Source organism: Cygnus atratus, chromosome 11, assembly GCF_013377495.2.
Source record: "Cygnus atratus isolate AKBS03 ecotype Queensland, Australia chromosome 11, CAtr_DNAZoo_HiC_assembly, whole genome shotgun sequence".
NCBI classification, from domain to species: Eukaryota; Metazoa; Chordata; class Aves; order Anseriformes; family Anatidae; genus Cygnus; species Cygnus atratus.
This window is the reverse complement of record NC_066372.1, coordinates 10,066,848-10,276,649: the sequence shown is the minus strand read 5'-3', so window position 1 is coordinate 10,276,649 and position 209,802 is coordinate 10,066,848. Positions and strand designations below refer to the sequence as shown.

General features: G+C 50.0%; 8 protein-coding genes and 1 long non-coding RNA gene across 30 annotated transcripts; 3 read left to right on the top strand and 6 right to left on the bottom strand.

Moving 5' to 3' along the window:
- Positions 1–382: 382 nt before the first annotated feature.
- GRAMD2A (GRAM domain containing 2A) lies at positions 383–9,500 on the bottom strand. The gene is made up of 12 exons (XM_035566700.2): positions 9,364–9,500; positions 9,047–9,160; positions 8,801–8,849; positions 6,537–6,609; positions 6,355–6,458; positions 5,506–5,604; positions 4,501–4,572; positions 3,341–3,403; positions 1,846–1,999; positions 1,674–1,773; positions 1,479–1,586; positions 383–1,383 (listed from the first exon to the last, which is right to left on the bottom strand). Exons 1-12 carry the CDS (start codon positions 9,498–9,500, stop codon positions 1,380–1,382), a joined length of 1,077 nt encoding a protein of 358 aa, XP_035422593.2. The 3' UTR covers positions 383–1,379.
- Positions 9,501–9,668: 168 nt separating this feature from the next.
- PKM (pyruvate kinase M1/2) lies at positions 9,669–28,158 on the bottom strand. Of its 3 annotated transcripts, none has more exons than XM_035566668.2 (12): positions 27,899–28,158; positions 23,495–23,554; positions 23,113–23,282; positions 22,605–22,696; positions 20,142–20,273; positions 19,739–19,925; positions 18,651–18,921; positions 18,245–18,395; positions 17,260–17,412; positions 13,271–13,437; positions 10,786–10,967; positions 9,669–10,482 (listed from the first exon to the last, which is right to left on the bottom strand). In XM_035566668.2, the coding sequence occupies exons 2-12, from the start codon at positions 23,533–23,535 to the stop codon at positions 10,376–10,378; spliced, it is 1,653 nt and encodes a 550-aa protein (XP_035422561.1). In that variant the 5' UTR covers positions 23,536–23,554; positions 27,899–28,158; the 3' UTR covers positions 9,669–10,375. The 3 variants fall into 3 exon arrangements, with proteins under 3 accessions (XP_035422561.1, XP_035422560.1, XP_035422563.1); XM_035566667.1 differs by lacking the exon at positions 27,899–28,158 and adding an exon at positions 24,086–24,435; XM_035566670.2 differs by lacking the exon at positions 23,495–23,554 and having other exon boundaries at positions 27,899–28,146.
- A 1,782-nt stretch (positions 28,159–29,940) lies between these two features.
- PARP6 (poly(ADP-ribose) polymerase family member 6) lies at positions 29,941–37,146 on the top strand. Of its 6 annotated transcripts, none has more exons than XM_035566677.2 (22): positions 29,941–30,042; positions 31,250–31,327; positions 31,446–31,540; positions 31,751–31,811; positions 31,916–32,006; positions 32,087–32,153; positions 32,414–32,563; positions 32,813–32,963; positions 33,205–33,258; positions 33,516–33,611; positions 33,700–33,792; positions 33,920–34,045; positions 34,137–34,202; positions 34,336–34,403; positions 34,593–34,641; positions 35,063–35,172; positions 35,274–35,346; positions 35,500–35,569; positions 36,069–36,148; positions 36,251–36,314; positions 36,461–36,545; positions 36,616–37,146. In XM_035566677.2, the coding sequence occupies exons 1-22, from the start codon at positions 30,040–30,042 to the stop codon at positions 36,716–36,718; spliced, it is 1,833 nt and encodes a 610-aa protein (XP_035422570.1). In that variant the 5' UTR covers positions 29,941–30,039; the 3' UTR covers positions 36,719–37,146. The 6 variants fall into 6 exon arrangements, 5 of the variants coding, with proteins under 5 accessions (XP_035422570.1, XP_035422569.1, XP_035422568.1 ...); XM_035566676.2 differs by having other exon boundaries at positions 35,060–35,172; XM_035566675.2 differs by having other exon boundaries at positions 32,813–32,990; positions 36,616–37,143.
- Positions 37,147–37,791: 645 nt separating this feature from the next.
- Positions 37,792–49,274, bottom strand: CELF6 (CUGBP Elav-like family member 6). Of its 8 annotated transcripts, none has more exons than XM_035566745.2 (13): positions 48,989–49,274; positions 46,455–46,537; positions 43,469–43,517; positions 42,283–42,411; positions 42,117–42,196; positions 41,513–41,656; positions 41,215–41,359; positions 40,968–41,117; positions 40,767–40,829; positions 39,997–40,077; positions 39,754–39,897; positions 39,087–39,242; positions 37,792–38,831 (listed from the first exon to the last, which is right to left on the bottom strand). In XM_035566745.2, the coding sequence occupies exons 1-12, from the start codon at positions 49,272–49,274 to the stop codon at positions 39,115–39,117; spliced, it is 1,482 nt and encodes a 493-aa protein (XP_035422638.1). In that variant the 3' UTR covers positions 37,792–38,831; positions 39,087–39,114. The 8 variants fall into 8 exon arrangements, with proteins under 8 accessions (XP_035422638.1, XP_035422640.1, XP_035422639.1 ...); XM_035566747.2 differs by having other exon boundaries at positions 37,793–38,831; positions 42,283–42,408; positions 48,989–49,133; XM_035566746.2 differs by having other exon boundaries at positions 37,794–38,831; positions 39,997–40,074; positions 48,989–49,133.
- A 2,339-nt stretch (positions 49,275–51,613) lies between these two features.
- HEXA (hexosaminidase subunit alpha) lies at positions 51,614–63,522 on the bottom strand. 4 transcript variants are annotated; one of them, XM_035566723.1, is made up of 14 exons: positions 63,267–63,522; positions 58,459–58,557; positions 58,038–58,103; positions 57,834–57,880; positions 57,454–57,564; positions 56,482–56,583; positions 56,274–56,406; positions 55,678–55,858; positions 55,274–55,360; positions 54,844–54,916; positions 54,250–54,427; positions 53,821–53,911; positions 53,326–53,430; positions 51,614–52,817 (listed from the first exon to the last, which is right to left on the bottom strand). In XM_035566723.1, exons 1-14 carry the CDS (start codon positions 63,496–63,498, stop codon positions 52,754–52,756), a joined length of 1,569 nt encoding a protein of 522 aa, XP_035422616.1. In that variant the 5' UTR covers positions 63,499–63,522; the 3' UTR covers positions 51,614–52,753. The 4 variants fall into 4 exon arrangements, with proteins under 4 accessions (XP_035422616.1, XP_035422613.1, XP_035422615.1 ...); XM_035566720.2 differs by having other exon boundaries at positions 53,821–53,989; positions 56,482–56,637; positions 63,267–63,518; XM_035566722.1 differs by having other exon boundaries at positions 56,482–56,637; positions 63,267–63,518.
- Positions 63,523–67,711: 4,189 nt separating this feature from the next.
- Positions 67,712–73,659, bottom strand: LOC118258147 (uncharacterized). 3 transcript variants are annotated; one of them, XR_004781806.2, is made up of 3 exons: positions 73,555–73,659; positions 71,263–71,497; positions 67,712–68,304 (listed from the first exon to the last, which is right to left on the bottom strand). It is a non-coding gene; the product is annotated as an uncharacterized LOC118258147 (long non-coding RNA). The 3 variants fall into 3 exon arrangements; XR_007708718.1 differs by lacking the exon at positions 73,555–73,659 and adding an exon at positions 73,200–73,285; XR_004781805.2 differs by lacking the exon at positions 73,555–73,659 and adding an exon at positions 73,063–73,200.
- Positions 73,304–129,097, top strand: ARIH1 (ariadne RBR E3 ubiquitin protein ligase 1). The gene is made up of 14 exons (XM_035566760.2): positions 73,304–73,806; positions 95,364–95,431; positions 103,212–103,356; positions 107,966–108,058; positions 108,432–108,487; positions 112,159–112,225; positions 113,260–113,366; positions 114,090–114,132; positions 115,424–115,495; positions 122,118–122,248; positions 122,349–122,406; positions 123,711–123,971; positions 124,801–124,913; positions 127,485–129,097. The coding sequence occupies exons 1-14, from the start codon at positions 73,441–73,443 to the stop codon at positions 127,567–127,569; spliced, it is 1,665 nt and encodes a 554-aa protein (XP_035422653.1). The 5' UTR covers positions 73,304–73,440; the 3' UTR covers positions 127,570–129,097.
- A 676-nt stretch (positions 129,098–129,773) lies between these two features.
- On the top strand, positions 129,774–174,490 carry BBS4 (Bardet-Biedl syndrome 4). Of its 2 annotated transcripts, XM_035566657.2 has the most exons (16): positions 129,774–129,886; positions 131,634–131,685; positions 147,361–147,440; positions 151,498–151,561; positions 152,377–152,488; positions 153,128–153,200; positions 155,024–155,077; positions 156,908–157,035; positions 158,842–158,896; positions 159,751–159,819; positions 161,032–161,184; positions 161,323–161,494; positions 161,991–162,060; positions 166,100–166,241; positions 166,603–166,813; positions 167,794–174,490. In XM_035566657.2, exons 1-16 carry the CDS (start codon positions 129,863–129,865, stop codon positions 167,943–167,945), a joined length of 1,611 nt encoding a protein of 536 aa, XP_035422550.1. In that variant the 5' UTR covers positions 129,774–129,862; the 3' UTR covers positions 167,946–174,490. The 2 variants fall into 2 exon arrangements, with proteins under 2 accessions (XP_035422550.1, XP_050568865.1); XM_050712908.1 differs by lacking the exons at positions 129,774–129,886; positions 131,634–131,685 and adding an exon at positions 137,513–137,609 and having other exon boundaries at positions 152,430–152,488.
- A 2,485-nt stretch (positions 174,491–176,975) lies between these two features.
- Positions 176,976–184,896, bottom strand: ADPGK (ADP dependent glucokinase). 2 transcript variants are annotated; one of them, XM_035566661.2, is made up of 7 exons: positions 184,554–184,896; positions 181,516–181,741; positions 180,250–180,312; positions 179,601–179,721; positions 178,889–179,085; positions 178,599–178,697; positions 176,976–178,018 (listed from the first exon to the last, which is right to left on the bottom strand). In XM_035566661.2, the coding sequence occupies exons 1-7, from the start codon at positions 184,766–184,768 to the stop codon at positions 177,467–177,469; spliced, it is 1,473 nt and encodes a 490-aa protein (XP_035422554.1). In that variant the 5' UTR covers positions 184,769–184,896; the 3' UTR covers positions 176,976–177,466. The 2 variants fall into 2 exon arrangements, with proteins under 2 accessions (XP_035422554.1, XP_035422555.1); XM_035566662.2 differs by having other exon boundaries at positions 176,976–178,015; positions 184,554–184,880.
- Between the last annotated feature and the right edge of the window lie 24,906 nt (positions 184,897–209,802).

Genomic DNA, 209,802 nt, shown 5'->3' with positions numbered 1-209,802 from the left:
TGGCGCTGGAGAAATGACACTGAGCGCCCCACGCACATCCCAGCGTCCCCCAAACGGTGCCAGACCACTCCGTGTACCTCCTGGCCTCTCCTACACGGTGATGTTTGGGGCTGAAGAGACGTCTGCCAGGGCTGGCCCAGCCAGGGCTGGCCCAAAGGGATGCCACGTGTCCCAAGCCGTGGCATGAGGACAATAACCAGGACCTTCTCCCAACACCACAATGTAAGCCGTGTCCTCGCCCTCCTTGCACAGAAGGGACACGGTCAGCAATGAGCCAAAGCTCCTGGGACAGCCCAAACACGTGGGAGCACCAAGCACCCCGCCCCGGGGCTCGCGGCCCTTCCCCAACCCCGGCATCGACACAAGGATGCTCGCGGCAGTGCTAGAAAATCGTGGTTTTATTTCATTTAAAATACTTTCACAGCCTTGAGCCAGGCAGAGAGCTCTTTCCCCAGGGCTCAGGGATTTGGCCCCATCAGCACTTTTAGTTCCCAAAAAACAGGAAAAACAAAAAAATAACACAAAGAAATCGCACAGGTATCCCCTGCCTTCCCGACACGCCACACAAGGGAAGGGTTCAGACAAATCCTGCTCATTCCGCGCAGTGACGAGGGTTAACACACGAAGGGGGCACGTCGCCATCCCGGCTGTTCACCCGTGACAGCCAGGCCTTTTGGGACATCTTAACGAGGCGAGCGGGGCTAACGAGCCCTTGGTCCAGCACCATTCCCAGGCACGGTCCCTGCAGAGGACGCCTGTTGTGGAGGACCCTAAAGTGCTTTGCGTGGGGCCGCGCGCCCCGAGAGGCCCCTTTACTCCAGGACAGAAGGGGCTGGGGGGAGCCCAGGCTGCGCCCCCATCCCCGCAGTGTCTGGGCTGCAAGAGTGGCTCACAGAGAGGGACAAACAGGCCGGTGCAGCTGCACCTGCCCCAGAGCTTCACCCAGGGCAGACGCAGCTCATCCATGTGTTTACAGGGCTCCCGGTGAGCCTCAGGTCATCTTTCAACACGAAAACCCACGTCTGGAGTAAAAACCAGTGACCATTTTAGCAGCAAGTCTTAAGGGGGGGCTCGCTTCCCTCCCCGAGCCATCATCCGGTGCTAGGGCACGCCAGCGTCGCAGGGAGGAAAAGGGTTCGTAGTGGTAGTGGGAGTTGGCACCCGCGGCCGTGAGCCGGCCGGGCAGTCCTGCGGAGAGCAGGAGGCAGGAGGAGAGGTGTTTGGTCCCGTTTTACCAGCTGAGGGGAAGCCGGGCCGTGTGCGAGTCGCGGGGTTCGGCTAGAAGACGGCACCGGTCCCCCCTGGAGGGACGCCACAGCCATGCTGGCCCTGTACACAAAGTGCTACCGTCCGGTCCTCGTCCTGTGCTGGGGTGATGGTCACCTGCAGGCAGAGAGCGGGGTGAGATGGGGTGAGCACAACCCGCCTCCCAAAAACAACGCCATCTGCAGCGCTCGCGCTGCCCCGAGGGTCCTCACCTCCTGTGCCCGCGGGAGAGGTAGTCCCGGTTCAGGGAGCAGAGCTGCTGCTCCAGGCGGAAAATGCGGAACGCCAGGTAGGAGGAGGACACGACCAGGAGGCAGATCCTGGGAGAGGAGGAACAAGCACCAGTGCTCAAGCACACCCTGCGTGCCCCACCCTACCCAGACCACGGCCGCCCGCGGCACGCTTACAGCACGATGAAGATCTTCAGGAGCTGGTAGTCGGAGGGTCTCAGCTCCGCCACGCAGCTCTGCTCCACCTCCAGCTCCTCCTCTGTGTTTATTGCACTTTCTGCAACGCAAGCCGAGAGTTGGTTTCCGCGCCTCCTCCCACGCCGCGTCCCCGGCTGGGCGCAGCCCTCACCTGAGGCCAGGGGCTCCTCGGAGGTGAAGCTCTCCTTGGCGCTGAGGCTGCTGACGGAGGCCCGGTGGATGCACTGGTAGTCGGCGTCCGGCAGGGACAGGGAGAGTGACGCAGGCGACACCTTCCTCCACTTGCCCTCGGGGACGATCACCTCCTGCGGGGAGGAACCGGCAGTGCCGAGGAGGCCCAATTCACACCCGAACCCTCATGCAGCTCCACTGAGCACAACCACGTCCAATGCATCATCGTGACGTCCTCCGTGATGTCCTCCACAGGGACAAAGGTCCCTTGGAAGCACCAGGAGATTGCTGCCAGCCCCAAGTCACGCCTGGAAAAACACCTTCAACCCCTGGGATGCCCCATGCAGCTCCCAGCTGCGTACCTGTGGCCTCGCCAAGGACTGATGAACTTCCCAAGCTTTGGCTAGGAAAATTTTGGGACATCTCCACCACGTTTACTGGGGAGCTGCTGGCACCACAGCAGCCTCCTGAGCATGTCCAGCAGAGGACACGGCACTGCCCTCATCTTTAAACCTGCATTTAAAACACCTGAGGGCTGTTCCCCAGTGCAGTCGAGGACCTTCGCGTTGCTCTCCAAGCTGCCAGCCGAGCTCTCGCCCACCACACACCTGCCAGACCTCGCCGCGCGCCCACAGCTCCTCTCGAGCTGCGCGCCGCAGAAACGCACTTGCTTTCTAAATGTTTTGACAGAAAAATTACACAGACACTGCACAGCTCATCCCAGGCTCAGTGGAAAACCCACTCCCAGCCAAAACTGCAGTCAGTGCCAAGAGACACTGGGGAGGGCAGCAAACGGTTCGTCCCCTTTGCCTACCGCCTGGCTCGGAGCTCATGTTGTCCTTGTCACCAGCCTGCCTCTCACGTCGCAGCCCCTTGCCTGCCTCCTGCTGGGCCAGGGACCAGCACAGCCCTTGCTTTTGGACGTAGCAGGGCCACCAAGACACAGCAGATACCCCACTTGTCACCTCCTGGTCCAGCGTGTGTGGGTACAACGCCGATGGTTCAGACCAGCAGCCCCATCGCAGCCCAGCCCCACGATGGCTCAGTGCTCACAGCAGTGTCACCGTGCTCCCAAAGCCACATGGGACCAGCACAACGCTGCCACAGCTGCCGGGCACTTCCAGCCAGCAGCTCCCTGAGGACCAGCCAGAACAGAAAATAAAACACTTTCTTTTTTTGGGGTAATCCAATCACATTCACAAAGTATTATCGGTGTTCGCAGCTGGGAGCTGCATCAGTTTCAGAGGTCGCAGTGAGAGCTGAGAAGCGTTTTGCACTTCAGTCAGAATTTTATGGCTATAAACAAACCCCAGGGAGTGGCTGGCTGTGCCAGTGGCTGGCGTTCTGCTGCAGACTTCCCAAATCCTTCTCTTGACTCTTTTTTTTTTTTAAAAGCTGTTTCTGCCCCATCACGACAGATTGCTCCTGCAGTGCCCGAGGCTCTGCCAGAGCCGTGGGTGAGCCCCAAGCCTTACCAGGGACACAGCATCAGGCTCCTCCGTGAACTCCTTCAAGCTCAAGCTCTTCTTACTCGAAACCTGGAGGGAGAACAAGACGGGCGTTACGACTCACCTTCCTCCTCTTACCGCCTGCCGCCCCTCTCCCTGCTCCAGCTGGAGTTACAAAATTAGATTTTGAGGTTTTCGACTGGTTCAGTGGTTCCAGCGAGTCTATGAAGATGAGCTGCTTTAAAGCTTACAAGCATCTGATGGAGTTGCTTCCCATTTCAAAAAAACAAAACAAAACAAAAAAACAACACCCAAAACCCAAAAAACAGTGAAATGCAAAGGGTCCCAGCCAGGCAGAGGGGATGAACCAGCAAATAGGGGAAAAAAGGAATGTTAGAACAGAGCTGGGTTTCTGACCCAGGTTTCTCACAACTTTTCATCCACCAGGTGAAAAGCTACCCTGAGAAATCTCATATTTGGGAAATCACACTGAGCTTCTGGCAGCACACAACCTGTAAAATGTTTCTTAATGGCAAACCAGTATTTCCACTGGATAAATATCCACGGAGGAGTTTCGGGAGCAGAGCTGCTGTGTCCCACTGGGTCAGGGATGGGGCTGAGTCACCCAAATCGCTGTCCCCGCGCACCCAGGGGACACCCATCCAGGCAGGAATGGCTCCAGCACCACTTCCCACGCACTTCAAAGGCAGGGAGAAGGAGATTCATGGTAATCCTCACCTCCAGCCCGAGGACTGATGGATTTCTTCTACACCTCAGGCTTTTTAATTCAGATTTTTTTTTAATTTTATTTTACTTTATGGCATTTCCCACCCCCCACAAACTTTAGAAGATCTGGGGAAAAGTCAGCGATGCACATACTGGCAGAACAAGTACTGCTAGCAGATTATAAATATTGCATCTACACACCCTGGGAAAGCAAGAGGAGAAACTCTGCGGGTTCTGCCCCACTCAACCATGACCCAGAACAGGTCCCTGGTGGCTCACGGGGACAGGACACCTCCGTGACACCCACGTGACAGGGACAGGCTCTGTCCTGCTGGGATGCTGAGAGCGGGTCTGGCCCCGCGATGCTCACCAGCACGTCCCAAAGCAGGACACAGCCACCGTGATACTGAGACACAGGATGGGGACAGTGGGACGCGGAGCCGCGGTGTGGCATGGGGTACCTGCAGGTGCGTGCAGACTCTCCGCAGCACGTCGTACACGCTGTCACGGGAGATCAGCGACACAAAGATGTACTGAAAAACAGAGAGAAGATGCTGGGAGACGTCTCCCACCACCCCGAGTCTGATCCTTCCTCCAAAAGCAGTCTGATGTGGCCGAACAATTTCTGCTGCCAGGGGTTTGCTGGAGCACCAGTGCTCCAAAGACAGGGACAGGCAGAGACGTCCCGCCCTTGAATCTTCCCCCTTCGGGAGCTGTGTCCCCCTGCCCTCCCCCAGGTATTTATCTCCCTGCTGAGTTTTTCAGCTGCTATTTTTGCTGCCTGCTAAAACACGGAGCAGATTTTTCAGGGCCAGTTTGGCTCAGCTGCTGTCCCCACAGGCTCTGAGCAGGACGTGTTGGAGAACAGGGTCAGAAGAGACCAAAAGCATCCCCCAGACCGTGGCTCGGTCCGACACGCAGAGCCCACACGATGCATGGCGCAGCCAGGATGGCTGCAAAGGGCAGATGGATTTAAACGCCCAAATCCTGCGCTGTGCTACCCCCTGCTAAAATGCCATCCGCGTAACGTTGCCACGAGCAGCAGCCTTGGCAGGCAAGGACTCGGAGCACTGAGCAGGACTACGTCAGCACATTTCAGCAGAAAACAAGCAGCGCATTTTAAAAGCTCAACCACAGCTCAGACTCAGCCCATTAACCAAGTTCTCCGCCAGCTTAGGTTGTATTGTGGCCCAAACCCTATCCCCTCCTCGGGTTTAAGAAGTTTAAAGGTTTTACTCAAGCCTGGCAGGGATCTGCCAGGCTCGGCCGGGTTTTGCTTGGGGTTTGCTTCAGCCAGAAACAAAGTGAAATTCAGGAACAAAAGCAGAGCTGCAGTGTTTGCCCTGGCCCGCCGCCAGCACGAAGAGCCGCGCTCACTCCCCAAACAGCCCGCGGCTTCAGCCAGCGATGCGAGACCTTCGTCCCCCCATAAATGCCGCAGGGATCCCCGGGGAGGGCCGCGTTACCTTCCTGCTGGCAGTGGTGGTGATGGCCAGGCCGTTGGGCAGCAGCCGTGCCGTCTTGTGCTTTTTGATGAGCTGGACGGAGACCACCGGGATGACGACCTGGAGGGGAAAACATAGGGCAAGGGGATTTAGCGTTTCCCCGAGATGGGTTTGTCTTCATTAAAGGTCATGGCAAACCCCCAACGTTAAGCTCAGCTTGGAGTCGATTTCTGCTTGATGAAAACAGTGAGGGCGCGGGGAAACCATCACCCAACACAAACACAGCAAGTCCTTAAGGCTCCTTGCAAGAGTTCCTGTAAGCAGGGTTAAAAACAAGGCAGGCTGCAATCTGTGGCAGAATAACTTCATCGAAACATGCTTAGCTTTGGAAGTGCAGCACCTCACTTCTATCAGATATATTTGTTTAAAGCTGCCAATATAAATAATCCAGTTCTTCAGCCCAGCTTTAAAGGAAGTCATTTCTCCCAAAGATCCCCGTCAGCCACAACATTAACTGGGAAACGTCAGACTGTAAATCAAGCAGAAAAGTGAATAGAGATTCAAATCTCCTCCCGAATCCTCTGGAAACCTTTGATCTTCCTTCAGACACCGTTGCGGCTTTTATGAGGTTTTGCATTGGGGAATTTTACACCAAACCAATATTTGTTTTCCCGAGGCAGATCCTGCAGGTTATCGGAAGAAGAGGCAGAGCTGCACTCGATGCAAACAACTCTCCCCGTTGCATTGGAGGCTTCTGAACGCAATTCTGGTGGCACTTGGGTGTGGGAAGGGATAAGCAGGCTGCCACAGGAGCTGTTTGGGACGGGGCGAGGGACACGCGGGGCACCCTGCACCCATGCACGGCGTTACCTTGATGTCCTTCCCAAAAAGGTTCGCGTAGAAGCAGAGCCAGTTGGGGGAAATGTAAAGCCGTCCCTGGATGAGGATGTCCCTCTGGAGCGCACAGGAGCAAACTGCAAGGCAGAGCACAGTCGGGCCGGGCGCCAGACCCCGTCGGCCCCTCACTGCCCTCCCCTTGCCGCGCTGCCCACCTTTCAGCACGCTCTCCTCCGTCGGGATGTCCTTGAACAGCTTGTGGTACTGCGAGTTGTACTTGCTGGCGGCCTGGAAAGAGAGCAGAGCAAAATTACCTGATGATGAGGAAACCCAAACCCACCCTGCTGCAAATGTACCCAGGCTGGGGACATCGGGACCCGGCACCACGGGGACAAGGGGCTCAGGAGGGTCTGCAACAGCAAACGCTACCCTCCCAAAAGCATTTCCACCAAGAGTTTATCTAAGGAGACGCCCAAGTTTCTGCTAGGATAGTTTTCCACTGGGCTCATCTGCAGCCCATTTATTTTGCCCAGCGGATTCTCTCTCCTTCCGCCAGCTCTCCCCTGATGCTGGGCACGGCGATGACACTTGCTTTGCGCCCGTCGCGCCGCGCCATCCCGCTATTTATAGTCCCGGTGCCTTCTCGATGCGCGGCTTGGCAGCGGTTTGCGCCTTGACACGGAGGTTAAATAACGCCGAACACCAGGTAAATGCACAGCGGAAGTTCAGCTCTTCACGTTACATCCGCTCAATTGCTCCTCCAAAGCTGTGCGGGCAGATTTTTACCCCTGTCCCTCCGCCGGCACAGCTGAAATCCAGGGCAAATTCACGAGGGAGAAGATGCTTTCCCAGGACAAGGAGAAATCCAGCACAGCCCTCCTGCGACAAGGTCACCCCCGCCCCGCGCACCTTGTCACTGGATGAGCTGGGTTTTAAGAGGATCAAGGCTCAGCATCACCTGGGGGCAGCTTAGGCACCCTCCAGAGAGCCACCAGGCTGGTGGTGAGCATCGGTGGGAGCTTCTCAGGGCTTTTAGGGGGGACAAAGGGGACCAAGCCACCCCTGGATGTCTCTTCGGCCCACAAAGCACCTCCAGTCCCAGCACAAACCCGTTGCCATCTCGGGAGAAGCACCCAGCTGCCTGGCGGCCTGCCCGGCACTCAGAATCTTCCCAGATGCCTCTGAATAATCGGCAAAATATTTTGCTAAATATATCCGCTCCGGCGCAGCAGGATGAGGAACGTCCTCACCGGGCGCGGGCAGCAACGCGCCTGCTCCCTGCCAAGCGCAGGAGGCGAGGCAGAAGTGGGACAGGCCGCCTGTTCTCCTGAGAAACCCCCGAGCGAGGCCAAAGGAGGGGTCAATTCCCAGCAAGGCTGGGCTCATTTCCGAAGAAAACACACCCGGGCCCTCAAAAAATGAAAAGTAAACGGGATTAGAAGCAAGCAGGGGCAGCTCGTTGTGTGGGGGAAGAGGAATTTCTCCATGCCAGCCCCTTCCTGACACAGCGATACCCCGCCACGCGGGGCAGCCCGGGTGCCAGCCCCAGGCTCCTGCTACATTAAAGAGCTTCTCCTGGGCACAGGTCTGCTGCCGCTCCAGACGTCCGCCTGCTCGTACAGAGGCTTTGGATTACCCGGGATGATCTCCTGCGTCACGCCGCCAGCTGGAGCGGGTTCGGCTTCGCCGCCACGGTCTCACGGCCAAGGACTGCCCTGGTCCGAGCACGCAGAGTGGGGTCTGTCTGGGGAGCTGCTGCATGGGGACAGGGCTCCGTCCGCTGGTCAGGTCCTCCCTGAATTGCTTTCAGAGCCGTGAAGCCCAGCGGGGAGAAGTCTCCTCCGCTCCTTTCTCTTCCTGAATTGCTTTTGTCAGTGAGTGAAAAGTTCTACCTCAGATGCGATTTGAGCAACCAAAAAGGCTCAACTGGAAGTAAATTGATTCGCTTACAGTCAAACTTTCAGCTTTCTCCTTTGCTCCGGATAGAAAACCCCAAAAACATTTGCAGGGCAGGTCGTGGGTCACGCACAGACACGAAACGGGCGCCGACTCCCCCTGACCCAGGCAGGCAGCCGCTGCTGCTTCATTTTCAGCTCCCGCAGCCCAGGGCAAAGCCCGAGGCCCCGCAGGCTCCTCTCCTCTGGCACGCTCGTGCTCTGCGGCGCGGCAAAGAGCCGGAGCCAGGGCTGCCGGCGAGGGGCACGGGGCAGGCGATGCGCGTGACGCAGAGGGCCCAGATGGCCGCGGGTGGGGAGCCGCCAGCCTCCGCGCCTACAGGTGCGGGAGGTGGGAGCGCGGGGCTGGCTTCGTCAGCGGGGAGCAGGCCGGGGCAGGAGCCAGGCCTGCAGGGACCACGTTCGGGAAGGCAGGGGGTGCGGGGTGCGGGACGCGGGACGGGAGGCGGTGCCGCGGGTCTGGCTCTGCTGCGTGGGGCATCTCCGGCCCCGCGGCAGGCACGGGGGGGTCTCCCCCGACTTACCGCTTCCCGGGGGCATTTCTTGATGTCCTCGTCCTTCAGGGCTTCGAGGCTGCGCGACAAGACGAGAGCCGGGTGAGCGGGGAGCCGCGGGGCTGCCGCCCGCCCCCGGAGGCTGAGGGGCACGGGAAGGGGCCGGGGCCCGTCCGCAGAGCCCAGCGGCGTTACGGGGACGGGGCCGCGGCTGCCACAGCCTCGCTCCCGGGGCGGGGGGGGCCGCAGGAGCCGTCCGCGCCCCCCGGCCCTCACCTGCCGTCGAGGGACTCCAGGCTCCGGTGGCCGCGCGCTGCCTCCAGCTTGTGGCGGCCGGGCATGGGCTCGGGGCTCCGCGGGGGCGCCGCCTTCTCGTGCATGGGCGCGGCGCTGCGGGGGGAGGCGCTGAGCGCTGCGGGGGCCGCGGCACCGGGGCCCGCCCGCCCGGGGAAGGGAAGGGGCGCCGGGACCGGGCTCGGGCACCGCCCGCGGCCCCGCACCGGGACGAGCGCGGCCCCGCGGGACCCCGGCCCCCGCCGCCCCCCCCGGCCCTCTCAGCGCCCCCCGGCCCCGACCCCTGCCCCGGCCCCCACCTGCGCGGCCGCCCCGCGCTGCCCGGCGCCGTCGCTGCCTCGCGGCGCCACAGCGCCCGCCCATTGGCCGCCCGCCGCTCCGCCCCGCCCCCGCCCCGCGTCCCCATTGGCCGCTGCCCCGCGCCGCCGTCCCGCATCGCCTCACACGCGCGCTCCGCCCCCTCGTGGCGGGGAGGAGGAGCCTACTACGGCCCCGCCCCCTTCTAGTGTAGGCCCCGCCCCTCCGCCATACGCCCCGCCCCCCGCCATACGCCCCGCCCCTTAAAGCGCCCGCCCCGCGCGCAGCAGCAGCAGCAGCCGGGCCGTGCAGGGGTGCTCAGCTCTTTATTGACGTGCGCGGCGGCGCCCCGCGGCCCCGTACACCCGCGGGAGTGCGCAGCGCCCGGACACAGGGGCAGGGAGAGACTCGGGGGAAGGCGACGACACGCACGGATGCGACACGGCGAGGGAAGCGCGTCCACGAGCCCGCGGCAGCCTCGAGTCCCCCCCCACGGGGACAAATAGCAGCGTGCCCCGAGCACGGGGTCGGGGTGTGCCGAGGCCACCCAGACCCCGGGCACACGGGGACCAAACCACATGAGGTGCAGGGCCGCAGGGCGCTGGTGCTGCTGCGGGCACAAGGCGGGGGAGCTGCGGAGTGTTACAGCGGAACCGTTCACCACACCGCGCCTGTTCCCTTCCCCATCGCCCACTACGAGGGCAAGGAGAGGCACGGCACACCCTGAGGACAGGCACTAGGCTACGGGGAGGTGGAGGAGCAGAGTCCCATCAGCATGCAGGACCCTCCCGAACCTGCTCCGACAGAGAAACTACGGGGAGAGGGTGGAAAAGAACTAAACACTTCAAGTATCGGTAGTGATGGAAGGTTTCTTCCCCCTGCTGCTGCACTCGGTGGTGTGGAGCAACCTAAATCCAACTCTAGAGACAAGGAGAACATCGCAAGCGACTGCTGGCCTAATGCACGGGGAGGGGGAGCGGGGGGAAGGAAGACGGTGCTGGTCGAGGCAGCGCTTCAGGGAACGGGCACCACCCGCATGGTGTTGGTGTAGCCAGAGCCAGGGCGCCAGCCGGTCAGCACGATCACCAGGTCGCCGCTCTTGAAGAATCCACGCGCTTTGCCTAGGGGAGAAGGAGAGGAGGAAGATGTCAGGGCTCAGGGGCCCCTCGCAGCGAGGGGAGCATCACCCTCCCTCATGTGCTTGTTAAAATAAACCTGGTTCTCTGCCGGATGCTATTTAAAGGCTGCCGTGACGAAACCAGTCCCATTTCCCAGTTAGATGCAGTGCGCTTATGCAACCGCTGGCCCCCATCTCCCAGCCAGCAGCTGCCTGCCTTCCCCAAAAGGAGGGTTCCCAGAGCAGCCCTTCTGGGCTTAGGGCGACCCCAGACCAGGAAAGCCAAGGTGGGAGCAGCGCCACTCACCAACATTCATGCCCAGGTTCACGCGGAGATCCACGTCCTCTGCCCAGGCGTCATGGGCCGGCTCTTTGCACAGGACAGGGAAAATGCCCCGGTAGAGGTGGGCCTGGCGCGCCGTCTGGTCATTGCGGGTGACAGCGATGATGGGAGCCCGCGGGCGGTACCGGGACACCAGGTGCGCTGACCTGGAAGGAAGGACAGGAGACACGAGGTGAAGCATCGCGTTACAGCTGTCCCAGAGCACTTGAGGGAGCCCCTGTACAACCCGAGGGGCACCTCCACTCCAGCACCAGGAGCAAACTGCCCCTCCTCTGAGGGCTTTGCACACCCAAAACCATGCTGGGGATGACCAGGGTGATGTTTCGCAATCATGTTTCGCAAAAGCCAAGTTCTACCGACAGAGCTTGATGCTCAAGTGAATTCCAAATTTAGCAACTGGGTGGATCAACACCAGAAGGCAACAGACCCTACTCCAGTCTTGGGGAGGGAGATGGCCTCACCTCTGAGTTCCGGCAATGCCATCTGCACGTTTTGGTCCTGAAAACAAGCGCTTATTTGTCTCGGTTGCTATGTAAAGGTGGCTAGGAGCCATTTATTCCGGCCTCTGCAAGCAGCCCTTGGCATCTCAGTGGGGTCCCTGCAAGTTCCTGCTGTTTTGATGAGCTCCCGCTTTATGGGATGGCAAGCGCCTGCGCCAGCAGTGCTATCCAGAGCTTGCCAGGGAGGATGCTTTCAGAAGCATCGCTACAGGGGAAACTGTGTCAGGGGAAATCAGAGCTGCCCCAGAAACGGGTTTGACTACACCGATCGCTTGATCCCAGAGGAGTGGCAGCCAACATACAACCCCGTACATTTGTACTCCCACCCAGCCAGAAAAAAAGCGATTCCCCTCTGGAAGCCATGCAGACAAGTGCCTCTCATCCCAAAATGGGGGCCCCGTACACCGGGGGAGCCAGGCAGCCACCAGGCTCCTCTCCAAGAGGAACTGCTGCCACCCCCGGGTGGGGACGCCGATGCCTTAACATGGCAAGCAGCACGCTCTGGGTGGGGACCGCAGCTCGCCCCTCCTTAGGCACTGCTTGCTTACAGAAGGCACCTGCAAAAAATGAGGTTAAAGCTGCAAGACCAGGACATTTAGAGCTCCATGGTTCTGACAAGCATGCCAGCAGCTTTGCTAGTTTTTGCGACCTCGTTTCCCAGAGCCAAGCTCAGCAACACTCTGATTCAAAGACCGCTGCTTGGAAATAGGCAGCAACCTGCTTGAAGCGCTCAGTCACACGTGCCAGCTCTCAGACAATCCTTCCCACACTGACCACAGAGCTGCCCAATAGCTCTACGGGACCCAGGTACTCAAAAGCTGTAACAGAATCCAAGGCTAAAAATATTCAAATATCAGAGTTCAAGTCTTTTCAAAAAGGTCAAGTGTAAGACTGGAACCTTTTACAAAGAAACTTTAGAAGTACAGGAGTATCCAGAAACTCAGTCGTTCCTCATCTCTCCAGAAAGCAGCTACTTCAAATCATTTTAAGCTGTAAATTTACATGGAGGATTCACTGATGGTCTGGTTCTTCAAGTAGACCGTGCCCAGCATGCACACTGTCACGTCTCTGCCGCAGCACTAGTTCTGTTCCAAATTCAGACTCTTCCAGAAAGCAGCCTGAGACTTATGGTCCAACGCGCTTTGAACATGGGGCAGCCTGGTTCCTCTAGATGGAAGAGCTGATCGCAGCAAGGATGCAGCTCTCTACTTTGCTTCCTCTCCACAACTGGAAGAGCGAGTCTCTACGCAGCAGTTGTCACCATCGCTGGACAGAAATCCCCAGCTACGCAGCTCACCTGCAGCCAAGGCGCTGAGCTAACCTCACAGTGCAGGCAGGTACTTGGCTGCTGGGTGCCCGCCTCCTTCAGCGAGGCTACTCGCAGGCAGGCATGAGGAAGGAAACTTGCAACACTTTCACATTCCCTCTTCGCCCCAGGGCTTAGGCAAGCTGTGCTGATGCCCGGAAGGTTCAGCAAGGGACCTCTAGTTTGGATGATACAATGAAAGGCTAAGGCCTTGATTAAAAAAATAATAATAAAAATCTGCCTCTGCAGAACTTCTGTCTTACAGCTAACTTGAAGATTCCTTGCTTTGCTTGCTAAGATGTTTGAATGTAGCTGCAACACTTATTTTCCCTCTACTCTTCCAGCCAGCACTGCTGGCAGAGATGCCGTGCAGAACAGGAAGAGGAGGCAGGGCCTGGTGCTGGTGCCACGCTGGCAGGGGCAGGCTCAGGAACTCGGTGCATGCGTACGTGCAGATGTCTGAGATGTCTGCCCATCTCCCGAGGAACTGGCACTGCAGACAGGCAGCCCGGGCTCCGAGTCGCTGCCAAAACCTGAGCTTCACCGTTACAGCTCTGGGCTTTCAAAACGCTCTTTTTGCGCATCTCCTTCCCCCACCCGGTCACGAAGTCCGTGTGACCTGAGGGAACCTGTCGCCTCCTACCTTCCAGACTTGGTGAGGACAATAATGGCCCCGCTGCAGCACTTGAAGGACGCTTCCACAGCGCCAACAGCAGCGGCCTCAGTGGGATCGCAGTTCAGGGAGGTCAGACGACGCAGTTCCTCAAACAACTGCCTGTGAAAGATGGCGGCCTCGGCCTCGCGGGCAATCTACAAGAGCAACACGCGTTCGGGAAGACAACACTCACGTCAGTCACTCAGGACAGCACAGGGGAAGGTGAGGTGCTCTGTCAGCAAGCGAATGCTGCCAGCTCCTGACATTCAGAAGAGTCGCCAATCAGCCAAAATTCAGCTCTGCGCCGTGGTGATGGGGTCACCCCAGCAAAGTAACCCTTTGATTCTCAAGATTTCTCTTCTGGATTGGAGACACCTCACCCCACTGATCCCGCACTCAGGTGACATCCATGCCCAACTGCCAGGCACTCGTGCTCTGCTCCTACCTACCTGCGTCCTGCCCTGCGGGTATGCGCAGCTGACACAGAGCTGCATGCTGCTTGCTGAATGTTTGCAGTGTTAGCATGGAGCGTGATTTTATTTCCTGAAACAACTGTCACAAAGCACGTGTTGGCACTCTAAGCACCTAACCCACATGCTGGGAATGAGCGTCAGTTATCTTACAGAGCCTAAACCTCTCCCCTCCCTGAGCCCTACCTGCCGGACTCGGTCAGAACTATCAGAGCTGCAGCTAAGCACTTAAAAGAAGCCTCCACTGCGCCTACTGCCATGGCATCAGCAGGGTCCCTGTTGTTTACATTGAGGCGGAAAATTTCTTCGAACAGCTGACGATGAAACATTGCGGCCTCAGCCTCACGAGCGATCTGCAGGCCCAAGTAAGAAGGGAGGAGAAAAGAGGAAAGAAAAGGAAAGGTAGACCAGAGTAACATGAGATCACGCTAATTTACTTAATTTTCATAGTAATGCATGCAAGAGGATACTAAAGGACAGGCTGCGAAACGCTCATTGGCTCTCAGGTTGTGAGCTAGTGGAATGCAACTGTCTACCACACCAGAGCTGCACCGGCTGCTCCACCACACCATTTATCTGGGGGCCCCCGTGAGCTAGGCAGGCATTTCGAAGGTGGCATTCTGGCTGTAATTTGGAGTCCTTTCAGAGCAACCAAACGCAGATCGTTTCTCAAGGACCAGAGCAAGCCAGTTCAGAAAACACTTTGTTGCAGGTGCTTGTTTTACTTCCTTGCCCACAATGCCTCTAGAGTACTCTTTGTAGCTGTTCATGCCCCCTTCGAACTCTGAGCCAACAAATGAGCAACTTGTTTCCTACCTCACCCCTAGAAAGGGGAGATGGGCTCCCTCCCGCCTTTGTTTAGTTTAAGTTCAGAGCCAATGAAGTTTCACCTCTGAGTGCTATACCAACTTCTTCCAGTAAGAAAGGAACAACAGAAACAAGCCTTCCTTACAGGGCTGTCACACCACATATGCTGGGGTGTTTGTGCAGTGCCAGATTCAGACCAGAGGTGCACAAAGAAGGGCTTTCTGGTCACCGACTAAGCGTTTGCAACAAGCTCTGTAACTCATTCATCCCGCTGTGCTGAGAACTGCTCACATTTAAGGACAACTCTCACCTCAGAAGGCTGCACTTGCCCTTGACAACCCGATAAAGAAGGCTTGCAGAGACTAGGAAAGCATGCAAAGGCTGATCATCTTTTCAAGGACAACTTCATTCAGTTACTCCCAAAGCTGAACAGCTGCTACACAAAGCATGACAAGCTGATGCTTAAGCAGAGACTGTAGTGCCATTGTCATGAAAGCTTTGTAGTTAGACCCCTTCCAAATAAGAATTTTGCTACTCTAGTGTTAATGGATTACTTTCCATGATGCTGAGAATTATCCCTCTTCCACAGATATCAGTTTAAGCCAAAGCAGTTAAGTGTCTTATGGCTAAATATAACTGCACACGTGACTGGCAGAACAGGAGTGTAGTGCCAACCCCAGGATTGAAGCGGTCAGTTTTGTTATCGCTGGCTTCACGCTTCTGTCAGATAAATGAAACGTGCGTGTCCACCTCACAACACTTACTCCAAACACAAGCGCTGGCAGCCACGCAGTACGTCGTCAGCTCCTGGTCCAGAGGCAGGCAGCTTTGCACAACATGCAGAGTGAGCCTGAGTTCGGCAGGAAGCCTACATCCCCCGTTTGGAGAGTCAGAATACGTGCGTATGTGTGCTTGCTCTGACAATGGCTACAGAAGGGCACAGCAATTCTTCACTCCACATCACAGCTGGCTCTATTTGCATGGAAATGGCTACAGGGTTTGCAGTTGGCATGCGGGCAGAGATAGTGGGTACAAGTGACAGAAGGGGAAGCAGAGGAGCATTGTACTCCCTGGTCCTGTCAAATGGCCAGGGCAGCACTTGAAGACTAAGGCAATCATGGATCATGAACTGGAATTGGAAGGAAGCCCACTCCCACAAGTAGGAAACGGCCTGCCCAATATTTGGAAACTTGCTACCAAACTCAAGGCAATTGTTTTTGTCACAGAGATGCCAGTCAGGGAACAGGAAGCTCACTTCTGGGAAGCTGGCTGGAAAGTGATTGCTACTTGAAACCACTGCAACAACCCCACAAACCACTGGCATAGACAGGTCAAGTCACTGACAGAGGTGCAATGGCACTACAAAGCAGACTCTGCTTGTTCTCAGTGTCACAGCCCGTGTTTGCTGTCTGCATCTCCTTAGGGAGAAAGCTTTACCTGAAATACTCCTGTGGCAGGGCTGGGTAAGCAAACCATGAGCCTAGACCAGCTTGAGACCAGACAACATATACAAGAGCTACTCCATGCCTGAGGCAACGTGCTCTCTCTGCACTGTGACAGCCTGGCCACTTCAGATGGAAATATTAGGGTAAAAACCTTCTGTATTTCTCTGGGGGCCTGGCGGAACGAACAGTTACTCCTGGGTCCACAGAAGAGGGAAGCACAGGCAGTGGGTACTGGGCTCAGACTACAGGTACAGCACAACCTGCCCGTGCTGAAGCTTTAATGCCACAATTTGCTACAAGTTTCCGAATCTTTGTAGGAAGTCAGCCACCACAATTTAGGGGTGAAAAACTGAGGAAGAACTTTTTAGGTGAGAATTTGGCTTGTAAGCCAGCAGTCACTGCCCGGTGATCATCAGGTCATATTTTATATCTGCCATGTGCAAAGAACACCACTCCATACTGGCCAGATAAAAGGCATTTAGGTAATGCACTGCAAACACAAACAGTCGCTCGGTTTATTCATCTATATAACCTGAGCTGCAGGTGAAGCTGCTGTGATTCACAGCCCTGGTAACTGGGGAGAACCAGTATCTCTAGATGCTTGGCATCACGCTTTTTATCAACTGAAACACAAGCTGGGTGAACTTGAAGCAGAGCAGAGGTTTCTGGCAGTTCAGGCATGTAAAAATATGGTGCTGTCAGTAGTCATGCAACAAACATCCCCACCAAAAGCACCAGGTGCCAAATGCAACAACAGTGCTGTAAATCAGACTCACCAGCCTCCCTCGTTCCCTCCCACAACCCAGAGAAGTTAGCTGATACTTTTCAGTATCTAGAGATAAACTGCTTAAGCAGCTTCCTGACCTTGGAGAAGTTTAAGGAATTTAATACACTAAAAGGAAGAGGGCCTTTGAAGAAACCTATACCAAGGTAACAGCAAAAAAAACTTGACCTTGGCCTTAAGTCAAAATTAGCATTAGGAAAATTTTAGAACTCAGATCACTGCAAAGCAGTGCTCAGCTCTGCCTGGCAATAGCATGCAGCACACCTTGTGAGGTTTCAGGCCCCTCAGGACCATGTTACAGTAAAGAAAACCTCATAGAGGGAGCATGAACCAAAAAATGGCTGGTTTATGCTGCTAGGTGCTGCCACCTAGCACAAGACACGTTTAGGTCTTCAGATGCAGGCTCAGATCAAAGACAGCGTGCTGCCACCTCCACCTGCGGGCCAGGCTCCCACCCAGAGCGCTACTCACAGCGTGCTGCATGCGCACAGCCTCCAGCGGGTAGTCTCCCTTGGCGGTCTCTCCAGACAGCATGATGCAGTCCGCTCCGTCCAGGACAGCGTTGGCAACGTCACTGCCCTCGGCGCGGGTTGGGCGAGGTTTCTTGATCATGCTTTCCAGCATCTGCAGGAGAAAAAGCCCGAAGTCAGGGCACCGCGAAAGGAATCGGCTGCTTTTTCACTAGACACTTGACTGATGGCATCGAGGAGGTTGTTTTGGGGTTGTGGTTTGTTGTTTTTTCATCTAAAACCAGGTCAACAACAGGTCTGCACTAACTAAAGTAATTTTCATCTAACACAAGATGTTCCTTTTTTTTTTTTTTATACAGGGTATGTAGAGGCTCAACTTTAGTACAGCCGATAATGTCAGCACCCATACTGAAGCGTGAAATCAGACTGCTTCCTGAGCAGAGCTCTTCCTACCCTTCTCCCAGAAGCTGGTGCAACTCCACATATTGCTGTATCACAGGCAGGCCAGCTCATGTCTTCCCCAGGTGCTCAGCTTTACCCCCTGCTGCAGTGTGCACAGAGGAAGCACAGCTCAGAAGTGAGCCCTGCCAATACCTGAAAACTGTCTGAAAACTGTTTGTTCATGATCCCTGCTGGAATACACAAAGCTGAGGAGTGGCAGCTCCCAGGCTAAGGTGACTTCCCCCCCCCCATTTCCTTCTGATGCAGCAGTGTGGGTGCAACTTGCTCAGAGTTGCCATGTCTCTTGCAGGAGTTCCTGTGACCTTACTGGGATAGATGACAAATCTCTGAACAACTGCCTCAAGATGAGCTATTCAGCCGCTGCAACGCCTCTTTGCTCTTGGTTCCTCATCCTCTACCAAATGCCATCGAGGACGTGCCCCCAGCATGCTCCCCACAGCATGGGGTGACAGCTACCGACACTCATGCCCTGCCAGACCCACAGACACTCTGGCAGTTACGAGCTAGCCTTGTGTTTCAAGTACCTGAGTGGCACAAATGATGGGTTTGCCAGCCCTGTTGCAGCGCCCAATCATCATCTTCTGGGCAAGGAAAACTTTCTCAGCAGGGATCTCAATTCCCAGGTCACCACGGGCCACCATAATGCCATCACTGGCCTCCATGATCTCATCAAACCTGACAGCAAGAGAAGAGGTTCGTTATCCCTTTTGTTCTGAGGACAGACCGCCTGCTCTGTCCTCCCCCTTCTGAAAGGGAGCACCGCTCTAGAGCGCAGTGCACTGCGATGCCATGGGCACTCTGCCCTTCCAGGTGCCATTTTGGTACCCTGTAACACCGCAGTAAGAGGGAAGAAACAAGACCATAGGACATAGATAGTTTACAAAGCTATACAAAAAAACACATCAAGAGGAGCACGAGTTGATCGCTCACCTGCGCACACCCTCGTGGTTCTCAATCTTGCTGATGATTTTGATGTTCTTTCCCTTTTCCCCTAGCACCTTCCTGACAGCATGGACATCAGCAGCTTTACGGATGAAGGATGCAAACACCATGTCCACGTTCTGCTCCACACCGAATTTCAGGTCCTGAATGTCCTTTTCAGAGACGGCAGGCAGGTCAACCGCAGCACCAGGGAGGTTCACGCCCTTCTTGCTGCCAAGCATGCCACCGTTCTCGATCTCGGTCATGACATAGTCCTTGCCTGGAACAGAAATGCTCCCACAGTCAGTGTTTACCAGCAAGCTCCCCGCTGCCAGCTCCCACACCACCACCTGCCTGAGAACAGCACCACTAACAGCATCGATGCGCTGAAAGCACACCAGTGCTTCTCTTCAGTGGACTCATGTAACACACGAACTTGCAATTCACCCACAGAAGCACAGCAGACCAGTTTAAAACCACTTCTATGCTGCTCTGGGGGAAGATGCCCTTTGTTCCATGCAGGAGTGGGGCTGCCAGGCTGCATTTCTGCATGTAGGCAGCCCGTAACACGTAATGGAGTATCCAAGAGCCTCACCTCCCCACTCCTGCACCCTCTGGGATTGGAGTCAACACCTCCAGGCTGGAGCGGTTTATGCACCACCACCAAGGGAGTGGTGCGGAACTCACCTTGCCCCAACATTACCAGTAAAGCTAGTTCCATCTCTAGCTACAAAACTTGGGGTTTATGTTATAAAATATTAAATCCTGCATAATAAGAATGAAATAACCTGCCTGAACAGGTGTAGGTTACAAGCACAGGTACACCCCCCACACATGCACCTCTGAAGAGAGTTTTAGATCAGTCTGGTGAAACCCTGCTCAAGTTAGTGACTGAGAGCTTGCTACAATTGAAGTAGAGAGAGTTTTGCTCAAAGTCTTGCTACAGCATTAAGCCTAGCAGCAAAGTGTTCTTTTCTTTAATGGAAAACTGCAAGTTAAACAACAGTTGCTGAAAGAAAAGTCAAGGATGTTCTTAGGAATGAGCAAACAGGCAGAGCTGGAATCCTGGAAGGGATCCTGGAAGGGCTGTTACACACCTTTCTCCTTAACCAGCAAGGAAATGAGACCATCATCCACGTAGATTTTGCTGCCAACTTCTATAACCTTGGTGAGATTCTTGTAGTCCAGCCACAGCACATTCTCATCACATTTCTCCATGAAGGCATCATCCAGGGTCACTTTAAGAGCTGCACCCTTCTTGAGTTCCACTTCTGCTGTGCCACTCTGTGTCAAAACACGCATTTTCAGCAAAACCAGCACAAACAGGCACCCAACTGCCTCCCAGCTTGCAGCAGTTCATCTTAACTTTTGGTACTAATGTCAGATAATGTACACAGTTACTTTGTTCTCACAAAACATCATTTGTCTGGGGAAAGCAGGACACAGGAATAACATTATGTAGTCTTATGCACTGAAAAGGGTGGAAAAAAATCAACTTACTCCCTTGATGAGTCCAGTTCGGATTTCAGGTCCCTTGGTATCCAGTGCAATAGCCACAGGTCTGTAGGTGATCGGATCAGAGGCGAAGCTCTCTGTAGCTTCTCGCACGTTCTTGATTGTGCCCTCATGATACTGGCAAGGAAAAGAGATGGAAACTTTAATCTCACTTCTGCTCTACCACTGTGCACCCCAAGAATTGCCCAAGCTACCATTCAACGTGGCAGAACAGCAGCATGACCAGGTCTAGGATTCCACTGTCAGGCAGATGGGCAAACGTTTTTACAGCTCTGGCTTAAATCTCCCATACAGATAAGGGATTTACTCAGAGGATATTATCCATTTATATTTCAAGAGCTAAAGCAATCACAGGCGGAAGTTCAGGACTCCAGCACCGTGCACCAGGCTTCAAAACCCTTTCACGTGCTCACACCCTGCTAATACTGCTGGTTTCAGACACTTTTGTGGGGAAACTCCCATCTCAACTACACCTTGAATGAGCTTCAGATGATCAAAGGTCAATTTACTTTCTAGTTTAAACAATATTAGAGATAACCTTGACATAGTGATGCAACACTTGACAGACTTTTGAAGATAAGAAATGCCCTTTCCCCTCTCCGTGCCGCAGGCTGACAGTGCATGGCCTGGCTCACCCGGAAACGTGTGACTGCCCCCATAATAACCTGCCTCGCGCTCAGCCTCGGGACCAGAATCCAGCACCAGCAAGGTGGGGCAGGAACAGACTGTGCTCAAGTTGGGCTGCATGCCATCAGCCAGAGATATGCCGCAGCTAACTCTATAGAGGAAGGAAAAACTAAGGTATTTACTGATCAAGCTTGCAAGCTGAGACTGAGGAGGCCCCTGATCCTTCCATATGCCACAGCCTAAAGAGACGCAGGACAGGAAGTGTGCCTGAACAGAGCCATTAGGTTTATCTGGCCCTAGTCACCTGGAATTTATTTATTTTTAATACAGATCAATGACTGCCTCCTACGGAGGCTGACTTCCTGAAGAATGACGTACGCCAAACAGGAATGCAGACAGATGAAGTAAAAGCCAACTTCCTCTATAAAACAACTGCAGCCAGGTGCTAGGGCTTGAAGTTGGTAATTCAAGCCCTGTTGAGTGTTTTAGGGTAAACACTAACTGAAACACATGCAGCACATGAAAACCCCTGACTTCACTGGAGAATTGAGTGCTTCAGAGGAAGCAGCAGGGAACACAGACCTAGCCTGGCTACACTTGACAGTCAGACTAAACGAGATGACAGCAAGATGAACTCTGCTGTCACCTAACCTCATCTGTACGAAACATGCAATTAGAAGGGACTTCACCCAAGACCAAGCCATGCTCCCTGTCCTTCACCCAAAAGCAAGCCACACTCCCTGTCCTTCACCCCAGCTAACAAGCACACAACCGCAGCGTGGCAGCACTGTGTGAAAATTCAGTATTTAATCGAGTCAAGGTCCGATGGCTGTCCACAGCTAAGCACCAGACCTTTTGGTTTCTACAGTGCCCTGTGGCCTTTAAAGGCCACAAGGGTGACAGGCCAAGCTATTACGCACCTCGAAGCTCCTGGTTCAGTAAGCAAAGCCACCTACAGCTGTCACTTGGTTACTGTTTGACATTTTGAAAGCTGGAGGGCAGCCAACGTAAAAACGCAGCCTCAACACTCAGGGCAGCATTCGAGGCAAGCTGGAATGGGATCCTTGGCTCCCCCAGCATCGCTAAGGATCTCATCTATTTTTATCAATAAGGGCTCGTCGTCCTCAGTGTTGATTTCTTTCGACCTTATTCTTATAAGTTTATCGCCCCAAGACCCGCGTACCGTGGTGCTAGCCTCATGACCACCAGGAGCATAACCTGAGCAGCTGGTTAGCCAAGCAAACCCAGGAGTTCAGCTCTTCCAAATAGGCACAGTTGTGACTTCAAATTGCTAACAGTTTTCTTTTGAGACAAGGTCATTCATTGATCACCGGCTTGCAAAGCCCCCAGCAGTAAAGCAAGATCAACAGGACAGTTGCGTACTCCTGCTGAGGTGCCCAGCGCCGTGAAATAGCTCTCAGCTTCCGCAATTAACTGGGGAGCAGCAGCCTTGTGAAGTGAGCAGCAGGGCATGAGGAAGAAGTGAAGGACCTCACGGCGAGCAGCTGGCACACACATCTCTAACATCAGCTACCTGGCTCCCAGGTACAGGTGGGTGCACAGAAGGGTGTGGAACCAACCTGATCTGCTTCCAAAAAGGCTTGTAAAGCGCACTAAGGTGTTACTAGCAGTCTCACAGGCTCAGTATTTACATCTGGCATGCTTTCCCCAAAGGCAGAGCTCAGTCTTGTCTTGCCTCATGACTATGGCTGCTCTGGAGCAGGCTGGGCTTCCCTTTGTATCCTCTTCCACAAGGGAAGGGGTCAGCAGACACCCATAAGGGCCTGCTCAGGGCAGCATCAGCTCAGCCCCCACCCTTACCTCGTGGGTGCCGTGAGAGAAGTTGAGGCGGGCAACATTCATTCCAGATTTAATCATTTCCTTCAGCTTTTCCACGGAGCGGGAGGCTGGGCCTGGAAGAAGGAAGCAGTTAGAATATTAACTTTGTAAAAAAAAAAAATAATGAGATAACCCACAGACGTCAAGACCGTTTCATGTGGAAGGGATAAGTAACGTATGGTGGATACAGACTTGCTCAACACCGAAACAGCTCATTTCTACAGCAGCAAGTATTGTTTTAACTTGCCTTTGGGAGTGCATTTGAACCCTACCAGTCCAGACTTCCCTGGCTACTGGATCCACTCCTAATAATACTATGGGTTGGGCAGGCATGGGAAAGTCGTGCTGTTTCAACACACGGAGCCAGCCTTGGCAAGGGATAAAGGCTCAAGTCGTCCCACGATTTCCGCAGCAAGTTTCACCAGCACAGGGGTTCGCAGCTTAATTGCTGCAGAGAGCTGCAGCTCCCTGTTATCTAGGAACCACCTACCGATGGTACAGATGATGCCGGTGTTCCTCGCAATGGTTGGCTCGGAGTCGATGTCCAGGCGGCACATGTGCTCCAGGAAGGTGTCCGCCATGGCAGCGTGCAGCTGCTGGGTCTGGATGAAAGCAGTCCCCGCATCGTGGTGCTTCGACATCGTTACTGGAGTCTTGTGTCTGGAAGAGAAGAAAGCCTTGCCAGGTTTAGGGATCACCCACGCTTGCTCGTCAAGCAGAGACACCAACACACCCACGTGATGAATATGGAGGTAACAAGAAAGCTGCTACTGGGTCATACTATCTTTATGTTCCTACTTGAGAGTCTCGGATACAGGCAAGACACACTTCTATTCAAATGTCATTCCCCACATAGACCACCCAAAGCTCACCTGCCTTCTATGCAGAAGTTCCCTTCATAGCTTCTCTTCATTGCCAGTCTTCCCCTGGAGCTACACAACGCAACAAAATTCAAGCACTTCAGCGCACAGGCAGCGTTCTGCCTCCTCCCTCCCAGCTCTCCTCTCTCCTACAAGCCTCGACTGCGGTGCCTGTCCCAAGTGGGGCCACAGCAGCTCGCTGCTAGCGGGGCCGCAGACGTGCTCTACGCAGGCAATCTTCTGCAGGGATGCACCTAACCACAGCGGGGTCCACCTAAGCTTAACACCCGTCCTGTAGCCTGCACAGATAAGTAGACTTGAGTTGATTAAACACAACACCGTGGCAGAGAACATGGAAAGGACTGAAGATTCCTTTAACATCCTCCTCAAGGTGTCTCTTCAAACCAAAGACACAACATGGCTGCTCCCACCCCCCTATGTTCACCCGCACCCAGGGTGGCAGAAAGCCACCGCAGGGCTCGAGACTGGTTTTTTTTGGGATAACGAACTGTGAGCTCTGCCTGCTCGCTTGTGCAGGACAACAGCATCCCCAGAAGAGTGGGGAAGGTCCCCATCCCATAAAAAAGCGAAAATGAATCTCACAGATGTCTGCTGTGATGGGAGGGCATCCCATTCACAACCGTGTCCTCTTCCACCTCCCATCTTCCTTCTGCTTTTACACCCAGGTAAAAGACGGCCTGGCTGCACTCCTACCCTCTGGCTGGGCAAGGCTCAGCTGCTTCCTTTGCCGGTGCTACCACCTGCAGAAGTATTTCACCACCTCTGCATTCAAAAAGCTGTCAGCAAACGTGTGATGCGAGGTTTCATTAAGCAACATGGGGTTTTCTGCCTGCCCCGAGCACACAAAATGGTGCTCGCTGTGCATGCCAGCTAGCCCAGGGCCTCCAGCTTTGAAGCAGAGCGCTAGGAAGCCGACAGCTCTGCGGAAGAATGAAATCGTGCTTCTAACGCAGGGGCAGGGAAGTCCCCCGAGACCCCGCCGCGCCTGCCCGCTCCGGCGCTGTGCTGCCAGGCCCCCCCTCCCTCCCCACCTACGTGCGGATCCTCTCGCAGGCAGCCCTGAGTCACCCTCTCCTCATCGCCTCGCCGAACGGAGCGAGGAGACAGGCCAGCAAAAACCATAATTTGTCCTGGCAAGCGTCCTTCACCTCAGCCCTGCCAGAAGCTGCTGATTCACTGCAGTCAGAACAAGAAAGCCTGCCCACATAAAAAGCCTCGACAAAGTCACATTATTACGGGAATGCCCGCTGGTCAGACCTGAACACTGTGTTTCAGCCCTCTAACTGCTGCTGCCACATCCCGGAGCACCTGTCTGACAGCACCAAGCACGAGCTAAGAGGCTCTGCTGGGAAACGGCCTCCACGCACCTCTGAAGAGGATGTGGAGGAAGATGAGACAGAGGCTGCAGCCAGAGCACCACTGGTGCAACTTTCTGAGAACACACGGAGGAGCTCTGCCTATTTCATAAGCAGCTCCTGTCTCCTGGAAGTCCCCCACCCACTCGAGCTATTTGTAATGCTAATTTTTTTTAACCCCCAAAGGCTTTACAAATTTACTAAAAGGGAAAGTGAAATTGCCTTGAGTCAGAATCCCCTTTCCAAGATTTTCCTGCAAACCCAGGGAGATCAGAAAAACTGCGGTGCTGTGGCCTTGTCTGAGAGGGAGACAAGAAACGCAGCAACAAAAAAAAAAAAAAAAAAAAAAACTCATCTGCCTGCTACCAGCAAGCTTCTTGTTTTTCTGCTTCCTCCTGCCTCCCTTTACCACACGTTCACAAAGCGCCTACTGAATTCTCCTGGAAGGACCAGTTTTATAAAACTGTCAGGAATGTCTGGCATTTAATAAAAAGTAATTGGAAACCAGGACTTCACAGACACCTGAAGGCACTGTGCACTCAGTCTGAGCGGAGCTAGGAAGGGGGAAAGTAATACCCTGCAAAGCCTGATTCCCTGGGTACATCTCATTTCCTTCCTCGGGGCACAACTCATAAATCCCCACGCTGACTGCAAGCTGTCTGTGCTTCAGGCAGGGTGCACTAAAGATGGCTGGTGCCTCCCTTGCCGTTGAACATTCTAGAAAGCCGGGACCGTTTGAGGTCGGCGTGACCGGTTTCAGCAGCAAGGTGACTAAGTCGAGCCGGCCCATCCTGCGGTCGGCAGCAAGAAACGTTAAGTCTATGGCATCTCCAGCCCTGCCCCGGGGGAGGAAGAAAGCAGAGGCTGCGCAGAGCGGCAATCCCCGCTGCTGCAACCCCCTTCGCTGTTATCTCAGCCTGCAACAGAGGGAAGTGTGACTTTGCATGGCCGGCGTTAACCACCGCAACGCCGGGCAACGATGGTTCCCTGCTTCAGGGTCTCAGCTGCAATAAAAATCAAATTCTGTGGCAAAACAGGCTTTTAACAGGGTCAGCTCCTCTTCCAGGGAGGGAAGGACAACTCCCAGCTGCAGCAGGATGCCACGCCACATCCTTACGCAACTGTGGGATGCCTCCCAAAATGCGAGACTTCTGGAGACCGGCTGCGACCCCAAGCACGCCTGCAGCTCTCCCATGGCTTGGGCTGCAGTAAACTGGTTGCTGGGACTGGGGAGGATGTGCTCGCCCCAACAGTGCTGGGTGACACTGGCACTTTCCCTGTGTGCCAGTGGGTGAGCTGTCAGAGCCACATACGGCTTGGCTGCGCCTGCCTTCCCCAGAGGGCAAAGGTACACAGCAGGCTTAAAGTAAAATAAATCAGTACTATTAGTGACTATCAGGTGTTTGCTGGTGACAAGGAAGAACTTATCTAGAGGATACAGCTGGAGCAAACACACCTACCAACTTCACCTTGCGGTGCTCCAACACAGGCCAAGCAGCCCTCCAGCCACACCAGCACAAACCAAACCTCCCCGCTATCAAGTGGAAATCTTTTTAACACTACAAAAAAGGGCCTTTTTTCCTTTAAATTTATGCATAGTTGGGGGTGGAAACTGAGTTCCCCCAGCCACACGCTGCCCAACCGCGTGAGCAGCGTGGGGATGGAGATGTTGTGCGCAGGGCCTGGCAGCGGCGGCAGCAGGGTACTGCAGCCCCATTCCCTACGTGCCGGCCATCACAGCATGGTGCAGCCGCCCCGGCCCCCTCCCAGCAGCCACCGGCTGCCCTCAGGGACAGCCCCGGCCACAGACGCAGGGAGATAAAGGATTAGCACGTGGCCCATCCCGCCTGCTCAGCCGGAGGAACATTTTGTCTGTGTTAAATTGAATTACCAGCTCGGGGCACAGAAGGGGAATTAACGCCGGCTTCGCGGTGCTCCGGCTAACAGCGATAAATTAAAGGTTTTAATAAAACGTGTGTTTAGTTGGAGAAAAAACAGACAGCTCGGGTGGGAGGCCCGGATGCGGCACTGCGGTCTCTGCCAGCAGCAGGAAGCATGCTTTCGAGTGAAAGCAAAGTTTCTGGGGAGGGTTTTGCCCTGAATCACGGCGTCCAACACCTGGCCGGCAGCAGAGCGCCCTGTGCTGAAAGAAAAGATGGTTTTTAACCCGGCCGCAGCAGCATGGCACATGGGGCCACCGAACCGCAACCGCAGGGCTGTCCCTCCCTCGAGCACACCTAGCGCTCTTGCAGCACCACGTGTGGGCTTCTTCCTAGAGGTACTTTAACTTAAGCCCTGCTTTGAAAACGGGGCACAAAAACGTGCTTATGACAGTGGGGTTTTTTAGTTCAGCCCTTGGGGTTGCACAGCCGGCCCTGAAGCTATCCCGGAGGCACTGAGGTAACCAGAGCAGCTCCTCGCCGCCCAGCCCAGCCTTTGGGCGCCGGTGCCAGCCGCCGTCAGGAGCCGTCCTTGCAGCGGGGGGCGGCCGCTTCCCGGCGCGTTAGTCACCAACATCCCGGGAGCTCCCCCGGACGCATCCCCGGGCCTGCCGGATGGGTAGCGCCGAGGCCAGAACAAAGCACGTTTCAGACCTCGGCTGCTGCTTTTACTGCTCGGGGGAGGCAGCCGAGGGGCTCCCGCGGCCCGCACCCCGCCCCATCCCCGCCCCCCCGGCCCCAAACCCGCTGCGAAGCGGCCCCCGGAGCCCCCGGTCTGGGGGGGCAGCGGGAAGGGCCCGGGGCCGCCGACACGAGCGCTGCCGCGGCTCTGCCTCAGCGCCCGGGGGCAGGGAGCGGCTCGGGGCGGCGGCGCAAGGCCGGGCACCCCTCCAGGGACACGCGGGGCCGCCCGCGCCCCTCAGCGGCCCCTCAGGGACCGCTCCCCCCTAACGGCCGGCCCCCTAACGGCCGCTCCCCTCAGCGGCCGCTCCCCCCTAACGGCCGGCCCCACGGGGAGCCCCCCGCCTCGGCACCGGAGATGGCGGCGACCCCGGTGCCCGCCCGCCGCCTCTTCTTTCCCTGTCCGGGGCCGCCGTTACCTCCTGGTGCTGCTCCCGCCGCCACGACCCACACCCGTCCTGCCCGAGAGCCGCCGCTCCTCTGCGCGTGGCCCGTCCGCGCCGCCAAGGTGATCCCGGCCGCAGCACCGCCCCCACGGATCCCTCCGCCGGCTTCGCGCCGCGGGGGAGAAGCGGGGACTTCTTTCCCCGGCGGACGCGCAAGCTGCGGTTGAGGAGCTATGAGGCTCACGCGCCCCGCAGCCAATCAGGCGGCGGCGCAGCAGGCGGGCACGCCGGAGGAGAGTGGCCGCCGCTCTTAAAGGCGCCGCGCCGACCTTAAAGGGGCCGCGCCGACCTTAAAGGGGCCGCGCCGCTCTTAAAGGCGCCGCGCCCCTCAATTCACCCCCCCGCGTCCGCTGCCCGCGGTACCTGCAGGGGCGCTGGGCGGGCGGGGGGCACCGTGGGGTGCCTCCCGCCGCCCCCCCGGCCACCCCACGGTGTCCCCCGGCTGTCCTTATGGTTGTCCCCAAGTTTTGGGGACAAAACAGGCGTTCTGGGGAAAAAAAGGTCCCGTGCCCACGCAGCTTGGTCCTGCACAGTGCCCTACACGCTGCGGCACCCCACAGGAGATGGAGGCACCGGGGGGCACACGCCATCCCCAGTGCCGCCAGCGCCGTGGTCTGGGGACAAAAATAGACACTTGGGGACAAAAATAGGAGTCTCGAGTTACGCGCCGGGCCTGAGTGCCCAAAAATCTCAGTGGCCCTTGGGAGGGGCACCAAAATGCTGCTTTTTGGCCCCATTTTCCACCAAACCTCAAAGTCACGTGCGTGGATTGAGCCATTTGGCTGTTTTGCCCAAAAAGAGGAATTTTGGGGGTGGCTTTGGAAGGTGGTGACACCATTGTCACTGTTGGGCTTGGGAGTGTTGAGGGAGCATCCCCTGCTTTTCTGTTAGCCCCCACAGAGGGGACATTTGGCGACCAGGGTGGGGACAGTGCCGGGTTCATGGTGCACACCCCTTGTGTCCCCTCCGCCAGCTCGTTGTCCCCATGGGACAGCAGTGCCACCGCTGGGGACAAGCCATCCATCCCCACAAGTACCCACGGATGCTTTGACCCCACTCACACTGGTGGAAGCACAGATCTGGGGACAAAACTTCATCCCAAGTGTGGCACATCCCCGTCCCACGTGTCCTCCTGCCACCTTCCTCACGTGCCCAGCGCCTGGTGGCACCTTGGGTAAAGTCCAAGGTGGTGACAGGGACAAGGTGTGCGGTGTCCTCATGGCACTGTGGGGTGCGGTAGGGTGTGATGTCCTTGTGCCCTGCCAAAAAGGGGGGACAGAGCCAGGAACACTGGGCTGGGGACATTGGGGACCCCATGCCAGCACCGTGGGGACCTTCTGCTGGGACCGTGGGGACACTGCTGGGGACACTGGGGACCCCATGGGGATATTCTGCATTGGGACCAGGGGGACCTTGTGCTGGGACAATGTGCCAGCACCGTGGGGAGGGGACACTGGGGACCTCGTGCCAGCAATGTATGGACCCACTGTGGGCACCCAGTGCCAGCACCTCAGAATCACTGTGCTGGGGACATAGGGGACACTGAGTTACGACCAAGGGGACACAATGTGGGGTTGTGAGGGACCATGGGGACCCTGTGGGAGGGACATGGGGGACACTGAGTGGGGACCAATGTGGAGTTGTGAGGGACCATGGGGACCCTGTGCAGGGGATGGGGGGACACTGAGTGGGGACCAACACAGGGCTGTGAGGAACCTTGGGACCTTGTGCAAGGGGACATGGGGGTCACTGAGTGGGGACCATGGGGACCAACATGGGGCTGTGAGGGACCACGGGGATCTTGTGCAGGGGACATGGAGACACTGCGTGGGGACCAATGGGGGGTTGTGAGGGACCACAGGGGACCAGGGGGACCTGCACTGGGGATGCCGTGTCCCCCTCCCCCCCACACACACATACACTTGGGGTGTCCCTAGGGACACTGGGGGACATTTTGGGGTTCGGTGCTGGGGTCCCCACGGTGACGTCACCGCCCAGGCGGCGTTGCTGGGAGACGGAGGCGCCGGGGCCCTGACGTCAAGGCCCGATGGCCGCCCGCCCGCCCGGCAGCATGGAGGCGGCAGGGCTGGGGGCAGGCCGCCGCCAGCGCTGAGATGGTGAGGGGACGGCGATGGGGACGGGGATGAGGGGACAGGGGGACAGGGACAACATCCCCCCCCCCCCCCGCCAGTCGGGGCCTGGTGGTGGTGGCGGGACCAGGCCTCACCACACAGGCCGGCACGGGGATGGCGGTGGCAGCGCTGAGGGGGGGACGGCAGCGAGCGTGGGCTTTGGGTCCCCCCGTGTCCCCTCCATGTCCCTTTGTGTCCCCCTGTGTCCCCCACAAATGGCTCCTGTGGGGTGGGAGCCCCCTGACGAGGGAGGGAGGGGTGAGGTGCAGCTCCCCCCCCATCGGCTGCAGGGTCCCTGGGTGGTGATGTGTGGGTCCCCCCCTGCCTGTACCCCATAACCTGAACCCTAAACCTGTCCCCAAACCCAACCCCTAAACCTGCATCTCCAAATCTGTCATACAAACCTGCACCCTCCTGCCTGCACCCCAAGCCTGCACTCCGAAACCTGTCCCCCATACCTGTATCCCCAAACCTGCATTCTCCTGCCTGGACCCCAAACCTCCACCCCTAAACCTGCCCTGCAAACCTGCACCCCCAAACTTGTCCCCCAAACCTGCACCCTCCTGCCTGCTCTGTAAACCTGCACCCACAAACCTGCCCCCCAAATCAGTCCCACAAACCTATACCCCCAAACCTGCACCCTTCATTATGCACCCACCAAGTCTGCACCCCCAAACTGCTTTCCCTGCCTACACCTCAAACCTGTACCCCCAAACTTGCACCCCCAAACTGCTTCCCCCACCTATATCCCAAACCTTCCCCACGCCTGTTACCTGGACCTGAATCCCCAAACTTGCACCTCCTAATCTGCCCCCCAAACCTACACCTCCAAACCTATATCCCTCAATCTGCACCCTCAAACCTGCCCCCAAGATTGCTCCCCCCAATCTGCCTCTCCCAAATCTGCCCCCCAACCCAGCTTCCCCATCTGCTCCTTGAAACCTGTACCCCCAAACCTGGCTACTCAACCTCCCTGCAGTCTTCCCCCTCTGTCTCTCCCCCCAAACCTTCACCCTCCTCAACCTGGAACCACAAACCTCCCCCCAAAATCTCCCCCCCAAAACCTGCTCCCTCAGCCTGCCCCCAAACCCATCCCAACCTCCCTTTCCAACCCCCCAATCTGTTCCCCGAACCCCCCTCCCCCAAATTCTCTCCCCCCCTAACTCTCTGCTCCCCAATCTGCTCCCCCCAGGACCTCAAGGGCCAGTACTGGACGGACGATGACTCCGACGGGGACAATGAGTCCGAGGAGTTCCTCTACGGGGTGCAGGTAAAGCCACTGCTGGGGACAGGTGCCACTGGGCACTTGGGGGGCTCAGGGAGCCCCTGCCCCCTTACAGGGGTTCGGGGGCTCCATGTTTGACAATGCCACGGGTGCTGTGCCGTAGGGGACCTGCGCCGCCGACTTGTACCGCCACCCGCAGCTGGACGCCGACATCGAGGCCGTGAAGGAGATCTACAGTGAGAATGCCGTGTCCGTCAGGTGAGTGTGTGTGCACCATGACATCCCTGGGGCCCCTGGATGTGACAACTCCTTGTCACCCACTCGTGGCAACCCCAGGTCCCCCGCACTCTCCCCATGCCACCCCGGGACACAGGGAACCACGTGTGCCCGTCACGATGCCCACAAGGCCACCCGCTGTGGCACAGGCGGCATGCCAGCCTCACCCCGTCCCCTCACCTCTTGTTGCAGGGAGTATGGGACCATTGACGACGTGGACATTGACCTCCACGTGAACATCAGCTTCCTCGATGTGAGTCCCCGTGGCACAGGGCATGTCCCCAGCATGGGATGCTGGTGGGGTGTCCCCTGGGTTCCCTGGAACCAGCCGGGGTCCCCATGGCTGTCCCTCGGCAGGAGGAGGTGGCGACAGCGTGGAAGGTGCTTCGGACGGAGCCCATCGTCCTGCGCCTGCGCTTCTCCCTCTCCCAGTACCTCGATGGCCCCGGTGAGTGGGGATGGGCAGTCGGGGCGTCCCCGCCTGCTCGTGGGACGGGCGCTGGGTGACGAGCGGCTCGCTCTCGGCAGAACCGTCCATCGAGGTCTTCCAGCCATCCAACAAGGAGGGCTTCGGGCTGGGTCTGCAGCTGAAGAAGTAAGAGCCGAAATGCCGCGGGGACCCCGGGTGGCGGGGAGGTGGCTTGGGGGTGTTTTGCCTCAAAAGCATCTGGGTGCCCCTGTCCCCATCATGCCACGTCTGCTTGCCCGCCCTACAGCCCCAGGATGGGATTGTCACACGGTTTTGGTGACAAGGAGCTGGGGGGCAGGGGGCACCCAGCAGAACACCCCCAGCTTGGCCAAAGCACCCTTGGGTGCTGGCACCCTGCTGGGGCACCCATGCCACCTCTCTGCCAGGATCCTGGGCATGTTCACATCCCAGCAATGGAAACACCTCAGCAACGACTTCCTGAAGACCCAGCAGGAGAAGCGACACAGTTGGTTCAAGACGAGTGGCACCATCAAGAAGTTTCGAGCGGGCCTCAGCATCTTCTCCCCCATCCCCAAGTAAGGTTCCAGCCGTGTCCCTGGGGTCCCAGCCCCTGTCACCTTCACCAGGCACCCTCTCTCCTCTGTCACCATGCCTCAGTTTCCCCATTTGCACCTCGGATGCTGCTAAGGAGAGCAGGAGCTCCCAAAAACACACAGGAAGGCACAAATTGGGTGCTGGATTTATGGGGAAGGAGAAGCCAGGAGGGAAACCGCCATCTGGGGAGGGTGACGGTGACAAGCGGCCCCCCGGTCCTGTGCCCGCAGGTCGCCCAGCTTCCCCGTCATCCCGGACTCAGTGCTGAAGGGCAAGCTGGGCGCGCCCGAGGTGCGTGTCAACCGCCTGATGAACCGCTCCGTCTCCTGCACAGTGAAGAACCCCAAGGGGGAGGTTTTTGGCTACGCCCCCAGCACCCAGGCAGGTGTCGCCCCCTTCAACATCCTGGTGGGTGCCAACCCCGCATCGGGGCTCACTTTGCTCTCCCTCCCCTTCCCCTACCCCCAGCCGCGTGGCATCGGGGCGGGTGGCACGTCCCCAGTGCAGCCGTGTCCCCCTGGGAGGGTGTTGGGGGCACCCGGGGCCTTTGGGGACTCCCGATGCGGCGGGGGGCGTGTGGGGAAAGGGTAACACAGCTGGCACTGCTCTGGCTCTGTCGCAGGTTGGTGGCCACTGCAAGAATGTCCCCACGCTGGAGTACGGCTTCCTCGTCCAGGTGAGCGCCCTGCATCCTGCTGGGACCTAGCCCAGCACCCAGAGCGTTGTCCCCTCTGTCCCTTGTCACACTTGTCCCCATCCCGCTACCCAGAGCATCTTCTCCACTGCCCCACATCCCGCTGGGGTTTCCAAAGCAGGGTCTGGCTCCTGCCGTGGTCCCTCGCAGAGGTCCCAAACATCTCCCAGGCGCCAGGGACCCGAGTGGCCGGGCCACCACTGCTACCATGGGGCTGACTCCCACATCCTGCCCCGCAGATCATGAAGTACGCGGAGCAGCGCATCCCGACGCTCAACGAGTACTGCGTGGTGTGCGACGAGCAGCATGTCTTCCAGAATGGCTCCATGCTCAAGGTGCGGTGGTGGCAGCGGCCGGGCGGGCACAAGTGTCACCCCGTGTCGCTGTCACCAATGCCACACATGGTGCCTGTCCCCTCCACAGCCGGCCGTGTGCACCCGGGAGCTGTGCGTCTTCTCCTTCTACACCCTGGGCGTGATGTCCGGCGCAGCGGAGGAGGTGGCCACAGGTGCTGAGGTACGGGGACCGGGGGTGCGGTGGGTGCGTGGCACGAGGGTGGCGTCTCTGGGATGACCAAAGCGACATCTCCTTGGGGTGCTGCCCTGACTCCGTTTCTGTGCCACTTGACCATCTCCATGCCCAGGTGGTGGACCTGCTGGTGGCCATGTGCCGCGCTGCGCTGGAGTCTCCTCGCAAAAGCATCATCTTTGAGCCTTACCCCTCTGTGGTGGACCCCAATGACCCCAAAACACTCGCCTTCAACCCCAAGGTAAGCAGCAGGGCAGCAGCGGGGCAGCGCTCCCCAGTGCCAGGGCTGGAGAACCCCTCCGACGGCCGCCCCTCTGCTGCCCCATGTGCAGAAGAAGAACTACGAGCGGCTGCAGAAGGCCCTGGACAGCGTGATGTCCATCCGGGAGATGACCCAGGTATGTGGCGTGGCCCCAGCCCAACATTTTGGCCCCGTGTAAGACCCTTCATGCCATTGGCTGGCATTTTGGTGCCCTTCACGAGTGGGTGGGTGGGTGACAGGGGCTCTCACCTCCACCGTGCCTCTGTCAGGGCTCCTATCTGGAGATCAAGAAGCAGATGGACAAGCTGGACCCCCTGGCACATCCCCTCCTGCAATGGTAAGGCCGAGGGTGCTGCAGGGGATGGGGTGGGGGCTCAAGCCCCTTGCTCCATCGTGGTTGCTTTCTCCTGGGGTTTGCGACCACCCACCAGGCAGCACCCGAGGCTCAGGGACAGGGTGGGACTCACATCCTGGGTCAAACCACCCTGTCTGACCTCTTTCTCCTCCTCCTCCTCCTCTTCCCAAGGATCATCTCCAGCAACAGGTCCCACATCGTCAAGCTGCCTCTCAGCAGGGTAAGTGGCCCAGCTAGGATGGGGATAGAGCTGCACGGGCATGGGAGGCAGGATGTAGGGTGTGGGATGTAAGGTACAGGTGGTGGGATGCATGATATGGGATGTAGGATGTCGCTACGGGATGTGTGCCCAGAATATGGGGCATCGGATGCAGGCGGTGGGACAGAGGATGGAGGGTTTGGGATGCGGGAGGTGGGATACAGGACAAGAGCCAGGAGATGCTGCGGACAGCGATGGGTGAGCTCCGATGGCTCCTGGCCCTTGCGCCATGGCCAAGCCCTCCGGCCAGGCTCTGGGCAGTCGCACTGGGCTGGGGTGGGCGTGGGGTTGGGGACTGCCGTGCATGATCTGTGTCTGTCTGTCTGTCTGTCCTCTCTCCCCGCCGGCGCTGCCTTTGCTCTTCCCTTTCCGCTGGTAGCAGCTGAAGTTCATGCACACCTCACACCAGTTCCTCCTGCTGAGCAGCCCCCCGGCCAAGGAAGCCCGTTTCCGCACTGCCAAGAAGCTCTACGGCAGCACCTTTGCTTTCCAGTGAGCTACCGGGGGGTGAGGGGGGGCTGGTGGGACCCCCATGGGGCACCCCGGGGCTGGGCGCTGTGGGGCCGGGGCTGACACAATGCTGGCTCTTGCAGCGGCTCTCACATTGAGAACTGGCACTCCATCCTCCGCAACGGGCTGGTCAACGCATCCTACACCAAACTGCAGGTACCGCTGGCTGCCGCCGGCCCCAAATCCAGGTGGGAGGGCAGGGAGGGATGTGGGCAGCCCCAGGGATGCTGCTCGCCGCCGCCGCGGCCCGTGCCCCATGCCCAGGCTGCTGTGGGCCCCGTGTCGCTCACCCCGGTGTTTTCCTGCAAGCTGCATGGAGCAGCCTATGGCAAGGGCATCTATCTGAGCCCCATCTCCAGTATTTCCTTTGGATACTCAGGTAAGAGGCTGCCTGCACAGCTCCATCCCGCCTGTGCTCCCACCCCACTCCCTGCATGGGCCCGGGGCTGCTTGGTGCCGTGCCGGCTGGAGGAGCTGCGTGGGAACAGGGTGCTGAGGCCTCCCGGCCGCATCCCACATCCATCCCGCCCGCACCAGCCTCTCCCTGCCAACCTGGGGCTTTCCGATGCACCCTCTTGGTCACCAGGGAAAAAAATACAAATAAATCAGCATTTTCCAGGCTCAAAAAATGACTTTAAGGTGTCACAATGGCCACTTCTTCCTTTTGCCAGCTCTGAAAGCCGCTGCTCCCTCTGTGGGGGTTCCTAGGGTTCATCTGCGGGACGGGAGCATCCCGCATGGCCGTCCCCGCGGGTGTCTGTGGCATGTGTCCTCACCTGTCCCCATGTCACCCCGGGGAGCTCCTGCCCGCTGGCCGCAGCATCCCCCCTGGGGTGCCCTGCGGGCGGGGAGTGACGGCGCCATGTCGCTTTCCACAGGGATGGGGAAAGGGCAGCACCGGATGCCTTCGAAGGACGAGCTGGTGCAGAGGTACAACCGGATGAACACCATCCCCCAGGTGACGTGGCGGGGGACACAGCGGTGGGGGTCAGGGACGGGGCTGGGGAGGTGTCGGGGACCGGAGCAGGACGGGGGGTGACGCCGTCTGCTCTCCCCGCAGACCCGCTCCATCCAGTCCCGCTTCCTCCAGAGCCGCAACCTGAACTGCATCGCGCTTTGCGAAGGTGCGGGGCCGCGTGGGGTGGCGGGGGACGGGCAGCACCCACCTCCCCAGCTGGGCACCACAGGGGGCTTGGGGTCCCCAGCGCAAAGTCCCGGTGCCCGTCCGTCACCCGTCACCCGCCTGACAGCCCCTTCCTCCCCTCGGCAGTCATCACCTCCAAGGACCTGCAGAAGCACGGCAACATCTGGGTCTGCCCCGTCTCGGACCACGTCTGCACCCGCTTCTTCTTTGTGTGAGTCCCGCCGCCCCTCGCACCCGCGCCCGGCCCCCACGGGCCCCCCTCACCCCCTCTACCCCTCCAGGTACGAAGACGGCCAAGTGGGAGACGCCAATATCAATACTCAGGACCCCAAAATCCAGAAGGAGATCATGCGTGTGATCGGGACTCAGGTGTACACAAACTGAGTGGCAGGGACCCGCCGCGGCGCTCCTGGGCGCTGAGCGATGGCCCGTGGCCGAGGATGGGCGAGCGGGTTTCGTGCCGGCCGGGCGACGCGCGCGGCTCTGGGCAGGACAGAAGCGGGGGCACCGACGCTGGCGGCACCTCCCTGTACATAGGCGTAAAGCGGCGAGCGCGCAGCGGGCGGGTTGAGCGGTCCCTTGTCCCCACATCGTCCCCAACCCAGCGTGGGGCACGGCGCGTGCCCGGTGGTGGCTGTCCCTCCTCACGTTTACAGCGACGGCGTTTTTACCGAAGTTGAGAAAATGAAGCAAAAAAAAAAAACAAAAAAAAAAAAACCATGCAAAAAACAAAAAACAGACAAAAAAAGAAAAAAGAAATCTGTCATGGTGTAGTAAAATTCTTTGAACACCCTGGTGGGCAGGGGCTGTGAGGAAGGGATGGGGATGTAGCTTCGCGCCGCGGTTAACCGTGGTCCTGGGGTTAACCCGAAATAAATAAAAAACCCAAACTGCCTTTCCCCGCTGCACTGCAGCTGAGACCATGCCATCGTTTTTCGCTTAGGTTCGTGGGCTTTTTTTTTTCCCTTAAAAATAAAATGAATAAAGCCACTTTCCCATGTTTACTGAAGTCTCCCAGTGTGGCAGCGAGGGGACACCCAAGGGGACGTGGCAATGCCCTGCAAAAGCTCCCCATCGCTCTGAAACAATGCTGACACTGCGGGCAAGCGGTGCTGGGGGCCTGCTCCTGCCCCAGAGACACTGCCCGCACCCACTTCTCTGGCTTGTGGGGGCAAATTCCTTCAGGAAATGTCAATTTCCAGAAAAAAAAAGCAAAGCAAAACCCCAAAATGAGAGGCTGCTGGTGCACGTTGGGTCCCGTCCCATTTCCTTCTCCAGGGAAGAAGCGTGGCCGCACCAGCACCGCCCCGGCTCGCAGCCGGACTCCAGCATGCAGTGATTGCTCCAAAGAACAAACCAAGGTGAAGATTTTGACAAAATAATTTTATTTTGCTTTGCTTCATTTCTGCCGAAACCTCACATTTTTTATTTTTTAATTTTTTTGGCTGAAAAAACAAACGGAAAAAAAAACACAAAAGGGCCAAAGAACCAAATCGCTTCGCCGTCTCCCGCAGGCGACCGAGGGGCTCTTTTGACCAGATTTGGCTGCTGGGGCCACCGCAGCCTCCCCAAAATCCCTCAACATCCCCCCTCCCCGGCACTCAGCCGCAAATCAGCCCCCCCAGACCGAGCCCTTAAGCTCCTCTTGGCGCCGCTCGCAGCTCTTGCGCCCGAGGTTTTTCTTAAATCTTTTTTTTTTCTTCTTCCTGGTTTTTTTTTGTGTGTTTTTTTTTTAAATTAATTTATTTATATATATATTTAAAAAAGCAATAGTCCTTTGGTCCCTAAACTCTAAGGAATGATATGACTCTGAAACAAGTAATCCTATGTCCCTGTGCCAGTGACAAGCAGGGGGAAGTGCGTGTCCCGCCACCCTGCTCCATGGGATATATATATATATACTTATTTATATATATCTTCTGTAAGTCCAACATCCTTTTATCCTTTTTTTTCCCTCTTTTTCCCAGCCAGACGTGGAAAAAACTATCACGATTTCTCTTTCCAAACAAGCATCCTCCAGGTGAAGCGCCCAAGGCTGGTCCCTTCCTGCTGCCTTTGGTTTAAAGTCCGTTTGGAGCCTCTGTTCCTCGTTCCTCCTGGGAAATTTGTAGCAGCAAATGAGTGCTTTAAAAAGGTAGCTCACGTCCCGGCCGCCCGGGCCTTGGTCCTCTCTCCCGGCAAGGGATTTGGCGAGTCCCATTGAGCGGCCAGCAGCGAATCTCAGCCCCGCTACCACTGCCGTGTCGCTCTCCTTCCTGCCTTCCTCGCTCTCTCAATCCCGTTAAGAAACAAACAAGACCGTTTGGATAAAAAAAAAAAAATCAAAAAGGAAAAGAAAAGCTACGACCAGAATGGCTCTCTTCTTCGCGTTTTTTTCTTCATCGCCTCCTCCTCCTATTCCTCCTCCTCCGGGACATGTTGCAAAGAAAGAGAGTTACGGGTTTGGATACTGCACTTGGGGAAGGGGAAAGTCGTCAGACACCGTGGGACGCCCGACCTGCAAGACAGCGAAGGCTCCGTGAGCGATCCACGGCTGCCGGGCAGGATCCGGCCCACCCCGGCAGTGCCCAGCTGAAGCACTAATCCCACATCACTGGGATTTTACCCAAAACAGACGCTCTTTATCTCAGGCGCCCAGCCCCACACACTCTTCTGGGAGCAGAGAGCCCAGCACATGCATGAGGGCATTTCTGGAGAAAATCTGGCTCAAACCAGTGGTGCCGTAGGTGACACCACCAGGTCCCCACCTTACCTCTCCGTAGGGCCAGGGTGGGCAGGGGTCAGTAGGGTCTGTTGGCATCTTTCGGCCGCTTTAGCTGGACTTTTAGCCTCTTCATGCCGATCTGGAAGCCGTTCATGGCCTGAATGGCTGCCTGAGCGCTAGTCGGATTGTCAAAACTGACGAAACCTGGGGGCGAGGGACAGGGCAACAGAGGGGGGGACAGTTTGTCACCATCAGCATCACACCTCGCTGCTCGACTTCAACAGGGTCACGGCCCAACTTCATCACGGACCCCATGCTCCCCCAGATGGGCTCACAAAGCCCAGGAATGGCCTCTGGGATGGGGAGGTCTGGGTGGACAGCGAAGCCCCAAATTGCAGGGCGCTGGGTGATGACATCTCTGGGGACACCGAGGTTTGTGAGGACATCAAGGTGACAGGGCCTGTGGGGACTCTGGGGTGAGAGGATCCACAGGGACATGGGGTTGACAGGGTCTGTGGGGACACTGGGGGGATGAGGTCTGGGGACACGAAGGTGATGCAGTGACATCCTAATTAGCGGCAGCAGGAGGTTATGTCCTTCTGTCCTGGCACGGTGTGGTCCTTCAGCCCTGGGGTGACAGCCACAACGCTGCTTTGGGTTTGGTCACCCATCGGTGCTGCCCGGCCACCGGGGAGAGCCCCAGACGGTGACTTACCAAAGCATTTACTCTGGTTGGTGGCACGGTCCACAAAGACTTTGGCAGAGATGACATTGCCGAAAGGCAAGAACATCTGCGTGAGCTCTGCATCCCCGAACTCCTGGGGCAGGTGATAAATAAACAGGTTACAGCCTTCGGGACCTGGGTGACACACAAAGGACAGGGCCACATGTCAGCCACGAGGCGGGGGCCACCGGGAGCAGCAGAGCAGCCGGCCCCGCGGTGGGGTGCCCCCCTTACCTTCTCGCTGCTGCTGCGGGATGATGGGCGCTTGCTGGGGGAAGGCTTGGCTGATGGGCGCGTAGGCGGTGGGATATGCTGCTGGAACAGAGAAACACGGCGCTGAGACCCTGGCACAGGATGGGGACCGGCCCCCGGAGGGATGTCCCCAACTGCCACCCTCGCTGGCCCCAGCGGGGCTTCATCACCGCGTCCCCAGCACGTGGGGTTTGGTGGCACAGAGGTCTGAGCAGAGCCATGGTCACTGCTCGGGTGGTGGCTGCTGCCTGAGGTCCCGTTCCTCCCTTGTGGCATCGGGGTGGGACGTGGCACCGTGGGAGGGCGCAATTGGGCTTCAAAAGCCTTTCTGGGGTGCTGGCTCCCCCTGCAGTGCAGCCTGCCTCTGCCAGCAGGACCCTGGCGTGCAGGAACGGCTCTCCCAGTAGGGATGCTGAGGGCACCAGTAACACGGCCTTAAGGTGGAGGAAAGAGGCTTTTATCAACTTTTGGTTGGCCAAAATAATGACCAGGGGTCAGAAGCTTTGTTTTCTGTTGCAAAGCTGGAAATCGCCACTGGTACTCCTAATTAAATACCAACTGCCGGGCTCAGAGTACTTCCACAGCTTGCTCTGACACCCTTCTCTCACTGCATTACTGCGCTAACCCATGCCCGGGACGCGTGGGGCCTCTCTGCCCGGCTTTGACCCCCCCGCGGCGCTCACAGCCCCCCTCCAGGAACCGGCACAGAGCAGAGCGGGGAGAGAGGGAGACGTGCAAGCGAGGTTTGAGACCTGCATAGTGCTGCATGCCCGCGTAGGCTTGCTGGAGGGGATCTGCCACTGTGGGGCTTTGAGCTGGGAAGAGAAAAGAAGGGAGAAGGAAGAGAGTAAGCGAGGGAAAGCCGAGGACGACCAGCTCCCAGCATGCGTCCCCGGCACCGGGGAGCGCGTCCGAGCCCCCCCATGCTGCATGGGGTGGTGTGAGGACGGCACCTGGGTAGGGGTGGATGCCGTTGGTGTAGATGGTCTCAGAGGCGGGCTGCCCGTTGGTCTGCGGCGGCAGCGGGCTGAAGCCATTCACCCCAATCGGCGTGGCGATGCTGGGCACGGGCGCCGTGCTGATGCCGGGGGGGGTGCTCGTACCTGTGGCCCCACGGGCAGGAGGGAGGGCATCAGCGCCGGTGTCCCCCCGCCGAGGCCACCAAGGAGGTGGGTGGTGGGGTGAAACCAGGGGCTGTACCTGAAGAAGGGGTGAGGGGGGCAGCCACCAGCCCGCTGACATTGAAGGCGGCCATTTGCTGCATCTGGGCCGCAGCGATGGCAGCCATGGGGTTCAGGCAGGTCCCCTGCGCCGCCGCCATCAGGGCCGCCTGCTGCTGCATGATCTGAAGGGGGAAGGAAAAACAAAGGGAGGAAAGAGGGAAAAGTGAGCGAGGTGCAGAGGAAGAAAGAGGCAAGGGAGGATAAATTAGCATTTCCAGCACGTTCCCCAAAAAAAGACGTGTCCCCTCCCATGCTGACCCCATGCCACCTCCTACCGCTTGCGTGTAGGCCCCGTAGGCACCGAACTGGATGGTCATGGGGTTGAAGATGCCCAGCTGCCCTGCCATCTGATGCATCCGCCGCAGGGTCCTCTCCTTGTCTGTGTCCGCAAACTTCACCACCAGGCTGGATGAGGCGCCCTACAGCGGGGGTGAGATGGGGCTGACAGCGGGGCCACTGGCCTGGCGCGACCCCAGAATGTCACCCTGTTCTGGGGACGACCTGCTGGCTCCCGGCGGCTGCAGTGTCCTCGCCCCGCAGCCCTGGGATGCCGCCTGGTTGGCAGCAGCAAGCAGTGATCGATGCGAGGTTTAATTACAGCCGTCTTTCCTCCCGGCGGCTGCTCCCTGACCGCTGTTTTCCTTTCCCCCTCGCTCACGGTTTTGACCTTCGGTGTTAATTAAATCACACCTTTCTCCTGGAGCGAGGGAATTAGCCCCACGCACCCACCCCCAGTGTGAGGCAAGGATGAACCTCAGGGTGATGTGGACAACAAACTGGGATTTTGATCCAATTAGACAGATCAAATTAGCCCATGATTGGATTATGGAGACAGCACAGGGGGTAGGATGAGAGCCACGGGGCACGCCCAGCGCTTACCGGCATGGTTTGGCTGCCGTGCAGGCTGTTGATGGCAGCCTGCGCCTCGGCGTGGCTGCCGTACTTCACAAAGGCACAACCTGCGGGCAGACCAGGGGCACGGGAGAGGTGGTTTGTGGGGGCTGCCCGGCTGGCAGCTCCCATCCCCCAGCTCCCTGTTTCCCACCTTTGCTGGCTCCGTCGGGCCCACGGAGGATGGTGCACTCCTCGATCTGGCCAAAGGGCTCAAAGAGGCGCCGGACGTCGTCCTCGCTCTGCTGCTTCCCCAGCATGCCCACGAAGAGCTTCCTGTCTTCTAAAAGCAAAGCAGAGCCTGTCGGCAAGGGGGATGCCACGCGCCGTTCCCTCCCCTGTGCCAGGTTTGCAAATGGTCGTGGAGGAAAAAGAGGCTGGGGAGGGAGGGAGGCCAGCAGCACCAGTGCAAAACCCTGTGGTGGAGACGCTGGGTTCTTCCTCCCCATCCTACAAAACACACGGGGTGGGAACCCTCTCCTGCGGGGGAATTTCTTAGGGGTGAAGCGGAGCTGAGGACCGGGACCCTGTTCCCACGGTGCCAATGCTGTCCCGTGCCACAGGACGCGTAGCGATGTGGCTGGGGAACAAAGCCCACAAAACCCCAGCAATTGCATTCATATGATTGACTATCAGAATAACCTGCAGTCCCCGGCCATGCCCGGGGGACATCAATAACCCAAACACGAGAGAAGGGAGAGTAAATAATGAGAATTTCATGATTATTACCAGCATCTGTCTTGCACGGCCGCACGGTCCCGCCGCGCGCTAATGGCATTTGACAAAGAAAATAAGGTGCCCTGTCAGAGCGTTGCCGGGGAAATAAATAAATAACAGCAGGAGACGATTAATGCACCGTCCGTTAAGGTACCGGGAAAATTAGTTAAGGGAATAGGGCTCACGCATTGTCTGGTTAAACATAAACCATCTCTCCGCGAAGGCGGCCGAGCGTCGCCTCCTGGGCGAGGGGGCCGGAGCTGGGCACCCAAGCTCACCCATCGATTTTTAATCCCTCACCAATTATGCTCAGTAAGTGGGTAATTTATTTGCTGTGTCCCTCCAGGACGCGCTCGGAGCAGTTGCGTTGTGCCAAAGAACCGCGGCGTGCTGTGGACGCGTGGATGTCCGCCCCGGCCAGAAGGACAGGGTGCAGCTGGCCGTCACGCCAACATCCTGCGGGTCCCCGCGCTGCTGCGGTCCCTGAGGGCCTTTGGGACTCAACAGCATCGTGAGAAGTGCCAGGTCTCAGCCCTCTGACTTGAAATGTTGCCGAGCCACGTGCTCAGGGCATCCATCGGGCAGCCCCACGCCCTTTCAGGTGGCTCGGGGGGTGCACCTACCTCCTCGTCCCTCGCTGTCCGCTGGCTTCACCTGGATGGGGCGATTCATCTGCAACACACAACCGGGAGCAGGCAGTCGGTGGCGGTGCGACAGCCCCTGGTGACACCTTCCATGGCGAAGGGCAGGATTTGGGGGCACGGGACAAGGGCACGGCACGGGGACAGAGCGGAGGGTCCAGCTCCAGCCCTGTGGGGCTGGCTGTGCTTTGGGGGCGGCAGGTGCCCCCTGCTGCCTGGTGAGGCCACGCAGTGGCAGTGAGGACGTGCACGGGTGTGACGCGTGCCAGGCGCTGTGTTGTCCCTGCGCCCATGGGCGTGACGTGTGTGTGCACCAGGACGCAGGGACAGTGCGAGCGTCCCCACAGCTGTGCCTCCCTGGTCCAGTGCTGCACGGGGCCATTTCTCCTTCCCACCTCTCTCCCCCTCCTCTTCCCCCCTTTTTTTCTGAAAACGCGCTACAATTACGGCAGTTTCCATGGCAACAAGCGTGCATCCCCCGCGCTGCCGCGCCATGTGCTTGATAGGGTCGTCACGGCAACGGCAGGCTGACACGCGTGCACCCAGCATGCATGTGGGGGGTGTCACGCATGCAACACGCCACGGGTGTGCCGGGAACGTACTGCACGGCCTGGGCGCACGACAGTGGCGCGCGAGGACGTGCGTGCAACGGGCGTGTAAAGGCGGGCACGCGCGTCAGGCTGGACACCCGCAGGAGGCAGCCACCCGTACAAGGAGGTGCCCCGAAATGCCACCGCCGCCACCGCGGGGGCACCCCCAGAGCTGGGTGGGGGCAGCACCGGCCCCCGGGTGATGATGAGGAGGAGGAAGGCTCAATGAGGAGGAGGAGGAAGGCTCAGGAAGAAGAGGAGGGCGGTTTCCATGGCAACCGCCTCGTCTCCCGGGCAACGCGGGGAGGAGATGTCAGCGCAGAGGCAGGGATGCTCGGGGAGGGGACCGATGGACACAGGGTCCTTGCATCCTGCTGTCACAGCCGGGAGGAGGGACCCCATTTTTGGGGGTGGGGGGGAGGCGCTGCCGGTCGCGTTCACCAGCACGGCGGCCTTTGATGGAAGATCTTTCCCGTTCCTGCCGTGATACACTCAACATAATGAACCCAGTGCGTGTGATTTAGAATAACATTTCGGAGCCGCAGAGCGCCGTTTCGATGTGCCTCCCATCTCCGCCTGCTGCTTATGAACCCGCATCGGTCCTCCGAGAGCGGCTGATGTTTGGGAACACCGGGCCGCGGGGACCCGTCAACCTCCCCAGGGGCTGTGTTGCGCCAGGGAGAAAACCAGAAAGGGTTTTTTCGGTACCCCCGGGCTCGCTGAGTGCTCCCACATGCGTCTGTTGTGCCCACAGCCTCACACCCACACTTGCACGCGTGCCGTGCACGCCCGCAGCCTGGTGCATGCCCGTGCCAGCACGCCTCCGTGCACCGCCGTGCACGCTTGCGCCCGCGCAGCCCCACGTCTGCCCGTCCTCGCACGCCCTCGGCGCAACCGCACGCCCACGTGCAGCCGCACGCCGGCCCCACGCGCACGTGCAGGTGGCCATACGCCCCTCTGGGTGCGCGAGCTGCACCGCACGCACACCCACGGCCCCCGCGCACAGACAGCCACTTACCGTCTGCACGCCCGCTCGCTCCCACCAGCACCCCCTTGCACACCCCACTAAACCCCGTGTCCCCCCATCGCGCACCCCGTTGCACACACACACACAAACACGCACACGCACAGACGCACGCACACACGCGCTGCCCCCCCGCTGCCGGGCGGGGCCGTGCCGAGCCGTGCCGGCGGACAAAGGCGGGGGCCCTACCTCGATGCAGAGGATCTTGGAGCCGGCGGGCACCCACAGCACGGGCGGCCGCGGGCCCGGCGCCGGCACCTGCGGCAGCTGCATGGCCCGGCTCGGCCCGGCCCGGCTCCACCCGCGGCGGCTCGGCTGGGTCCGGCCCGGCCCGGCTCGGCTCGGCTCGGCTCGGTTCGCGCAGCGGCGCGCGCGGGAGGCGGGGCGGAGGCGGGGCCGAGCCGGACCGAGCCGGGCCGGGCCGAGCCGGGGGGCGGGGCTTCGGCGAGGCCACGCCCCCCCTCGCCGCGCCAGGGGGCGAGCACGAGCACGGGGGCGAGCGCGAGCAGCGTGCACCCGCAGAGGCGCGCCCACGCGGCGAGGAGCGGGGCCGGGGGCCGTGTGCCCGGCGCGGGGCGCGGGGCGAGGCGGGCGGGCTCGTCCCGCAGCCCCCCGCGGAGGCGGCGCCGCGCCGTTCACTCTGAAGCCTACTGACGTGCGGCAGGAACGCGGGGTGGGGACGGTGCCCTCGGCGGCGCCCTCCGGCCCCGTAACAAAAGGGCTCCCCGCACGGCCGAGGTCGGTGTTTGTATTTACGGGCCTCGCGCTTTCCCCAGCCAAGCGGCTGCCCTATCGATTTTGATTTAGGAGAATAGTTAAATATTTATTTTCACTTTGTTAAAGCTCGGGAGGTCGGAGCCCACAGAAAGCGCAGCGGCACGCAGGCGGGAGAAAATCAATGCCTCGGTTTGCGGCCGCTGGAGCGGCTCCTGCACCCTGCGCTGGGACCCCGCTGCGCCCTGGCGCCCTGGCGTGTCACCCAGGGGTGACAAATCCACCCCCGTGGAGGGGTATTTGTTAAAATGTGACGAGCCTGCGTTTAATTGGGCTGCGTTTGAGCACGCACCCAGCACCGACGGAGTTGGTGTCATCCCCAGTCTCCTGGCCACTCTGGCATCGTCCCCAAGCGCTAGGCTGAGTGCTCTGAACTCATCACAGCGGTGATGCGGTGACACAAGGCACAGCTGAGGCCACAGTTCCCCTGTGCAGAGCATCCCCTGAGCCAAAGTGATGCCTGTGCACGCTGCATGTGCCCAGCACAGCACCCACTGCACCCATGGCACCGCAGATGGACAGGGGAGGTCGATGCGGTGCCAGCCCCCAAATCTTGCCCCGATTCCCGGCTGTCACTTACCCCTGGCAGCGTCTTCTGCTCGTGCAGGGCACTCTGAGCCTTCAGGGCTGAGTCGCGGGCGCAGTAGGTGAGAAAGGCACAGCCTGCAGAGATGGGGAGACAGGATTAGCGTCTGGCCTGGCACCCATCACAATGCCCTGAGCACCCCAAATTCCAGCACCCGGTGGCTAACGTGGCTCTGAGGCGCATCAGCACCCGGACACCCATCCTGGGACCATGTGCACGTGAGCAAAACTGCCAGCCCTGAGCTCAGCCCCAAAGCAGAGAGGGAGATGTTAATGCAAAAGAGACGAGGGAGCAGCAGGAGGAAGGTGAGGGTGCACAGTGAGGCCAGCAGCTCTCCGGCCCCAAGCACAGCACCAGGAAGCCCTGGGGAAAGCCGCAGCCACAGTCCTCCGGGAAGCAGATTTCCAAGAGTCGATGCCGCGCACCCCGGAGCATCCTCCCTGCTGCGGATGGCATCGCGCCGCGAAGGCGCTCCGGCTCCTCCAGCATCACGTCGCGGCGCTTCGGGAATCAGAAATGCGCCCGGGGCGAGGTTTTCCCACGCTGACTCACACTGCCGAGCGCTCGCTCACCCCACGGCTCGCACGGCAGGGACAGGGCCGGCTCTCTTCTGTCCCCACGGGAGCATCCCGGGTCCCCGTGCCGCCACGCCGCTCCCTATCCGAGGGCTCCCCGTATTTGCCGAGGTCACATCCATAAGCTTCTGAAAGTGATATTAAAACAGCAGCAAAACAGTTTCCCTTCAACAAAGTAAATATTTAATGAATAAAATTGACATTGATGCATTTTTAATATTGGCACAATTAAATCCGCCAGCTGATTAAGTATTAATAACTCTTAATAAGTACAATCAGCGTGCCTCGGAGGAGAGGGAGCGTGGCAGTGGGGCGGGGGGCGCCGAGGGATGGGGTCCTTCAGCCACCCTGGGGTCCTGGGCACATCAGCCCCTCTGGGGGCAAAGACAGAGCCCCTTTGGTTAAATATTAGGTGGAAAACAGAGGTCGATGCAGTGGCTCGCTTCAGCCCCGAGCTGCGGGTGCCTCTGCCTTCCCAGCCGCCTGCGTTTCCAGTGTTTGCCATTTGTAATCAAGCTGGCTTCCTCCTCTCTGCTCTCTTTTCCTTTTTTTTCCCCTCTGCGGGCAATGATGCGGACGGTGCCCAGAAGAAGTTCGGAGGGCAGCAGTGGCAGCCACGTTTCCCCTCAGAGGCTCGCCAGGAGCAAGGACAGCGTTTGATTAGAGGAGCATCCGCAATAACATTGTGTTCCTGGGCCATGGCAGTCAAAACGTGTGCTGGACAAAGTGCCGTTGGGGCCAGCACGGTGCAATCCCCTTGCCTTAGGGCACAAATTCAGCTTCGGAGGCATTTTGGAGGCCTTGGTGCTGAGAGTGAAGGAGTCCAGGAGTCATCCCAGGCCGAAGGGTACCGATACACCAGCATCCGCTAGCGCCAAGTTTCGGCTTCCAAAAATGTCCCGGTGAGGCGGGCACTGCCCACAGCCCAGGAGTGCGCTGACAGCTTGCAGAGGAGCACGAGGTCCCATCCAGGTGACACCCAGAGCTCCATGGTCCCGCTCTGGTGCGGTGGACCCAGGTGGGTGTCCCCAGCCGAGGCAGTGCCCAGAACAGCCGGTGGGTGCTTCCAAGGCAGGTAGGAACACCCCACATCTAGGTGGGTGCCTCCTGCTTGGGCGGTTGTCCCCGTCCCAGGGGTTTCTTTGCTTCAGATGCGTGCCTCCACCTCAGGAGTGCCCCTCTACAGGGGTACCCCAACCTCAGAGGTACCTGCACCTCATGGTGCCCCAGCTCTGGGGTACCTACACACCTCATGGTGCATTTACCTCAGGGATGCCTCCACCTCAGGGGTAACTTCATCTCACGATACCCCACCTCAGAGGTACCTCCACCTCAGGTCTACCTCGAGATCGGGGATAACTTCATCTCATGATGTCCCATCCCATGGAGCCCTACCTCAGGGGAGCCTCTACCTCATGGTACCCACCTCAGGGCTGCCTCCACTTCAAGGGTGCCTCCACCTCAGGCATACCTCCAGATCAGGGGTGCCTCCAACCCACTGCACCCACCTCAGGGGTGCCTCCAACTTGGGGGTGCCTCCACCTCATGGTGTCCCATCTCACGGAGCCCTACCTCAGGGAAGCCTCCACCTCATGGTAACCACCTCAGGGTTGCCACCACCTCAGGGCTGCCTCCACCTCAGGGCTGCCTCCACCTCAGGGCTGCCTCCACCTCACGATGTCTCACCTCAGGGGCACCCCCACCTCAGGGCTGCCTCCACTTCACGGAGCCCCACCTCGGGGGTGCCCCCACCTCAAGATGTCCCACCCCATGATGTCCCACCTGAGGGGTGCGTCCACCTCACAGAGCCCCTACCTCACGGAGCCCTACCTCAGGGCTGCCTCCACCTCAGGGCACCCACCTCAGGGGTGCCCCCACCCCGTGACGTCGCACCTCAGGAGCCCCACCTGAGGAGCCCACGGCTGCCGGCGCCCCGCCGCGGGCCGCCCGTACCTTTGTGCATGCCGGTGAAGCGGTCCTTGAGCACGGTGAGCTCGTAGATGCGCCCGAACTCCTCGAAGAGCGGCTTGAGGTCGCTCTCCTCCAGGTTGCGCGGGATCTGCCCCACGAAGAGCTTGATGGCGTCGTGGTCCTTCATGGCGATGGCGCCGGCCGGGTGGCTCAGCCCGTTCACCCGGCCGCTGTTCGCGGTGCTGAACGCCGCCCCCGCCGGGCCCGGGCCCGCCCCCGCCTCCGCCGCCGCCGCCGCCGCCGCCACGCCGCTGCCCGCCGCGGCCATGGCCGCTCCGCGCCGCGCCCCGCCCCGCCCGCCCCGCTCGGCGCCGCTCGGGACCGCTCGGAACCGCTCGGAACCGCTCGGAACCGCTCGGCGCCGCTCGGCTCGGCCCGGCCGCGCTCGGCCCCCCCCTCCGCCCGGTGACGTCAGCCGGCCGGCCCCGGCCGGGCGCGGGGCATTAGCATAATGAGGGAGCGGCGGCCAATCCCGCGCCGGCCCCGCCCACTGCTGCCTGCGTCATCGCGGCCGGGCCCCGCCCCCGCCCGCCCCCCGCCCTCGGTAGGCTTCAGAGTTAACGCCCGGGGGCCGTGAGGGCACGGCCCGGGGCGGCCGCAATTAGGCGGCAGCCGTTAATTGGGGGCGCGCGGAGCAGAGGCCGGGCGTGGGGCGCTCGGCTCCCCACAACGGGGGGCAGGCGGCACGCGGGTGTGCAGCCACATGCGTGTGTGTGCGGCCATGCGCATGTGTGTCTGCAAGATACATGTCCTGCAAGTGTGCAAGCAGGTACATGCTGCGAGCGTGTGCAAGTGTGCGAGCATGCACATGCATGTGTTGAAGGTGTGTGCAAATGTGCAAGTGTGGACATGCACGTGCTGCAAGTCTGTGCAAGTATGCAAGAATGCACATGCATGTGTTGCAAGCACACACACGTTGCATGTGCAAGTATGCAACTGTGCAAACACATGCATGCATTGCAAGTGTGTACAAATGGTTGCAAGCACCTGCAAACAGTTGCAAGCACATGCAAATGCAGGCCTGTATTGCAAGCCAGTGCAATTACACACTTGCGCAGACACCTGTGTGAACGTGTTTGCAACTTGTGTTTGCAAGCATATGTGTGCATATGCATGCAAATGTGGAGACAGGTACAAGTGTGTGCACGTTCATGCAGCACATGCATGTGCACATGCACCCAGCTGCACACGTGTGCGTGCACGGGCAGGAGCTGCCTCCGCGGAGGCTCCCACCCCGGGCAGGGCTGAGGCCGGACCTCCCGGCGCTCCCAGGGGGGCAGCTTCATACAGAAAATGAAAATTAATTCCTACAGCACGGAGCGGCATTTAATTCCCAACAAAACCCAACGGCAAAACATACTTATCTCCCATCGCCTCAAACCGAGCCAGGAATTATCGATTCCTGCCGCCTGTTGCACCAAGAAACCCATTTGTCCGTCGGCCCAGCTTTGGTAATTACTTTTTTAATCTCGTTTTTGAAATGTTTTTGCATAAACACAGTCTTTTTTTTTTTTCCACCCTCCTTTGCTGCCGGCCCTGCTTGTGGGCAAATCGTGCCCTTGTGCGTGTACAGCGCTGGGCGGAGGCAGCACCCATTCGTGCCCTGCGTCTGCAGCAGGTGTTTTCAGGGAGCGGAGCCGAAATCTCGGGGCTGGGCAGGAGGCATCTGCCGCTCGGGTTTATTTTTAAACCCGTTGGCCCTGAGTGATTCACACGCTGCATGTTCCCGTGTTCTCCCCGGCAAGTTTTACATGACGAATCCCGGGTAAAAATAGATGTTCTCGAAGGAGCCGACACGCCGCGAGGATGCGGCGGGGGAAATGGGGGGACCAGCGGCACCCCGATGGTTGGGGACCCCACGCCATGGCAGCCCCCTGGTCCCCGGCCACCAGGTCACCCCGCGATGGGGAAAAAAGCAATAGGGCTGCTTTAAAAAAAAAAAAAAAAAACACAACATAGGTTAAAGCTAATCCCAAAAGATGGCAGCGGGATACTCACTGGGAAGGGGCTGCTCAGGAGCATCGGCCGGAGCAGAAGTTGTCCTCGGGGGGCTGAGAAGCTCCTGTGAAGTTTCGGCAGGTGAGTGTTTGCTCCTACAGAAGGAGCTCAGAGCTCTTTAGGACTTGGCGGTGCATCGAGCCCCAGCCAAATGAAGCAGCTATTGTTATTATTTACGTCTTTTGTGTTACTCAGTTTAAGAGAAACAAACATCACAGGAGGGGCAGGCGGGCAGATTGGCAATGCCGGCTCACCTTCAATGCCCTACCTCAAGCACCAGGCAAGGACAGCAATTATTGGCCAAAACAACAGAGAAAAGGGGCACGAGTTTCCCAGAGAGACCCGGAGGAAGCAGAGGAGCATCTTCACTCAGGAAGCAGCGCGCAGGACGGCCGCCCTTCCCTTCCCTTCCCTTCCCTTCCCTTCCCTGCCTCCGTCCAGTTGGAAGAAATACCCCCCTTTTCCCCCAAATCTGGCCATCGGCTACGCTTCCCTGCTCCATGGTGGTTGGGCTTCCCAATCTTTTCCCCGTAAGACAGGGGCAGTTTTACCACTACAGCCAAGTACTGCCTGGGTACCCCTACGCAGGAGGGTGAAGAAACGCAAGGCTTGACAATTTAGGAATATTTTAATTCCAAGTAAACAACAGTGAAAAGTTTCCATCCATAACGGAGAGCAAACAGCAGATCTCACTCATTTCAGACCGGGACACACGCCCAGCAGTCCTGGCCTGGGGGAATTCTCCCCGAGAGACCCTCACGTTTGAGCTGGCTGGGATTTCCAGCGGGGCAACCCCAGCCGTCAAACGACAAGAACCACGGCTGTCCCGGCTCCCTGGGACAGCGATGTGACAAGGACCGTCTCTTCTGCAAGGAAAATACTGTCCAAACCAAGCCACTCGGGTACAGAAGCGGAGCTGAGCCCCTCTGAGGACAAGAGAGCAGCAGGGGGACACAAAAAGCCTGAGCAGAGGCAGCAGCCGACGGAAGAGCTGAGCGGTGCCTCGGGAACATCCGCACCCAGCTCCCGCGCTCGGCTCTGTGGCTTTGTGAGGTCTGAGAGGCTCCGGGGCTCATCTCAGGAGCAGCCAGCCTGGGAGCAGATGGGGTTTAGGGACACAGCTGGGGCACAGAGAGAAGAGAGAGGGAAAGGCCAGGAGGCAGCGGGTGACACCGCAGCGCTGGTGACATCCCGGCACAGGGAGCGCCTTCAGGGGCCAACAGCAGGAGGTGGAAAGGAAAAGTGAGGGAGCCCACTTGGCCTGCAAGATTAGGATTCCCCCCCACACGTTACTGTGCAACTGGACACCACATTCTCTTAGCAGGGATGAAATCTGGGATACTGGCAGAGAATAAGCACGGTTAACCCAGCTGAGCAGGCACCCGGCGCGCTGCAGAGCCGGCAGGATGAGGCACAGCCAGATGCTCCTCCACAGGAATCCCTGCAATGAGCCTGCTCCACGGCAAGGCCTGCCCAGCAAAAAGCCCTTGCATGGTCTTCCCAGGCCCCAGCTGGGTATGAAGAGGCACCTTTTTCTGTTTGGGGTCATTTATTTATAGATTTAGAGAAACTAAAATAGAAAAAGGGGCAAAGAGTGCATACTAAGGAAAAAAAAAACATTCATTGCAACAATGCAAGAGCAGAAGCAGGGGGAGTAAAAGGGTCCCTTCACCATGCCAGCAGCTTTTGAGGGAGAAAGAGAGATCATTCCTCCTGTGTGCAGAGACCGAGGGCAGCAGGACTCTCCCTTCAAAACCCGTCGAATTCGTGGTCACAGTATCCTACGAAGAGAGGCTGTGCCTGGACACCACGCCTGGAAGCAGAGCAGGCAGCGGGCATTATGCGGAGGACACAGAGCTGGCGGTTGGGTTTGAGGGGTTAGAGGACCCCAAAGCAGCCACCAGAGCCCCGATTCAGATTTGTGCAGTTTGCACCCTGCGCTTACAGGCTGTTTTTTTGCTCACGTGTGGAAGTGAGGCCTAAGGGCAGTTTTCCTGGGGATGAAGCAATGGCAAGTGCCGCAGGGCAGCGCCTGATGCCGCAGGGGGGTGGCAGGAGCTGACGGGGCCCCTTCCCCAGCACAAAACCCTCTCCCCCGCAGAGCCACCAGCCACCACCGGCAGCAGGGACCCCCTTTTCCAGCACAGCACAAAGCAAGCTCTGCCCACGCACAGGCACGAGAAATGCTCTGGACTTTACGGGTCATTTCACACCCAGGGAAGCCCGCCTCCCCCCCTAGCACCCTCAAGGCCCTGTCCAGGGTCCGTGTGGAGGGGGTGTCTCCTGCAGTGTCCCCCCACGCTGCGAGGAGGGACGGTTACCTGAGAAGCTCGCAGCGGAAGCTGGCCAGCCGCACGTACGCATCTTGCAGGTTCCTCACGGTCGCGTTACTCCACAGCCTCTCGGCTACAGCCCCAGCTCTTGGCCTTAAGGAACAAGCCACAAAGGCGGGCCGGTCAGAGAAAGCTTCTCACACACTCCCAAACACTTCCCCAACCCAAGTCCTCCAACGCACGAAGGCACGTGGCTTCTGAACATTAAAAGCCCCACGCCTAGATGGGTGCAGATCGGGAGGTGTCCTAATGACAGGACAGAGACCAGCAGTGAACAGACTAGCTGCAGCAGCAGGTGGCACAGGAGCAAGTTTTGCTCTTAGAGCTGGCCACAGAACCTTGTTTAAGCCTCAGTGAAGCTGTAATTGCCACAGATGTGCTGCCAGACGACAGATACAAGTACCACGAGACCGAAGCAGCATCCCTGGGTGCACACCACGCCGCGCTGAAGGACCAAGCTAACCTCCCCAGGACATCTCTTACCAGAGCCTGGGGGCCAGGTTGGTGACGTCCACGTATTCGCCCCACATGCACGCCTCTCCGCCGATCACCAGATCCTTCTGCTCAGGGCTGCCTGCCAGAGGACACAGCTTTCCGCTGATCGGGTGCTGTAAGGTAACAGAGCACCTCCCTGCCCCACACGGGGGAACGACTGTAACAGCAGGGAGCTGGCTCAGCTACAGAAGCTGTGATTTGCTCTTCTGGAAGCCCCAGCTTCAAACCCTGGGGCAGGGAGAGCTGAGGTGCGGCCTGTTTGCAGCAAGGGGACAGCACGGAGCCCAGGAGCCAAGGCACGGTGACTCGAGCACGTTCACACCACCAGTGAGAACAGAGCATCACGAGAGACAGCCCCGGAACCACCTCTGAGCAAGAAGCCAGCTGCCAGAAGGAAACGTGCCCCGAGGAACGCACCTGTGAAATCCAAGGGCTCCACCTGGTAGGCTGCCATCCAGTCCTGCCCGTAGGAGATGCGGTTGAGGTACCAGGGGGCAGAGAGCAGAGCCCTGTAGCCAGCCTTGGTGACGTTCGCCATCTCCTCCTTGTAGGGCGGGGAGTTCTTCCACACGTGGATGATTGTGTCCGGCCTCACCTGGACCCGCAGCACAAACACACGTGGAGCCCGTGCACAGCATCAGTGCAGCAAGGGCACCACCTCCCCTCACAAGCAGAGTGCCCTGGAGACATCCCCAGCTCCAAACACCTCCTGATGCTCTGGTGACCAGGTCCTGCACCAGAACACGCCATGACCCGTTATCATAATACTGGGAGGTAGAGTTACACCCACGCCCCTCCATCGCCACTGTCCTGACACATCCAGTCCCTCCAGGGAAGCTCTCCTTGCTCCGTGCTTGCTGTTTCATGGCAAAAGCCCCCCAAAGGGCCAGGGCACCAAGGCAGGCACTGGATCAACTTCTGAGCCACGTCCAGGCTCACTTGAGTGAGCAGCACCGGCACCACTTGCCCAAGCGTTAGGGAGTTGTGCCAGGGAAAGCAGGCAGCTCTCACCTTCACTCCGTTGTCAAACACCTCCTGCCACACCATGTAGCCTTTGCCAAGGGAAGAGACGATGTCCAGAAGCCTGGGTTGGAAACATTACTGAGTTTGGGGTCCTCCCAGCTACATTCCCCTCTCGTTGCCAGCTGCACGCAGCCAGAGCAGCAGCACCAATATCCTCGCCATCCCCAGGGGGACAGGAGGGGACTTCTCATGGAGAATGGAGAAAGCACAGCCCCTCCCAGGGCTCTTTTCTCCCTCAGCCCCAGACCTTTTTGCGGTCAGTCTCCCCCCAGAAATGTGGCTAGGCTACTCTGTTCAGGGACAGAAAGACAGGCCCGAAGGACTACACTCCTGAAAAGGAGATTCGTTGTCTGAGACAGCAGGAGACATTTGTGCCTGTCGTACTGCAACTGCAGGCCCAGGACGCAGCCATCCTCACCTCTGGATGTAGAATGACTCTAACTTTGTGTAATCTTCACCAAAGCCCATCTCCTCCATGAAGGCACGAATTTGTGGATTGGACTTCCTGCGTACCAAAAAGAAGAGAATAAAAACCCCAGGTACCAACCCAGAGAGCCTCTCTCTCTGCCCAGGGGAGCAGGGAACCAAAAATCTGCAGGTGATCGTGGCCATGAAGCATGGCTGGGACTAAGTGGGCCTGTGCCAAATTTCTGGCTCCCTCTTCCACAGGAACAACCCTCTGCTCTCCCCTTACCCATTAAGGGGGCTGTTCTTTCAGGCACCCATCCCCAGGCATGTGCCAGGCACCCAGGCAGCACAGCACCAGTCTTGTTTCAGACCCCAGGCCCCCTCCAGACCGATCTCTGACCAGGCATCACTCACCAGCACGTGAAATCCACCTCATCGCCACCGAGGTGCAGGAAGTAGTCTGGGAACACAGTGCCAACCTCTTGAAACAAACTGGTCACGAACTGGTAGGTGCTGTTGAGGATGGGGTTGATGGGCCCGTAGGTCCCAGAAGGATCCTTGCCCAAATAACAGGGAGTCAGGAGGTCTGGAGCACCTGGGTCACGACAAACCCAGTACAGTGAGGAAGGGGCTGAATGGGGCTGTATCGCCTCGTGTAGCCACCCAGACCGCCCTCGGCACAGCCCGGTGACCGCTGGGGACAGAAGCCCCAACCAGCGCACCAGACACATCCCTGGCAGCAGAAACGTGCTCTGTGACTTGGGAAGTCTGATGTGCTGGGAGCAGATCCGCATCCTGCGCTGATCTGCGCTCCCCACCACATCCACACACTCATCTCGGGCAGAGGGCAGCGCGTCAGGAAGGGGGCACAGCTGAGAATTTGCATGTAACCCCTGCGGGATGTGGCTGCCCACGCCCCGCTTTTGAGATCCACGTCGCAGAGACCCCTCCCCAGCCAGGTACAACCACAGCTCTCACATCCACACCCCCAGGAAGGGTCCGCTCCTCACCTGGCCCCCAGGACAGGGTGTGCCCGGGAGTGTCAAACTCCGCAATAACCCTGATGCCACGGAGCCGGGCGTACTCGATCACCGCCTGCACGTCACTGGCTGTGTACACGTGGGTCATGGCATTGAAGGCTCCCTGGGGGAACACGTGCGGTCACAGCGACCAGCACCCAGCTGGCCGGGGGGCTGCACGACGGCCAGCAGGGGTTACCTGCTTGCTGAGCTCTGGGAAGGTGAAGCTCTCGTACGGGAAAGACGGGTCGTCCACAATGTGCCAGTGAAACACGTTCAGCTTGTTGTAAGCCATGACGTCCTGGGAAGGAACGGGAACACAGATATACGCACCATGGGCTTCTGAAAGGTCAGCCTGCTTGTCACAGGAAGGAAGCATGGGACCTCAGGTCGCTGAGTAACGGACAACACGAGATCCCCAAATGCTCCCCAGGACCCAAGAACGATTCCAGCACCACAAAGAGCTGCAGAGGGCCATCAGTGCTTCTGCTCACAATAAAATCCCTGCTCTCCTTATATCAGAGCCAATGGTTGAGATTTGGAGGTTTAATTCTGCCTGGGCTGGATGCAGAACCGCCACCCACTTTCATCTAATGCCGCTGGGAAGTGTTTTTCCCTTGCCTCAGAAAGGATCCAGCCTTGGAAAGTAAGCCAGGCTGCAGGAATTTGAGATACCTCAGGGCTTTTTCTTCCTTCTCCCACTTAGAAAGGGAGCTGAGAAATCACCTAAATCAGCTGTGAGTTACACCAGGAGCAAACACAGCCACAGGCACAGAGTACTGCACTAGGAAAGACTGACAGCACGGAGGCATTTTTCCGTCATGCAAATCTGTGTACCAAGAATTCGGGTCAGGCTGCCATCCCACCCCAGCCTGTTGCTTCATCCAGAAATAAGCAAGCTGGTGTTCCTCAAAAAGCTTCCGTTTGGCAAGCTCTTCCTTGATGAGAAGTGAACGCAGTGGCCCATGCACAGCCCCATGGCTGGCTCTCCCCAGACAGCTCCTGGAATCATCAGAAATGAGCAACACACACCCCCAAAAAAACCAAAAGAAAACAGAAATGTGGCCCTCCAGGCTATTCAGGGAGGCTCAGTTGTCAGAGAGGGACACCCAGCTAAACCACTTTGCCTGCCGGTGGGGCAGACACATGCCTCCCAGTCCAGGCACCCTACCAAGGTCTGCAGGATGGCTTTCAGAGGCAGGTAGTGGCGAGAGGTGTCGAGCAACAGGCCTCGGTGAGGGAAGCGGGGAAAGTCCACAATTTCTGTCTCGTTGACGTAGTACTGCGGGAGGAAAGAGGACAAGGAAGAAGTGAGCAGGGCTCCAGGCAACACAGCCATTAGCAGGAGGAAATCATGGTCATCCTCATCCCCAGGGCCAGCAGGACGAGCAGCGTGCGAGCTGGCCAGAAAGAGCTGCCGTGCTTTACCCAGCTCAGGAGGCAGGACACACTGCCCCGAAGCACAGCTTGCCCCCAGGAGACGAGGCAAGGACTCGTAGTGCTGCGGGAGTCATGCTGGGCAGCCCCCGCACGAGCCACCCACTCACTCACCGTGCCGTTCTCATCTCTCCCAACAAGCTGGCTGAACGTCTCCAGGCCTGCGGGAGAACCACACACAGTCACTCGCTCAGCACAGATTCCAAAGAGAGCTCAATTAATTAAGTCTATGGGAGAAGAGAGGCACAGGGAGATGTCCCAGTCTGCAGGGAGGGCGGGAATGCCCAGCAGAAAGCTCCGTGACTAAGCACGCCTCACCTCTGAGAGCTCCCCAGATGGCATTGGCGTAGAGCAGCAAGGAGTCCCTTGAGATGTGCAGCTTATCTGAAAAAATAGCATCGGTCGGACTGGCACAGGCATTAGGTTCCTCGCACACTGCCTGAGGGCACGAGAGCCCCAGCTGTGGGGTCACAGCTGGACCAGCAGTGGTTTTGGTACAGGACTGTGCCCCTGGGTCCCAAAGAACTGATTTTGGGGTAGTTTTTTTGTTTTGTTTTAAAACCTCTCTCATATTACCAGCAACCTCAGGTAAGTTGCTCGCCCCGTCCGAATTTCTCAACAATACAGTGAGGATCCCGCCACTCCAAAAATAGGATTAAGTGCTGTAGGGTGTTATTTCCAACCAAGAGGCAAAGAAATACCTGTGCTCTGCTCCGGCTATCTCCTCCCCAGTACTTACAGCTCTCGTTGGAGTCCAGGCTGGGAAAGCCATCGCAACCCGGCGTGGAGACCAAGACGGAGAGCTCACTGCAGGGCTTCCTCCAGGGCTGCTTGCTCTCTGCAAGGCAAAAAAAAAAGGTTGAAAAAAAAAAAAAAAAGGTCAAAAGAGATCAAAAAAAAGGTTGAAAATGAATGCAGGTGTATTGCAAAGTTGGGCTGGATTAGAGGCAACTGCAAAACCTGGCCTGAAGCTTTCCTAGCACAGAAAGACCCCTGTCCGACTTCATCTTCTGCAGAGCCGGTCGCAGGCCCAGCAGCTGGAAAAATAAACCCAGCGGGAGCTCTGGCTGCTCTTCCCTATCTGAAGAAGCATTTTCAAGCCCAAATCTTCACTGGAGCACATGGGAGATGCTGCCCTGACTCCCAGGGGAGGTGCTAATCCTGCTCTGAGGTAAGTGGGTCTGCTCAGAGCCATCTCTGGCCAGGAGGAACGTTGGTGGGGCGCTGCCATCACAGCCGTGGTTCACACCTACAGCCCCACAGCATTCCCAGGGACAGCCAACACCCAGCACAGCCACCAAAAAATAAGAAGCTTGGCTCTGAGTGAGCCTCATCAACAAGTCAGACACCAAACTTTGGAGAGACCGTGGCACCATCAGCATTTGGGTGAAACATGGAGAGCACAGGAGCCAGAGACCCCAAACGTCCCCATGAAGGAATGGTGAAACCTCTGTGGCTGGAGGGAAATGGCTCAAAAACACTCCTCCATTTTCAGGTTTCCTCTCAGTACAGACAAGCCGGTAGCCAAGGCAACCTTGCAGACGTGCGAGCTGGCACATGGAGCACAGCAAGACCAGCTCCCTACGCTTGGCAAGGCAGCAGCTCAGCAGGGACGGCTGCTCTCAAGCCTGGCGACACGGCAAATACTCATTTTCTCCCTAGGGCCCTTCCCAGGATGAGCACTTCCCAGCCTGCGCCTCTCACCTCCGGCGGGATGGAGATTTTGGTTTAGTCGCAGGAATGCAGCCTCCAGGAGCAAGCAGCAGCCGCTCCGAGGACGAGGGGGGCTGCGTTTAAGGTGAAGATGTTTCCAAATTTCCTACCAAGCACCATCAGCCCTTTCAGCAGCCTTGAGAGGAAGGAAGTTACTGCCCAGCAATAATCCAGGCGCTGCAAAGCACGGCCTGTTACACGCCCTGCAGCGTGCCACGGGGAGTACCAAAAAGCACTGCAGCTGGGCAGCGCAAAGGGGAAGTGAAGCAGCAACAGAATCGGTCCCCCCACCACACTTAAACCTGCCTGAGAGACATCCCTGAGCACGACACACACAGTGCAGAGAGCACAGCACGGGTAAACCTCGCTTGTCTGATCGGGGAGGGAATCTGCAGCCAGCAGAACGTGTATTTGAACAAATGTACTGACAACCCTGTGCCAAACCCAAAGCAGCCTCCCTTGACAGGGAGCGGCAGGTGCCAGCACCACCAGGCTGGGAAGGCAACGCGGACGGGCCCAGAAGAAATCGATCACCCATCAGCCAAAAGTTCATGGTTAAAAACAGTGCTACGGAGGTGCAAGTTGAGTTAATTACTGTCACAGGCTGGAAGGACGCTAAAGCAATGGTCACAGCAGGTTATTAGCAATAAGGCATCAGGGATGAGAGGTCCTGGCTTCAGCTCCATGCAGGGTCCAGGTCACACGCTCACAGGCGTTTCGGAGGCATGCAGCTGAAGGACTTGAGACGAGGGAAGAACAGCAAGGGAAATCCCAACTGCAGACAATGAAAAGTAATATTCTTCACCTTGAGGATGGTCAAACCCTACAGTATGGACTGAGCTCTCCATCCTTGCAGATATCTCAATTTCAGCTGGACACAGCCCTGAGAAGCCTGACCCTGCTGCGAGGCTGGCTCTGACTCCAGGGCTGGCCCTGATTTGAGCCGGGGGTTGACCAAATACTCCCCGGTGTCCCTCCTAACTTCAATCAGCCTGCTTTCACGCTTGGAGTCCAGCGGCGTTTGGGCATAATCCACAAATCCCCAAAACGTTTTCAAACCCTGGCAACACACAACTGCCCCTCCAAGTGCACTACGGTAACAGCTGCTGGGTCATCCCACCTGCGGCAGCGGTCGCTCTGCTTCCACTCAGAGGGAGAAAAAGACTCCGAGACGCCTGCTCTCGGGGCACAATCCACACCTGCTGGATGTGCTGCAGAGCTGATCAACTCACACAGGTATGCAGAAGGCAGGAGGGGATAGCACACTAACATTTGGAGGGTTTGAAGAGGACCTTAAACTTGTTCTGTGGGAAGTCCGGCGCTGCCGTGGCATGCTCTGAAAGCAGGTCAGGAGAAGATGCTGAAGTCTCCTTAATTCTCTGCAGTGCGATCAGCATGCTTGTTTGTTCAACTGACATAGCTGCTTTCTAAAACAGGAAGAAAACTCTTTCTGTCATTTATTTTCTCTATTAATAGAAACTATTTTTTTCCATGCAGGGTTCCCACTCCTTGCTATTACTAACCACTCATGTGGAAAAAAAAGGAAGGCCGAGAGGAAAAAAGCCCTAAAATTAAGCATGCAGACTGAACTCCACATAAAATAGAGTGTATGGAAAACGGTGAGTATGCAGGGAGAGCTCGATCTGGTGATCACAAGAAATTGCTCCAAACGATGCAATGGCCATAGCTCCCTCTGACAGGAGCAGGAAAACGTGAAAAACTGAAACGATGCGGTCTTTGCAAGCCTCAAATGGAAAATTATTTCTATTGCTACCTAGAAGAGTCAAGTTTAAGAGATAAGCCAAATGTTTCTTCTCAGTGTTTCACACTTGCCTTTGTCACGGTGCACCCGAGACAAAGCAGGGCAGCTTCCAGTGCTGTCACCCTACTCTGCTCTGATCAGCAGCGACAGAGTTCACGCTGACATACCGGGAAGCAGAGTTACGAGCTCTTTTTGATGAATGGAGCGTTTCACACTTGGGAGATGTAGCTCTTCAGGCTGCCTGCAGACCCACGCAGGCACTCAGCCTCCACGCGTGCCGGCTGCTCGATGTGTGTGCTTGCCCTGCAAAAGCAGCCAGGGCGTTTGCAGCATTTCACCTCAGACATGCAGCAAGACAGCACTTTTTCACAAAGAAGTCCAGGTTGCAAGGATGTAATGACCGGCCACAAATCAGGCCTAGGCTACTAAAGCTTTTTGCCTTTTCTCATCTTACACTATAGAAAATTTCAGGGTGCATCCAAGGGCTGTTACCTCTTTGCCAGAAAAGCCACACTGCCTCGGGATGCTGACCTGCTCACCTTGTGAGAAAAAATGGCAAAAAGAGCCCCAAAACAAGAATATGTACTTGTGAGAAACAGGCAACAGCAGTTCTTTCTCAAGGCAAAATCTTTGCACTGGATGCACAAAGAGCTGCTAGAAACGGGAAGAGCCAAGACTTGTGAAAAGCGCTGATAAGACTGGCAGCAGCTCTCCCCGGTCACGAGTAAGAAAAGGAAGCAAAACAAAACGCTGCAGTGCTGAAATGCAGTCTGGGGGAGATAAAAATGAGATAAAAAGAACAAGCTGACTGAATGAAAGAAATTTCTTTCCTTGAAACAAATGCAAGATGACTGGTGCTCACCGTGCTGTGGAAGGCTAGACTGTTTGATGTTTATTTTTTATTAAAAACAAAAACACAAGCACAGCAGGCACTACCCTGCACATACAAAGCAACAGTGGCTTTTGCTACAAGACTTAATTCAACCAACCGAGTCACCAGACTACAGCCACCGCTTCCTCTAGCCATCAGCCCCAGGTGAATTAAAGAAGCAGAAGGAGGGAAAAAGCAATACGTGGGATTCAGGCACCCAAGACAGGAATTTTCAGACAGGAGCTGGGCACTGAAGCTCCAGGCTGACTTGGGCTTGTGCTCCCCAGTGCAGAATCACTAAAAATTTAACAGGTTGCTTTATTTGAGGCAGTTAGTTAATTTGCTGATACTGCAAAGTCCCCTGAAACCGTTGTACAGGAGGTGGTGACACCATGAACAGACCAGGCTACCAACCCAACAGTGCAAACTGGGACAAGCTGCAACACTGGAGATTTCCTTATCTTGTGATTGGGTCAGCACATCCCCACTCACCTTTAGGAGCTGATTTTCAAAAAAACCCCAGGGTTTAACTCAGAAAAACACAATCTCTGTTTCACCAACTACATCATGGAGAACAATATCCTTTTGCTGAACTAGGATTGGGTGAAACCCAGTGTTTAACACAGAAAAACACCATGTCCTTTTGCTGAACAAGGATTTGGTGAAACCAAACTTCCCAGTAACGAAGTTTCTGCTGGGCTGAGCTAGAACCGAACAGGTTTCGGTGCACCTTCCAAGCCAACACGAGGCTGGTCTGCCACGAACCAAGCGGGAGCAGCTCTCGCCTGCCACAATTACCGCATTCAACGCCTAGGTGCAGCTCTGTCTGCCGCTCCTGGAAGCACACACACCGCTTCTTCCCCACACGGATACCCAACCTGAAGCAAGGAGCCCTTCTACGGAGCCAGTTTTGCTTCTTTGGCCTGGGGAGAAGGACTTTGAGAGGCAGAAGAGCCGTGCCCCACCTGGGCGCTGTCTGAGACGTGGACCTTTGGTTTATTACGGTGTGAGGCTAGAAGGTCCCACCGCAACACGGGACACCTGCACGTTAAGGAGCAGGTTTCCACAAGACGCACACAAGTTTTTGGAGACTCAAATCTCCGTGCCCGCTTCCCCCAGCGGCTCCTCGTCCCCCGCCAGCCCCAGGAGCCCGCCGGGCCGCTGGGTGCCCCCCGCCCCGAGCCCTCTCCCCTCGCCTCACCCGCGGGGCGTGCGGCGCCGAAGATGAGCGCCCGGTACCGCTGGAAGGCCTCGTCCAGCACGGCGCAGCCCGGCCCCACGGCCGAGCCGGCGGCGTAGGAGAAGCGAAAGCGGCCGGGGGGCAGCGGGCAGCGGGCGGCGGCCGGAGGGGAGAGCTGGCGGAGGGGCTGCGGCCACACGGCGGCCGCCGGGCCCAGCGCCGCCACCAGCAGCAGCGCCCGGGCCGCCGCCATGTCGCGCTCCCCGCCCCGCCGGGGGTGCGGCTTCGGGCCGGGGGCGGGCGGCCCTGGGGCCCGCACGGCTCTGGGCTGCCGGAGGAAGGGGTTAAATGGGAGGTTGGAGGGGTTCCTGGGGAGAAACCGAGCCCCCGAGCAGCCTCTGGCTCCTTCCTCCCAGCTCCGTGCTCCTCAAAGGGAAACGAGGGTACTGAAGTCCTAGCCGTTAGGTGCAGGGCTTACCCATTCAAGGCCCTAAAATCTCACCCAAACAGCGTTTTACTGAACAGTCCTCCTCTCCAAAGGAATTAAGCTTTTGAGCATCGCAAAAGCATCGTCAGGGGCTGAGGGAATGGGGGTTTCTGTGGGGCCGGGAGGGTGGAGGAGGATGCTCGCCACAGTGAGGGAGCCTGGGGGTGCCAGGGCACAGGAGAGGATTGCGGTTTGGTTGGGGTCTAAACATGAGTGTAGGGATTTCATGGGGTTGCCACAGACAGGTGGGGGAATTTCAGGTGGAGGGGGGCTGTGGGGCACCCCCAGACTGAGGAAGCCTGGCTCCATCCATGAGCTTAACTCCTCCACAGCACCGCAGCCTCCTTCCCCAGCCCTGAGGAGCCCCCCAGAGCTGCCTGTCCCCTCCAGGACGAGGTGAACCAAGGATGGACACAGTGCAGGCAACAACCTCACTTGCTGGGCACAGCCCTGCAGCATCAGGGCCAGGAGAGCAGAGCAGGGCGGTCTATAGCCAGCAGTCCCCATGCAAAAGCAGGGCATCAAGGTAAGCCCACGATCAGCCTTGGGAAGCCCGGGAGGACAGCCCCACAAACGGCTGCCCAGGCCTGAGCTTAAACGGAGCTCCTTTAGAAACCTTCAGGGCCCCTGGTGGCCTGCACTCAAATCTGTGAAGTGCCAGCTGTTGCCACTGCTGTTCTGACCGGTTCCAGTATCTCTGGGCTCTTCCTCAAGTAGCTTCACTGTGTTAAGATGGCAGGAAACAAAAAAACACGGTTTGCTGCTGTGTTACAGCAGGCAATGTCAGCAACATCAGCGGGGCTGTGCTTCCCAGCATGTGAGGCTGAAACGCAGGAGTGCCTTGGCTTATCTCCCTGGGGCTGCTGCCCTGACTTGAAGCGAATCCTTATTTCAGTCTGTGTCGGGTGGCGTGTTCACCAGACTTATGTAAAATGTTGTGATCGTAGCCCACAGTCGAAATATCCAAGCCTTTCTATGTATTCTGTTATTGTTGCTATTTTAGGGGACCCTGATGTCTCTGGGGGATGACTCAGAGAAGTTGGGCAGCATTAATCCAGACTAACAGTCTGATTCAGGAATGCATCTTTACGTAAGAAAACTGCTTGAGCATATGCTTATCTTTGCAGCCTCGAATTAAACTGTCTCACACACTATCCTGCTTTGGGCATGGAGTAGCAGTAGCCAGAATCTGCTGATGCTCTTCAGTAGCTCCTCAGTAGCCAGCTCCTGGTCTCAGAGCATTTCTGGAGGGTGATACATCCATCTGGCAAGTTTGGCTACTTCTGGCAAGGTCAGCAAAGAACAAGCACAGGATAAACTGAGACACGGGGTTCAGAGCTTACCTGTGCTTCCCCACACCTCTGCTCGCCCTTGCCAAGATCTCCAGCCCCGCAGCATGGTCGTATCGGTTCAGAGACACTAGGATGCAAGTGGCCACAGATGTCGGTGCACTGGGCTGAGAACATCGCAGTGCGCCAGCCGGCTGATGCCTGTTGCAGAGGTACCTGCAAACACCTCTTGTTTGACTGCAAGAGCTGTCCTGTTCCAGGCAGAAAGCCAAGTTGCTGAGGGACTCTGCAGAAAACTGTGCTCTGCACCAGGGCTGTGCTGGATTACCTGTTTTCTGCATGAGGTAGAAATACAAATTTGTTATTCTAGCATAAATTGTGATAAAGTCTGGCCAGTGTCACACTTGGATCTTTCTGGTTTGCCCACTTTTGGTGCCTGAGGGTGGCCTTTGGGCTGTCAGTGCAGTTCTGTGTTCCACAGCATTTTTTTTTTAAGGATAAAACCATCTATTACGCTGCCTAATTCCCTGTAACGTTGGCTGCATCTGCATTTAATCGGGAGGATGGTTTGCATACAGATTCCTCCGCCGGTGGGAAGCATGCGAGCCAGTGAAAGGGGAGCAGAGGAAGCGGATCGTCCCGTGGCCCCAGTCCACCCCAGCACCTGCTCAAGTCCTGCTGGATGTCAGCACGTGCCTTAGTGTTTCGCAGGGCTGGAGCCTGATCTGTCCTGCCCGCTATTAAATCAAGCTGGGCTCGCTTTCTGGGATCAGTTTGGTATGCGTGATCATGGAAACCTCCACAGGGCACTCCCAGGACTTTTCCTGTTTATTTTGCTCTTTGAGCCAAACGCTATTTAAGTACACTCGTTCCTGAATGAAGCCGGCTCCCAGGTCAATAGACCTGCTGCTGCTGTGGCTGGAAGAGGGCTCTGGAAAACACAGACCATCTTCTGGAAATGCCTGCAACTGCCTGCAGATGTCTGACTTGAATTTTGATGTCTCAGAAGCTTTCTGGGCCAACTTACTCTCTCCATTTGCTTGTTTACCTCTTATTTAATCCTGGTAAAATAATTATGGTATTTGAATTGGAGCCACAAGGGTTGCAGTGATGAAGTGACCTTACTTGTGGTGGTGCTCTGGGGGCAGTAATGGTGTGTGTGTATAGGGGCTTTACAGGCGTGGACCCTCCTGTAGCCTATCTCCTTATTTCAGGGAGGACAGCGCGGTGTCACACAGGTGCTGGCAGGGAGCGAGCTGTCTGCATGAGTTGGTGCCGATGCATCTGTTGTTCCAGCTTGTGGCCACTCCGTGTGGACAGAGCATACGCTCCACTGGAGGTGGGATGACAAGAGAGGACTGTTGGAGCTTTAGCATGTGCACCAGGAAGATCCTAAATGAGAGGTGGCCCTAAATCCATGTCCATTGTAGTTTCATCAGTCGATCCCTCACAACAGCTCAACCCATGGGGAACATCCACACTTTTGGGGGCTGAAACAGGCTGGTGCATGGCAGTCTGCTTTCAGAGCCATAAGCATGTATCCCGGCACTTTTCAAAACACAGGATGCCTTGTTCTTACGTCTCTCCATTTCCACCTTGACCACTGCTTGTCACGCTACGTGCTGCCATTGCATGGTTTAGCAGACGCACGTGGTAAATGAATTTCTCGGCACAGATGGAGTTTAGCAGAAGGCACCTTTTCAGATGAGAGAGCACAAGCAAGGGGAGCAAGGCCTGGGATATTCAGTGTTAGCAGGCAGGAGTGGGGCTCGGCTCTGGGCATATTTGCGAAGAGCAATATTTCAACAAATATGAACTTAAAAGCAGAGTCCAAGGCAAAAAGCTTGAGGCAAGATGTGTTAATCAGTCAGAAGAATTTGGGTTCCTGACTCAGTAAGTGCTGCAGAGCTCAGCCAGGTGGTATTTGCACTACTGCCATTATTTGCAAAGCCTTCTTCTGCTGGAATTTCTCCAGCTTGCACAGCTTCTGGACCACGGTGATCTGAGGGGCATCTCAGCACACACTCGGGGTTCAGGTAACTAATGGGTGTGTAGGCAGCCAAAATCAGCCCCCGGGGAGAACAGCAGAAGCTGGGCACAGGGAACTCTCTTGGGTTTCCCTCCACCAACTGCAGGAATTCCACAGGTCTCAGGGGATGGAGGAGAAGGGTTTTTTTCCAGAGATATTTGCCCAGCCCCACCTGGGCCAAGGAGCAGCGGAGCAGGAATGAGGCAGGGGTGCAGTACTGAAATGGGTGAGATTGCTGGCATACATCGAATCCCCAGGTCTCCTTCTCAGAACAGAGCCTCGGTGCAGTTCTGGGCGGCACCAGCACTTTTGTAGCATTTTGGTACAGCAAAGAGGGGCTCATGGGGGTGCTTGTGTCAAGGCCGTGGGGCTGGATGGCAGATTGTTGAAATGTCAGGCTCCATGCAGTGCTATCAGAGAGAAGGGAGGCTGCTGTGAGTTATTGTGCAGGGTGAGTATTTGTGGCTGCCGTCCCTGGCTGCTCTCAATCACATCTGTGGGCCTGAGCAATCAGCTGAACTGGAATCAATCAGGCACCCGTGGATGTGCGGTGAAGAACTCCTCCATCTGGAAATGAAATGAGCGTGCAGAGAAGCCCTGCTCCCGTAAATCCCTTAAGCATGTGCTTAACTTCATGGAGCAAGGTGATTGCAATGCAATATTTTATTCTTGTCAGCTTCAGTGTTAGCAGTTACTAGAATCACTTGCATAATTAAGCTCTTGCAAGAATAAAATGAAAAAGCACCAGGTGCCTTTGGAGATCTAAATCATTTTTCAGATTGGGTAGAATAGCAGTTTTCAACTTTCTTAGGTAGCTGGAATCCTAAAATCCTCCGCAGCAGCGCAGATCCCCTCGCAAGGAATTGAAGGCAGCAGCCATGCTTCTCTGGAGTACCTTTCACCAACCTTTGAAGGAGACAGTGAGCACCCAGGGCTCTGCACGTGACTGGGTGAACCACTGGGTCAGAAGCTTTGTAGCTTTTGCAAAGGGCATGGCTATAACTTCATACTGAGACATATTTTTAATAACTACAGATCAGTGTTTTAACCGTGCTCGTTAAAACAGACCAGTCTTGTCATTAGCACAGACCGACACACACAGCTCTGGGGAGCCGGCAGTGAAGTGCTGATCCGTGTCTCATGGGGAAAAAGATAATCCTGGGACCGTAGGAGGAGAACCACGTCTCCACGTCTATGGGATGGCGTTCTTTGGTGCACAGGGAAGATCCCATCACTGTTTATAAACATTTAGTTCTGGAATTAGACATAAAAAGGGAGACAGTCAGGTTTGGAAGGCAGCAATTGTCTGAAATTGCCCATGCACTGGGTGGGAGGAAGAGAATTGAGGGCATGTTCACTGCGGGTGTAATGGAGCTGCTGTGACTGACGTTTATTGCGAAGAGAAGGTGAAGGTTCACTGATGCCTGGAGATTTGTTGACACACTGTGAGCCCGAACTCAACCTGCCTTCCTCTATATATACATACCTGAGAAAGTTTAAATGTGTTTCTAAAGGACTATGCACTACCGAATGGGCTGCAGTATTTACCCTGTGAGATGTTCAGGTGGGAGGTGACACTGCCAGGTCCCTGGGGGACAGCGAAGCGGTGCTCCTGGCACTGTGCATCGCTGCCCAGGGCTTAGGACATCCTTAAATTAAGCGACATTGACTATACCCGGTACCCGGCCCCTGGACAGCTGCAGGAAGCCGGAGGGGCACACGGGCACCGTGCTTGGAGGAGGTTCCGGAGCTCTGCAGCTTCGGCAGGGGCCAGGAGAGGGCAGCGGGGAGGCGCTGGCGGCACGGGGCGGGAGTGCTGGGGTGGCTGCCGGGCTTCAACTGGTGGAGGGCCCGCTGCCCCAACATGGATGACCCCGTCCCGGAGAGGAAGGTCAAGCACGGCCTCTGGGATGCTGCCCTGATAAAACCCTGCCGTCCGGTCAACACCCTTCTCGGCTCCTCAGGCCCAGTGGATGCTACAGCAGACACGCTGCCGTAAGCCCGCTTGCTTGTTGGTGACCCATGTCACCAGCTGGGCAGGACACAGAGCCCCCGGAGGTGCCACACACGCCTTGGGGACACCGCACCACTCTGTGACCCCTTTTGCGCCAGGACATGACACGGAGTTGTGCAGCCAGCCACCGCCTGGCACAGAGGGTCCTGGAGCCACATAGAGGTCAGAGCGTGGGCTTTGTGGCACCAGGCGAGGACCTGTGACAACCAACCGAGCCACCAGCGCTTGACATGTGAGATGGCACCAGCCTGGCAAGTGTCCAGCTGGTAAGTCCAGAGCTAAACAAAGCCGGTGGTATTTATATTTATGTAGGGCAGGATGATTAATGCCCAGGCCTTCACCATTCTAAATAAGTAGGGTAATTAGGGAGCTGGCTTTATTTACTAGGTAGGTTGGCATGAGGTAATGTGCGTGCCCAGCCCCGATGTCTCCCAGCCCAGCTCGCACCCACCTGTGCCACTGGGATGCACTCCTGACCCAGCCACAGGCACAATGCTGGGGCAGAGCAGGACACGGGGACAGCAGGCTGCCCGTGGATGGAGACCTGGGGCTTCAGCAGGTCCCCCGAATGCAGGTGCTGCCCCTCCTGCCTCCTAGTACAGCGCAGTCAGAGCTGGCATCTGTCACGTTGCACCACCAAGCCCTCTCCTTCCTCTGGGCACCCATGGGTGCTGGGGAGAGAACAGGGCACTGGTGTAAGAGGGGTGTTTGCACAGCAGCTGTTTGGGGCAGACAATGGGCAGTTGCAACTGGAGAGAACTCATTGGGAGCAGCTGTGGTGCTACAAAATATCTGGAGCTGATTTTTGGAGCTACTTGTAGATCTGAAGATGCAGACTGGTACCCAGCAAGGCTTCCAGAGCATCTGCCCAGGAAATCAGACACCTCATCTGCTTGGATCCCCAAGGGCACCTACCTGCCTCACCCTGAACTTCAGCCCCTGACACTGTGGCCATCATTACACTTTACGTGCTCCATCAGCAAATAAACACCCCTGCAGCTTTTGGGCGGCAGCTTCTAATTTTCTGCAAGTGCCACTGCCTGTTTCATAAGGTATTTGTTGTTTGTGCTGCATTAGGACAGCGGAAGCACAAGCAGGAAGCAGGATCCCGCTGTGCCAGGTGCTGCACAAACACAAAGTGCTGTGGTGACTCCTGTCCCAAAGAGCTGATGAAACTCATCACTCCTACACTGCATACTGCGAGGCTGAGTCTCCCCCGCCCTCCGGGCACAGGGTCATTTTCATCCAGGTAAAGTGGGTGAATAATGTTACCACATCAGAATGACCTGCTTCACCAAGGTAGAAATGATCCCCCAGGGCACGAGGAAGCAGAGGATTAGTGCCTGGCGGTGGATAAGGTAGCCCTGGAGTCCTCCCGGGGCTGTGCAGTCTCCTGACATCCGCAGTGAATAGCAATGGAGGATATGGTATCAGCTGGCTCTCCTCTGGGCCAGGCTACAGCCTGTTACCAAGCCAACCGGAGTCCCTCGCGCTCCCCAAACGGCTGCGAACAATAAGCCCAGCTCGCCTCCTCCGTCCCTCAGCTGTACCAGGCTGAGCACGTCTGATATCGGAAACAGAGCTGCCCTAGCCATGCCACTGCAAAGGCAGGCGGCGGTGGAGAAAGCTGGCAGGTGGGGTGCAAGCTGAGCGGTCAGGGCGCTGTGTGACGTGGGGGGCAAAGGGCGCTCAACGCCTGCCGCACCCCAGACCCACAGCCTGGCGTCCAGCTCTGTGTCTGTCCCTGCCCTCCGTGACAGCGTCCAAGAGAGGCCCCAGCAGGGGCAGGGGCACCTGAGAGCAGCGCTGGCCCTACGTCCCTGACCTGCCCAGAGCATTCCTGAACGGCAGGCTCAGCCCCAGCTGTTTGCAGAAGGGAAAGGTCTGTTTGTGAGCACGTTACAAAGCCACTACTGCATACTCTGCCCCCCTGCAAAATGCCAGATTAAATAATAAACAGCTCTAGACAAGGCTGCCTCTTTTTATAGTACCTGCCCTGCAAGGAGCCTTTTTTTGGGTTATGCAGCCCACTGAAGAAAGGGAATCATGCCCAGCACAACTGTGAAAAACTGAGTATTTTTATCTCCGCTGACCAGAAAGCAAAGCTGGAGCAGAGATGCCACCTGGCATAGCTGGGGTCACACAAGGCTTCGTGGTTGGGAACCAGGGAAAAACAAGTGGCACAGAGGCTGGATTACCTCTCCCTTTGTCCATGGGCAGATGTTGCTGTTCCACGCTTGAGCAGTGTCTGCATGCCTGCTGCTGCACGATCTTTCCCAAAGGCTGAATGACCTGCGTGGCCCACATTAAGTCAGTTTTCCTTGGGAGATGTGTGTGGACCTGCTCTCCTTGGAAAACATGGGCTGTGTGTAGAGATCCACTGCTTGTAATCACCGTTGCCCACGTTCTTCCTGGGACACTGGAAACAGGCCTCTGAAACACAGAGATGGAGGGATCTGATAAACCCTGACTGGTAAGGGGCTGCCCTGCATTTGGGCAACATCTGCATCAGCCGAAACCCGTGAGGCATCAAACAGAGGGGTCAGGGCCAAGCCCACATACCCATACTGGTACCAGCACCTCACTGAACCTATTTTCCCTCACCTTTCTTTACATTTTCCTGTAATTTCCCACACATTCTCCTCACATTTCCTTCCTATTTCCCTGTTATTTCCCTCACACTTCTTTCCTTCACACTTCCCTCATATTTCCCTGGGATTTCCTTCCCATTTTCCCTTTAAATTTCTCTCCTATTTCCCTCACACATCTTTCCTTCACATTTCCCTGTCATTTTCCTCATGTTTTTTTTTTTCTTCACATTTCCTCATCTTATCCTGTCATTTACCTCACACTTCTTTCCTTCATATATCTCTGGGATTTCTCCCACATTTTCCCTTCAAATTTCTCTCATATTTCCCTCATACTTCTTTTCTTTGCATTTCCCTTATATTTCCCTCGCATGTCTGTCCTTCACGTTTCCCTCATATTACCGTCATTTCCCTCACATTTTCCCTTTACCGCTCTCTCATATTTCCCTCACATTTCTCTGGGATTGTTCTCATATTTTCTCTTTACATTTTTCTCATATTTCCCTCACACTTCTTTCCTTCACATTTCCCTCATGTTTCTTTCCTTCACATTTCTCTGGGATTTCCCTCACATTTTCCCTTCACATTTGTCTCATATTTCCCTCACACTTCTTTCCTTCACATTTCTCTGGGATTTCTCTCACATTTTCCATTTTTCTCATATTTCCCTCACGCTTCTTTCCATCACATTTCCTTGGGATTTCTCTCACATTTTCCCTCTACATCTCTCCTATTTCCCCTCACACATTTTTCCTTCACATTTCCCTTATATTTCCCTGTCATTTTCCTCATGTTACTTTCCTTCACATTTTCTTCACATTTCTCTGGGATTTCTCTCACATTTTCCCTGTACATTTCTCTCCTATTTCCCCTCACACATTTTTCTTTCACATTTCACTTATATTTCCCTCACACTTCTTTCCTTCAAATTTTCTTCACATTTCTCTAGGATTTCTCTCACATTTTCTCTTTACATTTCTCTCCTATTTCCCTCATGTTTCTTTCCTTCACATTTCCCTGGGACTTCCCTCACATTGTCCTTCACATTTCTCTCCTATTTCCCTCACACTTCTTTTCTTCACATTTCTCTGGGATTTCTCTCCCATTTTCCATTTCTCTCCTATTTCCCTCACGCTTTTTTTCTTCACATTTCTCTGAGATTTCTCTGCCATTTTCCATTTCTCTCCTGTTTCCCTCACGCTTCTTTTCTTCACATTTCTCTGGGATTTCTCTCCCATTTTCCATTTCTTTCCTACTTCCCTCACAGTTCTTTCCTTCACATTTCTCTGGGATTTCTCTCCCATTTCCCCTTCAAATTCTTTCATATTTCCCTTACGCTTCTTTCCTCCACGCTCCCCTCACATCCCCCCATCACACCCCTCACACCACACAGCCAACGACCAACCACACCGACAACCCCGGCGGTGCAGCACCCCCCCTAACTCCACGGCTGAGCGAGGCGCCACGCTCAGCATGGCGGCCGCGCCGCACTCAAGATGGCGGCGGCGCGCGGGGCGGGAAGGAAGCGGGCGGGGAGCGGCGCGCACTCAAGATGGCTCCCGGCGGGGCGAAGGGAGATGGCGGCGGCCGCGCAGGCGCGGCGCCTGAGGCGCGGCGGCGTGACGTGCCGTGCCGTGCGGCGCCGTGCCGTGCCGTGCGTGCGCGGCGCGCGGTGACGGAGCGGGGCGGCCGCGTCCCTTTGTTGGCGCTGAGGCGGCCGAGGCGCGGCGGCGCCGGGAGCGGCAGCGGCAGCGGGCGGGCGGGGAGCCGCCGCTTGGCCGCCTCGCCATGGACTCGGACGAGGGCTACAACTACGAGTTCGACGAGGACGAGGAGTGCAGCGAGGACAGCGGCGCGGAGGAGGACGAGGAGGACGACGAGGAGGACGAGCCCGACGACAACCTGGACCTGGGCGAGGTGGAGCTGGTGGAACCCGGCCTCCGCGTCGGCGGCGAGCGCGACGGGCTGTTGGGCGGCGAGACGGGCGGGCTGGGGCCCGGCGGCGGCGGCGGCGGCGGCCTGGGCGGCGGGCCGGGCCCCGGCGGCGGCGGCGGCCCGGAGCAGGAGGAGGACTACCGCTATGAGGTGCTGACGGCCGAGCAGATCCTGCAGCACATGGTGGAGTGCATCCGCGAGGTCAACGAAGTCATCCAGGTGCGCCGCGGCCGCGGGGAGGGGGCGCCCCGCGGCTCCCCGGGGGCTCCCCCGGCTTCGGGGGGTCCTCGGCCTCCCCTCCTCGGCCTCCCCCACCCCGACCCCCCCGCTTCCCTCAGGTCGCTGCCCTTTGTGCGTCTCGCAGCCGGGATTTCTTTCCTTTCGTTATTAACATCATCGTTTTGCCTCCTCTCCCCGCCCCCTCCCCCCCAGCCGCCCGGTTACCGGAGGCAGGGCAGCGGTTGGCCGCTGTGGAACGGGCTGGCTTTGGTGCCCCCCCCCCAATTGTGGCGTTTTAAAAACGAAGCAGGGCTCCAAAGAACATCCACTGACTTCCGATGAGCGTATCTAATCTCCTGGCTCTTGTGCTGTTGGAAGAAATTCAAGCCGCTGAGGCTATCTAGCATCCTTTTCTAAATATTTATAGCTGGGTTTTGCTCCAGCTTGCCCTAAGTTTCTGGTGCCGTCCGCTTTTCCTTGCCGGTGACCAGAATGCGTGGGTTTTCTTTTGTTTTGGTTTGCTTGGTGTTATTCAGAGTTACAGCGAGCAAACAGCAAACGCTTCTCTTTACCCAACAGTGTGAACAGCAGTGTGAAAGTATTAAATTTCTGAAGTGGTGTGAGGAGACTAAATTTATTGATAGTACATAACAAAGGACACCATTCCCCCAAATCAGTTGCTTCCTAGTTGCGTGTACTTCCAGTGTTAAATACGAGATGCCTCACTGAACGTTTTTGCCCAGCTGTCCTGTGCTCTACAGTGACTCCACGAGCAGCTTTAAAATGGGGCTGTATGCGCTGTAACGCCACTGCAGTTTATGGGGAGCTCGATGCAAACTACTGCCCGTGTGTTCACCTAGGAAATGAGTAAATGGCAGTTCTTCAGTCATATTAAAGTTTATAACTTTAATAACAGTACCGCGTACGTAAGGCTTATAAAGGAGTCTGGCTCGATTAGCTGATTATGAGAGCGCTCGGCTAAAGAAGATCTCTCGGTTACGTATGGATATTTCCTTGCTCCCAGTTATTGACCCTAATGGAGGGAAATGAAGATGTGCAAGTGGGAAGTAGACATGCAAACACTTGATAAAGTTTTTAACTCTTCGAAGTAGTGATTAAAATGGTGAGTGTGTGTTTAATGACTAAGACTGTGAGAATCATCACCCGTACTGGTGGTATTGGACAGACTCAGCCATTTGTCCCAGCTTTGAGTAAGCAAAGTGGTGGAAATGTTTCTGCTGATGAGGAATATTGAGCATCCCGCTCCTGTGTGTCCCTGGCCTGATGAATTCACCTTCATATTTTTTAGAAGCTGACTTAAATGAGGTCCTCTTTTCTAGTCCATGTTTTTTCTTCCTTTTTACACAGCCCTTGAGCTGTATAACTTGAGCACTGGGCCTCAGCATAGCAGAGCTAGTAGCCAGAAGTTGAGGGAGGTGGAGACCCTTCTCCTGTTCTTGCACCCGGGGTGGGAGGCCTGACCCTCCCCTGAGCTGGCTCTGTGGGGCTCTGCAGAGCACAGCCGGTCTGCAGGAGCTCCGTGGCTGCTGTTTTAGGTTTTGGTGTTAGGTTTGTGGTGGTTATTCCTGGTTTAGCAGGGTGCAGAAGGCCAGTTGGTTTGGAATATCATGAGTCAGCCTAGGACCTAACATCAGCTCAAGTGCTGGGAGACATCAGAAGAGGGTAGAAAAACATTAAGCTACTCCAAATTGCTTTGAAATGGCACCTTACTGCTACTGGATTTCTAGTCTGTTCGGAGGTAAGTGAACTTAATTCAGTCAGTGCCTCAGCATTTGCTCATCCTCACTTCTATTGCTTGCGTTGAAAGCTTCCAGGGCTCCATTCTGTATATTTCTTGCTTTTGGCGCCCAACCAGGATTGCTGCTGCTGCTTTTCTGGTTCAGTAAACCTTTTCTGGACTCATGTTGGCTCAGGATCCTGCTGCGGATCCTTGGTTGCAATCCTGTGATTCACTTGTTCCAGTCTAGAACTGGATGGCTTTGGTTCCTGCATATCTAAATTAGGTTCTTGATACTGAATGATAACTGTTGCGGTTGCCTGTTGCAGTCCTCAGGAGCTTATTTGTTACCACGCGGAGGTACCTGATGTCCGAAAGCTTCAGCTGTAGGGCCTGTGCCCTCTCATCAGTGGAGGTACCAATTTCTGGTCAGAAGTCATGAATAGGGTTTTCTTTTTCAGTTGATTGTTTTGCAGGTGCAATGAGAAGAAAAGGTATCAGTGAGCCATGAAGCACCTGCAAGGGGGGTACCTGAGCTGCAGATACAACTTCCATGTGCAGGGATTTGGGCCTTTGTCCCTAACAAAACACAGGGCCTGCGGAACAGTTATTAGCTGATATAACCACCAGTGGAAGGAGTTGAATTAAATCTATTTTCCCATCCATTTAATCACTTCCCAAATGCGAGCTGTATAAGAACAGCCCAAAGTTCTCAGGAAAGGGGTTGGACCTGACGAAGGCTTTGCTGAAGTAGTGGCTAGCGTGTGATAAACTTCCTGGCTATGAAGCGTGTGATTTGTGCTGGCAGCAGGTAACGTGCATGTGAAGACGGCTGCTCAGTGCTGAGCTGTTACCTTTTTCTATCACTTGGCCATCTAAGACCGCTAAACTTGCAGTGAACTCAGGAGGTTTCAGAGTGACTCAGATACTCAGCATGTTTTGCATTCACTCTCTCTTGTCTGAGCATAAGGGGGATTTCAGGTGCTTAATGATGATTTTTGCACAGTGTTTAGCATCTATGCTGATAATCTGATTTGACTCTCTGTGCCACATGGCAAGAATTCCCCTTCTCCTCCAAATGCAAAAATAGGGGCATGAACAAACCTCTAACCTTGCGCTGTTGATTGGCTGAGACGTTCAAACCCCACCTCAGATCCGAGTATCACTTCCATTATATTGCTATAATTACACAGAGTAGAGAATCATTCCACAAGTTATTTTGGTTTTAGTTGTCAAAGTAAATGGGCAGACTTCTGGGGTGGTTTTTGCCAGCTGCTGGCAGAATAACTGACCGAGCAACTGCAAAAACCTAGACATAAAGGTTCTGGTAAACAAAAGGTTGTGTCCTTTGAAAGGCATTTTCCCACAGTTGGATGTCGTCCCCGTATTCTTCCTCTCCATACTTTGGGATGAGGGATTGTCCAAATAAGTTTCTACCATCATTACGTCTTTTTTTTTTTAATATCAGACTGCTATTTCTGTCTTTGCTGTAGATTTTCTGAAAATAAACTTGGAAATGTTTAGAATAGCATGTTTATTTCTACTCTGAATAGAGCACGTGATGGTCGGTGTCTCTCTAGTCTTGCTTGGCTCAGTGTTTTTGCCTTGTTGCAACTTTGGTATTTCTAAGCTGGGTTCATTTTCCACTCTTGGTCAGCTTTTTCTGGAGTGTTTGACATCACTGTGACGTCACCTGACAACATTTGTCCTTTTTGGACTTTAGCAGGGTTAAGCACTGGAAAACTCTCAGGGTGAAGCTCGGAGATGGTTGATGACATTTAAAACAAAGCACAGAAAAGGGAGCTGAGCCCTTGCTTTTTTTTTCCACCCAGAGCAGCACCCTGGACGCAGCCGGGTGTCGTGCCTTGTGAGCACATGAAACCCCCCTGGCTTTGGAAAGAGACAGAAGCACCGCATCTCACGCAACTTAGTCTAGCTCAAAAATACCTTTTCTCTTTACTGCAGGCTGTGAAATGAGGTTCTGCAGGGTAGAACAGGTAATGTGCAACATCAGAACATTTATACTGAATACTGGTCCTCGTTTAGAGGACCAGGCTGGATAACTTCTTGCGAAGTGAGTATCCTTACCGGCTAAAGCTTTGATGTTACAATAAGCCAAAACCCCAGGCTGCTGTGAAGTTACAACGCCGTGCTTGTTGAATTGGGTGAGGGGCAGCCTTTTTGTGACTGGGGCAGTGCAGATACCCCCAGAACACTGCTCTGCAGTTGGTCAGGCTCTGTTACAGCAAGTATCAGTCCAGCGTGGCTTGGGAAGAGCGGTGTTACTACACAGCGGCTCCTCTTGCTCGGACAAAAAGTGCTGATTTCCAGTTGTAACTTAGGAAATCTCCCAAGTAGTGGTGTAATTCAGTGGTCTTGGCAATGCGTTCAAAATACTTTGTCCAAAATAGGAATGACTTTCCAGCGAGCAACAGGCATCACTGCTGTCATCCAGGGCTGTGCTTAAAACTGGATTTCGTGTTAGAGATGACATCTTGAAAACCCCGAGTGCTTGAAGCTGCTTGACAAGCATTAGGTAGGAGTCTGTGGGAGGAAGCACTTGAGGCTGATGCTGCTTGCAGTGCCTATACGAGGTGAGTTTGCAAGGCTCTGACTTCTCTTACTGTGTGGTTAGCTATTTGATAATAGAATTCAGTTGGGGCCCTGAATGTTATGATGCTGGAAGGAAATGCTTTGTTAAACTCCATGGTTCTGTCACATGGCGTTTATAAGGTGTTTCATTATCGGAGGAATGTGCTTAATGTTTCCAAGGAACGGAATAAACTTCGTGGTGACAAAGCACTCCTGAAATCTGCTACAAGCCATCGCTGTAAGTCTTTTGGAAATGACATCCTATCTGTTCCCTGGCTGTTAAGACATGTAATTCTGAATATAATAAAGCTAAAAAAACAAAAACAAAAACCTATTATAAATTTCAGTTACCAGGTCTGTTCTATCTGTTAAGTCTCCAGAGTAAGCTAAACCTCATGCTTAAATGACCCACTAGCTTTGTGCTTTAGATTTGTTTCTTTTAGGGCAAACATAAGTCTTATGGCTGGCCATGAGTAAAAACTGATGCCGGGCTCTGTTGCCCCAACATCACTTTGCCGAAATCACAACAAAGCAGCTGTCTCTCAGGGGGCCTGTGGGTGCAGATGGGGACTGCTGTGTCCTGGGGATGTTTGCAGAATGAAACTGAAAACACTTTGTTCTGTTTTTAGTTACTTTTAAACATTTGTTTATTGGGGGGGGAGGAACAAAAGATATGTGCAGCCATTGGTATTCCCTATGGGTTTAATTTTAGTTAGCAGAACCATACATGCCACGCAAAGCAGAAGTGGTGGTTCTGCTCTAAATCGGTAACTGTTGTGCCACGGAGAAGTCGTAATTGAGACTGCAGCACTCATGCTCCTTGATATGAAACAATAGCTGTGTTAGAAGCACGTTGTTCAGTCATATGCAAGCTGTGGTTTCCTATCTATCTGCTTATCCCGGGCTCTTACTCCTTAGTTTCAGACTTGCAGGAATTTAAACTTCATAATAGGAAATAAAGCCGGACTTCTGATGCTTTCCGTGTTCCTGTGGCATGGCATGGAAGTGTAGGGCAGTCCTGTGCCTATTCAGAAATACTTTGCATACTTGCTTAGTGCTGTTTGGCAAGCAGTATTAGATTTAAGAGCACGGTGCACAGAACTGCAGTTTGACAGTGTGTGCTTCTTATGATGAAAACTGAGACCTGGAAGACTTCAACTTTTGTTTGAAGTGAGGCTGTAAGCTCATAAATTAGAAGTAGCTCCCTGTACGACACCTCCCCAAGCCCCCCTGCCACCTGTTGAACTTTTTCTCTTTTGAAAACAAGCTCTCTTCCCCCTTACTCCACACGTGAGGCAGAGTAAACGAGGAATTTTGGGTCAGCTGCGATGGCTCTCACTGAACTCTGAACTGTGCTCTTCTTATAATGAAAGTCCTGTCCGTGTCATTCAGTCTGCACCTTATCTGTTCTGGGTTGTGTTTTTAGTCCTCTGGAGTTAGAGGGATCTAAAAATACTGTAAGTGATGTTTTCTCTTGCTTGTGGCTGTGTACCCCATGTTATTTGGCATCCATGAAGGCTGGGAGGCTTTTTTCTGTCTATACGTGTTTAATGCTACTCAGTGTCATGAAGTCACTCTGGCTTCTGCAATTGCAAGAAAATTGCAGCCTCATTTATTGTAAAACGCACACGGCAGGTTCGTAGCTACTTGGTGATGCCAAATGGTGCATTTGAGTGCAGCCCAGAATACAGATGCCTGCGTGTTTGATAAAGGAGCTCATGTAGGGTACTGCAGGAGGCTCCAGCGTGAAGGTGAAGTGACCAACTCTGAGCTAGAACAAAAACTGTGGTTTGTAATCTGATGATGGAAAATCCGCTGATGCTTCAGTCTGCACCATCCCAGGTATTTTTTGGTTGGGAAAGTTGAACATCTTGCCTTTGCCTGGCTCATATTTGATCCCTCGGCTTGCTTTTTAGCTTTTGATCTCGAGCTGTGATGGAAATACTGGCTTAAATGAATGCATTGAGAACTGCTATTCAAGGCTTCCTAAGAAGCTGAGTTTCATCTGTAACTTAGTTCAGCAGTGTTTGTGCTTCACAAATCAGAGCCTTTTAGAATTTGAAATGTCCTTATGACTACAGACACTCTTTCAAAAGAGGTCCCTTGTTTACATGGCATAGTAACGCTGAGTAATGGGTTTTGGTATTCAGGGTAGTAATAGTGCTGTGCGAGTACAGTGGTTCACACAGCTAGCTGCACCAAGTCTTTCCTCTGTTTGCAGAGGCTGAGATCTGCAAATGCCCGGAATAATTTCAAATTCCAAGTCTTAGGCAGATATTTTCAGCAGTATCTAAGTCATTTGGAACAAGGAGGAAGCTAGTAAGCCATTTAGAGACTTTGTTTTCAGGGGAAAAAAAATGCTTCTTGTAGCTTAGGCACCTGCCTCTGAGCACGCTGGCTTGCCTTGTGCGAGTGTGGTGGCATCAGGGTCCCTTTTGGCAGCACCCCTGGTCTTGCCAGCTCTTTTAGGCAGCTCTTGAGAGCTGGTGGGAACAAAGGAGAGCCCTGTGAGCAGGCGGTTTCTGGCCATGAGTTAGGAGAACTGGTGTGGTAGCCTGCATGCCTAGCTAAAGCTCTGCTTCGTGGCCTTTTCCTGAACTGCTGATGGTGCCCGCTGCTCATGCTAGCATGTTCAGTTCCTTCCTTTCAGCCTTTTTTAAAACATTCTTGGGTTTCTACCTTCCTCATTTAAAACTTTTACATCCTAGAGCATGATGTGGCGCTTCTGATTCCCAGACGTGGGAAAACACTGAGACAGGTGGTGCGAGGAGCCTGTCTTGGCTGTCTTGCTTCAAAACCAGGTGTTCGGTGAAAGTGATTGTGGCTGAAACAAAAAGGCTAAAATATAAAGGAGAAGAGTTTATTTTTTTGTATGACTTGCTCAATTTTTTGAGGGCTTGAGGTTCCCTCCACGTTCTGGGACATCATGAATGTGCCTCTTCTTGTGGAGAGAGGGTGCATGTTAATTTACAAAAGACCCAGCTTTGATTGCTTTGTAATTTGAAGAATTTGGGAGCTGGAGGGAGGTAGTTTCCAACACTAGGAATTCAAAGCTTGATCGTTCGCTTATTGCCTTCATAACATTTTGAGAAAAATTCCCTGCGCTTGATAGAATAATGTTTTGCTTGTTGCTTTGCCAGGTAAAGGATGCAAGCCCTTAACTGTTTTCCAGCAGGTGAGCAGGGCAGAGTAGGAGCCCTTGCTGAGGGGTTCTGCTTGGGCACAGCTCAGGTCATCTTGAAGTGCGGAACGCACGCTAAAAATGCAGGACTAGAAGAGTTTGTACGGTTGTACCTGAAAGTAGTCAGCTGGTGAAACAACTGACTGCCTTGGGTGTTAGCGCCAAGATTTTCCGTGTGTGTATCTCCACCTGGAGACTCAGCTTCTGTGGCCTCTTTTGGGCACGGATGTACTGATGGGTGCGTATGGAACTTCTGGAAGAGCTCGGCATGGCTGTGGTAAGTGCAGATCCCCTCTGCAGCTGATAACTTCGGATTGCATGTGTTCTTGTGTAACAAAGCACAAATGCAAGCAGCATTCCTTTGTCTGGCAAACAAATGTGGAGAGGGATTGGGGGAAAATAGGAGAATTCTTGTGAGCAAACGGTCTCCCTTGCACTACACTTCCCTCTGTGGGAAGAATAACATAAGAAGTTAACTCTTAAAAAATTTACATCTAATTCAGGCTCTGGGATCTGCAAACTAGGGAGGTGGAAGGGAGTGGTCTGAAAACACAAAGAGCTGAGGACCAAGAAGGGAGCGTGCGTGCCAGATCCGTGTCTTAAGGGGCCTAGGGAGAAATCTCCCGAGGCGTCGCAAGTTCAGGCTCCAGAACAGGGAGTGACAGCACTTCGCTGATCAATGTATTTCAAAGCTAGAATGAACACCAACTTCTTAATAAAAAGATGGAAGAGCACTCCAGCATGTAGTCAGCATTTCATTTCTCTTCTGGGAGCTCTGACAAGTTCTGGTAAGCCCAGGCAATGAGTCCTTGCTTTAAAATGAAAAATGCAGGTTCTCGTTCTGCATTCCTCGATAAACGAACCCAATAGGTGCTATTAATGTGAAATTTGTTTTTGTGTGAAGTGGAAGTCTTCAGGGTAGAATCCCACCTGGTGTGTGCACACAGAAAATTAACAGTTTCTAATTACTATGAAGATCTGATGAACAAACATGTCTGACATCCTTGTTTGGGTAATTAGCAATACTTCTGTGATGACTTGAAAGGCTCTCTGAGCAACTTGGGTTTATTCTTCAATTTCATACATATTTTATGTATGCGTTAGCATGTGCTCTGACAACCCTTCTCATGCTCAGCTTTATCTTATTTGATAAAGTGATGCGTTTGAAGCTTCCTTATTTGTATTGCTAAGAGGTGAAATGAACACCTGAAGATATTTTTGTGTTGGACAGAGATAGCTGATCGTAAAGGCGAGTGTAGTTAGCTATGACAGTTAAGATTAAGTATAACTTGATAAGGTCTTAAAATATTGCATTTAAGCAATGAGATAATTTACTTCCAGTTGGGAAATCAGTGCTGTGTATTGCAAATGGGTTTGAAAACTGTATAGAAACTGGTATAAATTTTGGGAAATTCGTTTTAAAAACAAAAACATGCTTCTTGGCCTGCTGTCTTAATTTCTGAATCTCATCTGCCTTTTTGTTAATCCTCTTTGGGGGTCACTGTTTGGGATCGAGCCTTCTATCTCTGGTGTTGACATTTTTGGCTAGGATGATGTGTGTTCTGCACGTGAATGATAAGGACAGTTTTGAGACGCAGTAAGTGCTGTTTTTTAACAGCAGCGTGGCTTGGAGGAGTTCTCGTGGGTGCTTTGTAGGTAGCTTATGGGAGCGTGCAGGGCTTGGCGCTGTTGCTGCCAGGTTTTACCGTGTTCCTTAGGGACCCTTCAGCAGGCTCCCAATCGTGGTGCTAACAGAAGGTGCTTCTCGGAGGAGATCGTCATGCAGAGACCCACGTTGCTTTTTGGGGTGGCTGGTATGGGAATTATCTGGAGGGAGGGTGTTGGAGATGTGCAGCAGTTGGAGGCTGCAGTTACAGGTGTGACTGTGCCTTGTTCAAGGGTGTGAATGAGCACAAACAGAGGAATTGCCAAACTCTGTGCCTCCAGAATATCCTTTCTTCACTGGTGGCTTCTGTGGAGGAAAGTTTTGAGGTGTAAACAGGCAAAATCACCTCTCCAGTGGAAGTTTTGGCTCATAAAATGGGACATTGCTGGAGCTCTGTTTTGCTGGCTATAAAACCAAGTACGACTAAATGAGCATAGTGTGGTAAGTAAACTGCAAAGTCATCAGTAAGAAGTGGTCTGAGCTAGAAGAGGCTTGTTGGGGAAAGGATGCTGGCAGGTTTTCCTGGTGCAGATGCAGCTTCTGCCAGAAAATAGTGCTTTTGCAGGTAGAGCTTCTTTTCTGTGGGGGGAAGTGATATATGCTGTAACCACATCTGCTCTGGGGCTTTTGCCAAGGTGAGAACGTTGCCAAAGATTACGTCCCCAAGATGCACCGGCAGTGACTTCCTGGGCCTATCAGGTTGAAAAGCACTAAGATCACTAAACTTGAGTTTTTGTGCGACTTGAGAGTTGTAGGCCCTGCTAGGGGAGACTTGCTCGTCAAGGTGACATCGCGTGTGTGCAAAACCACATTTGGCCAGCAGATATTTCAGAGGGTTACGTTCTTCCTGTTTCACGTCGCAGTTCGGCGAGACTGTCCGTCTTTCTGCCGGCTGCTGCAGAGGTAACGCATGGTGAGGGCTGGAAATGAGAAGGTGGCAGCAGCAGCAACACGAGGAACTGAAGTCAGCCCAAGCAGTGTTTCTGCTCGAGAATTACGGTGCGTGTTGCTGTTCTGGTGAGCGGCGAAGGCTTCTCTCTGCCCACGCGTGCAGCACCGAGTAAACGTATGTGCTGCTTTGAGCAAGGGATGCCATTGGAAGCAATAAGGGCTGGAGGAGAGAGATACGGAGCTTTTGGATGCTCACCAAACCCAGACCTGGGGAAGAAAGATAAGATGGGAGGACGTTAAGGATTTCTCCATAAAAATTAGCTTGTGAAGTGCCGCTGGCTAAACATTCTTCTGCTGAGTCTGTGTGTGTCATCAGTCACATTGTCTCTGACAGGCTTAGCGGCTGCATACCACCTGTGACCCTGTCTCAAAACTTATTCGAGTTAACCTGGCCACTGAGTGAGAGGTGGTTTTGTATTGGGCTGGGATTTGTTTAGCTTTCGTGGTAGATTTTTAACTGATTGATTTTTGAGTGCTACTTGAATGCTGCTCATTGAAGAAGTTACTTTGCCGTACCGTTTTCTACTCCCTGTGTGCCTTCTCTGTTGGAAAATGTTAATTGCAATGTTCTGAAGTGGAAGCCTGGATTCAGGGCACGGGCTGCACAGGTGTGGTACTTCGAGATGTTGGGGCAGTGAGCATTTCCCCCTGCAAGCACCTCTGAGCCCAGGAGCTCTGCCTTTTGCTATAGGAGTTAGCCTGTCCTTTTGTTCAAACTTCTTCTCAGAAGAGCAAAGCGCCGTGTAACCAAGCACTGCACCAACTGCCGGGACAGGAGAACCACATGTTTGTGCCAGCAGCATCATTTGGGGTGAAGGTGTGCTCAGGGTAAACCAGGGTATCTATGGCAATGATTGATTTTTGAGGAGTCAACACGAAGGCAGTTGGCTCAAGGCAGCCTGCCATTTGGTTGGGTTATCTTTCTTCTGTGATAAACCTCTCATCTGTCTTTGTGTGTGAGCATGACGTGATGGTATAGGTGTTCCCCATTGTTTCCTGGTAAAAGCAGGTGGGAGACAGATTCCCCAACAGTTTGAGACGTATTTGGGCTGAATATTCCTGGGTTCTGATCCTCTGCTTGCAGACTGTCTGAAGGCAGCTCACTCTTTCTTTAATAATTATCATCTTGAAGAACTGTTGAGACTAGGAAGAGGGCAGTTGGAGATACCAGAGACTTTTTCCAGAGAGTTTGCAACGCTTAATCCAGAAAATCAATTAGTTGTTATTGTTTTCTTGGCACACGTTTGAGCCTACAGGCAGATCTGCTATAGAAATTGTCTACGGGAAAACAAGCACAAGTTGTCAGGAATTTGCCCTTCCCGGTGTGCGTGTCGCTGCGATGGGTGTCAGAAAAATGTCCTCATCCCCCCTGCCTGTCTTCTACTACACACTTTAAGTATGCCATGGTATTGTTACTTCTTCAATGGATTTTTTTTCTCCCAAAAAAATCCAGTCATTTGACATCACAAAAATACTGTAGGGTACTCCTCCAGGAAAGACTTTGGTGCAGGTACATTCTGGGATAGACATTTTTCAGTCAGATTCAGTTCTGTTCTAGCGTGTAGATTTTTAACGCAGAGTAGCAGGTCTTTGGGAATGAAGTGATGGGTTGGTTTCTTTGAGAAGAACACGTGGAATGTTCTTGTTTGTAAAACTGACCTTAAAAAAAAAAGGGTTTCATAACCATTGTGTGTGGTTGTACGACTGGTGCTGTACTGATTTCTTTCTGGGGTGAAGTCCAGTTTCTGAGTTCTTCACAGATCTGCTAGCAGCATCCTTCTGAGGCAGCAGAACTGCCTGTTGAGTGCTGGAGTGGTTTAACCAGGTGCTTAAGCAGCAAAAGTGAAGTTGTGTTACCCAAGGGCATGCAAAACCCACGGAGAAGGCCCAGCTGTTGCTGACCAGGGTCGAGGCAGCCTGCTCCTTACGTTCGATGAGCTGCTGGACGTTGCGAAGCTGGCAGAGCAGCGGCTTTGCTACCTGATGGGGAGGAAGAGTGCGAGGTTCCTACCGGGATGTATTGAGCCTATGAAATGGGTAAAGTCCTGTGGGTGAAACTGGCTCTGGACCAGAATCTGGCAAGGCACAATGCTGACTGTGGTGAAAGAGCAAAATTAATGTTCTGATACACATTTGAGGGAGGAAAAAGAAGCAGGGACAGCTTTTTTTGCGATACCTCACACTTCTGTAAAATGATTTAAAGGAAAAAGCATTTGTACAGCAATGTTCCCTCTTCAGCTTTATTCCTTTACCACCTTCTCCCTGCACACAGGCCAGGCTCTGTGGGCGCCATGGGCAGATCTGGGCTTTCCCAGCAGCAATTTGTTCCAAAGTTGAGGTGGGCACCCAGAGAAGACAGCATTTCCCCCCAAACCCCAATGCGCTGCTTTGGGTTGCTTCCCCTTTATCCACTTGATGAGTCGCTCGCCTGACCTGTGCCACTTCTGTAGTCTTTCCAACCTTGACTAATAAAAGTTTGTTTATTTTTTTTAAAGTGGACTCTGTAATGAAAGTAGGGTTAGGTCCTCTCAGCAGGCACCTCCATCAAGGTCTGTCTCACAGTAAGGTGGCTTCTGGAGAGAGGATGGCAAGCTTTCACCTTCTGGCTGAGAAATGAGCTTTCTGGATGATGCTTTCTGGGATGGATGCTTAGGTTGCTCATGGGATGATGGAGGAGAAGAGTGGGACCTCTGCAGTAATGTGCATCAAATTGTACCTTGATAAGCTTTCAAGCCTTCAGGACCAGAAGATCTGGCAGGAGAACCCCACTTAGACATGTCTGGCACATGGCTCTGGGCAGACCGACCTCCCAAACAGAAAAATGTCTTGGGAACAAGACCCTCCTGTCCAAGTTGTGCCAACTCAGCTGTCCGGCCTCACTGTGATCTTGGTCCCGGAACTGGTCTGGGTTAAAATAAACCAGGAAACCCCTTCCCCCGGGTCAGTTCCTTCGTCTGCTTCACTTGTAGCTGTGCAGGCAGTTGTGCTCCCATCACAGAGAGGTCAGCAGTTGCACGAGCTTGTGTTGCTGCCAAAATAAATACTTTCAGAGCCGCTTCTGGTAGCAGTGGGATGCAGCTGCTCCAAAGCAGGTTCTGAAGAGCCCGTTTTACTGCTCTGCCTGGTCACTGTCCTGTTTGTTCTTCCAGTCAAAGGTACTGTTGTTGCACAGGCACTGGAAAGGGTTCAGGAGGGCTTTTTCCATTCTCAGAGTGTTTCTTCTAAAAATGCTGCTCTTTGCAGTCTTGTTGCAGAGCTGGGGGTTGCGGTACCCATTGCCCCCTCACTAAATTCCGCTGCTGTCATTCAGGGTCATTTCTTTCTGTGGCAAAATAAGCTTTTGTATTCCTCTTGCATCAATATTGTTCACTTCCCTTCAAGCTCCGCGCTAGTGAATTGTCTTACTGGTTTGAGACAAGAATTGAACCCATAACCTTGCATCTCTTCTAGGCTGTGGGACTAAATGTATCGATTGCTGCTGCTTTCTGCTATTGAGGTGCTTGTGGTCTAGAGAAAACCAACACTCTTCCTCCGTATTTGGCACAATTGGATCCATTTGCAGTACATTTACATGAACGGTGCAGCAACTGGTGGGTCAAAACGAAGTGGAGTGGGGTGAGAAGCTTTATAGTGCAGGTTCATAGGGGACAGAAGAGGAAAAATTGGAGCCTGGAGGTCTGGAAGAGCAGTTCTGTGTAACAGCAGGAGGGAATGGGGGCGAAATACACCTTGGGGACAGTGCTTGTAGTGATACACGATGGATGAACAGGGAAAGGGACTGCACCTTGTTGGTGATCTGGGAACCAGAGGGCTCTGAGTGCTTTTTCCGAATAACCATCTGTTTGTTTCATTGATTTCTCATCCTAACAGCAGCAGTGCTGTGAGGCACGAGATGTTGGCTGAAGGTTTGGCCTGAGGGGGAAAGTGGTGGTTACTGAAGACCTGACCTCTGCCTGGATGAACCTGCGGGTCCTTTGCATTCAGGATTGCCAGAACTATTTTTGGGTCATGTATGGGGCGCTTAAAATCACCCTTTCTACAGCTCAGCTGCTGCGCCGTGTGCTGTTTTCTTCCTCGGCAATGGGAGACTTTAAGGAGCCACCAAAATAGTAAACTGAACGAATTATATGGAAATGATGCCATCACCTTCTCCTACTCTTTTAAGGCAAGTCTTCGCAAATTTGTGAGTGGGAGGCAATGGGTTGAACAAACCCATTCTGAAACACACTCGGCACCCGTGTGCTCCCACTCCGGTTCTCTCTCATTATGTCAGCTACAGTCGCTTGGCGGCAACTCCGGAAGCTGTAGACATGGCTTGTTGCTTGCACAGATCTGCTGAGTTTTTGCTCACATGTTGAGAGTTCTTGTGATGGGAGACCCCAGAAGGAGCAAAATACTGGGTGTGATGCTGCCTTTGGGGAAGGGTCACCTTTACACCCAAAAGCTCGAGTGAAAGGTAGTAGAAGCCAAAATGTTCTTCATACAAAATGTGTGAAATAGGGGCTGACGTCTTCCCATATCCTATTATCAAACCTGGTATAGAAGCAAATGCAGGTGAAGCACTTAAAAACAGCTTCCCTGGTCGTATCCCACATGTGGTTTTAAATCTGTGTCAGTTGGTGGTGGAGCTTCTGCAGCCATCAGAGAGCCAGAACTGCCCAGAACACCGAAGCGTGGCAAACCCATCTGCTCTTCTTTTATTTGGAAGTATTGCAGTGTGAATGCAGTTTTTGCATTTCCGAATTTGCTAATTCATCCCGGAGTTGTTGCTTGAGGATTTTTTTGATTTAAAAGCTTTGTTAGACAATGGATCTTTGTTGTGGCTCTTAATCATTAACCTGAAAACTTTCCAAAAGGCTTGGAGAAAATGTGAAGCAGCTGACTGCTTCGGTTTTGTCTCTTGAACCAATTAAGTGGAATAATAAAGTTTTCTCCAAAGTTGCTTTTTATTATCTTCCTCTGCTAAAAGAGTGTATGTTCATCAGCTAGAACCAATCAGTAAAGTGCAGATAAATAGGTTACTACAAGCTGAAATCTTCATATCAAGCTGTCATTTGGTGCCAATGTGTAATGTTACTAATTCAATAATTCTGGAAGACTTAATTTTCAAAATCAGAGATGATGTGTGAAGGGCGATTGATTGAGATCAAGTAAGATGTGGGAAGCTAAGGAGATGATCAGGATGCAAGCTGAAGCTGCTGTATGTGTTGGGGGAAGTTGCAGTAGGTACCAGCCAGAGGACAGCAGTGCTGGGCGGTGTTGCAGGGGGGTAGCCTGTCTTCGAGCTGAGTTGCCTGGAAATGCAGGAAAAATGGAAATTTGAGTGATTTGGAGCTGGATAATTTGAGAGGATCGCTTCAGTGCGGTTGCAGGATGCAAAGCCCATGTCCTCAGTGGGTGCATAGAGATAAATAGTGCCGATTTCTTTTCTTATTTCTAACAGGCTTTGGAAGCTGAGATCTCTGGTTCACGTGTGTTTGTTGACCTGGCCCTACAAACCATGAGATGGCACAAGGCAGAAAGGCACCTCCGAGTAATCCTCCTGGCCTCAGGGGATGGCAGAGGTGGAGATTGTGGATGGGCAGTGGTGGGCTGATAGCTTTAGCTGCCGTCCTCATCATCTCACAGCAGCACTCAGGGTCTGTATGTAATCGAGCCAGGCAATACTGGGTTACACCAAAGTCTTCTAGGGTCCTCTCGGAGCTCTTGGTTGGTGTTGTTAAAAACTAGTAAGTTTGAAGGTAAGCCCTTCAGGAGATCAGGTCTTGGAGGTGCTCAACACTTATGTCTCATCTCCCCTCATCTGTTCCTGAGGATTTTATTAAGCTGCTAGAAAAGGGATTCGTGTTTGTAAGATTTCCTGTAATTGTCTCCTGCAAGAATAGATGTGAATGGATCTTCACAAACAAAGGTCGCTTGGCACACGTGTAAAACAATGCAGACCTGATGATAACAGCGTTACCGTAACGTGATTCTGGCTAAAAGCTTATCTAAAATGCTTCCAACTCTGTTTATGTCTACGGTTACCTGCACGGGACTGGGAGATGCACAGATGAAGAGCCGTGGCGTTAGCAACAGTCGGTGACCTGGTTATTGCAGGACTCGCTGCCGGCATTCGCTCTGTTATTGCCGGACCGAGGAAGCAGCGGTTTGGTGCCCGGTGTGCTTTGTTGGCTGCCCCCGGCCTGGAGATGGAGAGTGAGTCCTTGTCCTTGAGAAAGCGGGCTCGGTGTAAACCTGGTCAGGTTTGAAATGAAGGCTTGTTGGGTTGTGCTGCTCCTGCTCGGTGGTGGCATTAATGCGACCGACTATTGCCCGCTTGTGCCCATCAGATGCGACTCGGGTTAGGGCACGCCAGCCTATGGTCACCCGCAGGGCAGCGGGGAGAAGCGTGTGGCGCATCCAATGCTGATCCTGGCCATCGTGAGAGCTACAGCTAAGGCAAGCCAGAAATCTCCTTAATTTATCAAGAAATCCGTCAAACTTTTTCATGGGGAGGTGGCTCTCACTCCACCTGCTAACATAAGACGTGTCACGTTGGTTATTTTTGTTTTGTTTCTGCTTCTTTCCATGGTGTGCGCAGCGATGTGGCAGCAGGAAGCTTTGGTGCCGTTTGATCCTGCACGTGCTTGGAGGGCAGCTGGAGTTTCCACTTGGTGCTCCTCTGTTGGCAAACGCTGTGGTTTTGGCTGATTAAATATTTACAGCGGTGGCGTGACATGCTGCCTCCTTACTGGAACACGTTGTTTTTTTTTTTTTTTGAGCAAATGCTCCAAACAAACTTGATTGTTCCAAATAGGTGCAGTTTTGAACTCTTTTTGGCAGCCCTCTGCTTTTTCACCTGCGGGTGTCATGTGTCACCTTCAAGCACAAGTCTTTGTCCTCAACCATCTGCCCTGAAGCCAGTTGGTTTCCTTCTGCCAGCGAATTTAAAATACGGTCTTGTGGCGTTTATGTGCCCGTGGAAAATAGCTGTGGATGCTGCTGAGGCTCAAACCATTCATAGATGTGCGGGGCTTGGGTGAAGCCAGTGTTTCTGGAGCGTCTGCTCTGTGTGCCAAAGCAGGTTCATAGAAGACTGCCCTGGAAGCAGTATCAAATTCATATCGATGCACAGAGTCTGAGAAAGCCACTGCTAATGGGAAATAGATGCTGCAGTTAGGATGAAAACTGTTGAAATGCCAAAGCTGCCATGATTAAAAAACAAAACACAAGCAAAGCCATGAAATGGGGAGGAACAAAATGAAGAATTTATCAATACCAGGTCTCAGGGAGGTGAGAGATTTTTTTCTGGAGAACGCAGTTTAAGGTGAGTTGTTGTTAAATGGTTTTTATCTGCAGTGAATGCTCAAATTGGAACAGCAGCTTACTCTCAGCATGTGCTGAGAAGCTGAAGTCTGAAGTATGCTTTTGTCTGTAATAACTGCAAGAATTAACTGTGCAGCTCGTCTTGACAGATGAAAACATGAATGGATCAAGTGCTGCAAACTGTCATTCAGCAAATTATGCTGCTTGGAAATTCTGATTTAAGCTAATGTCCTAATAATCTTCGATTCATAATTCATTTATAGCATTTACAGGCATCCATGTTCCTCCTTCCAGTTTGTTCTTTTCTTTTGGTGGCAAAAAGAATTTAACTCAGGTATTCGTGACCAAGCTTCCAGTTCCTCACATTCTGCTAAATCAGGGAGTTTTATTTCAGTTTGTGATGCTTCTTTGGAGAAGTCCAGATCTGATTTCTGAACCTTTGTAGGGTTTCCCATCCCTGTGTCTCCTGCTTGCATCAATGTGTCCAAAGACGACAATGTAGCTGAGAACAGTAAACGTAAATATCTCCGCTGAGAAGCAGTAGTCGAGTGGAATCTGTTTGAAGCAGATTGGGACTTGGCTGCTTTGTTAACCTAAAAAAAAATCCCTGCTGCAGGACTGCCTGCATTTCTCTGTGGGCAGAGCTTTATTCTGAGTGTTTTGTTAGCTAGCTAGTTGTGACAGCGAGTCTTTGAGAGTGCCCTGAGAATTTCAACAAAATGGCTGCTTTCCTCGGGTTTCATTTATATCTGGATATCAACAGGCTCGCTGCCCCGAGCTCTAGGCAATCTTCCTCAGCTCGACATGTAAAATTTAATAGGCGACTGCTATAAATTAGATCTGCTGTTTCAGCTTTCATCAAACCACATCTGAATGGAAATTGAACGTTTGAATGTGTTAGCTTTTTCCTAGTTTACCATCTGTTTCTGGCTGCTTTACTTCTTTTTCTCGGTAAACAGAAAGCACCCTTTGTAAAAGCCCGCTTCTTCGGCCGCAGCTCCGAGCCCGAGCAGTAATCCTGGCTGAGCAGCCTCGTAGCCTGTCCGTAAGTGATCTTTGTGGGGTGACACTCACGCACAGCAATCCTGGGTGAAAAATGAGAAGCCTGTCCAGTTTTGGGACAGAAAACATACTGACACTGAGTAACCCAGCATCATTTGGGAGTTAATTCCCCCAGGTGCCTGGAGCATGCCTGAGGTCTCTTAGCAGCGGCCATGCTGATGCAGGGCTGCAGCAGAACTGGTGTCAAAGCAGGGTTTTGGGTGATTTTGGTGCCATTTTAACCCATACGCAACTGAGCAGGTGACAGGACGTAGCTGCTCTGCAGCAGCTAACTCCTTGGGGTAGGTGCGGATGATTTCCCCCAACCAAAGCTGCTCCCCAGTAACTGGGAGAAGTGTGCACATGCCAGCAGTTAATGCTGAGCAGCTGTCACCCGGCTCCTTGCAGGTGTGCCCAGCCTTAAATTAGAACAGCCCTTAATGCTGGAGGCTTGTGTGTTTGTGTTTAAGGGTGGTTGGCATTGTGTAAACCAAGCCTCTCAGGCTGCCTCCCTCCCTCCGTGCCACGGGCTGGATTACGTTGCTGCGCGCGCAGCCTGGGGGCAAGGGCAGGGCTGTGTTAATCCTCAGTGTCGCTGACCAACCAGTCAAGTTGTAAATACCCCATCTTGGATGGGGCAAGCAGCTATGGGTGGTGGGAGCTTGTTGTGCTGCTGGTGTTTCCTTTTTTTTTTTAAAAATACCACTGAACAAATCCTGCTGTAGCTGAAGCCCACCAAGAGCTGCGTGTTTGCATTACAATGCACCCCGCCACCAGCGCTCCTCTCTGAAGTGTAATCCTATAATAACACACTGGATTGTGCGCTGTCACAGTGGAAAAACAGCTTTTTTGTGTGTGTGACACTGGGATGTTTGGGGCAGCTGATCAGGAGAAACTTGTCCTGCAGTGGCACTTGGTTGGGAAAACAGACAGGCCCCAAACGAGATGCTCCTGTTCTTCGCAGCCGCGCGTCCTTCGGTGAGCGGCGTTTGCTGGATTTGCCTTGCAGCACTCGCTAATCACCGCAGAGCAGTCGAGTTCCGTGTTAGCACAGCATAACTCACCCTCCAGAGCGGGGAGAACTTGTCTGTCTGCCTCCTCTGAATGAGAAAACTCAGGCTACTGCATCCGTCACCTAGCCTGCAAAGCAGTTGATGGGTGATCCCTGAGGCCTTAATGCGGCAGCCAAGGGGGTTGCTGTAGCAGAAGTCTTGGGGTTAATTTAAAGCTCTCAGTGTTGTTGCTTGAGAAGTTAAGAAAACGTTGCTTTGTTGTGCATCCTTTTGGCAGATCGCTGGACCAAAGGATCCTTGTGTCTGAGGGAGCCGCGCGCTTTGCTGCCCGAAACTTACTTGTAGATCTGGAGCGCAGGCATGGGTGGTGGGCCCAAGGTATTAGATGGAGAGAGCTGTACGTGGTATGAGGCTGGTATGTTTAGTGGGTTCCCTGGTTTGGGGCAAGATTTGTTCTATAGAAATAGAGATTTATTTAAAAATAAATGTTGTACTGGCTATTTGGTGCAGGAGACTTGAGCTGATTGGTGGCAGGGCTGCCGTGAAACACTTTTTTCCTTTTTAAAGGGGGCTCCGTGCTGGCTTAGCGCATCTCCTGCATGGGTTACGGCTCAAAGGTTACATCCACATCGCATGTGAGACCTGTTCAGAGGGGGACTGGGGCCGTGTTCACAGTAGGGAGTGTTTGGCAGTGCTGGCTTCTGGGTTTTCAGCTGCAGACTGACCATCACAGCTGCTTGTGGGGCTCCACTGGATCATCTAACCTTTTTAAAGTGGTTTTGCTTGGGCTTTTTAAGCTGGAAAAATTTCTTAATTTAGCCTTAAACAAGCCATGTTGGCGTTAATAAGAGTAAGAACAGGCTGAAGAGGGAGAGGATCATCACTTTGTACAGCATAAACTGCAAGACTAGTTCTTTGTGCTCAAATTTTGACGTTGGGGCTTTATTTCAGGGAACATTTTTGATGCTGTCACTGCTGGAAGATGCTGTCCCGCTTGTCCCAGGCTCCTTATTCCTGCCTGCTCCCTTGTGCTGATGCAGCTGTCTGTGTAGGCAGGCAGTAAAGCAGAGGGTGAGGAAGGGGTGGGACTGTTGCTTTGGGCAGCAGTGTTGGCTTCTGGCAGCTTCAACTTGTAGCTGTAGCCTGCGGGCTCAGAAAAGCACATTGCTATTTCATGTTCTACTTTTCAACAGCTTCAGAGTGTCCATTGAAAATCTGCCCTCAGGCAAGCTTCCATTTTGGTGTCGAATGGCAGAGGACCGGCACCCACTCTTAGGGCGCTTGCAGTTGCGTGTAAATGGTCCTTGCCCTGAGCCGAGACAGCTTGGATTTAGGGAGCTAGGGCACAGTGCTGGGGTGTAACAGAAGCTACACGGGGTTTCATCTCGTGTGTCCAAAGCCTTGGCTGAAGATACAGGCATAGCTAGAAGAAAAACTTGAGTAAAGTGAAAATTGGCTTTTATTTGTAGTGGTGTTTTTGACCTTTCCAGGCTGTATTTGTTTGTGTTGGATAATTACATAGTGCTTCTGAACCTCGGGGTGCTTTGGGATCGCCTGGAGGCTTCATGGACATTGTCACCTTGTGGCTGGTTACTTTCTGGGCGAGTTTTCAGCCCAATGTTTGGGGGTTTGAGGTTGGGACAAATATGGAATATTCTTGTTCTGCAAATACTGTGCGGGAAAAAATGGCAGGGTAGATGCCACAGTGAGCCCTTCCTGCATCTGAAGGGCATCCTGGGCTCACGCTGCATGAGCACGTGGGACATTGAGATGTTGGGGCTTGGGCATCTGTTGTGGCAGCAGTAGCTAACCAGTTCCTGAAGTCTTCAGCTGTACTCTCGTGTAGATGTTTTGCTTTAGAGATGTGTTGTGGTTTTTGTTAATTTTTTCTATCTGTCAAGACAAACTGTTTTCCAGTATGGGCTGACAGAATTTGTGCAGGCAGTCCGTTATCAGGCACGCTGTTCTCCCTATCTGCTTTTTCAGAACTCTGCTTGGGATCCTCACGATACAATATCAGCTTGGTAAACTGTTTTACTCAATTATTCTTTTTCTTTTTTTCTCCAGAATCCAGCGACTATCACTCGAATACTGCTTAGCCATTTCAACTGGGATAAAGAGAAGCTGATGGAGAGGTAAGCAGCCACACTTCACATCGTACCCGCAAGAAATGTTTCTTACTGGATTAGTGTGAGAACGGACGAATGCAGTGTGTGTGGTAGGAGAAGCTCTTGTGTAAGCTCTGGATGTTTCCTCCTCCAGCAGCTCTTACTGGCTGAGTGACTCCTTGGTTTAATATTAATAATGCCTTCAAGATTTGAGAAGGTTTGGAAGCTAGTTACCACTTGGAGCGGTTGGGTGCCTTTCAGCTTCAGTACGTAGAGCTGCTGGATTTTTGCAGACTCTGGACTAAAGCAAGCAGGAACAAATTCCTGTTATCTCGCAACTGTTTTGGGTTTGGATTTAGTTGCTTTTACATCTTATCCTAGCATGCATGTTCCTGACTTGATTATTCTTCAGTCTTGCTGAGACCAAACTCATCCTGACTGATGAGGGGTGCTGGTAAACTGCATCTGCCTTCCTGGTCTTTGTTTTGCAGCGCTAATTTTTTCCTTTGGAGGGTGTGTGTGTAAATAACGGCTAGAGTTTTGTCTCTCCCTCTGAGCAAAGTGTTTTATGGCTGCTTCTCTTCTTTGGCTCTCACCTCTTGGAAGGTGTTGCTGGTAAAGGTGCTTTCTAGTTTGTCTTACAGTGGAGGTCAAATCTTCCTGCAGTGGTAATGCACCTTTAAAAAAATTTCTATGCCAGTGCTGCTGTTGAAGAGTACGAAGGACCTGGAGAAATCAGTTTCCTTCAGAAGCCCTTGGAGGAATTAGGCTGGACCAGAAGGAGCAGTAAAGGCAGCATGGTGACTTAGGGTGGTTGCAGTCTCTGCTGGTCTTTACACCAAGAGTTAGGAGACATGATTGGGTCAAGGGGTGAGGGCAGAAGTCTGTGCATCTGTAGGGTTGTTTTGTTATTCAGGTTCTTCTCAATTACCATTTCCTGATGATCAGGGCAGGAGAAAGCAGGGTGCTTTGCGCTCTGTGGAACAGTATGCAGCAGGAGTTGGTAGTCCTGTGAGCTGGACCCCTACCAGTTAGCAGCCCGGAGCTCTGTACCGTGGGTGGAGGCAGGAACTTCCACGCATGGTCATTTCAAGGCTGTCTGACTGACTATAACTGTTAAGCATTCTGCCTTAGCTCCTTCTGTATAACTTCTCCCCCTTCATTTTTTTGTTTAAGCTTCTTGTGCTGGTTCTTCAGGCTAAAGTTCACTCTCTTAGGCTATCTCCTTCTCACTTTGAGATATCTCTGCCTAAGTGTACTGAAACATCATTCATTTATTCAGAAGACTTCTTTTTTTCCCCCATTCTCACCGAAAGCTTGTTAAGGCTGCCATCCATTTAAAAAACAGTTGGCCTGTGGGTTTTTTTGAAGGGGGGTGTCAGCCACTTCTTTGCAAGGTATTATTGTTAAAGGCTTTTACAGTTTGCAGCCAAAACATTTTAAGTAAGTGTAAATATTTACAAAGTCCACAGGTAAATATTTACTCTGGGTACATATTCATTAAAATACTTATCTTAATTCCATAGGATCACCCCTGTGAGTAATGTAATACATGGCCCTTGCTTATGCAGAGCTATTGCACACGAGCTGCAGTTTCAGTGCAGGTACCCTGCTGTACTAGAAAAACATTAAAACGTTTTCCCTCGAGGAGCTATTGCTGCTTTCTGTCATCTCTTCACCAAACGAAGCCGTCTGCAGCCCTCCGCTGGCACCCAGCTGCGTGAAACAGGAGCGGGATGCTGGGGGATGGCTCATTGCAGAGGGTTGAGGAAGACTCTGTGATTGCTGCAGTATTAGATGAAGGTGAGGGTGGGAGGCGAGTGGTCACGAGCTAGCTGCAGATTGTGTCTTTTTGTCGAAGTGGAGGATTTTGCTAAAACAGATGCTTTGGAAGTTTTTCCTATTTAGACAAAGACGAGCTGATTAAGCCCAAATCTAGACTTGGTTAGTCTTCCAAAATAAAGATGGTTTTTGAGTCTGGCTTGGCTTTGTGTGTTTCCAGCAAATCTTAGGGCAGCATTGTGCTACTGTCACCAAGCAGAAAAACACGACTGGCTGGGAAGCATCCACGGTGAGTGGAGAGGCGTGCTGTAATCGGGCAAAAAGTTTGATTCAAACTCCTCCAATTCAGAAGCTCCTGCAGTGTGGATGGGTTTAATGCTGGCTAAGGTGTAATGTTTGGGTGCAGTTTGTGGTAATAGCTGTCACACCAAGTCTGAGCTCGAACTCGGTTGCTTAATGGCGTGTGTTTACAGACCTAGGCAGTGCCTCTCGTACCTTAGCTCATCGTGAATCAGCATGACCCTCTGGCCAGCCCGATCGGACTTCGCCTGCAGGAAGGCAGATAAACCAAGTGGCTTTTTTCTGATAAGTGCCGAGTGCTACCAGGTCTGAGCTCGTGAGATGAAAATTTTCATGTTTTAATACACACAAACCTCTCTGCTTTGTTGTATTGTTACGCACATTTTTAATACGCAGGTTGTTATGGTCTGTGACAGCTTTGTCATGGAGTAATTGCCCGGAGTTACTAAGAGGGCAGATATGTTACAGGTGTTTATTCTACCTCAAGTGAGGTAATATCCACAGTTCAAAAGCTGCCCTATCCGCTCCTGAAGTACTAATTATTTGACTGGCTCTGAAAGCCAAATTGGTGTTTTGGGGTGGGTTGGTTTGAAGGATAGAAGTGGGTAGTGGAGGAAATACTCCAGCTTCTGAAGTGTTGCACGTGTCTCAGAGAAGGATGTTATTGTCTAGAAGAAAAGCAATTCCTGAAGAAAAGCAATTCAGCATATAACCAAGGGCCTGATTTGGGATACAGAGAGAGATTTGAGGCCCCTCATAGGTGCTTCTTGGTGGCTGCATGTCTGCGTTCCTCTGAGCAGAGGACAGATGCTCAAACAGCCTTGGTGGCTTGGCTGCTAGCCCAGGCTGCCTCTTCTCCTTGCTTTTGGGATCCCCCTCCTGGCTGTAGGTGCCTTCATGCCTCCCTCCTTTCCCTTGGGCGTGTAGGTGCTTTAGACTATTCAGCAGGGCTGAACAGGTGAAGAAATTATTGCTTATGGCCAGCTTTTTGGTGTGAAGGTATCTTTTACTGTGAGTGTGCTGATTTTCTGACATTCGCAAATACCCTTTCAATAAAGTAAATATCCCAAAGTGTGTACTAGGAGCTTTTTTTGAGTGGAAAGGGTTTTTGTATTGAACGCTCCCTGGGATGGAATTTGATTATGTCTAGAAAATTGTTATTGGGCAGTTACCAGCAGCGGTGTCTGTAGAGGTGGATGCTGTTTTGAGTAAATAAAGGAGTCGACAGCCCGATCCCTCTGCCAACAAGACCTGATGCTGTTATGGACTTGGTTTTGGTAAGCTAAGAAGAACTTCTAGAAGAACTTTAAAAGAATTTCTGTTGTGTGGCTGATGAGTGGCAGAGAAAACATCTTGGTCTGTAATGAAAAGAATGAACATCAATAACTGGCTCTATTAGTTTTACAGTCAGCTGTATTGAACAAAGTCTACTGCTGAACAGACCACAACACTTCGGGAATGGCCTAAGTGCTGGAATTACTGAATTTGTGAAGAGAGAAGGAGGGGAATGTAAGGGATTTAACACAGAGGGGTGTTAAAGATGCTGTGCTCCTACCTAGGATGGAAAGGAGGACCAAGCTACCAAGAAGCAACCCTTTGGTAGTGAGAGGTCTAGGGATGGTGTGGGAATAGTCAGAACCCAGGCTCAGTTACTTGGTAAAGCATCCACAGCCAAGAGAATGAGAAATTAGGGTAGAGGAACACTGTACAGTGAGGATATGGTGCGGAACCTGTGCTATCAGTAAGAACAAAATGAATCTGTGGGTTTCCTTTGAGAAATGACTGTTGCCACGTGGCTAAGGTGAAAGAGGAGATTACTGCACCTGCGGTGGAAGCAAACCTCAGGGCCCTGCAGGTGACTGGGGAGAGGAGCGGAGGGTGAAGGGGGTGGGATAACTCTGGAGCCCCGAAGGAGTGGAGATGGAAGTAAAGGTTTTTTCTCCCAGGTTTCCCAGCAGAGATGATGGCATGCAGCTGTACGATATCAAATGTGGGGTATGCGTTATGGGTACAGGGATTAGGAGGGTGTGCGTGGAGCCCCTTTGCTCAGAAGGCAGGGTAGTACACCAGATGGGACGCGTTAATAAGTCCCTTATCAATTAATTTGGGGATGAATGTTTGTTAAAGTGTTAATGAGTGACTTGGCACAAATCTGTTAGGAGGCATTTGGCTCAGAGGAAGATCCAGACGTCATATGGGGGAAAAACAGACAGCCGGAGGATCCTAGCGATGGGAGTAGTACAAAGTGTCATGATGGGTCTCGTCAGCACAGAGCTGGAAAAGAATCAGGGATTTCAAGTAGGTTAAAATGGAGCTGCTAGCATGAAGGAGCTCTGCAGAAAGGTGGGCATCACTCAGAAGGCACTAGGTGGACACCTGCAGGAGAAATCCAGGTGAATTTGTATGAGAGGGCAGTGATAACTTGCCAGGACTGCATTTGCTTTGGCCTCCTTGGATTCGAGAAGGATGAATGGAGGTGGAAAGCAGCGGTTGTGTGGGTCTGCTGGGGTGGTTGGGGAAGTGGGGAGGTGTTGTGCAAGGAGCTGAGCTGTGGTGCCAGGAGGGGTGCTGCAGAATCCATCCCCCAGTCCCTCAGAGGAAGAACATAGAAAGGGCAAAGGGGGAACTGTGGGCGTGTGGTTTGTGCTGACGTTGGAACAAGTGGGGGAAAAAAGATGCAGTGGCTGAAATTAGGAGTCATCCCTAACCATGGAAGGGGCTGGAACAGTCTTGTGGATGGGCAGCAAGTGCCTTGACATAAGAAGTGGTGGAGCTGCTGGAGAGACATGGTTGGACTTTACTTTGGGGTTCCTATTTCAGTTGTATGTTTTCAGGTATTCGTAGGCCTTTCTTAGAGTTCATGTTCCCTTGCAGCAGCATTTTAAGTCCGAGATGCATACGTGCAAATAGTTGTGGAAATCACTTGCTCAGAGCATCCTGGCACAGCAAAGAAAGCAAATGCATTAAATGCAAACAGCCTGTGGGCCCAGCGTGGAGGAGGAGTACCCAGGACCCTGTTTACCTCGACATCAGTAAGGTTAATCTCTCATTCCCTCAATGGGGAAAATAGGGAAAACCTGGGAAGGAGATGGCTGTTGTGAGTTGGGTCTTGCTGGTATTTAGAGGAGATAGGCAACTCCAGGTGAAAAAGCAGCTGCTGGCAACTTCTGTCTGTGTTTGTTGGTATCGGGCAGTAGGTGTGGTAGCTCAAAGTAGCTTTTTCAGAGACCTTATAAGAATGCAGCTAAAAAGATGAAAGTGCTAGAGCATTCCTGATGTGGTTATGCGCTTAAAAACCAGCTCACTGTTACAAACATCGCCACTATTTCCATAAGCGTTGAGCTGACCACCAGTGCCAGTCTTGTGGTTGCGTTGTAAGATTTGTCTTCAAAACTCTTTTCTTTGCAAACATCCCACCCCACTGCCCGTCTGCTCTTTTTGGACAGAGGATGTCCTATGCTGATCACCCTGCAGGTAAAAACAGTTTCAATGATGGAAACTTTTTGTAGGGTTAATAATTATCCATTATAAATATGGTGTATAATGGGACTGCACTGAATTCACTTGCTTGCCTTCAGGGTTACTTTTATCTAGAAAACTTTAGCAAAATACCTTTGGTAAACCAAATCCCTGAGCTAACATTGAAGAGCAGCAGCAAAGCCCTCGTGCATGCTGCAATTCCAGACAACGCCAATACAATACGTTCAAAATTCAGTGCCTTGAAAATTCAGGTGTAAAGTATGTGAACTGCATCAAGACGCTTATAAAACAGCCGTGAACCATTTTTGCGTGGCACGTTGCCCTGTTGCTTTCATGATTTTAGAGCCATTGCAATCAGGTGGTTTGGCAGGAATGCCAAAATACCGTGTTTGTTTGCAATGGGATTGGAATCATAGGATTGGAGTGGCAGTAGCTGAGCATTCACTGATGGGAGACAGGAGACCTTTTCTTAACTCTTCAGAAATAGGTTTTCCCTCTAAGAAAGAATTAACCCTTTAAATCAGATCTTGTTGGTAGATAGAGCTGTACGAGAGCTGCTGCAGATCTGGGACTTTCTGGGAATACTACAGGATAAGACCCCTCTAGCAAGAGGCCGTTTGGTTAGATGATGTATGTGTGCCTAGTCCCAGATCTTTGAGAGCCACCTGGTAAATTCTCACCCTGGCAGAAAGACTTGGTTGTCTTCCATCTGTTGGTGGACAGCAGACTTTTTTTTGCCTGGTCTGTGAGGAGTTTAAAATATGCCTTGTAAAGAACCTTTAACTTCAGTCTTGCCTGTGTGCTTTGCTATAGGGACGGTTGCTGGGACTAAATTTGCTGCTCTTAAATGTGACTGCTATGATCAAATGTGTGTTCTCTTGGTTTTTGTTGTTTTTTTCCCTTAGGTAGGTGCCACTTTATTTGGATTTAACTTGATGATGGAGGAAGGGAGGGGAACGACTTGTTTACTGACATTGAAAGGGGGGTGTTCATGCAGGCAAGGTTAGCTGGTTAATTGTCAGATTTGATTAGTTCTGTGCAACTGCTGCAGGAAGGCGTGGTGTGGTGTCTTGGTATTGGGAAGAGGCCGACTTGCCTGCTTGTGGCTCTTTCCAGTCTGGCCCTGCACCAAGCTGAAGAGCTTTCTGTAAGACACTAAACCAAAGCAGTGCTTTTTTTCCTTAAGGGAGGAGTAGGAAATAGCAAGTAGTCTTTCATCTCCCCCCCCCCTCCAACCAATTTGATGTCCTCCCTTCCCTGACCTTTGGAACCACTGCAAACCTGGAATTGTATTTTCTTAGGATCTGGTTAACACATCTCTGAATTGGCTGGAGGCAGCCGATACTTCAGTGGCTAGGGTTTTAGCCCAAAATGGCTAGGGTTTTAGCCGGAGAGGAGGGCCGTGCGTTCTCTTTGCAGGCACGGATGTAGGCAAGGCGTTCAGTGTGCAGCTGCAGCCTGCTCTACCTGGAGATGGGTGAAGGGCCTGATCTCATAGATGCCTGCCCAGCAGCCGTTGTTCCCAAACTCTGGAGATGCTTGGAGCATGTGAAATGCACTCCTGCAGTTGCCTTGACTGGACATCAGTGAACATGTGTAAGTGCTCGATCGGCTGAACCAAGCGTCTGATCCTGCTGATGCGTTGCTTCCCGGAGAGAGAAGTGCTGAAACCAGAGTTAGGACCTCTCTGAGACACTTCACATAAATGAGCACACTGAGGAAAACACAAAGTAGAGGAGCTAGGGACCTGTTAATTCCTGCGTGATGACCGATTACTGTTTTCTGCAATCCTTAATGATTTTGTGATTAGAATGTTAGCAAGAAATGGAAGGTTGGAGCTGAAAAGAGAACTGAACCTGAGAAACCTGTGCCTTAGGAAGGTGCTGTGAGGCCTGGACTGTGAAGTCAGATGTTCTCGTGCCAGTTGTCTGTCTTGGAGCTTTAATGCAAAGCAATCTATTTGAGAATTATGAATTACTTGAGGAATTGAAGGTACCTGAATTTTCAGGAATATGCAATTCAAGCCCAAACCTCTGACAATTCTGGATTTGTCTAATAGACACCTCTGTGGCCAGGGAAGTGTTGTGATGTTGGTGAAGAGCTTGTTAAAAGAAGTTGATGTGTGTGGTGGTTTTTTCTTTGAAGTATTAAAATCAACCTTGTACGTTTAACTGCTAAATGGAAATTGAAAAGTGGCTTAAAGGGAAGGGAGTTACATTTTCATTTTCTTCTGTGTGTCATGCAGGTACTTCGATGGCAACTTGGAGAAGCTCTTTGCAGAGTGTCATGTAATTAATCCCAGTAAAAAGTCTCGAACGCGCCAGATGAACACAAGGTCATCAGCCCAGGATATGCCTTGTCAGATCTGCTATCTGAACTACCCAAACTCGGTGAGTATGTGGCATCCAAAGCAGTTTCTGATGGGTAACTCCCCCAGTTTTGCCGTCTGAAACTCAACATTTTGAGCACTTTTGTAAGGACTTCTCCAACAGCGCTTTAGAAAAGCCTTTGAAAAGAAACTGAGGTTTCATTTTTTGATGGAATCTTCTTATCTGTAGTATAGACATAGAAAACTGTTCAAGATGGTTTCTTAATACAATAAAGTGTCTTGTGTGCTGCAGTTGATCTGAGTAACACAGCAGGGACCAAAGAACTCGGTAATGCTTTTTGTACTCTCTTTAATTTTTACTCTGTGGTTTGACAAACTTTTTTTTAAGCAAACCTCAAACAATATTAGTTTTCCTGAAGTGGCATTGTATTTCAAGCGAAAGGACTATCCTTTCTGCAAAAACCTTTGAGGATGCTGGGTTCTGCGCAGCAGTGTAGTAAAGTTACTCAGAAAAAAGCAAGTGGTGGATTCAAAGGTCAGATACCAATTGAGACGTGCAAATAAATGGCAGGCGAAAAAAAGTAGAAAGCATGACAGGCAGAGCGATTTACTTAAATAGAATGGCAGGGCAGGAAACAGCTTATAATAGTAAATCATGATGCAATACAGTCAAGCTAGAAAGTTCAGAATAAAACTAGGTGGGACTAGGAATAAAAGTCGTGCTCTTCAGAGGAAATAATGGGTATTATTTATTGTGCTCCCACGATACCTAGTTACTGGAAGAAGATTAGGGTAGAAGGGCTTGTTGGGGCTCTCATTCAGACTTCTGGTTTGTGTTAAGATGGGTGATAGTGCTGCTTTTTGGTAGCTGTTCACAAACACTAAGTTTGGCGTAAGTGCTGATGAGAGGTCCAGGTTTTTACCCTGTTTTGCTCAGGCAAGCAGCTTGCTGTTGACCTTCCTGGGGCAGAACACAGTGATGGGCGATCCGGGAAGAAAAGGAGATTAGTGGAAAAGCTCTGTCATGGGAGTCCAACAATGGCTTTGCCAAAAGGCAGGGTGCTGACATAGGTGAGGAATTCTTTTATTGGAACTTACTGTTCCTGGTGGAGCTGTTCTGATCCTCCAAAACACCGTGACATCTGCCTGACCTTTAAGAGAAAAGCAGCCCATACATAAGACTTCCACTCTTGCTCTGGGTGTGTTTATGAGCTTGCTTTTCAGCAATAATGGAAACCATTATGAGCTTCGGGTTTTATGAGTAGCCATGAATGAAGGGCTCTTGCTTCCATGACCTCGCTTGCCAGCCTTTTCCTTGCTCTGGAGCAGGCAGAGCGAAGCAAAGCCCAGTTTGAGGCAGCTGAGATGCTCAGTGTTAAGATCACTGTTGCTCTTGGGCCAGTAACCACAAGCCTTTATGCATCTCCTTTTAAGCCTTGTACATGCTTACAACTTCCTTTTTAGAGAGCATCTGCAAAGCAGAATCGTTGCTTGCTTTGTATAAAGAAGTGCTTTTAAAAAGAAAGACGCATTTGAGAAATCTGTCTATCCCTCTACCTTATGCTGCAACCCTGCTGTGTAATCACTACAGACTTCTCCATGTTAGATGGTGAGGAAATGACTTACAATCTGCAGCATTTTTGATGAAAACAGGAGAAGGACTGAGGGGCAAAACAGGGGGAGACCTCTTCAGTTGTCTTAACGTCCAACTCCAGAAAAGGTCCTTTTGGAGATTTCAAGTACAGGTTTTGTGTCATTTAATACGTATTATTTACCTTCTTTTCAGTGTAATTGCTGTGCTGGATGGGAGCAGTGTGCCCAGCACTCACACCTGACACACTTACGCTGCCTGGGAAGCGTCTTTCTTGCTGCTGGAAAGAACTGCACAAAGCACGCTGATTCTTGCTTTTGTAGTTCGAGTAGATCGTAAAAATAGCAGTGGCCCAGTTATTAGAAGAGCACTTCCCTAACTGGAGCAGTGAGGTGTTGCAAGGGAGCAGGGGTTTCTCTGAATTGTTAGTGTTGATTAACGAGAGACAACCGAGGGGAACCTCTCTGTCTCTTTGCTGTATCCAGGAGGTGGAAGTACAGGGAAATTGATGCTCACGGCTGCTTCTGTAAGGGGCTGTGGTGTCTCTGTGTCTAAGGTGACTGTAAACCATCTGCTTTGAAGTCTGTTTGGAAGTGGTTTTAGTCAATGTCAATTATAAATTCTAGGATAAGTTATATTCAATACCTGAGTCTCCGTGAGCCGATGTCAAGTCCCAGTAGTTAGTGCAGACAAAATCCTTCTTGGTGAAGCTGGGAATTGAGAGGGTGGTGGCTTTGGCCACCTCCTCTCTTGCATCTCATCCTTCAGATCCAATTTGAGAGGAAAGCTGCCAGGCTGGGGGTGTTTGGGAGACATCACGCTGTTGTGAAACCGTTCTGAGCACACACAGCTAACGTAAGGCAGTGCTGCCATCCTTACGGACCTAAAGAAAGCCCGAGTGAAGCTGTCACGGTAAGCGCATCCTGCAGCAGCTGGTCCCTTCTTTGGTGGGCTTGGTGCTGCTATGACAGCGTGCTCGTGCCTGGCATCCCAAGAAATGTAGGTGATGAGTATAGGTGGGGTGACAGCAGAGCTGTCCTGAGATAATGTGCTGTGAAGAACGCGCTGTTACCCCTTTCACTCCTTTCCTGTTGGTCTTTTTTGCTTGCCACTTTGACATCTGCTGTCAACTTGGCCAAAAATAATTGGGAACTCCCTCAAAGTAAAGAAATGAGTAAAAAGGTGCTCTGAGTTCTTTGCAGCTTGGGAGGAGGTGTGGTGGTTGCCTTTTATGCGGGCGCGTAGCACATCTTTTCACTGCCTGTGTTTTTGCCGCACTCCCCTTGCGTGCTTGCTGCAGGAGCATTTAGGTTTGCTAAGGGGTGATCCCTTTGTCCCTGCTTTCTGTCCATGTGGAGAAGCCTTAATTTGAGGCAAAACTGATGACTTTAGGCTGGTTATGTGCTGTTAATAGCTCAAAAAGTCGCAGAAACCATGAGACTTTTCAGCTGTAACCCTGCACCTCTAGGGGACGTCATTTGGTCGCTGCAGCATCTGTGGAGAGCATCAGATGCCGTGTTAGCCCATTCAAAAACTGGCAGCAAATTTCTTTTCCAGCCTTGAGGAGTTAGTTACCTTGGCCACGTAGCTACCTGTGGCCAGTCTCCCTGACACAACACACAACTCTGATCTGCACAGGGGCCGGGTGCCTGTCTCTATTTCCACCCAAAACATGGCCAGGTGCTCTCAGCTCCTTGCTGACCGCTCAGGCCAGCTGTCACTATCCTCCTGCTGCCGGTATGTGCTCTCTGGCAGGGCCGTGGGGCTGGCACACAGAGTCCTGCAGCCCATTTCCAAGCCTCAGGTCCAAACCTGCGCCTCTGCTGATGGTAGGGGCGCCAGCCAAGCGTGAATCAGAGAAAAGCAAGGCCGTGGGAAGAAGGTGCTGAGGAGTGCTGTGCAGTCCCAGCGTGGTAGCAGTGGAAGACGAGCGTAAGCTGGTGTTGGATGGGCAAAATGGGCAATGTGAGTGATGAGTGTCATCTTGAGTTTTGCATGGACAAGGAAGCTGTTTAGGGAGAATGCTTTTTCAAAATGGACTTCTCCTTTTCGTGATGAATAGCATCCTGCTGCTGGTTTGGGCTGTTCTGCAAACAGCTTTCCTTCATTTACGGGGGTGCATCCAAGATGATGGCATCTTGGGGTGGAGCTCTTGTTTTATCTGCAAGTGAGTTTGAAAAGCTCGGCCGTCACCTGCATAGCACTATGAGGGCACAGTTTCAAATACAGCTTGTCCCTGCCCCTGGCTCTCAGTGTAAAATAACTTTTAAGATGACCTTAGAAAAGTGACTTAGTTTCAGTGCTTGCTGAGCACCGTGTGCTTCTCCACCCCTTGTGTAACCGCTCAGTCCCAGATGGTATCTTGACACACTCCGTGTAGATGATGCATTCACAGGTGAAGCTGTCCTTGTTTCTGTCTGCAGCTGCTTATCAGAGAATTTTATTTAGTAATTTACACCTGCCAATTAGGATCTTTTAGTGTCCTCATCAGATGAGCATCTGGGTTTCAGAGGGAAGCTTACCAAGCAAGTTGGCAAACTTTGTGTGCGCATTAAAACCATAAGTAGGCGCGTTTTTATTTCTGTTGTTTAATGCTCGCTGATCACTTCTTGTTTCCTGTACAGGAGGGAGGTGAATTAGTGCCTGCGCGTAGCAAGTAGGTTTGTTCTGGGAATTAGGGGCAGCACCCATGTGCTGCAGCAAGCCAAGTGGACAAACAGGAGGCACGACTCATCATATAACTGACCTGTTTGGTGGTGTTACGTTTATTTTATTAAATTCCCAGCGTAAAACAAGGGGAGAGCCGTTTCATGCTCCTAAGATGAGGATCAGTGTGAACGGGCAGGCAGGATAGAAACATCAGCCACACCTTTCCTTGCTGCTAGGGCTGGGGATTGAGGTCTGGCTTTGAAAGCGTGTCTAGAGCTGTTAGCGATGCTCCATGATGGTGGTGGTGGAAAATAAATACTAGAGGCTCAGGTTTGGTACAGGGGGTGAGGGATGCAATAATCTGCACAGCATCGAGAAGGCTGGAATACATGATAAAATGCCCCGATGTCTGTGTTCTTTGTCATTGCAGTACTTTACTGGCCTAGAGTGTGGACACAAGTTCTGTATGCAGTGCTGGAGTGAATATTTAACTACCAAAATAATGGAGGAAGGCATGGGACAGGTAATACGTCGACTCGTACACCTCATGACTTCTCAACATTCTGTGTACTGGAGAGGAGGGGGAAGGAAGAATCCCTCACTAAAGTTTGGAAAAAAACAAAAGAGCAACAATTAAAACTACAAACCTCTAAAAAACTTTGGGGGCTGTAGTCTTTGCCATGAGTGAAGCTGAAGGGAAGCTTAGTTTGTAAATCTTTGCTCTGGATGGGAGAAATCGTGCTGTGCAGGGTGGCACATTGGGATGTGATGATAAAGTCCATCTACTATTTTTGCTGTGGGTTGGAGTGAAGTCTGTTGCCTTGGAATTCTTTGTGATGCAAAAAAAAAAAAAAAAGATAAACACTGTTCCTTTTATGACCTTTTTGTTTTTTCAGACCATTTCATGCCCTGCTCATGGCTGTGATATCTTAGTTGATGACAATACAGTTATGTAAGTATGATGAGTTGCTACCTCTTGGCTTTCTTCTCTTTTTTCCATTTTGTTATTCATGTGCTATTCAAATATGTACTGGCTTATAAAAAGCTGGGTAGAAGCTTAAGGCACTAGGGAGGTTGGCGCTGAAGTGTCTATTTTGATTCTGGTATGTTTCGTAACTTCCTGTTTAGGTCTGAAAAACCTGTGCCCCAGTACTTGGAGGAAAGACTCCTTGACCAGTTGGGTCATCGAGACAGCATAATAAACATCAGGCAGTCTTTCCAAACCCTGTTTAACAGCTTTGTGCATTTTGTTTCCTTTGATTTATGTAGGAATTTGACTTCCTAGCTAGGTCAACCCACTGGTTCACCAGGTCCTATAGCTGTAGTTACTCTGTGAGTCAGAGGAAGTCAGTCCTGTGTACAGTCTGAGGTAGGGGATGTTTTATGCCCTCTGATAGAGAGCAGTTGACCCTCAAATGCAAGATCTGATTAAACTGGTATGTCAACCTGTGTCACTTAGCTTATTAAGTTGTCTTGCTGAAGGATGGCTGCTTGCACAAGGCGAAGCAGTGAATTCCACAAGCTTCCTCCCCTTTTATGCTGTGTGATGTTACTGCGTGAGTAATATCCTTCATAATGCTGAACCTTGATTAAGTTCATTTTGATTCTTCATGCTAAAAAGCATCTAAATAGAAGCTCGTTCTCTTACCTTATTCCTTCCTTCCTGAAGTCTGACTCACTCATTGATATTAATTTGCTGTTTTTTCTATCAGTTGCTTTCAGATGAGTGATTTCCCATATCCCTCTGCGCCAGTGGCTCTGTTAGTCATAAAGTGTAGGCTGAAGAGAAGTGGAAGTAGCTGAAATATCCTCGTGCTCCGTTGAGGGGTGGTTTGTGGAGTTCAGTGGGTGGAAACCGAACCGAAGTTGGCATCTCTTGAGTGACTTGATGGAGATTTTTGTTTACTGGAGTCTGAGCTCGACTTGTGGTGTCACACGCTCTCAGCAGGAAATCGCTCGAGGGTGTTCCTGATCGCAGCTCTCAGTGAATGAGATGTGCTTGGGGGTCCCTTCATATAGGCTAGCTGGGGGTCTTCAGGTCAGTGGAGGCTGTGGTGGCAGCATTAGAAGGGGGAGGAAGGGGAAGATGGAAGCATGTGCTGTGCCCCACCTAGAACTGGCAAAGATAGCTGGGACTTTGGGCAGTAAAACAAGCAAGTTCTCCTTGTTTAAGTGAAATGTTAAACACAGAGGTGAAAACCCTCCTTTCTCTCCTCTTATGGGGGACACCTGCAATTTCTGGGGGGAGGGAAGGTGCGTTTTCTGTGAATGCTAGTACTTTTGCCTGAAAAGCAACAATGGTGATCTGCAGCTATTTTACAAAATGGCAGGAACAAAGATGTAAGTAATACCATCTGGAATCTGCACCCCCTCCCATGTGCTTAGTTTTTCTCTTTTTAAGTCTTGTTCTTTTTACGAAGTCTCCAGCTCTAGGTTTCCAAGCTATAGAAGCCTAAGAGTAATGTGCAGTGCGGAGAGACATTAAAGTTTCCTTATCCATCAAATCAGAGTAGATAGGCCAAGCTATTCACTTACTCCCTTCTCGGTACTTTCCCTCAACAAGGCAGTACATCTCCAAGTTGCATTCTCTCCGTACAAGTCCAAATTGAGCAATTCAGACGAATTTCCTTGATTTGTGAGTCTTCAGCTAGTAGATTGCTAGCTCTCCTGCTGCTGCTCTTCCTGCTGACCTTAAGCAGGAAGGCTCCAAAGACCCTTTGGCTCTTTTGAGACCTTCAGATTGGCTGAAGGTAGTCTGTTCCCATCCCTTGTTCACTCTCACTAATGCTGCTGGTAATTGCTTTATCCTACGTGCAAAGTTCTTGATTTCATTAAGAAGCGAGGCAGGCTTACCTGGCGGCGGCTGCTGGTGGATGGCAGCAGGCCGGTACTAACCTTTAAGAATCAACCCACGCAGGGGAAATGGGTGAATTTTGGGTTTTCTTATGGAAGTCATATGGAGCATCTTCTCGATTTTAATCTTCCTTTGCATAATTGCAAAAAACATTGCTGCTGTGTCACTTCAGAATGCAGTAGGGTCTTGGAGTAATTCCTGTGGGAAGGTGTTTGAATTCTCACCTGATGCAGGGCTTGCAAATTCACTGATTTTGTGTCTTTGAGGAGTTTGCATTGTGAAAATGGAACAAAAGTGTCAAACTGATGGCCTTATAGAGGATAGCTGATGTCTTTGGATGGATCTGAAATTGTTCTGAAGACATGCCAGTGTGTAGTACTCTTTCCTGAACCTTGTTGCCGGAAGAGAGCCAGGGATAACTTTTGTTTGCAAGCAGTTTGCTTTTTAGCAGTTTGCTTTTTCAGCCTGGCAGCTTCAGTGAGGCCATTTCTTCCATAGCTTGGCTCATAGAAGAATGAGCACCAAAGGCTGGGCACTGGGATGGGTTTCATCTCGTATATACATTAAATGCCACTTAAGGAATTTACTCTACTTCTATGTATCTAGAAGGTTAGGCATAGAGTAAAGTGAGATTTATAATTCATTTTACAAATTTATTTTTATTTTCCTTTTTTGGTTAGCTTCACTCTGAAATTGCAGGCTCGTCACGGACAAGGGCCTGATGAGCTGCTTTGTCAGTCGATTTATTTTATTTTAGCACTGGGAATTTGGCTGTCACGTGCTGTGTTTATGTAATAACCAGCATGTCATTTGGTGAGGAGCTCCCCAGACTGCTAAGGGCTAGGATTTATGCAACATCGCATAGTCACGTGCACTGCGTGATAACATGCAGGAGCATGCTTGATTCTGGCTGCACCCTGAAATGGGTAGTGTGTTAATTAGAATATTTATATGTGGTATGGCTGTATCAGGCTGTACTACAGTTTGATTTAAAACAGAAATACCACAATGTGCGTACTAGTCCAGCTTTGTTGTGAAGCTTTATAAATGCAGAAGTTGTTTCTTTAATAACCAAAAGACGTATATGACGGTCTTCAGCAGTACATAATTAAATTATTTATAACGAATCTAGTGTGGACAGTCTGCAAATGCCAGCTGGATCGTTGTGTCAAGGAGAAAAGCGGTCACCATGCTTTTAAAGGATTCCTGTCTGGTTGTCTTCTGCTCTGAGCTGACTTAATTCAGAAGTGAAGTCGATGCTGTGGACACTATCACTCTGTGCTGTCGGATTTAAATCAGCTTTGCCTTTTTTGTGATGAATATAGTAGATTAAAACCACATTGACTTTCAAACTGAAATTGTTGCATTCTGTTGACACCCAGCTAACATAAGGTCTACCAAAGTTAACACAGCTGTTCTGAAGCTTTTTAAAGGAGTTTGACACAAAATGCACATTTAATCTGAACGAGTTAATGAAACTGCTCTGGTTATTGGACTCTCCAAGAAAGTGACTTTTTTAAAGCAAACATCCTCACACTGAGAGGTTAGTTCCCTTAAACTTCATGAGCTTTGTCTGATTCTGAAATTAGTATTACAAGTTGAATACAGTGTCTGTAGATTTCATAATATAATAGAGAAAAGGTAAGCGCAAAAGAAGCGCTTGCAAGCATAGGGGGAAGAATCAAAATCATTTATGTCTGTGTGTACTGGCTATGTGTGTGGGGAAAAAAGTTGAGTTTATTACAATATTTTTTTTTCTATTTCTGCAGGCGTCTGATCACAGATTCCAAGGTTAAATTAAAGTACCAGCATTTAATAACCAATAGTTTTGTAGAGGTGAGTTTTCCTTTGAAATTTGTAATGGCTTCCAGGGTGTCTTTTGTCTTGCATGTGTACTAAACCAGAGAAGGGAGGCTAGTTTATAGCTGTAGAATAGGATTTCTTCTGCCTAGTCTCTAATCAAATGTAACTACAAATTACAGGCTTTGCGGGGGCTGTTTTTTAGCCCAGTTAGCTACAGATACAGTTGTAGGAAAAGAGTAAAGATCTATAGGACAAAAGCCATGGTGAGGTTACCTAGAGGTATAGCCAGCTGTTGTAAATTGCAATTGCAACAGTTGTTCAATGTATAAGTTCTGAGGAGCACTTCATGTTTATGGTTCTTGAATGTTATCTGAGATGCTTCAGACTGAAAACCAGGAAACAGCATTATAAACAAGAAAGTGCCTTTAATGTTTGCCATTTGAAGTCAAGCTGTAAAATTGCTTTTAGCAAAATTCTAATAGTTTTACACCTCCAAAATCAGAATTATCTTAGAGAAAGGTGTTTTGGAAGACTTTCCTCTGTCCCCTTTTTCTACTCGCATGTGTTCGCGTTTGTTGCAGAGCCTGGTATGCAAGTTGTTACTTCGATTAAGCTTCCACTCCTTGTTTGAAGTGATGCAGCGGTAGTAAGAGCTAGGTACTGTGCAGAGTTGTGAGCTTTTTAACTTTCAAAAAGGCTGTGGGAGCAGTGGAACAGAAGTGAGTAGTTGCAGACAAGTTTAAATACGCTATGTTGGTGGAAAGCTCCATAACTTCAAATTACTCAAATGTGTTCTTTGAGTGAACTCTGAGGTCAGCAGGAGAGGTGGTGCTGCTCCTCCTCTTTCATAAAGGACTCCATTTGGCAGTGAAATGTTGATGGTTGTATTCCTGCTTTCTTTCGCTAGTAAGAGAGCAAATGCCTTGGCTGAGGAGACTTACAGTAAGGCAGGAGGAAGTGCAATTGAAGCTCAGAGTTGAAAGGATGAAAAAGGGCTGAAGGGCAAATGGGTAAGTTTCTTGTGCAGCATCCTTTTTCTATTATGTTTTTTTGGCTTTGTTTTGTAGTGTAATCGACTGTTAAAATGGTGTCCTGCCCCAGACTGCCACCATGTTGTTAAAGTCCAATATCCTGATGCTAAACCTGTTCGCTGCAAATGTGGACGTCAGTTTTGGTAAGAACAAACAAGTAAAAGAAGTTAATGTTGCTTTTTGTGTTCAAAGTGTTTTAGTATGTAATCTAGAAGTCTTTATATTGAGATGGGGTTTAAATGTGGTGAGAAAAGCATGGGGAGGAGGTGGGCATGGGGTGGGCTTCAAATGGCAAGCCAGGATTAGGCCCAGCTGGTGTGTAGTTGTTGCAGTTGGTGTCTCAAGGCTCTTTTGACCAGGCCCCACATCTGGCTTTCACTGAGAGATGGCCTTCAGCTGAGTGATTTTGAGTTAGGTGAGGTTCTTGGTTGCAAGCAGAGAATCCCAGTGATTTTTAGGTGTATACTGTACTAAATTGCATTTGTCCATTAACTTTCAATAGCAAGTTTGCCTGCAGCATATATTTTTATAATAATTAGTTAAGTCAAGTATCTTGTCCAGGTGAGGTCCTTTTGTTAGTTTTTTTTAAGATATCTGATTTATTTTGCAAAGCTGCCCGAGGTGCTTGATGGAAAATAAATCCCTGTTGCATCTAAGCATCTAACATTAGCACTGAGATTCACGAATGTGATATATATTCCAGTGAGGCTGTGGGATTTGAGGTGTTTGACGTGTGTAATTTTTCCTTGAGATTGTCCATGGTCTTTCAACAGAATGACCCAGAAGATACCCATGGTGTTAACCAAGTTAAATAAAAGTATAGCTGGCTACCTAATTAGCTTATTTTCCCTTTCTTTCCCTTTCAGCTTTAACTGCGGTGAAAACTGGCATGATCCTGTTAAATGCAAGGTGAGCGTCTCAGAGCAATTTTCCAAATGTGTGACTTTGAAACAATTAAAGTCAAGTTATGTGTAAGACATGCAGAAATGAAGCGCAAGCTTTGCAGCTGTTCACATCAAGAAGCATATTAGTTCACCTGCTGAGATCACTTCATGAGAAGAATTAGAGAAGTCCTTCTGGATTTCTTTAGGATGCCTGAAAGTTTCTTTTTGATAGAACAATTCCTCAGCCACATGGGGGAACACCCAGAGGAGGCGGCTGTACAACAGAGACCCTGGAGGAGAAGTGGGTGGCTTCAGAAGTGAATGCCTCACTTTACAAAGAGCATTCCTACACTCAGCATTTCCGTTCATGCTTCTGCAGGGTTGCGGTTTGTAGTACTGAAGGAATTTGGTCCTGGTTCAGGGACCTGCTGCCATGCAGTGAACTCTGGAACTGGGCTGTTACTTTTCACGGGGCTGCCAGAAGCTGCAGTTAAACCTAGGATTCCTGTGGCCCTGTGCAGAGCTCACACAGATGTTTCATGCCTCGAGGACAGGGTGGTCTGTGTTCTTAGTGACAAATGCATAAAAACTTCACTGGGGAGGGGAAAAGGAAGCCTCACCAGAGGTGTAGCATGGTTTGGCTGGTCTTTCTGGAACAGTAGTGGTCAGTTTGTTATCTAGCAGATGTAAGCAGTCCTTTGTTTTTGTAAATTGCATTCACTTGGTAAAGCCATGTTCCCTCCAAGGTTAAGAAGGGAAAAAAAAGATTAAGGTGGATGGCAAGGGAAAAATATGACATGGCTTGGTGTAAAGATAGCCAGCACAGAGGGTCTGACTGTGGTTTTGGCAGATCATTTTTAAAATATCTATAATATCGAGTCCCACTTGAAGCTTTAGCTGGTTGAACTTTAGGAGCTGTAAACTCGTTGCTGAAGTGTTAGTGCAGTGGTCCTGCTCACTGCATCAGGTTGGTGCTGCAGGAAGTGTCTGCAACTAAATTAGTGGCTGCTTGCACTGCTTTCTAGCACCACCTGTGCTGTTTCCCCATCCCAATTTACTAAAAGATAATTTCCAAAAGGTAGGATTTTGGAATAGTAATAATTGCTTAGACTTCTGATCCTATCTTCTCTTCTGGTATGTATCTAGTAAGCAAGTCAAAGGATTTGTATCTGCTCTAGGAAGCTTTGTGAAGTTGTACTTCAGTGTGGTGGCATTGAGCTCTGTGTTCTTTGCTGTCACCTTAATGTAAGCAGCTGTCTTGGGACCCTTTACAGTTCCTCTGCTTTAATGTAACTCTTTCTGCATTTTTCTAACAGTGGTTAAAGAAGTGGATTAAGAAGTGTGATGATGACAGTGAAACTTCTAATTGGATTGCAGCAAACACAAAGGTGAGGGTGTTTTCCTTGTGCTTTATGTACGCTATCAGATGAAGAGAAGAATAGCAACCTAATTTGTCAGTACTAGGATTCTTTTTTTCTGCTGTTGTCATTAAAGCAGGCATTAAAATCCTCAGCTCACTGAAATACACTTGTTTGAAGTTCAAATAGGTGTTACTGCCTCGGATCAGGGGACATTCTTCAGGTTAGGCAGAGTTTGTTCATGTAACAAAGTCGACTGGAGACCCAAAGCAAGCTCAAGTTTTAAGTCTTTGGGCTCCTGTCTGGCACTGATGGGTTCCTTGAGCAAGTCAGTGCCTCGCTCCAAGTGTGTGAAACATGTTAACACCACCCGTGGCTTGATACGGCTGTGATAATTTACATCTGCCTTTAAATCCCCTGGGCTGGTCTCTTGAAGAGTTGTTCATTTCCGCTGGGCAGCATTCCAGATAGAGACTGGCAGAACAGCTGTTAAGATTTTATTATGTAAATGTCTTCGTTCCAGCGAGCCCAACTTCATGTGAAACTCCAGCAGGTCTGCATTTGTTGGGAATAAAAACAGCGGTGGGGTGGTGGCGAGGAAACAAGAGAAGCAGATGTCATCGGGAGGCTGGGGCTAGGAGCAGACCCAGGTCTCACTTCTGCCGGCAGGGTGGAGAAGGTGGGGAGGGTGTGAGGAAATGGCTGCTTTGTTTTCTTAGCCCCGTTGTGTAACTGGTTAATGGCATTGTTTGCGGCAGCACTGCTGCTTTCTGGGGCTGGCTGTGTGTTTTTCATTGAACTGGAATGTCGCATTATGGTGAGAGCAGAAACACCCATTGCTGAAACGCACGGTTAAAGTCGTGCTGGAATTGTGCAGTCTTGGTGCTTTTTTGTTTCATGGGCTGAGGCTTCTGTGGTCCCCGCTTGGGGGCTGAGCACTGCTCAGGAAAGTGAACTTGGCGGTTTCTGGGGTGAACATGTTCAGAGATGGATCGTGGGTTGAGAACCGAACCAAGTTTATTCAGTTTGCTTGCTCTTCAGATATTGCCTAAATTAAACCTGAGGAAGAAGAACCAAATAGCTTGGAAAGGGTTGAGTGCGAGCACGTGTAAAGCAGCTATTTTAGCCTTGGGAACCAAATACTTGGAATATCACAATAGCACAGCCCCGTTTTCCTGTTTGACAGCCCTATCTTGCTTCTGATGGAGCCCTCGGGAGCTAGAGGAGGAGCTGCTGCTGCCCCTCAGGGGTGACACTGTCGCCGGCCTTAGGGCTCTCCGTCTCCTACCTTGTCCCTAGGTGTCTCTACCTTGGCATGTGCTGCAAAAGGCCAAGGTCTGAGCTCTCCTGCTTTGGGTGCAGAACAGTTTTGCCTGCCTTCCTGGAGAGCCTCGTGCTTGCGGGGTGTTGTTACAATGTCAAGTTAAGCTTACTGGGTTCTGTGCTCATCTTAAAAAAAAAAAAATATATATATATATATATATATATATACACACTTGTGTGTGTTCTGTAAATGAAACATGAGTAATGTGCCACTAAGACTGGCTGCTGGAAATAGGAAGTTGCTTGTCTGCTTTTATTTTTTGGACAGGTATCTGCAGCTTGCTTGCCCAAAGAGTATTGTAAAGATGGTCATCCTTTTTTTAACTGGGATCTAGACTGTCAACAAGGAGCCATGCTAGGGGTATTTAAAGCATATCTCAGACTATCAGAATTAAGTTTAAATGGCAGGAGCAAGAAGTTCTGTTTTTTTTTTTTCTGGGAAACACCCATCCAGAGGAGGGTGAGGAGGGGAAACAAGTGTGGCCAAGCCATGCGGGCATCAGCCCAGCTTATCTGTTAGTGCCTGGTGTCAGCAGCAGAAGGGCTGTTGTCCTTGCACATCCCTGTCTAAGCTACTTCCTCTAAAATCGTAAGAGATGCTCCTGCAGCAAGAAAATACGTTGGAGCCCAGACTGTGCAGTAGCACCAGGAGAGAGGGGAAAAAAAAGGCAGGGTAATTACACCAGACATCTGAGCAAGCCAACTGTCATGGAGCCCTGTGGTGTCCGTATCGATTGAAATAACTAAAGGACAATATCACAATTCTCCTCTCTCCGAACTGATGCTAGATTGAATTCGGGGGAAAGCTGACAGGAAACGTAACCCTCCCCCTTCATAATGATCTCTACCTTCTCGAGGGCAGCGAAGATGGGAGTTGTGTGCTTCTGCGATGAAGTGTGAGCGGGGCTGGCTGGTGGAAGATGCATGGTTGGAGCTTTACAGCCTGCGGTCACAGAGGAGCCAAGTATTTGTAGAGCTCGGGAAAAATCCCTTCCTGCCGTAGCAAGACACTGGGGCAAGAGTTGCACAGTTTGGGTGTGCGTATGTCTGCCCTTGCTGTCTGTCTCCTTACTATTTCTACAAGGAAAGCAGGGTAGTTGTGTTTGGGGAGGGATGTCTTGAACCTTCTTCACAGCTGCTCGCTTCAGTGAGTACAAGTCAGAGGCCAAATTCTGCATCAAATTTATTCATTTTGAAGAACCAAGAAGGGAATCGGATCAGATCCCATCAGATGCAAAACCCCATTTTAAGGTGGGGAAGAAAACTCAAGTCATTTAATTGCTGCTGTGTTCCTGTTGCTCCTGCTGTCTCTATTGCCATTTCTAGCTTTTGAAAAGCGTTTTCTCAAGTCCTCCGAGCGTGACGCTGAGCTGCAGTCCTGTCCCATGTGGTCTCAGTTCAGGGAAGAACACTTCCCATCTCACCGCGATGGAGGCGTAACAGAAAAATACCAGTCTTCCTGGAACGTGTGCGCTTCAAGTCTGGGTAATCCTTTGCAACAGGAGAATGTGAGATACGTTTGTTCCAGCTTGCCCTCGGAGACAGGATAGGAAAGGAAAATGAGGCAATTGTTATATGAGAGAGTAGAAAAGTGAAACCTAGCTGAATTGGAATTTGTTTCTGTTCAAAAACCAGAGTGGTGTGATGCATTTTTGACAAATTTGGCGTGGTCTGAATGAAAAATGAGGAGGCTTGAGTGAGTTTTGTGGCTGCCTCTTTAATTTTTTTTGTTATTTGTACTTCGGAGACCTATACACTAAATTCTTTCTGCTTATTCAAAAGATAGAGCTCTTACATGGTGTGCTGAAGTAGATGGCTTTTAGTTTAAGTAAATGTAAATTCAAAATAAGCCTAAGCAAGTTCTTTACCAAGGCTTTAGTTCTCAGTATTCTTGCAGACAAAGGGTTGAATAGTTGAAGGTTTTGTGTGTTTCTTTTCCTCAGTTAGTTGTATAAACTTGGTTCTTAAACAGTTCCTTTCTTGAATAAACTAGGCAGCTTTCTGGTGGTGTTTGGTTCGCGTGGCTTTGGCAATAAAGAAACCACATAAATCAGTTACTTCTATTAAGTGGACCTTCAAAGGATGAAGAAACAAAAACAGAAAACTTGGATTTGTGTGCTTTTTTGGGACTCCAAAGGTGTTTCAAGACTGCCTGAAAGGATCTTGGAAGGGTTGGGGGGGGGAACAAAACCTTTTTAAACCTGAGTTTCAGTGATGTTGGTTTTGGAGCATCTTTGAGCACTAAGGGAAGAAGAACAAAGATGTTAACAGTCTGGTCTTCACCCAAGGCACTGTTTTTTGTTGAAGTTAAATTGGAGTTAATGAAAGTTGTTCATCTGATACTAAAAACGCCCCTGCCTTACCACTTCTGGCTCCTGTCATGTCACCATCTCATTATCTTCTGGGCTAGACAGGACTTGAACGGCTGAGGCAGATTTTTTTTTTTCTTCCACAAAAGCTATTGGGCATTTTTCTCCTCCAAGTGAGATAAAATGGCAAAAACCCAGTTCTCTTCCTTTTCAGGTTGCTTTTAATGCCTGAACATGTATTCCTTCTGTACTTTCTGGAAGTCCTACATTTGTTCTAATGCATGGAAATTCTGGCAGCCGCCTGGATCCTCCCTGGGCACCAGCAGCGAACTTTGCTCTTTCATTTCTCACCAGCGTGGTTTCGTGCCAGAACTGTGAACAGCCTTCCCTGAGATGTCAAAATGCCATCCTTCCTCTCAGACGAGCAAGCGTTTAAAATATCCTCCTTTGCTCAGCGATTCTAGGTGGTGCCACAGTGTGCTACTTTGCACCAAGTGTAATTAAGTTCAGCTGTGGATTTTGTTGAAGTGCTCACTGTGGTGTTGGAGGATTCATCTTTTAGGGCTGGTTATAGGTGAAGGCATTGTGGTGAATACGTCAGGGAGGCTAATGTGTGTCCCTTGCCTCTGGGAGTCCCGGAAAGGACTAATCGGTTTCACCTGCATGGAAATATGGAAGGTGTTTCTATCTAGCCTCCTGTTCACAGGGCAGCTGCTGAGGTTTGTGGGGTTTTATGTACACGCAGCCTTTTAGGACAGAATGGGGATTGTTCTCCTTGGCCAGGTTTGCGTGGGCTTTTGTTGCAAAGTGCAGCGTGTAAGCAAACACCGAATTGTTCGGAGTGGAACAATGTTAATGAGGTCACTTCTGCATCGTGGCATGATAGATAACGTGCAGAATAATCTACTGGTTTAGTAATTTGATTTGCTGGCTATTATGTTGTTGCATGGCCGTAATTCTCAATAAGAACTGCCTTCCATATCCTCCTTAATCTATAAATCTCCTCCACTCATTGCATTAGTGGTTTGAGTAGTTGCTGCTTTTTTTTCTTTCTGCTAGCATTCGCTGTTTCTTTCATACATCCTTCTCATAGCTTTTCCTTAATTTTTAATAATGTTCAGCTTCTTCACTTTCTCAAAACTTGCACAGCTCACTGTGTAACCTCTTCCTTGCGCTTTGCTTAGCAGAGTGTAAAAGCATGACCAGGGTGGCGTTCCGTGTACTGCAAGGGCTGTAGTTAGGGTCTGTCTGTTCTGGTTTGCATCACAGTGCTGCCTAGGAGCTCCAAGCACCATCATGTTGAGACACTGAGGAGCTTGGTCGCATCCTCCAAGACCTGAGAGCAGAATTTCAGTGCTCCAAAGTGAGCGTAGCTGTGGGTGAGGACGGCCCCGCAAGCAGTGTGGATGTGCCCCACTGTGCGTAGGCAGGCTGTTCGGGAGCTGTTTCTCTCACCCCAGTTGTGGGACTGTCCTAAGCAGGAGCGACGGCTGCAGCTGTTTGGCTATCGCTGCATCTTCCACTGAAGCACTCGAGTGTTGGCACCTGAGCAGATGAGACACGTGGCTGGGGGAAGTCATGCAGCTCTGCTACCACCATCTCCTCTTGGAAAACCATTCATTGCTGAGCACAAGTGGCTCAAAGCACTTCAATCGCGATGGCCAAAAACAAGTTCAGTTTCATGCTAGCATCTTCTCCCTTGTCTTTTTTTCCCCTTGTAACCTGGTCATCTAGTGAGAAATGTTGCCTCTGACAGGTGGAGACCCTGATGGTCTTTGGCACCTCTCAGCTATACTCTGAGTACCTAACTGTGCAAATTCTGCTCTCCTACAGCATAAACAGACCAACTTGCGTGCAAATGTAGCTTACGTGGTAGTACTTGGGACATCTGGAGTGTGTGTATATGAATGTGTTGGGTTGTGTCCTGTATAGCTTCACAAATGCTGGTGTGGTTGTGTGATTAGCTGGGCTGATCCAGGCTAGATGTTTTGTTTTCTCCAACTGTACTTGTTGCTTGGTTTTAACCCGAGGAGCTCCTCAGCTCAACTCTGGTAGAGCCAGCATGAGAAAAGTGCCAGAGGGGCAGGAACAAGCGGGAGACGAGCTGGACTGGCTTCCTTCACCTGTAGATGCAGCTCAGTGTGGTTTTGCTACTTTAGCTTTGTGTACTCAGTAGGACACTACAGAAATCATCTTTTTTATATTCTGCATGAGATGAATGTTGTTTTGGAAAGTGGCCATATTCTGCTGATGTAAGAGTGATACTGGTGTTATTAAAAAAAAAAAATATAACTTCCCCGAAGATTTCCCTGTACAGTGCTGCTCTTTGATATACTCGACAGAAGCCTTACACCTGAAAAGGAAGCCCCACATGGACTTCTGTAAGAAAAGCCTTCAGTGAGGTGTTACATGAAGAGGGAAAAAAGGAGCCTGACGGGAAGTGTGGAAATGCCCCAGGAGGAGCATTGTCTTTTTAGCTGACAGAGGCTTCTTTGAAGCACAATGGATTCTTGCTGCTAGTTTTCGGATACTTTTTGGACAACGTTTTACAACTTGCAGGTGTCTCGGATTGATAGCAGCGTGATACCAGCTCACTGTTAGGCTTTTTTGAGGTTTGATTGCTGCAGTGGACCAAACACTTGATGGTGAGGAAAGCCAGATGCCTTCCCCTGGGCAATTATGAACCATCACTGCTACCACTGTAACTCTGGAGAAGGTCATGAAATTACCCATCCCGTGTACCACTAGCAATGTATGATAGCAACAAAGGTGATATTTGTTGCTTTTTTTGGTCTGTCTAGCTGCTCTGAGTTTGGAATTATTTGGAGACTTAACTTTGAAGAGGACCTTGATGATCAAAGGGAAAAAGTAAACCGCGTATTTCACCTGATGTGCAGTCTCTTACTGCCATGGGAACCCTTCTAATTTCCTAAGATTTTCAAGGGGTGCTGTGCTTAACAAGCCTGTGACTAAGCCTGCCTTGCTTTCCCTGCTGACCGTGCTCTGTGCCCTGTCCACAGGAGTGCCCGAAATGCCACGTCACCATCGAGAAGGATGGGGGCTGCAACCACATGGTCTGTCGGAACCAGAACTGCAAAGCCGAGTTCTGCTGGGTGTGTCTGGGCCCCTGGGAGCCCCACGGATCTGCCTGGTGAGTTCAGAAGCGTGCCTGGCGGGAAGGCGAGGCAGCCACGAGAGAAACTGCATCGAGTTTTGAATTGAACTCTGTGGAATCGGTGTCCCCGTTACAGGTACAACTGCAATCGTTACAACGAGGATGATGCAAAGGCAGCAAGGGATGCACAGGAGGTGAGTCCATAACCTTTGGTGGTGAGGGAGATCACCAGCTCTGTGGCGTGCTTTTAGGCTTTCTGTAAACCTGTAAACCAGCCGTGAGGAATTTCCTGGATTTGGGCACGAATCCAAAAGACAGTTATGTTCACCAGCAGCTTTGGATTCTTGCCTTGCGCTGGGTGGGGAGAAGGTTCAAAATCACTTTAGTGCAGCGAAGAGAACATGTTAACTCAGTTGTTATCTGTCATGCTGCCTTGCCTGTTTTATAGCAGCTCTTGCATGAAGTCGTCATAATGCTGTGGGTCTGAGACAGCAATCCTAACGCCCTTTGGAAAATGCTCTTCACTGCAAAGTTCTTAATGCTAATCCTGAGGTGTTTAAACACAGCAGACCTTTTGAATGTAAATAGAGTAGACTTCAGTTGTTCCAATACCTACACTTGGAGGCCTGACAGAAGTAGAAATTGGGAGTGAAGCTGCAGCTACCTTGAACTGCTTTGTGAATATGGCTAGCAGAGCCGAAACCTCTTTTAATGGGGAGGGATTGCATGCTGTGTGCTGCAGCTTGCAGAAATCCATTTCCTGCATCTCTGTCAAAGTACCGTTACAGCCAAGAACCAAAGTATTTCCTGCAGCCCCTCCTCCTGCAGATAGGGATGACTTTGGCTGGCGTGTGCTACCTTTGTACATCCACTCTGCAAGTTTAACCATGCCCATGTTGTCCTTGTTTTCAGCTGATCTGTCAGTGAGAAGAAAATAAGATTAATGGCTGTGTATTGAGTCATCTTGGTTCTCTTGTACTACTTAGCACATCGCGTCTTTCCCCTGCTCTGTAATCGGCATGCCTAGGCAACCTAAGGTTGCCCTCTTAACACAAGCACAATAATTGTTTAATTAGAATTCCTTATTAGCCAAAAAAGGAAAATCTGCTTCTGGCTGTTTGTCGTGACACTGGAAGCATTTAAGTCCTTGTAACTTGAGAGGGGAGGCTGAAATAAAAAAAAAAAAAAGGCTTCAGCAATGTGATTCCAATTACTTTCAAGGTTGGGAGTGAGGATGCTGCAGCTGTGCTAGGAAGTCCCCTGCATGACAGGGAGCTGCAGTGGGTCTGGCCTCTCCTCTGTGCACAATGTCAGGGTTAACAGTGCCGTGCAAACTGGCGCCATCTGAATCTGGCCAACGTGTGAGGAGAGGAAACACCTTTGGAAAGGAAGCTCGTTCTCAGGGTCAGGAAGAGCCTTGTGAAGGGCTTACTTCTCTTGCAGCCATTACTTTGTTTTAACTATTTGTTCTCTTTTTCCCTAATGGGAATTAACACAGCGATCCAGAGCAGCCCTGCAGAGGTACCTATTCTACTGCAACCGCTATATGAACCACATGCAGAGCCTGCGCTTTGAGCACAAGCTCTATGCTCAGGTGAAGCAGAAAATGGAGGAGATGCAGCAGCACAACATGTCGTGGATCGAGGTGCAGTTCCTGAAGAAAGCAGTCGACGTCCTCTGCCAGTGTCGTGCCACACTCATGTACACTTACGTCTTTGCCTTCTACCTCAAAAAGAATAATCAGTCCATTATCTTTGAGGTAGGAGAAAACATGGTTGTCAGGAGTTCAGATCACAAAGATAAGTGGCGTAGGGATGTAATGCTTGGAGAAGCTGTTGTCCCCAGTTGTACAGAAGTGAGTCTTTCTGAATATTGTTGTCTATAAGGTAGAGGCCCTACTAGGCATTTTGTAGATCCTCTGCTGGGGGATGAAATATTGCTACTTGTTGCTGCAGTCGGAAACAACAAAAAAAGGGATTGAGGTTCTGGCTTGAACTGGCAAAAGAATGTATTAAAGTTTAACGCTGGTGTTTTGCCTTTCCCTGGTGCTGACTTTTTTCCAAGGGCACTACCATTAAAATTGCTCTTGACAATCTACACAGTCTGTTTCACCCGTGAAGCTGTATTAGCTATTTAAGGTTTACAGCAATCCTTCACTGGTCTATGTACAGAATTTAAGCATAAGGTTTCTGGGCTGTGTGGTCAGGGTGCACAGAACTACTGAACAGTAGTCAAAGCTGTGTGTACCAGGAGTCAGTAGAGCTGTGCCAGTGCTGGGGGGGGGAAATAGACTTAGGGGCATAATGGGAGACCATTTGGCTTGTACCGTGCTGTAGTAGTAAGGAAAAGATTCCTTAGGCTTGCCAGAATATTGCAGATCGAGGAAGGAATAGGGCTTGCTGGTAGGTGTAACAGTTCTCTTCTGATCAAATGAAATTTCTACTTTTTCAGTCACGGTGCTCAGAGCAGGTTACTGGAGTGTTACATGGCTTATATCTTGCCCTGTTTTTTTTTTTTTATTTTGGTTGGATTGACAGAAAAAAAATCTTTCCTTCCACCTAAAAATACATATTTTTTTGTCTTTGCAGAATAACCAAGCAGACTTAGAGAATGCTACAGAGGTGCTTTCTGGGTACCTTGAGCGAGATATCTCCCAAGATTCGCTGCAAGACATAAAGCAGAAAGTACAGGATAAGTACAGGTTTGTTTCTGAATAATCCTCGTATCTCAAAGCTGCTCTAGCACCTGTAATGCCATCCCCTGTGGTAGGTAGCGGCATGTGTATTTGCCAAGTTACTGTTTTCTCCAGAGTCATGTCCCTGGGAAGTTGTTTGCTGTTGGCCCTCTGCCATACATTGTGATCATCAGCCTGTCCCTGGGCATCTCAGAACAGCAGTGTCCTGTGCCAGAGCCTGAAATTGCTGGCGGTGAAGCCCTCACGCAGATGCTGGCAGTGTGTTTTTATGTCCCTGCTGGGACCAGCCCTTGGGGGAGGTGGCTCCTAGCTCTTCCTTGCATCTGCTCTGCTGAGCAGTAGCTAGAAGGTTCAAGCCCAGAACAGAAAAATCTTGTGACCAAAAGCAAAGGCTCTTCATGCACTGCACAGAAGGAGCACTGGGGAGTGGCCAGGACCTGCCAAAGAAGAACAAGGAGTGACTTTGTTGTTCCCAACCAACGACTTTGGCCTAGGTTGCGTTGCCATAAGAAAGCAGACGGCTGTTTTCATTGTCTTGCTTGCACAGTGTGTCCCCTGAGCAAAAAGTGGGTGCACAAAAGCTGTACTGAAGAAGGAGAGAGTAACCTGCTCAACCCTGAAAGAGAGCAGAAGTGGGGCCCAGGTGACAGAAATGCCAGTGCTTTTTACGGTCCCTGGGGAATCGCTTCTGCACAGTGGAAAAGTACAAAGCTGTAAATGTGGATGAGTCACAGGATTATGGCTTGCATTTTTTTTGAGGCATTTTGCCAGAGTCGCTAAACTTGTGATGTCTAGGTTGGGGGCAAAAAAAAAATATGCCCAAGTAGGGTAAGCTTTAGTGATTAAGGGATGCTGGGGAGTGGAAGAAGCAGCCATTAACTCGCAGTGGGCCTGTGGCCAATTCTGCCAAAGGGTCTGGCAGCAGGGCTGGGACTGGACAAGGCTTTCAGACCTTCTCTTCGGTTAAGTTCTTTTAAGTTAGCCTTTAAAATGGCTGCTAAGTTGGTATCTCAACTCAAGCAGCTGTTTGCTTTGGTTCTGTGAAACTGGATGCTCTTCTAGAGATGGTTACAGCTATCCAGAAGAAATTAAAAATTGTATAGCTTGAATTGCCTGACAACATATATCCTAAGTCTGCCTTCAAGTTTCTGGGAAAACAGTATGCATCTGTCAAGCCTGTGCAGGTCCCTAATTAACTAGTTCAGTCATGTCTTAATCATGTCCTGCGCAGTGCTCTTTGTGTACTGGTTACAGTGATGCAAGATTGAGACCAAGGATGTTATCAAGGTGGTCAGATGGGGTTTAAAGAACTGGGAAGCTGATTTCCTAGCTTGCAAAGGTATTTCTAGAAAACAGAATTGACCCTCTCATCAACAACAAAATAACTGAAGTTGGGAAAGCAGTAACTGTGCATGTTCATTATTGCATGCTTTGTAAAAATCAGTGGGACTTTGTGTACGAAGACTTGTGTTGCAACAGCTGATGGCAAGGAGAAGAGCCAGAACAGTTTTATTCAGATAAATCTGTTGATCTGATCTGATACTGAATGCTAACAGTATTAGGGCATTAAACATGTCTGAGTCGAGGCTGCTATGATGTATTTCTTGCACTCCTGCCTGTGTGTTGGCATGTGCTATGCTTGGATAGCTTTCTGTTAGGGTCTCCTGCACTGTGCTGGGGGGCTCCTCCTATGCCTCTGCTGTGCAGCTCCTTTTAGTGAGCAGAGGGACATGCTCCACTGGAAGGGGATTAATCCAGAATTGCCTGCTGCTTATTTATAATTTGCTTTTGGAACCTGAATACTTTAAACATTTCTCTGCTTTTATCTTTTTAGTTGGCTAACGCACCTGAAATGAACATGGCATCTTTTGATATGTTCCTATGATATCCCTTTTCCTCACTATCATTGATCCTGGTAGGACTGTACCTAACTCTGGGATCAGCTTTATTTGCAGCTTTGTCAGTTTTAAGTGTGTAGGTGGGAAGATGTTGCAGGGCATAGCGCCCCTCTGAGGCTCAGTAGCTGTGGGGTGAGACCTCTGCCCTCCGTCCAGGCCAGTGCCCTTTTTGTAGCCACCTCTCAATGCTCTACCACTTCCATCTGTACAGGGATTTTGGAGGGGAATAAAACAGGGTCAGCATTCCGGGGTTTTGCCCAGCTAGCTCCTGGAATTGTCTATATACAGCTCAGTGAGCAGGCATCAGTGCACCTTTGAGGAGAGCTCCCTCCTGTTCTAGATGTCACCACTAACCTGTGCTCTGGCTTCTGCAAATTGCAGCCACCCCTTCTTCATTTTTCAGTTATCAACGCAGATTTCTCAGCTATAGGGGCTTTGGGGATACTTTTGCACAGGAAACTATACATTTGCATGGTTTTCCAGCCAGGGACCTGAAGTGAGTGACTGGCATAGCTGAAGTCTTAATTAGTGCTGTTAACTAACTGGCTACGAATACAAAGCCCTTCTCAGGAGATCTCCCCTTTGGAAGCAAGGCTTAATGTAGGTTTGCATTACTCAATGCTTGGGACAAGCAGTGCCTCCTAACCTGTCTTTTCTGTGCTGTCCCCCTTTGCTGCAGATACTGCGAGAGTCGACGAAGGGTTTTGTTGCAGCATGTGCATGAAGGCTACGAGAAGGACCTGTGGGAGTACATTGAGGACTGAGACTGGCCCCGCATAAAACGAACTCTGAAACCTTTACCATCTAGAGTGCTCATGCGATAAAAATAAAAACACACACAAGGCACTACGCCTGTTACACCGCTGGTCTGTAGTACCGGGATTCTGTTTTGTTAACAGAAAATTTAAGTAAATTATATTGTAATAAAAAAGGTAGATAAACCATTGTACAACAGTATTCTAGGCGGCCAATAAGAGTGTGACAGACGCACTAAAAAAAAAAAACCCTCCAACTTTAACTTGTAACGTAGCTTCATTCTCCAAGCCGACTCCTTTTTCTTTTCTATCTTTCTTTTCCTGTGTGTAGTACAGATGAAATTTAAACCAATTTCTTGACACTGCTTTTCATGTCCAAACCAGCCATTTTGATGTACTTTGGTAGGGGGGGATGTCTCTCCCGCCCCCCTCCTCCTCTCTGCCACCCAAGTACACGGATGAATGTCGATTTGGCTCCTTGTAAAGGTGATTCTTGGGGAGGGGAGGAGGGGGGTACACAGCAAGGAAAAAAAATTTGTATATGACTTTTAAAACAAAAAGAGGACAACACAGTATTTTTCAAAGTTGTATATAGCGCATATGCATGGACAAAGAGCAAGCGTGGCACGTGTTTGCATAATGTTTAATTACAAAAAAAATATTTATTCTTTAAAAATCTTCAAGATTATGTCTATTTGCTGTGCATTTTCTTTCAGTTTGATTATTTTTGTTTTGTTCTGTTTTCCCTGCGATGGGGTGGGGGAAGCGTGTGCTGGTGTAGTGACTTTTTTTGAAGGCTTTTACCAGAGAAGTTGGGTTTCTCCTCTTCCTGCAGTTCCTTTACATCCGTGGCCTCTGTGGTTTTGTGTGTACCTATTGCTGGCGACGGACCCGTCCCCTCACGCTCAGCTCCTGCCACTCGGTAACCCGGTGTGCACCGCATTAGTGACGAATGTACATTGTGGTTCAGGATGCTTTGCCTTTTTTTTCTTTATTTTTTTTCTCTCCCCACATTGGTACTGCTTGACCTGCCCAAATCAGACTCAGCTGTTCCCATCCACGCACGCAGGACACGCGCTCTGAACCTGGAGGAAGTGTGTGTATGTGTGTGGTTAGAGTTTTTTTTTATTTTCCTTAGTTCTGAGGCAGGAAAAGGAGGGGTATTTTGCACCACTTCTCAAAAGATTCTTCCAAGATTTTGGCTGTGGATCTCCTCTCCCTCCCCCTTTCATCTGTCAAATGGAGCATTCCTTGCTGTTAAGTTTCACTTACATTATAACGAGTCGTAACATTGAAAAGGAAAGATGATGGAATTGTCTTTGTGTTTGTTTTGGGCTCGATTACTGGGCATAATGTCCTGGCAAATATTTAACACTCCATCTAGTGCAGTAGAAATTGAAATCAGTGGGGGTATTTTTCAATTAAAAGGGGAAAGAACTAATGAGTTAGCTACTGAGTCCATTTTTATGATTTCTGTAACAAGAGCTATGTTAAAGTAAACAATTGGTGGTGGTTTTATTAAATTTACTCCTGTATAGGAATTCCTCCTGTGGTATTTTTCGCCAGGCTAGTGTCCTCGGAGCTTCTTCCCACTCTGCCAGCCTCGAGGGGGAAAAATGGCAAAGGGGCAGCTCCCAGGCAGGGCGGTGATGTGAAATGCAGTTCTCAGCTGGCACCCCACTCACTATTTTATTTATTCCCTGTGGATGGCAATACGTACCTGTCAAAGGTTTCCTGCTGCGATTCGAGGGCTGGCGGGTGAGGGGTGGGATGATGCAGATCTGTCCGTGCCTACTACCCTGGCAGTGGCTACTTCGGCTTCAACTATTCGAAATACGTATTAAAATGCCTCTGTAAAATGCCTGCTCGTGGAGCAGTGTGGTTTCAGTGGGGCTGGGCCTTTACCCTTGGTTTTTATTCAGCATTTCCCAAAACGTGTGCCCAAGCCACAGGGCTTCTGCTCCTCAGGGGAAACCTCTGGTGTTGTTTGATCGTAATCACGATTACGAATCAGTCACGTCTTCTAAATCCTTTTTAAAGCGGGGGGCGGGCAGGGTGACGCGTCTGTAACAAACAGGGACCCTTTTCTGTGGGGGCTCTGGCGCTTATGGGCGTGAAGCTCCGGGCACGAGCCGGGCTCCCCTCAGGAGCCGCGGACTCCCCTCAGACCCCGGGCGCGGGCCGGCTCCATCCCCGCCGCCTTCCCGTCGGCCGCCGCGCGGCGCCGCCGCCATGGCGGGCCCGGCGCCGGAACTGGGCCGCGCGGTAACCCCGGCAACGGCGCCGTCCGCCCGCCGCCGCCATGGCGGAGCCGCAGGGCCGGCCGGTGAGGGGCCGCCGGGAGGGCGCGGGGCCGAGGGGCGGGTGGGGGAGCGGCCCGGGCTTAAAAACCCGCTCAATTTAAGGGGGTGGGGGCTGGAAGGACGCCTCGGGGCGCTTCTTGAGGCGATTTTAAGGGTTTTTAGGCGTTCCGTGTGGGAAACGTCTGGGGGATTGGCTTATTTCTCGCTCCCAGGAGGGTGGGGAGGTATTAGAAGGGCAGGAGGAAGGAGAGAACGAGGTGATTTGTGGAGCCCGCCGGTGCCAACCCAGCCGCGCAGGGGCTGGCCAAACGAGGAGTGTTTGGGGTGGTGGGAGGCGAAGAATTGGAGAAGCCGCTGAGCGACAGTTGGGGGTGATGTGTAGGTAAAAAAAACACTGAAAATATATCAAAAAAGAAGTTCTCTGCACTCATTACTGCTGCTTGGAAAGAAGATCTTGGAGTTAGGTAGTTTTGCAAAAGGATCGACACTGCACTTCTCATTAACAACCAGAAAAGTGACTAAACATTAAAAATTAAGAAACAAAGCTGGTAGGAGCCAGAAAACTAGACCTAAAAATGTTCCCAAAGCACTGAAAGGAACAAGTAGGTAGGCTGAAACTCCACCGTAAAAAAAAAAATAAATTGTTTAGGTGGGACAAGTCTATAAAATCCTATAAGAAGAGGAACGAGGACTGTCTGAGGACTGTTCCCTGTGAGACCTGGAAGGCAAAAATGAAAATATTTCCCCTGGGTGATCCTGTGTAACTTCTGCGAGTGCTCAATTTTGATGCAAAGTAAGAAAAAATCCCCAATGGGTTTGTTTTCCACAAGCTGCCTGCTTGGCCGCGAGCTGTGGGCAGTGTCTGTTGGGTGAGGTTTGCTGCCCTGCGTGGCATGGCGTCGCTGCACTCCCAGAGCGATTAGGGCAGGAGTCTGCCCTAGGTGTGCCTTTGGTTGTGCCCCTGTGTTCTGGAGCATGCACTTCTCTTCCCTAAAAGACTGCATCTTCATGAAGAGTAATTCAACTTCTTCTCAAGAGAACATCAAGGATTGGTTAGCAGCCTGCAAGTGTGCGGAGAACGCACCTGCTGGGAAGAAGGCACTTGACTCTCTCTCCTCTTTCTCTGGGTGACTTCCACGTTGTCATTTTCTCGACCAAGAAAAGGCAGAATGTTGAGTGTTTAATTAGGTCACCTTGGCCCTAAATAAATCCTTTAAAGATGACCCCAAAACGCTTTAAGAAGCACTGTGAAACTTACCTTTCTCTGGAGTGAGCTCCTCTCAGGTGTGGTCTGAGCCTTAACAGCCTTGTGCCTCTCATGTAGGTCAGTACAGAGGCTGTCTATGATTTTCCTTCACTTCTCAGAAACCACTTTGTTCTGATTAATTTTATAAACGTTTATAACACACTATTAACATTTTGTCCTGTGATCTCTAAGTAGCATCTTAAATGCTTGATTTTTTTTTTAATGTGAACATGTACAACATGGATTGCTTTCTGGAATCCTAATCAATAGCAGTGAACCTACAAAAAATGAACGATCTGTAAAGCAAACAGGTTTATTTAATCTACATGGTGAGTGGAAATCTCAAACGAGCTATGGATACGGAAGATTAGTGCTTGGCAGGGCAGAGTTTGTCTAGCAGCAGTGATGCTATTTTTGTGCACTCTTTTGGGGTTTGCCGGTTGTCCTTTCTGATTATTTTGTGGAATGTGCCTTCAGGAAACCTTGCCTGGTGTATTTAATACTTCTCTTTTCTGTCTTTTCAGGTTTCTACATTGCCAGTGGCTAGACAACCTCCAAAACCCCATCCTAAGAAAGGTTTGTTTTAAGATACGATTGTGTTTCTTGGCAGATTGATTTTAAGATTTCTTCATAGTGTGTGCAGCTGTCTAGTAAGAAAGAAATGTCTGCTGGGAAAAGACAAGGTTTTCTAGACTGCAAGCTGCTGAGTACAAGTACTTTTTTTGTAGGGTCTATGTCAGCACTAGCTCTGTGCTTTTGCTGGCTAACTGATTGTACCTACAGGCTGCATCTTATAATCTAACAGACTTTATTTTAGTGGTTACATACTTCTTGGCTTGCTAATGAGTTGATGTTCATCTACCTTCTTAAATAATATGACTGTTTTTCTCCTTTTTGGTTGTGTGTATACTTGCATTCTTCAGAATAATGTTTTGCTTTAAAAATGGGAAACTAACATCATGTCTCGTTGATTTTTTCACATTACATTTTCCAAGTTTTGAAGTAAAAGCATGTGCAACTGGGATCAAACCAGTCAGGTTGTAACTGGTTTTAACTATAGGTTTATTTCTTTTTTCTTTGTTATATACCAAAAATGGGCGTTAAGTCTCTGAGTTGTTCTGAAATCTTGGTTGAATCTGAACTGGATCAGTAGCATTTTGAGTTATTGATTCGAAATATTTGACTAAATCCTGATATTTTGGAAAGGGTCTCATAAAGCCTGCAGCGCAGCTTGGTGGTGCAGCCGCTCCTTCCCCCTCTTCCCTCACTCTTGTGGTGTGACTTGCCCCAGTGCCCTCTGTGAGTGTTTCCTTCTCTGCAGTTCTCAGCTGTGCCCACGTTCCCTGTATGGATCTGTTCATTGTAGAGACCTTGTACCTGTGAGGTTTGGGTTCTCTGCATTTCCCTTACTCAAGCACCCCCAGGGCCCCATCAGCTCAGGTTATGATGAGGAGTGAACTCTGCGGTGTTGCCAGAACCCCGACATACTGACAGTGCAAGTCAGAAGCAGTCCGCCTTTTCCCTTGCTGTTTAGTTCAGGGACGCTCAGGTAGGGAACACTGCAGTTTGGCCTTTTTCTACCCTGAATGTGTGGTGTTCCTGTCAGAGCATGCTTTGGGAGGAAATCTTCCATGTTTCTGTATCCCTCGTGATGGAGAGTGCCCCGGTGATAATGCTGGCATTAAAAAGGAGCTTGTTTGGCAACTGGGCATTGTGTTTTCTGCCTAAAGGTGAAGTTCTTTGTCTTGCATGTAGGCACAGTGCTATAACTGGCCCTGGGAAGCTGGAAAAGCCTCTTTGCCTTTTTTTTGGGGGGAGGCCAGGCTAACCTCACCTAGCCCTGTATACACCTACTGTTGTTGGCTTGCATGAGTGTGAGCCTCTGGTACGTTGCCTGGAGCTAAAAAGAGATTGCTACTGCTGCGGGCCCGTATGCAAGTAAAAATAAATCTAAAACTTTTATCTCCACCAGCAACTCTTTTGGGGCAGGGATGGCTGTCACTTCACAACAATTAGTATGGCTTCCATGGAGGCACTGGTTGGTTGCTCTCCATCCAGTTCTATAAAGATTGTGACTGATCCCCTTATCCGCAGTAACCCCACCTTGTTCTGCCTTCTCATGCAAGCCACGTCTACGATATTTGCCCTGACCCTGGGAGGCTGCGTCTTCTGCCTGTTTTTTCAGGACAGCATCCCCTTCAGCTCTCTAAGACAGCTGCAAAGGGATCAGGCTGATGGTGTTTGCCGAGAGATGGACGATCACTCCGCTGCTCTTTCCTGGAGGGCTGAGGTCTATTAAATCAACTCTGCATAATTCATGAGTGAACGGAATAGCTGAGCAAGAAAGATGGGGCCATCAACCTTACGAACAAGCTGCAGAGGTGTACTGGGTAGAAGCTGCCATGCCTCTGTCAGCTTGCTTGTTAAACTGTCAGTCGAGAGCCTTCCTGCTTTTAAGTGTGAGCAATTTAATATTGACTGTTTGGGAGAGCGAACGGAGGCAGTTGTGACTTTCTTAATGGGACCGTTTTTGCGGATCCTGCCTGCCGTTTGATCAAGCGCTGCTTGCTTGCGGCTGCCGAGGAGGAGTTTTCTTTCCCACTCAGCAGTTTGCATTGACAGCCTCAAAAGCAAGCCGGGTGCTTCTTTAAAAAGGGCCACCAACGCTCCTTTGGGTTTTCAGGCTGCACGGAAGAATTGGTCTGCATCCGTCACCACCCAATATTCCTTCTGCCTCCTTGATTTGGCATGGGTGTTTGCACAGCTGCCTGCCAGAGGGGGAAATTGTAAATGAAATCCAACTGTTGGTGCCCCTGGGTCTCGCTTGTACGACTCTTGAGTCAAAATGAGCTATCATGAAGACACAAATTCTAGCCTGTGACTTGTGTAATTATGTCTGTGTCTCAAGGTAAATTGGGGCACCTCCAGGACCTGGCTCACCACAGGTAGTTCTTAAATACTTTGGAAGCCTTTGCCATTTAATATTTGACTCTCTTGCCTTCAGTACAGTGGGTAAAAGCTGATTTAAGCTGCCTGTTAATCTCTAGGAATGAGGGCAGCTGCAAGATTTGTTATAGGGAGTGATATAACTGTCCTGTGTGAATATGGTGCTGGAGATATGTAAGAGAGGAGTGGAAAAAATGAAAGTGATGTTGTGTATTCTTCTGGGGACTTTGGCAGGGAAGAGTAGCATCTCTTACCTGTGACAGATTTTTTTAAACAGGATTTTTTCTAGAATTTCTTAATGAAGTCTCTGTCCCTATGTAGTTTGGCTGAGGAGAGTTGTGGTAAACCTTAAGGAGCCAGGCAAATCTGCATCAGGTGTGTTTGTATAGAAGAACACTGCTAAAGTTATCTTAAACTGACATTTTTAAGCACCGAACGGTAACTTTCTATTGCAGCAATCTGCCTTTGTTATCTGCATTGTATTTTCAGGTGGGAGGTGAGAAAAGTCTTAGAATTAGTGCAAGCAGGTCGAAGAGATACGAGACTGTGTGATACAGTAGCTTAGGCTCTTCTCGTACAGGTGGTTTGGTGTGGATAAAATTTGTGCCTGAACAGAGCGTGTACTATAATAACTAAATAATGTCGTTGCACGCAGATGTAGTAGACTATGACCAAGTCATCGCTGAATTCTAACTTAAGTCATCGCAGTGGCTGGGTTCAGCTTGCCCGTGTTTGTCCTGGGTAGATATAAGGCATTAAATGGATGGTTCAGAAAATGTCATCTCAGATTTGCAAAAAGTAATTTGAATGAGAAGCTACAAATGTGAATTTGTTGCTCAGCCGGAAGGAACGCTGCGTTTTCAGTCTGAATTGTGCAGAAGAGAACACGTCGAGTGGTGTCGAACCGCACGGCTGGAGAGCCCAGTGACTTCCCCTCGCTGCTGCCTGGTTCTCCTCACAGGGATGCTCGACTGATCCTGTCCTGGGAGACGACTTAAAATGGAAACTTCGAACCAGTGTTTTTCACCCTGGCTGTTAAACAAGGATAACTGTGAGATAAGAGGCAGAAATTGCTCTTGAATTAGCAGCTGTCGGGGCCGATGAGTCAGTCACGTGGCTGTGAAAGCCCGAGGGGTTTGGAGTGAAGAGAGCCCATCCTGCAGACAGGTCAGCCCAAAGGGAGAGCAGTGAGCATCCAACAAGCGTGTAGAGGGTCTGCAGCAGGCTGTGGCGGTGCTGGGGAAAGGCACTGCAGCAATCGGGGTCAAAACCTCTGAACCTAGCAATCTAAATTAAAGGGGGTGACGGAAGGCAAGCCCCTCCGAGTATCTTGTAGCTGCACTTGCTGACAACCATTATTCAGTAACTGACACGTTAGTAGCTAAAACCGTTCATTATTTTGTCCTTTACCCCCTGTGGGGAGAGCTGCACTGAAAATCAATTCCCTTTGTTGCTACATCAAGATCCATAACTCTCCCTGTGTTGATATTTTCTTCCCAAGCAATTGGTGGTGGAATAAAGGAAGCTCTGTTCCTTGAAGCAATGTAGAGTTAATATCTGCCTGCTGAGATGGGGTTTTAATCTCCCTGCTGCATTTTAAATTAATCAGATATTTCCCAAAATGCTGTACCGGTTTTTGAACTCGACTGTCTCCTGGCTCTCCACTCTTTTTGCCACGCAGGCCAGTCAAGTCATTTTATGGTAACTGATAGTGCCGCAGCAGAGAAAGTCAACAATACAAGCTGGGAATAGAGCTTTTATGGTATGGAACTTGAATTTATTTCCCTTTGTCATGAAAAATATTATTTAGAAAGCAAGTTCTGGGCTCTCGTGTTAGTCTAATAACAGTTCAGAGGTTAATGGATTTGCATTTGGATTTCTACACAAATATTAGACCCCAGCTTTTGCTGAGATACAGTGATGGATTTTTAATAACAGGATAGAATCCTAAAAAAACCCTAACATATTAGATACACTGTAGCAAAGTAAAGTGGAGTACACTTGAGTTGCTGGAAAAACGTGGGCCAGAAGCCCTTAAGACTGTGAAGAAGGCGATTCTGAATTGTTACCAACCCCGCTACATGTACCCAAGGACAGGGTAGGTTGATAATATTCAAAGAGAAAATCTCCCACTTGAGAATTGCAAAAGGATTAGCAAGGATTAAGTGTCCTCCCCAGTCCGGGGCATTAGGATATTTTTTGGATCCATTGTAGGTAAGATTTTTCTAATGTTTATAGCAAAGGAATTCTGCTTTGGATTAGCTGTGACCTTTGGCAAAGTGCTTCAGCTTTGTTTTTTAACATTTATCAAAGAGAAGATTGGTCTAACATTCAGTGACAGCGTTTGGATGCTGCAGGTTTTCAGTTAACAAAACATTTGGAGACATTAAGTGAAAAATATTATATAAAAGTAATATACTGCAGACTACTACTTGACCTGTTTGAGTGCTGCTAAAGATAGTACTGAAGGGTGCAGGCAAGATGTATGAGCGTACCAGAAGGGAGAAATTTTGTGTTCCCTGTTCAGCTCTGCCCGCAGGGTGATTTAACACACTCATCGCTTCACATCAGAGCACTTCTGTAAAATCAGCCAGGTGTCTGGCTGTTTTCTGGCTGCTTCAAGGCTTGTGAGTCTTCATCTGATTTCTTTTTTTTTAATGTGGTTTCCACTTCTGTCTGGTATAATTACAGCTGAACTAGCCAAAATGGCTTGTAAGGCCAATGTGGGCCACCAAAGGGGAGGAAACAAAGTTCCCTCGGGTTTTATAGCACTCTCCTTTCCAGGGACAAAGTAAGGTACTGACCCAAACAGTCAATGAGACAGGTTTAGCAGTGGTAAACACACAAGTGCTCAGTGTCGCTTTGTACGTAATAGCGAAGTTTGGTGTAGACTTGGCTATTACAGCCAAACTAGATAACAGAAGTGGGGAAGCATATAATGTGAGCAGATGTTTTAAAGCAGTGGCTTTGTCCTGTTCTTAAACTCTGCGGTAAGGAGGGTGTTCTTCTTTGTGGCTCAAAGCTTCTCAAAACTCTTTTACCACACAGAAACCTGGGTTTTGGATAGATGACAAAGTCCCAGTATTTTGCATCTTACCGGAGTAGTTTCTTTTGCTTAATTGAATTTTGAAACATTCTCAAGTGCTGGGTATTATTCTTGTCTAGCTATTCTTGTCCCTGTCAATATTTAGCTCAAATACTGATCGTGCTGTCCTTTTCACGTAGGTCCTCATTCTTGAAGACAAGGATGTCGTCATTGGGCTCTAATAAAAAAACAGTTGCTGGTGCCAATTTGATGGGCAGTAAACTCACTTTATCTGGTACTGACTGTAGTTAGGAAGTGCTGGTGACGATCTCAAAATGTGACTGTTGCATTATAAATAACTTCCAGCTTATACAGAAAAAGATAGGCGTCTTTTATGCTGTGTCCTCCAAATGCATCTCACTTTCTCTCTAGGCGGCTCATGCAGATGAACCGATGGGCATCCCTCCTGCTCCTGCAAGTATTTTAATGGCTCGAGCGCTCTGAGGAGCAGGAACTTTATAGTGCCCTGGTGAGTTGGTTCTATGCGCTGCAGATCCGGTCATTTCTGAATTCCTGATAAATCAATATAAATCCATTCTTTGAGCCAGCTTCAAAGCTGCCTTTGAACTTGTAAGAGTGAAGCTGCCTGAGAAATCCAGATAAAAAACGACGCCCTTGAGTTAAATTAATTAGTACTTTTAAGTGTGTCAAAAAGAAAATATGTTAGTAGAAATGCTGGGGGGGGACTCAATGACACAAATGTGGTTCCTGGTTTCTGGACATACAAGTTTGGTTCCATTTGGCCATGTGCATGCCAGGTTTTGTAGCCCATTTGAACCTAAAAACTTGCTGAAAGAAAATGATTTCCAAATAATACAGATTGGTTGGTGATTGTTTTCTATGAAAAGATAGTATTTTCATCTCTGATACGCGGGTAGCACTGCCACACGTGTTTTGTGCAGAATCTGATGCAGATGTTTTTAGTTCTGTAGAGTGCTGTTAAAAAAGGTGAGTTACCATTTTGGGTTAATTAAATTGTGTAATACGCTTCATCCTCTTCGCCTCAAAGCAACAACCCCGCACCATAAAGAACTGGAAACATTTTAGTTTGAATGTGCTAGTACAGCTCTGCCCTCTTGTGTGTGTACATTAATATCTGTGATAACACGGGGACTCATTTTAGGTCAAGTGTGGTAGGTGTGTTGTTATGTCGAGGCTGGTGTCACCGTAAAATTTTAGTGCAGACTTTTACATCAGACGTTTTATGGTTTCAGTTCTGGTTTTACATCTTTTGGCAGCTGTCAGCCTAATTTCATTTCCCCCCTGTAAAAATAAAAATTCATATCTGCTTCTTAAACCTATTGCAAACTTAATTAGACAATGAAAAGTGCCAGAAAAGTGCTAACTCTTGTAGCAAGCAAGTATAATGTGAGTGCCTTTTGCTGATTTGATAACTAAGAAATGTCTAACCCTATATATATGGGGTGCAGGAGCCCTGCTTTAGGGGATCTAGCCGTACGATTGCAACATACTACTTTAGGATGACATTTAAGTTGGTGAATTTATTTTTTTGATCTTCCTTTAAAAGTTCTCGGTGCTGGCAGTTTCTTTTGTATTTTAAAGTATTCAGTTTAGTTTGTCTGGTGTACTGCTTACAAATGAAATGGCATCTCCTGCTGTGAAATTAATAAAATATATACTAAAATAGCAACAAACAAATTTAGGAAGGGCGGGATTAATCTTTCTTAACTTAGATGGCTCTGATATCCAGCTCCAGGTCAGAGCAGATCACCTGTGCTCGTGTTTAGTAAGTGGAAAGCCCCATCCAATGCCACCCTTCTGATCTCTCCCAGCCACCTATCTCAGGGTGAGATGAGTCTCTCCCCGAGGATGCGTATTCCTCTGCTTTACTGCAAAGACAGCCCAAGGCAAATAACTCAGCTGTCTTAATTTTCTGATGCCTAAGTTAAGGGAGGTGCATCCCACTCAAGAATGTCACAATTAACCTTGCCTGTGCAACATTAATCCAAGCCCCTGAGTCTTTCGTGACAAAATTACACGCTGGCTTTTGCCCAGCTCTCCAACATCACCCGTTGCACAGGGATGAGGGCACTCACCAAAAAGGGAACAGCTCAGTGGGAGTGTTAAGTCAAAAATATCTCCCTTATTTAGGGTATAGCCAGATGTCTTGTTTATCCCAGCACAGACAAATTCCCTGGTGCTGCAAGGTCATAGTCAAAAGTAGGTACTGATGCGGGGTTCCCTGATGCTCGAGGGCTTGCTTTGCCAGAGTTACAAACTGTGTGTACGCTAACACTGTGGTAGACAAGCATCGCTGCTGTGCATCGTGCTTGCTGGAGTCAGTGCTGGGAGGTACCAGGTCTCATGGGCAGCCAAAAATGAGGGATGGGCACGTGGTGGCTGCCTTGGGGAAGCTCTGGTAGGTGATTTATCCAGCATCAGAGTGAGGTTTCATGTCTCATATGCAGCATCTCAGTGTCTTAACAGAGAGACTCTTAGTTTCTTCCGGGTTCTGTCCCCTTTGCCCCATAAGGTTTAAGCTGTGTAACAGAAGTCCTGCAATTTAGTCACTGTATCGTTCATATTTTGCAGTAATTTCATTCAACACCCAACCTTGATTTATTTTTTTGTTCATCCTAATTAGGATGAGGCAGGGCACCTGGTGAAAATACCAGTGCTGTAGATGTGCTCATGTAACCGAAGACATGACACCCATGCAGTAGGGAAGAGCAAATCTTCGTTCTGGGACAGATGTCTGGTGTGGAAAACTTCATCCTGAGGCAGCACGTCAGGAAAAACTGCGGCATTCAGAAACAGGGTCTGGTAGCAGGAAGCGCTGGACCGTTTGCAAGACCAACTCTAAAATATCCTTCTTTTGCAAGGGATGAAACGAGGGTAGGTTTTAGCTATTACTCTTGGTTGAGTGGGAAGTTTCAGAGGCTGTCGGGACTGAATTGCCGTGCTATTCCTGCCTTAATTTTGTTTTGCTTTTAAATGGGAAAGCTTTTTCTTACAAAGGCCTTATAACAATTTTGGTTTCAGTTTCTATGCAAAACACCTCACACCGTAGACAGAAAAAGCCTAAGCATAAGTATTTAAGCCAAAAGAAGGATTAGTTTGGAAATCCTGAAAGCACTGATCGCTACCGCGCTCCTGGTACTGGAATTAATGAGAAGCTGGTTAGGAGGGTTATTTTGGGAACGTCTGCAGCCAGCATTACTTCTTTTGTGGGGGAAAATATCTTCCATCCCTCAGACCTCCTGTGCAGTTTTATTCTGGGGCGGCGTACTCTGGCAAACAAACACCCAAAGGGAGCTCCCTCTCCCCATTGCCTACCAGGGTATCGAGCGCAGGGCATCAAGCAGGGTGAAAGCATTGAAATGGGGAAGATAACAGCAGGGGAGCTCTGCCAGGGGCTTGAATCCTTGAATATCTCCAGCGTAGAGTTGAGAGCTGTTGTCGAATCAGCCTGTTTTTTTTCTAGATTAGCTTGTGTTTAAAAGCAAACATGGCAAAAGTTGTTTCAGACTTGTTTTTCTTCTGTTCAGCATGCGTGCTGCTGCTCAGCAGACAGCATCAATGCTCAAAATTGGCTTGTGCAGAGGAAACAGATGGTTGGTGTCTTTTTTGAGGCCAATAAACGAGAGTCTACTTTTTTAGTTTGCTTTTGAAGGTATGTGTGCGTTACTAAGCTTCAACCCAAGGCTGCTCGCTCTTTTAGGTCTGAATCAAATGCTTCGTGTCGTGGTGCTCAGGGTGATGTATTCGTGCTTAGGGAAATATAATTCCCCACCTCTTGTCGAAAGGAGTCAGGATTGCAGAGCAGTATCTCACCAGCCTCGTGCTGGTAGTGGAGGTTTCCCAGTAAGCAAACTGATTGTGCCACTGGGAGGTCTGGGGTGGTCGCAAGCATTGGTTCCTTTACTTCTGTAACCTTCTCACTTCACCTTTTGAAGGTTAAACTTGAGCAGCTCATGCTGTGGAGGCATTTATATTGAATAATTTGTGCAGGTATTTGTTTTGCAAATAAAAACATTTCATTTGGAGGAACTCAGACCTTAAATGTCTTAACTCAGGAAAACCACTGACTTTGAAGTCTGAGCTGGCTGCTCTTCAAGATTTATGCAATGTAAACTAGCAACAAAAATTGCCCCCACCTTTTTTTCCTAGTGTGTAAATCAACTTTGAGATACAATTTTCATCTCTTTATATAACTTTGGCTAATTTTCCTGCAGGGGGAGGTGTAGAGTCAGAAATGTTGCCTTTTTGTTTAAACCTGCTCTTGTTTTTCAGCCTTCTTCCAGTTCTCTCTGTGTCTCGTGAAGCTATTAATAAGTGATAGTAAGATCACAGCTATGAATTATGGCTTTCTTTCCAGCATCAGGATAGTACATGATGAGTTTTACTAACCCCAGCTGACTGTAAATAAGGAGGAACCATATGGGTTTATCGTTTGATTTAAAGGTGTTCCAGCAGCAATTTGCAAAAAGGAAAACAGAGAAGGGAATTAAACAGAGGGAATGGCTGCAGCCATGCGAGGAGACGGTTGCAAAATCCTCTCTTTTTTCTGTTGTTTACAGGTATTTTACACTTATAAACGTTTCTGCATTTTACAGGTATTTTTGTGTACACAAACACCTGTATTCTCACACATGTATGTATGCGTATATACACATGCAATGAGTGCAGTGTAGCATAAACAACCTCCCCTGGGTGGTGATTTTTTGAGCTATTTTTTATCAGTACCAAATTTTGAATACATTTTGTCTCCATTTATACTCTTTCCAAACTCCAGAGCTGGATCTGGGCGTAGGCAGGATGATGTTCCTGTACTAGTTTTCTTCCCAAGCTATAATGTGTTTATATTGCCACAATTTCAACAAAAGCCTTTGGGTGTCTGAGTAAGGAAGAGGATTTCTTGTTCTTGTGTCTGTGCACCAGCCTAGCTAGGGATTTGTAGGATGCTTCACTGCTGTCAAAGCAGTCTGTTGTTTTTAAATTTAAAAAGCTTGAGAGCTTAAAACGCTTTCTATCCATAATTTGTACCTTATTTTGGAAAACAAAGTTCCCTGGTACATTGTTCTATAGCAGCCATTTGAGTTTGTTCCTTATTATTTTAGTATTATTTTTATTCAGAAGATGCTCATTACCTCTATTTCATCAGCTTTACCTTATTTCCCCACGTTGGGAGCTTGTGAAGCTCAAGGCAAGAAGGAGAACTGCACAGCTGGTTTCATCCTCGCCTTTCCCTTCCTATCGGTGTCTAATTAAACACGGTTGTGGAAACACCGAGCTTCATTTCAGGCTGTAACTGCAGCCATGCCCAGCAGCAAACCTTCCCCAAACTCTGCAGGTGGGAACGATCACATCCCTGGCAATAATGCCAGGAAACGTCTAGAGGAGACTGAGTTGGGAATCACGGGATGCGGTGGATGTTGGCTTTGAAAGACTTAACCACACGTTGCATCTCAGGTTTGAAGAGCCTCCTCCAGCCGCAGGTGAAATGTTGTTATGCCGCCGTGAGTTTGATGCTAAGCTGATGACCAGAAGTACTTGCAACTGGGAAATGAATCCCAAATCAAAAAGATCAATCCAGCTTTTGTGTCTTCGAGAGAGCCGTGCCCTCTACAATGGCACAAGATAATGGCCTTGTGTCTTAGCTGCAGCAAAGCTCCCCTCTTTTTCTTTTTGAGCAAGATGCACTGTCCCAAATATTTTCTTTGGTGCAGCTCTGCTAATAGCAAAACACCACGGTAGTGAGAGACTTGAGTCATTCCATCCTTGTTCATTAATCTTGAAAATACCTGTGTGCTGGTGTGCTTTCTCAAGACTGCAGGGTTTTGTTTTACAGCATCCAGTTTTTAAGTGGGATGTAACTAGGACGGGTGACGGGCTGGCTGGTGGCTGCGCCTGTGCGGTTACGGTGAAGTCGGCTTTGTCTGGCTGTGCCTGCAGCACAAGTAGTCTCTGGGTACCTTCTTTGTGAGGACAGCTAGTGCTTTAGCAATCGCTTCCCCCTGAAATTTGGTTGTTTGTGCTTCCCCCCCACACCCTTTTTACACTACAGCAATTTCAATAGGCTTTTATTAAATCTGAAAACCGCTGTTTGATAGTTGGTATCTAGGCTGTAATTACCCAATATGAAGACACAAGCGCAAAGTAATTTCCTAGGGAGGTTTCCACAAAAGGGGACAATTCTGATTTTATTTTTTCCAGTCCTTTGAGAAAATCTATAACAGGATGAATGGAGTGAAGAGTGATGATAGTGCAGCACAGACACAAACCTGATGATCTTCCTCCGATTCTGTCGGGTTTTCCACTCCAGTGACTTCTGTAAAGGCGCATTGTCAGAAAGAAAAATCACGTTGCTGGGAGCAAGTTGTGCCATCAATCACTGGCCACAGAGAAAGAGGGGGATCAGATGGATTCCCTTTTGAATTCAATCAAAACACTGCAGAGCAACCGGCCTGTCTCTTGACTGAGGTATTTAATCATATATTTGGTGCCTGGCACCCTGTCACAGGTACTTAATGAGACTAGACTTTTGTACTCTCAGAAAAGAGAGGCGAAAAGATAATTACACAAGCTATAAACCCTTTTCACTGTAAATACAGTTTGGGGATAATTGTGTTTTCTTTGACTGGCCCTTGATCAGCATGATTTACAGAAAATACATCTGTTTTCACTGCTAGAATGGTCAGAAGCACTGCTTTTCTAACCTGTGGTCCCTGCATCCCCGCAGGGACTGGATTGTAGGTGAGGGCGGTGTGAAAGGTGGCAAAGAAAAGCGTGTTTTCCTGTGCTCTGCAGCAGTTACATACGAGGGACGTCTGAAGGTCCGTGTATTGAAAAAGGTGGAAAATTGGATTACAGGCAGCCTGAGGGACGTGATGAATGTGCTCAGCTCCTCCCGGCGAGGCCAAATTCGGTAGCTTTTCCCTGTGCAGAAACCTCCCGGGCGACCGGTTGCGACCTCTAATTAGGGTGAGATTGCAAACCGCTCTGTGCCACATGAAATCTCCACTCTTCCCCATCATCCCTGCCCTTGAGGAGTCTGCAGCGTGGTGCCGGCGCTTCTTTCCTTTCTTTGTGCCCCTCGCAGCAGCCCCGTGGCCAGATCCAGCCACGTGCTGCTGTCGAGGCCGATGCAGCAAGTGCTGTGCGGCACGGCACGCCTCACCCATTTTTGTGTTCGTAGGTACTCTGTGGGTAACATACAGCCCAGTTAACAGTCCTTTGCTTCCCATAGCCCTTTTCGGGTGGATTAGGCAAGTTCTTGTCTAATGATTTATTAATTTCCTCGCAGTTTCTTTGTCTTTCCTCTCTTCTCTGTCCTCTGCGGCTTCCACACCAGGTTTGGTACATAATGTTTGTCTTGGAGTTCTTCATAGAAAGGGTCAAACCATTGATGTTTTCTTTCGGGAGTAGACTCAGGGAGTCTATCAACATTCTTCTATGAATCTTTGTGTTTCTTTTGTGTTCAGATCACTTATATCTACGAATTAATCCAGACATCTTTTTCGAAAGACATCAGAATTTATTTCTCTTTTTTCAATTTATTTGTCTTAGGGAAAAAGGATGCTGATGTCATCTCAGTCAGGTTTGTTGCTATTTCCAAATGTGTTTTAGGAGAGCAAAAACTCCATGTGTTTTCCCAGTTCCACATGGTTATCTGAGGAGATAGCTCAGCGCATTGCCGGGGGGAAGCAAAACTGTTTTATCTCTGCAGATGTGAATGCCGTTCGCTTGTGTGTCTCATGGCCTTTTTGTTTCCTCTCAGTTTTATTTCCAGCCCAGCTCTTTTAGGTAACTCTTCTGGGTTTTGCAGTCTCAGACCCATAAGGCAGGTGGTGTTTGTGAGATGTTAGTGTCCATTTTGTCATTTTCTTTCCATTCCTGCTTGTTTCTCAGCAGCAGGACAATGGCAGAGGAGATTACAAGGAAAGAAAACACTGCCGTGGCTCGTGCCTGTCTATGCTGCAGATGTTTGAGATAGATTATGGTAAATTGATCAAGCTCACGCTCAAATCCATTATAAAATCTGTGTTCATTTCCAGGTGGCATTGTTCTCTTCAGTCTCTGATGCTTTTTTCAACGCTAGGAAGTGCATGCGCAGGATCAATTGTAGCTCGATACCCAGCTCAGTGCAGTGACATTTAGCGTTTGTGTTGCTGGCTTGGGTGAATGTTGCCTCTTTCTTCCTTCCCAGCACTGCTCTCAGCAGGCATTGCGGTCGTGTAGGCAGCACTGTAATGTCCTTCTGGTCCCACAACTGTGAAAAAACCCTTTCCTTAGGAATTCAATAACCCATCTACCATCCGCTCGCCGATGTGCCATCCTTATCCCAAAGCATTCATGTAGGGTCAGACGTCATTTGGTCTTTCCCACCTCAGCTGGAACACACCCCAGCCAGCTCGATTTTCTGTATGCTTTAAGGTTTAATGGTGCTCTCTATTTCTTTTCGACCTCTTGGTAAGGCTTGCAGTACTCCTGGCATCAGGCTGGAGACCAGGTGGGATTTGTCTGGAGGCCCTTCTGATTGTTTCCTATTTAAAACAGTTTCCATTGTTTGTAATGATACAGGATTTTGTAATTTTAGACTGTATTACTAGCACAAATTGGCAAAGTATACTTTAGTTCTGACTGGAATTGGAATGTTGATGGTTAAATAGAGTTTGCAATGCCTACCTTTAAATCCACGATTACAAAAGAAGGTAAGGAGTACCTGAAGTAAATAGGAGGTCAGACCTATGTTCCATCTGGTTCAGTATTTTGTGTTGGGTAGTGGCAAGAGGAGATGCCACGCAGGGGCAGCACACAAGTCTGGCTGCTTTCTGCAATTCACTTCCAGTACCCCTAAGTGCTGTATTTCTAGGAAAAGAAAGTTCTGTCAGAGCCTGGCATCTGCAATAACTTACACAAGGAAGTCATTACAAGCCTGCCAATGAATTAGGTAACCACCCGATGCAGTCCAGAAGAGCAGCCCTCTAGGCTCTTTATGAAATAGCGCTTTTTAAAAAATCATTTTGTAGCCACTTTTAAATCCTTACTTGCTGGGAAACCACGAGGAAGAACAAATGGAAAACATAAAGCTATTGGAAATCGATTAAACTGGTCTGGGAGTGTGCGTGTGCGAATGCCGTTCTTACAAAGGTCTGAGAGGGAGCAGCATTTGGTGCGAGCTTTTGGATCCCTGATCCCTGCATTGCCCTAAGTTGGTCACATCAGCTTTCCATCTGACCCTGCCCCGTGCCGCAGGCTGCCGGTGGGGACCATGGGCCATCCCTGCGGCCTCGGCCCCTGCGAAAATCTTTGCCTTCCATGCTTCTGTCACAATATTGACTTGCAAACATACAGCTTTTTGCCAGTTGCTATGGTTACCTCTCAGCTACCAGCATCTGAGCTGCAGAAACGAGTACCAAGCAATACGTTTCGAGCCTTAATGAAATGCACAGCAGTGTGTTAAACTTTTAAACCCAACACGAATATCACTAAGCAACATTCATTTCGTGATTTGCCATAATTACTGCTGCAAGCTCCATAGAAGTGAAACACCGGAGCACAAGCCTTTCCCTTCCACTGCATCAAATAGGTTTTTCTGCCAGGAGCTTCATAGTAGCTCAGACCTGTGATGTTTCATACTCCCTTCACAGTTTCAAAGAACCAAGCCCGACCTCTCTAAATTATTCACACCTTGAGAATGGCAACATCTCCAAAGTCTCCTTTTGTGTGTGGTGCCTATTTCCTTCTCATTCACTCCCAGAAATTTATTTTAAAGAAGTTTGATTCTTCTGCCCTACTTCCAAAATGTGAATCTAACTCATTTCCCCAAGCTGCTTCTTGCGTATTTGGAAAAACCAATCCCATCAGACCAGCGTTAGTGCTAAATTAAAATGTGTGTGTAGCCAACGTGTTGCTGCTTGGTGCTGCTTGCTCCTGTAGCCGCGCCAGAAGGAGCAGATGCCTCAAGCCTTTTGAGGTGGTACCTTTCTGTTTTCTGCTAAGAGACCTCATTTAGTGTCTCTGTCTCAAACAAAGCATTTTACACATCAGTTTGAGAAATAAAATGAGACTGGACATGGGTTGTATGTCCAGGCTCCAGGTTTCAAGTCAGAAGTTTAATTGCACCGACGGGTGCAATTGCTGTTCTCAAATTAGTTGTGTTGTGCTTGCAGACCAGGCAGTTCAGAATCCCTCTCGTGGTTCCCTGCAGGCCCTGGTTCCCTGCTGATCAATCTCATTTTGTATTTTACATGCAGTGCCAGAGTTACCCGTCCTAGAGAGGAGAAACTGGTACATTTATCTGCTCTATGTTCGCAGAGACTACGACGAGTGTAAGGTAAGAGCTGCTGCCAAGACTTTGCATGAGGAAGTACTTTACTGCTATTGTCAAATGACAGTTTTCATGCCTGGCCTAGCTGGGCCGTGGACAGGGGAGGTGCAGAGCTATGGCCTTCCAGGTTTGCCAGATCACCTGCCGTGCCACAGAGTCGTTAGGACCCCTCCTTTCCCCATAAACCAGTACATCACCAACATAATATCCCGACTTTGAGGTAAGGCTGAGCCCTAGCCACCCTCCTTCCTGACTTCTCTTGGAATCAGGGGACCAAAAGAAAGTAGAACTAAGACAAGGATCAAAACAGCTTTAATTTTATTAAATCCTCAACTACAATCAGGATTCCTACATGCAGTTCTCTAGAGTGCTCCATAAACTCACCATATGTTCGGAAGTGGTGAAAATGAAAGGATTGCAAGCTTCTCTTGTTCCAGGTGATACCCAGGGTCTTCCACACTGATTATAATGCAGTTCCGTAGTGCAGGTCTCTCAAGGGTCCTACAGAGCTGCTATGAAAAGCACTTCAATCAAGTAATACATTTCTACCAAGTCTAAAACTACATCTTGGCTATCCTTGAATGAAATTCTTTCATTTTGCATGTGATACGCTGCACCCTTTTATTTCTCCTGAGTTTGGTGGGTATCACGGAAGTGGTTGTTTGATTTGAGATTTAACAGTAAGTGGACTAAGAAAATGACAAGTTTATTAACGAGTGTTTTTTCCTGACATACTGAGGATGATGGGGCCAGTGGCAGGAGGAGGGGTGTAAGAGTTGCCTTTCTGTTTTTGTAATGTGCAAAGAAGATCTGAAAATATTTTTTTCCTCCTGAAATATCAGGATCGGCCAGGACTTGTCTCTCTCTGTTGGAGAACTCCTGGGGGTGCTTAAGAAAGTGGTAGGCCAGAGGAAATTCATTTAGCTCTTAATTAATGGAGCTGGAGGGCTCTATCATGAGCAGAGTGATTTCCTCTCAGATCTTGGTTTAAATAGATCTAAGCAGAGGCTGGACTAGTAATCTAAATAGAAAATTGCTTCCCTTTTCTGTTGATCTGACTGCATTTCGTTGGTTTCCTGTTTTGTACGTTTGCCGGTTCCCTGATGGGATGTAGACTCGTGGAGTGCAGAGATGTACAGCTCAGGAAAGCAGAAAGTAGCCGTGTGGATGGTCTGAAGGGAGCACTGACTTCTCCAAGTTGTCCTCGGTCACTGAAGGAAGTAAAATATGGGGAAAAATGTAGAGAAGACAGCTAATATCATTTCCTGTGGCAGACCAGTTTTGCTGTAGCTGTCAGCTCCTTCCTCCTGGCTCACAAAACCGTGTTTTTGTGGTAACATTGGGAGAGTTTGGCACCGGACAGTAGCTGGTTAAATAATCTTCCATCCTTCCTCCCAGATGTGATGAATATGTGCTCAGAGGCCTGGATTTGTCCCAAAGAAGATAAGAACATCAGCATGCCAGGATCCTTCTGCAGTCTCTGAACCATAGCCGTGTCCAGAAGGCAATGCAGATTCTAGGTGGGCTGAACTGCCCTCCGGTAGCCTCTGGCTCTCTCTGCTGGTGCCCGATGGGGTTACAGGTCTACACAGGATGCCCCAGGTGCCTGCCTTTACACGCAGTGAGCATAGGCAGCCCCAGACATGCTATTCAGGGCCAATGCCGTCAAAAATGAAAGGTGGCATTGTTATCCCTGATGACTGAAATGGCTTTAAACTCACTGATTTCAGTATAATTTTGGCATTTGTTAAATCCATCAATTTTCTTTTAAGACTCAGCTAATAAACAAATGACCTGTGATGCTATTAATTTTGGCCTGATCTTGTTGTACACTCCTTGCTGCTCAGTGCCTTGAGATGCCTCCTCTCTAGCACAACTGTAAAAGCTCCCCTATTTGTCAGCGGTGTAAAAGCCCAAGGAAAAAATGTTTCCTAACATTGACTCCCTGAAATCCAAGCATTAAATTGGTTTTAACCCTTACAGTGCTGCTCCTGCATCTATTCCAGCGTTGCCAAGCTTCTGACCAATGTTGCTGCTTATTACAGCGCAAGATTGATAACTCCGGCTGCTTGATTCCACTACCCAGCAAGGCGCAGGGCAAACATCCCCTGGAGCCAGAGGCAGCAGCAGCCCTGCTATTGCAGTGCAGGCAGAGTGGATCTGGGGGGTGACGAGGGGGGAGCACAGGGACAGGCCCTGCTAAGCAGTCGTCATCACTCAGCTCTTGCTCTTCAGATAGGCAGCTCATAAACTGTGTGTTCCGCTTGCAGCAGCAACTCTAGCTCTTCCCTCTAACCGTTTTTCACAACAGAAATCTTCTGTTATGTGTGAGGGAAGGATTATTAAAATTACCAGATGCTTTTAATTAATTAAAATCACTCATGCTGGTTGGTCTCCTGCCAATATGTCTAAATTCTGTCAGCAAGTTAAATAAACTTGGGAGGAAACGCTGGGATTACAGATCATATTTCTCAGCTCAAGGCCTTTCACTATGGGATTTTTAGGGCTTAAAGAATTAATCAGATCTCTATAAAAGATAGCTCTCTATTGCCTGCTCTTGCTCTGAGACTGGTTTTATGTAGATGGGGCAATGTAGCATGTCTGTGTTCAGAAGATGCTTGTTTGTGTCTGAGCTGAATGTCCGATGATAAAGTACTTGGTAAAGACTAAAATGTAGGCTCGTGGAGGGTCTCTGGTCAGGAGATCAGGGGGCGTTATGTCCAAGGGAAAGAGCAGCCTGCGCTCGTTCTTTTTTTTCCTTCCTTTGTTTAATTTTCTTTCTGTGAGTGAGGTTTCTCAATAATAACTCTCCTTGCCTTCACCCTGCTTTCCATGTGCTATGTTTGAGGTTCAATTTTCCTCCTTGTTTTCAGGTCCTTTCATTTTTATTCGTCTCGGAGGCAGGGGTTAGTGGTACTGATCACACACTTGACAGAAGTGCCAAATGAGCGCCAGATTATTGTTAGCCCAGAAATCCTCCTTTCTTTCCCCTCTTTGTCTTCTACGTCAGAGCAAAGGAGGAACCTCAAAGAGAGCAGAAACAGGGCATTTGCTTCGTAGTCAGAGTTTGCATCCTGCCCAGAGTCACTCATTTTGGCTACTTTTATAATTTCAGGTCATGTGTGACTATGGAATTTAGCCAAGCTGCACCTGCACCCCAAGCTGTCAGCTGCAGGAGTGCATCCAACAAGAATTTACATTTTCCTTAGTTTTCTTCCTTCCTTTTCCCATGTACTCATCATTTGTTCATTTGACTTTCACTGACTCAGCTGCAGTTGCTCCAATTCAATTTATTTCTTCACAAAGGGCCTAGAGTAGATACCCTTATCAGCAGAGGATGCTTTCATAGATTTCTTGTGGCGTTTTCCCCAGGTAATATCTAATTATCTTTGGTAATGGGAATGAACAGAGAGGCACTGAACGGCAATGGTATTCCTGGCACCATGCTCTTCACAAACAATGATGAATTTGCACTCTTACACACACTCTTGTAGTTGTCCCAAATGCAATCCAGTGCCTGTCTTATATGTGCAGTTGTGGTTTATGTAGCTGAAACCAAATCTCTTTCACTAGTTTTGTTAAAATGTTGAAAGTTGACCACTTTTGTAGTATTTTAATACAGCATATTGCAAAAACTAGCTGCGAATTCTGGCTTAATACTGACTTTTCCAAGCACAAAATTTGGTTACGTGAATGTTGTATTTGTCGTGTCCTGTGTGATACCACCGTTACTGTCACGAAAGGAAGCACCGTGTCTCCCAACATGTCGCGTGATGTTTGAATTCAAGGTGTTTCGGGGCACTCTGCTGTGCGCCCAGATACAGCACAGCTATATGTAGCACGTGCAAAAAGATTCCAAATCAAGGTCGCAGGAGGCATTTGGTTGGTCAGAAATCATTTTTCTTTCGTAGAGGTTGCCTTTATTAAAAAATTTGAAGGGTTTATATTCGTTTGAAAACTGCCATGCTGCAGTTTCGAAAGGGGGTGATGGTGACCCAGTAAATGGGCTTCTCCGAGACGGGAATTACATTTACCCTGTGGGCTTTGCACTTCCTCGTTTCAGGCTGTCATCAAAGAGCAGCTCCAGGAGTCTCATGGAAGGTGTGAATATGCTGTCTACGTTCAAGGTATGTCACATGAGGCCTCTGAAAATCTTAATATTGCTAAAGCCAGTTACTTTTGATACAAGGTACAGTGAACAAGTGGGGACAAAAGAAGGAAACAGGAGTAAAATTCATATGTAAGTATATTTGTTGGCTTTCTACCTACCTACCTTCTAGTGTTGAAATTTGGGATTATCACATGAACAGAGACAAGATTTTCTGTTTTCTCTTCACTGATGAGTTTGTCATCAGTTCCTCCTTGGACTCCTGGCTCTTGGCCTTTGATGTGCTGGTGTTCGATTGGGTTGTGTTTGATCGTGTGCTGTGAAACGTATTGTGGATGTGTGTTGTCTGTCAGAGCTACGTGCCTCAGGTGGCTGTTGTCTTACTGCTGGCTCTAAGAATGGCCTTCCTCTGCCTGTCCCACCCTCTGCCCTCTCACAAACGTCCTCCAAACCTTGGCGTTGAAATTCGAAGGGCTGTGTGTCACCTTGGCAGACGACTGGGCTGGGGGACAGCTGAGATTTCTTGGCCAAGGGCTTATTGCAGCCTGTAGGAGGAGGGGAGAAATCCAGACTGCATCATAATGAACAGTTGGCCAGGGTTTCAAGATGCCTGTACCATTAACAACAGATTTTTTTTCCAAACGTGCACGAGTCCTTTGCGTGTATTTTCATTCTGTCCTCACACACAGCTTCTGCATGAGGTTGCTGCAGGAGGGGAAAGACCAAACAAGTACTGCTATAATGTATCTGTACTCCCTGTTAGTTCCCTGCTGTCAGAGGTACATTTTTCCTGCAGGTAATGGACTAATTTGCCTGGTATATGTTGTCTTGCAGCTTTGATATTTCGCTTGGAGGGGAAAATTCAAGAATCTCTTGAACTCTTTCAGACATGTTCCATTCTGAACCCTCGAAGTGCTGACAACCTCAAGCAGGTGGCACGATCGCTGTGAGTGGTGTTTTTATTATTTCACTTTGATGTGCTACCCAGGACCTTCCAGGTTTTGTTTTTCTCCCAGGCATCAAGTGGAATCCCTGGCTGCTTAATTGCAAGCATGCTTCCTCCTTATCAACACTTGAGATGCTTTCCAGAAGCGTGGGCTACCCTTTAAAGCACATTCTCTGTTATCTGCTTGGCTGCTATTGTTGTGGTTTTTTTTTAAATTATTTTTTCTGTATTTTTTTTTCTAATTTGTGTTTGTGCTTTAAGTGAGAGAAGTAGCACACCAATTTCCAGGTCCAGAGCTAAAGATGCAGCCTTGAGCAGTGTAAACTTGCCCTGCAGACCCCTTTCTGTCTCTGAGTGTCCAGTCTGCTTTTGATCACCTGTGCTTTTCCTTTGAGACAAAGGCAGATGACAGAGCCTGTGGATTCATTCCTTGTATCTCCAATAATGTAAGGGAGTGCAGAATTAATGACCTTGGTCCTGAAAGGGAGCAGTGCTGACATGATTGGAAACTTCTCAGGGCTTCTCAGGCAGGTCTCTGGAGAACTAGCAAATAGCATCATTTCTCACTGGCAAAGGTGATAGTGGTTGCACAGCAGGGTTTCAAAGCAAGAAAAAATAAAAATTGAAATGCTTTCACAGGTTTCTTTTGGGGAAACACAAGGCAGCCATTGAAGTGTACAACGAAGCAGCTAAACTCGATGAAAAGGACTGGGTGAGTGTTGTGTTGCTTTAGAGATTACTGTGCTATGCAGATGTTTCTGCAGTTTTATGGAGACAGTTCAAACGTGTTCCAGGCAGAGGGGAGCTCATGCTGCCTGCAGTGCGAGCTGCAGGGCTGAGAGGCAGCATGATGATGCTGATGAGGCTCTGCAGCCGCTGGTTTGGATCGCAGGAGCAAGGCATGATCTCAGCCTGCAGAGACCCACACCTTGTCTTGGGGCACGAGCAGCAGAGAATCTAGCAACGTGTTTGAGCTTTGCAAAGTACCAGTATTAACACAGCCATATATAGTACAAAGAGCTCGATGACATTAAGGACAGTATGGGAAGTGCCTCCTTCGGTCATCATTAAACCCTCAGTATCACTAAAACTTGCTTGAGTAATTGGGAATTCTTTCATAATGCAAAACACCATTGAAAAAGATCACCCTCAAATTAGCTGAAAGGGTTACTTCTTATCTACCAAGCATTATCTACTTGGACAAAATACAGGCTGATAACTACAGGAGCAATAATAAATTAGCTCTTTCCTCTTAAGAGGGAAAGAACGAAGGAAGAACACTGCAAAGGGAGATGTGTGACAAGAGAGGTGAGAAGAGAGAGGACACGGCTTGCAGATAACTGTGGACAGCCTTCTGCAGGTGGCAGTTTTGCCTTCAGAAGTGCTGTTTCTAAGACAGGCTCACCACATGTGATCTTTTTTGCTAAGACATGATGCACTTGCTGACTTTAGCTGTACTTTTGGTGCTCAGTGTGTCTAAAATTGAGGCTTGATACAAGGATACATTTGGTGTTATTCTCATCAACTCATCAGTGCCAAACAACTCGGAAACCTTTTATGCTGTGGATCTTCCCTTAGCTAACCAAGCAGTATGTGCTTGGCATGACTATAACCCTATTTACAGCCACAACAGGCAGACTTCAGTGGGCATTTTGATCAGTTATTTCCCATACCTGGCTCAGCACTGGCAGCAGCCTGTGCTCTTTGCTTGTGCTGCCTCATTCTGCAAGCTGCAGTAACCAGGAGTAGCTCTTTGATTTATTACTGTTCTCCACAGTTGGAGAGACACATTGAGGAAAGTATCATTGTGAGGGTAAATAAGAGAGTTTCCTCTGAAAGGTCAAGGCTGTCTAAACTGATGAAGCAGTAAAATGCTTACCAGAATAGAAACAAGGAACTTGTGGACCTTGCTTTTCAGCTCTGCGGGATGTGCCAGGGTGAGGAAGATGACAAGTAGCTTGGCTGTTACACTGTTGGCGATGAATTAGAGGCATGATTGTTCCCTACAGTGGCACTAGAGTGTTTAGGATGCCAAAGTGATCTTCCTACTGTGTTGCAAACGTGTTTCAGCTGCCAGAGATCCTGGATATCAGCCCTTCTGGTGTTTGACTTCTATTTTGGAAAGTTAGACGCATCTTTAAATTTTGTCCAGATGGATGCAGTGTTGTGTGTGTCTTTGTGATTGTACAGGTAGACAGAGAGCCACCCATGAGGGCAACGGGCGTTAGCTTCAGAGATCTCACTGGGAACCAAGTCACATTAAGAAAGCACTCTTTGCTCCATGTTCTCCAAAGAGACCATTGTCATTTCTGTGCTTTAGTCCCTCTGGACTGTAGTCTTTCCCATCCTGTCGCACTTTAGCTCTGTAGGTTCCTGGAGCAACTGGAATTTATAGGTTTATTTGAACTAAAGCAAGAAGGGTACGGGCCGGGAGTCTCCCTGTCCAGGTCAGCAATGACTGTTGGCACTGGTAGATTACGTATCGCATCTCAAACCTCCTGCTGATTGGGTTTTATTTTGCTTTATTTCATACAGGAGATCAGCCACAACCTGGGGGTGTGCTACATGTACCTGAAACATTTCAACAAGGTAATGCAAATGCTCATCTTACCTACCTGACAGATGGGAAGCGGGGTCCTGGAAATTTCACACTCTGGGGGTTTGAGGTGGACCTTTTGCAGTGCTGGGTATCAAGGAAGCTTTTTGCTTCGGTGTTCATTTCTGGGAGCAAAAGTTTGTGAGCTGTGTCTGTTCTCATTTGCATGTTGAATTATTTTGAGTCAGCTGAAAGTTTGTGAACTTGGACAAGAGTGAAGCTGAGCTTAGCCTTGTTGCTGGCCAGGAGGCTTTTTCTGAACTAGGATTTTTCAGAGAGCATTTCTGTTCTTAAAAGGAATGTTTGAGGAACCTCAAAGAGCCGCCTCAAACTAGACAGAAAACCAGCTGTGCTCCATCAAGAGCTGCATCTGTTTTAGAGCCTTTTAAAACCAGTGTGGTAAACATTGCAGGTTTTGTGAGGAGCAGCAATCCACTGAGCATGCCAATTCCATCTTCTTGCAGCAAGAGAAGTGTGATGGTTAAGACCCAAACTGTTTCCCCAGCATAAAGCTCAAACTGCTGCATCTTGTGCATAGTCTCTTTGGTCTGAAGGAAAATCAGCTTCCCCTTGTCTCTGGCAGGATTCAGTGAGAAAAGTCATGAAGTTTGTGTGCTGGAGGTGTAGTGGGAACCTCTTTCCCTTCCCTCCATGGACAGGGTTTGCTGCTGTGTCTGAAGCTCCTTTTGCACCAAGCCTGGAGCAGAAGTTGCAAAGAAGCATAGCTGCAGTGTGGACAGCACTGTTGCTGCCTTTGAGGCAATAAGGAACTTGAAATGGACTTTTGGTCCCTGGTCTGAGCATGCCTTTCCCAACTCTTCACTTAACCCTCCTCATAGTGCTTGTGGTGAGCACTGAGCTGCCCCCGATCCTGTGGGGTTACTTTGTGAGGGAAAACACAGCATTTAGAAAGCCTTTGTTCCCAGTTTGGCCCAATTGTTCCCTGATGCTCTTTCTGGTGGAATGCTGTGGTCCTTGCAGGGAAAACCCTGCTGCGTTCCCTGTTGAAGGCATTGCTGTAAACAGGATGCTGTGGAGTGTAGGTTCATACATGGGATTTGTTATCTGCACTAGCAGTTTCCATACTGGGACCTGCTAACCTGCCAGCTTTCCCATAAGTGAGATGTACTGGTCACCCTGGGCAGCAGTGTGTGCTGAATACTTCCTGGAGGACATCTAAAACACAACAAAGCCCATGGGGATAGCTATCGTTTCAGTAGTTGTTGGTAACAAGTACCCCATATTGCAGAATTCCTTTAACGCATCAGCATTTCTCTTTCTAATATATGGTGTGTCCAGAAAGAGCAAATGTTCTTTGCAGTCCTGCTGGCTAGGCCTGAGGAGGTAAGAGGAGGACATGCTACAAAGCATCTCCTGTTGGAGGGGAGCGGTGTGTGCCTGACAAGAGCTGATTCATTCCCCTGGTTTACTTGGCAATCCCTGCTTGCTGCTAGAGTAAGCATTTTAGCGAGGAATAAACTGTAACGTGCCTGTTAACCTCACAGGTCTGAGGCTTCCCTTAAAGCAAACAAATTCAAGCACAGGAACAGGCCTGTGCTCCTCTCGTCCTCGTGAGGTCGTTGCCTTTTGTCTTGGCTTGGAGCATGCTGCTTTGCTTTTTTCTGTCCCAGAAAGCTCATGGCCCCCGATGCAGAACTTGTTTCAACAATTAGCTGGGCTGGGCTTTGCTAGCAGGGCTCTCCGAGCTCAGGGGGTGCTAGCCGCTGTTCCCTTTCCCTAGCTGCTGTGGATTGCTCTTGGGCTATTGCTTCACCAAGGAATAATCACTGACTATTTTTTATTCTCTCTGGTTGTGTGTTTAGGCACGAGACCAGCTAAACAATGCCCTGGAGCTCAACAGACATGATCTGACTTACAAGATGCTGGGAAAAATTCACCTCTTGGAGGGGGAGACTGATAAAGCCATTGAAGTCTATAAGAAAGCCATAGAGTAAGAATATCTTTTTTTTTTTTTTTTCTCTGTCAATGTCCCATCTTATGCCAGGATAAATTTGATGGGTGTCCCAGATCTGAATTGAGGACACAGTTAAAAAGCTAATGGTAATTACAGTGTCTCTGTGCAAAGCAAGCACTTTGCAAGCTCTTCAGCTGTCTTTGCTCTCAGCTGTAGTCCTCCTTCTGCTGACAACATGTCAGGGAAGAAGGTAGCTGTTTGAAGGTCTGCCAAGAAACAGTGGAAAACAAATGGACAGAAATGCCTCGGAGCAAACATATCCCAAATGGACTTCATAAATCTCAAAGGTTTTTCTACCAAAAAGATCTAACCCCGGCTGTCTCTCTGACCCCGACTGTCTGTCAAAACTCAATTGCTGGGTTTCACATGGAGTGATTTGCGTTTGAAGGAGTGTGAGTAGGCAGACTGGAGATGGGCTGGTGCACGGTGAGTTTCTCCCACCCTGTCACCGTTTCTGAGTACCAATCTGTCTTTTTTAGGACATTCCTGAGCGTCTGATTTACAAGTGCTTTTAAAAATGTAGGCAAAAGACTAAAGGAAGGCAGGAGCATGTCAGAAACCACTGGAGGATCTACATTTTGTACTAGCTATTTTTCCTTCTTACACATCTGCTTTTGGCTGCTCTCTGGCAGTATATTGGGTCGGGTAGACATTTGGACTAATCTAGAATGTTTATTACGTAAACAATCCTTGCTAGGCATTTTACCAGGTTTATTCTGGTTATCTCGGTGCTCCCCTTCCTTCCCTTCTTCCTCGCTCCTGCTTTTTTCTTTTTGTTCTCATCTGCCCACTGCATTTAATCTGCCGTTACCAGCTGCAGGTTAGCCTGTCACTGCTTTCTGTTTATCTTCCAGCTGCAGGTTAGTCTGTCACTGCTCTCTGTTTATCTTCCACCAGGCACACAGGTTTCGTTCCAGTTGAGATTTAAATGTGCCCGTGTGATTGTACATATTAGATTTCTTAAGACCTGATAGCAGGGACTTGAAAATTCACTTCTGTTAAGCGAGGTCACAAACATACAGTGTCCCTTTCTACTTTGTTGTTGTTATTCTTTTCATGCTATATATCTCTTCAAAACCTCCTGGGAATGGGGATGCTTTTAAAAGTGTTCACAACATTGCTGCCTGAACCCCAAATTAGCCATGAGGGTTTGGGGGTTGCATACAGTAACTGAAAACACTAAGGGCATCCTTTTTGAATTTGAAGCATTGCTGTGCTGAACAGTGGTGTATATTGTCTGAGGTGTGTTAACTACCAGAGCAGTGCCTGTGGATTGCAGTGTACCACAAGGCCATGGTGAGCAGTCCACAGCTCGTAATCTTTTTGTAGTGTAGTGAATGGCAAGTCTGATGATGAATGTGTGGGATCCAACAGAAACGCTGAGGATTGTCTGTCACACGTGGCCCCAGAAGCTGGGGAGGGATTTACAGGATCATTTATGGGAGATGAAGGAGAACCCCATTTTCTATTTCCAGGTCACTGTGCAGGCTCACTGTGAAGCTTAATAAAACCACATCCTCTTATCGTGCTTCCAGACCCATTTCAAACAGCTACCTTCACTTCTTATTAATAGCTATAAGGCATTTTGAAATCATAGATGTAGTATTGTTCAAAGGAAGTCCCCACGATGGTAACTGTTCTAATATTTGGGTATTATTAATAATAACAGTTAATTTCCTAGTGTGACGCTAGGGTACTGTAGCATAGCGATGCCATGTTCTGTATTTGCCTTGTTGTAGAAGTGCCAATACACAATGCAGCTCTCTGGCTTTTGTGTTACAGGTTCTCTCCAGAAAATACAGACCTCCTTACAAAACTGGGGTTAATTTATTTGCAGGTACTGAAAACTTCCCATGTCTATTACATGAACTTACTTATTTACAAAACGACCAAGACTTTTTATAGAGTTAAATCCTATCCATCTTCATATGACTAGCACGTGTTTCTGTAAGGACCGTATTTATCACGACAGAGCTTGCTTTTCTCTCATTTCTTTTTTACTTTTGCTGCTAACAGCAAGTTGATCCTGGATCTGAGCCAGAGCAGGAATTCTGGCTGGTAACTGCCCTAATTCTGTTATAAATCCTCCAAGTACAGTAAAACATGACTAGTCATTACTTTACTTCTGGAGCTGGAGTCCAGCAAGTTAATCTACAACAAAAGCAGCTGTGAAATTATTAGCATTAATGCACCATAGAAGAAAATCATTGATTTAAATAACAAAGGCATGCTTATCACTTATTTGTGAAATGTATGGGCAGGACCATCGGATTATTCCAAAAGTAAGCTACCCAAGGAGCAAACGGGCAAAGAAGAGCTGGCAGTATCAATCCTGGCAGGATTGATGGGCTAGAAAACTTGCACTGAGTGCTAATTCAGAAAGCTCCTTAAGCATTTCCCTATCTGTTTAGATGCTTGAGAATAAGATGTAGATCTTCATAAACATTGCCTTGCTCTGGAGATAGGGAAATTGGGATGGAACAGTGTATCCTGCTCAACAAAATCCATTTTTAGGATTTGTTTTGTAAATTATCAAACAAGAATGTGTGTGTAAGTAAATAATTGGAAGCCCTGCAAAAATCACTTTTCTGAGTCCCTTTTTTTAGCTGAACAGAAATTTAGGTGTTCATAAAGCCTATGTTTTCCTTTCTTATTCCTGATTTTCTGATACTTATTTACTTCTTTTCCCAGCTTGGGGATTACCAGAAGGCTTTTGAGCACCTTGGAAAGGCACTTACTTACGACCAAGGCAACTACAAGGTATCAGGAAGAGTGGAAATGAACCAGCTGACCTCTTGAAACTCATTCCAGTATCAAAGCTTTGCTGTCTGTATTGTTGAGAGGCTAAAAAGGATTGTGCTCCAGAAAACTTTTTCCAAAATACATTTCTGGGACCTTTCCCCGGAGAGGGAATTGGATGTGTGTGGAAGCAGAGAAAGGGAACTGGGCAGAGTATGTGGTGTTAAATGGATCCCTTGGTTTTTAATCTGAAGTTGCACCTAGTTTAACAAACTGAATTTGCTTTGCAATGAATGTCTTCCAGACATTGCTTTAAAAATCCCAAGACTTGTGCCTGGGTCACTGTGATTCCTATGTATGGAGCATAGGTACAAGTGATGTCCCATTACATTATTCTCCCATCTGCTAATAATCCTCTGTGTTTCCAGCTGTTACATACAAGTGTGACTTTTCCTTGGCTCTGGTCCGGAAAGCTGAGCTTGGCATCTAGGTTTCATTCCTCATTGTGGAACTGCTTCCCTTTTTAGACATGTTACTTCATTTCTCGCTGCCTCCTTCAGTACGATGTTAGCAAAGTAGAATATTGAAATGCATGGTTGACGACTGATACATGAATGCAAGCCAAATGTTATTGAGAAAACACCTTTACACTTACAAATTTTACTTGTCACTGTGAAGTATCATAAATGACTTAACTAGCTTAGTGTGGTTTAAATATATATGTGTTGCAGCCACTTGCCTTTTTTCCCCCAATGCATATTTCCATTAATTTGCAGTATCAACTAGTTGGTGTGAACTAGGCTGCTTTGTCTCGCTTGTGTTTTTTACTCTTCCAGGTAACTTACACCAGGACTGTTTATATCAGTACTTGTTGGTAAAAAGAAACTAGTAGTGCACAGATCTTCTCAGAGACCCAGGCTGTAGAAGATATGCTGTCACCCCAAAACATACCCTAAGCACTTTTCACATTACAGGATTTCAGAGACTGCTGTGATTGAGAGGGCAGGAAAAAGTGGACTTGAGTCCCTGTTTACCCTGTCTTCACTATCTGCTGAGAGGTTCTAGAGTCTCCATTTGCTCCTCCTCACTGCTGGTTTTGGCAGCCCCTAGAACAAAAGAACTGAAAAAGTTAAATGGTTGCTTTTGAGATGGCTTTAGCTTAACAGCTTTGTCCTCTCATCATGTTTGGGGAAACGCAGTTCCTCAGCTGGTTGCTCTCCTCCTTTCTCAAAGGCCACCTTGGCGGCTGGCAGCCTGATGCAGACCCATGGAGACTTTGATGTTGCCCTCTCCAAATACAGGGTGGTGGCCAGCACTGTGCCTGAAAGCCCCCCGCTGTGGAACAATATTGGGATGTGCTTCTTCGGCAAGAAGAAATATGTTGCAGTAAGTATCTCGTTTCCTTACTTTTTTTCATGTTTTTTCATGTTTTCAATTTTATATAAGAACATGAGTCCTGTTGTGGCAGAGACAGGAGGTCTGCTTGGGTGGGCTGTGTTACAGCACGCTTATTCCTTTTTGAAGGCTATCAGCTGCTTGAAGCGGGCAAACTACCTGGCTCCCTTTGACTGGAAGATCCTGTACAACTTGGGCTTAGTCCACCTGACGATGCAGCAGTATGCGTCGGCTTTTCACTTCCTCAGTGCTGCCATCAACTTCCAGCCCAAGATGGGAGAGCTGTACATGCTCCTCGCAGGTATGCGACACGCTGTTATGCAGCTCTGGTATATATCCAGCTTAGGAGATGCAGCGTTTTGGAGAGGGAAAGTTTGGGCTGAAGGCAAAAAACATTGGATGAAGGCTATACCAAGTTCCCCAGCAGGTCACTGGTGGGTGTAAAGCCTGAATAGTCTGTTCTCTCTCGGTGGTGAACAGGAAGGTTAAATTGCAGTTAGATCCAGGTTACACATTGGAGAAAAACAAAACAAAACCAAACACTTTTTACCTTTAAGAGTTTGGGTTTGAGTTGGCTAGAGGGTGTGCATGTCCAGGACTGGACATTTTTGTGATTTGGTGAGATGACTAGTTATAAGAAGGGACATTAGAAGAGTTAATCCTCACCTGCACAGGGGGCAGTAATCCAGACAACTCTGCTAGCACCTATTTATTTCATGATTTAATGACAGAATTATCCTAAAAGTAAAGTCCTTGTGAAGTATCATCTTCTGTGTGTACCTTTTCCTTTGGTACAGTTGCTCTGACAAACCTCGAAGACATTGAGAATGCAAAACGTTCCTATGAGCAAGCTGTGGCATTGGACAAGTAAGTCGTAGTCACATCTTTTAGTTCTTTGATCACGCTGCTTTTCCTCCCTGCACCTGGTTTCCTTCACATGTTTTGTCGCTCTGACTACTCTGACCCAAGACGGTTTTCATTAGGGAAATATTTTTATTCCTGAAGCAATGCAAATCAGTTTTAAAACCTTTTTTTTCCATTCAGGTCAGCTCTGAAAAATGAAAGAAATTTTGTTTGAGACCAAACCAGAGCTGATTTTTATTTTGCTGTTTATTTAGTGAGTCAGTGATGATGACTTTGGATTCCAATCCTCCTTTATTTACACACAATGGAGCAGATTCAATAGAAGGAAACCAGCCATCCCAGAATATTTTATAACCCGAAGTTCAAGCACTGGCGAGAGCATTGAGAGGCTTGGGTTAAAGCCTGTTCGGAACTGGTCAGAGGGAAGATTTTAGCTGGGAAAATGTGGGCAAGAAGCTAATATAAAGCATATAAAGGACAGTGGTGCAGCCCTTTCTCCTCCATTTTGTTAGCAATGTCGGTGTTTGCAATCTAGCTCTTAAAATCAGAGCACTTGCTTTCAGAAATGTTAAAGTGAGCCTTTCAGCGGTAAAGATAGTCATTTGCGTCATTTCAGGCAGGAAAAACAGATTTGTCTCAAATTTAGGAATAGTTCTGGCTGCCTAGGTCTGCTTTTCTTTACCTTTCATTTGTCACTTTTCACATTTTAACTAGTAGGTGGTTTGATGGTGATTCTTTTCCCCAGTTTACTGCGAATATTTGCATACTTAGAGCAGCCTGCACAGTGAGTCTTAAGGCAGGCTCTTTTCCACAGTGGCCACCACAAGGTGGCAGGAGAAAATACTGGTCCCTGGCCCCTCTAACCTAGGCACACAGGCCAGGCTTAATTCTGGGAATTGTAGAAGTTCCCAAGCCCATTAAAAAAGGCAGCAAGTTTAAAAGAATAGTGTTTGATACCTTAGTGCAGTTCTTTTTGCAAAGAGGTGCTGTAAATGCTCTCGGCACTTTGCTGCGAATTGCCTGGCTTGCATGCATGACAGAGCTCTTGAATCAGTTAGCCCAGCGCCACCAGCACACATCTGGCACTGAGGTTCGTAATTATGCATCAACAAAGTTATAAAGCAAGATTTAAATATTTCTACCTCTGCCTCAAATGTCAGGACATCTGGGCAGCCTCCTCACAGGAACTGAACCTGTGCAAGCCATAGTCAAAGATTTGCACGTCTTGCTGTGTGTTTTGCAATTACGCATCAGCTGTTCTACCAAAATCTCCAACCAAGATCCAGTCGGCTCCTTTGCCTGGCTTTCCTAATCAGAACTCCATGTCTAGCAAAGGAGTATGAGATCTTAAGCTCATTCAGACTGCTTAGTCATGAGTTTGTGTGCTTTGATCAAAGAGAGGGAATAGAAATCGAGCTCCACAACTTTGCCTAAATATCTGGCACCAGTAGCGTGCTACAGCTTTATAGTTTTACCAGGAAAATAAAACCTCATCAAAGCAAAAATGAATACAAACTGCCACTGACTGTTGGGAGGAATATCCAGGCTCTGTCAGGCTCTGATCTTTGTGCCTCGTTCAGCTGACATGCCTTGTATTCTCTACAGTTATTTTGTGGCTGAATCCGTGTCCCCTCAGGCTTTCTTTGCTGGCACATTATGAGCTGTTTGGCTGGGATGAAGGTAGCTGTGTCTGTTTCCATTGCCATAAATACTTTTATAGCCACGCTGTGACATTTGGTCTGGGTACCATGCTGGGGTCTGGAAGGGAAAGTGTTCTGCCAAAATCTTCAAAAAAGATGTTTCTTCATTTTAGTACTGGTTTTAGCTCATAGCTGTGTTTTTTTTTTCTTTGGTTATTTAGCTATTGATTTTTCTAACCGTTATATTGCTTCTCAGCTCTTGAAGGACAACTAGCATGATAGGGTTCAATTAATTTTAAAAGTAGCTGTCCAATTTCTGGTTTTGGTGTTTTGTTGTGTGGGTCTGTTTTTTTTGTTTTGCTTTGTTTTGTTTTGTTCCTCCCCCCCCCCCCCCCCGCCCTGTTTTTATTGGCTTTTTTTCCCCCAAGAAATCAGTTTTTTATATTTATTTGCTCATGCATTACATCCTTTGCTTTGGCAAAGACGATGAGGAGGGTGTTTTTTTTTATTATTATTTTTATTGCAGGATCAGTGTTCTGGTTTCTCAGATAAAGGAAATCCAATGGTGATGAATGCTATCGGATTTCTTCTAATAGTCTTCTTCCTTGCAGCGCTGTCATATAACTTACTGAGGATGGATAGTCATGGCCTGCAGACCACGCTTTCTATTTAATGAACAACGGTAGCAGAAGCCTTTCCTTCTGCACTTTTCACAAAGGAAGCTCTCTGTCTTGGCCCCCTGGGTGTGGGTGCTGGAATCCTTGGATGGCTCCAGCTATCCCTGCCACGCTCCAGGAGAGGGCACCAGTCCCTCGCTCACATTTATTGAGCAAACTCCAAAGCATCCCTGGCTGACCCGCGTGCAGGGATACATGTACACGCCGCGGTCTGGCCAAATGCAGCCTCTGCTTTTCCAGGTCTCAGCCTGCAGCCAAGATGAGCCGAGTGTCTGCCTGAGCTCCTGCGGTGCCCCTTTTGCTGTTCATTTCTTTGTCAGATAACACCTATGTGCTTTGCTTCAGCAAGTTGAGTGTGGGATTCAGACTGCTGAAGAACGGTCAGAGCATTTTGCTGAGTGTAAACCTTGGCTTGTGAAGCAGCTAGAGAAGGAAGAGGTCTCCAAGGGGTTCACTGATTCCAGAACCCAGGGAAGCAGCTCTCTCTGCCGTTCCAGCTGAGTTTGCTCACACTCCTGGCTAAGCTGGAGGAAAAGCTGCTGCTCTGGGTTAATGTATCCTGGTGAAGAAAATGGGTACTGTAGAAAATGAGAGCACATGGAACAATTCTATTCCATATAAAATTGTGTTCGTATGCTGTTCTCCATCAGGAGGGGAGGCAGAACTGTACAGGATTGCAGTGTTACCTGCTGGGCTTCCTTTTGAATCCCTCGTTAGCAGGCACTGTCTGCTGTTCCTCTGTAACCGTACACACACTGTGTATGGTTTTATTGGGTGAATGAGAGAGAAGAGGCAGGGAACGTGAAGCATAAACAGCATGTTCTGCAGCATGTCAGTTCGTAAAGTACGATCAGTATGAGCCAGTGCCACTGTCCTGTCTCATGACAAGCTGCTCTCCTACAAATGTGGAGCGCTATGAGAGTCTGAGATAAGTCAGACCAGAGATCAGCTTTCACCGTGTGACAAAGCCCCCATCACTTCACCTGCCCCAGGCACCAGCTCTCACACGGAGGTGCCTGCTCTCTGCTCAGGCACTTTGTCTAGGACTTATTAAAACCAGTCCTGAGAAGGTTCCCAAGTGCAAGGAGTTGGCTGGTGCAGAGAAGATCGTGAAGGGGGTGAAGCAGTCACAAGAGTCGTCATGCTGTCACTGTCACTGTGGAATGCTTTGCTGACCCCGGGCTCTGAGTGTTTGGCTAAGCAGGCCGGACTCTGTCTTGTTCCCAAAGGTGTAAGTGGTAGCACAGGTGAATACAGCGCAGCACTGGCTTCTGCTCTCAGCCGGGCTTCTGCCGCTGCCTTTGTAAGTCTGAAAAGTGCAAAACTGTTCTGCAGGTCTTTGCAGCTGGGTATCAAACCAAACTCCAGCACAGCATGGCTGCATTACGCTCCTCCACCCTCCCACAGGCAGCCCAAGTAGTTCTGAGGCTGGCCCCAAATGTAGCGTACATTTTAGGGAGAGCTCTTGCCTCCTTTGAACCAATCTTGCGGACGCTGACAAAGCCAGCTCACCTGCCTGAGAGCAGAGGTCACTGCTCGGGGAGATCTTTGTAGCCCTCACCTGAAAGCAACTGAGACTGGGCACTGGAGAAGCGATGTGAGCAGATGTGGCTTCAGGGCCAGAGCACCCTGTGGCTTGTCTGCTTGTCAAGCTTTGCTGCTTGGGCACGTCTTAGTGTGATCTGAGTCCGGGTAAGTGCGATGCATCCCGTGTGTTTGCTGCAGGTGCAATCCCCTCGTCAACCTGAACTATGCTGTCCTGCTGTATAACCAGGGGGACAAGAAGGGAGCCCTCTGCCAGTACCAGGAGATGGAGAAGAAGGTCAATGCAGTGAAGGAGAGCAGCACTCTTGACTTTGACCCTGAGGTAGGTGCATAAGAGTTGTCAGCAGGAACTAGATAGCCACATTAAGACTTGCAACAAACAAGGAGGAAATTTGACTTTTGAGTCCAATTATTAGGAAGAAATTCTGCTTATGAGATTTTCCGAGCAGAGCAGTCGCCTGCTGAGAGCTGCTTACTTCTTTTCTGCTCTTTGAAGCCCAGTTCTTCAATCAATACACAGCAAGACAAGATTCCCTCTTAATTAAGGGAATGAATTAGCGGAGATGTTTCCCTCGAGCACCAAGGCAGTTGCCAGCTCTGCACAGCTCTATTTCTTTGTTGACTTTATTGTTGTGTAAAGTATTCCTGTTTACAAGGGTCTCCTCTTTTTGTTTCTCGAGAAGATGGTGGAGGTTGCCCAGAAGATGGGAGCTGCCCTGCAGGTTGGGGAGAGCCTGCTCTGGACTAAGCCTGCTAAAGAGTCTAAATCGAAGCAGCGAGCTGCTCCATCAGGGAAATCATCCAGTACTCAGCAGCCCTTGGGCTCTAACCAGGCCCTGGGTCAAGCCATGTCCTCAGCTGCTGGGTATGGAAGAAGCATGCAGCTTCCACCAGGTACCCCTCCTTTGCACCACTGCAAAGTGGAACTGTGGGAGGGGAGAAGAGAAGCCTCTGTCCCTTTGGGTAGGGAGTTACAATGTGTGTTTAGGAAGGTATTTACTCACTTACAGAGCTCCATTCAGACATATTCAGCCTTAGAAGACCTAGGCTGATAGCTGCATGTGCTGCTTCTTGCTGGGGGCTTGGTGGGGGCATCTCCATTGCCTATGGCCTGACCTGCTCTTGCCCCTTGGCTCCCAAGGAGGAATGCACTCAGGATACTACTGATTGTGGTGATTTTCTGTCACTGTTAAGTTCTGTTTCCTGTGGATTGGAACAGGAAGGAGGTTGTGTAACCCAGGCCTCTTTCCTTGGCACCCCTGAGGACCCATTCCATTCCTCACACATGGAATAAACTTTCCATGTGTGGAAGATTTGGAGGCTGAAAAACAAAAACATACAGGAGTTTGGGGCTTACCTGAAGGACTTTATCACCCACGTCAGAGGAGCTGGTTCATAACATTAGCTGTTGGCCTAAGTATGTATAGATACAACTGCAGTGTGGCATTACCCTGTTTTGATTTTATTCTGCAAGGAGCTACATTAACTGCCTGGAAACTCTTCCTGAGATTGCTAAAACTGTAACTGAAAACTACACTGTGGTTTTGGTTCCAGTTTGAGTATAAACCAGCCTTATTGGGACAATTTTCCCTTCCAAAGCATGACTTAATTCCTAAGTTCCTACTGACTTCTCTCAGCAGCCTGGCCGAATGAGACAGTGTGCCTCAGCTGCCTTTCAGCAGAACCCCAAGTACTATAAGGTCTCTGGCTGGGTAGCTCACAAAAGAATTGAGTGCTACTGATAAAGCTAATGCTAGACAGAAGAAATCTGAGAACAAAAAATAGCTGTGATTGTTTTGCATCTCCATCCTGTTTGGAGGGGCAAAAGAACAGACGAAACACACAGTTGTTCTATAACTGTCTTCTCTCCCCAGGTGCTGGCGCATCAGCTCCACTTGCAAAGCCTCCCTCGCTGCCCCTGGAACCAGAACCGGGCTCAGAACCGGGCCCTGAGGAGACCGCAGCACCAACAGAGGCCGAGGAACAACGGAAAGAGAAGCGCAAGAGCCGGCAGGCAGCGGACTAGAACGGACTCTGGTTGGCATGGGCAGGTGTGGGGACATCTCCAGCGCTGCCTGCTGACCTGTGGGGAAGGGGACCTGCCCTCTCCCCTGACCCACAGTGGCTTCACCCCACCGTCAGTTAGTCTAAATGCAGTTGTTTTTGGTTAATGTCTTTAGCACATGCTCTCTGCCTTGTCCCAAGGAGTAGTTGCAGCGGTCAGAAGTGGTTCCCATGTAGCTACTGTTAGCGTGGTCGCACCTTACTGCAAGAGACCGGAGGATGGAGACCCGATGGGGTTGGATGTCTTCAGTGTTCATCTCTAAGTCCTCCAGAAGGGCGCTGAGGCATCCAGTAAGTTTAGAAAAGCCAGCAGTAGTGACTTAGCATCCTGGAAAATGAAAAGCCAAAGAGGATCAACCCCTTCTGGTGGCTGAACTCGTAAGCTGAGGAAGCCCTGCACAAGCTGTAGTAAGGTCAGTGGTAGTGCACTCGGAGAAGGGGTGAAGGAAAAACACCAGGGTGATTACAGAGCTGTGAGCCCGGGGTGGGTCTGGCACAGCCTGGATCCTGGCAGGGATGTGCTCGTCACTCCAGTTTCACGAAGGCAAGACTTCCTAAATGCTTTCTCAAGGCTGGCCCAAGGAGGTTGCTCAGGCAGCGAGCTGAGCTGGGAGGTCTCATTCCTTGGCAGGGCCATGTCATGGCCATGGAGTACACGAGCACACCCTTTCTGTAGTGGTGACAGCTGCGTGGCAAAGCCGAGCTGTTTGGTCTTGAGGCAATCGTTCTGTTAACGTTGCAGCCTGGTGGCAGCACGTGAGTCGGCCAGCCAGCTGAGCCACCTCCTTTAGGACTGTGGTCACACTCTGATGCCAAGATCACTCTGTGTATTGCTTGAATCCAACAGGAGAAAATCTATTTTAAAGCATGTGTGGTAGCTAACAACAGCCAAAGAAAACTGCAGAGCTGGGTGAGAGCAAGGTAGGTGCTCAGGGGCCAGCTATTCTGGAAGCAGGCTAGCTGCAGCAGCACAAAAGTCTGCCAGAACCAAATTCCTAATTGTTTGCCGAGAAACAGGGTGAATGAGCCTCAGTGAAGCTCTGTGCTCATGTGATTGGAGTTCTTCCTTTAGAATTAGTGTTGCCCAGCACGGGGGAAAAGATTGGTTTGCAGGAAAGAAAGATCCTTTCAGAAAAGGCTTGCCATGGTCAGCTTCAACACTAAATTTAAATTGTTTTAGTATGACAGCAGCTGTGCTCTGAATAACTCAGTTATGCCCTCCTTACAGGAGCATTCAGGAGAAATCATTTCTGCTAGGTTCCAGAAGGCAAAGCAGCCTTTTGGTGAGTGGAGCAAGGAATTTTAATGCCCATGTGATACTTGAGATGCTTTGAAAATGTTTTTATCCTTGAACAGAAAAACCTTAGCCTTCCTTTCTCTGCTCCTGTCAGTTTTTTGCCCCTGGGATTTATCCAGAGCTTGATACAGGTCCTCAAAGCAACTGGTTTGGGGAATTAAGGCAGGACCATCATACTTTACATAAAGAACCAGTAACTGGGTTAAGTACGTCTGTTTTTTCCTCTTTCTCCCCTCAGTGTGCAGAGAAGTGCACAGAGCTAACGTTGCTGTGGGACTTCTGATCCGAGTTCTCTAAGCAGAATGTCTAGCACTTGCCAAAAGCAGCTGAAGCTTCAGGCTCAGCCTATTTGCTGGTTGGGCTGCTCAGCTTTTTAAAATACATTCCTGCTTTTTGTTCTGCACACCACTGCATTCTGTCGCTCCGTAATCAACAAGCCCAATAGGGCAAGGTTAGTAATGGAAACTTCTCTGTAGCAACTTGTAGCAGCAGCCTGAGGAAGGCTCTGGATGCATTAACAGCCTTCAGTGGTGCTTTCTGGTTAGCTGCTATTATCCAGAGTGACGTTAATGCATCTTTAGAGTGCAGCTGGGAACTGAAGTGCTATCCTGCTCCCCAGGGGCCACGAAAAGAGTAGGAACCCTTCACTTTCTCTCTTTTGATTGCCAAAACCGCCGGCTTATCTCAAACATGGCTTTTTCCACCTCTCCTCTATGGGCTGGTTTTGAATTGGTGCAGCCCTGGGGTAGCACTGTGGTGAGGTTTTCATCATGCTAGGAGCTGAAGAAATCACAGGTTCTGTTGTGGAGTGCTGGCAAATTTAAACAAACCAGACAAGAAGCAGTGTAAACCAGGTACAGTGCAGTGATTTTATTCACATTAAACTTTTTACACTGGAAGTTACTGCAGCATAACTGTAGCTGTGAGGAAGGGGTTAAGATTGCAGAGCAAAGGTAGGCAGGGTGTGGGAACTCTTTATCTCACCCCCAGAACTTTAGTTCATGACATTTTTTTCCTGTGGCAATTGCTTGTTGTAATCATTTGGTCTTACCATGAAGGCTCGCAAGCTGTGGAAGTTGCAGTGACCTGAACAGAGCGCTTCCAGGCAAGCAATCACCAGCACTGCTGATAGCGGAAGGTTTTCCCTCCAGGTGCTTGATCCCCTTGTTTTCATGTCACTAGTTGCTTTCCCCTGCCTTCTGCCAGTTGTACGAAGGGTAAGTTAACTTCAGGACTGCAGCATTATGAAACCAACTGGCTATGTGCAACAGCCCTTGGCCCACAGGTGCTGTGGGAACCAGAACTGCCGAGCAAGAATCTGAGCAGGCTCTTTTCTCACCCGGTCCCACTGGTGCGACCTGTTAGCTTCTGGGCTGCTGGGCTGCTTTTTAGGGTAATTGTTATGTGTCACTACTGAGGGGGTGCTGCATTCAAAGGTGCTGTCAAGGTAGTTAAAATACACCTGGTAAAAAGCCTACGCAGATGATTAACTCTCCTTCTATGAAAAGAAACGGTAGCACCTTGTTCTTTCCAGATTTCAGTGAAGCAGAAGGGAGCTTCACATCTAAGGAAGTGTTTTTAAATCTGCAATTACAGTTGGATAATAAATAAAACTGCAGTTCCTCCTCCCATCTCCTCTCCTCCTCCTGGGTACTGTGATGACAGCATTTGCATGCCGTAAATTTGCAGTATCTTTATGGAGAGTTTTTTATGCTATCTAATGATGAGAATGAGGCTGGACTGTTCTTTCAACTGAAATTAAGCAAGGGAGTTTTCAGCAGGACTGTACAAAGTCATTTAGGGATTTTGGAAATCACACCTTATGTTCTAAAACCTGCTTCTGGCATCAGCTATAATTCTAATTTTCTGTTTTTTCCCCTGTAATTGAAAACTTAAGATGGAAAGTAATAATGAGCTTAATTTCTAGGGAAGCAGAAACCACCTGCTTTAGGACATTTTGTTTCCCTTTTCAGGAAAAAAAAAGTGTTATAATTAACCAGGTTAAATCAAACTGCTTACAAGGTAGACTGCAGCTTGACTTCGTGACAGGAACAAATCTAGAAGACAGTTAAAAAATAAAAGCCTGGGCAGCAAGACCTTGTTTCAGCCAGGAATAATTATCTATCTGTCCAGCAACTTGCATTAAACCCAAACAACTCTGGTTCTGAGGTCCCCGAGACAACTGGATGCTGGCTGATGCACTGTTACCATGTACTCGCTGGGTTCCTGTATGCCCTCTTGTTTGCCCGGTTGTGGTCACTGACAGACAATAATGGCAAGAGCTTGGGTCCTACTCTAACGTCCTGTTCTTGCAAAAAACACCTAAAATTTAGACTTCCCTGTTGGGAAGTGGCAAAGCCTTTTCTACAGAGGCAGACAAACCTCAGTGCTGAATGAAGAAAAATGAGCCTTGTTAAAATAATAAGCTCCACACCTATATACACTACAAGAAAGCACATAATATTACAAGTACTTCATTTGTCAAGACTGGGTTCTGTAACAGAAAACAGCTGTGCTACAAATAAAGCTGTACCACTCTCTCAAACTAAACTGCACACAAAAAAAATCAGTGTTTTCTGCAGGGGTTCTTTATGAAAGATGCAGGTGAGATTTGAATCCAGTTTTAACCAGGCTGCACTGTACAAGGAGCAGCTTTCCTGAGACCTTCACAGGTGAGGTTTTTCAGGATTTTGTTGTTGTTGTTGTTTCCTCCACTTGCATTTTAATGAGATTATTCACCCTTAGCTGCCAGTATTTGTATTCTTCAGCTGCTATGAGCTCAGCAAAGGCTGATACCAGGTTCAGTTTTCAAAGCGACAGTGAGCTGTTTGGAACCTATGCCTCTCCTAGCTTCTGGCACAGGAGGGAATGGCTGTGCATGCTATTTCCAACCTGTGTTTGTTCCCCTTGCTGAAAGGACATCCTACCACAAGAGTCTGGACCAATAACTCCCTGAGAATTCAGTCTGGTCAGGGTGTAGGATCCACCTGAGATTATTATGCAAGAAACGGCTCCATCTGCTGTGGAACAGAGCTTCATCTGGCATCTCTGACCAGACAGGAGAGCAGTCACTCCTGGGTCTACAACAAAGTTTGGCTAAAGAGCTCAACAGACTCAGTGACACTGAGGAAAACAGTCCTGAGGGCTGAGAGCAGACCGGGGGGTAAAGAGAACGCGTTGCAAATAGGTTTGCTCTGCCTCTTAGCATCCAAATTTTAAAAACAAAGAGCAAAGACAAACTTCAGCATTCCCATTTCTCTAATACCCTCATTGCTGCTTGAATGTGGAACGTGAGATGATAGTTGTTGTGCCTTCTGTTCTAGCAGGTTTTAACCAATGAGTCTATAGACGTATTTATTTATTTCCCCTCCAAATGAAACTACTACTTTGCTGTGATCACAGGTTTAAAACCTAACTGTATGCTTTTACCAAAACACGAATTGCACTAGAGAACAGCACAGTTAATATGGGTTGAAACGTTCACTTTCAATGCAGAACATAACAACCCAACTACTGCTATAAAAATGTAAATTTGGTATTTACTCCGTTTTTATACTGTTCTTTCAAATGTACTCATCAACTCGATGAGTTTCCTTACACCAGAAATAGTAACACACATGGTGTGACAGGAATGCTTGCCGGGACTGCTCCAGAACAGATTGCTCGAGCACGTGTGCCCGCAGCCAGTGCTGGGTACCGGTGCAGGCAACATAGCTGCTCACTAGTCCACACCATCAGCTTCTACCTAGCTGCAAGCTCCAGCAAGGAGCACAGCACAACGTCTGAAGAGCTTTTGGGGTAACTGCAATGCTGTATGTGTCCTTGGACCCTTCTCACAGAAGCTGTCCCCCGGTTTTTATTTTCACTTCCCAGCGCGTGGCTGCAAAGATCACCCTGCTGTGGCACATCTTTCCTGCTGATTCAGTCCAGGATTACAGAGTAAGAAAAAAGCCAGCCACCAGTAGCACCAGCAGACTTCACAGCTTAAGATCTCCTTTTATTTATGTTGTTGTTATTGGTAGGTGGCTACAAAAAGCCACCACCACTGCCTTAGGCTAGCCTGTCTTAAAATAAATGTGGTCAGAAAATACCTGATGGCAAAGATGTACACACTGCTGGCATTGTCCATTAGTTTCTGGAGGCGGATCTGTCCCTGCTGCTATCCAAGCCTGGGATTCCAGTAGCTGAGAAGTGGAGCTGTGCTCTACAGGAAGCTCTAACCATATTCGAGCAGTTGATGTGGACTTTGCTAGAGACAAGGCATAAAAGCTAAGGGAGAAAACTTCAACATCATTTCTGTAAGAGGAACTCACACAAAAGAGCAAACGTAACCAGATCTTACTTAGTACAACAGGAGATAACCCAGAAACACAAAAGTAAAGAAAATCAAGTAATTCCTTAGCAGTGCTGTGAAACACCAAAGAGCATTTAAACTGGAAAGAGTGGGGTTTGGGATAGGTTCTTCCTTGGCCAGGCAGCAACCACATGGCACCATGGGCACAGTGGAGAAGCAACGTCCCTGCTGGGGGACGTTGAACCTTCCTGAGCTTCACACGCCTCAGCTAACTAACCTGCCACCTGGCCTTCACAAGGCAACGTCATGGAACATGTCAGCACATTTCATTTGAAGGAAGATGGGAACCACTGCTTGGTTTTGGTCAAGGGTAAGTTAAGAAAAAAAAACAAAAAACAAAACCAAATGGCTGCACTGGCTACAGGCACTCAGAGGTGGAAATACCAACATGCACAAGTTCTATCAGGTGGAGAGCCACTGACTTACTGCCACAGCGATGAGCTCATGTATTGCGTCTTCAGCAAACTATGTGAGAATAAACATTTCCAGGGCATTTCCAAAGGAAACGCTTCTGCTGGGGAGTATGAGGCTAGCTGAGGTTTGAGTCAGCCATCACTGTGGATTTCTAGGTATGAGGAGGGCATCCTTTCAAGACTGGTTTTGACACTTGGGTATTATCGCAACTTTTCTGTTTTTTCATGGTGAACAGCAGTCTGGATTTTTAGTAATCAAGTAGGTAAATTTGTGAATAATCTCTTGCCTACCAAGGACTTTAGGATTTTACAAGAAAAAACAACCACATGCAAGCACAGATCACAGGACCCCTTTCTAAGCATTAAGTACTCATAAGAAAACTGGACACAGCCTTTCAGATGTGCTCCAGCTGTTTTTCATGGGAAAAAAAAAAAAAAACAAAGCCCCAAGAACTAAAAGCATCAGTACTGCAATGGGGATAGTAAAAATAGGGGTAAAAACTGGGGGACAAGTTCCAACCCCCCAGTATTTCACTATTTTATTTTTTTCTGTACAGACTAAAAAAACAGTCTAGTTCCATTTCTGTTGTTCAGCGAGATCTGTTCAAGCAGCTTTCCTTTGTTGTCTCTGTTGCTGCTGTGCAGAGGTGTGGGACAAGCAGGGCTTCAGGAGTCTGCAAGCCTTGCTGTAATTAAGTTTGGGAGGCAGAGGGAAGTTAAGCAGATCAAATTCACAGCATGTGAAACGTGAAGTGCAGACAGGCTGCCATTCGATTCAGTTTTATTATCATATAGATTGTTTCAAAACTTAATCAGGGATACCGAGGGCCTATCTGATTAACGGGTCATGCTTGTTACGAATTACCCTTGGTAAGTGAATCTGGTGACCAGGCGAGCTGGCAGCGAGATGCCTGATCAAAGCAGATACTCAGGCAGAGCTGCAGCCTCGCCAGGCTCGCAGCACACCAACCGCAGGCCAAAGGCGAGGCAGAAACGCTACCTGCTGAGAAGGAACAGAGCAACAGGAAGAAGTTCAGAGTCATTGCTTCATGGTTAGGTTTTTTAGGCCCAGATGAATTCTTAAGCAATAACTGCCTTTTTCATACTTACTTACAGCAGTTATTTATTCAAATTAGTTTTTAAAAAGAGGCTGAATTTAAGCCTGTAACATTCATTTTAGTGTAAGCATGCCTTACCCTTGGGACAAGTTCTGATGGCGCAGTTACCTGATTTTCAATGGCCAAAAGACAATCACAGCCCAACTGGCCTCGTATCTCAGCAAACGCTTTTGGAAGAGAGAAGGGAAACAGAGCAGCAGGACTATTGCTCATGACAGCTTGTGTGTATTTAGTTTTGTTTCATTTCCAACCCGAGAATCCACACAGCTTGGCCCAACGTCAGGAAAGTGGGACCTATCGTAAGCAAAGGATTACTTCTCCAGCTGGCAGGATGCGTGGCCACTGGTGGTCCCAGCGGTGTTGTACCAGAAGGCTCTGATCAAAGGTTGCAAATAACCCCGCTAATGGCCTCAGACCTTTTAGATGGCTGAAAGGAGAAATTTTTTATTTATTTTTTCTGTAGGAAGACTAAACCAGAACTCTAAGTTCCATGCTACAATTTATAAATTAAAACAAAACACCAACAAAGAATAGAAAGCCTTTCAGTCTTAAGAAAATCCTGCATTGAGACAAATACTGAGACTCAGTGGAAGACCAGGATGGGATAAACTACAGGAAAGAACAGTGCTGCCTGTATTTCTCCTCTGGTGCAACACGTAAGACTTTTCTCAGAGGGAAAGGAGAAGTTAAATACACGTTGACAGACAGTATTTTGTGTTGAGTCAGTACAAGTTACAACAGCTGTCAATTTTTATCCTTACAGAGCATTCACAATGGCGTTTTCCAACAGGACAACATCACTGACGGCAATGTGATAGCCCTACTGAAAGAGATCAGGCCAGCCTAATTGGTAATATTCTCTCCTCCCTGCTGCTGAGATGCAAAGACTGACCAAAAGTGAACCCTACAAATTCTGGTACAGTGCAGACTTGCATAGACACGCTGATTGCATTTAATTCAGTTACACTGAAAAAAAAAAAAAGTGTATGATTGCTATGGGAATGGGCTTGAAGATCCTGGAAACGGTCAGAGACAAAACCATGCTGGAAAAGAGACAAAAGAACGCTGGTGCTGTGCAATCAATGGTGTGCCACTACCAAGAGGTAAAAAATACATAAAGTATTTAACAAGATTTCTAAACTAGCAAGGCGATGATAGTAGACGATTTGACTCCTCTATTTTTAATTTCAAAGGCTGTCCGGAGCAAAAACAGCCTAGTGACCTAGTCAAAGTCAGTAAAAAGCTCCTCACATCTCTTACCTGTTGCAGCTTTTGAGCCTCCAGAGGACCTTTCCCTAATAAATTAACCCTTCTGAATGGAAAGCAGGGAGACGAAAGATTGCACATCAGTTCTCAAACAAACAAACAAACAAGTCTCCAGCACTCAATAGCTTTTCTGTCAGCTGGAAAATACCAGACATAAGCACCTGCCGTTAGCAAAGAAAGCAAGCTGTGAGCCCCTCTGGCTGAAACCCTTGGCATGTAGTGTTCAGCAGACACAGGGAACGTTTTGTGGTTTACCTGGCAATAAAATAAAGCTGTGTTCCCAAATAAAAACCCAGACTATCTTCACTTTTAGTTGCCCCCAAACTAAATACAGGCAACTAGGACTCAGTTGAATACCAATAATTGCAGAGACAAGAGACCCAAAATCACCTACACTGCCTTGAGTCTGGTTTCCTCTGTGCACGTGGGGAGGAGGTACAGCGTGCGTCACATTTCAGGGCTGTGGCTCCCTCCAGCACGAGGGGCGCTGAGGTTGAGAGGTAATTTTGTCAGTAATAGATTTCATCATCGCACCAAGCAAACAGAAGGTTGGCTCTTGCCATGTAGCAGTGTGCTGAGAGGAGATAATGCAAGAGCCTTTTATTTTTACTTTATCAGAAGCAAGGCAGGGCTGAGCACTGCTGTGCTCAGCCTGGGATCCACACACAAGAAATTCTCCTGGCTGCAGCACTTTCCAGCACTAACAGACAAGACCCAAAGAGCAAACCTACTCCAGACAGGCATTTTGGCATTTGTTCCCCTCCCCGCATGCTTAAGACAAAGAAAAGCCAATTTTCACATTAAATACTAAAACCTTTGCACTTCAACGTGAAATGTTTTAGTTGCTGCAAAGTGACTGGAATGTATCTGACAGTTTATACCTGGAATTATTCTTTGGCTCTTTTTCACTTACGTCCAGAAAACATAGCACACCCTGATTCTGTTCCTATATCACCGCTGCCTGAAATCGTAATGAGAAGAGCATGGTTCCTCAGACACCATACAGTACTGGAGACAAAGGAGGGCCTTTGCCTCCTACTGAGGATACGCTTCTGAATATAGCAGTCCTTCAGCTGAAATAGCATCCCCGAGTCCCACGGTCCGGACAGGATCCTTACACACCAAAACGGGTGTGAAATGGAATGAGATGCCTTCTCTGTGCCAATGCACTACTGGCTCATCTGGATTTAAGGATATTTTGGAAGATGCCTCTATCTGGGAGGTCACAAACTCCAGAGGAGCTTTCAGAAAGACTTTGCTGGTGTCAATGGTTTCAGTCGCGCAGGCCTGAGCCCCTGCCGCTCTAGCTCCAGCAGCCACGGCAGCAACCTGGTTGCCCCAGAACCCGTCCACCGTGGCAAGGATGTGGTAGGCCAGGGTGTGGAAGTGGATGCGTGTGAGATCAGAGGCCCGGTCCGTGGTCTTCCCGTGCTCCTTCAGGACCCAGAAGAGGATGTCGCTGACTACGCCCACATCAGGGATGCCATTCCAGGAAGCAAGGGAGGCGTGGGGACCAGAGGCTGACTGTGTGAGGAAGAGCAGCTCCTGCTCGTTCAGCCCGATGGAGTTCACCAAGGGAAAGACCTGCTAACAGGAACAACAGTTCTTCCTTCAGAGACAGATCGGACTTCTGGGTTCTCCTTCACAGTATTGTTTTTACTAAAGTGCATCACAGCCTGCTGGCTATTTCTGAAATTTGTTTTCTAGATGTGCACTTTGACATTAAAGAGCAACAGAACATCACATCCACATGAAACATAATGCTGGGATTAGAGCTGTGTCAGCTGAAACGTTGGGATTTGCAGGAAAGAAATACTGCAAAACCCCAGAATTGATGATCAACCAAAAGCCTTTTAAGATACCTCCTATATGAAACCTCACAGTCAGACCCTTCTAAAAGGAATACCCTCTGTGAGCTAAAGAAGACAGATCTGGCCTCTGCTAGGCCACGAGTCATTGCAGTTCTCTGCTGCCCAGAGGAGACTGGTAAGCTCAGTAAAGAAAAACTGTTCAGAATGCATCAGCAGATATTAAATCCATCTTCTCAATTTTTCTTCAAATGGATAAGCCTCATTTTATTTTTTTATTTCTATATTCATCTACCAGTCTGCGCATTGTGATACTAAAGAAAAGCAAACTGATGAAAAGAGCATGTCCTTTTTGTTACCTGATGCACAATGTTGCTCATAAAATCCTGGTCAGTCATACTGGCCAACTCCAGGTGTATAGGAATGTCAGTAGGGATGTCAGAGATGGAGGCCACAGCCTGCAGGGGCAGAGGAAAAGGTGAAAAACAACACCTCAAACACATTTGAAAAGAAACAGAAGGAACGAAGGGGTGCATACAGTGGGAGACAGAAATAAGATGCACCTTATTACAAGTTCAAGCCTGGGAAGCTCGGAGTTTGCTATGGAGCATTTGTTGGAATGGAAATTAAGGAGATTTAAGTATCTTACCTCCATTAGTCGTCTGTGTCGCATCTCCTTGCTCTGGCCTTCCATCATGTGAAGTCCTGAGAGCACCACAAGATCTGGCTGAAATTCATCCAAGCTGGACACGAACACTTCCAGCATATTTAAGGCGCCGTTTGATAGGTCGTGGGAGAAGATAAAGCGGTTGGCATTGGGTGCTTTCACCTGTCCCCACTCTTCACCTAGGGCGAAGCAAAGAGGAGCGAACCAACTCAGAAGAGCAGCCAATCAAACCACATATCTACAGATTATTTTGGGATATCCTGCTGGAATCTGAAGGCACGGTTTCATACCATGACTGCACCCAATTAACAGCTATCGGCAGCAGAATTATACCTCCGGGTCTACTTAGGATATATACCACAAAACAAAAAGTATACATGGTTTTTATAGGCCATAGCATACAAGAATACAGAACCAAGGGGATGGCAGCACAGCAGCATGAGTCAGTATTTACAGTAACTGCATTACAAAGGAATAAAGTTTCAAAGGAGTTTAAGATGTTTGCTCCCCTACCACAGCTCCCTGCAGTGCACAGAATTACCAGATTAGCCCAGTGACAGCTGCCAGTACTGATAACTTACACAGTCCTTTTAACCAATTCAAAAAAAAAAAAAAAAAAACAAATAACTGTAAAACCAGGCATCTCTTAGTGATGGTCAGGGTTCCATCCAACATTCAGCCTTTGGCACGGTACCTGCTTGATACTCCAAGATGAGATGGAATTCATCTCTTTCCTGCATGGATTCAGGTGGCACAACCACATTGTCATCAAGTAGTTTGTGGAGCTTGGGACCAACTGGGCCACAAAGGAGGATCTAGAAAACAATTAAAACAATCAAGGATCCCCTGCCATGTCCCCTGCCAGCATTTCGGTGCATTGAAGTAGCCATCTCATTTTGTGTGAAGCCATTCTATGCATGCATTAGTCCCACATTTCATCTCTTCCCAGTAGCTGCTGATGAACAAGATAGTTCTCTTACAGGAGAATATATTTCCTTTCAGGATTTGTTATGCGCGGTACAGAAATACTTAAGACATCACAGCTTTAGAACCAAACTCTCTTCACTCTTGCAAGCTCACTGAAAGATGGAGGACCTTACACTAATCTGTTTCCAACAATGTGGCCTCCGCATGACCGTGTGAAAACAAGAAGCCACTTTTATTAAATAAGCAAAAAATAAGAGTCAGCACAGCACAGGGATCCGTATTTGTTTTATTAGAAAGAAAGTTAAGACAGAAGCCAGTAACTCCAAGGGAGCAATAAGCTGTAAACCATTACAGAAAGAATAGATTTGAGACTCCTTAAAGCCGAGTGAAGAGCATAAAACTTTTGGCACACCTACCTTCAGGTCTGGATTTGCTGCAAGCTTCTGACCAATGAGAGCAGCGTTTCCTCCTACGTAAAGCTGTAAAACAGATCGAGGCAGGTATGGGCATTCCCTTGCTTTGATAGCTTTACACGTGCTTAGTCCTTAGTACAGGCTTCAGATTTTAGCTTCTAGAAAGGTTCCAGCATTAGAGAATTTAGGAAAGCTTAGTGGGGCTGAAGGCAAAACCATTTTACAATTCACTGTCAGATGCCAACAACTTAAGTGTTCTCTTCTTAAAGTCTAAATATTTGCCTTCAGGTAATTCACAGCCCTGTGCAAATCAACTGATTTTTAACAAACAGTCCCTCCTACTTCAGTGCAGATTTTCTGTGGCAATTGGTAACTTGTTTTTTTTAATCAGCGGGCAGACAAGCAGTCATTTGAAAACTACAGTATTTCAGGGTTAAACCTGCCATCTATGCCCACACAAAGTGAGCAGAACTGTGAAAGTTTCTTCAGGTAAGAAAGGTCAAACTTTCTAGTAAGAAAACACCTATGTGAGCTCTGAATCTAAAGGACATAGATCTGTCACGAGGACCACAGGTGCCAAGAGGTGACAGAAAACAAGCTGTAGAAAGATACAGCTGATAATCAAGTGATTCCAGAAAGCCCATGTAGCAAACATCGAGAAACAAGCCAACATGCAAAAGTCTTGACCAATAAAAGGCCAGATTTTCAAAAGCAGCTGGCAAACTGCATATAAGGCAGCATTAAATAGTCTGTAGAAATTAGCTGTCAAGCAGATATCCAGCTAGATTCAGAAGACCCAGCATAAATTAGAGCAACAGAACTTTGCTTTTGGAAAGCGAAGCTTCAGGAAAATCACTGAGTTCTTTCCATCATCCCTACTTCTAGAGAGAATTTAAACCCTGCATTAAGGTCCTAGAGCTGATCAGCGTGTTCGTAACTTCTCATGTGGGGATTTTTTCCTTACTTCCTGCCTCACTACAAGATGTTAGAGCCTCTTTTACAGCATCAATCCCATCTGGCTCCCATGAAACATAAAAATGTCTTCAGTACTATCCTTATAGAGGTAATCTTGGGCTGGTATTTCAGTTTGGGAAAGGCAACCAAGGGACAGACCATTCAAAACCCTTCAGTTTGGGGCAGGTGCAGAGTTCTGTTCTCTGTTTTTTCCTAAACGATTAGAGCTCTCACTAGACAGAGAACAAAAGTCACCAACGATGCAGAATGGAAGAACTGTACTTCTCAAAACCTGTCTTCCCATGGAGGACATACCTGGGCACCTGGGTACTCCGAGGCTGTCCGTGCTATGTGATGGAAAGACTCCGCATCGCTGAAGAAGCGCTCGGCAGCCGCCCCTTTCTCCATGAAGTGTGCAAATGCTTCCTTCAGGTCCTGCCGGGAGGTCAGGACAGCGTGGTTTTTTCCATCCCCAGGTTCAAGACCAAGCGCCTCCAGCAACTTCACGCCGGACAGAACCACGTCCACGCAGGCGTTGACGCTGAAAGAGAGAAGGAAAATGCATCGTGGGGAAAGCCAGCATATGTTAGGGTGCCTGGGACACAATACAATGACTTCACTTCCCAGCCAGTGATGTTTGCTGTTAAATCTGGGCGGCCCTCAGGAAAAACAACCAACCAAATTAAAAAAAAAAAAATTTCCACAGGGATATGAATTTTCTAAATTTTTACTGAAGTGCTCTCTCTTTATTTTGCTCCATCACAGCACTGAAGAGGTGGATTTTGAACATTCTGCTAAATTAAAACAAAGTGTAAGTTGTTCATGTTTAAAGGTGGTTGTAAATGTTGCATTACATTTTGCACTTTGCTTGCTGTTTAGGCTTACTCTAAAAAGAGCAGGCACAATAATAATAGCATTTTTAACTTTTAATTCTTAAAATAAAGAAGCTTTTATTGTTCTAGTTCTGGTTTAAAACCTGCAGGCAATTCAGAACTGTTAAAAACAAAACTGAAAGTATTTCAGCCCACTAGATCAGCCTCTTGAGTTTCAACTACTGCTAATAAAAAGCAAAAGCACATACACAAACACCCTGTACCTGGAGTGATTCTGTTTACAAGAAGTCAAGAGAGCCACTTTTCAGTCAAAACATTTGAAGACTGCAATTTCAAAAGAACCATCCCCAATTTCCAGAAGTGGCATGTCTCTTTCTCTCAAATAGCGAAGCAGGAGAAAAATCCAGCGCCACTTGGGAAGTTACAAGAACTATTTCGGCAGATCCAGCCTTAGGTGACATCAGACCTGCCGCTCAAACCTTCCAGTCCCCGCTTTTTATAAATTACAGCAATTTAAACACAGCGAGCCCAATTCAGAGCAGAGAGCAGGAAAGTTTCTGCACTGGAACCAGGCCCGTAGGAAACATCTTACATGCTCTACTGGTGTATTTTAGGGGAAGTTTATGAGTGCTTGCCCTCATTCCTATTCCTTGGTTTCAGAGAGACACTAATATAAACAAAGTATTTACTGAGATCACATGAGCAATTACTATAGCATCTTCTGGAACTGCTCTAAGGGCATTTGCTGCTCCTTTGCCCCATGCTTCCATGACAGTGATCCAAACAACCTATAAAGCTTTCCCAGGATCTTCAGCTTGCTCTGCATCTGTCTACAACACTCCAAATACCAATGTCAGCTTGAAACGCACAGTCTTTCCTCCTCATCGGTGACCTTTCATGCACGACTTGGGCTGCAACATGTGAAGGCTGCATCACACTGAATAAAGGACATTAAAAACCTCAAGGGTTTTCAGTGCACGAGGTAACACAGCTCCTATTTGATCGGAAATCCTCTGCACTCTGCATCATATACTAAGGGAGAAAAATCCCCTTGCACAGCAGACAAAAGAAAGAAACAATAAGCTTCAACAGCATTCTAGCCACAAACTCACTGCAGCAAAAGGGCAGCAATCTTATGTTTTAATGGATCATTAAAGATGCAAGGGGACAGAAAGCAAGTCACAGCTCTTTCAAGTGAGACCCTTCTAATCATCCTCCAGCTGTCTTTGTTCTCCCTCCCTGCCATTCCTCTGCTAACACACTTCTTGCTTTTAATAAACTGCCCTAACAGCAGGGATATGCTACTAATGAACTTATTTTGCTGTTGAACATTGAGGCCCTGGGTGTTTGGGGTGTGTATCTATTATGTGTATCTATTTATATATATTCAGTCCCTTTAAAGCAAAGAAGAAAGGACTAAATTGAAGATAACTGTCTTTTTTCCAATGAAGGCATGGCATAAGAGAAGACTAAAGGGGACACTAGAAGTGTCGCATATTCAGGGGAAAAAGCTTGCATCGACCATACTGCAAGAGCAAGACTCCAACTAGTCCTACATTAGCTATGCAGCCATTACGCTGAATAACTTTTTCCAACACTTGGAGGCCAAACCTTGCATCAAAGTCAAGTTATCCTGTCACATCCTTTTATTTAAAAGAAAGTGAGTCAAATGCTATATATAACAGCAAGATTAATGGTCACACTTAAACCCAGCTTTTAAGATCAATGTGATATTCCTGAACTTTCCCCTTACCCTCTTTGCAGTTTAAAAAGAGAAAGGGTGTTGGATTTCCCCATGCACACACAGGTATTCTCGATGTCTACCACTTTCTCCTCACCATTCCCGCTCCCATTTCTTTGCTTACGTTGCCATCTCTGCCTTTACCCAGTTCATTTTCTCCTATCGTGACGGCTTCACTCCCTGCCCCACTCCCTAAACCTGCCTCTCGCACCTATTTATTGCCAGTCCATGCTCCCCAATCGCCACCTTCCAGGGAACGGCCCAGTAGCTCCAAGCCACTCACTCAGCCTCTGTGTATAAAATTGTTTTACAGGCCAGCAAACAGGGGACAAGGTCTCCCGAGTCGGGCTTGCCAACCTGTCCCGAACCACGCAGCACCCTTCAGCCCCCCTACCTGAGGCTTTCCGGCCCGTCACCTCCCTCACACAAGGCCCAGGGGCTCACACCTGCGCTCACCAGCTGCCACCTCAGGAGCTGCCTGACCCCAGCACCTCACACCTCAGCCCACGGTGTCCCTGCTCCGTCCCAAAGCGGGGACGCCCACCCTACAGCACCTCCAGGCCACCACAAGCTGCTCGCTCACCGCTTGGGCTCTCGCTGTTGGTTTCTGGCGATGCGCTGGGCGACGTGACACGAGGGGTGACACGATGCGATAGCTGACACAATGCAGCATTAGGTGACAGCTCCGTGTGGCAGTTGAGGCCCACCCCCCCCTCACACCCACGCATATAGGTGTATATATATAGCTATAAACGCACCCAGACACGTAGGTGACCTACCCGACGGCGACGCGCGCCCAGCCCCGCGCTGGGCGGACGATGGCCGCCTGCCAGGCCGCCACCATGCGGCTCTCGAGGGAGCGGGCCCGGCGCAGTCCCCCCAGCAGCGAGGCGGGGAGGAGCTGCAGGGCCGAGGGAGGCAGCTGGGGGCCCAGCATGCACAGGTAGCCCAGCGCCAGGGCCAGCAGCCCCACGCACAGCGCCCGCCGCCACATCGCGGCCGCCCCCGCCGCCACGTCTGAGGGGAAGGCGGGCGGCCGCCCCTCCTTACGCCGCCTCCGTAGCGCCCCGCCTCCGCCCGGCGCCGACTGCCGTAAAGCCGCTTCGGGAATCGAGGCGGGCTCTAAATCGAGTGCGCAGGCTCTCCTAACGCTGCGCATTCTGCGTACCTGCGGCAGGGCGCGGCGGTGCGGCGGGCGTAGCTGAGCTACGAGAATAAGGCCGGAGGAGTGCCAGCGCGGCGGCGCTTCGTGAGGGGAAATGGCGGGCGGGGCAGCCCAGGGCCGCCTCAGCGCGCCTCAGGGTTGCCTCTGGCCTCTGAGGCTCCTCCATCCGGCCCCGAGGAGCCTGGCCCCGGCCCCTCAGGTCAGCGGGGAGCAAGCGCTGTGGTGTGTCGATCTCATCAATGTGTATGGATACCTGAGGTGTGGGAGACAGAGGGATTTGGCCAACCTCTTTTCAGTGGTTTGTGTGGATAGGACGAGGAGTAATGGCTACAAGATAGAGCACAGGAAGTTCCACACCAACATGCGAAAGAACTTCTTCACTTCTTCACAGTGAGGGTGATGGAGCACTGGAACAGGTTGCCCAGGGAGGTTGTGGAGTCTCCTTCTCTGGAGATATTCAAGGCCCGTCTGGACGCCTACCTGGGTAGCCTGCTCTAAGGAACCTGCTTTGGCAGGGGGGTTGGACCCGATGGTCTTTTGAGGTCCCTTCCAATCCCTTCAATTCTGTGATTCTGTGGGGAGCGGGGAGTCTGTTCCCCTTTCCCTCTATGCCTTCCCAGCACCTGTATAGCCCCATGCGCTGTTTCTGCTCTTCATGTTCATCAACCTTTATCTCAGCAGTGCAGCTTTAGCTCTCAGCCTCTTTCATGCCTTCCCCAGGTTACATTACTTCAGGTCTCTGCCCACGTTCCTGTGAGGCAGCCTGTGCTGGGTTTAGCAGGGAGCAGTGGGAAGGCATCCGTTGTTGTCTGCCTCAGCCTGTCACACAGGTGTCGTAACAAGTCAGGAGAGAGGCTTTCCCTCCTTAATGAAAGGGAAACTTTCTGGGCTGCTTTAGAAATCACGGAAATCTTAGCTCTAAGGCTTAACGACAAAATTTGCGGGAGTTTGACAACTGTGTGCCACAGTGCGTTGGCTGAGGCAGCTGATAATTTTCCTACTCAGTTCTTTGTTGTGAATGATTGTCATTTTCTTTGACTCTGACAAAACAAACAGTGAAAGAGATAGGAAGGCTTCTTGCTGATACTTTTTTCTAGATTACAAGAACGGGTATTTGGACAGTGGCTCATCTACGTGAGTCTCGTGGCTCATTGCTCTGGCCCTGTGTGGTTACTGTGCTGCTCATCAGATTGCCTTTCTTACTAGCCCTTCTCAAAAAGGACTGACTGCCTCGATGATTTTGCTCCTGTGATGTTACTCCTAGGAGCAAGTGAAGACAGAGGGTTCGGAGGTGGGCAGGACTGGAATTTGGGAGGGAAAGGCTAAAAATAGGCCTCACCTGGCAGTGGGTGGTGTGCACGGACACTTTATTGTGCTGCTCTAGGCTCTTAAAATGTAGTGAGTTTTAAGAACCATATCCTGCAAACAAAGTGGGGGCCTAGCCACCTTCCCCATTGTTCAAGAAATCCTTCAGGTGGTTCTTTCTCTTCAAATAGCTACCTGCTTCAGTGCCCCTTAAAAGGCTGATTACAGCACTTAGACCTGTATTTAGCCCATCAGTGTTGGTCTGTTAATATGCAATCCCTCTTTGCATTTGCTCAGGTGGTCTTCGGGTTTTGTCAGTTGGCTTTTTCACCTGAACAAATTTACTCTTTTTCCCTTTGGCACTTTTCCTGCTGACATTTGATATATATGTGATTATGAAATCTCGCTTGTTTCCATACTCTTCGAGTCCCTAGGGTATAGGCCTGGAGGGCTCCCACAACCATAAGCAGCCCTCTGGTTCAAGCAAGCAGTGCTGTGTTGTTGGAGAACAGAGCAAATACCTGCTGGAACCTCTCGTTGCTGAGTACAATCAGGTCTTCACCTGTGGGAGCACATGTATTTATAGCCTTGTCACAGAACATCATAATTAGACATGCCCATAAGGCAGCTACGACCCATAACATTGTCACAGCTCAGGGACTCCGTTATTAGTACTGTGTCATCAGAGGGTTAGGCTGCAAGCAGATAACCCATCTAATACAGTAGTACTTCAGGGAATTAGCCACGATTCCAATTTGGGGTGATTAGTTTTTGATCTGATGCTAATGCCATGTTCTGCGTTGTTGCCCTGAAGACTAAAGTTGTCTTTTTCACTCCCGGAATAGGTGCAGTTTCCACATCAACAAAATCAAACCTGTTCAGGAGGAACCACTACTATTTGGTGTGCTTAAACTGCTGGTGTTCACCCTCCATGAACGGTTTTATCGGTGGACTTGAATGAGACTGCAAAGGTAATTGAAAGATTGCTTTGACCTTGGTTCCTGCCAACGAAAATAAGGTGGTTTTTTTCTTTTTTTTAAAAAAAGGCAGTTCCGTCACAGAACCTATTCAGTTACAGAGCTAATCTGCAGCTTTTCAGTTTATATTTGTTTTAAGCCAATGCAGATTTAGATTTGCCTGTAACAGCTAAACTAGAAGTGAAAGTGTCAGCTGACAACTGAAATGCATCTCCTTATTTCCTTTCCTGTGAGCCACCAAGTGTCCCACAAAATTTAGTTAGAGGTAACAGAGAGGGACACAAGGCTGATAGTTTCATGTGAGATGACTCAGATGAGGTAAAAAGTATTAATTAAATACCTTTTTAATTACTTTTGGTGCAGGGCTGTGTGTTATTTCAAAGGTGCGACACTGATTTTGAGAGCTTTTGCTGGGGTCCTTTAATAAAACATAGGAAGAGAAGGTAAGACTTGGTGGGTTTCTAAACAGTTTAAATCAAAACTCATGACGACAATTTTCCTTTGCTGCTTCTTCCTGGTTATATGAAGTTCTTCGTATAACCAATCCTTTTCCTGATGATGTTTCAGTATATGAGCTGCCTGTGACTCGGAAGGGATATGTCAGGGAAGGTGGGTTTAATCAGTCTTCAGTTATTGGAAACTGAACTTTTTCCCTTCAGCAAAAAAAAAAAAGGGGGGGGGAGGGAAAGGGGACTCTGTCTGCAGGAGGCAGACAAACAAGCAAGAAAATGCTTCTTTTAAAAAATTCGCCATGGAGAGTTATGCACAGAGCACATGCTCTCAGTAGCCACTCAAGCTCACACACAAAGGTTTGTGAGCTTTTAATGCTGTTAGTGAGTTTACTTTTCTGATCACAGGCTCGGTTTTGAGAATTTGGGGGGTTTGCCAGAAGCTTATTAGGGAGGAAGTGAGAGGAAGGGGGATGAAGATGGGCAAGCAGAAGAAATAGCAGGGAGGGGCGAAAGCCAAAGCTTCGAGTTCCCAAAGGAGCAATGAAGACCTGTTTTTCTTAGCTTGAACTCACAAGCAATTGTCTTCACTCCTTGTTAAGTTGAATTTGCATATTCAAATGGACTCTCTTCTTTTGACCTACTTTGGCCAGCTTAAATTGTAGGCCTGTGCACAGTGTGGGAAGGGGAGGAGTTTTCCTTGAACTATGAATTCCTTTATTGTTGGTGGGATCGGTCATGCGTATCTTTAATGCCTGGAATTAAATCTTCAGCTGTACCTAATAAACATTAGGCAGTACCCAAGGCAGGATTTGCATTGCAGATGCTTTCAGGGCTGCTCCCTCCTGTGGTATCCAACACTCCCATGGTATTACCGCCTCTCTCTGAGTTCCCCAGGCTTCGTGAAGTCAATTATTCAGGTGTTGTGTGTCCGACTCCCTCTTTTGTGTTCTCCGCTATCAAACCTCTCCCTGAAATCCCGCATCCTCCTGTCTTTGATTGCAGGCCTTTGATCTGAATTGGAAACTTGATAGAGTGGCAACCATGTATCAGTCCCTACCGGTGAAGTTAGTGCAGACATTTCTGATGCTTGCCTGGTGACATGTAGCCAGAGCCAGTAGCAGAATTTGGTGGGTGTGACTGGTTGCTGCTGGAGGAGTAGGAACAAGTGGCACCCAGGCTTTTTGGATGGGTCCTAATAAAGGCCTGGAAAATTCAGAAGATTAAAGTTTGTACTGAGCCCTGCAGATGAGCAGAGTAATTAAAATACAGAATCAGTGCTGTGCTCAGAAACTGGGCAACATTCCCCATCTCAGCTCTGCCAACATGTCTCAGTCCTGGACTTCAGCACCCACTGCTTCCCTGCTCCATAAGACACACACTCAGCTTGGCCACCGCATCTCAGTCTTGATCTGTAACACCTCCTGCTGTTCCAATTCTGGGGCCTTTTTGAGCAGAAAATACCATCTCTCTTCTAAATTGTGCCAAATTGCTTGGTTTTGGCCACAGAACTCATTTTCACTTGTCACCTAACGGGATACCTAGAGACTTTCATCTAGCACTGTCAGCGCCAGAGGAAAAAGAACATGTGAATACCCAGTCCCCTGCTAAGTCCCCTAATTATATAGTGATGTGTTAATAACGAACACGCTTTCATGTCTTGGCAGTTGCAAAACACTCATCAGTAGCGCAGTGCTTCAGAACTGGAATCGCACAGGAAAGATGCAAGTCCCCGTTTAAATTACTTAGTTAGTATCAGCATTGTCTGTACCCAGCACTAGGGTCTGGAAGAAATGCTAGCATGAAGCTGCCAGATGCCAGTTGTTTGGGTGCTCTGCAGAATCGGAACCACCATGCTAGAGACTTGTTGTTGCAGAAGTGAGACTTGCTGTGCAGAGCATCTCTTTTTCTTTGGGGGTGGAACAGTTTCTGTCTTGGCTGGTGCATGAGGGCTGGAGCTGGGAGCATCCAGATCCAGAGTTATGTGCTGCTTTCAGTTTGAACCAAATTGCTGGATTTTGCAGTGCTGATTGCTTGCGCCCTGTGGTGATGAGCCTGGTTTGCTGCACACCTGGGAGCTGGAGCAAGAGTGAACCTCTGTGTGTGCTGGTGAACACCCTGAGCCACTAAAGTTCATGGCAGTGGCTGCCTGAGCTCAGGAACAATTGCTCTGTTTCTGGAACAGATGGCTCAGATCATCAGAAATGGAGGAATTAAACCCTTTGTCAGAAGGTCTTCTGGAAGCAAGGTAGAAGTCAGAAAACCCAAGGGTGTTAGCATGGGGATAATGTGCTTGGGGGAAAAGAGAGGAGGACGACAAAAAGAGGGGGAGCCAGGTGGGAGAGGTTTCCTTTCCAGAAGACAGAGGGACGTGGCTGATGGTTGCGTCATGTTCCCTTGTGAGCAGAATCTTGAGCTGTGCCCAAAGTTTCTGCTTGCGCGTGCAGCGTGCGTGTTGGCTTGGGCTTTGGGGTCTGGCATAAGCCCCCTGGCAGGGATGGCAAACTTGGCCCCCTCCTGCAGACGGTGCAGCTGTGAGCAGCGCTGCCAGGTGTTGAGAGCTGCAGAGCCACAGCCCAGCTAAACGCCTGTTTATCTGTCATGTTTGGCCTTGTAAACAGCCCTGTGAGAGCTGTTGGATGCTGAGGTCATATCCTGGCCCAGGAGAAAGGATGGATATACATCTTGCATGAGCAGGGTGTAGGGACAGAGCAGTGCTTCAAATGCTTTCTTCTGTTCCAACGTCTTTGGCAAGGCAGAAGATGAATGGCAGATGCCCAATCTTATCCTGGGAAAGGAACACTGCAAATGAAGCTCTCAAAATACTCCTCAGTCCCCTAGATCCATCCAATTTACATACTCAGTGTTGTGTGGATTGTATCTTATGCTGCATACTTTGCATTCTTTTATGTAGGTTACAAATTCTGGTCGTGTCACTTCATGCTAACAGCAGTGCCAGTGTCCCTGATAGCGAGTGTGCCTTGCAGTGCTCGGTGTCTGTTGGGATCGCAGCTCTGAGGTCAGATGGAGGCCACTGCTCGCCCAGTGTCACAGCGTCATCAGTGCTCGCCTCTGACAGATTGGCCTAGTACCACCCCATCGGCAGAACGTGTTGTGAACGCGACACTTATTTCTACTACCATTCAAGAAAATGCCTAAAAACCAGATCTCTGAGAAGCCTTATATTTGCAACCCTTTAGGCTTTAATTTAGGCTCTAGCTGTGGCAGAAGACCGTGGAAGAAGGATGTAGGCAGGCCTGGAGAGACTAGACAAGAGAAGCCAAAGCATTTGCTGTCTTTTAGGTCTGTCTGTGTGCAGAGCTGTGCACGAGGACCTGCTGAGGTTGCTTTGCCAAGGGGTAGGACATGCTTAGGTCAGATTTCTGTGAGTGTGAGGGAGGGAAGAGGCATGATCTCTGGCTGAGAGCCACACAGTTTTACCAGCAAAAATACTATATGAAAATTGCCTTTTTTGTTTGTCTTATTCAGCATGTGTCTGATGCATGTCCGAAGGAGCCACAGCCTGGATCTTAGGCATGGGTCTTTGTGGGGAGCAGTTCTCTCTTCTGGCTCAGAAGCTGTTTTGCTGTTCCAATCACACGCAGAACCGAAAGAATCACGTTGGGTGGAGAGAGCGCAAGGTGATGTAACATCAGCTGTGTGCTGCTCATCCTTGGCGATGACCCACCTCCCAGCAGGGCCCTGTGTGGGCCCTTATCCTGCAGCCTGCTTAATCAGAAAAGCCCCAGGTTTGCCTTTGCTCCACCCTCCTCAGGGGCTCTTAGTGCCATTCAGTAGGGTGAGCAAAAACTGCTGCAGCTCAAAACACGGGAGCTCGGGGCTGTAGCACTCAGGCACATGGTTCTGCTTTCTCACAGGTAGGAGACCTGCTGCCTGATGTGATGCACCAGTGCTGTAAGCTCAGCACATTTTAACGTGCTAACTGAAGCCCCAGATCGCGTTTTGCAATAAATTTGTGTATAGGTCTACTGAGAGGCGGTTGTTTCAGAATTTCACCAGTGAGACTGCCAAAACTATTTGTGTATTTCATAGTTCATATTCTAAATGACTCGTATGCATCCCCGTGTCATATATTAACCGATACAACTCATAAACTGTGGTGCCTAGCACAGCTTTCATCCCTAGATCTGTCTACAGAGGTTTTAGCAATAGAGCTTGCTTTATCCAAGTTGTCCCTGGTATTTCCGTTGTGTGAATGTCTGTGTAAGGCCCGGAGGGTTTGGTGTAAAATGAACCGATGACAGTAATTGTTGCTGCTGTGAAACCAGAGTCCTCTTAATTGGCAGAAGAGGTCTCTAGCCTCTGCCGCAAATGGGCAATGAATGAGTGGAGGGCTAGAACCTTCTCTAGAGGAGATGGGGCTGAGAAAAGTGAAACACTGAGAAAATGTTTCATAAAACAAAAAGGAGGTAGGGAAGCAAAGGGGAGGTGAGACTTGCTATATGGGGAAGGGGTTGAACAAGTTTTCAAAGAAAATGCCTTATGCTCTGGAAATAATGCTCACTCTATCACAGAAATCCAGAACAAAATCGGTGCTATTATAAATACTATTTGATGTCTCTTTTGACTTACATAAGCATGCAGTTATTATTGAGGCACTCTGAGCGCTAAATTCATTTTCCCTTTGTAGTTTTGAGGCACCTGTAACTCTTGTGAGGAAGTGTTACCTCTAGGCTAGGCAACGTGTCTGACAAGGAGATGTAGCTGGCTGAAGGAGATTGAGATGAAACTCAAGTAGTTCCCAGGGGAAATGCTTTGTGCTCGTATGGCTGACCAACCAGTTTAGGTTCCAGGGACTTCATTTTGAAAGTTTGCATGCGATTTATGCTGTCGTCTTCATTTTATGAACTTGGAGATTCAGCTTTATTAACGCTGCAGGAATGAATGCTTTTGTGCAGTATCTTCAGGCTAATTTGGGTGTTAGGGTTGTTCTCACCACCTTAGAGCAAAGCACATCTCTCCTGCAGAAATACAGCACCGATGGCTCACATCATATTGCTCTGGAAGAGAAGAGCCAGTAAGCAAATGAGCTAAAGAAACAAGAGAAAGCATTGCAAGCACTTTAATGCTGAATGCGCAGGGAGGACTCTTCCTCCTTTGTCTTTACAAAAATGTAGAAGAAAGCAAACCAATCCTTTTCTACCTCTGTTTTTTGGATTTCAGAAATAGCTGCTGTGAACTTTCACTACTACAGTTGCCAAAGCAGATTGTGTCGCTTAATTCTTCCCCATTTTAACTTCAGCTGAAAAATTGAGCATGCAAAAGAAACCCTTAACAGCAAGTGACTCCATTTGCTGCCTAAAGGAGGTCATTCATCTCTGAAGGCAAGTGATTAGACTTGTCAGTGTGCCTCGCTCCAAAGTCTGCTGCTAATCCCTCTTGGGCTGAACGTTTGGTGTAGCCAAACACTAGTTTATAAGAGAAGTTTTGGTTGCCCATCAGTGTCGAAATAGTTTGTATTAAGAATTCTTCAGAGAAGAGCAACAAAGATGATTGTGGATCTGGACCAGCTTCTGGGCAGAAGTTAAATTAATGGGGATGCTTCAGCCTTGAGCAGAGATGCTCTGGAGGAATGTCCTGGAGGGCTGTGAAGTTGTCTGTGTCTGGAGGGTGACCTGTGGAGGACTGCTCCCTGTCTCTTTCCCAGGCATAGCGCTATTCACCACTGTCAGGGAGGAGATAATGGGCGTCTGCGGTCTGACATGCTGTGACTCTTTTCCTTGTGGAGTGCGAGGTGTTGCTGAGCATGGTCTTTACTTCAAGTGAGGTCCTGAGATGCCAAACAGGGAGGTGTGTGAGAAAACCCTTCCCAAACAGAGCTCCCTTAGGTGAGAGCTGATAATTCTGTGGAGACTGCTACTAGTTTAGCACTTAGCTGGCAGCTGAAGGTGAGAAAGACAGCTCTGGGCAGCTGCTGGGGATGCTAAACTGCGAAAGGGCACAGCGATGCACTAAGCACCTCACAGGTTATCAAAGTAGGTGAGCCTGACTCGGGTGCTGCTGCCAGATGAGGAGCAGGAGCCGGAGGCCGGCTGGATTTTCAGTGGCAGTGCATGTTATTTTCTCTGTCAAGTTCAGCTGAAGTCACAGGTGCTGTGATGCTTCTCGCTGTTAGGCTCTTGAGCTTTCAGCTGGGCACCTGTCCAGCCATCCGTCACTCCTTGGATTTTGTGCACAGGAAACCAAATGTGATCTGAGAGTTGCCACCGCAGCAGAGATATCAAACAGACACCTGGCATTTAATACAAACTGAGGTAAATTCAATCCGAAAATAGAACCGGGGTGCGCCTTGGCTGCCAGGCAAGTGAGCCCGTGCTGGGGCTTCTGGCTGCTCCCTGGAGGCTGGGTTGTAACCCTGTAGATCAGCTCCAAACAGAAAGCAGGAACAATGTTTGGATGTAACGGTAGAAAAACTGATGTGGGGCGGCTCAGAACCAAGCTCAAAGCCAAGACTTTTTTTTTCCTCCATGATGTGATCAAATGAGTAACAACTGAGTGAGCTCTTTTATTCTTTGTGGCCCAACTGACAGATAATGCAGGGGGTGGAGAGATTGGCTTTGTTTTTAACTGCAAAATCCGTGAAGGGATACGTTCTTTGTGAATTAATTTGGAGAAAATGGGGTTTAACTATTCGACAAAAGATTCATTTCCACCCACTTCCCAGCTGGCTCTGGAGTGCAGTTTAAACATAGACTGTCACATTCGCAGCACCCGTGAATGTTTGAACTGAAATAGCAACTCGAATCTGGCGGGGCAGCGAGCAGCAGTGGTGCTGCTTGTGGGTAACGGGTGGCATCACAGAATCATTTGGGGTGGAAAAGACCTCTGAGATCATCAAGTCCAGCTGTTAACCTAGCAAATGGCGTGGTTGCTGTAATACCAGCCACATTCTGCAGACAGGTGCAGAGACATCTGCAGCACAGGAGCTGCAGCGGATCATAATTGCAAACTCTGCTAACAAGAGCTGGGGGAACCAGCCTAGAATGAGGTAACCCCTTGACCTTGGAAAGGTCTGTGCTGTCCACCCCCCGGTAATGAGCCAGCTCAGACACTTAGGATGTGTCAACTCCAGATTCCTTCCAGATCTTCCAAATGGTTTTAAACCTTTAGATCTGCCAACGAGAGAACGGTTTTGGTTTACATTACTGTGACACACCTGGTCCACAGCAGCCTTATCCCTACACATACAGCCCGATGATACGAGCTGAGAGGTGACGGTCATCTGCTGCCTGTAAGTGGAGTGGCGGGACAGTGACAGCTTTCCTGTTAATGTCATCACTGTCAACAGAGCAAAGACGCCTCTAAATAGCATGGGAATGTTCAGCAATTGTCATCTCATGTGGAAAGTTCAAACTGTAGTTCAAGGACAGAAGGTCTTCTAAGTAAAAGGAGATCAAATCCCCAAGGATTTGTAAAATGCTGCTGCTAGTGCCCCCCAAATGCCTTTAGCTTGTTTCGCTGAAGCGGCATGCTGCAGCTTATATCTGTATGACAAGAAAAGGACAAAAGTGTGCGCAGTTGGGACCCTGAGCAATTTTGCTGATCGTAAATACAGCGAGGCACCAATAAAATGAGACTCTTATTCTGAGCAAAAGAAAATGCAGAAAATTGAGCATCAGACAGAGCCAAGCTGTGTGCCCACTTTGGGTGCAGTTAGGAGGAATCTGAGGAAAAAAAAAAACTGCGTAAGACAGAGCATTTCAAATTCAAAAAACTTCAATTGCAAATACTTGCTACTCTGTCAGGATGGTGGGACACCAGAGAAGCCTACAAATTTACTACCTTTACTGTCTACAAATAACACGGGGCAGGCCCCTGGAGGTGCTGAGTTGGGAGCTGCGTGGCAGAAGACTCTGAGGTGATTTTGTGAAGGGGGAAGAGTCAGAAGGACAACGCAAGCGAAAGGACTTAGGTCATTAAGGTCAAGCCCAGTGAATCTAGATCTGTTCATCTCTTGAGATACCTGAAAGAGAAAATATATTTTTTTTAAAGATTCCTTTTGTCAGTTCTGTGCGTTTATGTTTTTCATCTGCAATGTCACCCCTGAGAAATAAACTGTGACCTTCAGTACCTGGAAAGCTGGGACTCTTCATGACCCCAGCTGATACAGCAAATCCAGGGCAGGTCTCCAGGCCTGTCACGGTTGGGCATGGCACAGGGCTGGCTGTCAGGGTACGTGTGAGCGCTCAGTGACAGTCAGGGACGTGTGGACCTTACCTGTGTCTCTTTTGGGCAATACGGAGTTGACCCGTTCCTCAGCCTAGAGCACAAAAAGGGGAATTTACTCACTTTTTGGTATCTGTGTGCCCCAAGGCTTATTGCTGTCATTGTTGGCGCAGCTGGCAGTGGTGGGAGGGCTAACACAAAGAGGAAAAGAACAAAGAAAAACCCAAACCTATCACCAGCGCACAACAGGCCACCTGGAAGTACCACCAGGAGATCCTGTCAGTGTTAGGCTGTTTTTTTCCAGGATAAATCATGCACTTGGAAGCCAGCAGAATCTGTTGAGCAGATAAATTCTTGTTCGTATAGCCTAGCAGCAGAGTCATATATTTCACTGAAGCCACAAACACATACACTCACTGCAAGTGTAAGACAAATGAGACTTGGAGGACAGTGAAATATGCAGTCTCCCAGGGCTTGATCAGCAGCGCACAGAAGGAACGTGGGCCCACCAGCTTGCTGTAGATTTTGGAAAAGGCTCTCAGCCCCATTAAAACCCCAGAGAAGCCAACCTGCCATCGTAAGACCGGCTTGCACTCGCCCACATCTAGCCTCCCCCATGGCGTGCGCAGGATGTGTCACAATGGCAAGAAAAGCAGGAACAATCTTCCCAAACCCAGAGAAAATTGCGCTGGTGCCAAGTGAGCTGAGCTAAGGTAGTGTGCAAAATAAGGTTGGTGTGGCACGGAATGGTTTGGCTGTGCTGGGGCTGCAACACGACAGATCTCTAAGAGTACGTAATGTTATACAAGATGTGTGATCTGTATTTCTGTGTGGCTGGAAGCAATATTTTGAAAAAAAAACATTTTTCCAGCAGGGTAGGACCTGAAGATGCATCTGAGCAAGTGCTGCGAATTCCTTTGGTGGGGAGAGCAAGGCTGAGACTCCGCACAGCGCTGCGTGGCCAGAGCTGCTGCTTCTCGCTCACGCCCAGCCCCATGCATCTCATTTTCTCTTAGGGCATATGAAATACTCTGGTCAACTGAAATCCTTTTTTTTTTTTTATTTCCCCTTTCTAACTTGTTTTGCTGACTGTTCATTCCAGCGACCACAGTATGGTGCTGAACGCCCTGTGGGTGTAGCCAGGTCTGTGACCCTGCTGGCTGGGATGCTGAGGACTTTTTGCAGTCCCTCGCAGCGAGGTCAGGGAGAAGTGCTTCTGCTTTGCAAGTGTTTTTGTGCCAGCCAGAAATCTGTTGCTTCCTGGAAGCATTGCTCCTTGTGGAGGAAGGCTGACTTCCCCAGCACATCACTCCTGATAGCAGGGAAGCACTCAGCCAGCTGCTTCTAGCAGGCCTGGCATCTCAGGCACTGATTAATGTCCAGCCTCTGTTGACAAGGTCTGATTCTCTTCTGGATCTCCTGAGGTGGCACACCTTATCTACACCCACTTGGAAAGAGAAATGGTGACTGTAGATGAGCTTTATTTATTCTATCCGTGCAGCGTATCTGTATTCATGAAGCTCCTTCATTCATACCCTTGGCTTCCAGCACTTGTCCTTTAAAATGATAATAATCCCAAACCATCCAGGCAAACTCCCTATGGAACCAAACTTGTCATTGCTTTACCTTTGGGTCTGCAAAAGATCTCTCCTATTTCTTCTCCCAAAGCATGCGATGCTCCTGTGCATGTCCTCCTGGATGAGAGGTACAGGTCCCCGGGGCAGGCAGGAGCCAGCTGCTGGGGGCTCCTGGTGCGAGGGGCTTGAGCAGGGCAAGAACAGCCCGGGGAGTAACAGCGCGGGGAGTCGTTCCTGCTGCGAGACGCAGTCAGACCTTGGGTGCTGAGCACTCCACGCTCCTCTGGTGCCAAGCTCAGACCCCCGGCAAGCCTCTGTGAGCAGAGGTTGCCTTTATCTGAAGTGCCCAGCAGTTGATAGAAAGCAGCGCACCGGCACGGATTTCTGCCTTTGCTTGCCAAAATGCCGCAGGCCTTGGCTCAAGGTGCTTGGAAGTTACTGCTATTTTGGGTGCTGCACCCATCAGCCCTCGTGAAACGTCAGCTCTGCCCGGTGAGAGACACCCAGCCGCTCGCCTACCAGGCGGGGAGCTGGGACTGGGACAGCACCCCGAAACCAAGCGGGGCTCCTGGGTCGTACGCACCCGGTGCTTTGGGTGCCGCAGCGACCCTCGTCCGGCTGTGCGGCGCCGCACGGTCTGCAGCGGGCTGGCCCGCGGGAGAGGGCGCTGCGGGCCTGTGCTGCGCAGCCCGGCAGCTCCTGCCTGCCGGCAGAGCTGTGAGAGGAGGCTGGAGACAATGCACAGGGCAAAGCAGACAATAACGGGCAGGAATCGGCAGCGGGGGATTCGCCTGGGAGCCCGGGGATTTCGTTCCTTTGGAGGGGGGAATGGTTCTGGAAACTTTGCACCAAACAGCCTGAAGAGGGGAGGGAAGAGCTCCTCGCTAACCACTTGTACGAAACAAGGAGCCTGTGAGTTACTGAGCTGTGCTTAGTGCGTGTGAGAAGAGAGCTCTGTTTGCCTCAAAGGGTGTTTTCAGTAGATTAAAGTGCTTTAGAGTTCAGTTGCTGCTCACCAGAAAGCGTGGTGCATTTTCTTTCATAGGATTATGGTTTTTTTCCCTTTGGTCCTGCCTGCAAAATATTCAGTCCTGAAGGGTTTTGGTAGGAAGGAATGCTAGAAATGGTCCAAATCTACATCAGAAAAGGGGTGTCATGTCAGAGGCATTTGTTCTCTTCCCATTTCCATGGAAACATGCGAGCGTGGACTTTGGTTTCAGGCAGAGCAGCTTGGCAGGATCCAGCTGACTCTCCAGGATGAGCTGCTGGCAGCAGCACACAGAAACGTGGCTTGGTCCCATCAGGTTTGAGAGACCAGGTATCCTGGTCCTTTAAAAAACAACGCTTGATATATAGCCTCAGAAAGAACAGCCATGACAAAGATTTGACTCCCAGCCTTCCCCTTCCCATCCCACCCTTCCACATCCCATTGCCCCGTCCAGTCCCGCTGAGCAAACAGTGTACACCACAGGCTACAATTTTTAATTTCCTTAGGGGTGGAAGGGGTGGAGAGCACATCTTATGGCGTCTGACAGGCTTTTTTGTTCTGCGTCAGTCCTTTTATTAACCCCCTGCTAGATCATTCACTCTCTCTGCTTAGCTGCCCCCGCTGCGTTAGTGATGAGAGCGTTTGTAACAGCAGGTCTGCCTTGGGAGATTATGGGGATCCCGTGGACAGGGAGCAGTGGGTTGGTCGGTGTGTGCACACAGATTGCTGGCTGCAGCTTTGCCTCCATCTGCCCTCTCTGCTAGCCTAGATACCTTTCATTATCCCTGTGGCGACAGCAGTCGCATGGCTGATCCCCCCGGAGCAGCCCCGCGGCGCCCCGTTCGTGGATTTGAAGTCCCACCTGTGCGGGCTGGCAGGAGGCGGCACGGCGCCAACGGGTAGGAGAAAGCGTGGCGAAGGCGAGAGCATCTCCCCTTATCCCGTGCCCTTTGCCATCCTCCAGCTTCAGCAACCCCTTCTATTTAACTCACATCTTGGGCAAAACCAAGCGTTCCCAATCAATAAACTTGCCTGTTTCCCCTTCCTGCTTCCCCTATTTAGGCCCTTGGTTCCATAAAACATTTGTCCCAGACAAGGGGCTGAAGAATTTATGGGAGCCATCTAGATCTCTCTGGGCAGTTATTTCCTTTTTCATTTGGATCAAACTGTTGTTGGTTGATTATTCTAACTAGATTTGGGGTGCTCACGTGAGTTCTAATTAGCTGCAATTATTTGCTTATTTCCTCCCTCCCACATCGCTCGAAATTCAACAACATCCCCCTAACCCAGTGCAATAATTATCCTCCAGGCCAACGCTGAACCTCTCAATCTACGATCAATACCTTCATCTGTCAGCTGCGATTAATTAAACGGAATCCCACTTTCAGGGCTTTGATTCATATCACCCCGGAACAGCTTACTGTGTATTATAATCCAGCCGTGATTCTAATACCAGCCTCAAGTGAGAGGGAGGAGCTGGCTGGTACATCAAAAACAACTTCATTACAAAGCTAAACAACGCAGGACCTCTCATTGTAAGGCAAGTGGTAAGTAGGTGGCACCATATTCTCCTCCAGAGCCCGGCTGCTTCATCTGGGGAAATAAAGCTACTGAAATCAAAGGTGTGAGCAAGGATATTGCTCTGTTTGAGGAAGGGAAGCAGAGTTAGGCCCAGCATGATCATTTTGATGTCTGCGCCATCTGCATGGGTGTATTCTGCTCTGTGGAGGCTTCTTTTTTTGGCCAGCGGTTGCGGTTTTGGAACTTGATCTGGTTCTGAGCAGTAACTCAATATCCACAGGCTGTTCTGAACTTCTTGGCTCTGGTCTGTGGTGGTCCAAGCCAGAATGCCAAAGATGCTATAACAAATGTCTTAAAAACAATGAAATTGTTTTACTTGAGAATCTTCTGGTGCGTTTAATAACTCTCTGCTCTGCGCACAGTGTTAAAAGCGAAGAGGGGTGTCAGGCCAAGCCATGCAACGGCAAAGCAGGGACCGGATCCAAGTTTCATGGCTCCCTCTCCTCTTTGCTGTCTTCCTCAGACAGGAAGGGAGGTCGGATCTAAAAGGGGTGATTTGAATCTGTTCCAGGTCTTAAACCTGAGAGCCAGTACCCTTTTTGCTGATGCTTACCATGTGTCCCAGCCAGACAGCATCCTCTCCGAGGATTTCTGCCTTCATACTCTTTCTTTTTTCCTGATTCATGGTCAGGCTCTCACAGCCTCTCTTTCCCAGAAGCACATCCCGTGCACCTTTACCTTCGGGGCTTAAAACGCCTCAGACTCAACTTTTAGGAGCCTGAGGGCAGCTGCTGGTATCTGCAAGGGGTAGGCAGCTCAGCAAATCTCCAGGCGATGAGACAATGATTTCCAACCTCACACCACCTGGAAGAAAGTGGAACTGAGGATGTTGCAGAGTCACCACCTCAGGATGGGGACACCAAATCCAACTATTGAGCTCTCCAGCAGCCCTCAGCGCCCAGTTTCATCAGTGCAAATCTCTGGGGCTTTTCAGGACGTTCCATGTCTTCCAAATGATGTGTTTTGTTTTGTGCCCTCATAGGACAAAGGACTTGAACCATCATCAAGGGAGAGTAAGCAGAAGCTCGTTCCCAGTGCTGGAAATGTTAGACTTGGTCCACCTATCAAAATGTACACCTCAGCAATACGTAACACGTGCAAAGCCTTCTGCTCCCCCTGGGTCTGTGTATTCAGCGGGGGCTGGAGCCCAGCAGCGGTGTAGCTGCAGAGCTGACCGTAGCCTGGGGAGGCACGCTTCGCCCAGCTGCTGGCATTTCAAAGTTCATTCCAGTTCAGAGAGGCGAGTGGAGCTTTCATGCGTACCGAGCTCTAGTATTCAAGCCCTACCAGCTTGCCTGTTTGTATCCAGAAATGATTAAAGCTGGAACATTTGCTAGGCAAACTTCCTAAGTTTGATAGGGCATTCAATTAGGGAAGAGAAATGGTAGCACGCAGCCGGCTGGTCACTGGGTATGCCTCGCTGAAAGCTCACCCAGAATTTCACAATTGCTTTGCAGAGAGGAAAGGCCAAGATGTGAAGCCTCAAAGTAATTTGCTGGAAGTTTGCTGCCTGGTTATTTTCAAAACCCTGTTCTTGCCTTTTGCCGAAGATCAGAATGGGAGCTGGGATGTTACTTGATCTGCACTGTAAGCTTTAGTTTGTAAATAGCAAAATCTCTGTGATCAGAATGGTTTTAGGTACGTGCAAGCCAAAAAATTCCAGATTCTCTGCTGCCCATCTAAGAAATTTGAGCATGGGGATTTAATAGAGCAATAAACCACAGTGCCTTTGTGGGTAAAAACTGTTAGCCCTAGGTTCATTGCAAGACAGAGGAACAAAGGCCACTTTGCTTTCATCAGCCACTTGAGAAGTACAGACCCCCCGCCACACTCACAGGGTGAGAGGCTCTGCTGGTGATGCTTTATTGCCAGTATAAAATGAAAATTGCACACAAAATATAGAAGAGAAAATTCGTATCTCTGCATTTGAGTGCTGTGCCGGGTATGACATCACTGCTAGCCAATCAGCAAGCTCCCTTTGTGTCTGGCTTTCTAATAAAAGCCACTTCATCAGAGTAATTTACAATAATAATTTATTCACCTTCTAGGAACGACACCACCTGATTCTCTTAACAGCCAGAGAGAGCACGCAAAGGTCTCAGGGACTAGACACTGCAGCTATGCCCTGAGCCAGCACATCCTCAATGCTGGCATGCGAAGAATTGCATTCCAGTTGCAGTTAATATGAGTGATTATTTGTATTAATTAATTGCTCCACAGGTGCTCGGCACTGCAGGCTCCCAGAGCAGGTCCCTGTGGCAGCGGGAAGGGGCTCTGATAGGAAGCGGCGCTGTGACCATGTCACTGGGCTCAGTGTGAGCCTGGGCAGGGTGCGATGGGTTCCCCTTGCTCTGCGGGGATGTATGGGAGCAAGGTGCTGCTTTAAACGGAAACTGGGAGGAATTTGGCCACTTTCAGTTTGGGGTTTGCCTGAACGAAGGGCACGGACTGTTGCACTGGAAGCACAGAGACAGAGTGAGGCATCCAAGTGCTGAGTACAGCTCAGTTGTCTGGTGCTACTCAGGAGGAGATCTGGCCACGCAGGAATGGCATGTGTATGGCCTTGGGCAGTTGGGTCTGTCAGTTCAGCTCAGAAGCCTTCTTTCCAGGCTGATATCCCAAAGCTTCTCTGTGATGCACACGTGGCATCCAGTGTTACATGCAATGAGAAATAGCTCTGTGTGCAGGGTTCGGGGACCCCCGCATGGAGATGCTGAGGAGTGAGGACAGCCTACGCTAAAAAGAAGAACAGAGCCTGCAGGAGCTCTCCCTGAGTCACCAAAAAACCTTGCTCAGAGTGAGGTCCTGCCGTGCTCTGGGGCGGAGGACGAGTATGTGTTCTGCAGCTGTACGTTCCCCTCGCCAGGCTCTGCATGGGCGATGCTGGATTTGGAAGCAGAGCACAAACGCGCTGAACAGACGCCAAAACATAAAGACAACCAAAATAAGAGATCACTTCTGCCCTGAATAATTTGCTTTATTTCACAGGGAGGGAAGGCAATGGAGCTGGGAACAGCAAGCAGATGCCCAGCGCAAGGAGCACACCGATGTAACCGTGCACTCTGGAACAGGTAATGGAGATGGGAATGCAGCTGGGCTGAAAAACAGGAGCTGATAGGTGGGCGAGCAACAGGAGCGTTCTCCCAGCGTGCAGGCAGTAGGGGCAGCAGCCCTCCTTTCTGGCTGTGGGGACAGCATTGCTGCCTCTTGGTCACCAGAGTGTCTACACAGCTTTTGATTCTGAAATCAAAAGCCAAAATCCAAATAATTCAACCAGTGGAGTTAATTTGCTCTGTGAATGCTTTTGGAAGTGTATTCAAGTAGGGTTTCTGTCGGGAGCTTCTCCAGGAGTTTACCCTCGCCCCGCGTGCCACGTTGGTCCTGCAGAGTAGGACAGCTGCACGTGATGAACAACCTGCTCTTCCTATTCCTTAGGGACATCTTCAGCCACCAGCCCGGGCTGCTCGGACGGGGTCTGTTACAATCCCGGTTGGAGGAGCCACTTACAGAGGTAGAGCCCTGTTAGCTTGATGGAAGGCTGACCAGGAGCAGGTCCTGGGACTGCTGGGTGGGTGCACAAGGAGCCCCAGGCAGCTGAAACGCCCGCAGGGCTGACTATGACTATCCCGCTTGGCTTCCCGAGGAGATCCACCCCAGCTGTGCTCTACGTGGCTGTGTTACCCTCTGTGTGACAGCAGGCCTGAGAGGCCCTAGGTGCCTGCAGTGAGTGGCGTGTGGCCCCTTTCTGAATCCAGCCTTCGTGGAGCCCTGAATTGATTCAGCTCCCCCTGCCTGATGCGCTTGCTCGGCTCTGCTCGGTCCCTGTGTTGGCAAGGCGCTCAGTAAGGGCTTTGGATTTCTCCAAGCAAGGATGGGGCAAAGAGGCAGGCCTGTCGTCTTCCCCAGTGCCGTCTGTTCCATGCTGACGTTACTCCGGTAGGTTCTGGTTACGTTCTTGTGGGTCAGATCCCAAATTAGTTGAAGGCCCCATGGACACGAGCTATTCCAGTGCCTCACATCTAGCTGGGGACAGAGAAGGGCTGCGGCGTTGCACCCAGCCTGTGTCTGCAGGACCCCTTTAAGTGTTGTTTATTGATTTACTTTGCAACTACATCCTTGGCCTCATCTGAGTGCAATCAAAGGTGACAGAACTCCAGAGCAGAAGAGTTTATAACCCGTGTTCTAAGAATTGCTTGTCATATCTGAAGGGAAAATGGAAGGGTAACATAAACACACACAAAGCTTGAGGATAATGGCTATTGCTGTGCAGAGACAGTGGCCTCAGAGTCCGGAATGATCTGATGAAGTCTTGTAATGGGAATTTGGACAAAGCTGTGTTTTGCAGCCCTGATTCTCTTTGTAAATGAAGCTTCATAGAAAAATCTCAGAATTGCTGGGGCTGCTTGGAGAGACCAGGCTTTGTTGTCCTGGCTGTACCTCTGTACTTCTTGGAGCCTGGCTTCCAGACAACCTCTGCTACTCACCCCCTGGAACCAGCTCACCACAGAGTACCTGTCAGTCAGGGAGGGACGTTTTCTGAGGATTTAACATTTACTGGCTTCAAGTGTTGGGAGAGAGGCAATCACTTTTTGGCATAGTTCGTGTATGAATTGAGGCTGCACAACATCTTGCTTCCCTCAGGTTTGTGCACCTTAGAAGCAGTTTGCCTTTGCAGTGCACATGCAGGCAGAAACAGAATAACGTCCAGACCGTTTATGTAAGTGGTTCAGTGCCTCACTTGCTCTTCCCCGTTGATTTGGTCAGGCCTTTCCAGGCTGTAAGACATCTGACTCTTCGTTGTCCTCAGATTAGACAGCAGCAAAGTTGCTTCCACCTGGTTTAAGTGCCCGAATAGGTCCTCTTCATACAGCCCCACTGGTACGTTCCCAGTGCCCCATTCCCTTCCCTCTGCCTGGGGCTTGCTGTTCATGCTAAGAGTCTCTAACGTGGCTAGAAATGGATCCTCTTTTTTCAGAGTCTCTTTGCAGTATTTAGCTATTAGGGCAGCTGCCTAAAACCTGCAAAGACCCCCACCTCCCTCTGTAAATTGTGTGAATCCCTTCATGACAAATTGGAGGCTGTTGCCAATGACAAGTTAACCTGGACGTTCCCTGCATGCAGTCTCTGCTTTCCAGCCAGCAGTCGCAGGTAAATGGGCAATTTCAACATACAGTGTCGTGCCAGCTGGCTGTGATCTGGGGTCAAGTGTGACTTCAGGATCCCGCTGCTCCTGCCCCTGCACATCACAACCATTATCCCTCTCTTCCAGCATCTGGGTAGCAGCTGAGGAATACTGGACATGCTCGGTTTCCTGGCACAACTCCCTGCCAGCTACAGCTGTGTGGTTGTCTTTTCCACCCCATGGCCACCAACAATGTTTTTCTCCCTCTTTTTGGATTTGGAAGTGAGCTTGTAGCTGTGTCTGGGGGGACTTGAAGAGCTCAAACAGGAATATGGACTCTTACCACTGCCACGTTTGGTCTCTGCAGCTGCAAGAGCTGGTCTGTGTCTGCACTCAAGGGCAGGGAAACTGAGGCAGAAATTCACCCTTGGGGAACCAGGACCCAGCAGCTTCCCGAGCCCTTTCCACGTTTCTTAGTATAGCACATTTACCCGCAGGGGACAGCCTAGCTGGTGGGGCTGTGTTTATTCCCCCCTGCCCACAGGGCAGGGTTACCCCGCAGTGATGTCTGTAAGGCTGTGCCTGTCCTGCTCAACAGTCTTCAGGTACTGCTGGCTGCTTCACCTGCTCCATCACTCACCGTTCACCCAGCCTCCCTCTTTTCCTCCTCTGTGTTCCCTCTCTGGGTGACCTTATTTACAAGTTTTGCATATGTAATCTCCTGCTGATGACTCACAGAGTGATCGCCTTGCTCCCTGCCTGTCCCGTGCTGTCCAAATTAATTCAGTCTGTCTTTCTGACAGCGCTTCGTGGATATCCACCTACTGGCTTCAGCTCAACGCAGTCAAAGTGGAGCTTTTAATCTTCTCCTGCTTGCTCTTCCCTCCTACCTTTCCTATGTCTCTGATCTTTCTTACCATCCTCCCAGCACCTGGCTCCTCTTTAATGTGACCCCTCTCTAAATACCCATACCCTGACCAGTGAACTAGCCAGTTCTTCCTGAAGGGTATCTCCAAGATCCAGCTCCTCCTCCCTGTCTGCCTGGCTGGAATCCTTCTGGGTGCCCAACTTCTCTGAGCAATCAGACTGCTGCCGAGCCTCTCAGTTACGTGTGGAGTACCACAGACCCTTATCGTCGGGGTTTTCACTGGGAACCTCTGGTAGTGCCATGTTAAAAGGTCCTGCAGGGCACGTCTCACCAGCCCCTTATTCATCTCCTTCACCCAAACTGTGAAGTGCTTGTGTCTTCCACAGATGGCCTCTTCCAGCCCTGCTCCATTGAGCCATCTCATCAAAATTTTCCACTGTGGAGATAGAGCCCTGCCTGTCTGCCAGCCGTGCCAGTTCCAACATGCAGCTGCATGTTCCTCCCGTGTCACTCCCTCTGCAGGGGAGTAGCAACCTGTAAACACTCACAGAGCCTTTTCTCCATCCTCCAGATCCCTCCTAAAAACTCTCCTGTGCTCCATCGCCTACCAGCCCCAACATACCTGATGTCTGCTACTGCTACACAGCATCTGCCTTCATGACAGTTTAGCTCTTTAGCCTGTGCACGGTATTTTTGTTGCATTTAGGTGTGTCCTTGGGATGTACGGACACTTCTGAGCGTGGAATTGCCCCTCTGCGGCATTCTTGCAGTGTGCTCAGCAAGACAAGATAGTGACTTAATGCTGCACCTGTGATACAGCCCATAGTGAGGGGGCAAAGAGCTCTTATTTGGGAGGCTAAATTACTAAGTCTGGTCATTTTAGTTTCTGGGAGCAGCGAACGTGAGATTAGTTTTAGTGCATGCAAATCTTCTGTGTAAGCTTCCATTTCCCAAGCGCATTGCAGTTGTGTTGCCTCTGTCAAATGTAGCAACTTTGGCTCTCCTCCCACAGATTATCTGGGCATGTAAATGACCTAAGACAGATACACTGTCATTTTCTCATGCTGTGATTTTACTTACACCCCCCTGTGGTACATGACAATAAAATTACCCTTCTAGTTCCTTTCCCACAGACAGTCTTCCAGGCTCGTCAGTCAACACATCACGTGCACAGTCCTTCATCAATTGCATTTGGGACCTAGGGGGTGATTTGGGACAGGTCTGTAGTGCTGTAATTTGCCTCTGTTTGCCTTTAGGAGAAGGATTCTGGTTTCCGTGCTGTTTCCTCTGGGCCCTGCATGGCTCTTTGATCGCCATTTGACTCCGTAGGCCTTCAGAATTACGGTTACCTTGTATGGTTTGCCCATCATCTTGGTGAGATTGTTTCCTGACAAACTCCCAGCTCACAATTACCAGGTAGCTCAGAGACTCTGTCTCTGTTCTTGTCACATATTCCCTGTTTCTCACCTGTACTTAAGCACTACTTGGGTCTGAAACACTTCTCAGCTTCTCTGTCACTGTCATCCAGCCTTCAATATTTTCACTTTAATATAAGAAAGATTTCAATATCGGATCCTCTTCTCTCTCATTTTTGTCCCCACTGACCCTTCCGCACGACGTTCAGCCAGACCTACCCCAGCAGTAACTCAGCAGAAAGCCTGCAAGTTGCTGCTGCGCTCAGCAGCACTTGTTAACAAGGCTGCTGTCTTGAAAACACAAACAACAGAGCTCTGATATGCCAGCAGGGTCTATGTCAAATAAAACCCTTATTCTTTCTCATATTCCTCCCCCAAAGACTTTATATATAACGTGTACGCTCTTGGGGCTGAGTTTGAGCCAGTTGAGCCAGGATTAGAATTGCTTCCAGGCAGGAAGCTTTTTAATCAAATGTTTCTCCTCTTACTGCTTATTATGCAGTGTGTATTTCTGACACCAGGGGAAACAGGAGCAGGATATCAGAGTCGGCTGCCAGCTGCAAGCCAACCGGCGTGTTCTTCCCGGCGTTCTTCCCCAACACTGGGCCGCTCCCTGCTCCCCAGCAAAGTCAGCGGGGTGTGGAACTGCTCCAGGAATCCCAGCTATAGGAGAACCACGCATCGGGCTTGTGGTGTGGTTAATGAGTAGTTATGGATAGCAGTTACTGAGCATGTCAGCGCTTCATACATGCGTTAGTTCAACCTCGAGGACGGCTTTTGGAAAAAAGACGAGCAAGGAGGAAGACAGTGCAGTGGTGGTGGGTTTCAGCGGGTGACTTCTGTAGAGAGAGACATTTTTTTGGTGGGCTCAGCTCCACTGTGCAGGGCATTGCATCTGGATCAGGCAACTTCTGAGAGACCTGAAAGTTCTGAGCATCTAAGCACACGCTCTGCTGAGAGGGAAGGGAGAACAGCCAAGGACTGAGGGTTCAATGTACCCTAACCTGCAGAGGATGGTAAGCTGTGAAAAAAAAGCTTCTGACCACAGGACAGAGCTGTCTGCCTGCTGCAGAGAAGTGACTGTTCAGGCTTATTTTCCGACCCGGGTGTTCTGGAGCTTGGATTTCCACCTGCCTTCCCCATGGCCCGCGCTGGCAGAGGGGGAAAAGCACAAAAGCCCTGAGGGAGCTTGCTCTAAAAGCAGTAGCCAAAGTCGTCTATTTTTTTCTTTTCCATCAGACCGAGCCCTCCAGCCAGTCATGTTGGGGTGTAAAAGGAGCAATTACCTGTGCTTTGACTTTGGAAGCAGTGTCCAGTGGAGGTCTTTAATAACTCGCAGGTCTTTGCAAGGAGCTGCTGCACTCTCTTCATCCCAGGTCTGGCAGGTGGATCAAAGCGAGTTCTGGCTGCAGATCCCCGCTGCGTGCTGAAGGAATGAAGCACAAGCTCATCGTGCTTTTAACTTGGTGTTCTGCCTCCACGTTCACAAAGGAAACAATTTCCATTTTCTGTAGTATTTTTTCTATTTTGTAATATCAGTAGTGACCTCCTGGTCAGACATTTCAGGAAATTTAATGACCAGCTGTGAGAAGGGACTTAGGCTTCAGCCTATATCTTCCGGGCTTGCAAGAGCTGCCCATCTCATTACTGGCACGTACAGCAGCCTGCTGTTACCTGGGGGTTAGCAAGGTAAAGTTTTCCTAGATCCTTCTTCTCCTGCCTGAATTCTGGGCAAACAGGGCTCATGAGTCCCTATTTATACAAGCATAAAATGTCATTATTCTGTCCAATTATAATCCCAAACTTAAAAATTAATTGAGGCAGGTATTAAATTAAGCGGGTTTTGCTTGAGTAAATATTTTCCATTGTGGAGCCTAATCTGTTCACTTAATAATCTAAAGCAATTTTATTAAATTTTTTTTGGTTTGCAAAAAAAATAATAATGTCTGTTCCATTAGGAAATGTCACTGGCTTAAGAGGATTTTACTCCCATTTTATGGTTTGGCTCAAAGAAAATTTATTCTTGCAATAGGTTTAATAATTCTTAGCTAACGTTGCCTTCCCAGCCGCCATTGGACTGTAATAAAAAATAAAAAAACCCACACCTTTGGCTTTTGTTAGACTTGCACATTCTTGGCTGCCAATAATGATTAATCTTTCCCTCTACAAGATCATCTTATTACTCGGGTTTGAGTTAGGAGCTGCCGTTCCCTCCGGAGCTTGGTAAGGGCTTTCTCCCGGAGCAGCTCTGATGCAGCGCAGGTGTGACCTGCAGTGCCTTTCCCTGCAGTCTGTCTTTGCCCCTTAATTGCTGCTCTGTGCCACTCTGCTTTCTGAGCTCCTCTGCACGGGAACGCTGTGCGGGGATGACGGAGAATTAATTACAAGAGGAAT

Coding starts and splice junctions, on each gene's coding strand:
- GRAMD2A (XM_035566700.2), bottom strand. CDS start 9,500: ATGCGGGACGGCGGCGCGGGGCAGCGGCCAATGGGGACGCGGGGCGGG. Junction 3,404..4,500: donor GAGTCTGCACGCACCTGCAG/GTACCCCATGCC, acceptor TTCTCCCTCCAG/GTTTCGAGTAAGAAGAGCTT. Junction 1,587..1,673: donor CTGAAGATCTTCATCGTGCT/GTAAGCGTGCCG, acceptor CTCCTCTCCCAG/GATCTGCCTCCTGGTCGTGT.
- PKM (XM_035566667.1), bottom strand. CDS start 24,111: ATGCCCTCCCATCACAGCAGACATCT. Junction 13,438..17,259: donor CTGTGCGCATGCAGCACGCT/GTGAGTAGCGCT, acceptor TTGCTCTTGTAG/ATTGCCCGCGAGGCCGAGGC. Junction 10,483..10,785: donor GAACCTGGGCATGAATGTTG/GTGAGTGGCGCT, acceptor CTTCTCCCCTAG/GCAAAGCGCGTGGATTCTTC.
- PARP6 (XM_035566673.2), top strand. Junction 32,154..32,413: donor CTGGGTCTGCAGCTGAAGAA/GTAAGAGCCGAA, acceptor CCTCTCTGCCAG/GATCCTGGGCATGTTCACAT. Junction 35,570..36,068: donor TATTTCCTTTGGATACTCAG/GTAAGAGGCTGC, acceptor CGCTTTCCACAG/GGATGGGGAAAGGGCAGCAC.
- CELF6 (XM_035566745.2), bottom strand. CDS start 49,274: ATGGCCGCGGCGGGCAGCGGCGTGGCGGCGGCGGCGGCGGCGGCGGAG. Junction 42,197..42,282: donor GCCCGACGGAGCCAGCAAAG/GTGGGAAACAGG, acceptor GTCTGCCCGCAG/GTTGTGCCTTTGTGAAGTAC. Junction 40,078..40,766: donor GGGCATGCAGCACTATGCAG/GTCTCAAACCTC, acceptor TCTCTGTTCCAG/CAGCATATCCCACCGCCTAC.
- HEXA (XM_035566720.2), bottom strand. CDS start 63,498: ATGGCGGCGGCCCGGGCGCTGCTGCTGGTGGCGGCGCTGGGCCCGGCG. Junction 58,104..58,458: donor CCTGGACTCCAACGAGAGCT/GTAAGTACTGGG, acceptor CTATTTTTTCAG/ATAAGCTGCACATCTCAAGG. Junction 57,881..58,037: donor CATCTGGGGAGCTCTCAGAG/GTGAGGCGTGCT, acceptor GTTCTCCCGCAG/GCCTGGAGACGTTCAGCCAG.
- ARIH1 (XM_035566760.2), top strand. CDS start 73,441: ATGGACTCGGACGAGGGCTACAACTACGAGTTCGACGAGGACGAGGAG. Junction 112,226..113,259: donor TAACCAATAGTTTTGTAGAG/GTGAGTTTTCCT, acceptor TTTGTTTTGTAG/TGTAATCGACTGTTAAAATG. Junction 113,367..114,089: donor AAATGTGGACGTCAGTTTTG/GTAAGAACAAAC, acceptor TTTCCCTTTCAG/CTTTAACTGCGGTGAAAACT.
- BBS4 (XM_035566657.2), top strand. CDS start 129,863: ATGGCGGAGCCGCAGGGCCGGCCG. Junction 129,887..131,633: donor CGGAGCCGCAGGGCCGGCCG/GTGAGGGGCCGC, acceptor CTGTCTTTTCAG/GTTTCTACATTGCCAGTGGC. Junction 151,562..152,376: donor ATATGCTGTCTACGTTCAAG/GTATGTCACATG, acceptor GTTGTCTTGCAG/CTTTGATATTTCGCTTGGAG.
- ADPGK (XM_035566661.2), bottom strand. CDS start 184,768: ATGTGGCGGCGGGCGCTGTGCGTGGGGCTGCTGGCCCTGGCGCTGGGC. Junction 181,742..184,553: donor TGGGCGCGCGTCGCCGTCGG/GTAGGTCACCTA, acceptor TCTCTCTTTCAG/CGTCAACGCCTGCGTGGACG. Junction 179,086..179,600: donor CATCTTGGAGTATCAAGCAG/GTACCGTGCCAA, acceptor GCTTCGCCCTAG/GTGAAGAGTGGGGACAGGTG.